The sequence below is a fragment of the Lytechinus variegatus genome, chromosome 2 (genome assembly GCF_018143015.1).
Source record: "Lytechinus variegatus isolate NC3 chromosome 2, Lvar_3.0, whole genome shotgun sequence".
Lineage (NCBI taxonomy): Eukaryota > Metazoa > Echinodermata > Echinoidea > Temnopleuroida > Toxopneustidae > Lytechinus > Lytechinus variegatus.
In genome coordinates, this window is record NC_054741.1 from 46,877,389 (window position 1) to 47,116,241 (window position 238,853).

Genomic DNA, 238,853 nt, shown 5'->3' on the forward strand with positions numbered 1-238,853 from the left:
GGGGATCGTCTTCCAGTAAAAAAGAAAAAAAAATAAACATATCATTTTCCTTTCATCAAGATTCATAATAACATCCATGATTATTATGTAAAAATTCATTAAAATCAGACAAAATAAAAATTCCATTCACGTCCATTGACTCTACTTTGAAAATTATGGCAGCAATTTAATAATTACTTCCAACATGGCCAAAGTTCATTGATCTTAATCACCTTTGACCTTGGTCATGTGACCTGAAGCTCGCACACGATATTCAGTGCTACTTAAGGGAGAATGAAACCTTTAGAACAAGATAGCTTGTGTGAAAACAGAGAAATCAAATAAACAGATCAACGAAAGTTTGAGAAAAATCGGACAAATAATGAGAAGGTTATGAGCATTTGAATATTTCGATCACTATATATAATGCTATGAAGATCCTCACATTGGCAATGCGACAAAGATGTGTGATGTCACTTGTGAACAACTCTCTGCATTACTTTAGTATATATTTCAATTTTATCACATCTATCAGTAGATTATGTTCTTTCTATAGGAGGGCATATAATACAGATTATTAAAGAATACATCATGGATAAAGAGTTTACATCACCATAAGAAAAAACAAAAAGAGACATTTGGGGGGCATTTTACAGTCCATCAAAGGGAAAGTTGTTCACATGTGACATTACACATCCTTGTCGCATTGCCAATGTGAGGATCTCCATAGCATTAGTGCTTGCAATATTCAAATGCTCACAACTTTCTCATTGTTTGTCCGATTTTTCTCAAACTTTCTCTGATCTGTTTCTTTGATTTTTCTGTTTCAACACAAGCCTACTTATTCCAAAGGTTTCATGCCCCTTTAATTACTCTTATAAATATGTCCAAGTTTTATGAATCAGATCAATAAACTTTTAAAGTTATGATGGTAATTCAACAATGCCCCCAACTTGGTCAAAGATCATTGACTCTAAATGACCTTTGACCTTAGTCATGTGACCCGAAACTCGGGCAGAATGTTTAGTAATATTTGATTACCCTTATGGCCAAATTTTATGAACTATGTCTAGGCGCGGATCCAGGATGGGGCCGAGCCGGCCCCGCCCCCCCCCTATTTTTTGACAACCAAAAAAAAGTGCACCCTTTAACTTGATAGAAACTAAGAAAAACAAAAAGAAAAGTAAGAAAGAGGTATCATACCCATGATGTGTCATTTTTTAAAGCCTCGTAACGGCCGGTCCGACCCCGAAAGGTAACAAGAAAAAGGTGAGGGGAAGAATTGGAAAATAGACTAGATATAAAAATTTTCGCTCGCGCGCTTCGCATTGCCTGTGTAATGAATCCCATTCAAGAGGATTAAATGGCACTTAAACATCCAGTTCTGAATTATTTGCACACAATATTTTAGCTCGCACATCAAGCTTTCATTATTTTGTTTGATTTACACAAATTGTTTATGCATATCCAAATTTTTCAGCTCGCGCTGCGCGCTCACATTGTTTGATTTGTGAGTTACCTATCCTCTTTGGAAATTGTTACCAAAAAGCTCCTTTATCATGTCAGTATATCAAAAAATTGAGCTCGTACTTCGCGCTAGCATTTCATTGTTTGAGACACACAGCTTGTTCTTTATTTAAATAAAAACACGCTTAGACTGTCCAGTTTTCAGGTCGGAACATCAAAAATTTTGAGCTCGCGCATCGCACGCTCATTATTTAATTGGTGATACTTGTATCTTCTTCATTAATCACTAAAAAACAGTCCTAATTGAGTCCCTTTTCACGTCACTATAATAAAATTTCGGCTCACGCTTTGCGCTCGCATTGTTTAGTTGGATACTTATCTTTTTTTCATGATTATAAAATCTCCTCAGAATCTTCAGGTCTATAAGGACATATAATATCAAAGAATTTGAGCTCGCGCTTCGCGCTCGCATTATATATTAAGACCACATGAGATGCCTTATCTTTTTTATAACAATAAAAACTAACATATACTTAAAACTTCCGTCTTTAGTTAGGACTACCCCCTGAATAACCAACAAGAAAATCAGATTATAGTGGCCAATCGAGAAAAATGTTGATGAAAATATTTTTCGGCCCCCTCTGTTGGCGAAAGCTGGATCCGCCCCGGACGTCCACATATTTTCTAAGTTTGATGACATTTCAAAAACCTTACATTAGTTTAAGATTTCGATATTGACTCCCCCAACATGGTATAAGTTCATTGATCCTAAATGACCTTTGACCTTAGTCATGTGACCTGAAACTCGGGCAGGGTGTTCAGTAATACTTGATTAAACCTATGTCTAAATTTCATGAACTAGGTTTATATACTTTCTAAGTTATGCTGTCATTTGAAGAACTTAAAGGTCAAGTCCATCCCAGGAAAATGCTGAATTGAATAATTACCATAGTGCTGAAAAGTTCATCAAAATCGGATGTAAAATAAGAAAGTTATGACATTTTTAAAGTTTCGCTTATTTTTCACAAAACAGTAATATGCACAACTAGGTGAGTCAGTCGATGATGTCCACCACTCACCACTTTTTTTTTTGTTTTTATTATATACAATATTTCATTTTTTTTTTATAGATTTGACAATAAGGACCAACTTGACTGAGCCATATGGTATACTGAACAATGCTAATTCCACATGTTCAGAAAGGAATTAATCGTTGTATCACTTGACAATGAGGAGAAAATTTGATTATTTCATATTTCATATAATAAAATACAAAAGAAATAGTGAGTGGAGAACGTCATAGTCTCCTCTTTTGCATACCAATCAGGATGTGCATATAACTGTTTTGTGAAATTAAGCGAAAGTTTTTAAAATGTCATAACCTTCTTATTTTACAGCCGATTTTGATGAAATTTTCAGTGTTATGCTTGTTGGATTTTTCTCTTTTTATTAAAATCAGCTTTTTGTTGGGATGGATATGTCCTTTTACCTTCGGTTAAGATTTGATATTGACGCCACCGCCGTCGCCCCGTCGGAAAAGTAATAGTCTCACTCTATACTACGCAAGTGAGGCAAAAATGGTGCAGTCCAATGCCGCACTAGGAGCACTCTTAAAGTGTGCAACCTTGCACGTTTAAGACCATAAAGGTGTTCGATTGCACCTGAAAAACTTGAACAAGTTGAACTATTTTTTCTTGAAAGTGTATATTTCAGTGCTGAGTGGGGCTGAGTGTCATTACATTCGTTCCAGTGAATAATTTATTTCAAGTTTGGTGTTCAACAACGAACGTCGAGACAACAGTGTTGCTATTGTTATATTTATAGGAAGGTCCACTCGATAAATAAATACACACTCAATGTCAGAAACTTGAATCAAGATCACAAAAAAAGAAATGGTGAAATAATCATGCAGTTTTAAACAAACCTATTGACAGAGATGAAGCAATCACTCAGTTAAAAAAAAAACACGGCAAGGCGCATGGTGAAGATTTGCTACCGAATGAAATTTTAAAGAACTCAACTAATTCTCTGCTTCATTTTATGCTTGAATTATTTTATACTGTCTTTGAAAGTCGAATTGTACCAACAGATTGGACTATTGGTTTAATACAGCCAATTTACAAGAATAAGGAGAAACCCGAAGATCCAAACAATCATAGAGATATCACTTTCTTGAGTTGTCTGGGTAAACTATTTACAGCTGTTTTAAATCATCGGCTGAATTTATATCCAGATAGATTATAAATGAAAAAGGTGGGTTTAGGAATAGTCATTCAACGCTAGATCATATTTTTACTTTACATTTGTTACTAGAATAATGATATTACTTTCAAAGTATTATTTAGAAATTGGATAATATTCATTGGTGATTTAGTTAGTAAATAACCATTTTCTAAGCAATGAAGAATTTAAATCCAAACCTGTATATAAGGATGGTAGATGGTTAAGTGAAATATGCCAAAGTGGGAACAGCAATTGGATCAAATGCATAAAAACATTGGAACAAATGCATAAAAAGGAAATGAACAAACAAAATATATGAACGGATCTTAAAAAGGCAAATACAGTTTACGTACAAACATTGGATCAAATGCATAAAAAGGAAATGAACAAACAAAATATGAACGGATCTTAAAAAGGCAAATACATTTTACATAATCTACTGTGAAACTTGTAAAAACACGAAGTAAGCGTAGAGGGTGTTAAATTGAAACAAATTTATAATGATCTCTTGACTTAAAGAAAGAGGACGTTTAGAGCAATTTGTTACTGGAATAACATTTCTAACCCGAATCCAGCGATTAATTGGAAATCGCTTTGGTTATATACGTTAAAATATGTTCGTGATAATTCTCTCATTCAATCTAATTTTAAGTTTATGTACAATATTTTGCTAGTTCCATTCAAATTGTTTAAATGGAATTTGAAAGACTCTAATATTTGTAATTATTGTGACCAAAAGGGAGATTTAATGCATGTATTTTTCTTTTGTGATTCAGATTTCAGTTAAATTATTTTGGAATACTGTAGAAATAGTTATACGAAACATCTGTTGTAAGAATTTTGTGTTGTCACATCAGTTTGCTGTATTTAACTTAGTTACAAATAATAGAAAATTTCCATGATATAAGATTATTTATTAACTACGCACTTTTTTCTATTTATACAGTCGCAATTTACATATAAGAAACAAAAATGCGATATTTTGAATATTCAGGTGCTAAAGTATCTATGTGCAAAGTATGATGAAAATGACATGGATTTTCAATGTTTGAGAGCAAAACCACGGAACCATTCGCATTTTAGACGGTATTATCAAACTTTTGCTTCCTTATGTTTTCGGTGCATTTTGGGCTGTTTCAAGCCAACTCGAAAATACTTTAGACAGTGATGATTTTACAAACGAGCACATGGACCCATATTTTTAATATTTAACGTCTTCAGAAAAATTCCTCTGCAAATCTAGGGAGTAAGATGAAAATGACATGGATTTTGAATGTTTGGGAGTAGAAATAAGGAACCATTTGTATTTTAGATATTTAGGACGGTATTATCAGACTTGTGCATGTTTTTCGGCGCATTTTGGGCTGTTTCAAGCCAACTCGCAACATTTTAGACACTGTGCATGGCCTGTATTCTGAATTCATGTTTGATTTAGACCATATGGTCTAACTCTGTGCTAAAATTATGGGAAGCCAAAAGTGTCAAAATTTGTATTAAGTTGTATGTTTCTTATGTTTACTGCGCTCTCTCCTGATTCATCGATGGTGCAGACACTAATCTATTTATACTTTTGTTTATATACTATTGGACACTGATAGTTTAACAACGAGCACAGACTCCATCTTTTTTTAACTTGCCTACACTTTCGCAATGCATTCCTCTACAATTTTTGCCGAATTTGATGAAAATGACATGGATTTTTAATAAAGTGCAGCTTAAAATATACATCCTCAATTTTCAAGAAGATTCACGTCTTTTAAAGATTAGTTTTTGGGAAGTTTATGCACCATTCTTGTCAAGATTAATGAGGGAGCTGCTGACTCCAAATAGATATATTTTTGTCAATTAAAAGACTTTCTCCTACTATATCCACTTAGTTACATATCCTGAAAGTTTGATGTAGTTTGATGCGATATCGTCAGAGTAAGGATGATTTAAACTAATTTGGTGAATTCGTGAGGTCTATAAAAGAGGCATAATTCTCTTGATTGCGCAACATTTCATATCATTCAAATACGGCGACTTTGAAGTCCCGTAGAAAAAAAAATAAGCACAATATCATGAACCTGTACCATTTTGTTTGCAATGTCACAGTGCATACTAGATACCAAAGTAACTCTCTGCAAAATTTGGTGAAAATGACATGGACTTCATTTTAACTGTGGAATATTCATGACGACTGTTTACACAACATATTGCTAAACTTTAAAATTAAATAACTTTGTTATTTGTTATCCGATTTTGATGAATTTTTCGGCATTTTGCTCAGTGAATTCTACTCTACAGTACGTCCCCCCAAAAAACTATACACTTTTGAAATGGCTGCCAAATAAAAAGTATATCACTTTGGGGGAAAAGACTTATATATATGGAAAGCCAATAAAGTCATCTTTCAAATGACACCAAAATGTTGGAAAACTATTCATGCTTGAGTGAGCACTACCCACTTAAACAAAGGGTATGAAAATTAGGGTGGGCAGGAATTAGCCTTTCGGTTTCTTTCAGTTTTTGAGAGTTTTTTTTCTGTTGTAAGAATTTCGTGTTCCTTGGAACTTGCAAACTTGAGGGTGTTGTGATGAATTAATGGTCATTCATTATCAATTTAATTTGTTAGAGCAAATTTCATGAATTATCAAATTGAAATTCCATGTATGTATCAATTGCAATCTTTAGTGCAGCATTTTAAATTTACAATGTGGGTCTCAGCAGTGTGTTCATTGGAGTCAGGAGAATAGGGGTAATATTGTACTTCAGTGGGTGAAGTAAGCTGATGGTAAAAGTGTCAACAGAACGTTTAGCCTCCCTTCTACAGGTCCGTCCCTCCCCCTCCTGTTGAGTTTGAGCCTGATTGCTATTACATGTACGAATTAAGTGCAAAGCAGACTGTCAATTTGATAATAAATTCTGAAAATGTACCTATCAATCATTCAATCAACAATCTGTTAGTAACTCAACTCAATCAATGTGATTAGTCATAATTAGTCAAGTTTTTAATAATTATTCAATGGAAAAGAAAGACCCATCAACCATAAGTCACTTGGCATTTCAGTTTTAAATCCATGAGAAAGAAAGGGGTGGAGGGCGGAGGTGAGTACATGACATGTAATTTGTAAAAGAAAAGTCTTACCCTATCTCACCCCTTGCATGTAACAGGTACCATCACATTACTCTGACTCTTACAAGCACACTTACTAAGATCCACATAATAAACGAACAAGTGGAATGCCTCTGGCCGTCTCACCTGCATCACGCGGTTCAATATAGCAGCAGTGCTGACTTTGAATACTACTCTAACTCGCACAAGATGTTCAGTGATACATGGTTACTCTTATGTCCACTTTTTATGAACTAGACCAATAAACTTACAGAGATATGATGGTTATTCAACAAAAAACCCCAACATGGCCAAAGTTCATTGACCTTACATGACCTTTGACCTTGATCGATCATGTGACCTGAAACTCGAACAGGATGTTCAGTGATACTTGATTACTCTTGTGTACAAGTTTCATGAATCAGATCCATAAACTTTCAAAGTTAGGATGGTAATTCAACAGATACACCCAATTCGGCCAAAGTTCATTGACCTTTGACCTTGGTATGTGACCTGAAACGCGCACAGGATGTTCAGTGATACTTGATTACTCTAATGTCCAAGTTTAATGAACTAGACCAATAAACTTTCAAAGTTATGATGGTAATTCAACAGATACCCCCGATTCGGCCAAAGTTCATTGACCCTAAATGACCTTTGACCTTAATCATGAGACATGAAACTTGCACAAAATGTTCAGTGATGCTTGATTACTATCATGTCCAAGTTTCATAAATCAGATCTATAAACTTTCAAAGTTATGATGGGAATTCAACAGATATCCCCAATTCGGCCAAAGTTCATTGACCCTAAATGACCTTTGACCTTGGTCATGTGACGTGAAACTCATGCAGGATGTTCAGTGATACTTGATTAACCTTATGTCCAAGTTTCATGAACTAGGTCCATATATTTTCTAAGTTATGATGACATTTCAAAAACTTAACCTCAGGTTAAGATTTCGATGTTGATTCCTCCAACATGGTCAAAGGTCATTTAGGGTCAATGAACTTAGACCTTGGTCATGTGACATGAAACTCTAATAGGATGTTCAGTAATACTTGATTATCCTTATGGCCAAGTTTTATTAACTAGGTCCATATACTTTCTAAGTTATGATGTCATTTCAAAAACTTAACGTCAGGTTAAGATTTGATGTTGACGCCGCCGCCGCCGCCGTCGCCGCCGCCATCGGAAAAGCGGCGCCTATAGTCTCACTTTGCTTCGCAGGTGAGACAAAAATGCAACACTGAAATTACAATTCCTGTTTACTCATGCATTACATTTCAATTTAGTACCTCATGAAATTTGCTTAAGAAACCAAAACTGATCTCAATTCATCAGTAATTTAGCATAACACCCTTAACTTTGCAAGTTCCAAAGGACTCATCTCTAAAAAAAACTGGAAGGCTAATTCCTGCTCACCCTAGCAAAGGCTTGTCTCTCAGGAGGGGTGAAAGGGGTAGAGAGAGAGAGAGAGAGAGGGGGGGGGGGGGTTAAGTGTTCTGTTGACCCATTACCCATCAACGTACATCCCCCACCTAAGTCCTATCCCTATTCTGACTTCCATGAACACATTGCTGAGATCCACTTGAAAAAGTGAAAAATTGTATTTCATGTTCACTCATGCATTAAATTTCAATTTAATAATTCTTAAAATTTGCTATAAAAACCTAAATTGATGATGATGATCATTGATTTATCAAAACACCCTCAACTTTGCAAGTTCCAAGGGACTTGCATCTCAAAAACTGAAAGAAATTGGCAGGCTAATTCCTGCCCACCCTAATTTTCATACCCTTTGTTTAAGTGGGCAGTGCTCGCTCAGGGATGAATAGTTTTCCACAATTTTTATGTCATTTGAAAGATGACTTTATTGGCTTTCCATATATGGAAGTATTTCCCCACAAAGTGATATACTTTTTTTGGCAGCCATTTCAAAAGTGTTTGGTTTTTTGGGGACGCACTGTATTTATTAAGCTTTACATATTTACGTTCAGCCGGGACCATCCCTTTAAGATCAATGAATTTTGGCCATGTTGGAGGTAATTATTAACTTGCTGTCATAACTTTCGAAGTTCATGGATTTAGTTTATGAAATGTGGACATAGGGGTAATCAAGTATCACTGACAAGTCACACCTTGGCGTTTTAGACAGCGTATGCCCGACGTATCAAAATTTCTCTAAAACGTCGGCATACGCTGAACTTTGATTTTTTTTTTTAAACTCTGGGCGTATACTTAGCGTATTCATAACGAGTTGGACGTATACATAACGTATTAGCAACTTATATCGAACGCTTCGTTAACTTATAAGTAACGTATTCCAACGAATGCTTAGCGTATTGCTGGCGTACACAACTTATGCCCTACGATAGCCTAACTTACGCATAGCGCGCGGCAGCGTATTGCTGACGAACACGTGTCGTAGCCTATAAAAAGGCTGCCGCTCGACTATTCATAATCATTACCTATCAACACCACCGCCATGCCGAAGAAAACTCCTGTGAACCCCACCTTTATATACCAATTCCTATAAACATGATAAACGTTGCCAATACGCCATTATACGGTAGCTGTAAGTTATAAACACGTTCAGTAAGTTTTGTGGTCGTCCGGAGCACGTCTTCATACGTCAATATACGTTGGAGTTAAGTTACACATACGTTCAAAGCACGTTACTCATAGGTTAGAAGTAAGTTTTAGGGTACGCTGGACATTATCTCGACGTACATCGACTTATGAGTAACTTACGAGTAACGTGTGTCAACGATCGCGTAACTTGCCTACAACTTATGGCCCGCGTATGCGGGACGTATGAGCCATACGCTGGCATACGTCGAAAAATGTTGTGCTTGCACAAATTTTTTCGACGACCTCGCCGTATGACGACGTATACCAGCGTGTTTTAGCGTACTCTTAACGTATGCAAAACTTACCCGTAACGTATTCGACGTACGCCAGCGTATTCGCCAAATTCCTAATACGTCGGGCATACGCTGTCTAAAACGCCAAGGTGTGACAGCGCCTTTAGTTATCCTTTTCGCGATTACAAAGAGTGCTTAGAATTTCGATTCTTCAGGCAGAAATGTCAAAAATTTCAGCTCACGCTTCGCGCTCGCATTATTTGATTGTTGAAATTTGTTAACGTTTTCATGGCTAACTGCAAGCAGCCGTTAACAGATTTTTGATCAGATCAAAACGAATATTAAAAATTTCTGCTCGCGCTTTGCGCTCTAGGTAATTAATTAGTTGGATACACATCTCGTTTAGGATCACAAACATTGTCCAGAATGTTTAAATGGTAGGACAAAATACATGTCTAATTCGCGCTCGCTCTATATAAATAAGGCTTATGAGATTATTATATATTCATGTTGATTTATAAGAATAAAGCTTACATGTAACTATTAGAACTACCCCTTCAAAGAAACAAATATCAACTTCGAGCGGCCAATCGGGGAAATGTGGCTGAAAAAATTCCGCCCCCCCCCCATTGGCGAAAGCTGGCTCCGCCCCTGCGTAGTAGTACTTATATGGTTATTTACTTCATGACCAAAACATTGCATTCTGGGTAAAATATAAAGAACCAAGAACCCTAGCCCCGGGGATGTTGCCACGACGGGCTGCAGCAGTTACAGGTATCCAGATACCTGCCGACAGTGAACCCAAAGAAAGTAAAGCAAAAGGGAGACAGAAGAGGATGAAAATTGGGACATGCAGTTTCCTATACATTAATTAGTACAGAAAATAAGGACACAGTGGGTCAAGTCCCTCTGTTAAACACAACTGTATTGGGACTGTCCCAATCAACTGGGGACAGTTGTAAGATACTCTCCGTTTCATAATGTTGCAGGGAGTTCTAAAATCGTGGCAAACTGGGCCATAGTATCATGTTTGATAATGTTCAACCGCCTTAACCCTCCTAACATGAGAGACAGAAATGACTCGAAAGGATCCTGAATTTTCAAAGTAATTTATCAGTATTCATTTTAATGTACATGCTATAAAGTAATAATGCAGATAATAACATTAGAAATCATAACATATATATATAAGATACACATATCTTATTTGATAATCTGTAGGCAGCTGTGTTCTTATTCTTAATAATTAAACATAAATCTACAGAAATATAACTGAAAAGCATGAACTGAAGAAAAACAATAAAATGTGAACATCAGAACTCCATGTATCAACTTATTCTTAATACATATTGCAAACATGACTAATTTTGTCCAGAAAAAAAACTTGTGCAATTACTAAAATCATGATTCATTGTCAAGCCAAGAGAAAGATTATACACGCATCCTCTCACGTTTCAACCACACGCACCTGTTCTAAACAGGATCATATCACATGTTTTAAAGTTGGTGAATAAAACATTAAACACTAGAGTTGAATTCAGTGTCAGCTTAACATCAAATGGTGTATTTATACACTATGTTATTCTTAAGACTATGTGGTGTAATGTTAGGGTATAAATATGATCGCCCATGGTAAGGAACTTCATAAACTGACTGGTCTTATTCTAAACACCCTAATTTTGGTGTAGCATTCTCTTTTTGCTGGACTGTTTGTAAGTTGAAGGTATTAGCAAAGCCTCATATTTAAAAAAACTTGAATGCCTCTGGCCCTCTCACCTGCATCACGCGATTCAACATAGCAGCAGTGCTGACTTTGAAAACTACTATAACTCGCACAAGATGTTCAGTGATACTTGGTTACTCTTATTTCTACCTTTTATGAACTAGACCAATACAATTTACAGAGATAGGAATCTTAATTCAACAAATACCCCCAATGTGGCCAAAGTTCATTGACTTCACATGACCTTTGACCTTGGTCATGTGACCTAAAATGCGCACAGGATGTTCAGTGATACTTGATTACTCTTACGTCCAAGTTTTATGAACTAGACCAACATACTTTTAAAGTTATGATGGTAATTCAACAAATACCCCCAATTCGGCCAAAGTTCATTGACCCTAAATGACCTTTGACCTTGGTCATGTGACGTGAAACTCATGCAGGATGTTTGATGATACTTGATTAACCTTATGTCCAAGTTTAATGAATTAGGTCCATATATTTTCTAAGTTATGATGACATTTCAAAAACTTAACCTCAGGTTAAGATTTTGATGTTGATTCCCCCAACATGGTCTAAGTTCATTGACCCTAAATGACCTTTGACCTTGGTCATGTGACATGAAACTCTTATAGGATGTTCAGTAATACTTGATTAACCTTATGGCCAAGTTTCATGAACTAGGTCCATATACTTTCTAAGTTATGATGTCATTTCAAAAACTTAACCTCAGGTTAAGATTTGATGTTGACGCCGCCGCCGCCGCCGTCGCCATCGGAAAAGCGGCGCCTATAGTCTTCCCCTGGTGTACAACTATTGGCTTACTATAGGCCTACTACATTATTCAGTATATCCCTCGACACAAAACAGACTTGACAATTAGACCCAAAGTAAAATTATTAAACAAACTAATGGAAGGCAGGTGGATATGCATAAAACAATGAAAGAATATTCCGTCTTTAAAATACAAATAATATGTTCTACAATTTAAAAAATGGCACGGATATAAAAATAAAGAAGACTTATTTTGTCAAATCCAAACGTGCAACATCTACAAATAAAAAAGCAGATTTGAAAATAACAAAATGGGTTAAGTTTGGTACAGAAATAAAAGTAGTGCAATAATTATTTTAAAATCCTATCATATTTCATGTTATGTCTCACCATCGTAACACAAGCACATCTACATAGATGTGGGTTTGTTTTCTATTAAGGCCGGCATCAAGGCCGTCTTTTGCCAGCCTCGGCCTCTGGACAATCACTTGTACAAAGACTTTGGGAGAAAACTTTCCCAAGCAGCCTCGTAACTTTTGTTGACTCCGTCACTTGAAACACACAAAACCTACAAATTAAAAAATATGTATATATTTTTTGCACTATTGTGAGATGTGATCATGTATCCAATATTGTCTATTGGGCTGTCAATGTAGATTAATATTACCATATTTCCATGTTTTTGTTACATTGTACACTCCGAACGAATGCCATACTGCATATATAACCTTGGAAACTTGTTCAATATGATAGAATGCACATTCTTGGATTAAACAAAAAATTTTACAAAGGTAAACCTAAACAATAAGATGTTTTTATATGATAGACCACATTTAACAGAGTTAAAACTGTATTTGGGTTGAGCTTAGTCCTCAAGGTGTTGGACTTGTCAGAAGTATTTCTCGCAAATTCCATTTGATTCGAAAGTTACCACAGTAACACTGCTTCTCAGCCAATCAAAATCGAGGAAAACACCTCATACGGGTTAGGTATTGGTGTAGGTGTAGAGAAAATCAATCAGGCTGCCTAATCTAGCTCTAACACCTTATATGGGTTTGGTGTTGGTGAAAAGAAAATCAATCAGGCTGCCTAATCTAACTCCAACACCTCATTTGGGTTTGGTGTTGTGAAAAGAAAAATCAATCAGGATACCTAATGTAGCTCCAACACCTCACATGGGTTTCGTGTTGATGTAGAGAAAATAAATCAGGCTGCCTGATCTAGCTCCAACACCTCATATGGGTTTGGTGTTGGTGTAGGTGTAGAGAAAATCAATCAGGCTGCCTAATCTAGCTCCAACACCTCATATGGGTTTGGTGTTGGTGTAGGTGTAGAGAAAATCAATCAGGCTGCCTAATCTAGCTCCAACACCTCATATGGGTTTGGTGTTGGTGTAGGTGTAGAGAAAATCAATCAGGCTGCCTAATCTAGCTCTAACACCTCAAATGGGTTTGGTGTTGGTGTAGGTGTAGAGAAAATCAATCAGGCTGCCTAATCTAGCTCCAACACATCAAATCAATTAAAGAGAACTCAACACCTTGTGAGATCAGCCTCAGCCCAAATCTTTCATCAAGTTTGGTTCTGGTGTAAAAATCAGCTAAACACCAGCTGTCCACACCTACTTTTAAATCACCAATTGTCAATAGATTGCTTCAGCATACAAAACCTGGACACAATTGCTAACTTTTCTTTATACAAATAAACTAAAATATGACAAAAATAGATTCCCTCAACTGCTACTACAATATAATATAACATAGAAGAAAGTAAAACTGTGTACAATTAATCCAAGTATACGCTAATAATAAATCACATCTTTAATTAAAGAACATACATGTATTTCTCATTTCACACACTGTGGATGTTCATTTTGTATGGCATTTAAGATCCATCTCAAGATCAAGTTGATTTGTTTAATAAAACTAGAAATATCAATGAAGGTGGTTAATTCATTGCCCTGTAATAACGACTACACACATGAAGAAGATATATCCTGATGTCATATAATTTCCATGGCAACACCATGTCATAGCCATAGAAACACATTTTTCTGACAAGCTCACTCAAAGACCAATGTGTACACCACGTCTCTCAGGCATTGGGTCAAAACTGAAGAAGTAGTTTGCTGTACAAGATTTACCCCTGAATTATTACCATAATATGCCATTACAATAGCAATGTAGTACCCAACACATTAAAAAATATGTCTGGCATGTTGTGTTTCATCACCTTCCTATGCAATTTTTACCATTTGGTTTTGTTTTATTGTACTTATCTTCATTCAAATCAACTAGATCTTGGGAAGGAATTTAAGGGTATGTGTGTGCATGTGTATGTATAATTGTGAATGAATGTTTATATATATACATGTATCAATGTCTCAGAATGGTAAAATATCACTGTATAATTTCATAATTAGCATACCTGACTTCAACGCTTGTGAATTATCAAATCACTCACAGCTCTCAATTTTCTACAATGCATTCAATACGTCACAGAATAATTTAAATATAACTTAGTTTTTAATATATTTATGAAAGTTATGCATAGATTTACATTATTCATGTCAATGTCATGCTACAGTTTGAGCAATATTGAGTACATGCTTGAAAATTACTAGCTACTAATTTCAGATCTGTTTAATGTCTCAACATTCTATTAAGATGTTTGACGCTACCTTTGGAGATACTACAGCTTGAAAATAGTCCATGAGAGATATATTTGGGAAAGATGATAGAGACAGAAAAAAAATAAAGTTGAAGATGAAACAATGATTACTCAAAGAAAGAGAAAAGAGAAACAAAGAGAAAGAGAGGGAAAAGAATATTATGTATGGGAAACAAAGAATATTATATATGGGAAACAAAGATTATTATGAATGGGAAACAAAGAATATAATAGAAAGAAGGTAGGTAGGAGTGGTAGGGGTATACAAAGTATTATAAAAAAAATGTCATTTTGAATATTAAGATAAGATAAATTCTCTCCACAATCAATCCACTGCTAAAAATACAATATCAGTATTTGTTTGGCAGGGCAATCAGGTGGGTGTTTCATTAACCTATTTTTGTGTTGCGAGCAACTTTACAAATGACTGGTGACCCTTTCGTGTGATAAATTATTTACACCTGGGGGGGGGTTCACAAAGATTTAAGCATGACTTAGAGTCGCACTTAGATGTCTAGTTGCGCACGTTATAAAAGGCACGACCGCATTGGTCAGATCATGCCAAGAGGAACACTAATGCGTATTGATCAATAAGATTGCGTGGTGCATATCACGTATGCATCGGCATTTACGTGCGACTAAAGTCATACTTAAATCTCTGTGAAACACCCCCAGGTTTCTGTTTCATAAAGACTTGTTATAGTAACAAATGAACAGTTTCTATATCAAATTTTCAATTAGCCAATCAGTTTGGAGGATTTTAGTAGCCTTTAACTGTTATCACAACTTTGTTATTGTAACAAGTTTCATTGTAACAAGTTTCATGAAACGAGGCCCTAGACTTTTATTTGTGTTGATTCAGTACCTTAGAAATGGTAACCAGTTGCTTGTAAGTTACAAACAACTTTATTAAACACCCACCAGAATTCGCTTCATTTTCACTGCATTTAAAATGATGTGTCATGTCTCTCTTTCAAATGAAATTCATACAACCAGTGGGGGGAGGGTTTCCACAAAGATTTAAGTATGACTTAAGTTGCACTTAAATGCCGACACGTACAAGATATGTAACGCACAATCTTATTGATCAATACGCGGTAGTGCGTGTCCTATTCGCATGATCTGACCAATGCAGTCATGGCTTTCATACCGCACGCAAACAGACATTTAAGCGTGACTCTAAGTCATACTTAAATCTTTGTGAAACACCCCCCAGAAGTGTACAATAGGAAGCATAAATATATTTAACTACACTGTACACTCAAACTGCAATATCAAAGTAGTCTTCTATCGTGTCCATCATCTACAAGTACAAATATTATCAACACACATCAGTAAGAACTTTCCGAAACCCCTGTTCATATACGCCTCAAAATAATGCAATATCGTGGTATTTTACCAGGGCATTACATGAACAGGCCTCAACTAGGATGCTTAATTACAATACAGCCTATGCATCTCTCCTGTACAAAAGGCAGAGCAATATTCATCATCAAACATCAAAGACTTTTGCGTAAGAATATAACATAGTCATACACTTTGAGTGACGGTGCAAAACATCCGCAAGATCCCCTGCAAAATTTTGGCGCTTATCACAATATTACAGTAATATTGCTGCATTTTGTCAAGGGTCATATTGGTAAAAATCAAAGCAAAGGAGGCAAAGGTTATCATAAAATCTAACTGACTTTCATTCATATATGCCACCAAAATGGAGCATATATCCATAAAACTGCTTTACATTTACAGCTTATTTGCGGAACAATTAATGAAACGCACTTTCTTCAGTCTTTTACTTTTGCAATTTAAACTCAAATATTTCTTTCAGACATAAAAATTTGGCGGAACACAAATGCGTTCAGACTATGCCATAGAAAAACTGCAATTGTAGTATGATAAGTGTTCACTTGAATATAACTTCTGAAGGTTTCCATGGCAAAGAAGACAAGTGTTCTTGGTTACATGGTGTACCAGGAAACCACTACACTTTTTAATATAGCCATTGACAAAAATTAAACCAATGGATTAAAAAAGAGCACACAGAAATAAAACAACAAAAGAGAGGAGACTTCAAAGTATTTGACTGAAATGGGTTATGCAACGACGAGAAGCAGTCATGTACGGGCTCGACTGGAGCATTCATTGCAGAGGCATCGCAATTATCTGATCCTGTAACACAAAGCTTAGCGATACAATTAACTACAGGTTTTATCACCTCCTTTGACAAATTTTTTTTTTCTGCTATTCCAAATGAGATGTTCTTTATCAAGGCCTTAGAGAAAGCATTTAGCAATATCACATCAATTGAAGAAGATTAGCTTGCTCAGACATTATGCTTGCCTTCATTGCAAGTTTAATTATTTGGGCATATAATTTTTTTTTTCATATTCTCCAATTAATTTAAAAAGAAATGAAAAATAGCATACCAATCATACAGGGAGAGGATTATGAATAGTGCAGACTCTACAGAGAGCATACAACAGTAAAATATTTTGCCTCCTTTCATTTTACCTGTTTTCAACAGTATGATTTAGTGTTATTACAAATGCTATCGCCCATTTCTTGAATCTCCCTCAGTAATTGCACCCCTATCTCAAAACTATCCAACAAGCCATAAATTATCATACTTGATGACATTTCAAATACTTAAAATATATTGCAAGACCAACTCTGAACTAACAATCTATGCATCACAGCAGCTCATGTAACAGGGTAATATGTCTGATGGTGTATAAAATTAACCGTTTCAAGTACACCACCAAATACTTGATATCTAAGAACATACTTTTAAGAGAAATATTTTATCAAGAGATGAAATGAATGAGTGGATAAGCATCAACGACTGTTTCCAGGTCTTCATCATCTTAACCATCCTCAGCATAATCATTGATAATCAATTTCTGGCACTGATTTATGGAGTGGCGTATAGATTGTCTTTGAATTGAATCCTCCTGCACAGTCGGTCATAACCGAGATGTTCTAATCATTGTTCTAATCATAACTTGCGTATTCAATAACTTCCCATTCTCGCAGATTGGCAATTTTTTTTTGCTACCTGGAATCAGGTAATCCCAAAGTCTACAGGAATGACACAATGCAGGAATCAACTGGTGAACGGTTGGTGATCGCTTCATTAGAAGGGATGCCACGTAGGATTAATACAAACAGGAGGAAAATCATCCAGAATTGACCTAATGGCACATAACAAAAGTGTATTTAGTATAGCAGAAAACATTTTGATAAGCAGGGCTGCCCAATTTATGCTTGACGTTATGCCGACGCTATTGTTTGTAGCATTCTCTTTGTAATCACTTTGTCTATTATCAGATGGCCTCATTATCAGACGGTCTAATGCTATCATGTTTTAACCCACTTGGTCTAGTATTAATCTGATCCAATTGCCACTTGGTCCAATCATCACTTATTTTAAATTCACTTGGACAAAGACCCAGATTGTCTGATTTCCACTTCATCTATTCAATTTTTCATACTTAATCATACAAATATTTAACAGCTCATATAATCATTATTGATTAAGTAGTGTTGGACCAAGTGGATATTAGACAAAATTGGTATAGTTTCAATGGAAAACTGGATAAAATGATACATGCACTAAGTGGCAATTAGGTTAAATGGTTATGATAAGAACTCTTTGTAGACAAACCAGAATTAGTATACGTAGGATGAGACCAAATAGAAGTAGACACGATGCGTGCAGCCCAAGTGGCAACTGACCGTAGGATCTGCATGGGTGATCATCGTCCAAAAGGCACAGTCCAAACCTTGATCAAAGTTTATTTCTGCCTATCTAATCATGATATACACTAGCTAATTTCCCTATCTACCCAACTCCTCCTCATCTATATCCTGATGTTGCCGTTGCGGTAGCGTTAGAAGCATCACTGGTGTCCATGGCTTCCTCTATCGGTTGGATGTGATGAGCTGAAGCAGCAGTGTGGCTGGAAGAAGGCTTGGACAATAGATCTTCATCAAAGGCAAATTGAGTCTGAGGTGTCTTGGCAGGACTGGAAAAAAAAAGAATAAAGGATGGAACGATGAAGCTTCCTTTACAAAAGGTTGAATTAAATTGGAATTTATTGGTTTATTTCATTTCTTAATCAAATTTCAACATACACATCAGAATTACAGAAATAATAATCAACAAGTGGAATGCCTCTGGCCGTCTTACCTGCATCACGCAATTCAACATAGCAGCAGTGCTGACTTTGAAAACTACTATAATTCGCACAAGATGTTCAGTGATACTTGGTTACTCTTATTTCCATGTTTTATGAACTAGACCATTACACTTTACAGAGATAGGATGGTAATTCAACAAATATCCCCAATGTGGCCAAAGTTCATTGACCTCACATGACCTTTGACCTTGATCATGTGACCTGAAACTTGCACAGGATATTAAGTGATACTTGATTACTCTTATGTCCAAGTTTCAAAAGTCAGATCAATAAACTTGCGAAGTTATGATGGTAATTCAACAGATACCCCCATTATGGCCAAAGTTCATTGACCTTTGACCTTGGTCATGTGACCTAAAATGTGCACAGGATGTCCAGTGATACTTGATTACTCTTATGTCTAAGTTTTATGAACTAGACCAACATACTAATTCAACAAATACCCCCCAATTCGGTTCATTGACCCTAAATGACCTTTGACCTTGATCATGTGACCTGAAACTTGGCACAGGATGTTCAGTGATACTTGATTACTATTATGTCCAAGTTTCATGAATTAGATCCAAAAACTTTTAAAGTTTTGATTGTAATTCAACAGATACCCCCAAATCGGCCAAAGTTCATTGACCCTAAATGACCTTTCACCTTGGTCATGTGACGTGAAACTTGATTAACCTTATGTCCAAGTTTAATGAACTAGGTCTATATATTTTCTAAGTTATGATGATATTTCAAAAACTTAACCTCAGGTTAAGATTTTGATGTTGATTCCCCCAACATGGTCTAAGTTCATTGACCCTAAATGACCTTTGACCTTGGTCATGTGACATGAAACTCTAATAGGATGTTCAGTAATACTTGATTAACCTTATGGCCAAGTTTCATGAACTAGGTCCATATACTCTCTAAGTTATGATGTCATTTCAAAAACTTAACCTCAGGTTAAGATTTGATGTTGACGCCGCCGCCGTCGGAAATGCGGCGCCTATAGTCTCACTCTGCTATGCAGGTGAGACAATAATAAATGAAACTAAGCACAGCAAAAATTTTCAAGTTGTTCAGGTATAGTGAAACAAATCAACTCACTTAAAAAAAAGATTGGCAAGGTATACTTAAAAATCTTTAATAAATGTCCAAAGTTACGCAAACACACTCACAAGACTATTGAGATGAAAATATGACGTCAGGAGTCATGTTCAATGTCACACATGTACATTTTTCAAAGCAACTCTGGACAAATTATTCTGCATTGATTTTTCTTTACAAGAATCTTATTGGTACACTTTTTTGCTGCCTTGTGACAAAAAGAAATCTTTATGTAATTATGTAAATAATGCACACTTATGAGTGTATGGTGGTGATTGATATAAGGTACTTACAACACGAGACAATCATGAGTTGCTTGCACAAAATACTCTTGCATAACACTGTGATTCTATCATTTTATCTTTTCAACATCCCTGCCTAAAAACAGATTTCAGAGATATTTTATTTCATAGTAAAAAAAGTCTCATACAGGCTCCTGACTGACTGATTAATCTCCATTGGGAATAGTTCTCCTCTACATTCATTTTATGCTTAAATGTAGATTACCTGACATAGCAATATTAATGTCCTACCTGATTGCAGACCTAGGACTTATACTCCCAGGAATCTTACGAGGTGACCGCACTTTGGTAAAATGATGGACTTTCTGATGCATGCTCTCCAACACAGAGGGCGCTACATAGGTGAAACCCTGCAGCACGAGAAAGAAATTGAATGACAGTATAAGGTCGCCTATATTTAAACATCACACGATTCAATGTAGCTGCAGTGCAGACTTTGGATACAATCAAAATGAATAATTATTCACAAAAATACCATTCATGTGATAATCATATATTAAGTTAATTGCCTGAAATGACATATGACCTTTATCCTGTGACCTGAAACTGAAAAATGATCAGTCATACTTGATTACTCTTAAGTCCAAGTTTCATGAAATAGGTCAAAATATTATATAAATTCATGACACTTCAAAAACTTAACATGAGTTTACAATATTGACAACAGTGCTGCAGCCGCTGTCAGAAAATCGGCGCCTATAATCTCGTTCTGCTATGCAGGTGAAACAAAAACTATAGAACATTAAACCATGGTATAAATCCAAGCTTTTGGGAAACCACAAGAGACATACATGTGACTAAGTAGGTATCTAATAACATGTACATATACAGAAATTTACCAAGTGGTAACACTAACAACTGAACTTTAGCAAAATTCAAGAAGAGCAGCATTTTTCTTGTATAAATGAATAAGATGTGGCAAATGATTCTAGTAAAATGAAATAGTAATTGCTCAGACATAGATAGATATGTATATTCCAGATAACAATGTCACTGGCTCTGAATGATAAAGATTAGTCACATTAATTACTCTTTGTATGACCAAGCTCTAGAATGCTTAAGCACCTAGGCAGCTCTGCTAAAGCCGGGGTTATAATAGGGCCTGCTGGTAGAACAGTTTTTGGAACTGAAGTGGCTACCCTGGGTAAATATACCTATATTATTATTATGATTATTATCATTATTATTATTATCATTCTTAGAAAAAACTAATGAGAAGGAAAAAGATGTAAGAAAATAGAAGATAGAAAGAGAATGACAAACAAACAGATACATACTTATGTCGTCATAAAAATACATAAAAACATATTTATAAACGAAACGACCAATAAAACAATTGGTACTCAAGCAGACTGGAAGAATTGTAGGAGAAACTGGCAACTACTTACTAGGAAGATCTGATTGGCACTTTCACTAAGCATAGAATCATCGGGACTATCTACTGGTGTCTGCTTGGTAAACTTGGAGTCAAATTGACTCACATCTTCCTCATTTACCTGCAAAGATAATAAAAAATAATAATTTGAAAATTATCAATTTAATTTGGGGGTAATACACAAAAACTATATAATAAAAAAAACATTTAAACCAAGAAACTTATTTCTGCTGAAAGTCAAATGCAACATACACAGAAATTTAAGAAAACAGGGCTACACAGTTGAATGTGAGGGCATCTTGAATGGAGTCCTCTTCAGTGGATACCTTAACTATTAACAAGAAAAAAAAGATTGATTAAATGCCAGGCTATTTTTATCAGGGTTCATTCTTGCATGGGGGTGTGGGACTGTACACCCAAAGTTGGTCAAGAAATGATTTTCAATAATTCTGACATTGTTTAAAAGTGACTTTTGAAATCGGGGTTGGATCTTGTTCGACGGGCATGAGCTTACCACAGCAGGAGTAATAGGAGGTTCTGCCTTCCTTGCTAGGATATCATCCCATCTGACATTTCTGAAGAAAAAATGTGTTTTGATTCTGGTTGCATCGTCTACACCGCTGCCTAGCCTTGACGAAACATGCCTCTTCAGTAACTAAAAAAGAGAATTTAATGGATATAAAATGTAAAAAAAAATAATCATATGTATTTGTCATATGAGAAAACAATGATCGAAAGAGAAGATGGGTAGATTCTAGTGATGTAAGTGAAATGTCGCAGCTGCTCAAAATACATTGAGAAAATAAAACATGACTGCAGGCTTAGAGGACAAGAACTAGTTGATTTGAACATTTTTTTTTAGAAAGTGGTACAAGTTTATAACAAAACACATGCTCTCAAGGCATCGCACATCGATGGTAAACATAAACAGTCTGTCATTCATTTTTATTACAGATTATATGACACCTAGAAAAATCCTTGTCATTTGATTGGTTGTTTGATATGGATCATTCAGCCCATTTTACAATGAAGTGCAATTTTGGATCCATACGATTTTGTCCATTGCACGCGTGCACCCAGATTGCAGGCACCACAACGCACATGTTGTAAGTACGGGACAATCAATACAGACCAAGCACACATTGCATGAGCATATTTCACATTGAAATTCATAAATTTCATATGAAAAAGAATCCATGTTTAGGTAAATACAGACCAAATAAATCATATAAACTCCATAAAGAATTTCTTTCCATTAATGCCATGGACAGAATACTTCATCTGGTAAAAAATGAGGTATGAAGTATTCTGTCCATTGCACTCATAAACATTCATTATTTGTACAATATTCTACGATTAGATCTGAATGTATTCACAATAAATTGGTCTGATGACAATTTATATAAATAATAGTAAAATCATCTCTTGTTGATATAGACTACAGACATAGGTCTAATACGTCTAAAAGTAAGACCAAGTCTGAATAACACCCCTACAGGCTGTGAGAGCAGCCATTAGGCTAGAGGCTTTGTACACATACTATCAGGTGTGATAAGGTCCAGGATTACGGCTATACTCTGTTCAAGTCCAGCTTTCTCAATCCTCTCTGATGGATCACAAGCACAGAAGACATTAAAATAAAAGAAGCTTGTTATGGCAAGGGTTGTTTGCAGGGTAAACCTTGTTCCCTTGTGGTGAACTACAAGAAGTTGATTCATAAGGGGATGCCATTGCTGAAAAGCTCCAGAAGTGTACCACCAAAATCAATAACATTACTTCACTTCTTTCTCTCTCTTATTACTAAACATTATGTTGTTTTACTTTTTGTTTTATGTTGATATAATTTATTTACTTTTATGTTACTTTTAAACGCTTTTTTTCTTAGTTTATGTTTTACGTTTTAAAACTAATTAGATGTTTTGTCTTATATTTTATTTGGTTATATATGTTTTGATTTTTGTAACTTTTGTATTTTTTCATTTTATCTTTCAATCACCGCCTAAGTAAAAACAGAGCACTTACTGTGGGCAACTATATATTGTGTTTTAAATAAAATAAAGTCAAACAAACTTCCTTTCAGGAGAAGCTGAAGATCCTGTTAGAGAAGTATCCTAATGTGTAGTATGTGCAAATGCTGAAGGAGCATTCGTGGGACAAAGATTAAGTGACATGTTTTTTTTTTAGATGTTAAGTGATGCAGTATAGCAATCAAAGATGATAGCCTATACAGTGATCACACACCTCAATATTCAGTTGGTGAATGATTTTGAATGAAATTGGTGCATCAGCTGTGTATTGTTTTACTTGTGTAACACTCTTAATTACTTGTTTCTTGTTACCGCTATTCACACATAAGTGACCCAGGATAAAGTCACTCTTTACACAAAGTCAATATATCTAAAAAGACCAAGCATGTCAATAATGAAAACCAAACAGTGATAATTTTTAAATGTATTATATGTATATGTGATGTACCTGTTTCTTTCATTGATATTTAATTTATACTACTGCCTTGCATTGACAGTAATGAGTTATTATGTGGGCTTATCAAAGTCTTTATCATGTCGTGTATATTAATGAACTTCTTTCTTTTACTGTGATTCCAATAAAGTGATATCAAATCATGCACATAATTTGAAATATATTGTGCAATATACTGTACCTTCTTTTAGGAATATGGAGGGCTAAATATCAAAACTCTTTCAACTTATTAATACGTTTCCCTTCTTCTGTAATAGAGGAATATACAATGGCTCTACTAGTACGTCTACAAAGAAAAGACTGTCCAGGGCTTGTGAAGATTCATATTGTGTCCTAATGGCTGGAATTGGCTATGAAAAAGTCTATAGCTGACCATCCGGGTTTCCAACAGATCAAAGACCTAATGACAACCATAAACTATCCCATGAAGAGGTCCAAGAAGTTTACCGGTAGTCACTTCGAGAGAACTGCACAAGCTCTAGAGGTTCATAATACCACGATTTTAGCACATATCAGAGATGGGCTGAGGAATTTTGTTGAACAACATTCCTCTGGCAATTGCAACTGAAAACTCAGGAGCTAACAAGATGCACAGCCATCTGAATGCAAGTTGATAGGAATCCATAAAAAGCTTCACAGTCTTCAGTATCTTACTACTGCATGCATGTGTTAGCAAGTACTAGGCACCCTTTTGGTTCAGTACTTTGAACGTAGGGATATTCAAGCCTATGAGGTAAAGGTTTTTGTAGACCAAACAAAGCAAAAGCTGCAGGACCTACTGAACAACGCAAAATCATGATGCAATGGAAGATTCATTGTGGACATGGGTGGAAAAGATAGAGATACAGGCAGCTTTGGCTTTCTACATGGAGAAGAGGCAAAAGCTGAAACTAAATGACAATGATCAGGAAGACCTTCAAGTTCAGACACTGGTGACTCAGAACCAGAAATGTAGTCAGTGATACTATTGACTCATAGGGCAGTGAACTTCATCTTAACTGGGCAATTCCAAGATTAGTTCTTGACTCAACATTTATCAATGCTTTTAGATGAAAGCATTCATTTCCCAATGATGATGAACTCACCTAAAGAGTGCATATGTATGTATCCGAAATCATAATACAGTGGTAGTACTTTGATTTTTGACAAAACATTTGTCACTGAATTGTAAGAGCCTTTGAAATCTATGAGCTGATGCATGTGGATAATTGCAAGAAAAGTTCTGAGCTTATAGATCCTTGTCACCTTAAATTACCATGATTGGATTTGAACTGAATAGTTGAGTGTTGAACTTGAGTTTTACAATGAAGAGGTTTATTTGTTACCTTAACAAAACCAATTAAACTCACTTCCACAATCCAGAGCAGAACATGTTATGCAATGTATCTTATATCTTAATACCATGTTTGTAAATTACTTAAGATAAAGACAAAATACTCAAATAAAAGAAAGGCAGGAACAACATTTTTTTTCATTGTTGATGGTAGTCCTATATTTGAATTTTGCATTAATGATAAATATAAACTGTATTTTATTATAATTTTATGACTTTTTAAAAACAAATTTATCAAATTGGAAAGCACAGGGGAGTGATTTTAACAAGCTGCAGCACAATTGAGCTCCTTGAAAAAATAAGGAGTACAATTTACGGAGCTCCACCAATATTCTAAGCGTGAAGGCTTGACAATCAAGCATAAAATTAATGTTTGCCACTCTCTACCATTAGAGAATGTTACATTGCCTCAAGAAGAGCCCGGATAGCTCAGTTGGTAGAGCAATGATCAAGCTAACCAGGGTTCAAATCTCGGTTGAGGCAGTGTGATTTTCTCATTATTTTTTAAAATGATAGAATAATATTCTTACCTTTCTAACAAGATCTCTGGCTTCATGTGTGAGGTAAGGAGGTAGATTGAGTTTTCCTTTTAGAATCTGTAAATTACAATGATAAAAACACATTAAAGTTGCTACTGTTTGATTGATTAAATGATTCACTTTGTCATTCAATTATTATTCACTTACACAAGAAATACCATTACAGGGGCCCATTCCATAAAACGTGCTACAATAACAAATTCGCAATAACATTTTAAAGCTACTGAAATATCTCTAAGCTAGTTAAGAAACTGAAATTGATAATCATCAATACCATTATCATTACTACCATCAAAAGAATCACCAAAACACAACCAACATCATCATCAACACTGTAACCATTACCCCTTCTCCTACCCCTCCTCATCATCATCACTTATTCATACTTACTTTCTCAATGGTTTTCTTTCTGTTCTCTGCTGTGAATGGAGGCTGGAGAGGAAAAAAAAAGGATGAAAACCCTAAGAAGAGATCAAACATACACTTCAAAATTTCCCCACCTTTCACTAATACTAAAAGATTTTTTTTCCCTATTACATAACAGTGAAGCTCCACTTGGTCTCATACTATACCAACCTCATTTAGCCCCTCTCCCCCCCAAAAAAAAAAATCTTAGCTTTATCTGTGCAGCAGTCATGATCACTCCAGGAATCTCTCAAGAAATTCCTATTAATAATTGTCATGCTTCACCATCTTACAATAGGAAATGATGTGAAGATGCTAAGCTAAAAGATGTAGCACCAAAAACAAAATGGTATTGTGCCTGTAATGAGCAGTGCCCCCTTATAGAAATTAATATTGCTGGGTGGGGGGCTTTGTCTTTGGGAGGGAGAAAATGAGGTCAATTTAGAAAAAAATCCTTGTCTTGGCTTGACGAGGCATTTAGCAAAAGAGCAAAATGTTAAAAATTTCTTTAAAATTATACGCACTCCATATTCATGAAATCCTTTATTCATCCAAGATAACATGAATCTACAAGGAATGAGAATAAGGTCAGGTGCTATACTTACTCCTCCAGTGAGCATGTCATACATAAGTGCCCCTAGACTCCACCAGTCGACGTCTTTACCATGTCCACTCCGACTTACAATCTCAGGAGCCCTTAATAAAAAGATTAAGAAATCAAATCAGTTTAGGTTGGTGGATAAATATATCATCTCTATGAGGGGTGGAGAGATAAAGGGAGCATAATACTATGGAAATTAAATAGGCCTGTTTGATGTGATTCAAATTCATGGATAGAGTTAGTATTCAATGATCATTTAATCAATACTACAATACTTGGGAGGCCAATTTGCATGCATTAAGTGTTTCTATGTATGACAAACCTCTGGTAAATTGTCTAGACCAACCTTTGTTTTAAAAAGTACACATAAAATTTGAATACGAGGGCATGCATAACTGTCTATTTTTGTAAGAATGTGTGATGGAACTTCTACTTTCTAAATTTGTTTAATTAAACCTTGTTCAAATTGTCAGCCACTCTGCATATTTCTCTACAAGGGTAAGCCAGGCTGAAATACTATCTAAATAAAACAAGGTGGTTTACCAACCACGAGTCTCGCCTGATTTCTTGATCAATAAAAAAATACAATATGTTTTGACTCCTTGATGACCTTTGACCCTATCATCTTGCACACAGGTGCAGTATTACCCAATGATTATTTGTACCAAGTGTAAATATAAATGATACAGACATAAAGAAATGAGACCAAAACTTTTTGAACATTTTTATAACAGACCAACAGACTAACGTACTACAAGAAAGGTCGCTACTAGGTCTCTGCCAAACTTTGTTCAGGTGAGACAAAAAGTAAAATGCTAACGATTTCATCAAAATCTGAAAAGGTTATTGAATTATAAAGTTTGGCAATGAAAGTACATGTGGCTAACTCTTTCAAAGAAAAACATTCCAGTGATATGATACTCACATATATTCTATTGTGCCACAGAAGGTATGTGTCATAGACCCTTCTTCTAAAGATTCCTTACACAGACCAAAGTCTGTTAACACAACATGACCTGAAAAGAAAGAGGTGTGAATGGAGGTTAGAAAAGCAGTCTTATTAAAGTGATAACCCCAACCCCCTTTATTTTATTTATCTTTTTTTTGGGGGGGGAGTAGCCTATAATCTAAGCAGAGACTGCAGCTATATCTATGCTGTAATGCTAATCATAAGTAATGGGCGTGATGCTGCGAGACTAAAGTGGGTACAAATCAACTACTACCTATACCCTCTCGTCTTAGTTTGTAGTTCATTTTTATTGATTACAAGTCGGTGCAAGTTTCTAGTAAAAATGACTGCCACCTGACAATCATCAATAAAAAAGAAAGGAGACTATAGGCAGTGTGCTTGTAGCCTTGACACATCAGACGTATTGATTACCTTTTGCATAACAGCATCAGACTCATAAAAGCAAAGAAAATAGCAGCAGCCTTTGCCCAGAATATAGGCGGGGGGGGGGTGTATTTATTTTTGGTGATACAAATTACAACCTTTGGGTTTCAGAACCTGTGAAATCTCTACAATCTCTTTTATCACATGGCATCAACAAGACATTTATTTGGTGAATGCTTGCAAAAATGCTATTGTTTCCAAGGGTGCCAGTAATGATTGAAAGTGTGTGTGGGGGGGGGGTGTGAATCAGAAGTCTGAAAGTACTTCCAATTATCAAATGGATATATGCTTACTAATCAGCAATTAAAAATGTAATTACCGAGTACATAGTACAATTTACTTCTTATACAGCACTGAATGCTGTGAGAAAAAGCAATCGAAATAAAAGACATAAATTCATGTTTGCAAATAAATGAAACACTTGATGTTATTGACCTTCAGTCAGCTGGCCTACATTAAACACAAGAGCAAGGTTATTGGGTTTGCCAACTCAGAAAGGAATGGTGTACATTACTGAAATCAACCTTCCTGTAATGAACATCATGCCTCCTCCAACCCAACATTCCAAATCAACAAAGTTGTTCATTACATCAAGCCACCTGTTAATCTTATGTAAATTTCACCATGTTGGTATGTTGGCAAACTACTTCCTAGTAGATATCAATTAATCATTCCCTAATAGTAGTTATCACATTAATTAGAAGTTTTAATTACATTGGCAGGTAATTTTTCAGTCATAAGTAAATCTGCAAATGTAATATAAATCAAAATTTAGATTTTCATGCCATGAAATAGCTGTATTGTATAGCTCTCTGCAGAACAGGGTCCTGCTGCAGAAAATAGTCAAAGGAAATGCAAAATCAAATACAACTCAACAAATCAGAAGTGAAAAAACGAAATTTATCTGGGTCCAGTTTGAATGCATTTTACTGCAATGGGCAGGCCCCAAGACCAATCATCATTTCCCACAAACTTCTCTGCCATTATCCCAAGGTTGCCAATTGGTGATATCTGACAACAAATTTTGAAAATAAGGTAGATGAAAAATAAAACATTGTTATTTAGTAAAAAGCAATTTGGTGATTTGCTGGAATTTTTAAAGCAATTTTAAAAGCTTTTTGTCATCTAAATTACCGACTGATCATCAACCAAATTACATTTACATTTCAATGTTATGCTTACTTCCTTGGACATAGTTATAATTTATGAACTGTCAGCCATGTTCTGCCCCCTACCCAACAAAATAATTCTTCCACTGGAGTAAAGAATGTATAATAAAATGATTCTTAAAAGTCCTCAAGAACATTTTTGAGATGAATATGTCAATTTGAATTTTTCATTTTGCTGATTTTGTTCAGCTTCGACCTGACAACAAAACACTGAATGATTTATTCACACCTTAACATGAAGCTTTGCAATTGCTCCCAAGTTTAATTTGAACCACTGTTTGCACATAATAATCAATTTTTTTAACATTAAAAAAATCAATTAGCTTAGTCTTACCTTGTTTATTAAGCATAATATTCTCTGGTTTTAAATCTCTGTAGATGATACCTAGTTTGTGTAGATGCTCTAATGCTAAAACTATCTCTGATAGATAAAAACTGAAATGAAAATAAACAATATCAACAAAATAAACATTAGCAGAAAAAAAATCATTCACAAGATGGTGCACAGACCGACAATATTTGCAAAATTACACGTATCATGAATTTAGTAAACTGAATGTATACTATAACTGCTACTCTTTAAAAAAAAATGCATTCACATATATTTTTAAAATCCTAACAAGGTCTGCACTTTGCACTTTCTCAGGTAGTCCCTTATGTACAAATTCATTTAGAAGTTTCCAATTTCCTAACTAATCCACTAAAGATATTCCCTCCTGTTGTTAACATTATAAAACAACTTTGTAATCAGACAGCAGAGGGGATGTCTAATTTATAATGAGACAAAAAAAAGAGAACTAGATGGATTTTTCAACCGTGCACAGACAAAATTTTGCTAGATCTGACATTTATTGCACAGGTTAATAACTTTTGCAATTTTAAACTACATTGTCATCAAATCTGATAAAATTTTGGAAGTTGATCCATCAGATGGGTCTTCATTTATCATAAGAGCAAGCCATTTTCACATAAAAACTCAGTGAATTTTGATCCAGAGGTTGATCTCATATCCATACATAAGCTAAGTTTCAATGTTGATCTCTCAGCAGTTCCTAAGTTATTTATATTGGGAAGTTGGCAATAGAGCGAAGTTAGCTCAGTCCGTAAAGTGTCTGACCATTCGAGTCCACCCCAGGCGGATGACTGAAGCCAGTGCTTTGTGTGTAAACTTCTCTCCCCTGTTTAATAGATGCAGGCTATGTTACAGTGGAAAACACTCCATCCCTCGCATAGGATGTTAAATGGAGGTCCTGTGTAGAGGAGAGTACCACCCTTGCATCCACTGTCCTATTCGAATAAGAGTATGGGGAAACCCCGGTGTAGTGGTCCACCTGCATTCCCCTAACCAGTTATATCAGGAGGAGAGACATGCGAGTCACAATTCTGTGTGCGCGCCCTTCTTGGCAACCCAGATTGGCTGGCTCCTTCAAAAATGCACCTTTGAATGTCTTTGACAGATACATGGCCCTATACAAATGCTGTGCATCATCATCAACAAGACATTTTTGTGTATGTAATCACTTCTGACCACTTACCTTATTCACTATATTACGCATTTTGACCCCAGTTTGTAGTAGATCTTTATGACTGTTCTTTTACTTAGTCCCAAGAACAAAAATAGAACTGACAACCCCAAAAAATAATGCCTCTCTGGCAACCATGGAGAGCACAGGCATAAAACCTGTCATATTTTACAAGTACCACACTGTTGAATAAATATGACAATGTATCAATGCAGACATTTGTAGTTGGAGTGTCTTCTTTAAATCAATCTTACCATGCTGTATCTTCCATAAATATTCCTTCTCTCTCTAGATGCATAAATAATTCTCCTCCTGAAACAGAGAAAATAAATATAACAATTAAATATATTTTCCATTTGGTTTAATTACCACTTGGTTTTCACCCACTTAGTCTACATTCCAATGGACTCCTCCCACATGGACTTTCCCTATATGTAGTTCATCTACGACCAGTGCGGCTACGTACCATTGGTCCAACTAACATTTTGTCTCATTTCCAGTTAGGCTATACCCATTTTATCCAATATAAACTGGCATCATCAAAACAAATTTGAGGTTAACTAGTGACTTGATTCCTAAATTAACAGGCCTTAAAATAATCTTTAAAAATTTTTAGAGCAAGTCCACTTTTTATAGGACACACTTCCATTTTACATCACAAATTGGGAAAAAAAACGGGGTACCGAAATATACAAGGGGCATCAAGACCAATTAATAGGACAACAAAAGCCACAGACATGGAGGCATTGGATTAATTCAAGCCATGCAGTATAAGACCCAGAAGTCTTTTAAAACTAATCAGCGGTAAGAGGGTTATTGTCACATATTTTACATCAAGATAGGAATGAGGTACTAGCACAACATTCGGCCTGTATGAAAGGTTGGTGAAAGATGTTTGCCGTTCATGAGACAGCCCTTCAATGTAGGACTCACCACTGAGATAGGCTAGGATGAGGTACAACTTTCCGCCCGTCTGGAAGGCATAGTGAAGGTTAACAATAAATGGATGCTGCACAGCCTCAAGAATGTTACGCTCAGCCTTGGTGTGAGCCGTATCCTTCTGGTTCCTCACAATCTTTGCCTGTCAAGGAAAGACGATTGCAGGTCATTACACAGGTACAGTCAGTATTACACACTGGACCTCTAAAAGAATATGTGGTGTGCCTGAAATAAGGCTGGGATAGGGAAGTTGTCAGTGTCAATCCTGAATGCCAAGTTAAAACATAAGTTCAATCTGAAATTAACAACTTTATTCGTCTTTGACAGGTTTATAAAAACTTTAATGAACATGTTTTAGTCATTTTTCTACTATCAATGAAAGCAACTTAAACAAACCCTATCATAATATCAAAATCACTGAACCTCTATTGTATTAACAAGCAAGTGTTGCTTCTTGATTAAAGGACAAGTCCACCCCAACAAAAAATTTATTTGAATAAAAAGAGAAAAATTCAACAAGCATAACACTGAAAATTTCATCAAAATCGGATGTAAAATAAGAAAGTTATGACATTTTAAAGTTTCGCTTCATTTCACAAAACAGTTATATGCACATCTCGGGCGGTATGCAAATGAGGGAACTGATGACATCCCTCACTCACTATTTCTTTTGTATTTTATTATATGAAATATGAAATATTTTGATTTTCTTGTCATTGTCATGCGAAATGAAGTTTCATTCCTCCCTGAACACGTGGAATTCCATTATTTTAACATTTTGTGCTTCAGGCAAGGAGGTCCTAATCATCAAATTCGTAAAAATTGAAATATTGTATAATTCAAACAATAAAAAACAAAAGAAATAGTGAGTGAGTGACATCATCGCCTCTCTTGTTTGGATGTAACTGGCTCGTTCATATAACTATTTTGTTGAAAATAAGCAAAACTTTGAAAATGTCATAGTTTTCTTATTTAACATCCAATTCTGATGAAATTTTCAGCATTGTGCTTGTCTGATTTTTCTCTATTGATTCAAATCAACATTTTTCTGAGGTGGACTTGACCTTTAAAAGCAAATCATGAAGCTGGTATTAGCAGTATAAATAAAGAACAAAGTTCACTTACCTTCTTTAAAACTTTCATTGCAAATATTTTCCCTGAGTCTTTACCCGTCGTTTTCCGAACCTGGAAAACCTGTGTTTAAAAAGAAAAGTATTATTAAAGTAAAATACAACTCAATTTTCCAATCCTGAATGCCAAGTTACTTTTTATCTGTCTTGTACAAAGGAGTTAAAGCCTTCGATGCCTTCTTTTCAGAATAATGAATGCATGTTTCATAATTAACAATCAATTGGTCATCCTTATAATCAAATAAAAAAATTTTTTTTAACACTTTCAGATCAAACAAAAGATTAATAAAAAACAGTGAAATAAAATGTAATATTGGACCTCAAAGTTATGAAATACATGTAACATCATCTTGAGGGAGTTTTTAGTGCTACTGGGCATACACTTCTACAAAACTATTTAAATATTGCTTTTGTGAGCTCCTTCCTTTCATACAATTCTTTCATACATTGTCCCTTAAAAACTTGGACAAGGATGGACTCGAAAATTAATGTTTCTCCTGCTCAGGTGATGTATGCTGGGTAAAGGAGATGCATTCTCTTAAAGGTAAGTCAAACCTCAATCCCTAGAAAAAATAAGTTTTAATGAGAGGAGGGGATAACAGTTAAGAGCAGGTACAGGCGTACCTTGCCGTAGCCTCCCTTCCCTAGTACTTTAAGAAGCTGGAAATCTTCTGGTCCAACTTTCTCTCTTCCTGGATTCACAGTCTCCTCTGAAAGAGATACCTCTTCAACTTCAATTGACCTAAGAGATGGAATAGAAGGGTAAAGGTCAAAGTTCAAAGGTTAAAATTTGCATAACTAGGACTGAATGAGAAAGGAAGATTCAAATATTCCCTCAAATTCAAATGAATTTGAACCTCCCTAATTTAGTAAAGGAAAGGAACACTAATTCATGTAATAATGCATAATAAATTCATCAATGGATCATGAGAACAAGTTCTTGGTATGGTCAAAGTCTAGATTATTCCCTCCAGATAAAAATGATTAAAATGCTGGAATGTGTCAAATACAGTCATGTGATATTGACTTTTACATATGATTATATTTGGATAACCTTTTGAAATACAATGATCATTATGCCATATAATTTTCATTGTCCCTTATGTTGCATGTTCCCATCTACATGTATAGTAAATTACAAATTGAATTAGAATTCATTTATGAAATAATGATAATGTCACTAAATAACTGAATAAATAGAATGAATTGAATATTCCAAAGAAGAAAAACAGTAACATAAATCTATACATTGTGTACAGTGAAATATTCAGTCTATTTGGTTATTCTCAAATAATAAAGACCCGATTCAGAGAGAGTGTGGTAGTATTAAATTCTAAAGTACAGAGAAAGGAAGTGACATTTTCCTAAAGTACTTTCAATTCTCACTGTGTGTGAGTCATGTGGTACATGTATGTACACACAACACATTGTACATTCTATATCATACATTATACTGTACAGTACAGATGATCAATTCTCAACTTCGTAACATTACCCTAAGCCCAGCCTATAATCTACATTTAGGTGGAGGCTACAGCTTTATCTTTGCTGTTACGCGAAACGTACGCAATAAGACTGGAAGTTGAAGACTAAACAGTGGTGCATCCATCACATACATGTATACACTCCCATCTTGCTTTAGTTCTTGTTTTCATTTTAATCGACCAGAATGCCTGATTTTTCGTTAAAAAAACCTCCACCTAACATTCCTTGATAAAAAGAAAACAAGTAACAAAAGACCAGATTGTGTAGCCATTGTTCGTAGTCTTCCACATAAGATTTATTACATACGTTGACGTTCGCAGAACAGCATCAGACTCCAAGTAGCTCCCCCTTGATAATACGCTACCTTACACCTAGCGAAAAATCATGCTGAAAGGAAAAACAAATTGATCTGTTTTGGCTGTCATATTTTAGCTACTTACATGTATAGTTACCCAACAGCTTATCCAAATCAAGTGGGCTGAAATTACTTTCATATCTAATTTTTTATAGTGTACATGTAGAAAGTGCTAAACAATATTTCTACTTCATCTTGAGCTACAAAACTTTAAGCTAAAAGTGGTTTTGAATCGAAAATTTGGATACAAAAGCATGTATATGTAGCCGAACAGTAAGAAGTATGCTCTATTTTCACAAATTATATGAATGTAATGTTCTTTAACTTTTATTGAAGTGCATGAGCAACCAGACTGACCAAAATATGACCGAACATGATGCCAGAATTTCTACTTATCACTTGAATGTTTCCCAATGAGGATGTCTGCAAGTGTAATCTTATACCCCTTTCATAAACCCAATTATGTGGCTAATAGCAGCATAATTTGGTCGTAAAATCGGAGGAGGACCAGAGTTATCCCCATTATTTTGATGCTGCTAATCCGCATAATACATGTACATGTAGCAGCATCGGGACCAGATTTTGACTTTATGAACGCATTTCCAAATAATGCGGATAATTGCCATGGTGCGGTCACAAGGTCACCCTTTTCCAACACCATCGGAGGGGGCGTGTCCAGTTGTCATGACGATTATCTGCCTTTTTCAGGACGGGCGCTCGTAAAAATAGTGCGGATTATTTTCTGAGTTTGTGAACGCAATTTTTAATGAATTATCCGCATTACTGTACTCTTAGGCGGCTAACTGGAGGATGGGTTTATGAAAAGGGTATTAGACATTTCTCTGATTCAGCCTTGTTATATGGTGCATTCAGATCGAATGCCATGGTGAGACAAATCATCTTACTGAGGATTATTAAAGGCACATTAAGCTTCAAGCAGGGCTCAACATTAGCAGTGGCCCAGTGCAACCCAAAATTAGCTTTATTTTGATTTCCTATATATTTTTTTTAATTGTCCCATATGTAATGCTAGTTTTGTAAAGATATGCAAATAATCATAAATTTGCATATCATAAAAGTTTTCATGAAACAATTACATTCTGAATGCAAGGACACATAATGCAATATGTTGTACAGTGTTACTAATGTCCTTCCCAAATCCCAAGAAAGAAAGTCAATGTCCTTATCAAAATATCTACCCCCCAAAATAATAATTTCTCCCTTAAATCACCTTTTCATATTTTTAAAGAATGCTTTTATTTCAGCAGCATACATGTAATTGGCTCTTTTATTGAATAAAATGAAATAAACCATTAACAAAAAAATTGTTGAATTAAACTGACTTAATTTTTTTCTGAGTTTTTTTTCCACTGAGTTATTTTTTATACCGAGTCATTTTTCTTTAAGTACATGTACAGTACATGGCACTAATAATTTAGCATATTAAAAAAAGACAATTAAAACACAAACAAATAAGATTTGACAAAAATCCATCAAATGCCAAATACCCATTTCATCTAATATCCACTTGTACTAACATCATTTAGTCTAGGTATGTATAGTTGGATAACTTCTTTATGACTCAAATTTTTTTGATGAATTCCAAAATAATTAGCAGACAAAATGGAGATTTGACCATGGGCAGTACTTGTACTATAGACCACATGGCTAGGCCTGGGTCGGAACAGACGGAATACTGGAATCCGTTCGATGTGTGCGGGTTCCGGTTTTGTTTTTTATGTTCCGGTATTCCGATAAAACAATGTAATACATAAAAAATATTTTAACATTCTCTTCTTCTGAGTATCGTAACATAATTATTGAGTATATTTTAATTCATATTCAGTCTTACCAAATACCAATCATGATCCAGGTTTCTTTATTACATTTCAGGTGACCACCGAGAATAGGAAACAGGAAAAAACTTCTGATGTTTACATGGCCATCTTGTTCTCTTTGTTAGTAGCTAAGCTACAAGATATATGTCGAGGGCGGAAGACACTATATCATGCCTCTCGTACATGTAGCTTTAATAGCTACTAAGAAAGAGACAAAGATGGCCACTTGAACATTGGCAAGTTTTTTTCCCGGTCTTCTCATAATACTTTTCTTGTTTTTTTTTAAATGAATGTTTGTTTAAAAATGAAATCAATATTGTATAATCTGTGACTTCTTTGCACTTCCCTGTTCGTAAATTCATTTGTCGGGATACTAGTACTGGATTCTGGAACAAAAAAATTCTGACATGACACAGGCCTAAACATGGCCAATATTCTGAAGTCAGGTTTAACTTAGACCAAACCATGGTCTAACTCTGTGCTAAATTTATGGAAAGCAAAGAATGTCAAAATTTTGTTTACATTGTACAGTATGTTTCTAATGATGTTTACTGTACACTTATGTTGAAGACAACTTATTAATCTTCCCAGGCAAATAAAAAAATAAGTTATTATTTTTCTATGTTGTCAGATTTCAAGAGAGAATTAGTCATTAATCTGAGATATCTTGAAAAGAGTAATTCGATAAGAATAACAGAAAAACAGTACAATGGAATCAAAAGCTTGTGAAATGTGAAACTAATTGCATATATTGTTTGTGTTTATTGATTTTAATGTAATAAATACCTCTGATGAGGACAAAAAAAAATAAATCTTCCCAGACAGTTTAACCCTATCTAGGCTGGAGGGGGGGGGGCCTCTGAGGCCTCAACGATTCGCACAATATTTTCGCCGCGGGCACACAAAATTTTTTGACCGCGCTGCTTGCTGACTTTTTACTTTTAAGTCTTGCGCAACTTTTGAGACCAATTTTGCATCACCCAGGTACGTGGTTACGAAATTACGCAATATTATGTAAGTACATGTCAGACCAAACATTGCTCAAAAATATGATTTTGTGTACAAAGTCAATGCAAATTGTGTTTTCAACCAAAAATCATGATTATCTTTAGTTTTGCTGGTCTAAATGTATTTATTTTATGCTTTTTATGATCTCAGAAGAGTCCCAACAATTCTCATTGAAAAAACAATGAAAAACAATGTAAGAAATTGCAAAAAACAATAACACAAGAAAATGATTTGATAATATCGCAATTTTGTTCATGTACACTTGCTAAGAACACCACAAAGAGTTTCTATACCAAAAATTAGAACATTTGGATTATTTAGGGAGTTATAAGGAAATAGTATGATTTCGCATAGGCCTACTACATACGCATTTCGCATGCCAATTTTCAGCGCGATCAACAGCCGAGATCTCAAGGGGGGCCTGGGATGCCCCCAACCCGGCCATTAAACTTCCAAAATACCCCGGCCTAGATAGGGTTAAGATTGACTTGAGTGTAAAAAGAGCTTATAATGTGCACTTGGCTTTCCATACTTAAACCACAACTTTAGACCAGAGTTTAAATTAAACCTGACTTCAGAAAACGGCCCATGTGTTTAGCCAATGTGGTATTATAGACTTTCTGATATGTTGACCAGCTGAATATAATTTTTCATACTCACTCATAAGCTCCTTCAGACCCAACACTGAGATAGCTGTCACCCTGTCAATGCAAAATGAAAGAGAGATAACTGTAGAGTGAAATGTCTGATGTAATTTATTTATAATTGAAATTCTGACGTTTCAGATTCCACAACGATTTCAGGATATTTCCCTCATCATTACATTGTGACAATATTCCTGCAAGAAAAATACAATCTAAATATTCCCTTCTTTAAAATTTTTGCCAATGATGCACATACAAAATATGGGAGGAATGGGTATACATGTAGCAACAAGTGATGACGTTACAAAAAACCTTTTTTTTTTTGGAGGGGGGGGGGCATTTCAATGGTTCTTTATACACCAATCTAATCCAGTAACAAAGTTTGGGCAACAAAAACAAAAAATCAACATGCAAGTCATTACTTACATGTAGCAAATACTATACATGTAGGTGGGATTTAACGACTTTCTTAAACTTGGAAATTTTGTATTCATGAAATATATATTTGAATTATTCAAAATAGAGGTTTTCTTTTAATTAAAATAAGGGGTAGAATTTACAAAAACATGTGCTTTAAATTGGAAATTTTCAAAATGTTGTAAAAAAAAATACTGATAGGGAAACACTCAATATAAAAGATAGACAGGATAAAGAAAATTAACAAAATAAATTTTAAATTTTTTATAAGGAAAATGATTTTAAATTACCTGACCTTTACCGAGTGAACGAACATTATAAATGAAACATTTTGCTGAGTTTAAAAGAATAAAGACGAACATGTAATTTGTCAAGTCGATACCAGTATAATTCATATTCCAAAGAATTTGAAATGTTTTTCAAAGTCAATAGTTTTTTAAAGTGGCTTAATCCGATCAATTAATTACTCTGAAAAGATGAATTATCAATCCATTATCGGTCCTCAAAGATCAACGTTAAGTGACTTCAAACACCTTTCCAACATGAAAATGAGTACATGGGACTGTACTTTGCATTTTAGTGCAGTTGAATCACTCAGCATTGATCTTTCAGGACCATTGTCAGTAATTGACCAGATTTAATCACTTTTTAGAAAATATTGACTTTGGAATAAACATTTCATGTTCGGAATGTGAATTTTACAAGTACAATAGCAGCTGAGTGCAGGTTGTTTGTTAACTGTTTCCACTATCCAGACCAACTATTTTCCAAATTCATTTATGTAGAGTACCTCAGGTGATGGTTCGTGTAGGCTCCACGTACACTTCACTACTGGTTCCCTCCACTACTTTTTGAAAAGCAAAGCCGAATGACAACTCACCAATGCTAGGTTACAAGTCTCAGGGATTTATTTCCTGTGTAATTGGAATTATTTAATCACAGAATCGTGATATCTGTAGGGGAAACATGTGCATTCGAAATTGCACATGGTGGTAGTCATAATGGACTCCTATACATGCAACTGTTTCCCGACCGTTGCATTGATTTTTTTTTCTGTACTTGGTACTATGTGTATGGAAATACGTGGTACAGAAAAAATAACGCAACGTCGGAATTTGAAACTGTGCTACGGATTATTCATGACTTTGAGTGTTGGATTTTGGATGATTTTTAAATGTCTCGAGCATTTTGAAATAAAAAATAAAAAATATTGAAGCATATTAATTATTGCAACTTAAAACTCAACTCTCTACACCAGGGAAACTCAATATGAAAAATAAAATGTACAAAATATAGGCCTTAAAATAATAAATGTAAAAGGAAACATTAAGCCCCCCCCCCCGAATTTTTTTTTTATTGAGGGCTACCTTCAGCCCGGCATGCCCACACAGATACACCTTGAACATTTTCGCATTTCGAGGGCAGGAGTAAAATCGCCCAGAGCCCCCACCCACGTAAAAGTATATTTTGTTCGACTCAAACATCCACACCACAGTCACACTCAAAGTCAAAGAAATTAAAGCATATTGATTATTGCAACTTAAAACTCGACTCTACACCACGGAAATTCAGTATAAAAAATAAAATGTAAAAAAATAGGCCTAAAAATAATCAATTTAAAGTGAAAAATTAAGCCCCCCCCTCTCAAAAAAAAAAAGTATTGATGGCTAGCCTCAGCCCGGCATGCCCACACAGCTACACCCGAATATATTTTTTTCGCATTTCGGGGGCAAGAGTGAAATCGCCCCGAGCCCCCACCCACGTAAAAATATTTTTGAGCAACTCAAACATCCACACCATAGTCACACTCAGTCAAAGAAATTGAAGCATAATTATATCATTACAATCTTAGAGCTCGAAACCAGGGAAAATCAATATAGAAAAAATTGAAAAATATATATTTACAAAAAAAAAGGGCAGAGCCTATATATGACTATACGACACTGTAAAGCTTCGGTTACACTTCGTAATTCCGAAGCTTCGTAATTCCGAAGGTTCTTTATTACGAAGGTTCGTAATTCCGAAACACGTAAATTGCCTATACCTCGATGTTCGTTAATCCGAAAACGAAAAGGGGTTCGTTAATCCGAACATTTGTGGCGTAATTCCGACAATTCGTTATTCCGAAGGTTCGATAATCCGAAAACGAAATAAGGTTCGTTGTTCCGAAGGTTCGTTAATCCGAAAACGAAAAAAGGTTCGTTGTTCCGAAGGTTCGTTAATCCGAAAACGAAAAAAGGTTTGTTGTTCCGAAGGTTCGTTGATCCGAAAACGAAATAAGGTTCGTTTTTCCGAAGGTTCGTTAATCCGAAAACGAAATAAGGTTCGTTTTTCCGAAGGTTCGTTAATCCGAAAACGAAATAAGGTTCGTTAATCCGAAAACAAAATAAGGTTCGTTAATCCGAAAACAAAATAAGGTTCGTTAATCCGAAAAATGAAAACCGGGAAAGCAGAGGCAGAGGCAAGGGGGGCGGGGGACACTTTTGCCGTTCAATTATTATGAGGATGGGAAGGCAAGGGCGGCCGAACGAATTTTCGTTGGGGATAAAGCCAAAAAATGAAACTCATACGTCAAAATGGGCACTTTGGTGATATTTTCACCTTAAGATTATCATCTGCTTGAAGTCATTGCGTGTTTGATAGTGATTAAGTAGAGACAAACCTTTTTTGAAGTGACTTCTTATTATGGCAAAATGTATATTTAGGCTTTATTTTTCGGGAGAGAGTATAATGAGCGAGCGTTGTATAACGTTTTTTGTGGTCAATTATTCTTAAAATGGCATTATTGCGAGGTGTTGCGAGCGTGAATCACAAGCTAAAACTTTAGGTTATTTCAATAAAAAATGAAAATTAGTTTTTAAAAATCCGAGCAGATTTCTGCTGTCATTAAAAAGATGTGCATCTAACTAAAGAATTAACACGAGCGCAAAACGCGAGCTTAAACATACTGACCAGAAAAGGAACCTGTTAAAGAAAGCATTTAGTGACCTTTTTAGGATGCATATTTCACCAATCGAATGAGAGTGCGAAGCTCAAGCTGAAAATTTTCAATATTCCAGCCTGAAAACTTAACTTGTATACTTTAAAAAGAGTATTTTATTTCGAAAAAACATGAAAAACGGCATATTTATTTTTGAAGAAGGAACTTTCCCATTTTGGAAAATATTAATTCCCATGTTTTTTATTTCATTTTTGATGCCCCCTGCCTCCCTCCCGACCTGATCTAAAGGGGACATTTTAAGAACTTTTTGCAGTTAGCCATGAAGACGATGCGTGTTTTAACCAATGGCGGCGGAACGTATTTTTTTTTGGGGGGGGCAAAGCAAAAAAAAGGGGCCAATAGGGGCAATTTGGTGCAAACGGATATTTTCACATTAGATTATCATCTGTGTAAAGAGGTTGTGTGTTTTGTAGTAACTAAATTCAGCACAATTTTTTAAGTGGTCACTAAAGTTATATATTTACGTTTCATTTCTGCGAGCGTAGAGAGCAAGCGGTTTGGGGGAAAAAGTCAAATCTGAAGATGTAAAATTCACCTTTTTGGTCAATTACTGTTAAAAGGGCATCCTTGTGAGATGTTGCGAGCGAATCACGTGCTCAAACTTTTGGAAATTTCATGTGGGCCTAGAATGATAATATTGATATAGATATTATTTACCCAGGGAAGCCACTTCAGTTCTTAAAACTATTCTCCCAGCTATTATTATCTTTTTTTACAAGAATGCTTAGAATGTCCAGTTTTCAGGTTGGAAAATCGGAAAAATTTGGCTCACGTTTCTCGCTCGCATCAAGTATTGTTTATTGAGGAACTCATTCTATTCCTGGTTACAAAAAAAGAAGTATGAAATGTCCAGTTTTCAGGTTGGAATATCACAAATTTTAAGCTTGCGGTTCGCGCTCTCATTATTTAGTTCGTAAGATATATATTCTATTCATGAGTCACTTAATGCAGTCCTTAAAAGATTACTTTCTGAAGCCTGTTGCATAAAACTTTTTACCTGAGAAAACTCTGGTAAAAAATGAAAACTAAGGTTAGTCTGATTTCCGCCACTGACTTTAGCACAGGGCAAAAACTCCTGTAAAAACAACCTGAGTTTTCTCAGGTAAAAAGTTTCATGCAACGGGCCCCAAGTCAGTATATAAACAAATTACAGCTCGCCCTCGCATTAATTCTTTAGAAAGATACACATCTTTCTCACGATTACAAAAAATGCTCCGAATGCTCACTTCACGTCTTGTTACATGAAATGTCTTCTAGTTTGAGCTTGCGATTCGCTTTCAACATCTCACAAGGATCATTATTAGTATTATTTTTATTACCAGCAGAAGCTGTTATTAAAAATGACATCCCCTCCAATACAAATCCTATTATCTAGAGGTTGCTCGCACGCTTCCAACACACTTGATCCCCTGCATCTTTAATTAAACCATTTGCTTATATGCAGCAATTGCTCAGATAAAATCGAAATTAGCCTATGCTTGATCAGGGCGCCTATATTCTTAATGAAATACATGCTTTGGCCCCAACACACGCATGTATCATCGATCGTTATTACTATCATTGCATAATATCGTGTAATCTTGTAATGACAACATCGTTTTTGTTACCAAAATGAATTATTTTTATTTTCGGAAATACGAACCTTATTTAATTTTCGGATTAACGAACCTTATTTCGTTTTCGGATTAACAAAAAAGGTGAAAAACTTGAACAAAATCGTGCAAATACACCAAATTTTATCCTTGTGATGAGAAAATGGAGGTAATGGAATACATGAACAAAGTCCATCTTCTGAGATAAAAGTGGTACTTTGAGAAGAAATGATCACAAAATCAAGTCAGTTATTGAGCGGGGCCGAGCCGAGCACCGACACAGTTAATACACGCGGCCTATGGGAATCGCGAGCTGTCGAAAAAACGCCTAAAATTACACTTTTTTTTGTTTCAGCGAAAAAAAAGTAATAGAAAGTGAAGAACATTACCATCAGACCATATCTCTAGAAAATCTTTACAAGAAATTTCGAAATGACGGAAGAATAGAAGCAAATTTGTGAGAAAAAAAATCTCGTAATGGGTGGGACAACTCGGCCCGCGGTCCGAGATGTCCCGTGGTCCGAGTTGTCCCAACCCCGATTCACCACAGGCAGGGTGGTAGCAGTGAACAAGTGTTCTGATTGTTGTTTGCGTAATTTCCACCGCAGTATTAAGGATCGGACGGAGTATCTTGGCCGAGATTTGGAGGTAAGCATTAAAAATCATTTTTATAATTCAACTACCGTAAGTAACGGTGTATTAACCGCACCCCCAACTTTGGACTAAAAAAAAAAAAAAATCTTCTCACATTTACATGCATATTTGAGGTACATGTACGAAGAAACAAAATCTAAGTTTTTAAGATTTCAAAGTATCCAAAGAGATTACCGGTATGCAGAAATATGCTGTTCTTGATCAATTCATCTACAAATGTTAGAAAGAAAGAACGGTCCCGACAATATTGGCAACTTACACACTCGCTCACCTCACAGTCACAGTGTACACACACAGCACTGCCATTACATTGCAAACTACGATACAGTACAAGTCATGCCAGTACATCTTATCAAATTATGATCTGTGTCTTTCCCAGCGTAGGAGGAAGAAACATTCACATTTCTTGCATCACAATCTCACAATCACTTTCAGAAATTTGATGTCTTAGCATGAATTTTGGATATGGGATTATAGGAAGGTTCAAGAAACAAAAAATTGGCATTTTTTCCAGTTGTTTTTTACGGCTTCGTGCCGTCTCTCTCTCGTGCGTGGTTTACATGGTATCTTATGAAAAGCAAACAGGAAGGAAAAAAAACAAGCTGGCGTGAAACAAGACTTTGAATAGCGCCAGCTTAAGTCGCACTATAACCACATTACAACCACTGATCTCTCTCCTAACTGGATATGCGGGGAGGGTCCTTTGTTTGAAGCCCGCGAGTTCTATTGTCCGCCATACCAGTTCCCCCAAAAGGATAGTCCAATCTGGACTACCAAAAGGAACGCGATCGCTCCATTAGCATGTGCATTGTGAGCGATACGCAAGCTGTCTGCACACTGAAGCACTCATTGCTTTTTATACAAAACATCATATATTTAAGGTGCCAGAATTCGCAATTTTCTTGAAACCATGATACTTTCCCAGTATACAATTCAGAAACATAATTTTGAAGGGGTTGGTGTTTTTCTCACCTACAGAAGAATGGATGAAATCCTTGACTTGTCTAGGGGTATTTTGGAGGTTTTCCAAATAACCATCTTGAGGTTTTCCAAATAACCATCTTAGGATTGATATGGTGAGGACTTTCTAGGTTATGAAGGCTTATAACACTGGGCTTGAACCCCCCCCTCCCCTTTAATTTAAGTCTACCCCACCCCCCAAAAAAAAAAAAAAATCAAACAAGTGTAACACCCAAAAATTCATCGTTTTCAAATGTTGAAAATTTAACTTTCATATTTTATTTCTGATTTTGATTAAATTTTGAGCATTATTGTGTTTTTCTCTCTATTCAAATAATCATTTTCATGAGGTGGACTCGCCCTTTAAAGAACAAGTCCACCCAACAAAAACTTGATTTGAATAAAAAGAAAAAATTCAACAAGCATAACCCTGAAAATTTCATCAAAATCGGATGTAATATGAAAGTTATGGCAGTTTAAAGTTTCGCTTCATTTCACAAAACAGTTATATGCACATCTCGGTTGGTATTCCATTATTTTAACATTTTGTGCTTCCGGCAAGGAGGTCCTAAACGTCAAATTCGTAAAAATTGAAATATTGTATAATTCAAACTATAAAACACAAAAGAAATAGTGAGTAAAATCATTGACTCTCTCATTTGGATGTAACTGGCTCGTTCATATCACTATTTTTTTTAATAAGCGAAACTTTGAAATGTCATAACTTTTTTATTTTACATCAGATTTTAATGAAATTTTCAGCATTGTGCTTGTCTGATTTTTCTCTATTGATTCAAATCAACATTTTTCTGAGGTGGACTTGACCTTCTCTCTCTCTCTTTCCTTCTGTCACATCGATCGACCCTCTTCAATTATCCTCTACCCAGTTTGTTCATATACACTGTAGGCAGCGGAAGGGGGGGGGGGGGGGTCCCTGTACCCCTAAATTTTAGGTGGGGGACAGACCCCCCAAAATTTATGTTGACAACTTTTTTTTTGTTCTTTTTGCTTGTCAATTTTTTTCCTGCATCCCCCCTAAATTCAGGTGGACCCCCCTAAAATCGTTGTGGTCCGCCCTGAAATTCTGGTTGATAACCCTTTTTTGATGCTTGTCAGACTATTTCTTTTGTTTTGCATTCCTTCCTAAAATTGGGTTGATAACCTTTTTTTGCTTGTCAGATTTATTGCTGGTTGATAACCCCCCCCCCTTTTTTTTTTGCTCCACCGAGACATTTTTTCTTTGAAGACATTCGGCACTCAAAATAAGTTCTGTGAAATTTCTGAAGTCTGTAAATCCGTCTCTGTAGCTTAATGTCTTTTTTACGTACTTAAGAAAAAAGAGTTCTTGGAAAAAATAATTCGATCTATTGTTGACAGAGAAATATCACAAATTCACTTGCCACAAGTTACATAAGCCCCCTAAAGTCCTAGTCCTATACCGTACATGTACCTATAGCTTGTAAATTTTATTGTCCTTTCACAAATAAAAGATAAATAATTTTCAAAATACCTTGTAGATCCAGTCCTTGTCCCAAAAATCAGTTTATTTCGGTCAGGATCTATGCTTGCAAATTTTTTTTTTTTTTTTAACTCCTCCGAAACGGCAGATTTTCAGTCTTAACTTAAGTTTCACAATACATGCTATACAATATTTTCGTGTCTCAGTCGTGATATTCTTCTGTCCAAACATGATTGATAAACTCGTGAATATTAACTGAATATTCATTTGAATCATGGTTTGAATTCATCACGCTTCCAGAGAAATCACAACAATCGATAGCCCCCCCCCCCCCCGGAGTTTTAAAGTTTTGGAAACTTGCTCTGGTAATTTAGAATTACCACACATGTATTTGAGCACATGGGACTACATAAAGTCTACAACTATGCAGTTAACCAGCTTGTCTTATCTGTGAAAAGTAATCCCATTTTCTCTGTTTCCACGGTCGTCACAATAAGTGCAATTATACGTGGCACAGGACGACATCTTAAACTTTGTATCAGGTATAAATTCACATTGAAAAGTGCTGTTATAAGAGTTGATTTGGTAAGTATAATTAAGAATTGACACTATTGCCGTGTACCAGACTCTACTCCGATTTTGGCTTTTTTGGGGGAACTCGGCGTGCGGAGGTACCAACTTCCGGTGCTTCAACACGGAATAGGCCAATCAGCGTTATTGTTCCCATCCAGGTAGGGGAGAGATCAGTGATTACAACGCAATCTCTAAGCTCACTCAACTCTCGCTCAGCTCAGCGGTGACAAAATATTACCGAGTATGCTTGGTGTCTCTTTTAAATTAGCCAGGGAACTTCACTACTTTGAATCGAGAATAAAGTCAAAATTAGTGTCATGAAGGTGGGTGCGTTTGTTATGGACAACATTTAATTCATATTGCAATAATCGCTTCCCATTACCCGCAGCTCATACCCCTCTAAACGACATTGCCTGGGCAGCTACGCCCGGCCACTCGATGTGTTGTGAACTGGCAGACATCGTACAATGTACGGGTGGGGTTACGGCGGGGGGGACGGGACAACTCGGGCCACGGGACATCTCGGACCGCGGGCCGAGTTGTCCCACCCAGTACGAGATTTTTTTTCCACAAGTTTGCGTCTATTTTTCCGTCATTTCGAAATTTCTTGTAAAGATTTTTTAGAGATATGGTCTGATGGTAATGTTCTTCACATTTTATTACTTTTTTTTCGCTGAAATAAAAAAAAAGTGTAATTTTAGGCGTTTTTCGACAGCTCGCGATTCCCATAGGCGAGCGTGTATTAACTGTGTCGGTGCTCGGCTCGGCCCCGCTCAATTAACTGACTTGATTTTGTGATCATTTCTCCTCAAAGTACCACTTTTATCGCAGAAGATGGACTTTGTTGTATTCCATTACCTCCATTTTCTCATCACAAGGATAAAATTTGGTGTATTTGCACGATTTTGTTCAAGTTTTTCACCTTTTTCTCTCTGGTCGCAAGAAGCGAACAACCGATGAACGGTCCGCTGCTCTTCATCGTAATTCTCCGTAGCTCGGCCGCCTAAACTGGCGGGGTGGGATTCAGACCGAATCCACAATGGAAGTGGGCGTGCACAGCAAAGAGCTGAGCTTGACTGAGTGAGAGAGTGAACTCGAGTTTGAAGCTTGGCAGTGTCGTATAGGCTCTGCCTTTTTTTGTAAATATATATTTTTCAATTTTTTCTATATTGATTTTCCCTGGTTTCGAGCTCTAAGATTGTAATGATATAATTATGCTTCAATTTCTTTGACTGAGTGTGACTATGGTGTGGATGTTTGAGTTGCTCAAAAATATTTTTACGTGGGTGGGGGCTCGGGGCGATTTCACTCTTGCCCCCGAAATGCGAAAAAAATATATTCGGGTGTAGCTGTGTGGGCATGCCGGGCTGAGGCTAGCCATCAATACTTTTTTTTTTTGAGAGGGGGGGGGCTTAATTTTTCACTTTAAATTGATCATTTTTAGGCCTTTTTTTCCATTTTATTTTTAATATTGAATTTCCGTGGTGTAGAGTTGAGTTTTAAGTTGCAATAATCAATATGCTTTAATTTCTTTGACTTTGAATGTGACTGTGGTGTGGATGTTTGAGTCGAACAAAAAATACTTTTACGTGGGTGGGGGCTCGGGGCGATTTCACTCCTGCCCCCTAAATGCGAAAAATATTTGGGATGTAGCTGTGTGGGCATGCCGGGCTGAGGGTAGCCCTCAATAAAAAAATGTTTTTTGTTTTTTTTTTTGGGGGGGGCTTAATTTTTCACTTTAAATTTATTATTTTTAGGCCTATTTTTTGTACATTTTATTTTTCATATTGAGTTTCCCTGGTGTAGAGAGTTGAGTTTTAAGTTGCAATAATTAATATGCTTCAGTTTCTTTGATTTTGAGTGTGACTGTGGTGTGGATGTTTGAGCCGAACAAAAAATATGTGGATGGGGGCTCCGAGCATTTTCACTCCTGCCCCCGAAATGTGAAAATGTTCTAGGTGTATCTGCGCGGGCATGCCAATTTCGTTTTTAATTTTTATATTGAGTTTCCTTTGTGTAGAGAGCAGAGTTTTGGATATAGGGTAAAAGGGACGACGATGTGAGGGATGGCGATGATAGCATACCGGCGATAACGAGGGGTGGGCCTTGATGAGAGGGACGAGGTGAGAGATGGTGATGATAAGAGGGATGAGGATCTTTGATGACTCTTGATGAGGGGGGGGGATGATGAGAGGGACAAAGGGAAAGAGATGGAGATGAGGATGTGAGAGATGGCGATGATAAGTGGGCGGGCCTTGATGATGAGAGGGAAGAGGAGGTGCATGAGGGATATAAATAAGAGAGATGATGATGACTCTTGATAAGAGGGGTGCATGAGATGGTGAGAAGGACGAGGATGTGAGGGATGATTATGGGAGGAAATCGGGGGGGGGGGGGGGGGGACGTGTGCCCCTACCAAAAATATGGGGACACAATACCAAATGTCCACCCTACTATTTTTCTTCATGGAGAACAAAATAATGAATCATTCACAATTGAAATGATACATGTGTTTAGGACTAAATGACCTTTTATTATTGAAAACCCCCTCTTTTTTCTTGTCAATTGTTTTGGGGTTAAAAATTACCCTACATTTGGGCGATAACCTTTTTTTAAATGTTTGTCAGATTTTGCAGCCTGTGGTCCCCTCTACCTTTGCGGACAGTTTTGCGCCCAAGGGGATGATGATATAGGGACGAGGATGAAAAATACAAATCATTCTTTAAAATGCAGCGATAATATTGTTTTTCCTTATCCGATTTTGATCAAATTTTATTGTTTCTTTGCTCAAATCATATCATTATCAGCCTCGGGTTCCCCATTGTCACTTATATATAGCTCATTAATCTTGCCACAATTTGGTCCAGTTGTTCAAATTATCTAGTAAATACAATATATTTTATTAATTGCAGAAGCTTGTCTTAAGAGTCATTGAGAAGGTGATCATACCTGCAACTTGCATGATTAATGTAAATATATACCAAAAGTCAACAATTTTCTAACTGGTACAGCTTAAATGATTTCATCCATACATGATACAAGGAACTAGAAAATGTAGATTGGAAAACAACACTAGGGCAACTTAGTGTTAGATACAAAGTTCACTTTCTAGAATGGGTGAAACAAAAACAACATCACTCCAAAGGAACTGCAAAAATTATTTGATAAAAACCAAACCCTCTTCATAGTTGCTATTTGCAATATTGTATTGACGACTCTTCTGTTTTTAAAACCCAGACAAGAATGACTTGTTGTTACCCCCCTCCTTGTACCTGTCATTTCTTTGTATTTTCACTCCTTTTCTTTGTTTTTTTCTATTGATCGATGTTTCATTGTTGAGTATTGTCTTTTTTTATTCCAGTATAATAGAATATAAATTTAATTGAAATGAGAGTGATGAACATAATGAGAAAGGGAGACAATGATAAGATAAGAATGGAGATAAAATATGATTTGAAAATATTACAATTTACAGAATATAACATATTATTTTCTATTTATTCAAAGTTCATAATTCATTTTTATTCAGGTTTGCATTTTAAATTCAAACAAGTTAATTAGGTGATGCATTTTGGAACAATACTAAATTAAATACATTTTACTTGAATAAACAATAATTGGTAAAAATGCAAAACATAAAACTTATTTAATTTGGTATTCTTTCCTCCTGTAAAAATTAAAACTAAATAATATGGACATAAGTTCTAGTGGCGAATCGAGGGAGGGGGCACATTCTCCCCCCCCCCCTTAAAAAGTACTGAAAAGGCAACTTACGACATTTTTTTCTTTTTTTTTTGCTTGTCAAATTTTTCGCCCTGAGCCACCACCCTAGCTCGTAAAAGTATTTTGTTCGACTCAAACATCCACACCACAGTCACATTCAAAGTCAAAGAAATTAAAGCATATTGATTATTGCAACTTAAAACTCAACTCTACACCACGGAAATTCAATATTAAAAATAAAATGGAAAAAAAGGCCTAAAAATGATCAATTTAAAGTGAAAAATTAAGCCCCCCTCTCAAAAAAAAAAAAAAAGTATTGATGGCTAGCCTCAGCCCGGCATGCCCACACAGCTACACCCGAATATATTTTTTCGCATTTCGGGGGCAAGAGTGAAATCGCCCCGAGCCCCCACCCACGTAAAAATATTTTTGAGCAACTCAAACATCCACACCATAGTCACACTCAGTCAAAGAAATTGAAACATAATTATATCATTACAATCTTAGAGCTCGAAACCAGGGAAAATCAATATAGAAAAAATTGAAAAATATATATTTACAAAAAAAGGCAGAGCCTATACGACACTGCCAAGCTTCAAACTCGAGTTCACTCTCTCACTCAGTCAAGCTCAGCTCTTTGCTGTGCACGCCCACTTCCATTGTGGATTCGGTCTGAATCCCACCCCGCCAGTTTAGGCGGCCGAGCTACGGAGAATTACGATGAAGAGCAGCGGACCGTTCATCGGTTGTTCGCTTCTTGCGACCAGAGAGAAAAAGGTGAAAAACTTGATCAAAATCGTGCAAATACACCAAATTTTATCCTTGTGATGAGAAAATGGAGGTAATGGAATACAACAAAGTCCATCTTCTGCGATAAAAGTGGTACTTTGAGGAGAAATGATCACAAAATCAAGTCAGTTATTGAGCGGGGCCGAGCCGAGCACCGACACAGTTAATACACGCTCGCCTATGGGAATCGCGAGCTGTCGAAAAACGCCTAAAATTACACTTTTTTTTTATTTCAGCGAAAAAAAAGTAATAGAAAGTGAAGAACATTACCATCAGACCATATCTCTAGAAAATCTTTACAAGAAATTTCGAAATTACGGAAAAATAGACGCAAATTTGTGAGAAAAAAATCTCGTAATGGGTGGGACAACTCGGCCCGCGGTCCGAGATGTCCCGTGGTCCGAGTTGTCCCTGATTCACGGCGGGCTGGCTCAGACCTGTCACCGTGTATAAACCGCACCCCGACTTTTGCTTCTACCCCCCCGAGAAAAAGGTGCGGTTAATACACCGTTACTTACGGTAACTATATTTTTACAATTACATGTATATTAGGCCTAGATAATAAGATTTAGATGAATAAAGTGAATAAATTTATAAGATTTTGGCGTGTTGTATTCTCTCGCATTCGTGTGATGAATGAAAACGTCAAAATTCATGACATTAGGAAATGACAAGTGTTGTGCGAGGTTAGTATAACTAGTAACCTTGCATGCTTGTGTGAGTGAACTCAGGAGAACTGTCTTTAATTTGTCCCAGTTCTTTTTAATTTTAAATTCTTATGACATATTTTTAATGAAATAAAGACAAAAATGGATGAGCCCCGTCAGGGCCGGGGGATTTTCCATTGTTTACCCCCTAAAGAAATGACGAATGCTCGATTGCGAGCCGTATGTCATGTATGTGTACGAGATTTTTATTAAAAAATGTTTAAAATCCTCGAGACAGACGGCTGCCAGCTGTCTAGTCAGTGATATGACATTAATCTTAGTCTGATTGTGACGCGGGAGATACCCGCACAAACTCCACTCACCTCCGCACCCTCTTCGTGCATGTCATCGCTGTCACTCAGGAGCTCGTTGCCCTTCTCATCATGCTCACATAACTCCAAATCGAACACGCCGGCGTGTCCCGCCATCATGGCCTTTCAAGTTTCAATTTTCAGCCAGCAGATACGTCACCAAATGTGGAATTAAAAAAGGAACATCTGCTACACAAATCCGACATTGCCCGCTCCGTAATCGTCGGAGATCAGTCGCACTACGAATGAATGAATCTCTTCCCGGTGAATTCCCGGAAGAAAATGGCGCATAACCGGCGTTTTTTTTTTTTCGTAGGACAGCTGGCTAGCGCTGCGGTACGTCGATGCATTGGAGCGCGAGCATGGACCATTGGAGATAGATCTATCTAGAGCATATCGGGGAAAATCAAACGAAAACTTTTGGTCCCCAATTTTGTTAGATATAGGCCTATGAGCTATTGGTTGTTCCATTTTATCGGGCATTTTATCAGATATGTAGACCCATAGGTGGCAGAAGAAGCGGGGGGGGGGGGGGGGGGGACGTGTCCCCCTAAATCTGAGGTAGGGGTAGGAGGGACGATCCCCCCTAATTTTGTTGATGGACTTTTTTTTTGCTTGTCAATTTTGTTTCCTGTGTCCCCCCTAAAATTTTTGACTTCCGCTGTCAATGTGTAGACCGTTCCCTATGAATTAAAAAAAAACCTAAGATGATTACACTAGGCGGGTAAGGCCCATGACCATGACCATAAAGAAATGTTTGCATAATTCTGCATGCATAAGTCTGGATTATTCAAATTATTCATAAGTTTGTTATTTTACTAAGTCATGCATAACAAAGATGCTGAAATTGAATAGTATGAAAAAAGTACTTTATTATTCTATACAAAAAAAGTATTGAAAAAAATATTTGAAAAGTTCATACGTTTAATTCTTAAGAATATATTTAAGAAATTTAAAATTTCATGAAAGCCCGGGAATTTATTAGAATTGATGTTGGTGATGTAGGCCTACTCAACAATCAAAATACGTTTTGGCAATCAAACTTAAAGAAGCCGGATATTTTGACAACTAACGAAGAGAATAGGACTTGACAGATCAAATAATGCTATATCCCGTGGGAGCATTTCACGAAAGGACATGTCAGACTTTTTATCCGACAAGTCCCATTTTATCCGACAGTACCATTTACAGTGCTTCTCAGCCAATCAAAATCAAGGAAAGATGTCAGATCTGACAAATTGTCGGACAAAAATGTTGATGAAACGCCCCCCAGGTGCGCGAGCTGACCATAAAATGGTCGACATTTTGTAACACTTAAAAAAAAATCAATTTTTGAATCCAACAAAATAATGAAAGCTCGATGTCTGAGAAACGTTTTGTATAAGAGACTTTAAAAAAAAACTTGATTAAGCTCCATATCAGCCTCGTGAGCAAGATGTATGAGTACAGACAATGATGCGTGAGCGAAAATTTTACAAATGTGTACAGTAGGGGACATGAAAATGTCTTCCCCTACCTCATCTTATAATTCACTCGTCTTCCTCCTCTTATTTTTTCCTCTTCTTTTTCTCTCCTCTCTTTTCATTTCTTTTTTTCGTTCTTTCCTTCCTTTTTTTCTTTATTTGCCCCTTCCACAAACAATGTGGGTGTGGACAGTTGATATTGTGTCCCCCTTTCAAATAATACGGTTTTCGTCTCGAGAAATTAGAAAAAATGGTTTTGGTTACATTTTCCATTTTGTCACACCGTCCAGAATTCCTGCATAATAGGGATTTGTGGTTTTCTCCTAAGTATCCAATCCCCTGGGGTTGTAATCTTTGTATAACCCAGTATTGTTTTCCCCATGAAAGAAAAATATGATTTTAAGTACACCTTTTGAAAAAAATACTATATTGGAATACATAAAAGAGTAGGACTTAAGTCCTTGCCTTATACATCTCTATCCTGTGAGGCCAATTTGAAGTCTCCATGGGTAAATAGTGATAATACTTTGTCATTGTTTGTCTGATATTTTTCAAATTTTCACCTATCAACTTGTCTGATTTTCCTTTTTCTTTTAAAAACAAGTTCATTTGGGTTGGATTCCCCTTTAAGATTTTTTTCTAATGTGTTATTGTGTCTGTATACGTAATTCATTTTAAAATTGAATGCGGGAGTGTTTTGTAAAAAAAGATGTGGGTAGCCTCGCACGCGCTTCACAAGGTGGGCTATACATATACAGAGGGCGACGGTGGAGGGTTTTTTTGGTGGTATTATGATAATAATGATAATAATTTCATATATCGCAAATTCGCCAAATTGCCTCTGGGTGGTTAAGAGAAAGAAAATATGAAGTATAAACGAAATAGAAACACTTTGCACGACAAAATGTATCAAAACTTTTAGTACAATTAGTTCTCACCAGATCAAGAATAAAGAAATACCATCAAATTGGCCAATACACATATGATATGATAAATTCAAGACTTAAGATAAGTTTTAAGCATAACTTTAAATGTATTAACACAGTAAGCATTGCGAATTCGTAGCCGGAGACGGATTGTTCCAAAGAAATGAAGCTGCTTAAGAGAAAAAATGCTGACCGTATTGTTTGTATATAAGATCGATCAAGAAGAGATTAAGAAGCAGAACTTAGAACTAGAACTGGCTAATATCGAGGAAGGAGTTCAGAAAGGTATGAATGAGCTAGAGCTCTAGACCATGATATGACTTGAAAGCAAGAAGAATTTTGTAGGTGATACGAGCAGTAATAGGAAACCAGTGGAATTTACGAAGCACGGGAGTAATGTGGGAAGAACAAGGGACACAGGAAATGTATAGTGAAGATAAAATAGGGGAAAAAAAACAAGAGTAGAAACATTTGGAATGGGGGGGGGGGGGGGCAAAATGAAGAACAATTTTGCACCATGTAATGAATAACTTTATAATTGGCGATAGCTGGATCTGCTTGTTTTCAAACGGGTGGCTGTTTCAAAAGGAGGCATTTCCCGAGAATAATGTACCGTAATATTATGATTAATTCTGTTAAACAATATATGGTCCTAATTTGGCCAAGGTGAGAACTGATCTTCATAGTGAGCTTGGACTTGAACTTTCGAACATAGTACACTGTCATGTCTTTGGCAGTGGCGTTTCGAGACGAAGTGACGACGGACGCGATGCGTCGCGACGGTGGGTGACGAGGGTAAAAGACTGGTAAACCTGCGTCACGACGGTGGGTGCCCGGTGGGTGACGCCGGTGACGTCGCGACGGTAAACATGCATCCACCTCGCTCGCTCGAAAATTAAACAGACTCAACTTTCAAAGTGTTGGCTCCCTCTACGTCCGGCGCGTGTCAACGACTTCTGCATGGCTAGCTTCAATCGGTAATCCGGGCTCAAAACTCACAGTTTGAAACTGATTTCAACGTGTTTTTCGACTTGTAGCCCTACGGTCTCACGTTGCCAGAGACCAACTTCTTTCTGTACTTGTAAGTTCGTAAAAATGCATTTTTAGCTCCTTTTGGCTGAGGCAACTCAGTGCCGCTCTCGATCTGACTTGACTTGTCAATTGCAACTGCAAGTGCAACGACGACCGGGCCGGCTATCCCCGGCAAGCGGACTCGGGGGTGATCATGGTGATAGTTTCAGGTTTTACTTTTAGGGCCCTATGTGCAGATGAATGGGAAGGAATACCTGGCTTGGCCTTGGTTGAGAGTAAGCATACATCAGTAAATGATTTTTACTCTCAAGAAGCCTCCTGGCTAGACAAGTCCCAGGGGGCCACTTCCATTGACGAGTGGATTCCTTGTGTGACCAAGAAGGCAAGAAACAGTAAAAAGGATCTCTTTTTCAAGATAGGGCAACTTACGTACGTAAGGTAATTAGGGTAGGCCTAAGGGGTGTCACTTCAAAAGACATTTTTACCACAACTTCAGTTGTGGATACTCATTGGTGGTGGAAGCCAAACATTTTAAGGGGGGGGGGACCTTGACAAGCAAGCAAAAAAAAAGTTTATCAAAAAAAATTGGGGGGGGGGGGGGGCCGGGATGCAGGAAAAAAAATTGACAAGCAAAAAAAAAAGTTATCACCTAATTTAGGGTGGGGGGACACGTCCCCCCCCACTTCCACCGCCTATGTGGGATTGTGGATACTCGGCATTCAAATTCACAACACAGTACGACAGCACACCACAGATAGGAAAAAGAAGAATGATGATAAACCCGGGGGGGGGGGGGGGGGCAGTCAAATATAGGGTCATTCCATGCCAATTCACCCAATGAATGTGCAATTTTGCACCCGACCGTCTCAGAATTCGTTGTAATTTGGTATACATAAAATTCACCATGGCCCAAGCACAAAACAAAAAAATTAGTCCAATCGGTCCGTCGGTTCTTAAGATTGGAAGAAATCATGTACATGTAACAGCAATATATATCATATACATATATATACATGTATATATTTTGATGATAAAAATGAAGACGTTACTACCATGAAAATATATGATATATATTGCCGAACATCAAAATGAATATATATTGAGGAACATCAAAATGCCTAAACAGATACCTATTCATGAGCATAAAGTTATAATCTATTATTTGTGAACTGATTAAGCTTAATTTCTTTTCATGTGCTTGCAAAAGCCTTGCATACTGTAACTTAAGATTGGAAGAAATCATGTAACTGGTAAACACTTTACTAACATGAATATCAGTGTGTGGGACTAGAGTGAAATTTCATGGTATCTTTGGAAGAGTTTTTGAAGGTGAAGAAATAAAATATTGATTTTGACATATTTTGTCAATATCATACCAATAATTAACATACACGAAAATCAAGTTAAAAAATTATTTGTCTGGGGGTCAAATAATGTACCGTAATATGATTAATTCTGTTAAACAATATATGGTCCTAATTTGGCCAAGGTGAGAACTGATCTTCATAGTGAGCTTGGACTTGAACTTTCGAACATAGTACACTGTCATGTCTTTGGCAGTGGCGTTTCGAGACGAAGTGACGACGGACGCGATGCGTCGCGACGGTGGGTGACGAGGGTAAAAGACTGGTAAACCTGCGTCACGACGGTGGGTGCCCGGTGGGTGACGCCGGTGACGTCGCGACGGTAAACATGCATCCACCTCGCTCGCTCGAAAATTAAACAGACTCAACTTTCAAAGTGTTGGCTCCCTCTACGTCCGGCGCGTGTCAACGACTTCTGCATGGCTAGCTTCAATCGGTAATCCGGGCTCAAAACTCACAGTTTGAAACTGATTTCAACGTGTTTTTCGACTTGTAGCCCAACGGTCTCACGTTGCCAGAGACCAACTTCTTTCTGTTACTTGTAAGTTCGTAAAAATGCATTTTTAGCTCTTTCTGGCTGAGGCAACTCAGTGCCGCTCTCGATCTGACTTGACTTGTCAATTGCAACTGCAAGTGCAACGACGACCGGGCCGGCTATCCCCGGCAAGCGGACTCGGGGGTGATCATGGTGATAGTTTCAGGTTTTACTTTTAGGGCCCTATGTGCAGATGAATGGGAAGGAATACCTGGCTTGGTTGAGAGTAAGCATACATCAGTAAATGATTTTTACTCTCAAGAAGCCTCCTGGCTAGACAAGTCCCAGGGGGCCACTTCCATTGACGAGTGGATTCCTTGTGTGACCAAGAAGGCAAGAAACAGTAAAAAGGATCTCTTTTTCAAGATAGGGCAACTTACGTACGTAAGGTAATTAGGGTAGGCCTAAGGGGTGTCACTTCAAAAGACATTTTTACCACAACTTCAGTTGTGGATACTCATTGGTGGTGGAAGCCAAACATTTTAAGGGGGGGGGACCTTGACAAGCAAGCAAAAAAAAAGTTTATCAAAAAAAATTGGGGGGGGGGGGGGGCCGGGATGCAGGAAAAAAAATTGACAAGCAAAAAAAAAAGTTATCACCTAATTTAGGGTGGGGGGACACGTCCCCCCCCACTTCCACCGCCTATGTGGGATTGTGGATACTCGGCATTCAAATTCACAACACAGTACGACAGCACACCACAGATAGGAAAAAGAAGAATGATGATAACCCGGGGGGGGGGGGGCAGTCAAATATAGGGTCATTCCATGCCAATTCACCCAATGAATGTGCAATTTTGCACCCGACCGTCTCAGAATTCGTTGTAATTTGGTATACATAAAATTCACCATGGCCCAAGCACAAAACAAAAAAATTAGTCCAATCGGTCCGTCGGTTCTTAAGATTGGAAGAAATCATGTACATGTAACAGCAATATATATCATATACATATATATACATGTATATATTTTGATGATAAAAATGAAGACGTTACTACCATGAAAATATATGATATATATTGCCGAACATCAAAATGAATATATATTGAGGAACATCAAAATGCCTAAACAGATACCTATTCATGAGCATAAAGTTATAATCTATTATTTGTGAACTGATTAAGCTTAATTTCTTTTCATGTGCTTGCAAAAGCCTTGCATACTGTAACTTAAGATTGGAAGAAATCATGTAACTGGTAAACACTTTACTAACATGAATATCAGTGTGTGGGACTAGAGTGAAATTTCATGGTATCTTTGGAAGAGTTTTTGAAGGTGAAGAAATAAAATATTGATTTTAACATATTTTGTCAATATCATACCAATAATTAACATACACGAAAATCAAGTTAAAAAATTATTTGTCTGGGGGTCAAACTCAAGGTCAAAGTTAAGGTCATGACCTTATAAATAAATTGCTCCAATACATTATTCGATGCATGCTTTGGATTCCTCTCTGAATTTCCTATCAAATGGTACCACTTTCATGAAAATTGGTCAACAACGTAACGACGCAGTGGCCATTGAAAGTTGAAGGTCACGCCCATTTTTGTCAAAACAAGGAGAAAAGGGCGGGCCGTAGCGCGAGAACCGACAGACCGATTGGACTAATTTTTTTGTTTTGTGCTTGGGCCATGGTGAATTTTATGTATACCAAATTACAACAAATTCTGAGACAGTCGGGTGCAACCACTGGGTGAATCCAGATGGAATGACCCTATAAATTTATAGTTTATAATTCATAGACCCTTAATCAGTAGAGGCGCACAGCCAATGAATATGGGAGACTGTCTAGTGTCATGAGAGAGAGATAATCTCCAAGTCCAATATTCTGAGACTTTTGTAAAGATTTTGGGTATCCAATTACAAAGACATGCAGTCCAGTTTGGGAGACCAATTTCCTTTGTTAACATTTGCTTCAAAAGGATTACCTCTGAGGCAAATACAAATGTGATAAGCAGATTCCTCATGAAAAATTACCGCTTTTCACTGTCTACTTTCATTTTGATAAGGATTTTAGCTGTCGTCCACAAAACAAATGGGCTTATTATGACCTCGGTAAGAGAAAATTTTGGGTGGAAAAAATTATGCTTTTGTTTGTATTTTTTCTTTTGTTCTTTTACAAAGCAAGTTTCTAATATGGGAGATTTAAGGGGCCAAAATTTGTAAATAAAGGCCTAATTCATTTTCACTAGGAAAACTACCGAAAGTGTTAACGAATAAATTACGGTCCAATTAGCGAAGGGACATGTAAACCATTGATGATCCATATTAGAAGTGATTCAGCACACTAATATTGTAATATAATTTCTTCCCCATTCATTTACTTTCAGGTATCCATCTCAACAAAAATGTTACCTCACCCTATCAAAATGATGGGTATATTTTCATGTAGAGGCCTCCTCATTCCTCCTCCCGCAATTAGTCCAACTCGAAGGTATGTTATTCAGCTATTTGGAGAAAGTTCAAAGAAGGAGTCAATGCTTCATCCATCATGTTCCCTATGCAGTGACAGCATTCTCCAGTCTCAGAGAAGGTTCAGATTCTACCAAGCATTAGACCATGATGGCTCATCATCAGAAGCTCGGACATTCTCAACTAGTTGTTATGCAATGTCACGATTCGTCAAGAGATTTCCGAGATGGCCTCTAAGAGTTGGGAGGAGAAATGTCAGAGGAAAGGAGAGAGAGTCTGAAGCCATTGAAGAATTCATGTCACTCCGTAGTAGCAATGATTCATTGGACGGGAAGCTAGTGAATAAAGTTGTAAGTGACCCAGGATTTGAAGGAACATTTGTCATGCATGGGAGTCAAACACAAAGCAATGCTGTTGACCAAAGAATTGCTCAACGGCCAGTTCAGGTACCCAAAGACAATCTAGATGTACCTGTCAGTGACCAAAGCCAAAGTGGTCAAGAAAGGGTGTCTCCTGATAGTTGGAACAGTGAGTGTCAGGACATGAGTCAGAGATTGGATAGGGATAGGAAAACCAGGATACATGGGTCAAGAAATGTATTTAAGCAAGGAAGAGCTATACCTACAGGTCAGGTGCTCAGGGACATGCCAGATACATGTAGAAACGGTGAACAGCAAGGCAGGAAACAGACAATGGGTAAGGACACCAGAATTTACAAATCGAAAACCAATGACCTCGATGTAATGCAGGGTAGGGAGAGTTCTTCGGAAGTGTATCCAGGACCTAATATCAAGCCAACGGATGTAGAAACTGTGAGTGCTGATCTTCTAGAAATGGACTCTAGGAAACACTCTGGTGCACGCTGGAAGTCAACAGCTGAAGATCAAAGAAGTAATCAAGAGAATGAGAAGAGGTAGCAGTCTTTTCTTTCTAGGGAAAGGGAAATTCAGATGATGATATTAGAAATTTTGAAAGAATGACATTTCTTTTACAAAAGGATATTATTAATTTGGTTAAAGATTTTTTTGATAATGCCATACCTTTTCTGAAGGTGGGGAAGTAATTCTGTCTTATTCATATGGCAGAGAAAATAACTCCAAATGAACATATTTAATGGAATTTTATTGAAGTATGATCATTACAACTCAAATAGCTATATGAACTTGAGGTTGTTTGACATATATCTCAAAAGGTTTAATGTGAATTCTAAAACTATGCTTAAAAGTGCAAACATGAGTAGTTTCATACAATCATTCATACAATTTAGCATACATGTACACTCCCCTCCAAAAGTTTGGGAACACCTGCCTTCAGTGTGTGTTTTTCGAACTTTGGTAGACTTTACTGAAGTTAGGCCTCATAGTACAGCTGTATTTTTGTTTTAAAGTGAAGGTTATACACCAGTGTACATTTTATCATTGATTCAAACAAATTCAAAGCTCTTAAGAGACATGCAGCTGCCAAAGAGGGCAGGCTACCAGTCAAGATGGCTTTCTCTAAAAAATGCTAACTTTTAACATTGTTCTGTTTGGGGTTCTATTCTGAAATTCTTCCCAGTATTTTGTGAATGTTACAGCAGATGACCTCAGAATTTGTTCCTCAGTATTGTTTATAAGACAATTAATTTATGGAAATCTGCATCTTTATCCTGGAAAACATCTGAACTTGACAAATGCCTAATCCTTCTTTAAAAAAAATGCATGGGAGTGGAGTAGACAGTGCAATTTGAAATTCATGAATTCAAAAGTTATCAAGAGTTATTCCAGTGCACCTTCATTCATTTTGCCTATTCAGTTTTTCTTAGTCAAAAGTCAGTCACAAAATTAAAATAGCTAACACAGGGCAGTTTTCTTTGGAAACACGTCAGTCAATTGCAGTTTTGAGGAAAGAAGGCTACTCCATGCGAGAAATAGATAGGAAACTCAAAATCAGTATCCATGCTGTTCACTACAGCCTGAAACGCAAAGAGGCACTTGGTCTAATGGGGACAGGAGAAGTGGTAGGCCAAAAAAAACCCCATCTACTGCTGAAGTTAAATACATTCGGGTGAGCAGTCTGCGCAACCGTTGTCTGACTTGCCCAGAGATTACAGCTGACCTTAACAACACCCGTGAGATGCCTGTATGTTCTTCAACTGTTAGAAGACGTCTCTGTGGAGCAGGGCTGATGGGCAGTGTGGCTTCAAGGAAACCACTCCTCAAAGAAAAGAAAAGGCTTGCTTGGGCTACGAAGCATAAATACTGGTCTTTGGAGCAGTGGCAGGAGGTTATTTGGTCTGACGAACCAAAGTTTGAGGTGTTTGGCAGCAAGGGACATACCTATGTGAGACGGCGAAAGGGAAATAAGATGCTACCCCGGTGTATCAAGCCAACTGTGAAACATGGTGGTGGTAATGTCATTTTTAGGGGTTGCTTTAGTGCAGGAAATGTAGGCAGTTTGCACAGAGTAGAGGGTATCCTCAACCAGCACGGCTATCATTCAATCCTACAGCGGAAGGCCATCCATTCAGGGAAACACCTGATTGGAGGATTCGTTTTTCAGCAGGACCCAAAACACATGCCAAGACTATGCAAAGACTACTTGAAGAAAATGGAAGAGAAACAAGTCCTGAAAATCATAGATTGGCCGCCCCAGTCCCTAGATCTCAATCCCATCGAGCTGCTTTGGAAAAAAACGAGACAGGAAGGTTCAAGAAACTTGCCCAACAAGTGAGACTCATCTGTGGGATAAAAAGAAATATATGATTTATTGTCTTTTATGTGTATTCAATAAAATTTATAAGTTTTCCATATCAGTGAAACACTAAGTATTGTTTAAATTCATTTTTGTGTCTGACTTCTGACTAGGAAAAGGAAAAATGAATGAAGTTGCACATGTATTAGTGTAAAAGCTCTGAATAACTACAATATAGCTGCATGTAATAAAAGAAGTTAGCACTTTGAGAGAATGCCATCTTGACTGGTAGACAGTCATTTAAGAGAGTATAAACTTGTTTGAATCAATAACAAAACTTACACTGCTGTATAATCTTCACCTTAAAAACAAAAATTTAACTGTGCTATGAGCCTGAATATCAGTAAAGTCTACAAAGTATAGAAAAAAACACACTGAATGCTGGTGTTCCCAAACTTTTGGAGGGGAGTGTATGTCCCCTGATTATAATTTGACTAATGTGGTGATGTGATGCAATTTCAAATTCAATTATATTTATGTCATACTCTTTCTGCAATATCCCCTGAGACAGAGGCATTTAAATGTGAAATGAGGATTTCCCATACATTTTCCCTGTATGTATCCTATTGGGACTGAATTCCTTGATTCATTTGTTTACAACTTGTTTAATACAATAATTTTAGATGATTTTTTTTTCAACCCTAGCCAAAATGAATTAAGGTGACTGAGAAATTGATTTAGCACAGGACATGTTAGAGTTGTGCACTGTAAAGGCATGTATAACTTCTCAATAGCTAAATGATATACCACCCCTCCCCCCTCCTGGGATTGTGTTTTGCAAATACTTTTGGAGACTTGTCTAACTTTGCATACGGTGAGAAATTATAACTTGTTTTTATTGCTTTTTCAATGTTTCTAAAGATCATCAAGCCTTCATCATCGTGAGAGAACCAAAGAGCAGATAAGAATTCCACGTGGCCGTGACCTGCTCTATGGCATTTCCCCATGCTTCCTTGCTCTAAAACATGCTAAAAGGGAAGTCCACCAGCTGTATGTCACATCTACTTTCCAGAACTCACAAAGGCCAGAGGTCAAAGAAATTCTTGCCTTAGTGGAGGAGAGAGGTCTGAGGATGTGGCAAACAAACAGACGAGTGTTGGATAGATTTACAGAGCAGAGGCGTCATCAGGTAGAATCTCGATAATGGGAAAAGTTTCTTGGATGGATGGATCCAAGTACATGTATTAACATCTAAATGCCAAATAGGTGGTTTGTTATCAACCCAAATTGAAAACTTACCTGGCATCTCATATTAAAATTGGCAAGAAGAATGATGGTCTCAGCAAAGACCTTTTATGAAACCTGTCTCTGCATGGTTCTTTAAATAAAAAAAAGAAATCATAAATTTCTACATGAGATTTCGATTCTTGTGCAGCTCTGGTTGAAAATCAGTTTTGAGAATGGATTTTCTTATCTAAAGAAAGTATGCTGTGTGTGAATTAATTGTGAATCATTCAATGTAATTTATCACCCAGTTTTGCTCACTAGAATATAAATCATTGGAGACAATGGTTTAAGTCCCTAAGTATGGTTTTATTTCTGTGTCGATATAAATGTCTGCATATGTATATTGTAACCTGCTGACTAAGATTCATGAATGCATCTATAGGCAACAGATAAATAATATTCTTAAAATCTTTGTGAAACACCCTCAGAACTATACAGTGCGTCCCAGAAAAAACGAAACCGAGATTAAGCAATGATTTATCATAACTTAATCACAAATACAATAGACACATGACCTACCAATGTAAAGCTTAGAATCTCCTCTTTCATCTGATATTACTTAGATTATTTCTCATTCACGCATGAGTAAGCAAAAACAATTTTAAGAAAGGATACCAAAAACTCATTGGCAGGGGGTATCTGAATTTCAAAAAGAAAATCACATGCCTAAAAAGTTCACTATCTGCTCTTTTATTTGATACCTTAATCACAAAAAATGGTCAAGAAGTAAAAAAGATATGTTCCCTCAAAACAATGCTTGTATTTCCATAATTTCATTAAATAAACGTGTTTTCACCGGTTTCCCACAGAAGCTATAGCATGGTTAGCAAAAGGCTTAATGCATGGCTGATTGTCAAGAAAAAGGAGTGTCAATTGAGTTTGAACACTAGCCTGTAAAACCTCTTCATTTCATGAAATTATTGAAATTCAAGCCTTATTTCAAATAACCAGAACTTTGCTATTTCATGACCAATCTCTGTAATTGAGGTATCAAATTAAAGAGCAGATATTTAACTTTTTAAAAATGTGGTTTTCTTTTTGAAACCCAGATACAGCCCGCCAAATGACTTTTTGGTATCCCCTCTTCAAATTATTTTGCTCACTCATGCGTGAATGAGAAATAATCTAAGTAATTTCAGATGAAAGAGGAGATTCTAAGCTTTACAATGGTAGGTCATTTGTCTATTGTAAGTTATAATAAATCATCCATAAATCTGGGTTTTGTTTTTTGTGGGAAGCACTGTATATCTTCAAAATGTTCACTTGTGTATATCATATCAGGGTATGTGCATGGAGACCAGTCGCCTCTACTTTGATTCTCTCTTAGACGAAGAAGGATATGATGATTTCACTTCAACCTCAGTAAGACTGGTCCTTGACCAAATCCATGTGAGTACTGAGTAGGCTACATATCTTCTAAGAACAGTCATGGGCATTCCATTTTCATATCCACATAACAGTTCATTGCTATTTGATTTTAGATATTATGTGTATGGGTAGTTTTAGCGCTCTATCAACTGAAGAGGAAGAATTCATTTTGATTATCACTAGCAGGACACCATGCACTAGCACATGATGCCATCCTTCCCCCAAATTACGATGTATATGTGTGAACATATGCAGTATCAAATTAGGAAACAAGAAGATTTCTTTTTAATGAAGACAATCGATGACCATGGAAAAATGTTCTCACTGGATGCAGAATTATGATTTATGAGCGCATTCTTGATTTTTAGGAGTGATTGTTTCAGCAATCAATGATACTGCTAAATTTCAACCCATGTACTGCTTAGTGGAATATCAGAGTTCTATGCTTTACTGCCTATTGTATACTAGTGAATGTTTGCGTTCACAGGGCCCCATCCTCGTTAGTTATGCTTTCTCTCAGGCTTTCTAATATTTATTGTTAATGTTATACAGTGTGTCCCACAAAAAAGGATACCCGTTTTGAGAGGTAGGTTTCACAATTATTAAATATGCTTTTTTACTATAAATTTGACACTCTTGGCAAAAGTGGAATCTCATCTCGAATTTGAAACCAACACCTAGGCAAATCTTTCACGCATGGCATATTACAAACAATGAATATTGAGGCATATCAGAAAAGATTTGTGCATAAACTCATGTATGAATCTGAATCCACTCTCATTTCAGGGATCAGTGAGAGAATCTTAAAGAATGCAAAAGAAATGCTCAAATCTCGAACCAATCTTGTCCCACTTTTCTGCGCAACCTGGTTATGACATTAAAATTTCAAACTCTTCTTGCTCATTAATGTGTGAAGTGTTTGTCTCATATTAGGTATCAAAATAAAGAGGAATAATTGAATTATATGATTATGTAAATGAAATATTATAACTAAATTTCCTTTGAAGAAAAAATACATGGCAATTCTAGGTTCCTTTTTTTTCTGGGACGCACTGTATGTATTTGTTTATTTTGATTTTTAATGGAATGAATGGATTGAATTATGTTGAGTGTGCAGTATGTGTATATTTTGTCTTATATCACTCAAATGGCAGTTTTACTTTCTACCAGCCAAATTTTTTTATAGAGAGATCTGTAGAATTTCAAAATTAGTCACAAAGAAGTTAATGTCTGTGTACATCAAATTGATAACACAGCATCCATGTCCAATGCTTATTAATTATACAGGATCCCATGAACCTAGGGGCATTGCTACGATCAGCATATTTTCTGGGGATTGATAAAGTCGTCGTCAGCAAGAAAAACTGGTAAGCTCTTGTAAGGAAGAAAAGGCCCATTTGGATTGTATAGTCTTACGGTACAGTCCACCTTTTGCAGGTTGGCATGTTGATTACAGTAGATTTTTACTGGAGTAATGCAAAGCCTCGTAATATTGATAACTTGTAACCTCCTTTTTGCCATTTTGGCTCTCACCTCTTTTTTAAAATACATTATATTTTTGTTTTGATTAAAAAAATAAACACATAGAGGATGGAAGAGGGATGACTGTTGTCTTGCCTGCAAAGCAGCAGGCAAAATATAGGTATCGTGGCAACAGATTAATTTATTTTTGACCGGGGCTCCATTACACATGATCGTAGGTCTGATTTTTATGATCAACAACAATGATCATTATGCATAATCATATATGAAAATCACTTGTACGATTGATCGCTAAGCTTTGTGTTGCAGGCTTCTAATAATCTCAATGTATCTTTTTCCTCATTTAGCTGTTCCCTGACTCCTGTAGTAAGCAAGGCCAGCAGCGGTGTCATGGAGATAATGCCTGTTTATGCTGCACCACACATTCCTTCATATCTTGAGGTAATGAATTGTTAATTTCTAAAGAGCCTGGGTCGGATCAGAGGGCATGCTCGAAAATGTCTGATGCAATCAGATTCCCTTAGCATTCTGGGATCCTGATTAAACATATGACATCAGGGAAATATATGCTAATAAGTTATATCTGAGAGTATCTATAATGTTTCGTTTTCTCACATGATTTACTTGCAAATTCAAAGTTCATTTCAATGAAATCATTCTGTGGATATGTGATTGGCTTGTCACATTTCTTAATTTCCTTGTCCAGATTCATTGGTTTTGGTACCATGAATGATTGTCGCCATATTTGATGCACACTTATTTACCGCAGAGGGCGCAAGCGATCTCTCCTCTCAATTTTCTGATCCTTGTGGAATGATTTCTCTCAGTACAGAGTGAGTCCATTATGGCAAGAATTACAGTAGTGAATTCGAGAAAGCTTGTTTGGATCAGTGTGTACAGAACAGCGATATTTTGGATAGGAAAGTCAGCTGGTGTGACATGCCAGTCCTGCTTTTCATTTGAATTTATAGGGTATGGAATTCAAAAGGTTAAAAAAATATTGACACTGAATTCCATGCATATTTATTTATTTATTTCACCAGTCCATTGGTCTCTGCCAAAATCACTGGTGGGCCCCAATAAAACTGACTCTTGCCGAAAGGTGAGCATGGTCATGACTTGTGCCTTTTCACAACAAATTCTTGTCATGCTCACCATGTCCAAAACTGCTTGCAGAGCAATTGTAAAACCATTCTTGTAATCATTTTGCTTAACAACCTATTTGGAAATAATATACATTTATTTGAACAGTGTATTTTCCTTGTTTATGAACTTTATTACTGGAAGAGGGATTGAACTGTTTTAACCCTATCTAGGCCGGGGTATTTTGGGAGTTCCTATGGCCGGGGGGGGGGGGCCTCCCAGGCCCCCCCCTAAAATGTCGACCGCGCGATCGCGCCGAAAATTGGCACGCGGGTTGTCTTGGACATAATCTACAAGATTGTATAGTAATTTATTTCATGCGAATTGCTATTAAGTGATTATGCTAATTTATGCGTAATTAGTATGCGAAATCATACTTTTTCCTCTAACTCCCTAAATAAAGCTCCAAATGTACTCATTTTTGGTATAGAAACTCTTTGTGGTGTTCTTAGCAAGAGTACATGAAAAAAATTGTGATATCAAATCATTTTCTTATGTATTATATTGTTTTTTTGCAATTTATTATGTATTTCCTTGTTTTTTTTACCTTTTGTTTTTCATTGATTTTTCAATGAAATTTGTTGGGGACTCTTCTGTGATCTTAAAAATCATAAAATGAATACATTTAGACTGGCAAAACTAGAAATATTCATACATTTATGAATTTTGGTTGAAAACACAATTTGCATTTACTTTGTACACGAAATCACGTTTTTGAGCAATTTTTGGTCTGACATGCACTTACATAATGTTGCGTAATTTCGGAACCACATACCCGGGTGACGCGAAATTGGTCTCAAAAGTTGCGCAAGACTTGAAAGTAAAAACTCAGCGAACGGCGTAGTCAAAAAATTTCGCACGGCGAAAATATCGCGCGATTCGTTGAGGGGGGGGCCTCCGAGGCCCCCCTCCCCCCCCCCCCCCGGCCTAGATAGGGTTAAGTGTGCAGGGGTCTTCATATCATTGCCAATAGAATATGCATTTTTTTTGTAACGTTGAATAATTGAGGTTAGATTGAATTTTGAAAGGAAATCATGACGTTAGATTGAATATTGAAAGGAAATCAATTATTGTCATTAACATTTTGTTTTATCACTGTTTCCCCCAGAATGAGAAGCAGAAAGGATGGAGTGTAGTTGGTGCTTCTGTTGGTAGCTGCAGCTCTTCAAATGAGAGTATTCCCTGTAACAAGTACAAGCAAACAGGCCCAACTCTTCTTGTAGTCGGTAAGATATAAGTAATACAAAGCCAGGACACTTAGTGCTCCAGGTTTGTGGTCATCTAAAAAACCAATAGAGTGTGTATGTTTGCAAGAAATTTAGATTCATTCTTTACAAATGTAAGTCTAAGAAGAAAAAAAAATCACTGTTTATAGATAATAAAAACTGTAAAGAATCACTTGGAACAAAATATATTATAGGTATTAGTATTCTCTTCATGTTGTACAGGTGGCCTTGTTGAGAAGGGCACATGGTTCCAAATTTGCGATATGGCAAGTAACTGCAAGCACCGTTCAGCTGAAAGGGGTGTCCTTTACATGCACCTGATTTGGGGGATAGAATAAAGTAGGATGTATATATTTCAGTGATGCCTTGGTCTGGCTGTTGAAAAATGGACTCAAATCCAACCCTTACTTTCACCTTCTTAATCCTGAAAAAAATTAAAAAATCATGTAAAAATGCATATTCAATACTTTTTGTAGTTTTTCAGATAAATTAGTGGGAAAGTTTTTATTTGAAGATGCCAACCACCAAAAAACTTATGGCTCAGGGAGCATTTAGCCACACGATCACAGTGGTTGGGTGCACGTTGTTCGAGATGAGCAATATGCGCATGTAATTTAATGTCAGGTAATTTCTAAAGTTAGCATCTCTGATAATTAAAGGGTGTTGTGAATTTCAGTGCAAGCTGATTTACTGTTTTGAAGATGTACAGACAGACATAGATGCCCCAAAACCATGAGCAAATAATTTAGGGGATGACCAAGCAGTTAGGGTGATGACTCATTTTAGGCCTCCATTGAGGGGTGCCAGTGGTGATATGTTTATGTGATGGTGGATTTGATGGTCTTGACCAGTAGGACTCACCTTGTTTTCAAAGGTCTGATTCCCTGATAAAAATGCTTTATACATTTTATTGGAGCAATTATATCACACCTTGATCTTATCATGTTTCCAGGAAATGAAGGATTTGGTCTGAGTAATGACATCATTGAGCAGTGCTCCGAGTTCATCTCTGTACCAGCAGGAAGACAGCTGCATGCTGGGATAGACTCGCTTAATGTTTCAGTAGCTACAGGTATGATGTTTAAGAATTAAGTCCCCAATGTTCCCTGGTGTTCTAAAATTCAAATTCAAATTAATTTTATTCCCCTTTCAGATTTTGGCCACAATCAGTACAAAATTTAGTACAGACGTTAAGACACCTGGGGAGCGTTTCATGAAAGGACTTGTCAGACGTTTTATCCGACAAGTCCTGTTTTATCCGACAGTTGCTATAGTAACAGTGCTTCTCAACCAATCAGAATCCAGGAAAGTTGTCAGATCTGACAACTTGTCGGACGAAAATATTGATGAAACGCCCCCCAGAAGGACGCTGCTATCTCAGGGTATATTCCTGACAAAATTTTCTTTGTTCTATAATATTATGCAGATGAGGTGCATGTTTTTCTTTTGTTTTAATCCTTATATCCCTCATTTTTTTTAATAGTAATGTTACCAATCTTTTCCAAAAATTTGCTGGACAGTCTTTCTCAAGTTATAGATTCAGAAAAAATTATCAAGCATGGGTTTGTTCCTCTGTGATTCATTATTTGTCAATTTCTTGAATTTGTTTTTCCACAATTCATTTTTTTTTTAATTGAATAATTTTGGTATGAATGAATATGTCAGAAAGCAATTCTATGAAAGAATTCTATTCCGTTCATTTTTACACCAATTCCTATTGGAGGATGGTTTCACTACAATTGCAAATGCAGGGGGAATGGCTGATAAGATACTTCCTTTTTTTATTTCTCGAGTTTATCTTCCTCTTTATCTTTTGCTTTCTTTGGCTCTGTCTCATCCTCTCTTTATAACTTGATTTTTTTTAAAAATTAAAATTGATTTTTAGTTTTCTGTTTTCCCCTTTGCCATTAGTATTTACATTATCATATTTTCTGCATTTTTCTTGTAGGTATACTTCTGCATTCAATCTTGGGAAGAAGGTGAACTATTGCAATGGACACTGAGGGCCTACTACAGAGGAAAGCAAAGAATGATGTTTGTGCAATATTTGTCCCTTATTTTTTTAACGTGATGTTTGAATCTCGACCATACAATGATGAATCATGACAGAAAGCCTTTCAAAGTGTGTATTGTTAAAAAATCTTGTAAAGTAAAATCTACGACAAGAAAATATGGAGTATTCTTATGGTATTCATCCACAATTTCATTTGTATGAAGAAGGGCGGAGGCAAAAAGTTCAACTGCCACTTCCACAAACATTAAAAGCATTTCCACTTTGCCATTTTGTAATCATTTGACCATGGGGAAAAATAAAAAAAAGTTGCTGAAAAATCAACATTTCCATCAAAGCACTTTGATTTAGTTGTAAACTACCAAGAAAATAAGTGATATTCCCTTCTTTATTGACTCTGAAATATTGATTTCTGGAAATTTCAGTTGATGGTGACTGCTGACATCAATAGGTACTCTATATGTGGCGCAGGGTGAAATTGACGGATTGATATTATAGGCATGAAAGTACATTTGATGCCAATAGATACTCAAAGAAGTTGCAGATTCATTGATCTTCCTTTTATTCATAGTTCATACTCTTTCTTGACTTGAAAAAAAAAATGTATAAGATAGACTCATAGGGCACTGCGTGTATGGGTACTGGGAAATAGTTCATTGACCTGTCCAACTTAACCTGTCTTAGATCTGATACAATTTCTAAGTAGAGTTACTAGGAAATACTGTTGTGAGTGCCCACTTCCCCACAAAACTTATATTCCAGTAATATCTTTGAGTGATGTGTCATTTAATTTTTTTTTGTATGGGGGGGGGGGCTGATTGTGACCCCCCCCTCATCCCAGGATTGAAATAGCAAACTGCAATTGCTACACTGAAACAGAGAACATTTCTCCAACAAAGGTTTTCTTCGGAATTTGTGACCAGGGGCCCGTTATACAAAAGTTAGCAATGATCGTAAGACATTTTCTACGATTGATTCCATTGACTTCAATGTACAAATAATCATGAAATCAAGTTTACGATTAATTGCTAACCTTTGTGTTACGGGACCCTGATCACATTATTCAAGGATTCATTTGGGTATGCTCATGTCAACCTCAACACCTGAATCAAGGTCTTCATGAATGGATTTGATTTCTGCAACAATTGCAAGTGCAGTACCATGCTTATACTTATATGTCTGTTTGAGTTGCTTTATCCCACTTACACCAACTGTCTTCTCCTTGTTGACAATGGTTGTTCATCATTTTTTTTTATATTTATAGTTTTTATTGAAAATCAACACAAATCACAATTTTTGCATATGATTAACAAGATTAGAATAAAATTACAAAATAAGAAACAACGATAAGAGGCAGAGTAACGAACAAGCAATAAATATGTGCACCTCAAGAGCAGAGCCAATACCGAGATTGTATTAAAATAACAAATGAATAAAACAGAAGTCCAAAATCCAGACCGGTCTACAAGGCAAAGAAAAAGAAATACATAACCAAGGCTCGACATTAGCGGTGGCCCGGGGCCACCAAAAATTCATCTCGGGCAACCATTATTGAAAAAATGTTAAGTTTTGGTGGCCCGAATCGGGCAACCAATAATTTTCAAAGTAGCGCAATGTTTCTCCCGATTTTGCATGCATTTATCAACCTTCTACAGTTAAAATTGCAAGCCAATTCGTCATGCGCCTTTTTTGTTAATCTACACACAAATACACACACACAAAGAGTGCATAGTCATGACAGTATGTAGGCCTACTGCTAGCATACAGTAACTATTATTCAGCCGGCCGCGCCGGCTGTCTGGCTGAGCTTTGCATGCATGAAACCAATGCAGCTAGCTGTGCACGAGCAGACTATTCAGACCCAGGGAGCTGCGATACGAAATGTTACTGCTAAGAAATCTTCCCCAGAACTTTGGAAATCTACGTCAAAGTCACATTTTACACCAATGAAATGCCCTTCTACAGTCCATATTACTGAAACCTGATTAATTGCAAGCATTAAAAGGAGGAATTATGACCTCTCTTTTGACTCAAAAAGACCGATTTCCAAATGCATTAATACACATAGGTGAGTACATCACAGTCCCATATGTGCATTTGTGTATGTATGTTGATATTTGGTTTATTTCGAAGCTGTGTCTCTTTGAGCCAAAAATAAATAGGCCGCTCTTTCTTGTTTACAAATGACTTCTTAAACCACTCTTAAGGAAGTAAATACTTTGGGAAGGCATTTCATTGATATGACATGTGATTTTTTTTCCATCATTTTGTCAAATATAGGGAAGGAATTGTCTCACTGTTTTTTCCAGATAACTTTTGCCATTTTATTTTTTTCTTTCATTTTTTTTCAGTGATTAAACCATTTATACCCCTTCACATTGAAAATACCTGATTAAAGAACATGTTTCTACTGAATAATAATAATTTTCCCCATTTTTTGATAATTTTGTTTTATTTATTTTTCTTAAATTTTTTTTGTTTTTCTCAAAATTTTTTTTATGACCTGTTCTTTGTTTTTTTCTTTCTTCATTTTTTCTTTTGTTTTATGCAAAGTAAAATAACAGCAAGCACGATTTATATACAAGATGTACAAAGAATAGTGGTACTTGTTAGTGATTGCAGAATATTTCAGTTTGTTTTATTCATTTTTAATTAATGTTTTTCTTTATATTTTTCGGGCCACCAAACTTTATTAGTGGGCCACCAAAAAAAATTATTTGAAGGTTTTGGTGGCCCGAATGGGCCACCACCAAAAAAAGTTAATGTGGAGCCTTGACATAACACTTTCAAAATCTAGTCTCACTCATAGATTCCAGTACTCTCTCTCTCTCTCCCTCTCTCTTTCACTCTAACACATTCACTTATCTCCATCTTGATACCACCCCCAACCTCACGCTCAAAAATCCTTCACGAACCAGCCTCCCCCTCTCTCACGTGCACTACAAAGCTTTTCAAACACTCATCTATGTCTTGTTGCCCGATCCACGGAAAATCTATTGATTAATAAACAAAGGTCAAAAGGTCATATTGGCTCTGATCGAGAAGGGCACTTTGCTTGCAGGCAGCTAATACAAAGTACAGTGTACATGTAACATGTACGTAAATACAATAGTTCACATACATCATACTTCAAACTTACAGGGGAAAGGAGGAAATTTTTCAGTGCAGGGGTAACAAAATATTTAAGGAATGTCGAAACACCACTTTTGGAAGTGAATGTTAAGTTTGTTTCGTTTCTTGGCTAAATAGAATTCTGTCTCATATTTTCTCACAAAAGATTTGAAAGAAACAAAATTTGGAAGATTACCATTAAATTTACAACAATAGATATGGTATTTCAGCAACAAGAATAGAAAGGTTAGAAATTTATCATTGTAAATACCAAAAAGTTTTTTGAAATTAGAGATATTGATGTTGCGATTACATCTTTGATTAATCAATGTGAGAAGATCTTGCATGATGTAAATAGTGTGTATTAAGTTTCCAGTAACCTCTACCTTTCGGAGATTGATTGTCATCAAATGTAAACGAAACAACTGAGTGATCAGACTGGATTCCTGGCAAAATTTGTGAGTTCTTATAATTATGTAAAAAACTGTCTGAGATTAAAACAAAATCTAACCTGGAGAGGACCTTAGGATTTTTCTGATGTCTTGTATATTTTTTCATGGAAGGGTGAAATAGTCTCCACACATCGCATAGGCCATATTCCTCCATTATTAAAGAAATCATTTCACTTGCCTTCACATTAGAATGTTGAGGCCTTGAACCTTGATAATCAAGTGGGTCGAGGACAGTGTTAAAATCACCAGCAACAATTAAAAAGGAGTTATCAAATTTATCAATCTCTGCAAACAAATGCAAAAAAAAATCAGGAACATCATTGTTTGGGGCATAAACATTTACTAGGGTCAAAGGAAGGTTATTCAAAAGAGCATTTAAAATGATAAATCTCCCATTAGGATCTCTAAAAACAGACTTAACAACCAGACTGATAGATTTCCTAATCAAAATTGCCACACCTCGACTATTTGAAGAAAAAGAAGCAAAAAAGGCATGTTCACCCCACTGAGAGTGCCAAAGTCTTTCAACAGAATTATCAGAATGAGTTTCCTGAAGAAAAAGTATATCAGAATTAAGAGAGCGAAAGAAGTGAAAAATCTTTTTTCTTTTAACAAAATCTTGTAAACCCCTACAATTGAAGGAATGCAATTTTATATACATAATACAACTCTAGAAACCAAAGCAGTCAAAACACTCATGAGAGTGTATGGAGGTACATGTATGTGAACAAACACAAAAATCAGAGCATAAGAGAAAGTTACAATATAGGTACCACAGATCAAGGACAAAGCTGCCATAACATGGAATCAAAAAGTATCTGCCAAAAAAGAACATGAAATTAATAAGAAATAAGAAAATAAACAAGTAAAACATAAACATTACATAGAACGATAGAATGAGAACTACAGGAGCGCAGGATGAATAAAAGGCGGGCTCCAAATCAAAGTCAGCCCAACCCAGACGCTCAAGCCATTGCAAAAAGCAAAACATAAGAATTAAGAATAGCAATTTCTAAAGACTGAAGAGGCTCGAACTGTAAAAGTTCAGTACCAACAAATACAACCAACAAAAATACTCCATTTAGAGCGTAATGCAATTATACATGGATAGAAAATGGTAAAAGTAAAGCACTTTGACCAACAGTTCTTAAGATCTTCATGAGTTAAAACCCTTGAGTCTAAGAAAACAAACTGAATAAAGATAAACCGAGGACATTTTGGTTACTGTTGAATTAGAGGAGTCTGCATATTCAAGTCTCAACAATGATGATCCAAAACCAGATTATATTGTTTATCTGTAATCACTAAAAAATTCCGCATATTCAAATTAACAGCACGAAAAAGAAAAAAAGAAAAACTGAGTGAGAGTAGTTACACTTCTTGATGAGTTGAAAAGTCTGTCTATTCATCAATGATGCAAAGCTTTCCATCACCACCTCTGTATGCTAATCGAGCGGGATAAAGAAAAAAAGGCTTTTTCCTTTCATCTTTGAGCTTTTTGAACTTTCCCATCTTTTCATATCTCATGCTGAGAACTCTTCTGGAGAAGTCGTCTGAAACGAAAAGCTTATTTCCTTGGAACTTTTGGCTTTTGAACTTTTCAATGCAGGCTTTACGAACCTTCTCCTTCCCAGAATATGTGGAGAAAGCCACATGGATGATGCGTGGCTTCCCGTCGTCTCGTGGAGTAGCCGGAGTGCGATGACATCTCTCTATAGCAGTGCCCGGGGCTGTCATATCCACACCAACAAAATCAGATAACAAACTCTCGATGGCCTCCTGGCTTTTTCTCCTGGCTTCTCAGGTAACCCATGATATACTAGATTACATCGACGGCTTCTGTTCTCCAGATCGTCTATTTTAACTTCGAGAGATGATCTGACCTTCAACTCTTTTACCTCTCTCTCCAGATTGGAAACAGTTATATCAATAACATCAACCTTCTCTTGTACTTCTATCTTCTTCGTAAACTTCTCATCTAGTCTCTTTTCAAAATCTTTGAAGAAATGTACAAACCAGCGTGGGGGAGTTTCTTCATTGCCTAGATCAGCACGGCCAAATCCAGCTGCCGAGCTGCAGCCGACTGCTCTCGCCCAACTTCAGCGTGGCTATCGCTCTCGAGCGCCGCACGTTTTTCCGCTGGTTTAGTAGGTGTCCCAGTTGGGGTGTCTAGGTCGATAGGCCGTTTTCTATCCAAGATTAGCAAACCAATTAGTACTCAACACTGAAGTCAATAAAATATCTAAAGTTCTGGTACTTACAAATTCATATTAGTTGTAATAATTGAGCCAAAAGTCTTCAGAAATGCTAATCTAAGAGTTGGTCACACATCATCGTGTGAGGGCGCCATGTTCTCCCGGTTGTTCATCATCTTTAGATGTGACATGGTGTAATGGTGCCTACCAAAATATTGGTATGTCTCAGTATCCCTTTTTGAATGCAGCCAAACTGGGCCAGACACAAGGACATTCTTTTCATTCCGTTTATTCTGTAAAACTTGTGTCTTTAAGATGCTATCGTGATGTACATCTGACCAAGGTCAAATGTAGCATCAAGTAAAATACTACCAGCCGCACAATTTCTTGTCATATCTTCAATCTGCTCTTTTGCGTACATGACACAATGAGGATGAGGGCCTTTACACTTATCATTGATGAATTCTACACTCCTTAGAAATTTACCACATGCATTCCTCTCAACCAATTTGTTGAAATCAGTTTGTTTCTTTACTCTAGTACCATGGTGATAAACCTGTTTTCTATCATGCAGCAAAGATAGAAATGTGTCAATTCCCACACTACTGCCTTGCATATTTAAGCTATGATGCAGATTTTCCGATGTTGGGGCTTTATAAAAAGCTTGCTTACCGATGCCGCCGGTACATGTACCTGCATGGATGCTACCCGGAACTTGTCACTCTTCTGCTTTTGAGTGCCCAGCCAGAATCCTTCAAAAGCTCCATTGAGTTTTTCGGTGGAGAAACTTTTGAAGCAAACATCATCAGAATAATTGTTGCTTTCTTCCAAAAAACCCTGTAAGGCCCTGGCCACTTTCAAATTTGCTCTAATTGTATTTTTAGGAGTTGTGGATGTTTTATCCTCAGATATTTCTTCCCTAGATTGGTGTTCAAATCCCTGTGAATTTGCATTCGCAGCCATTTTGACATCTGCTGTGTTTGATATTTTTATGATAGCCTAGCAATCGCGATAGCTTTCACATAATACGGTCTTATATTCAGTGGTGGAACCAATTTTTACATATCTTAAAAATGAGACATATTTATAAAAAGATAATAAAATGGAATAAAGACTTACCTGAAATTCTGCCATGTCTTTACTTATTTGATTCACATATTCTCGATTAGTAACCCCGATGAGGAATGTAAACGTCCCAACTGCTAATATGTTCAAACAATGTTAATTATGAGGCAAATGCAAACACAAATATGTACATGTATACAAGAAATGTTCAGCTACAAAAGTAATGTCTACTTCAACTCTGCTTCGGCATCGCTGTCCTTTCAATTTGGCACCGGTGCCATTCTTGCCCAGTAAATGGTGTAATAACACAGGTTAGTAGTTTGAAATGTACAGTTGACAGGTACAGATTTCTTCAGAGCATTTTAATTACCTACTTTATAAACAAATTTGCATATTATTATAAAAACACCATTTACATGTAAATTGCACACACAATTACATGTTACTTCCTTCCAGCATTTCACTAATGAACACATATATTAACAAAACAATACCATAGGCATATGTGATAGCATACATGTATGATTTAGGATTGCAAAAACAATTCATCACACTCTTATGTTATCAATTCAATCATACATCAATGCAATTAAGAGCTCAGACAAGCACACTACTACAAGTTTCCTGGATTGCCAATGACTGATTGTGTTCTGTGTTGATGCCTGTCTTCTGCATCTCCTTCACCATCCAGTCAAAATTTACTCAGCAAGACATAATTCTGTAATTCCATAATTCCAGGGGTGGTAGTGGGGCTCTTGATTCCTGGCGGTGAAGCCCTGGAAAGGGGCGAACACCAAGATTTCCCTCATCAAATCGGTCCTTGGTTTTGAACAGTATTTGCCACCGCCCTATAAGGCATGTTCCATGGTATTTCTACAGCTGCTTAATCTGTTATTAAAGTAGATCTGTGCCGGAGTCAATCTTTCATTATCACTGTATCATGGCTTTATAAGGTTCAGCATAAGAGGATATGCAAGTTCACCAAATATCATTAAAGGAGTGGTAGTGTTGGAGATAAACCAATGATTGCGGCGGAAGAGGGTCTCATCCTGCAGTGTTTGGTAAATTGAAGAGTTTGAGAGCTCATCATCATGCATGCTACCAGGCCTTCTGACATTAATGTCAATAAACTGTCCATAAATATCAACAACTGCCTGTAAGATGATGGAATAAAACCCTTTCTGATTGAAGTAATTCCTGGCATCATTCCTAGGAACACTGATGGGGATGTGGCTCTGGTCTGTTTCAGCAACAGCTTGGGGAAAGCTTCCGACAAATCTGTACAGGCAGTCCTGAATGAAAAAAAATAGAAATCAGAATGCTAATATACAGATATTGCCTACCTAGAGTTTGAATATAACATTTCTTCTCCCCAACGGAGTTATATTTTTCCCAAGGGATTATATTTTGCCCAAGCGCTTATATTTTGCCGGGGAAAGTATTCTCCCGAGAATAATGGTTAGGAAAACTTTTGTACTTACATGTACCATTCCCAGGCACTTTTTTCAGTACAATATAACAAACGTGTAGATGTACTGTTTCGGCTTGTGTCAAATTTGGCTACCCATAGTTACACCACACGATTATAAAGCTCGGGTTAAGATTAGGACACCTTTGTGAATATAGGCCATAGTGTGTCGATCTGCCAGTGTGTATCGTAACAAGGAAACTTCACAAGGAGGTACACATTAGCAACAAACTGAGATCCAAAATGAAACCAATCAACATTTTGATCCAACTGCAGCTTTTAAACTAGATGAAACCAGTACATTCACATGATGAAGAATGATTGATAAGATACATGTATATTACAGCCACAAATTAACAAATGAAAGGACTTTACCATAGCCCGCCTCTTTGTGGGCACCGGTATACAGGGAAGGAGTCAATCCTTTTAAGATGAGGAAGACATGATCCCTCAGGCATGTAGTACCATGTATTGGATACAAGAGATGGCAGTGGGCCTCTCTTTCTTTTCCGGGAAGACTGGATGCATCACCTGCAGGCATATACTGGGCTAAGGCATGGAGGCCTCCAATTGCCAAATTTAAGTTTGTACGGAATCAGGTTGCCTCTTGAAAGTCATCATCCTGAAATAGTAAAAGTAAACAGAAAATATGTCAAATTAATTTGATGCTCTTGGCTGGGTAATATTGAAGCTGTCTTATTATTTATTTATTTATTTCTGATATTTTGACAGGGTAGCCCATTCACCAATAAGTTGTGGTCTTCCATGGGGCCCTGAATAACAATAAACATATTTACAAAATGCATAACGTATGTACAGAATGTTACGGCATTAAGATTCACATTAGGATTTGAATGTAAAACGAAACATTAACAAACTTAGCAGCAAACAAAATGCAGACGGGCACTCATTTGACGTATAATCAAATATCAATAAATCAAATTAACTAAGGACATCTTGAAAATACTAATAATATACACCAAATCATCGAGGTCATGCTAACACAAAATACGCACAACAGTGGATGTTCCGCAAGTTATTTATAAATTACAAGTTCTTCTAAACATTCTCTTAAATGAAGTGACAGAAGGAGCTGTTCTAATTGAATTATCAAGCTTATTCCATTCAAATATTGAAGATACGATTGGACTACGCTTATAACAATCAGTGCGAAACTTGGGCACGCGTAAATATCCACTGTCTCTCTGTCTGGTATGATGTTCATGTACATCATTTGGATTGGTTAAGTTTACCTGAAGGTAAGAAGGTGCTAAATTATGGACACATTTATATATCATCAAAACGCGACTGAGCACAAATCATTTGTCTAGTGTCATCCATTTAAGACTTGTGAACAAATCAGCTGACATTGTGTCGTATGTCTTGTTCAATATTATTCTTGCAGCCCTCTTCTGAATTTTTTGCAGCTTAATTGTATGGGATTGAAATCTATTCTAACAAAAAGCAGAACAGTAATCAAATCTTGGCAACACTAAACTGTTATAAAGCAACTTTAAGGACTGCACAGGCAAAGAACTTTTCGCTCTCTACATTATGCCAATACTTTTCTGAGTAAGTTTACATACATTTTCAATTTGTTTTGACCATTTCAGTTCTTCATCTATCAAAACTCCTAAGCATTTGGTGAATTGAACTCTATTTATCAAATCATCGTTTAACGAAATCGTGAAAGAATCTATTTTCCTGAGATTACCTATTATCATGACAAGCTTTTTCAGTTTTGAGGACGAGCTGATTATCTTTAATCCATGCCATGACCTTGTTTAATGCAACAGTTGATTTTGCTTCCAAAACTCTCGCATCATTCGCACTGACGGTAAGTGTCATGTCGTCAGCGTACATATCTATGATACCTTCATGAATACATTCAGGTAAACTATTAACATATATTGAAAATAAAAGGGGACCTAGAATTGACCCTTGTGGCACGCCTAATTTGACGATTGAAGGGTGCGATTTGGCTCCTTTGAATTGTGTCACTTGTTGTCGATCAAATAAATATGATTTGAACCAAGTGATAGTCCTATTACTACAACCAATGCAAGCTTATTTCTTTAAAAGCAGCTCCTGGTCCACGGTATCAAAGGCCTTCCGAAGATCTATGAACGCAACTCCAGAAATTAAATTGTTGAATGCATAGGCCGAAAACCAGATTGACTTGGGTGTAATAAATCATTCACGTCCAAGAATTCACTTAGCTGTTGGTGAACAGCCCTTTCTAAAATTTTACTCACGATTGGTAATATAGAAATGGGGCGGTAATTATTCAACGAAGACATATCACCAGATTTAAATATTGGTACTACCCGAGCCTTTTTCCATTCACGAGGAACAACTCCAGTAGAAAGGGATTTGTTAATAATATCACAAAGGGACTCTGCGATAACATTTTTTGTCATAGATCTTTAAAAGTTTGCAGCTGACGTGATCTTCCCCAGTTGATATATCTATACTCAGATTATCAATCTGTTTCAAAACAAAATCTCTAGTAATCAACTTAAGCTCAAATTGAGAGTGAATTGAACCAACATTTGTATCATCTTCTACTTGAACTCTCTGTTGACATGTATCCCTGTGCAGGTCCTTAGTAATATTAGTAGCATTTGAAATGAAAATTTTTTGAAATGCTTCAGCAATATTTGCATTGCCCGACACATCTGTTCCATCTACGTTTATGGTGTTGGGAGAAATAGGTAATGACTTGGGCACAAGTTCTCTCAAACATCTCCACAAGCAAGAAGTGTAGGGAAGGTCATCATGGTTACACATAATCTGCATGGAATTTTAGAGTAATGTATCACGTATGCGTTTCCTTGAATATTCAAAACATGTCGGATGCTTATTTGCATAATATGTAAATTACACTTCACATATTAAGCTCATTATTAATGTATTAGGCATTCTTAGTGATCAAATCACATTGATCTAGACTAAAATTTTTTCATAACTGTTTGTGTGAGAAAATTCAAATTTTATTGGTTTTTACCCCATATAAGGATACTCATATATATGCAAATGTGGTAGATTTAATTACGATTTTTTTTTAATTAACAGAATAAATGAATTTGGAAAACTTATCATTAGCTTAATTCCGTTCAATTTATATTGTTTATCACTTGAAAAACTTAGTTTATCAAATAACTCTGTTTATCAATTGAAAAACTCAGTTTATCACTTGAAAAACTAAGTTTATCATAAAAAACTAAGTTTATCACTCGGAAAACCTAGTGTTTCCTTGAAAAAAATAGTTTTTCGTTGATAAACTCAGTTTTTCGCCGAAAACTTAGTTTTTCAATTGAAAATTAAGTTTATCCAAATAAACCTATTGTGTTAAATGAAAAAACTTAGTTTTTTGGGATAAACTTAGTTTTTCAAGTGATAAACTTAGTTTATCGGCCAAAAACTAAGTTTATGGGCGAAAAACTTAGAAACTAAGTTTTTCGATTGATAAGCTAGGTTTTTCGGCAATAAACTGAGTCTTTATGGGACAAATGGCTTGCCATAACCACTACCTTATCTTTGTAGTGTAATGTACCTTTATTGGTTTTGGTGATGTTTCTTCAGACTTGACACGATGAATTCTCTGATATTCAATCCTTCCAACCTCCTCTTCTGTAAACTGTAGCTTCATAATCATCAAAACTCATAGTTTCTTCAACATTTTCTCTTTCTCCTTCCTTTTACCCTTTTCATGGTATGTTGACAAAGACCGTGCAATATAAGTTTCAATTCTATCTAGTTCTTCTCTGCACTCTCAATCTTATCCATATCTTCATTTCATCTCTGGTCTGCTATTTCACCAGAGTTGTGTTGTACAGTTTCTACATTCTCTGCTAGCTGTTGGCAGATTTGTCAAACTTCTTCCGTTATGTTCCTTCCTAGTTCAGCAAATCTGAGATCAAATTGCTGTTGAAGTTTGATAGTTTGTTTGTTAAATATCTGTGTAATAATTGGTACTAGAGCTAAAATGTCAGGAAACATGGGGCTTGTCAGAGTTTTATAAGGGTGGGTCTCTTGGCGGAGCCTGAAGACATAGTTCACGTGTCGGGATCAAATTATATCTAAGATGGCATATTTATTTGACATAAACATCCCAAAGCAACCATTTCGATTTATATCATAAAATATTCATTAGTGAATTCATTTGTTAAATCATAGATTCATTGATTATAGATCAGAGTTTAATTATGTATGTCTTATTTCAATACCTTATATTTTTATCAACTATTGTTTGTGTTTTGTATCTTTGTAAATTGTACACAATTCAGTCGCAAGGCTGCTATGTGCAATGTTTTTTATACCGAAATGAATATAAAAAAAAATTTAAAAAAAAGTTAGATTCCTTATTCACAATGCATGTGGGTGAGGAGCTTGCACAAGGTATGTCCTCACTCGATGAACTGAGGTCGTGGTCCTTAAACCCCATTTTGGCCAACTCCTCTTTAACAAATTCTGGCCCGTACATCTCAATTCAAAATATGTTTTCCAGCATGACTTGTTTGAATGCATTCTTGTGAAAAACACTTTAAGAGCTGATCTGTATATGTGCACATTTTAATTTCTAATTTCAAAAATTTCTAGTTTAGAAATGTGAAGTATGGAAATGAAGCATTTGGTATATGTATAATAGATGTCTGATTAAATAAACATGTGTAAGTCCCATTTCACCGAGCAGATCTTCCTGAGACCGATGAAGCACCAAAAAGTAATAAGATCTATCAACAGTCGATACACCTGAGAAAGTTAATGTCTCTGTGGAATTTTTCAAAGAGAAGGTACTTTCAAAGTCTATTTGATGAATTAAACCTATATATTGCCACTTCAATAGTTATCTTGTCATCATGCTCATAGTAATAAAAACTCATGAATTGAATTGTACCGTTTCTTTCACACAAAAAATCTTAAGTCATACTGTGTTCTAATTTTTTTTCATATGCCATTATTTCTTGTTAAAGATCAAAACTAAGTCATTTCAAACCATGGTTTAAACCCTGTCTTTGCATCAGATAATGGGTGCCTCATAGTCATTCTTGGAAACTACCTTATGTGAATAAGAATTATGATTATGATTTTTGCTATTTGAGTATATCTGTTTCACTTGCTTTGACTTGTATTTTTAGTAGGGGACGTAGGATGGGGCAGGACGCGTACACTTTTTCTAAGAAAATCAAAAGTTCTGCATTTTATAAAGAGAGATGTTGTGCATACTTTTGGTAAATTTTGTGAAAATTTTCAGTAAAAAAAATATATAAATTTGAAAATTTTGGGGGAGTGTGGGGCAAAGCGGAGGTTGCTCCCCTGCTACATACGACCATGATCTACTTCTGTTATTTGTGGCTACATTTGAGGATCTTTCAGTTTTTGAAGAATAAACATTTAGAATATATAGTATTCCAATGGTATGAATAAAAGATGTGAATTCATGAATTTTTGTAGTTATTTTGTTATTTTTTAACTTGATTATTTTGTGTCATATCCTTATAATAAAAAATGACCCATTTAATAGTGATAAGCTTGTATATTGAGCAACAACGAAAGAGAGAGAAAAGGGGTGGGGTAGTGAGGCATGGGCTTAACCAAGAAAGATTCAATTTGAGAAAGAGAGGAGAATCAGGGATATGAGAATATTTTAGCGGGAGGGTAAGAAATGATAGATATGAGAGACAGAGGAGTTGGAAATAATGAAAAAGGAGGAAGGAATTGATAAAATAATAGGAGAGTTAGGTAACTGGATAATAAGAGAGGCATATATAGGATGAAAGAGAGAAGCTCTTGATAATGAGAGATGACTTGAGTACGGAAGGAGAGTTGGGTGGGGGAAAGTGGGTTAAATTATCGGCAAGTGCAGACAAGGGTAGAGAAGAAGCAGAGAGTGGGAAGAGAAAGGGGGGGGGGGAGAAAAGAGACATATAGGAGAAAGAAGGATGGAGAGCTTTGATGAAGAGGGGTATAGACCACGATCCAGTAGACAGACGGGGATGGATCCTACTAAGATCCATGAGAAAAACTGACATATAAGACAGATGGAAAGAATTAGAATGTAGACTTTTTGAAAGGGATACCAAGAGGGCGGGGGGGGGGGGGCAATATCCATGAAAATGAAAAGATGTAGAGTAGTGAGACCGGGGTTGGAGCCAGGATTTCAGGAAAGGGGGGGGGGGTTCCCCTCCAGAACTCCTCTCATTGACAATAAATGAGGAAGATTGTGTCACCCCCCAAAATTAGGAAAGCCTCCTCCAAAGGGGGTTTCAGTAATCCAAGGGGGAGGCGATCGAGGGACTTCAACCAAATCATGTATATCCCCATGGAGCCCCCTGATCATCCAGTGGGTGGGAAAGGGGGGGGGGGTAACAATAAATGAAGGCCAGGATCGAAGAGAGAGAGAGAGAGGGAAATGATACCATATGATTGGAAAAGAGGGGTTAGATTACGTAACTGCATCATGTCTGACTTGCATTTTTTGTCACCTCACGCTTTGCCACAATTGATCCTTGGGACCGTGGCATAGACAAACAAGAGGGCTATGTCCCCCAAATTATCCATGACAAAGTCGGATCCAGAGTCAGAGAAAGAGAAAAATTAAGAACAGGGGAAAAGGGGTGAAATGTGATATCATATTCTGAATATGTTGTCGAATTTCAGCTGGATCCATAGTAAACTATGTGAAATGAATGAATGAATAAATAAATAAATAATTAATTAATTGTTTTTTTTTCTCACTTCGCTCTTAGAGTTACTTTTTATAAATAAGGCCGGCCCTCAATTAGGCCGATATGCTACTGGTTTTGATGTTGATATTCGCAAATATGTTCAATTTCAAGTCCAACCCAGAAAAATGTTGATTTGAATCAATATCGAAAAATCAAACAAACATAACGCTGAAAATTATCAAAGTCATATCATGTAAAGTTATGACATTTTCATATCACAAACCATGCATGCACAATAGTGCCAATGAGAGAGTCCGGGAGTCGAGAGTCGCTGATGTTCCTCACTCACGGCTATTTCTTTTATTTTTTATTATTTGAAGAATACAATATTTCAATTTTACATACTTGACAATAAGGACCAATTTGAAAGAACAATAAGATATAAGAACAATGGTAATTCCAGATGTTCAGGGAGGAATTAAACTTTGTTTCAAACTTTGAAGTAGAAAGAGGAGAAAAACGTATTTTCTAATAATAATAATTAAAAACAAAAATAGTGAATAAATGACGTCATCAGTGCCCCCCCCCCATTTGAAATTTTGCATACTCACAGGATGTGCATAATTATAACTATTTTGTGAAATCAAGCAAAAATTGTCCTTATTTTGCATCCGAAAAAAATTTTGCATCCGATTTTGAAGAAATTTTGTGTTCCGCTTGGTAGATTTTTTAATTGTAATTTGAAAAATCAACTTTGAGGGGGTAGACTTGTCCTTTAAGAAACGTTTCGGAATCTGGATTTGTGAGTCCAGCGTTATTTTACAAATTTTGATAAGGGCCCCCAATTTTTATTTCTCTACAATCCCGAGCAAAAAAGTTCAAATTTTGAGAGGTTCGTGTCAGTTTTCTCGTACATACAGTATCCGAATTTATTGTTCACGCCCATTTCATTCCCACGTGACCATTCTCCAGGTCAGGTGGTGACTTGCAAATATTCACACGTTATATCATTCATTGCTGCTGCGCTGGTACCAATTCATTCGTCGGGCTCAGCGCGCCGCGCCCGGCTAGACTGGGGCCACTGATCATTAGATTCCCACTGCGCAAGAACATTGTTGGGGACTGTGAGTACTTGGCGTTTTCATTTCCAATATTTTAGTTATAAAATCTCTATCCAGAATACACGGGGGAAAACTCAGAAAGGACTTAAAGATGAGTGGACGGAGAGCTTTGCATTTCGTTTTCAAAGTGGCAGATCGTACAGCTACAGCCAAATTCTACCGAGAAATCTTGGGAATGAAGGTAAATTGGATACTCTCGATGCGTACGGTTAACGGTACTACCGTTCATAGACATGATAGATATAGCTAGTCCGGGGTCAGTTGTAACTTTGCCTAGTCTATAATTGTAAAAATGGCAAAAAATGATGTATTGATCTTTTGTTGATGATGGAATTGAGATGTTGAAGCAAACAAGAGGCAAATTTAAGTGCAAATTAAACTTTCATTTCAAGAATCAAGTTAATCACATAACTCTTAATTTGCACAGAATTATTATTAATATTATTATTATTATTTTTTGGGGGGGGGATAAGACACTTGTTTCCAATTTGATTCAAGGTATTCATATTGCATCATTAATACTTATTATTATTATCATATAGATGTAATCATAGTAATCCAAGAACTATTGCCTTTAATATTAGTTTCTCTAATTTGAAGGTATAGGGAAGAAAACTAATTGTTGCGATTGCTGAATTTAATTGTACAAATGTGCAAGACTACAACATCAGCATGCAAAGGGTTAAGCGTGTTGAAAAATAAAGGACCGTTTACCAGCGAGTAATCACCATATTCACTTGGTATTGTGCTAGCTTGACTTAAGTCCAATTGTCTGTAGACAGCTCGACAGTTCATATACAATCATGTTTTATTAATTTCGTGACAGTTCCTAAGGCATGAAGAATTTGAAGAAGGCTGCAAGGCAACATGCAATGGGTAAGACAGTTTCTATGTCACGATAAAAGACAAAGTTGCACTCACCAACCTCAGCTAATATCTTCATTGAACCATCCCAAGTTTCCCAACCATCCCAGGGGCTGATAAGAAAATATAATGCGCTAGTCATGAACTGATGATTATGATGAATTGATGATGATGATGATGATGAAGAAGATGTTGATGATGAAGATGAGGGTGATGGTGATGATGATGGTGATGATGATGTACATGATGATGATGGTGGTGGTGGTGGTGGTAGTGATGGTGATGGTGATGATGATGATGGTGATGATGATCGTTGCTGTTTTGTTCACTTATAATCATATTAAAACACTGATGATGAAGTGCAGCTGTTGAGAAGGGATTTCATGAAAATTATACATCTTTTAACAGAAGTTCAAGAGCATGATTACAGCCACCTTCACCTCCATACTGATCCATTTTGTGTGAAAGCACAGAGGCCATTGTTGAAACTTTATCAGCATCAGTCTAAAATAATGCCATTCAGTTAGTACCTTGCAAGTGTGCATGCTCAAACCTGTGCTTCTTTAAAAGTCAGTGAGGGTATATTCTATGATTGATTGAAAAAAAATAACACTAATTACTTGCTTTTTGCAAAATAGTTCTATGAATACACCAAATAAGTCCTTGATTAACTAGCCCTGGATGCTCTTAACTCTTACAATTCTAACCTGCTCTCTCTCCCCATCTCCCCTTCTTTTCTTTTCCTCATAGGCCATATGATGGCAAGTGGAGTAAGTCTATGGTTGGTTATGGGCCAGAGGACAACCATTTTGTGACAGAACTCACCTACAACTATGGGGTAAAGAGCTATGATCTTGGAAACGACTTCCTGGTGAGTGGATACATTTCTGTTCAGTGAAAAAGGGTCTTTTTCCGAGTCTTGAAATATTTCGCCACATATCCCTTTAAAAGGCATCATTGATTCTTGGCTTTAGTTTCATGCAACTTGATCCCAACTAGTGTTGTAAGATTCTGGTTAAGTATGATAATATATATTCTACCTTGTTCTATGTTTTCTATAAATAATTATCTGTTCTGTGTTAATCTAGATCTCTGTATGTCTGTCTTGATGTATACTGTGATGTTTGTTTATATGGACCTCTGCTAATGCAGCTGTGTCTGAAACAAAGTCTTGAATTTAATTGAATAGAATGTACTACATATGTTTTACCGTACTTCTAATTCCTGTCTGTTTTCAAATTTATAATCAATTTGCCCTTTTCATAATGCATGTATGTCAGTTTTGCCCTAATTCAAGTTGATGTTGGAAGCACAATAGAGATTGTCTTCCATAGCTTTGAAACCTAATCTGAGTTTAAAAAATGATCAAAAACACATTGATTTATAAGTAAACACCTCATGTGATTATGGATTTTTCAAAGGGGGGGGGCAAATTTTTCGAAGGAAAAAAATTTTGACAAGCAAAAAAAAAGGTCTTCACTTTCAAAAAAGGGGGCACACCCCTGTTTTCATGGCATTTTTACTTTGCAAATTTGTAATTTTGCTTCTCAAAAGGGGGGGGGGGGGCACATGCCCCGCCCCCCCCTGGATCCGCACCTGCCGGGACCATTTTCTGTTTTATGCTCTACACGTACTGACATAAGAGTTAACCTCAGGTCCTCACTCAAATGCCACAAGGTCAAGAGTAGGACTGAACTTGAAATCCCTTAATCCATTCCATGTCATCTTTTCAATATTTCTGCTCCATCTTGAACTAAAACCTCAAACAGGTATAATGTAAAAATTTGTTTGATTGTAGATAGTCCAGGTTAGGCTTACCTTTTGATTACAGCTCTAATTTCAATCTTTCATTCCACATTGATAATTACAATTATTGATTTTGTACAGCTCTCTTACTCTGCTCTATAATATTAAATATTCATCCTTCCATCCAGCCTGTGAAAAGAACCAAGCTTGAAAATTAAAAGAGTTTTTCCTCAAACTTGATTTGATTTAAAATGGTTTTGACTTCAGATTTTTTTTTTTATTGTAGTACAGTATAGTGTCCTATGACTTTTAATGTAGAACTATAAACTTCCATGACCTTGGTGATATCTTAGAATTTTTTTGGCAGGAATATATGTGTAGATGACAACAATGTCAAATTTATTCTGAATATGTCATTACCATTGTTCAATATTTACACACGTAGAAGAGTAAACACTTTGCTACTTTCAAGGTTGTTTGAGGTACAAAGCAAGTATAATTGTATAAACATAAGATATTTTCATTATTTTTCCTGACATTTATAGGCAATTGTATTCAAATGCACTTGATTCACATCAGACCTGTCATCAGTATGTTTTCTCATTTAGGACAAATGACCACATGTAGGGGTTGGGTTGAATAATTTTTTTATACATAATCTGTAAATTGATTTTGATTTATTCATTTACCAACAATATTCACATGTTTACAGGTTATAAAACAAATTGCATAACAGGTACACATGTATAAAAATATGATGGTAAATGGGACCAGAAAATTGCACAAGTGCTAAGCGAGCATGGCCCCAAATTAAAGCCATTAACAAAAGTCAGGAGGAGAGAAAAATCTGCAAACATGTATACACTTTTTATATAAATTCCATTGCAAAATAAGCTTCCCCTCCATAAAAAAATCAAGAAACCTATTAGATGTCTTATTTTCTTTTCAGAATTGCTTATTTCCTGTTTCTTATTTTGCATGCTGAATCTGGGTTGTTGCTGCACAAAGTCTATGGGATTTACAGAGTTTGGTAGTCAGTGGGTTAATCCAAAGCATCATAGCTCTTCCAATTTTAGATTGTACTGTCCAGTAATGTTTACTTGAATTTCCTCTGATACAATATTTCTTATTTTAAACCTTTTCTTTGGACTTAAGGGTATCACCATTCAGTGCAGTGTAGCTGTAGCCAACGCTAAGAAAGCCAAGTGGCCCTTGACCATAGAGTCTGAGGGTGTGTATTCTGTGCAGGCGCCTGGTGGATATAGGTTCTACCTTGTGGACAAACCAAGACCTGAAGGAGGTAATTATTTCCTTGAACCTTGCTCAAAACATTCTATTTATCTTAGGGCATCGCGACTCAGTGCAGAGTAGCGGTCCATGCAAATATCACGCTCATTACAAATTTTAATGTTCAGTCATCAGGAATTGCTGATGATGACAAATTTTAATCGGCATTCAAAATTAATGTAGATCAATGATTTGTTAATAAACATTACAATTTTGCTCAGTTATATCAAGTGTCATATTCCATTGTATTTTGTTTTACCCATTCATAGATCCAGTCCAAAAGGTTGCTATCGGTGTATCAAATCTACAGAAATCTGTGGGTAAGTTCAACATTTGAAAATCTTGCCAATATCTAGGGTAGTGACTCCTAATGTGACTTGCAAGAATGATAAAAGAAATGTTATTTGTCTCAAAGATCAAGTATAGAATAGAGTTTTCCAAGTGCCTGCTTGCAGTTCGAAGTCCAAAATTTGATCTTTCTTCATGTCTCTTGAAGTGGTGATTGAATTATAGGGAAGAAAAGAAGGGAGAGGGGAGTGTATACATGTACATTAAAGGAAATATTTAAGATGAGAAGAAAACACCATGTTAACAGACAAAGTTCCTTTCATGTTGACCTAGTGCCTACTTTGAACGTAGTGTTTCATCATTTCAAAGATTGGAGAGGGATTGAAGGGGAAATTAAGAGTTGACATTACAAAAAATTCTTAGATTAAAAGTTTTTTTAAGAAATCAATTAGAGGCACATTTACAAATGTTTGTGTTTTAATTTTATATCGCAAATTAGCATGCATTCGTAAATTTGTTGTATGAATATTTGAATATACTTGAGTGTATGTGGCCTGGTGTATCACCAGATCAAATGGTATATTTAGACACATTGGCATAAAAATCACAGAATTTTAAATTTCTGACACCTTTCTAAAGGTGAATATTTATACTGAAGTCATGCATTTGGATAAAAGAATAAAACATCTCAATGTGACATGATGTCACAATTAAATTGTCTATATTGTACATTAACCAGTATACATATTTTTAAATTCCTACTCAATACTTTAGATTACTGGACCAATATATGTGGCATGACTCTGTACGAGAAAGCAGAAAACAGCGCCCTCTTAGGTTTTGGAGAGGGACAGTGTAGATTAGAATTGCTTGATCAAGGCGGACCTATCGATCACAAGACAGCATTTGGAAGGGTAGCATTTGCTTGCCCTCGAGACCAGGTATGTGTAGAATGGTTCATTATTTCACATGTTGATTTAGAAATATGCTTCATCTGCTTTAGATACCTGTAAAGCACTTTGTTTTTGTATCTCACCTAATCCCTTTAGCCAACAACCTCCAAATTAAAATTCCATGTTGAAAAATGGTAGCTCCAGGAATATTGGTATTATTAAAATGATTTAATCCTATCTAGGCCGAGGTTGTATTTTGGGAGATCATAAAGCCGGGGGGGGGGGGCCTCGCAGACCCCCCTTGCTTGAGATCTCGACCGCCCGATTGCACTGAAAATTGGCATTCAGGTTGTCTGGAATATATTCTATAAATTTGTGTAGTAATTTATTTCATGCAAATTGCTATTAATTGTGCTAATTTATGCGTAATTAGTATGCAAAATCATTCTAATTTTTGGTGTTCATCTCTTTGCGGTGTTATTAGCAAATGTACGTGAAAAAATGCAATATCAGATCAATTTCTAATGTATCGTTTTTTTTTCAACTTTTTATGCATTTCTTTGGGGTTTTTTAATACTTTTTTTAAATGTTTTTTTTTTCAATGAACTTGTTGAGAACTCTTCTGAGATCATAAGCAGTATTACTTAAATCCATTTAGACCAGCAAAACTAAAAATAATCATACCTTTATAATTTTGGGTTAAAAACAGGAGTACTCCCTTTCAGCAGCTTCAAAGCTATCCCGGGATGAAAACATTCTGTGTATCATTGTGGGTTGCCATGGTGAAGTAAATTGAAATTTCTCTGATATACAGTAAAGGTTAGTGTGCACTGTGCAAGTAAAAGTAAAAAACAAAATGCATAGGAGTCTGCATCACATGTAAGAATGGCAGTGCAGCCTCTCTAAAGACAACTGGGTTTGTTCCAATTACAACAGATCCTGGTAGGTGATTCCAAATTCCAAATTAACATGATAGTGGAATTTGGAGCATATAGCTCTGCAGGTTTAAGAAGAGCTGCATCCTGGCACTTTAGCAATTCTTTTTGTGCACTATTCTCATAATTCAATGCTGAATTTTATTTTTATAGTTTGTTTGCTTTCTTTGATCCTAGTTACCTGGAATAGAAGCGGCCAGCAAAGATGGAGGTCAAACTATCATCACACCTCTAATCAGTTTAGACACCCCTGGCAAAGCTACGGTTGAAGTTGTCATTCTTGGAGATCCTGTAAGTTGAAGTCTACACTTAGCTTATAGTTACCACATCCTCTTGAATATACACATTGGCTGAATACGGGGGAATATTCTGTTTCCATAACCACTGAGTTATGTAATGTAAATGCTCTTCCTCCACTTCAAATACCTGTAAATTTTCCCTTTTGGTATCCAGTGACACTTGTCTTTGAATGTTAGTGGTTTTGGTAGCTACAGGATAATTGCTCTAATATGATCTCATTGAATAAAGTCCACAAAACTATCTCTTTAAGACAACATTTTAAATAGGACTTAAGTTAATATCCTGTTATTGCTAGTTGAAAAAAAAATTCATACATCAGACCTCAAGTTCTAAGATTGCTAGGGCATGGTCACTTTGCTATGAATGACATGTATATTACATCAAAACTAGGAAAACCTTAAAAAGGGTACAAATAATCAAGGCCAATGAGGGGGACATTGTGGCCAGTCAGTAGGACATCAAAGGCCACTGCACACCTTACGACTGTTTGCGATGCGATTTTGGAACAAATCGCATTTTGCTCATTTTCTGAAAATGTGAATGGAATATTTTTAATTTCATTTGAGGTTAAAATCAATTAAAAGAATACTAATATAACCATTTTGAAAGATTGCAAGCCTTTATTTTGGAGTAAAGGCCAAATTAGTTTCAAATCGTAGCCAATCGTACGACTGCTATGACGTCATTATGACTAGATATTAAATTTGCTTTTCTGAGAAGGATGAAAGCATAGTCACAGATTTGAACATAGGTATTCATACGATGATTTAGAACATTACACAGTTAGATATTCAAAGTCTCGATATTAGCATCAAATTCTACTACATTTTATTCTGAAATCGGGTCGCAGACCAATCGTAAGGTGTCCGGTCGCCTTTATGCAGCAAGAATACCAAAGAAGGTACCACACCCAAGCATATGCACAATTTGTCTGGATTTTAATGTGTTGTAATTTGTGCACGAGGGGCTCTTGTTGGAATTGAAATAAATTGTTTAAGGGGTCAACCCAAGTGATATGGGGATTATAGTTTTTCAGTTTGTATTTCTTCAGATCTAAACCTCTATTGAACTGTAGAGATTTGTTTCTTATTGCTTTATATTTTTCTTTATAACAGGATGGTCATGAGATTTGTTTTGTTGGTGATGAAGCTTTCAGGGAATTATCTCAAGTTGATCCCAAGGCTGACGGCTTATTAGATGAGGTAATGATTTTGCTTGTCTCTTTAGGTGTCCCCTCCCCCACCCCCACCCCCATAAGAAAACATAGTAACTGAGTTACCATTGTTTCATATGGAACTCAGCCCTAAATTTGGAATATTTTAGAAAAATAAAAAGTTGGACTGAGAGTATAGCTTTTACAGCTTATGAAATGAGGTACCATTTTAAATTGCGATTTCAAGTTAATAATAATAATAATAAACAGTTCTTGTATAGCGCATATAACAATTATGAATAATGTCTCTATGTGCTTCCAAAGGACTTGGATATTATTACCCCAGCTGTAGCTTGGCTGCCGTAATTACTATGATTACAGCGCACACGCATTTCAAGGAATAAATTCCTGCCAGGTACCCATTCACCTCACCTGGGTTGAGTGCAGCACAATGTGGATAAATTTCTTGCTGAAGGAAATTGCGCCATGGCTGGGATTCGAACCCACAACCCCCTGTTTCAAAGTCCGGAGACTAATCCACTGGGCCACAACGCTCCACTTTTTCCCCCCTTTCCAAATGTAATTGAGTGACTAATACTTCATACAAATCTCAATCATCAAAGTGAGCTTTAGATTTGCTCTAAATCAAAATTAGGGCCGAGTCTTATGACCTTTACAAAGTAACATTCTTCTAGGTGAGAAATGAGTTAATGGCATAAACAATATTTAATTTCATGGAAATGAAATAAAGAATAGAATTGCATTGAATTGAAAAAAAAGAGAATATTTTGTATCATGACTACATGGATACTATGGTGTCCTTGTATCACCCATAGGTCCAAAATTTCTTTTATCGATCACTTATAGTTTCAATCCTGACATATACAGGAGAGGCACAACACTTTGTAATTGGATATTTTCTTTCATTGTTCTCTTTACAGGCTGTTGCTGCAGATAAAAGTGTTGAGTGGTTCGCTAAGAAAGAAGCTAAGCTAGGTAAGCAGTGGACACCTGGATCATAGTGATACTTTAATTTATCAACTCATACTATCATCAGATCTGTATCTCTCAAATTGGCAATGAATTTGCAAGGAAGTAGCCAATCATTAATTGAGTATAAATACTCAATTTGTAAAAAAGCAATTACACTTGAGAAAAATTATGAATTCGGTTCTTATGTAAAGTAAAAGAAAACACATGAGATTTGTTTATATATATACTCAAACAAAAGCTTTGATTAAATAAACATTTATTCAAAGTCGACTCATCATGGCAGTAAGTGATATATAATACATGTTTAATTTTGTTTTATATTTATCATCCGAAAAGTCCATTGCCATGGTTAGATACAATAATATTATGAAATTTAGTAGAAAACTGTTAGGAAGGTTTTCAGATGATAGACAAGACATAAATTTCCTACATAAAATGCATTAAAAAAGGGAAGGAACTTGACAGGCATCGAAACCCTGAAAATGTTGATAGTGGATCCCACATTGCTATTGTGGGATTGCTAAGAAGTGTTCTATTCAGTAGGACAGATGGATATTTCATTCCATCTTTAAATATGCACAAAGCTTTTTACATGAGTATCAGCCAAGCTAGCTAGCATATCAGTGCAGTGAGCGTCTAGTCGGCAATGTAGCCCAGGGCCCTGTCTTACAAAGAGTTGCGATTGATCCAACCAACCATAACTATGGAAAGCCAGCAACATCAACACCTGAAACGAATGTTCGCTCAAAATATTTTCCACTTCTGCTGTAAATTCATTCATTGATTTCTTGAAAATTCAGAGTGCTTTTCTTTGTTAACAAAGGACATTGTACTTTTTTTTGTGGAAAAAATTATGACATCAATGGATTTCCATACATTTGAGGTTGATCAGATTAATCGTACCTCTTTGTAAGACAGGGCCCTGAGCTTTACGTGTCAGGCCTGCTGGGTGTATGGTATCCTGAGGTATACAGATGAGCATTCCAAAGAAACACACAATTTGGTATTCTATTATGGGTTACTCATATCAAGGGTCTGCAAGGCAAAGCTTGGCAATCACTGTTGAACTTTTTAACAATAAACATGTACAATGAATTGTGAAAGTCAAGGGTATTATTAATCGCTAGCCTTGTGTTACGGGACCTTGATCTGTAGAATAGTGCATAAATCTATATGATCACAATGATGGATGACCAAATACAGTACTCTTTATTTTTTTAGTTGTATGTTCATATACAGATGATGTGCCTTGAAAAACAATTTGGAAAAAAAGTGAATCTTGAAAGATAATTCTAACTGATAGAATATGAATAATTTTATTTTCATTTTAATTTAAGATAAACAAAACAAGTATTTTTTATGATGGAGAGCAAATCATGGATTGTATTCAACAAAATTATTGCGAAAAAAAATATTTCTTTATTGATCGGAAATGTATTTTTTCAAGACTGTTGTCATTTTCAATGTTTCAACTTTAGATGAATTGTAATGATGATACGATTTTTCTTCATAGAATAACTAGTTTTTTTGTTAATGATGTATTGATAAATTGATATGTATGCCAAACAATTGGTTATGTAACAGTTGATTTTGTTGCATTTTTATATTGCTCATGTTTTATACTATTTATTCTGGGTCTGATGATTGATATCATTCTCAAATTAAAAGATATGCATGGTATAAGTATGAATAATTCATATTCCATAGTATTTACCTGTTGTTTATGATGTATTTGGAGGGGGTAGATTTCATGCTTTTATGCAACAAATCTGAGACATTTTGACAATTTCTTTTTCATCTTTGGATAATTTAGCATATTATGAGTCTAATTCCATGATCTAAAAAAAAAACTTATCTATTCATAGAAATATTTATATAGTCTATCAAAACCCTCAACTCTGATCAAAATTCAATATGTGATGATGATGCTATTCCATTCACTAATATTCAGTCATAATTTATGGGACCACTGCTATTTATACCAAGCAGGGTAACAGTGTACATGATAATATTATATACAACATCTAACATACATAATCATATTTTTATATTTATGTGAATAGATTTCATTAGTCCAATATCATTAGATGATTCAATGTATGTAAGACAGTATGTGTGCAATTGTAAGATATAATTGCGAATCATGGCTTTCAAATGATTAAGCATTTAAGCTAATAAATCAGGATGTCTAAAAGGACGTACAGGACTCATTGTTGTTTTGCAGTTATCATTTATAAAACAAAATTAAATGGGCTTGTTCCAGTTTTAGCCATTTATGACAACAAGTTCGGGGCAGCATTTCATGAAATTTACTAACATGGTATCTGTGCTATCCAAAAATAACATCTGAATTATCGATAGCTCAACAGCCAATCTGAATCAAGGATTTTTTGGATGGTATCTGTGCCATCCAAAAGTAACATCTGAATTATCAATAGCTCAACAGCCAAAAGTAATCTGAATTATCAATAGCTCAACAGCTAATCAGAATCAGGGATTTCATGGTATTTACCATTGACTGACAAGAAATCTCCCTGATATTAGATACATATGTGAGACAGGTGCCCGAACCACACTCTTATGTCAGTGCAGTATTGCCTAGCAGGGAAGGGCTCCACAACACAGCGTAGCAAGGCTTAGCAATGGATTGAAAATCAAAGTTATGATTAATTGCTTTGAAATTAATTTTATGATCAGTCGCTGAACTTTGTGTTGAGACCTAGGATTAGTCTGTTCAGACAATTTATAGAAACAACCTGGGGGCCGTTTCATAAAGTTGTTCGTAAGTTAAGAGCAACTTTAAGAACGACTGGTAAACCTTTTTACGCGCTTAACCATTGCCAATGAATATACCATTTACCACAAGAAAGGATCACCAGTCATTCTTAAAGTCACTCTTAACTTACGAACAGTTTTATGAAACACCCACCTAGTATTGTTTTTTTATCAATATCTTTTTTTCCAGAGACAAAGATGTTCAGTTGAATTAATTTTTGTCAGACATAAAAAATAATCTTTCAGAACAAAAATTCTATCTATCTATCTATCTGTCTGTCTGTCTGTCTGTCTGTCTCTATCTATCTATCTATCTAGCTATCTATTTATCTATCTATCACTCTCTCTTTGTCTCTATCCATCTTCTCTCTCACTTTCCATTTATATTTTCTATCACTTAGTCTGGTGTTACTCACAAATGGAATACAGAGCAATTCATCCTATGTTTTTCTTTACCTTTATTTTGTTTATATAAACTAATTTTTGTTGCAGTCATTTTTTGAGTACCCTTTTGCTAGCATCCAAAATATTAAGATTCCTTTCCTCAAATTCTCACTTGATTTGTATTGTGTTTTCACTAGAGCCACTGTTCCTTTTGAAATTCTAGCCTATCTTTACAATTCCCATTTGTTGTGACATCTTTTGTTTTCTGCAATGTAATGTTGTTGAACATTTAATATACACTGTAATTCTTGACTCAGTTCAAGAAAAATATAATTAATTTTCACATTCCCCCATATTCTTTTGTGTTGCTACATGGAAACTTCTGAATATCATCTCATTCAGTTATCAATACAGATTCAACTTTCACCTTTTGCAATTAAGAATATCAAATAATTGCTCTAATTGAATGATATTCTCTTTCATCACATATTCATCACAAATTTCATCATAAAGGTAATTAGCATAAAAGACTCCAGGGCCCAGTTTCAAAATACTTTGCAATTCATTGTACAGTAGGTTTATCCAATCTAGTGTATGTATGTATGTAATGGTAATTGCAATTAATTATAAAATGAGCCTTGAGATCAATGTCTATGTGCTTTGTATTTTAGGACCTAGGATGTTATGCAGATCTCATTTTTGCAATGATCCATGATATAACAGGTTTGTTTTGTTTGTTTTTCCTGATATAAAATCTATCCTTGTTGAAAGTGAAATATTGATTATTATTGCTTAGCAAAAGAAAGGGATCTCTCTGATGAGGGTGACTGATCGATCATAAAATCAGAGCCGGAATGAACATCTCTGATGACATCGGGCGATCCGGGGTCTGTACTCTTAGCCTGCCATCTCCAGTCGTTCTTTGATGAATTGCGCGTCTTCATCTCGCGTCTCTCGATGGTTCGTGTGACTTTAGCTCTTATCTCGTCTGGTGAAAGAGGCTGCGATTCATCCAGGCCGCTGCATGCGATTTGTTCCAGGTCGGCTGGTATTTCACCGTCCTCCCTGTATAATGATGCATAGTTTAGAAAATACAGATCTTTCATCATTCAGGAAAAATATGTTTCATCATTCACAAATTATATCTTCCTCCATTTAAAAAATATTTCAGGAAACATATATTTTGTCATTCAGAAAATTGATGTGTGATTATTCAGAAAAAAATGAATGATTTTAGGAAACGTATAAGGCATTTCATATTTAATTATCATTTGGTAGAATTCGATCAATTAAAAATATAGGTGTCTTCATTCAGAGACTGAATATTTATCTTATCAACAATGTAGATTTATAAATCAAATAGTTTCATAATTTTGGAAATGTTTCATCATTACCTATGAGTCCTATTTATATCAATCATAGAACGTTTTTTATAATTCAGATTATACAGGATATATATAGGCCACGTCGTATATATTTGATCTTATCTAAATACTTGTATCTTTCATTATCTAGAAAATGTATAGTTAAAAAAAAGTGTTTTGAAAATAAGGATGAATGCTTTGTATAATGTAACTCTAATGGGACATTATCTTTTCTGTAGGGTCTAGCTATGTAAATTTTTGTTTTACAGATATATTCCTGTTGAAAATTTGCCAAGTTTGAGTGATTGTGTACATTCTTTAGCCATTCTTTTTTTATGATGTATTTTTTCATCTTCGAAATTATTATGATAATATTGTTATGATTATTATTAATGTTATCATTTGTTTAATTTAATTAATTTGTTTATTTATTTATTCATTCATTTATTTATTTATCCTCCCTCCCTCCCTCCCTTCCTTTTATTATTTATCTATATTTTATCAGTTGCTATTTTTTTTTTTGGGGGGGGGGCAAATGGTATACCCCCTTCCCATCTGAATTTGCTCTTACCCGACTGGGGGTGGTACGATAGACACGGCAACGGGGGACTTTGGGCGTAGTTTGGCCGTGATGACACTCCCCTGCTGAGCTGCTACCAACTTCTTTGTGGAATTATTCTTCTTTTGCCTCTGCAAAAATGAAATTTCAGTAATAGATAACCCAATGTACGGAAAGGTGAAGTCCACCCCAACAAAGTTTATTTGAATCAAAGTATCAAAATAAAATAAAGTGTAAAATAATAAGAAAGAAATAGTGTTGCTAAATTTTATGAAACAATGTTAAATTATGCACATCCTAGTCGGTAAGCAAATGAGGGAAACGAAAATGTCATCCACTCACTATCTCTTATATTTCATTATATGAAACATTTTTTCTCGTTATAATGTAGAACAAAGTCTTATTCCTCCATGAACATTGTGTATTTCACCTGAATGAAAGGATATACCTCGGTCCTGGGACCTCGGTATGAAATGATTCTAAGCAAGTTGAATATGTCCAGTTACGAAGTAAAATACAATCGTGTTTCTTTTTTAATCCTGGAATGGATGCATAAAAAACCCGGTAATATCTCACTCGATGTTGATTGAAAGCTTCAACGAGCAGGATATCATTGCAAAGGAACTCAGCCAATCCCAGGTATGTCATCGCGTTCTGATCGTTGATAGAACCTCCGCAGCCAAGCCGGTTCGTCACCGTTGATGAATCGCAGCCAAGTTTGCGGATGAAAGCGACGATGCGACGGAATACGTTGTCGAGATCTTTGCGAAACATCTTGTAGCGGTTCTGAGCCGCATCTGCCGCCAGAGTAGTTTCTGCTACCTTTACCTGGAGGGACCATTGTAACGTCAACTCTTTAACAAGTAGAATGCCTCTGGCCGTCTCACCTGCATCACGCGGTTCAATATAGCAGCAGTGCTGACTTTGAATACTACTCTAACTCGCACAAGATGTTCAGTGATACATGGTTACTCTTATGTCCACTTTTTATGAACTAGACCAATAAACTTACAGAGATATGATGGTTATTCAACAAAAAACCCAACATGGCCAAAGTTCATTGACCTTACATGACCTTTGACCTTGATCATGTGACCTGAAACTCGAACAGGATGTTCAGTGATACTTGATTACTCTTATGTACAAGTTTCATGAATCAGATCCAAAAACTTTCAAAGTTATGATGGTAATTCAACAGATACACCCAATTCGGCCAAAGTTCATTAACCTTTGACCTTGGTCATGTGACCTGAAACGCGCACAGGATGTTCAGTGATACTTGATTACTCTAATGTCCAAGTTTAATGAACTAGACCAATAAACTTTCAAAGTTATGATGGTAATTCAACAGATACCCCCGATTCGTCCAAAGTTCATTGACCCTAAATGACCTTTGACCTTAATCATGAGACCTGAAACTTGCAAAAAATTTTCAGTGATGCATGATTACTATTATGTCCAAGTTTCATGAATCAGATCCATAAACTTTCAAAGTTATGATGGGAATTCAACAAATATCCCCAATTCGGCCAAAGTTCATTGACCCTAAATGACCTTTGACCTTGGTCATGTGACGTGAAACTCATGCAGGATGTTCAGTGATACTTGATTAACCTTACGTCCAAGTTTCATGAACTAGGTCAATATATTTTCTAAGTTATGATGTTATTTCAAAAACTTAACCTCAGGTTAAGATTTCGATGTTGATTCCTCCAACATGGTCTAAGTTCATTGACCCTAAATGACCTTTGACCTTGGTCATGTGACATGAAACTCTAATAGGATGTTCAGTAATACTTGATTAACCTTATGGCCAAGTTTTATTAACTAGGTCCATATACTTTCTAAGTTATGACGTCATTTCAAAAACTTAACCTCAGGTTAAGATTTGATGTTGACGCCGCCGCCGCCGTCGCCGCCGCCGTCGGAAAAGCGGCGCCTATAAAGTCTCACTTTGCTTCGCAGGTGAGACAAAAATTAATATGTCATTCTATTTATTTGGCTATTGATTTTTTTTATCAATTGTTTTTATATTTTATATCGGTAGTTTTAATAATTGTTGAATGTACAGTGCTGGAAAATGGAAACGGTCTCTCGAGCTAAAATCTGGGTAATAGATGCGCGCCTAGCAATAGATTATTGCTAGAGAAATGCTGCAGATTATCATTATTTTATTATTATTATTGTTGTTGTTGTTATTATCATTATTTTTATTATTTTTCGTCATTATTACATATTGTGACATTATAAAACATTTTTACCTCTAAATCCTTCATAATATTGACTCTCTGTCCTTCCAGTTGAATACCCTGGTCAATAAAAATTTTCATGTCTTTTCTTAACGATTGATTCCTGAGCGTGAATGCCTCCACATCGCAATCAAGCTCGCTCTTGTAATTGAAGAGAGCAAAGGCCACGCCCTCTTTCTTGAGGAACTCTCGGACAAGTTGATCGAGGTCGGCCTCGCCGGCGTACACCTTCAGGCGCTCGAAGACAGCTTCATAGCCCTTGATCTCCTCTTGGTGAAGACATGTTTTGCTGCTCTTGGCTATGGAAAATACAGTGGAAAATGTTTACAAAGCATAGGTAGATCCAAGGGGAGGGGGTGGGGGCACACAGCCGGCCCATGCCCCTCCCTCTTTTGAGAGGCGCAATCAAAATTTGTAACGTAAAAATGCAGTTAAAGTGTGCTACCCCCCCCCCCTTTGAATGTGAAGAGCTTTATTTTGGGGGGAGCTTATAATTTTTTTTGGTGGACGAAATACCCTTAATTTTTTGTTAAAACCTTTTTCTTTGCTTGTCGATTTTTTCCTCGGGGAAAATGTGCCCCTCCCCCTTTCGAAAAATCCAGGGGTGGTATTCTGTAACTCTGTCATAACTTTTGTCATAAATTTTGTCATTTCTCTCCGAGATGTGACACCGCTATGATTGTCACAAATCGGTATTCTGAACATTGTCTTTTCCCTGTCATATCTCTCAAAGTTCCCGCCCATCTTTTCGGAAGCAATCCAATCGAAATCATCGTTAGTTCCCAGTGGGAGCCCTTCTAGCCAATAGGAATGCCCCGTGACAGGTAGGGGGTATTCCCAATTATGTTGGTGGCATCGCGCAACTACGCGAATATTGATGCGCTTAATTACAAAGAGAGACAGGGAGCTGTGAAGGATTTTAGAGGAGAAGTAGAAAAATAAGGAAAACAGAGAAAAAAAAGAGAAATTAATATGTAGGGCCTAACTAATTGTAGCATGAAAAAATAATTTTAAAAATTGTCGTGGATGATGAGTGAAACTAATACCACAATCTAATCTAAATGATATCGTTATATGCTTGACATTCAGTCGGCAGGGTATCGGGATATTTGGTACTAAAAGATATGACAAAATTTATGACTGCTACCCCCTGTCATAACTTTTGTCATATCTTTTGCTTGTATAAAAGGATTACGCGCATTAAAGCCGCGTATTTTTGGTGCGCGCCAAAGAGATAAGACAACATTTATGACAATTTTTGTGACAAAAGTTATGACATCCACCAGAATACCGATTTTGTCATATCTCTGAGATAAGATAAAATATGGAGATAAGACAATGTTCAGAATACCGCCCCTGGATCCGCCCCTGATACAACGCATAAATAATCGTAAAGTTCACACAATGTAACATCTTTGATACTCGTCATAATTATTACGACGGAGACCACTAGTCATACGAGTCAAAGAAACTGTACAGGCCACGTCAACAGCAGGAGTCATGATCACGAGTCATGCAACTCACGAGTTAAAAATTATCTGCTCACTCCCCCCACATATCTTACTCCTAGTCAGTGGCGTACCGTTGGCCACGGCATTGGGGGGCACCAGCAAAAATTTTGAGTCACTTACTGGCATGAGCGCGCAAAGCGCGCTCAATTGCCAGATTTACTGACCTAATAAGGACTGTGTCATTAAACAGATATGTATCTCAATGATTAAATAATGCGAGCGCGAAGCGCGAGCTGAAAATTTTTGACATTCAGACCTAAAAAAAGGGAGATAAGCAATTTTTTGTAATCATGATATGTACCTGTCTCACTAAACAAACAATGCGAGCGCGAAGCGCGAGCTGAAAATTTTTGACATTCAGACCTAAAAAAAGGGAGATAAGCAATTTTTTGTAATCATGATATGTACCTGTCTCACTAAACAAACAATGCGAGCGCGAAGCGCGAGCTGAAATTTGTGTATATATTAACCCCAAACAGGGACAAAAGGACCATAATTTTTAGGAATTAATGAAGAGCATACATAATCTCACCAGTCATCTAATGCGTGCGTCAAGAGCTTGCTGATTTTGAAAGAATTACACCTAAACACATGAATCACTTTTTGTACTCATCGTAATCATGAACATGATGTATATCTCACTAATCAAATACTGCAAGCGCGAAGCGCGAGCTGAAATTTTTTAATATCAGACCTGAAGTGGGGCATTCTCAGGCTTGTTTGTAAAAATTCGCTAAGACCATACGTATTTCAATAACTAAATGATGAGAGCGCGAAGCGCGAGCTGAAAATTTCTGATAGAGTATTCAGACCAGTAAAGGGAAAACTTTAAGGACTGTTTTCTGGAATTCATGAAGAGCAGACAGTATCTCACCAATCCACTAATACGAACGTAAGCACTAACTGGGAATATTTTATATTCAGACTCTAAAAGGGGGCAATCTCTTTAAGTAGTCATGAAAGATAAGTCACCACATAAAACAACTCGAAGTGCGAGGAAATACAAGTATATGATGTGTATATATATACTGACTTGAAAACGGGATGTTTTAGTACAACAGGATTATATATATTTCATTGCGAGCACCAGGAATGATGAACACAATGTCATAGGCCCTCAGCAAAATATGTTTCATAAAGTTATGAAAAAATATTTATGTAATATAATATCATAAAATAATATAAGAGCATCTTGGTTTTCCACATATTGGCAATAATAAGACATCAGAAATGCGAAACAAATTCACGAGTAATGATAATATAACCCCCGTCTTTTTTTTGCCAGCCGATGGGGGGGACATGCACGTGCCCCCCCCCATGTCCCCCGTAGTTACGCCACTGCTCCTAGTCATACTTTCCAAGAGCAATACATACTCAGGTCGTACTTTGAGGAGACACAAGTCATGACCCACAAGCCTGACACTCTGTGTAAAGGCCTGGGGAGCGTTTCATGAAAGGACTTGTCAGACGTTTTATCCGACAAGTCCTGTTTTATCCGACAGTTACTATAGTAACAGTGCTTCTCAACCAATCAGAATCCAGGAAAGTTGTCAGATCTGACAACTTGTCGGACAAAAATAATGATGAAACGCCCCCTGGTCACACCGCCCGAGCGTTGTTGGAGCGATCGTGGAGCGGAGAGAAAAAAATCATCACCGCTCGCTACCGTTCACCATTTTCGATTTCGACTGTTTTCCCCGTTCGGGCGGTGCGACCAGGCCTTAAGGCCCTCAGGGCTCACATAAACTTAATGCCAACAATTCAAGTATACAATCCGATGCCAGATTCAGTTTTTTGATATATTGTCAACACCGCCCCCCCCCCTTTCCTCGACATGGTATACAAAATCATTGTGTTCTCTTAATTCTTCATAGAAATACAATTACAAAACAGAGAAATACGTGTACCTAGTTTTTGTTTTGTTCTCTCCGATGCAGCTTTTAGAAGATCCGATCTATCTTGGGTCTTCAGATTCATGAAGTCTTTGAGACGTTGATCATGAGCTAGAAGACGAGTTAAGTCTTTCACCTCGTTATTATACGCCATCTCATCCTTCTCATTTCGTTCCCTAATCGTCGACATCCGAGCTAGACATTCCTCCCTGCACAGGGAAATTTACGATATTGACATTAGATTCGAGTTTTGATCACGGAAACATGACTGAATTACCCGGGGGTGGATTAGTAATAAAATATATAATAATTTCGTTTCCACCCATCTCACGGAAGCCCCTTTCACAATTAGTGGTGCGAAGGCTTACAACCGTTGCGATTGTGTGCAACATAATGGGACCAAATGATCGCCAACGATCGCACGAGCAATTGTGAAAGCTCTTTCAAGGGATGGCCCGGGCTGAAAATATTCATAATTAAATTAGAGTAACATTCGCAAAGGAAAATGCTGAAAATTTGGTAAAAGTCGGAAAACAAATAACGAAGTTATTGAATTTTCTAAGTTTATTATTATTTTGTGAAAACAGTTATATGCACATCGTCGTGAATATTCATTAGGTGGGCTGATGATGTCGCATCCCCACTTTCCGTTTTCCCTATATTACACGATAATTTTATGTTTCATTTTTTTTTGCCAATCCAGTTGTTTTAGTTCTTAGAACATTTTTTTTAACAAACCTAATTTCCTATAATAAGATACAAAAGAACACGTGAGGATCAGCCCACCTGATGAATATTCACAAAGACATGCCTAATTAAACTGTTTCACCGGACTAATGCAAATCTTTGAAATTCAATATCTTTCTTATAACTTTTAAAAAGGAATCAACGATTTTTCAGCATTTTGTGAATTTTACTCTATTTATTGAGACATAAGTATCTCCGGCCAGGACCATCCTTTAACGTATTCAAAATTTATGAATACGTTACACCAGCAAAACTTGCTTTTTGCGAATTAAAAGCTTGCACGAGGATAGACAACAATTTAAATGTAATGAGAAAGTTCATCATCATTGTCGTCTGACAAGTTGTCTATTGTCTTTTCCTTGGTTTGGATTGGCTGAGATTCACAGATGTTAGTCTGACTGTTTCCATGGTTACCATGAAACGCCCCCTAGACTTTGTATTAAGCATGGTATTTTCGTGATTGTTGTTCGTTAAGTGTTGAAAAATTGAATTTGCACTTGGTAACTCAAATTCGAATAAAAAAAGGGAGAATCTTCTTCGTAAATTTGAACTTTGTGAATATGGATCGTTAAATTGAGTACCTACATCACTATTACATCTCATATTTCGCTCAATACCCATTACCCAGAGATTTCAGCGATAAATCCTGACTAATTATTATTCAGAGCTTTCATATAATATCTGGATTGTTTTTTAATGTTATCTTTAAAGAAAATCTTTGAAATTAGATTAATTCCCTAAACTTTTTATCAAGAAGGATTTGTGTATTATTCATGCATTATTAAATCGGTATATGATTTTTTTCTATAGGCTTAGAAGCCTCCTAACACAGTAAGAGGGGTAGGGGGATCGAGGCCTGACACACGCAAAGAATTTTAAGCGAAAATAGTTTTCAACAGAATTTTTCCTTCAAATTTTCTCGAACACAATGGCTAATTTGATTTCGTTATGTGGTATAAAGCTATAACAGAATATCTAATAAAGTACATTGTTATATCACGAGTAGTAGGGGATTTGCTCTATTCTCTCGCTCTCAGTGTTTTTATTTTTTTTTTTTGGGGGGGGGGGGTGAAATAATGAATCTTATCAAAAAGTTGTCGTTTATATACCTGCTCTCGTACGCAGCTGTAGACAACTGAATAATTTCATTCATCTTATTCTTGACATTACTCTGCTTCTTGAGGACTGTCGTGTAGGTGTGTGTAAGGAGCCCAAGATCACGACGAATTTGATGTATCTTAGCACGAAGCTCGTTGTTGGTTGACAAGGCTTTGTTGAATGCAATGGTTCGCTGAAAGACACGTTTTTTTTTTATATATGTGTAATATGTAATTTTCTCATTCCTGTAGTAGAAAAGTCAACAAAACCCAAAATATAATGCTTGGGCGGGGCTGGGGCCTGCCCCGCTTATAGTGAACGATATCATATCGTTTTAAAAGATATACGTTAATTACATTTCCAAAGAAAATTTTCATAGAATTCCCATTATACAGTGCGTATCAAAAAAAAAGTTTACACTGAGGAAAAATCCTGTAAAATTATACATTTGTAATATCCTGAAGATTTTTCCACATTTTATCATTGGTACAGATCCATTTAAGCATATGACGATATAAAAAAAAAAAATTCCGCTTGAGTGAGCACCACTTACTTTTGAAAAGTTAGTGAAAAATGATTTGCGCAGAACTTTGAAATAGTTATGCGAATAAAAGCAGGCCTTAATCATGAAGAACATGTGGAATTTAGCTAGTAAAATTGATTATGAAGATATCTTATACCTATTTTATTTTATTTCCTTGCCCAAAACACTTTGAAGAGTGCATTGCGCCTCACACCACTCCCCCACACACCGAGGCCATCGTGACGATAATTGCTTTACACTGAGCTGTGATTTACATGAAATGGCTTAGGCTTGATTTTCATTTTGTTATTCATTGTCAAGCTCGGGAAAAGTGTGGAGAAACACGTATTAAATGAAAAATGAAATGTAAACCCACTTTAAATGATAAAAACTTAGTGAAAAAATGCTGGAGATGTCTGATATAAACTTTTATCAGATTCATTTATGTCTTCAGATCCAGCTGGCACAAAAAGGGTAAAGGTTGTGCCGACTAAGTGCTGAAATTTCAATTTGGGTGGCAAAATTGTTACAAAATGGTTGAATGTATCCGTTTTATTTCAATTGACTAAAGTGCAACGGAAATGTATGAGAAATGTTCCGCAGGGTAAGTTTGATTTTGCCCCTTCCCCCTTGACACAGCGTGAAAATGAGCATTTCTGCGCAAACAAATTTCTGCGAGCTTTACAAAATTGACAGTGCTCACTCAAGTGTAACATTCTGTCAAAACTTTTACTTTCATTGGATAGATGAGACCCAAACCCAAGATTAAATGTGAAAAAATTACCCACATGTTGTATATTTTTAAATTCCCAGGGCTTTTTCAAAGTGTAAACTTTTTTTGTATATTTTTTTCTGTATATTCAGCCACAATTCATGTGAGAGTTTATTACTTATGCAAAAAAATTTCACCATAACTTTTCAGAAATGCCCCCCCCCCCCTAACTAGCTATTCGGTCCATGCAAAACCTTACTCACCATAAATTTTCAGAAAAGGCTACCCAGGAGGCTCCCCTAACTAGTAATTCGGTCCATACAAAAATAATCGCTTCTTTGCAATTTATATCACTATCAATAGGCCTATGTGTAAATTACCTGAAGACTGGAAGATGGTTTATACATATTGTGAGGTTACTCTAAAAGTAAATGCAGTATCTATCTTGATGTTTTATGCCACATAGATTAAGAATGTGTATATACATATAAAACCAGAGTAGCATAGCAATGACTATCGTTGTTTTTTATTCTTTAGTAAACTGTGAAATTTATAGTTTATCAAGACACTAATTGTAACCAATTAAGCCAGTCAAACAAGCTATCTATTTCAAAGTTCGAGACCATATCTGCACAAAAATGCACTTTATTAATCGAAAAGGGTCGAAAACATAAAAAAATGAATAGGGAAAATAAATGGCAAGCTTAGTACCATACCTTGTCTAGTTTTCCCTCAAGGAGTCTGATTTTCTTCCGACTGGTAAGATGGCGAACTTGCTCAGCATCCCAACCTCCTTGAATACGAAGATGATTGAGACTAACCTCTGCCATGTCACTCAACTATAGAAGGAAGATGAAGGAAGAAGAATGAAGTATAGAGACGATGGATTTAAAGGTCAAGTCCACCCCAGAAAAATGATTTGAATAAATACAGAAATGTTATTTTTTTATAGAATATTTCATAGTGAGTAGATGACGTCATCAGAATCTTCATTTGCATACTGACCAGGATTAGCATATAACTGTAATGTAAAGTTCACCGAAAATTTAAAATGTCATAACTTTCTTATTTTACATCCGATTTTGATGGAATTTTCAGTATGCTTGTTGGATTTTTAGCTCATCCGGCCCGAATAAAGGCAAGATGAGCTTATGCCGTGGCGTGACGTCCGTCGTCTGTCGTCCGTCCACAATTTCAAAATGCTACTACTTCGCCATTTCAAGTCCGATTTCAATTCTGTTTGCTTTATATGATAGCACTAGGCGGGGGATTCAAAACTTCTACAAAGAATTTTGAAATTCATTAAATATGCTAATTTATGCGCATTTTTCAAAATTTACAAAAAATGCTTCTTCTTTATTTCTTGACCGATTTTGAATTTTTTGCTTCCATCTGGTAGAGCTTCATAAGGTTCACCAAACTTCTACACAGCATTTAGAAATTTTGACTAGAACAATTTTTATGCTAATTTATGCGAAATTAATTTATGCATATTTTTTTAAATTCACATAAAATGCTTCTTCTTTATTTGTTGACCGATTTTGATTTTTTCTCTTCCATCTAGTAGAGCTTCATGAGATTCACGAATCTTCTACACAGAATTTGGACAAGAACAATTTTTATGCTAATTTATGCGAAATTAGTTTATGGATATTTTTAAACATTTCACATAAAATGCTTCTTTTTTATTTGTTGACCGATTTTGAATTTTTTGCTTCCATCTGGTAGAGCTTCATGAGGTTCACCAATCTTGTTCACGAATTTTGAAATGTTGACAAGAACAATTTTTATGCTAATTTATGCGAAATTAATTTATTCATATTTTTAAAGATTCACATAAAACGCTTTTTCTTCTTTAATTGTTGACAGATTTTTACTTTTTTTCTTCTTCCATCTTGTAGAACTTTATGAGGTCCCCAAACTTCAACACTTAATTTTGAAATTTTCTATAAAATTACTTATGCTAATTTATGCGAAATTTATTCAGAAATCACAGAAAATGCCTCTTCTTTATTTGTTGACAGATTTTGAAAATTTTTCTTCCATCTGGTAGAACTTCATGAGGCCCACCAAACTTCAACACTTAATTTTGAAATTTTCAGTAGAAAATTACTTATGCTAATATATGCAAAATGTATTCATAAATCACAGAAAATGCCTCTTATTTATTTGTTGAAAGATTTTGATTTTTTTCTTCCATCTGGTAGAGCTGCATGAAGTTCACCAAACTTGTACACAAAATTTTGAAATTTTGTCTGGAAAATTATTTATTCTAATTTATGCAAAATTTATTCATAAATCACAAAAATGATAGCTCGAGGTGGTGATACAAAATTTCAACATAGAATTTTGAAACTCATTAAATATGATAATTTATTCATATATTTTCAAAACTCTCCAAAATTACTTATTTATTTGCTGAATGAGTTTGGTTATTTTTGTTCCATCTGAGAGCTACATTAGTTTCACCAAGGTTCGACACAGAGTTAAGAAACTTTGACTAGATAATTATTAATCCTTAATTCATATGAAATTTATTCATAGATCACAAATAATGCTTCTATGTCATTTCTTCATCAATTTCAATTCTATATCCTCAGTTTATGTCACCAATATAATTCACTCACAGTGTCGACTGGGCTGAAATTAAAATTGTGTTAAATTTTGTTGCGAGATGCCGGATGAGCTCCACATCATTTATGTGCTAGTTCTCTTTTTATTCAAATCAACTTTTTGTTGGGAGACTTGTCCTTTAAGAAGATGAATGAAAACGAAATATATATATATATGTATGGGGGGGGGGGGAGAAGAAGATGAAGAAAAGGGGAAGAAGAAGAAGGGGAGGAGGGGAAAGCATATGAAGGAGAAGGAAACGGAGGGTGTGATAGTATAAACAGACATAATAGCACGAAGCAGAAATGGGATACCCACAGTAACGACACCATGATATTTTAATCGAGGGGGTTGGGGAGAAGACCACCTAAATGTGATGTCAATACTAAAATAGCAAGGATCATCCCTGGTATTAGCAAGGAATTCAGCTCCTTATTAGTAACCATACAGTAACACAACTAAGAATTCTCTTCTTCCTTCTTTCCTTCCTTCCTTCCTTCCTTCCTCCCTCCTTCCATATGGCATAACAGTATACTGACAGGAAAAGCGTGCCTGTTTAGGACTGTTTGTAGTAACTCATGAGGATGATACATATCTCACTACACAGATAGTACGAGTGCCGAGAGTGAGCTGAAATTTCTTTATATTCTGACCTGAAAACTTGATATTCTAAGCATTTTTGGTACCAATTATTAAGATTTGTATCTAAAGAACAATAGATGCGAACGCGAAGCGCGAGCTGAAAATTTTGATATTTCGATCTGAAAAAATGACAGTTTAATGGACGTTTTTGATGAAGAACAATATACATATGCAAGAAAAGATGATTGCAAACCGAAGCACTTCTTTTGAGGCTTATAACTGAAAATGGGACATTTACATTTACCTATTTAATCATGAAAAGTAAGGCTTTTTGCTACAGAAATGATGCGAGCGCGAAGCGCGAGCCGAAAATTTGTATATTCCAATCTGAAAAGCGGACATTTTGAGCACGATTTTAAATAAAGAACGAGTTGTGTATCACCATCACATTACAATCTTTTTTTTAATGCATATCCGGAATTATTGGGGGGGGGGGCAAAATGATGTTTGCCCCCCCAATATTTTCATTGGTGGGGCGATCGCCCCCCTACCCCTCCCCCCAGGATCGACGCCTCTGATACTACATGAAACAATTAAGTCAAGATCTGAAAGCATCATGCACAGTATTTCGAACGAGGGCAATTTGAGCATTGTGTTTCCTCATTTTCAGCACTTTGAAAATTATAGTGAGTGCATGCATGGTCGATCGTCCTCGCCCCGACGGCGCCGCCCCTAATGTTTACACTTTTTATCAATATTACCTTCTTGTCCAGCATCTGTAGTTTATGCATTTCTTCTGAAATCTGTCGGTCACCCTCCTCACATGTTTCTATTAAATCTTGCATTGTGTGGAGGTCACTATTTTCTCGTCTCTGATTGGCCGGACAGCCGATCACGTGCATATCCGTCTGAAACTCGGCTTTCTCTTTCTCCAGTGTTTCAATGAATTTCCTGCAGAGCAAAGTTCAAAAGCTCAATATGTTTCGGAGGATATTGATGAGGATGAATATCATGAAGAATGAAAAGAAGGAGAAGAAGATGGTGATGATGAAAACGATAATAATGATGAGGATGATACTGCTGATGAAAGGTTGCTGATGAAAGTTAGCAATATTAATAGATTAATTAACGAATAAATGAATATGTGCATGGATATACGGTAAAATGAAATAAAAAAATGAATACAAGATAAACAAATTAATTGAATGAATGAATGAATTAATTAATCAATCGGTTAATAGATCAATGAATCAGAGATACATAATTTGTTTATCTGCATTGAGCATGTTGGTGCATACCTCTGTTTTCGCAGAATTTTACTCGATTCATCCAGATAGGCCCTCCGATCATTCTCTACGATACGATATCGTTGACGAAGCTGAGCTAGCTCGGCCTCGGCGTTGATAAGGTCTTCCTGGTCTATCATGGTCGAGTTTTCTTTGTTGCTCGATGTCATGTTCATCGTCAGTTTCTTTTCCCCAACACGCAAGCCACTAAAGTGCGCTTGTTCTTAAACAGAAAGAATTACGATGAAATTGTTGAAATTATTTGAATAGGGTAATAAAGTAGGCCTATTGAATAGGCGGATCCAGGGGCGAGGGGCCGCCCCTATTTGCTGCTTAGGGGAAAAAAGGAGAAAAGGGGGAAAGTAAAAACAGAAAAATCAGGGAAATGATAGGAGACAAAAAAAAAATGAGTGGAGGAAGACGAATGAATAAAGTAAGGTGGGGAACTAGGGGAAGCCTTGGATGAATTAATCTTTCATGTCACTATATAAATTTTCGCTCGCGCTTCGCAGTCCCATTGTTCCCCGCCCCAATGCCTGTTTAATGAGATATGTATGTTTCTCAGTTGGCTAAAATGTAATTTAAAATATCTGTTAGTCAAAAATTTCGACTTGGGCTTTGCGCTCGCATTACTGTTAGAAATTAGACTGTTAGAAACATATCAAACCGGCATGGTTTGATATATTTCTAATGCAAGCGCAAAGCGCATATAATATATATTCATCCTATTCATAATGATAAATGTCTAGTGGCAGGCCATATTATCAACAAATTCTGCACACTCATTTAGTAGGCCGATTAGATTATCAGATGAGCTGATATCCTTCTCATGAATTTCCAATCCTTTAAATTGTCCCCTTTCTGATCGGAATTAACTTTCAGCTATATATATCTTAAAGTTTCACGTATTGGCTTCTCTAATAGTAACAAAATATGCTGAAGATAAATGGTAATGCTTTCAATGCCAATATAGTTTATATATATATATATATATATATATATATATATATATATATATATATATATAATATATATATATATATTAAGTTTATGCATGATCACAAAAAGTGCTTGAACGTCCAGTTTTTAGGTCTGAATATAAAAATTAAATCCAGCTCGCTCTCCACTCTCGCATTATTTGATTGCTGAAACATGTATCGTCTTCCGCATGGGTAACTCCCAACAGTTAACCGGTCCCTTTTCGATCGGGCAATTATACAATCGTTTTAGCTCGCGCTTCGCGCTCGTGAAAATATCTTGATCTTGTTCATGATCACAAACATATTGCTCAGAATTTGCAATTTTCAAGACAACTTTACGTGAAATCTCCAAATGTTTTAAGCCCATGTAGGCTAGCTCGCACTAATTAATTAGGACAAATATATGAGATACAATTATTATCTTGTTTACAAGAATAAAGCTAAGACTAAGTAACTGTCATGACCATCCCTTCAAAGAAACCAACACATCAGCTTTGAGCTACTGATTGAGGAAAGTGTGGAAGCCTTTTTCACCCGGCCCTATTTGGAAAGCTGGATCTGCACCCTTTATTCAGTTTCGGAAGATCATTTAGGGATTATAACATCTTTTTTGTTTTTTTTATTCAAGTAGGACTATGTGTGTCCATGGTTCTTAATATGCTGGTTCCACGTTAATAATCATTAATGAAGTTGCGATTATACTACAAACAAACAGAATAAAGTTGCATTGCATGATCGATGTATTGAATGAGGGGCTCTATTATAGTAATAAATCGAAACAATCATTAGCTTGTTATTAAAATTTATATAAGTACACATCTCCGGGTGAGTTGCTAAAATGATTCACCCGCATTCCCCTCGGGGGGGGGGGGGGTGCAGTCAAATGTACACACGCATGCAGACAGAGGCAGAAATTATGACCATGATTTATGAAGAATGGTTAATGTAATAAGTCAGTTGATAATATAGTCAAAACATATATTATTTGTAAAAGAAGATTATTTTTGACAATTCTGAAAATGAAATATAGGGCCTACTCCAATCGTCACAGGAGTATATGCAATACCAACAATAGCGTGATTTTTCTTCACTTCATAATGTGGTTGAATAGATAGCCTACTGTAAGAGTCCACGATAAAAGTGTATAGCACGTCCATAACTTAGATATCCATGGGGTCTAATTTTAGTACATGCACCGGAACGGCCCTGCACTCAAAAGAGTATAAAGGTATAACTTATATAGGCCTACTTACTTAGTTACTGTGCTGGCTCGATCCTCGACGCCGGATTCTGTGATCTTTATTAAAAGAAAAAATGATATATGGATGTCATGCATGGACTAATTACACGGTCAAACGTAAATGAGATGGTTTGTTTACATTTGACGTCATAATGGATGACCCTGCTGCATTGTTGCCCTCGATTTATGGCCCAAAGCAAGTAGTGGGAGGGCCGGGGCCTTGCACGGCGGTGCGAGGGGATGGGCACTCTATGAATTTAGGATTGTCCCTGAAAGTGTGCACCTACTTTTCTGACATTTCCAAACTGAAAGTCACTGAAAGTAAAAAATGTCTCAAGTGTGTCCAAGTAAAGATTTTCATTTTAAAAATTACACATGGTTGAATATGGAGTCGTGGTATTTGCTACTCAAAACGAGTGACGTATGAACCTAACCTTTATGACGTCATGAATGTACGCGCCCCTCTGAAAACGTCACGTCCGCTTGCAAACGCGGCGCCGAGGGGAATTTTCTGAGCTTTTAACCCATATTTTTCAAGATATATTTCTGCTGAGGTGAGCTATAGACGATTTCTGCCATTTTTAAGTATTCTCATCAACATAAAGATCAGCTTTTTATAGTTTAGTTTAAACTATAACTTGATTTCTGAGCGGCAAGTCTGAACTTCATTCAAATCAAAGATTCAAACGTGCCGACGTGAATACGGTCATGATACAGCGCGCGACCATAATGTACCAGCGCACTGTCGCCCTACACTGAGCCCGGAACTCCAGCGGCACAGCACCATCGCCGTCCCCATCTGAGGCAGTGCGGCGTATTGAAACTGCAACGTGATTGTCAATGGAATGGGTGATTTCAATTACACTGTTGACCTTTTGGTGTTGGTGTTAGGTCAATTTTTACATGATTATAATGCCAAACATAAAATGAAGATGGTCCCGAAAACTCACTAGTTCTTGTTGAGTTGAGATGTCAATAAATTTGATGTGGATCAGTTTTACAAAGTTAGAAAGTATGATTATGAATAAGTTTTGGAGCTAGGGCAGTAGGGCCAGGGGCTAGGGGTAGACAGCTGTCAGCCGTCTGTTTCGAGGAGTTTTTTAACATTTAAAAAAAAAAATTCTGGTACACAGACGGCTCGCTATCGTGTAACCCAGGGAACTCCCGCCGGCTACGCGGCTGGGAGCCCAGGATCTTACGTGCAATTTGGCATAGGCCTACTCAAGCGTGAAGTATGGTCAAAATAATTCTCCGAATAAATAGTTAAAACAGAAATCAAGCACTTACACGATTATATGGATGATGGTCTAACGAGTGGCAGTTTTTCTGACATCTGGGCACAGACTGGAACCTCAAAAAACGAAAAGTTCTCTCCTTCCCCCATCTCGATCGGCCACTTTTGTTATGAATTGTAACAAAATGGCCGATCGAAACAGGGGTAGAAGGAGAGAACTTTTCGTAAGATCCTGGGCTCCCGTCCGCGTAGCGGGCGGGAGTTCCCTGGTTTAGCTATCGTGCAGCCACCATTTAGGGGACTTGCAATGCAAAATCCCCCTGTCGGGGCTCTTCAATTTTTGTCTTTAATGAATAAAAATTTTGAAAATTAACGCAACCAAAATGCAAATTAATATTCCTTCTTGGCATTAATTGCCAAAAAACAGAAAAATCAAGTTAAAAGGAACAAAAACAGTGACTTACCTCGGCTTTCGCGCAAATTCACTTCCCCGTTTTATCCGATCTTAAGTACATACGTATGGCCATTGAGTCCCCTGTACAGATCGCGCTAGAACTTCGGTCTCTGTATTTGGTGAGTGAAGCCAACGGAGTTCAGCTGAACAACCAACAACAGAGACAGAAGCTTTTGGTCTAGGCCAGGGGAAGCAATCCAAATTTCAACTCTAATGTCAACTGTCTAACACCAACACCGGACTTGAAATCACCCAATGCATGTGCGTGTGTAAAGCCCCTTTCAGTTGGTTGTGCTACTATACTTCCAAAAAGCCTGCGATTATCTGCATTATACAGTGCATCCCACAAAAAAAGGAAAATCCGTTTTCAGAGATAGACTTCACAATACTTAAATATGTTTTGACTATAAATTTAATAGGCCCTACTCATATTAACTAAGACTGAGAGTGAAATATTGATATTTGAGACCAATACTTACCAATGCCATGCCTACATGTACATAGTACATGATGAGCTAATCATTCACGCATTGGCATGACAGATAAACATTAATATTGAGGCATATCAGAAATGATTTGTGCAGAAACTCGTGTGTGAATCTGGATTCTGAATGAATGAATCCGTTCTCATTTGAGGGATCAGTGAGAGAATCTTATTCTTGACAAAGAATACAAAAGAAATGCATATATATAAATGAGCCAATTGTTGAATAAGCACACTCATATCATGAACCAATCTTATAAGTTATAATATTTAGATCTTGGCCCTATAGAAAAATTTCTGCGCAACCTTATTTTGCTCATGCGTGAAGTGTTCATCACATATTACTAGGTATTAAAATAAAGATGAATGATCGAATTATATGATTATGTAAATTACTCTAGATATAATTTATTTGCTTTTGACAGATGGAAAAAGGCATGAGAATCCCGGTTTCCTATTTTCTGGGACGCACTGTATTGTGACCAACTGATCACAAACGATTGCACGAGTAGAACTGGAATTAGCATTGTTAGGTGCGAATGCTTTCCAAATCGAAATTGTAGAATTCCCTACTAAATTAATGGCTATGATATACATGCATTTCTGTATGACAAGTATTCTGTTCATCATTCTAAAGAATTAAAATGGTGGCGTATTCTGGCTTATCTGCACTTTTTCCACAATTAATCATAAAATTGTTTGTATGACTTGGCCTCTTGAGTTGACCATGTTGACTTAATTGACTGGCTGGTATACTGGTGGTGGGTAGCTAAGACAAGTCACAAACTGTTGACTTGCTTAGTCTGAGTTATAGCAGTACTATTATCATTATTATCACAAGACAACTTTAACTTCAGTATGTTTGGACAGCAGGCTGAAAAAAAATGTTGTGGAAATGGCTGCTTTTTATGGAATTGCCCAGTAGATGATTATATTTACATGTACATAATACTTTTACATTATTTATTCTTCTACTTAAAAAAAAATCAAACAGCTAGTACCAAAATACCATGCCTAAGAGAGGGCGTAAGAAGAGGAGGCTTTCGTCTCCTCGCCGAGGGAATTCTAGAAGACGAAAAAGATATACCGAAGGTAAGTTTTATATTTGTTTTAAAATTCAATTCAACTTGATATTCAATAATCAACTATGCCAAAAAAATGAAGAAATGAATTACAATTTACCATAGATCTACATATGTACATGCTACAGGATGGTAATGATTAATGAAAAAAATAAAAACATTACCAAGCGAGTGTCATAAATCTGGTCTTTGTCATTTTCAATTTATGAAATATTATGACTATTGCTTGGTTGGTTTGAATGTTTGTATGATAATCCAGTAAAATTGAAATTATTCCATGTTACTTATGATGTCGGCTACTATAACAGTACACAAGCTTGTGGACGATACTGTTTAAATATTTTTTATAGTTTTCAAAGACTGAATGCGGCAGTACATACATTGTACGATTGGTTAGGGTTTGTCATCACACAGCACTATATAAAGCGAACTACATGTACATTGTAGCAAAGTGATTAAACTAGCGCCCACAATAGAGCTGCGAGTCAGATGCTATGTTCAGGTTCGGTTTGGTTCAGCAGGGTTTGACAATTGTTTTCCTGAATTTTGGTTCTGTTTGGGGTTCAGCAATGTATGACTGAACCCTGAATAGATTAGGCTGTATTGATGCCTAAGAAGAGGGGGGGGGGGGCTGATTCAGATGTATGATCTTGGCCATCGATCGCCTAATTGCAACGAAAATTGGCATGCCCATTACCCATGGCATGATCTACAAATTATAAGATCTAATTGTGCGCAAAATCTCATTGCTAATAATTATGCTAATTTATGCATAAAATAAAAGTTTGCTCTAATTGAATAAACAAAAATTTTACAAAAAAAGCAAAAGTGAGGATAGAAATAGAATTTCAAAGCATAGAATACATTTTTTTCAGGATTATTTCATCTAGATATGATAATGATTGAGTGCAATGTTATAGCAAACAGAGCTACCCTGATCAGAAAGTGATTGGGAATGTTGAAACACAAGAAAGCAACTTCCACCCAGGCATATCCCTGTTCCACCCTACTGCTATTATGCTGGTAAATTTCATATTCCAAAGAATATGAAATGTTTTCTAAAGTCCATCTTTTCTTGAAAGTGGTTTAATCTGGTCAACTACATGTAATTAAACCAAAAAAGATGAATTATCAATCTATTCTTGGTAGTTGGTACTGGTACCAAAAGTTTGACGTCAAGTGACTTCTGAACATTATTTCCAACATGAAAAGAACTATTACATGTATGTGGGACAGTACTGTGTATGTTGGCATTTTATAACACACCACTGGACCCAGCCTTCGGTTTAGTTCGGAAGGCCTTGTTTCTCACTTTGGCATATCACCTTCAAACTTGGGTGTTGTATGTTGTACATGTATATCACAAGGTCAAAGGTTCAAGGTTACTAATAATTATATCATAAACTGCCTTGTACTTGTGATAGCTTATTAATCGTTCGATGTATCAATGACGACGTGATTAGTTTTGCGGAACAGATCGATCTAAAGGTCAAAGATATCCGAGGTCATACATCTTGAAATATATCATTTTTGTTACAATTCAAAAAATGTTTGAAATGACCGACTTCAAATTGGGTTACATACAACCTTTTGCCAATGGTCATTAGTTTTGGGAATGGCTTGTTCATAAAGAGTGACATCTGACAATGATGTCATTAGTTTGTGGTGTCAGGGTTAAAGATCAAGCTCACAGATTCCATTGTTGAATCTGGCAATTGCAGAAGCGTATATTTTGACTGTATTTCAGTCCAGGATCCATCTAGTTTCAAGTTATATTGTAAAAATTCAGGTAATGTTTCAGTTCTATCATGTGATTTATTTATTTTTCTTACTTTTCTCTTCCACAGAGGATTCCGATGACTCTGATGTCGTAGATGTGGAATACACATGTGTTGAAGTGGAAGAGCTTTCAGATGATGGTGATGGAGAGATTGGAGAGAAGGAGGAGGAGGTGAAAGAGGAGGAAGACGGGGAGGAGGAGGAAGAGGAGGAGGAAGAGGATGATGAAGCCCATAGAATAGATATATCTTGGATCAAAGAAGAACCTGTAGATGATGAGCTATACACTCACCCTCAAGAAGAACATAATGGTGATGTAAATGCAGTGAAAAGAAGATGGCAAGCAGAAGAGGATGACATTAACCCTAACTCCAAATTTATCAAAACTGAATCAGGAGATGAAGATGATGATGTGGATGTTGTAAATGATAAATTAAAAACCGAAGAGGAAGATGATGATACAGATGATTATTGGGAAGAGGAAGAAGGTGATATTCTTCGGGAGGAGGATAGGGTCCCTGCGCTTGTTTTGCAAAAGTGTGCTAAGTGTGCAATAATGTTTAGTCCGGGCTCCGCCAACCTCCCATCGGCACTTCGGAACTTGTGCAAGAAGTGCAAGCCGAATGTAAGCATGACATGTCAGATCTGCGGCAAACACTTTGAGCACCACAAGCTATTCAAGCGTCACGTGCGGGATTGTAGCAACAACCACTTTGAGTGCATGGTCTGCAAGGATAGGTTCCCTACTAACCGCAAACTCCTGGGTCACAGGTGCATCGAGGAGAACCTTACGCGTATGCTGCGCTACATTTGCCCCATATGCTGTGAAGGCTTTGAAAAGGCCAAACACAGGAACCTTCATAAGAGTCAACATGTGACTCTCAAATCTGTCAAATGCCGAAACTGTCGATTGATCTTTAAAGATTTGGCTACGTGTCAGGAGCACAATGATACACATGAGTTTGCAAGCCGCACATTCATTTGTTTGATATGCCATGTAAGCTTTGACACCCAAGCTGCATATTTTGCTGACCAACGAAAACACAAAATAGAGAAAGGGGAAGATATCGAAATCAGGAGACCCCCAGAATTTGTATATGTGTGTGGAAAATGCAGGCGTTGGTACGATGATTTGCATACCTTTCGTGCTCACAGTTGCAATCCCAAAAAGGCTCATGTTAAAGTAGACTTTGATCAATCATCAGTCATACTACGCTCTTTAGACTTTGGCGTATCTGATATGGATATTCATGACCAGAGGAGGAAGAGTCCGCGTATACAGAAAGAGCCACCACCCAAGCCAATTTCATATCCTGTCAAGCAGCCACATACTTTACCCAGACCAGCTGCTTTACCCAAACCAGCTGCTTCAGAAGTGAGTCAAACACCCGCCCCTCTAGACGACAGTATGGTTTTAGATTCAACCTTCAAATGTCATCTGTGTCATCTCACCTTTGCAAGTTCTCGTGGGTTGGGGCACCATTCATGTCTGAGCCAGGATTTTTTGTTCGATGATGAAGATGACGATGAGGAAAGTGATGAATCAGGCAACAATTGGCACTCCCAAGGTAATTGACCAAAAGATTTTTAGAAAATATGTTGTACAAAATTCTGTGCATAAGCTGATACTGTTGAGATGATGCAAAAAGAATATAACCACTTCATGTATTAATCATTTTGGCCATAAACCATTTGTCCAATGACCATGAGGTATTAGTTATTTGGTCCACATACCATTTGGTGCATTATCCATCTGGTCCATTGTTTTATGGTCCAATGAACAATCATGTCTAAAACCTGTTAATTTACCTAGTGTTGGTGTTTACCCATTTGGTCTAATTGATCATTTGGTTCAATAATCAAGTCTCATGTTCTATAACCATTTAGTTTAATTTCCACCTTTCCAATATCCATATGCTCTAATAGCCATCTTGTGAGTGCTGGTTTACCATCCATTTGGGCTATTATTTTTATATCTTTGCCCTAATGAGAATAAATAAAATGCCATCACCCAGAAGTGGTTCCAGTCAGAGGATTTATGGATAGCCTTGAAATGTGTTTTTGAATTAAGGAAAAAAAATAAGGAAAGAAGTACTTACAAACCAGTAATCAGCCAAGTTGCACGACCAAGTATCAAAGACCTACTAGTGATTGAACCTTATGATGAAAGACCTAGTGTTAATTGGACCATTTGGTTGGAGGATGTGAGTTAAGAGTCACCTGACTGAAAATGATTTTTGACCATTTTCAGTTAGACTATTTGATACATACAGGTAGACAAAATGAATAAATGGATGAAGGTATGGTCAATATCAGGGCTCAAATTAATCAAAGGCCATTGTCTTCAATGCCCTCAGAAGTGCCCTTCGAAGTATTGTTAGACTTAGGCCAAAAATCATACATGTACGTGCCCTGTTTGCCTTGGTGCTCTGTGGTAATCCAGTGCATGCGTTCCATTGAAAGGCACACTTTGTTATTGATGCACTTTCTTTAGGCCCCCATCTCACTAGGATGGCGACCATGGCGACCATGGCGATCTGTCTAAATCCCGCAAAGCGTAGCAGAATCGTCCTCGAATTCTATTTTTAGCCTGCGAGGCGATTGCACTACAACTTCACTGCGACGGACCTGCGCTGAAGGCGATGGTAATACGCTGGTAGTACGACGCTGCCACTCTCTTGCCATGATTCGAGGCAGATGTGATGCGCTGCTTCTGCGATCAAAGCGACCGTACAACGAGGCCCATATGCTAATTAGGACCTCGGTACGGTGGTGCTACGAATGGAACGATTGTGTTACGTTCATGATGGGCTCTTGAAACGATTTCAAGCAATCGGCATATTGATCACGGCACATGAGACATTTTTCAGTCGATTGCCAACCTCCGACCAAGATGGATGTCCAGAATTTGGTTGGACTTATGTATCTTAACATTATACAACAACTTCAGTTAGAAGTGGAATACGAGGACCTGATACGAGGACAGTAGAAGGAGGAGGCCAAAAAGATACTGGGTCCGATCCTGGCTGTCACTTAGTCATAATATACAATATATATTAAAATTTCACTCAAAAGATGTCGATGAGCCTAATAGTTAATATGAGGGATGCATCCAGAAATTCATAAAAGAGCATAAAAATGTTTTATATTTTGTTAATTTTTTTCCCAAAAAGTTTGTCACTCAAAATTGTTACATGTAGGTAAATTCCTTTCAAATTTGCTTTCAAGAAGTAGTCTACTGATGTGAGAGCACTCATTAGGGGAGGGGGGGGGGGCACAATGCCAGAATCCCCATAAAGTGTGCTTTCCCAATCAATACATTAGTGATCGAATCATTAAAATTTTAATATTGTTTACTGTCACTGTAGTTAGAATTCATTCTATTTTTAAAACATATTCAATTTATATATTTTTGCGGAGGTAACCCATTTCGTCATCAAGACATGCGAGCGTCTTTTTTTTCTCTCTTTCAAGCTGGCTCAGCAGTTAGATTTTCATCCTCCTACTATACCTCCTCCTCCTTCCTCCTCCTCCTCTACCACCACCATAACCTCTTGTTCGCTCCCTCTTGGACCGCCGGCATAACAGATTGGGCAGCTTCCCTTTTTGGTCCTTTTTCTGGGAAGTATATTTGAAAACGTCGTGGTGTCGCCTCGTAATCTGTTGAAAATGTGATAATCCGCTACCATCAGCACGTTGTTTCATAGCAGCGCAGACGGTCGCTGCTCAATCGCTGGCCAGTCATCAGCGGCGCAGCAAAAGCGCAACGCGAATGCCTGCAGCGCGCTGAGAACGTGTGCCACATTCCACCCAAAGGGAAAGCGTCGTGGTGGAAACGGTGTGAAGCGTGTCGAGCGCAAGGCAGTCGCCTCGTAAACGGAAGCAGCGTAGCAGAATTGTCTTGGGAACGGTCCTGAAAAACACGGGCGATTGGTGCCGCTTTTAATGCGCTTCTACTACGCTTTGTGCGTTGGAGCTTCGTTACAGCTACGAATATGTCGTTTGTAATACGCTCTTGACTCGATTATGATGCGCTTTAGCACCTCCGCGATCTCGCTACGTAAGTTTTGAACATGTTCAAAATTTTGTGGCGACCAGGAAGATGGTGCCGATCCTTGCCGCTTCAGAAAAGATCAAGGTACGACGGAGAAGATTGAAAAGATCAAGTCACGTTCAAGCTACGATATACCACGCTTTGTCGATTTTTGACGATCGCAGCGGAATCGCCATCTAGTGAGATGGGGGTACTTTACAATGACTTGGCATGCCCTGAAAATGACCACTGCCTTCCCTTCTCTTCTTCCCTTAAAATGCCCTTTCAAAGAATGGTCTTGCCCCTACATGTATGATTTCTAAATTAGTGCACTGCAATAAGGATGTTTAACTTGTAAAGGAATAGGATGATAAGAGGTTTTGATTTGGGCATTGGACAGGACCAGATGGTTTTATACAAAACTGTTGTGCCATGTGCGAATGTGCATGCAATAACGTATGAAAATATTTCGATATATCATTACCGGTATCTTTTCTTGCTGTTTAGTCAAGGGTTGATTGCTTGCAGAATAGACTTTGCCTCAAGTTCTGGTATACAAACTTATGTTCTTTCTGCTATTCTGAAGGTTTATTGATCCGAAAATGAAATGAGGTTTGTTAGTTTGGAAAAATAAAAAGGTTCATCAGGGTGGGTAGAATCACCTTTGCTGTTCAATTGTTATGAGGGTGATCCTGATCTATTTTACCAGGGTTGCTTTAATATGTACGCTGAAGTCTTTCAAAGGGGTGATCATAGGCTTATGGGGCTAGTACATTTTCATGCAAGGATCAATATTGTGTTTATCTCTGATTGCGAGATTAGACGCCGCTTTTCCGACGGCTGCCATGTCAACATTAAAATCTTAACTTAAGGTTTAGTTTTTGTCTCACCTGCATAGCAGAGTGAGACTATAGGCGCCGCTTTTCCGATGGTGGCGGCGACAGCGGCGGCGGCATCAACATCAAATCTTAACCTAAGGTTAAGTTTTTAAAATTACATCATAACTTAGACAGTATATGGACCTAGTTCATGAAACTTGGCCATAAGGTTAATCAAGTATTACTGAACATCCTATTAGAGTTTCATGTCACATGACCAAGGTCAAAGGTCATTTAGGGTCAATGAACTTAGACCATGTTGGGGGAATCAACATCAAAATCTTAACCTGTTAAGTTTTTGAAATGTCATAACTTAGAAAATATATGGACCTAGTTCATTAAACTTGGACATAAGGTTAATCAAGTATCACCAAACATCCTGCATGAGTTTCACGTCACATGACCAAGGTCAAAGGTCATTTAGGGTCAATGAACTTTGGCCGATTGGGGTATCTGTTGAATTACAATCAAAACTTTAAAAATTTTTGGATCTGATTCATGAAACTTGGACATAATAGTAATCAAGTATCACTGAACATCCTGTGCAAGTTTCAGGTCACATGATCAAGGTCAAAGGTCATTTAGGGTCAATAAACATTGGCCGAATTGGGGGTATTTGTTGAATTACCATCATAACTTTAAAAGTACATGTATGTTGGTCTAGTTCATAAAACTTGGACAGAAGAGTAATCAAGTATCACTGAACATCCTGTGCGCATTTTAGGTCACATGACCAAGGTCAAAGGTCAATGAACTTTGGCAATAATGGGGGTATCTGTTGAATTACCATCATAACTTTGCAAGTTTATTGATCTGACTTCAAGTATCACTTAATATCTTGTGCAAGTTTCAGGTCACATGATCAAGGTCAAAGGTCATGTGAGGTCAATGAACTTTGGCCACATTGGGGGTATTTGTTGAATTACCATCCTATCTCTGTAAAGTGTATTGGTCTAGTTCATAAAACGTGGAAATAAGAGTAACCAAGTATCACTTAACATCTTGTGCGAGTAATAGAGTTTTCAAAGTTAGCACTGCTGCTATATGTTGAATCGCGTGATGCAGGTGAGGCCCCCAGAGGCATTCCACTTGTTCACTCATGTTCCTCTTATTTTTCCTTTTCTTTTTTCTCCTCTGATTTTTTTGAATAATGAACCTTATTTCCTTTTCGGACTAACAAACTTGTTTCGTTTTGGGGCTAAGGCTAAAGGACCTTCGGAATACCGAACCTTATCTGTTTTTGGAATAACGAACCTTAGGAATAAGTAACCTTACATCACCCTAAAAAATTATTTATTTTTATATTTCCTCTTTTTTTTCTTTATAGGAGACAATAACCTTCCTTTTATTAGACTAACATCTGGCCAACCTCTGAACTTCTCAGATGTGATGGGTCAGACTCACCCCAGAACAACCCAGCACATTCCTACATCAGCTGCAGCAACTGGAAACCAATCCAATTCCAACTTCAAACATGCCCACAGGTGCTTGCTTTGCAATAATTTAGTCAGGCATAACTTTGAACCGAATCTGGGGAAGGAGACTGCCAGATATCTCTGCCCAAAGTGCATGAAGAATGCTGCCAACGAAACAAATTGTGTGTTCAAATGCAGTAAGTGTGGCCAGATGTTTCCATCCTGGAAGAGGCTTAACATGCACCTACCTTGGCATAAGGAAAGAACTGGTGAAGAGGGTGTGTTCAAGAAACCAAATCTTTCTTGTAAGTCGAAACCGCCGGGTGAACCATCTCCATCCACACGTAACTCAAGTGTTGCTGAATCTGTTTCAGTCCCGAGTGAACAGGCAAAAGGAATAGATTCAAATACCTCATCGTTGTCTGATTTGTTGAAAGAGCCAATCAACCCCGTAAAGAACCAGACCAATGATGCAGGATTAACACAAGATGTAAGAATTCAGTTAAGAAAGAAGTTGATTGATAATCCTGTCAAAATACATTATCCAGTAACTCCAAGAATGCCCATTCCTAATCAACCAGTGGGGAGCCAGCTTGTTATTAATGCACCGCTCAGTGCTACAAGGAATGTTAGTGGTATTACAGTCATCAATCGTGGCAATTCTACATCTCTTATCGCACACAAGAATGTTGGTGGTGCTGCAATCACCAGCCAAGTTTGTACTGCACCCATGAATACTTCTAAGGATGCTCGTGTCACTGCAATAATCAGTCAAGATAATACTGCACTTCCTATTAATGGTGTCGCAATCTCCAATCGAAACCATACAACACCTGTTAATGCAAATTTCAGTACAGTTACTGCACCACCTATTCCTATTGCTCCCAAGAATGTTGATAATGAAGATAAAACATTGTTTTCACAATTCAAGGAGGCAATCACCAAACAAGTCAATGAGGCTAAATCTGAAGATAAACCTCCAAAACCTCAGAAACAAGTCAGTGACCTAGGTGTACACAAATACAAAGACATGTGTGTGAAAATAACCAAAGATGGTGCACGAAAGACTATCCAGGTTTTGCCTGATATTCCTAAGGAAGAGCCGGAGACAATTAAAGTGGTTCCTGTTTCAACAGGTACATGTCTCTCTTCTCAGTCCATGCCTGTAGGGACGATTGCATCAGTCACTTCCCCCTTGATGGCCACTAACGTTACAGTGCCTTTGGCTTTTGGAGGTAACCCTCTTCCGAAGGCTAATCTTGATGGCAGTTGTCCAACACTAAGGAGCCTTATTTCTGCCGCATCAAGACCAGGACCAATCATGCTCCAACCCTCAAGAGTAGATGCTGTGAGCACCAAGCCTCTTACTGTTTCTTCTGTCAATGCCAATAGAAATACCACTACCAATGTGACTATAAAAACTGTAAATTCCTCTCAATCAGGTCCACTGTTGGTCTCTTTACCAGTGGACCCATCTCAGCCTGTAGATAGTCAAACTCCTCGCGGTGTTTTCCTTTGTTATAACTGTAACCTTCTCTTCATGGACATTCAATCTTTGAAGAACCATGGCTGTGAGATTGAGGCTTTCACCTGCCATCCATGCAATCTCACCTTCAAGACACCTGAACAGCTCTACAATCACAAGTGCATGTCCAAGCCTTTCACTTGCCACATGTGTAAAAAGACGTGCAGTTCGGCTAAAGAGCTTAACCAGCATCCTTGCATAGATGACAGTGACATTCGGATTGAACTAGACAGCAAGGATTCAAGAACAGCCAACGCTGCTAGCAAAGGTATGTACTGTAAGGGTAGCATTACTGTTGTGTGTTCATGATACATTCACATACCGGTACACGCAAGTTGCCACCCCCCCCGGCATCTCATAGTATTTATCCCTCAAGATTGGTTGACCACCGTACTTGACACCATGCATACCCTGCATTGCTTTCCTATTAAAGTGATGAGAAGTCTCGTTATTTAAAAACATTTCAGTGTTCGTGGGATCTCACCTATACTATTTTACTTAAAGATAAATAAAAGTAGTTGCAGTAAACACTGATTTCACGAGAAAGTCTGTAAAACCAGGCTTAATTGTCATATCATCAAGGATCTAGGTCTGGGACAGTTACATAAACTGAACTTTGTAAACTGAACTTTGTAAACTCTTGAAATGTACACTGAAAAATGTCCACACTGAAGATCACCAACACAGATAAGCGCACGTTGGGCAGTGTGTTATTACTGCTTTGAATGTCGGCCCGACGCTTGACCCAAATCCCATGCTTATTTGCTAATTTCTCAGCAATTACACGATTTCGTCCAGAATCATTTGTTTTAAATTTATACAAACAGACACTTTGGTGGTCATTTAATTGGATTCTATACAAGCTCATTTTGAGATCATTACCACAACTGGCATTTATCTTTAAAAATCCCTACTCTTCTCTGTGCTTTGGATTTGTCTTGAAGTGAAATATTAATCAATTTTTCAATTCTTGCTTGCAGCCATGGCTATCTTGTATGTCTTGGGTAAAATAAAATGGTTGACCCTCAGAAATTCATGATAATGACAGTTGGGAGTGCATGTATTATGAAACGCATAAACTACATAAATGTTTTCTGATCACTTTCAATGCAGGTAATAAATGTAGTTGTTTAAAGGGCTGTTAATGCTTCATTTGCCATATATTGCATCAATTGTCAGTGGTTGCCAGATGCATATTATTTTGGGGCTGCTCGTCCATCCATCCTGTTTTCATTCTTGCAACAACTTCAGATTATTTAAAGATCGACATCAAGCTTGGTTCACTTGTGTACATTTATAGGTAGAAAAGTTCAATGTATCTAATTAGGTTTTGGAAGTACATTTACTTTCATGGGTACGAGAGGTACAACCTCATTCTCATAACAAATTTCTAAGTTAACCTTATTGAATACATGTTCTGTATACAGGAGTGATGATCTGATCTTATATGTATGTGTTTTTTTCCTTCTTTTTTTTTGGGGGGGGGGGAGGGATGGGAAGAGAGGATTGCAAATTTCAGGTGACAGAGGTCATTATTTGAAAATTTCAGATGTTGGGTGTAGGATATTTTTTGGATTTAGCAGCATGCATTTAGATTTTGACTGTGTGGTTGTTCAAAATTAATTTAATGTTTATATGAACATTAATATGGTGGTTGTGAATAGTATGCACGTACTTCACCGACAACATACATGAGCCCTGCCACCATTATAAAGAGTATGAAGTTGGCTCATATCTTGACGTATTTGTTTAAATTTTCTTCTTGTTCATCATGTCGATATGTTACAGCCTGAAGTAATGTTCCTATGGACGATTGTGATGGTACTGAGCTAGGTGGGGATTAATCCATTTGTGTTTTATTTTCATGATATTTCTCTATCTTAGGGAAGACTTCAAGCTCTGAAGGAAAAGGGAAGTTCCCTTCTGGTGTGACAGACAAAGGCACTGATCAGGATATGGAGAAGGGTTTCAGGACAATGTCATGGAGGGACGTATCCAAGGGAAGTAACTTCATTTGCCCTGACTGTGGGGTCGAGTTTAATAGCAAAGCATCACTCTATATTCACAAGATGAAGCACAATATGCGGGTGTGAATGAGAGTTTCATATACAGGCAATTCCATAAAATGATCAACCTTTTTGTACATCCAATCCCCGTTTTTCTCAAGTCTTACTTCACTTCATAAACTGACCCAAGTCATGGTTCTTTGAGAACATTACAGACTGTCAAAGGAACAAGAAATCAGAGACAGAAAATTGCATGAAGGTCCCAAATATATGGGGTCGGATGTACATATTTTATGGAATTGCCCATACTTAGGATTTGAAGTATAACAAGTAAGTAGCATGTCAGATTGGAAAGCGGTAAATTTTGTAGATTTTGCTTTAAAACTTGGTTTTTGTCTCACCTGCGAAGCAGAGTGAGACTATAGGCGCCGCTTTTCCGACGGCGGCGGCGGCGTCAACATCAAATCTTAACCTGAGGTTAAGTTTTTGAAATGACATCATAACTTAGAAAGTATATGGACCTAGTTAATAAAACTTGGTCATAAGGTTAATCAAGTATTACTGAACACCCTATTAGAGTTTCATGTCACATGACCAAGGTCAAAGGTCATTTAGGGTCAATGAACTTAGACCATGTTGGAGGAATCAACATCGAAATCTTAACCTGAGGTTAAGTTTTTGAAATGTCATCATAACTTAGAAAATATATGGACCTAGTTCATGAAACTTGGACATAAGGTTAATCAAGTATCACTGAACATCCTGCATGAGTTTCACGTCACATGACCAAGGTCAAAGGTCATTTAGGGTCAATGAACTTTGGCCGAATTGGGGAAATCTGTTGAATTCCCATCATAACTTTGAAAGTTTATGGATCTGATTCATGAAACTTGGACATGATAGTAATCAAGCATCACTGAACATTTTGTGCAAGTTTCAGGTCTCATGATTAAGGTCAAAGGTCATTTAGGGTCAATGAACTTTGGCCGAATCGGGGGTATCTGTTGAATTACCATCATAACTTTGAAAGTTTATTGGTCTAGTTCATTAAACTTGGACATTAGAGTAATCAAATATCACTGAACATCCTGTGCGCGTTTCAGGTCACATGACCAAGGTCAATGAACTTTGGCCGAATTGGGTGTATCTGTTGAATTACCATCATAACTTTGAAAGTTTATGGATCTGATTCATGAAACTTGTACACAAGAGTAATCAAGTATCACTGAACATTCTGTGCGAGTTTCAGGTCACATGATCAAGGTCAAAGGTCATGTAAGGTCAATGAACTTTGGCCATGTTGGGGTTTTTGTTGAATAACCATCATATCTCTGTAAGTTTATTGGTCTAGTTCATAAAAAGTGGACATAAGAGTAACCATGTATCACTGAACATCTTGTGCGAGTTAGAGTAGTATTCAAAGTCAGCACTGCTGCTATATTGAACCGCGTGATGCAGGTGAGACGGCCAGAGGCATTCCACTTGTCTTCAAATAAGTGACGGTATATATCCAGATTTCTATTCCAATAAAAGAAAATAAATTGTCACATTTTTTAGGTAGAAGTAACACATAATCTTGAGTGGCTGTCACCGATGGACAGTACAGCTGTTATTGATAATGTCTTTATCCATAGCCTTGTTGATAATTGCTTGTTTTTGCCGCTTAGCGATATGGGTAACATTTCTCTCTTTTTTTAATATTTGTATGTTTTATTATAACATAAAATCATTATGTTGGGACAGAGTGATTTTCCACAATTTCACAGAATTCACAGAAACAGACTTTTGAAAATGGCTTTTCAAACGGAAAATCACGGAAAACATATATTTCCTCTTACTGCACAGAACAGCAACAGAAATTACTCCAAAATATGAATACTTACTAGCGGCCACAAAGACTTCGCTATAATCATGACAATCCAAACATCATGGCTGCACTCCACTCCATTTTGATCGAATTGAAAAAAATCACAAGCTTAAGCTCAATTTTAGCGAAGTACCAACTAACGTAAGCGTAGAAGGCAGCACACAGCTGTGTGTTGCTTCCCTCTACATTCAAAGATGTACAGCACGATATCAAAATGGCGGATAGGCGAAAAACGTTGACTGCTCAGAACGATGTCCAAAAAGCCCCAAATTATTGATAAAACTTCATCCAACCTTAAAATAATGCTAACGTGAAAGGTGAGGATGTATTTATGCTAAATATGTTTGTTAATAGATGTTATGTAATCATTTACATCCGATGAACGCAGATTTGAAAGTGTTCTTGGTACAGTGGCAGATACAAATTTTGACCAACGTGAGCATGTGACATCGCTATAATGGATAAAAAATGCGTATTGATTATGTTCTTTTGTCGATAATTATCAGATATCGATAGCGTGATATCGACAGTTTTCTTAACGATAACAGTCCTAACGTGATGGACAGTGTTTCCAAACTTGAATTTCCTACTTTGTTCAATGAGCGAATTTGGTTCTCTTTTTCTTGAATTTTACATTGCAATGTTCTTCAGACCACTAGAGAGTGGTCTAAGTTAAACCTGACTCAGGTTTAACTTAGACCACTGTTTAACTCTTTGCTATGATGATGGAGAGCCAAAAATTAAAAAAAAATCAATGCAAAGTATCAGCATTCAACACGAAAGAGAATATGTTAACGAGAACATTGACATGCTTCATGACAGTATTGATGTCATAACTTGCTTAGATATGGGGAAAATACCTTCAAATGCATTCCCCGATATTGCGATAAAATGACACCAAATAGCAACCTCCGTCACTAGTCACACTAGTGGTACCGAATTCAATGCGCTCGCTAGCATGCCTTTCAAAAGAGTACAATAGACTCAGTCGGTCTTGCCTCGCCTTTGTTGGTGTGACTAGCACGTATTAATGCATGTAATGAGTGTCACGATAGAAAAATGTATATTACATATATGGGTATGATTGCAAAATAAGTTTTTTACATATTCAAGCAACTTTTATGTTAATGTAACCACTTGGAAAAGTTAGAGGAGGCATTGCTCTGTATGTCACAAGCAATTACATTCGGACATCTTCAAACATAGTCCCGCAAGAGCCTGTCGAAGGTACCCCACCTTTATCCGTTATTTAAGTTTGACTACTAAAATATCTTGCCTTTTGGAGCCCTCGATGTGGCAAAATGATGCTTGGTTAGGTTAAAAAACAACCTATATTTTCTTGAAATCATTTAGAGATAAAGGGAAGTCTTTTCTCTATCAGCTGCATTTAAAGAAGTGAGGGCACAACAAAGTCTACCCTCGCAGGGACCATCAAACCTTTTGTACCCGATGAATAAACTCTCCCAGCCCCCGGACTATGTATGAAACATAATGGCTCAAATTCACAAAGGTAGTTTTGAAAACCTATGGTTGAATCCATGGTTTTTGCAGATTAAATTATGCTTATTTTACCGCGTATGAAAAAGTCCAATACTGTGCGTGCTTTTGTCACTGTATGCCAAATTTACACCTGATAACATGGTTAGATACGCTATTTATTCTGTTTGAAGAGTGGACTCATTAGTTCAAAACAGTGGACTCATGAATAAAATAACATACTTAACCATGGCAACAGGCGTCAGTTTGATGCACTGCGACAAAAGCGCGCACAAACTTTGGACATTTTTAATGTTAGCCGTAAATAAGCGTAATTTATTCAGCAAAATCTGCATAAACCATGGGTTCAACCGATGGTTTTAAAAACCACCTTTGTATCAAATTTGGGCCGTGATGTTTGAGCAGGGAAGTCCCTGGTTTGAGGGCACCAATTGCAAAGAATGCTGCTGAAGATTATTCTTAGCGCCTTATTCTATAGACCGATGAAAATGTTACAATGGGTTATGCGGCATCCCTTTTTTCATTTTATAGGGTTTCCTGGAAAAGGTTGAATTGAAATACCAGAATTGCAAAAGAGTTTGTATTGTGTGTGATATGATATCTAAAGGTGTACTTGGTTGGTCAGAAGTCTGCAATCTATTTTGTGAGTGAGTACTGGATGTCATATTACGCGAATGCTCATCATGATGTCATGGATTTTTCTTTTAATTGAGGATAATAATGGTATACTGGGGAGAGAAGAAGAGAAAGTGAGGAATTTCTGCTGTATATTTTTGTTGAATCATATATGAGGCATTTGATGATACATAATCATTGCTAAAATTACTGAATTGCTATTGTGTTAATGAAATTTCTGATATCATTCTATACTTCAGTTAGATATCATGGGAAGGACCTATTGACAATGTATGTCAAGTGTTATTTTATATCCATCATGATGATGAATAACATGAAATATGCATACATATACTGTATGCATGCTTTGGGGTTTATGTAGCATACCATTTCTCAGGTATTCATAGATTAACTGAGGCTGTCAGCTGAGATGAGATTTAAATTCAAGAGAAATTGGTATTATTAGGCATGTATGAGATACATGATTCAAACCGCCTTTATTTGAGTACACATTGACTGGATTACTTTATATAGTACAGTCATTTTTACTAATTTCACACCACAGGCAATCTAAAAATTATACTTTATGTAGGGGCCTGTTTCATGGAGACTACAACTATTGTAACTTTGTCATTATTAGAGCTTCAAAGTGCGTGTGGAAACCTTGACTGTGCTTGGCTGAGCCATGTTATAATAGTTGCCAGAATAGTTGTCTTTTTGTGAAACTGGGCCCCTGGAGGTGCAGTCAATGCTCACCTTGACCAGCAGGACTTTGTACACTACAAAGCATTCAAATATTGTTCCTACATGTATAATGAATGGTTATCCCTTCTGTCATATAAAAAAGTGTCATTGGCAGAGATTTGTGTGCTATTAAGTTTGTTGAGATGTGACGCCTCAGTACTGATAGTAAAAGTTTTATTAAGTCCAAGGTTTGGATTTAGTACTCGCCCTGGCATTTGCTAGAAAAATTGTAACAATTGACTCGTCTAATTTCCCAGAGATATACATTGTAATGATTGTGTAGAGTTAAGGTTGTGGTTCAGGGTCATAGTTTGTTTTGTGCAGATTTTCTGTAAGAACAGCTCTTGCCAGTGCAAAGTCAATGAATTATCACCAACACCTGTACAACTATTAATCCACATTGTGCTGCACTCGGCCCAGGTTTAGTAAAAAGACCACTTGTGCACTGCGATTGTAGATAATGTATGAGTGCTTTTTAAGTTATCTTTCATTACCTTTATTAGTTTGTAATTTGTGTACCGTTATTGTTCATCATCTACCGGTTCAAATCAAATTGTGCCTTCCTAAATCCTGAATATTCATGAAAATTGTCAGGAAATTTTTGTATAGAAGAACTATATTCATGAGAAAATTAATTACAGCTGTACAAGTATTACAGATTAACCTGTGTAAGATGATATCAGAGTTTATATGATATATGATATTTATATATATATCTACTTGGCTTTGCACATTCAGCGGGATATGAAATAAGGTTATGATTATTTTGTTCGAGAAATGCATATTTCCTTTCATAAATTTTCTTATTGATAATACAGAAATGTTCTTTATTATGTTGTAATTATGTACAGTGTATATGGGAAATTTTATTTCGAATAGAAGGAGGTATATAAAATGTTTTGCACTATTTGGTCGAAAAAAGTGCTTTGACTTTACCGGTACTGCGATATGACTTACAGAAGATTGATTTTTTTAACTTGACCGATATAATGACTTTAAAAGAGGCTGCTCATTTAGTTTGAATATTTAGAGTTTTCATTTAATTTCTGTCTCCCCTGTGTAGCAGAGCGAGACTGACGGTACCGCTTCTCAACGGCGGTTGCGTCAACATTGAAATCTTAACCAAAGGTTAAGTTTTTGAAGTGACATCATAACTTAGAAAGTACAGTATATGGACCTAGTTCGTGAAACTTGGACATTTGGTAATGAAGTATTATTGAACATCCAGCCTGAGTTTCATGTCACATGACCAAGGTCAAAGGTCATATAGGGTCAATGAACTTGGACCATGATGGGAGAATAAACATCAAAATCTTAACCTAAGGTTAATTTTTTTTTATTTTATCATAACTTAAGTGTATGGACCTAGTTTCTGAAACTTGGACATTTGGTAATCAACTATCACTGAACATCCTGTGCGAGTTTCAGGTCATTGAAGGTCAATAAACTTTGGCCATGATGGGGTATTTGTTGAATTGCCACCAAAATGTTTTTATGGATATAGTTAATGAAATGTGAACATAGGGGTAAACGAGTATCACTGATCATCTTGCACAAGTCATAGGTCACTTGATCAAGGTCAAATGTCATTCAGGGTCAATGAACGTAGTATAATGTCATTATATGAATGGTGTTTTTGTGAATAATCATTTTATCAAAGTCAGCACTGCTGCTATATTGAATCACTTTAATGGAGGCGAGACTGCCAGAGGCACTCCACTTGTTAATTTCATTCAGATAATGATATAGCTGTTTGAGTCCTTTTTTGTGTGTTTATAATGATGAATGGATAAGGATTAGGGATTAGTGTTAGACATGGGATTATATACTCTTTTTGGTAGGGTTACTTTTTTTTTAAGGAAGCAATCATGTGTTTAAACAGATGCTATGAAACTCTTAAGCAGCTCAACTAGGTCATTGTCAACTTTTCATGTTTAATTATGATTAGAAAGTTTAGATGTATTTCCATTTCTGTATAATAATGAATTATATTTATACTTTGAATTCCATGTAGTTCTGACGTAATATCTGGGGTTAGATGCAAATCTTGTATTTGTATGGATTTTTTCCATCTATCAAGTTAATCAAACCTTAGAATTTTCACCCAATCAAATGTAACTTATATTAAGCGATGTATTGAAATATTTGCTGTAAAACAGTGCTGCAGCGAGCGAACATGCAGGAACTATTGAAAGTTACTGAGACTTAATAAAAAAACAACGGAACTGTTAACTGATCAGTTTTCACTTTTTTTTTGTTTTGTCACACCATGGATCCACTTACAATGTCCATGGTCACACTTTGTGTTCTAGGAAGGTGAGGGATGCACTCCACGTTTCCATCCAGAGAGGTGCGGTGAGAGAGAGGGAGAGAAAAAGTGAAGAGGGAGGGAGAGAAATGGATTCAGGGGGAGAAGGGGGAATGGGGGGAGAGGGGATTGGACTGGGTGGGGAAAGAGAGAGGTCAAAGGATGAGTCCAGCGGAGCCCCCCCCCTTGAAGGATAGCGCGGAAACGAGAGAGAGAGAGAGGCAGAAGGAGGGGGGGGGGGTGGAGTGAGGGAGGGGGGAGGTGATAGAGAGCAGGGGCCCCATATCTTAAAAGTCAAGCGATTGATCGTGGGTGTTATTTTCATGCAAATCAAATTATGACTCAGCACCCTCATTCGCTAAGTTTTATGTTTGATCCAGGAAAGAGACAGGGGTGTGGGAGTTCAGATTTATAGCTGATTTCAGATTTTGTTTTTATTGTTTTGTTTTTCTGTTTAATTTTAGCCTATTTTTGGCTTTCCTCTGAACAAAAAGTATGGGAGCTCTTTCTATTTTAGACTTGTTCAACATTCTTTAGTTTTTTTCAGATCTGTTTATTTGTGACCACTCACACCCATGGAGAGCACGGGGGGATATAATTTCACTAATGACTTCTCTGTACAAAACGTTCCCATTTCAATACTCATCTGCTCCATGGATGAAGTCTCTTTCATTTCTCTTTCTCGTTATTTCTCATTTTCTCGACTACACACCACCCTTCATCTATATCATCGTTCTCAATCCAGTATATGATAATAAAAACGGCAAATGCAATATTCAACTTTTTTTGCATCATTGTTTGATCTTCTTCACCTTTTTTTTAACTTGGCGTTTTTTTCGTCCATACTCTTTTCTTTGTAAGTGAGGGGTGGGGGATATAAAACAATTTTAAAAAGTGTATTTTAATATTGAAGAAGGATTTGGTACTTTTTTACGACGGTGATAACATGTGTTATTGATATTCACAAGGGTGGGGTGAACTTCCCATACCCTGCTTCGAAGAAACATGGTCTAAATCGTGCTCCCGCCCCCTCTCTCCCCTTCTTTTTTTTCTTTCTTTCTTTCTTTCTCTCTCTCTTTCTCTCTCTCTCTGTAACACACACTCCCTTCTTTTACCTTCTGTCTCCACTGTCCCTTGCTGTCCATACAACTGCCATAAACTAAAATCTAAATTTTAGATACTGCTTATACCCACCGGTGCTTCATAATATTATTCTGAATACAATATTATTCCATCGAAGAAATTAATAAAATATAGATTTTACATACTTTACATCAATAAAAAAATAAATATCAATTAACCGAAACCCGCATCATAAAACCCGTATACAAGGCAAATCAAAAAAAGACTATCAATTAATGAAATATCAACACGTTTTGCCTATCTTAAAAAAATGTTCACCAAAACTGTCGGAAGAACTTAGTCCAAGCACGTTATGTCAAACATTTCACTTTCTTATATTACTTATCATTGTTTATAGACAAATATCAATAATAATAATAATACATAGGATTTATATAGCGTCTTTTCCAATTTGATTATAAATACTCAAGGCGCTTAGAAATGAGCAAAACAAAAAAGTAAAGAGAATTGCAAGAAAAGGCACAGTGCAAATGCGGAAAATGTCTGTCTGCAAGTGAACAAAATCCAATTTTATAGGTTTGATATTGCAGAGTTCCTGCAGCTCCTGTGTAGTGAATTCCAGCATGATAAGCAAAGGCTCGATCGCCCCAAGGATTTTATAGATTGGGATATGTAAGACTTGATTTGGATCATCGCAGATAAAGCTTCATAATATGCTTACCTTTTATTCTACTTTAAAGGCATTGTTTAACTTTGTGAGCAGCCGCTTTAAAAAATTCTCAAACCAAGATGAAACATGTGTACAAGTGCATGTATTAGAACCAATAAACCCTGAAAACAACCATTATTGAGAATGAAAAGCTAAAACTACAAGGCAAACCCCGATTTTGTAAATAGGCGTCTTATAGACGCCTCAATGGTACACATAACTGTATGGGATGAAAATAAGATGATGTTTCTGGTCACTTCATATTTCAATTTTTGAAGCACTAAATAATGATTTTCGAAAGCAATTTTTCAGGGCTTCATTTTTGTAACATATCACAGACACAGGTGACAAGTGTGACCTTCTAGCTCAGATTTTTTAAAAGTCAAACCAATGTTAACCAATCACTTTAACACGTTTAAGAAGAAAATTTAGTGGAGGTCAGTGAATTGCATGACATAATAGTGTTGTAACCAACTAAAAGAGTCACAGAAGTTGCGACGCACCTTAAATCACTATTTCCTTTCACGATGTATCCAAAATGTCTACGTCATTATTAAACGACGATGGTGGCGCTGACTGTGACGACGGTAATTGTGTTTTCTTTGAAGTTAAATCGCTAACAATGAGTCGTTTGAAGAGTACAAGATTAATAACGAGAAGACTAGAGATTAACAGAGATAACGCGATCCTAATGATGCCGGGGAGTTCCGGTTCGAATAGGACGTTGACGAGGATGTAGACGATGATTACGAGACGGAAGACAGCAAAAGATACGACGTTGGTGAATGTGTTGATGGTTCGAATGGGATGGTCCTTATCGAAACCATGCATGATGAGGAGCATGCGGAGATGTAGAAAAATGCTAGAGCAATCGACCATCATGGCAAATATACAAAGATGATAGAAGCGTCCCGTTTGATAGCATAAGATAAAACATCCGCAAACCTGTAGAGGAATAATTGAGATGAAAAACAATTAAGAACTCGTTGGGTCATTATAAATATCCTCCACTAAATGGCTTTGGATGTTTGTAGTAATGATAAAAAACTGTCATTGCTCAGATAAAACTATATTTCTACAGAAATAACGTGCATTGTTTATCGTATATTTCCGCCTTTTTATAACATTTTTTTTATAATTCTGTTTTTATTGAAAAAAAAAGAAAATCACAATATTTACAATAATTATTAAAGTACAAAAAACAAGACCAATAAAATAATGTAAGTGTATTTCTTTAGGGCTTAAATCCTATACGGAATTCACCCTTGAATGAGAGATTTTTTTTAGTCTTTGTTCTGCAATGTTTTTATGACTGCACACTCTGGCCCGTACTTTGGTCTCGGGTTTCAAGTTTTATTTGACATAATTATGATAGCCGGCTGTGACTCAATTTTAGAACAGGTTCACTTTTCAGCTAATTTGGCACTATAATAATGTTTTTCTTCCGCTTTAAAGCAAATGGAATAAACGGGAAAGATAAAGAAACAATATAAGCAGATTTGACCTTTCTCGTTTCCCATGACTTTAGCACAAAGTGAAACTAGACTTTAAAAAGTGCCTATATAATTATGCGATTCATATCATGCCTATACATGTGTACATGACAATGTGGAGAGCTGCATGACGTAAAAAGTAAAAAAAAAAGGTCATTATGTTCTTCTTTCAAGGGTTTTAATCGTCTTTGTTCTAAAATAAAACAAAGTTGAACATCTCCTTTAAATATGTTTCACTCATAGAGCCAGGGGTGGAGCTAGACTTACAGCTATGTGATGAATACACAGACCAAGAACTTTCCATATCGATTGGTTCTGCAACAGATCTACTGTATCATAGATTGTGTAACCTGAAATTATATAGATTTATAAAAAAAAACACAACCCAATAACAATAAAAAGTTGAGTGTGTGTGAGGGAAGTAGAAGGGGGGGGGGGATAGGGAGAGGAGGTTTGGTGAGGAGGGGGTGTGCACAAGAGGGAATGGAGGACCAAGGGACTGATAGTGGCACACCTAGGTCCTGTTGCACAAAAGATTTGTAATAAAAAAACAGGGGCCGAAGAAGAAGAAGAAAAAAAAGAAGAAAAATAAAGAAGAAGAAGAAAAGAAGAAGAAGACTTTTTTTTGACTTTTCAAAGTAAAACTTTATTTACATTACATATAATAAATAATACAAATAAAAATATACAGACATTGATGCACTTAATATGTCAAGTGTTTGTGAGCTAAACAATAAACAAAACAATCAATAAGTAATACATAAAGCGGAAGACATTAAACAATTCATGAACAAGCAATAAATTTAACAATAGAAAACAAGAATTTTTTTTTTTTTTTTTTTTTTTAAATGTACTGAATACTGACGACAGATGATTACAGAACTACAGTATCATCAGTATTTAAAACGATTTTACTGTGGGAAGTTATTAATTTCCATAAAGAGCTTTGCTCAAAAAAATCAATCACAAAATACCGAAGGAGGTACACAAAATCTTAGGCATAACATAAAAATAATAGCAAAGAAAATATGTGATCACGTCAAAACAATTAAATCAACCATGTGAGACTATCGTTATCCAAAAGAAAGAGTACATTATTGGGTGACCATGTTTTAAGAAATAAAGCCAAATTGCTTTGTAATTTGTGGAATTCATAATCAATAATGACTCTGTTTTTAATTCTAAATTTCCAAAACGGAAGCGGATCAAAAAAACGAGAGGTTCGGTAAAGCCAATATAATGTGCTTTTAAGACTAACAATAAGAAAGTTGGATAGGCGCACGGCTTCCCTGCTACGACCTCTTGCATGTGGAACCAAGGTCCAGTAGAGGTCAAAGTCAATGTTCACTTCGGGCAAAAGACATGAAAGGAGGTGGTGAAGAAGATCCAAGGCCGGTTGAATAGAAGTGCACTCGATAAAGAGGTGTAATATAGTTCCTTTCTTGCCACACCATCCACATGAAGAGGAGATGTCGGAATTAAGGTGATGAAGAACGGCAAGCGACGGAAGGACATTATGTAATAGTTTGTACTGAGTGTCCCCATCTTTCTTAGACGAAGGATAGTAGTAGATTTCAGTCCAGTTGATTAGTGTAGATGGGGAAAGTATCCCAATCTCGTGCCAATGAGTAACTTGAGTTCTAGGAAGAAAGTTAATAGAACGGTTGAGGATTCGATATATCGATTTAGTGGGTGTGGCAAGAATGTTCTTGTTGTCCTTAGTTATAATCGAGAACGGAGAGTTGATAGGTTCAGCCAGATTGTGAAGATGAGTTGAAACTATTGACAGTCTAAGTCCGCTGTTTAAAAAGAATCTGGGAAACAAACTGGAAATCACTTTGTGAAGTCGAGAGAGGTCAAATTCCAAGAGCCGTAAAGATGGACGCTGCAGGGTGGATGTGATGGCGACCTCGTCTGCTCGGAGCCAGGTACCGTTGTTCGGGTTTACAAGATGTTTGACGAGTTTGATTCCACATGCAAATAATCTAGCAGGGAAGATCTTGTCGCCATCCAGTGTGTAATGAAGAAATTTATAATAATTCAAAGGAATATTGAACACATGGTTGACAGTGAAGGACGATGTCTCGATGCTGGCTCCAGAGATACCCCAAGCACGCAAAATTTCCGAATAGAAACAAGGAAGACTGGTATAAAACTTTGGGTCTAATTCAGTCAGAAACAAAGAAAAATCAAAATTTAATTTCTTATATCTCCGAAGATTATAAGAACAAAAGGTATACGCGGGATGAGAACAAAGATTGAGATAACGCTGTAAAAAGGCAAAACGAAACGTGAGTGTTCGTGCTTGGAGACATACCAAACCAAGTCCACCTTTGTTAGGTTGTTGAAACAGAATTTGCTTTCTTAAAAGATGTCGTTTTCCGGACCAAACAAAATTAATAAGCATTTCTTGGAGTTCATCCAGTATTTGCTGAGGGGGAGATAAAACTGCAAGGCAATGAAACAGTTTAGATGCAGCTAGTTGATTAGCAATAATGATTCTGCCTTTGAAGGATAGACAAGAAGAAAGAGAACTCCATCGAGATAGAGTCTTATTTAATTTTTCTTTACACTTTATCCAGTTGTTGTATACAAAATTATTGTTATTACCCAGATGAACTCCAAGAAAAAGGAGACCATCACAATTCCATTTGAAATCAAGGGGCCTGTCTCTGCGTTTCGACCATGATCCAGCCCACAGTCCTTGAGATTTTACATGATTAAGGCAGGCGGCCGAGGCCTTACTAAAAGTGTTATATGTATCAAGAATAATATCAAAGCCTTTGTCTTCAGTGACAAAAATTGATATATCATCTGCATATGCAGAGACTGAGACATTCATATCCGTGTTAGGTAAAGAAAAAGAACATGAAGCAAGATTAACTTTTAACTTGTGCAGCAAAGGTTCTATGGCTATCGAATACAGAAGGCCAGACAAAGGGCAACCTTGGCGTATGCCTTTTTGAAAAGGAAAAGGCGCAGTGAGGGATCCACACACTTTGACTAAGCCCTCGGCATCATTATACAAAAGTTGAATACAAGAAATGAAAAATTCTCCAATACCCATAGCTCTCATAGTGTTAAAGAGATAATTATGATCTACATTATCAAAGGCTTTCCTTTGATCCAAATTTACTACTGCAAGAGGGGTATCATTACAATTAGAATAGTGTACAATGTCTCGGATCAAATTTAAATTATCATAGATTGTTCGATCTGGAACACAATACGTTTGGTCTTCTGAAACAATATTAGAGATATAATGTTTTAGTCTATTAGCAAGTACCTTTGCAAAAATTTTGTAGTCATTATTCAGAAGAGAGACTGGTCGCCAGTTGGCAATGTCTGCCAGGTCTCCCTTTTTAGGAATCAGTGTAATCACTGTCCTACGAAAAGTATGTGGAAGGGTTCCAGTACTTATGGCATATTGTAATACAGAAAAAAGATCATTTTTTATCAAGGGCCAGAAAGTCTGATAGAATTCAGAAGAAAGTCCATCTAGACCAGGCGTTTTATTTTTCCCGAGCTGTTTAACAGCATTATCAAATTCATTAAGTGACAAAGGAGCATTAAGACTTTTTGAATCTTCAGTATCAAGTTTCAGTAAGTCAGATAAAATATTATCAACCGCATTATCATCAGTTGGCACACGACTGTACAAACTCTTATAGAAATTCCGAACGTGAATTTTAATATCACTCTGATCCTCTGTAATGTTACCCGAAGGGAGACGGGTACGAGAGAGTGATTTAAAAGTAGAGTTCGATTTTTCAAGACCGAAAAAATAAGCTGAGCTAGTGTCTATCTCATTTGCATATTGAAAACGTGACCTTACAAGAGCACCCTTGGCTTGATTCTTAAGAAGAATGTTTAATTCATTTCTTTGTTCAGCAAGGGCCTGCTGAATATCAGGCGTGAAGTCAGGCGAAGATTGCAATTTGTCGATGGTTTTGGTAATATTTAATAACGTTTCTCTCTTCTCATTGGCTAACTTGGAGCCGTACATTTGAGTGAGCGATTTAATGTGGTATTTACCAAAGTCCCACCATGATAGAATGTTAGGAAAGTTGGCTTTTTTATTTTGCCAGTCCGTCCAAAATTGATAAATGATATTTCTGTAGTCGTTATCATCGAGAAGAGAATTATTAAGTTGCCAAAAAGCACTTCCTCTTGGCTTCTGTGGGGGGATTTTAATTTTCAGGGAAATTGCACAATGATCAGAGAGAGTGCAAGGCAGAATACGACAAGCGTGTATTGAAGGTATTAGAGGGAAAGACACATAAAAACGATCAAGTCTGGCTTTAGAAACACCATATACACTGTGAGGATTGTTTCTATGCCAAGAGAATTTCTTTTCATGTGGGTGAAGTCTTCGCCACGCATCACATAATTTATTACTTTCAATCACTTTCTTGAGGGCAGATGATATCTTAGGTCTATGCTCATTAGGCATGCACAATCTATCCAATGTTGGAGATAGGGTACAGTTAAAATCTCCCCCAATTAAAAAAACACCGTCACTGCACTGATTAACATGATGCGCAAGAAGACGAATGGCCTTAATAGCAAGGTTATCATCCTGTGGCATTAAAACATTATATAAATGATACATGCCACTATCAAACTCAATTTTAACATATAAGATATGACTATTAAGTATAACTAAGGAATCTGTGATGCTACAATGGTTATTCTTTACAAGGGTAGCAACTCCAGATCCTCGATTATGTCCGGGGGCACAAAAAGGTTTATAGGATGACCATAAATCCCAACAATGAGAATGCTGGGAGAGGTCATTTATTTCTTGTAAAAACACAATATCAGAATCAAAAGCAATGTTATCAACATAAGTAAAAACTGAGGCATTCTTCATGGCATTGGAGCAACCTCCAGTGTTAAGGGTGAGCAACGACAGAGTCATAAAAAAGGAAAGAAAGGCATGCATGTCTACGTTCATACTAAAAAAGAAAGAGGGTCATATTAAAGATCTAGTTTTTTGATCAATTTGTAAATCCTCTGCTGTGTACTTTTCGTAAACAGAGGACTGTTTCTCAAAGGTCTCAGTTGTCTAACAAGTCCTGGTATGTTGGAAGTGAATTTTTTTGCTACTTCTAGGGGTTTTTTCCGTGCTTTAACAATTTTCAGAAATTTGCAAAGTTCCTTGGAAGAGAGGGGTCCTTGACTGGATGGGAATGAGGAAGCCCAGTCAAAGGATTCATCGTCAGTCTGTGCATCATCCCATACCGTTACGTCATCAGTGTCGGTAGTGTCTACCGTGGAAGCGGGAGAGGGTGGGGTTGGTGATGTAGAGAGTAGGACGGGAGTTGGGGAGGGAGGTTCTGAGGTCATAGGAGAGGAGACTTTTTTCATTAATTTCCGGGGTGGGGTAGGAGAGACAATTGAAATAAGTTTGGGGGAGTCTTCTACAGGAGGTACGAGAGGTTGTTTCCTTTTTGCGACAACATCTGCAAAGAGTCTGGAAGGGGCGGGCGGTGTTCCCCAAATGGTGTCGCAAGGGGTTTGGGTCAAAGGAGAGGTGGGGGCCTCGGGAAGAGGCATTTTGTCTCGGCTAATGCCCACGGAGTCGCTGCTAGTTTGACTATTATCATTGCTGTGCAGATTATTCGCACCCTGAAAACTAGCAGAGGCTCTTTCAGCAGTCACGGCAACTTTAGAGTGCGGAGAGGCTGGCGTAGGACTGGGGCCAATAGAATTTTCTGTGCGTGCTGGGACGCCCTCTTATCAGTGGTTTCGGGTACAGACCGTTGTGGTTTAGGTTTAGATACTTTAGGGGGATGACGTGGGTCCGATTTTCCTTTAGCTTGTGGGTTTTCAGACTCATCTTGACGGACTGATTTTTTGCAGTTCTTACTGAGATGGCCAGCCTCGCCGCACTCAAAGCAACGAGCCGCCTCAGTGGAAATAAAAACGCGATAATTGATACCAGCATGAGTGAAATTAATGAAATCGGGTGGAGTGACATTCGGACTAAGTAGCACCTGAACTTGACGACGGAAGGACATGATGTGAGCTAGATGTTTGTCCTTGAAACCAATGGGAATAGGACGGATCTGTGAGACTACTTTACAGAAAGATGAAATTTGTTTGACAAGAACAGAATTGGGAATTTCAGTGTATACATTAGACAGTGTAATACGGGTTGTCGGCAAAGCTAAGGGTGAGATCTCAATAAAAGCGCCTTTAAAGGTCAAGCCGTTGTTCACCGCGCTCAGCACATCTTCTTTAGAATTCAGGTACATGGCAATTCTTTGGTTACTGATGCGGGAAGCAGACACTATACAATGGGCTGGAATTGTGTCTGCGAATGCCCTTATGTAATCATGAATAGGAACATGTGCAGCAGCCACAAAAGAGATACCATTGTTTCTGCTCACGGACGTAAAAGGCTCGGCAGCAGAAACAGGAACGGCAGCCTGAGCCGAACTGGTTCCCGGCTTGTCCCGGGAGGCCTGTCCGGCTTTACTGGCCATAGTGGCCAAAAAAACCTGACACAAGGTCAACACAAAAATCCTTGAAAATACAAGTTATTAACAAGAAATAATAGGTGGACTTGGTTTGGTATGGTTATAAATGTGTACTAGTAGTACACTAGTTTAAAAAACTGTAAATAAAACAGTGTAAATTCAACAAAACTTACAAAAACTCTGGAGCTCGCTCGAGACACGTCCTTCTACAACAAAGAAGAAGAAGAAGAAGAAAAAAAAAAGAAGAAGAAGAAGAAAGAAGAAGAAGAAGAAAAATAGAAGAAGAAGAAAAAGAAGGAGGAGGAAGAGAAGAAGAAGAAGAAGAAGAAAAAGAAGGAGGAGGAAGAGAAGAAGAAGATGAAGAAGAAGAAGAAGGAGGGGGAGAAGAAAAAGAAAAAAAAAAGAAGTAGAAAAAGAAGGAGGAGGAAGAGAAGAAGAAGAAGGAGGGGAGAAGAAGAAGGAGGAGAAGGATAACGAGGAGAAGGAGAGGGATGAGGGGAAAAAGAAGAATAAGAAGGAAGATAAAAAATGATGCTCAATAATTTTACAATTAAATGGCAATCCACCATAATTACGAAGTCGATTTGCACAAAAAGGAGGAGAGAATTAGAAAAGCCTAGCAAACCTCAGATCATTGAATACTTCGATAATTCATTATCTTTGTTGTAATTGTTGCTAAACTTAGCAGCTGCCAGTAGTGTGTAACATAGAGCAGAACATAATAATGATACAAAATAAACTAAATGAAAACGGTACAATGTGTTATGCGTGATGGTAGGAGCTAAATATTCAATTTTACACTCAGATGTTATAATCTCTTTTTGGAAGGTATAATGTGAAAGAAGGCGAGTGGATAAGAGTTATCACAATACATTTTTGCCACTTACCTACTGATAAGGCGCCAAATATTTCTATATCTGTGAAATAAGAGTTGTCATCCTCCTCACTCAAGAGTGATAACGTCAAACTTTATTAAAAAAGAAGAATTAAAGAGTGAAATATTATAACATTTATAGATTTGTCGATTTCATGGTCTTCAATATTGTAAGATTTAAATTTGATTAAACAACAAATAAAAAAAATAGTGTTGTGAAAGATTATGTGGATACATTATTTTACTGCGACGATTTATACTCTATGGTGGTATCTGATTACTCTCACGAGCTCTATAAATCCATGCATTTTCAGTTTATTTTATGTGTTTTATTTTCATTTCCAACAACGAAAATACATCATCATTCTAGTGTTGTAGGTCAAGGGGTAAACAATCTTCAAACAATGCTACAATAATCTGGTAAAACAAAGGACTTATTAATGTTGCAGTCACATTTTCTCCAAGGCGGCTGTGCAGCGAGTCGATAACAGCCGTTTTATTCATTTTTATTCAAACCACTTTTTTTTTCGACTCGCCGTACGGCCGCCGTAGGGGAAATGTGACTGCGACAATAAGCAATAAAGATACAGTATTTTTTTGCAGCGCCAAATGTGACTCAGAATGGCCTCGGAGTCAATTGTGTTCCGAGTCAAAGTGAGTCATTCCGACTCGGAATACAGGTGACACCCCCATGGTTCCATTTCGAGTCAAATTTGACCACCGCAGACGAAGTGAATATAAGATGATTAGCCCATATTCTCTCATATTAAGCCCACACAACACAAAGGTTACCGATTCGTCGTTTCGGCCTACAACTTGCTTTTCACGATTGATTGTACATTAATTTTGTTGTCAATGCAATAAATCGTAAAGATATTCTTCTCCGTTGATTGCTAAGTGCTAACCTTCATGTTACCATGGTTACGGGTTCCATGTGATCAGTTTATTTCATTTCATTTCGTTTATTTCCATTTTCAATTACAGTTTCTTTTGTACATGTTGACATAAATAACAAAACATATTTCAAATATTCCTGTACAAAAGATTATAATTTTATTCAAGATTATTACATATCAGGTTGGAAATGGAGGGAGCTGCTAAAAAGCGGAGCTTGTAGAGTGCAGCCTCCTAATAAATATTCTTGCAGTTTAGCATATAAAAATTAAAATAACAACTTGAGCATAAACCAGTTAAATTAAAAGGAAATAGGGGAAATTAAAATAGAAAAGGAAATAAGAAAAGGAGAGATTAAAGGTCTCCAGAATCCAGCCCCATCACTCACAGACGGACCTCGCCGATCAACAGGGAAACGAAAGAGATTTAAAAGTGTACGTGATATGATAAACATGCTTGATTAAAAAAAATACAAGAGTTTGAGTGATGATGAGTTAAATTCAATGGTTATCTTGAAAAAGATTTTTGAACTTATATTTGAAAGAATTAAGGCTTGGAGATTATTTGATGTTACTATAATTCCCCAGAGTCTAGGGCCTTCAAAAGTATTTTTTTTGCAAGGATGGTCCAGAGTACGTAGTGGTAAATGGAATTCATCGGATTGACGTGTGGGATATTTGTGAAGGGTTTTGTTTTTGTTAAATGAAGAATTAAATATGGGTGGTAACATATTATTTTTTAACTGATACATGAATTGACCTAAATTATATTGATACAGTGTTTTTATTTTTAGAATGTTATTGTTTAAAAACAACTCATCTATGTGAGATCTACAGAACAAGTTGAAAATAACACGCAACGCCTTCTTTTGTAAAAGCAATATTCTATCTAGGTAGGTTGAGTGTGTGTTTCCCCAAACAATTGCTCCATAATTTAAATATGGTAAAATTAATGTTGAATAAAGCATTTTTAGGGAGGAAGTTGGAAGAAAAAACTTAACCTTGTTGATATAACACCAATATTGCGTGAAATTGTACGACATATAGAGTCAATATGTGTTTTCCAAGATAATTTGTTGTCTATTATGAGGCCTAAAAAATTTGTTGTAGTAACAACTTCAATGTCTATATTGTCTAATTAAATATTAAATAGCAATTGTTCTAAAGAATTGCTAAAAAGCATGCATTTCGTTTTTTGTACATTGATTGACAATTTGTTAGCCCTATCAATTGAACCAATTTATCCAGTTCAGTGTTCAGTACATTAATTAAAATATCGGGGTTAGGATGAGAGTAGAGTACATTTGAATCATCTGCAAAAAGGACATAAGATAATATTTCAGAGGAGTCCTGGATGTCATTATATAGATTATAAATAAAAGAGGGCCTAGGAGGCTACCTTGGGGAACACCCCAGTTAACATTTTGTAGAGAAGAATTTTGTTCATTTATGCTTACTAATTGTTTAAGATTTACGAGGTAGTTTCTGAACCACTCCAAGGCCTTCCCACGAACTCCGTAAATTTCAAGTTTGTAGAGCAGTATCTCATGATTTAAAGTGTCAAAGGCCTTGGAGAGATCCAGAAAAACACCTATTGTATGTTCAAAGTTGTCAATAGCTTTTGTGATTTTGTCAATAAATGAGAGAGTGGCATGAGATATACCATGTTTTTGGCGAAATCCAAATTGAAAATCGGAAATTGTATTATATTCATTCAAAAAAATTAATAATCTTATGTAGATCACCCTTTCCATAACTTTAGACAAAGTAATAATGCTATTGGTCTATAGTTACATACATTAATCTTTTCTCCTTTTTTGTGCACTGGTATTATCTTTGATATTTTCATATTGTCAGGCACGACGCCATTACTTAAAGAAAGGTTGAATATGTATACTAATGGGTCAACAATATATTCTATAATTCTTTTAAATAAAATATTGTCAATACCATCGTGACCACAGCTTTTTTTTTGTTTTTTAAGTTGTTCACTATATCTATTATTTCATTTCTATGTACAGGTACTAAAAATAAAGAATTTGGGTTTGGTTGGTGAATGAAATCCGTAAATTTCTTTTTTGTTAATGGTATATTATCTGCAAGACTTTTTCCAATTTGTGTGAAGTATTGATTTAATATATCAGCTATACGAAAAGAATCGTGTATTTCAACATTATTGTTTTTATGCGTGCTTTTGTGCTTTGTTTATTGTTTTCCATGTTTTATTGATGTCGTGTTTGAAACGAATTAATTGATTTGTGAAATATTTTCGTTTTTCACTCCGCAATAATTTAGTGATGGTTTTTTTATATGTAGTATATTTACGATGTGACTTTTCTGAGCGATTAATTTTATCGGCATAGTGTAAGTTATTTTTGCGATTTATTGATCGTTATATTGATTTCGATATCCAAGGAAGTCTTGGACTCTTTTTATAATTATTACATTTACTGACCAATGGTACATGTCTATCTAAATGTGAAGTAAAAGTTTTCATAAATATATTATATGCTGCATTTGTATCTTGAGAACTGAACGCCTCAGATCAATCCGCGTCTTCAAGACCATCTTTCAAGCTCTGTAAATTATTTTAGTGTTAGTCGTCGGAATTTATGTTGCTGGGTATCTTTTTTGCTAACCTAAACGGAGTTCTTGAAAATATCGGGAAATGGTCAGAGATATCAGATAAAATTATTCCAGACTCGGGTAAAGGAGAGACATTACTATATTTACCAATATAGCGATCCTAGACCGACGATAACCGAATGAACCAATGATCCTACTTCATTTCTCCATTTATGCTGCTTCGATACGACCACGTGACGCATTGGTGGGGGCGATAACCTGAGCAGGGCGTTCAGAAGGAAAAATCCCAGCGCCGAACTTGTGGAAATGGCTAAAACCGTAGCCGACGACAACATGATGATGTCACGATATTTAGCACTTCGTCGTGAAAGAATGATGCCGTCGTAATAGAGACTCACTCAGGATGATGTCAAATGCTCACCTTCCATTATCTTGAGAAAAGATTAACACAATGTTTAGATAAATTAATCAAATATAACTGGAGGAAAGTTACAGGGTGCTACTATTACTTATGCCATTCTAGTCACAATGACCAAATAATACGATTCATGGTAAGAACAAATTCAGAAGTATCAAGAATTGCCTACAGCTCGCGCTTTTTTTTTATTGCAAGGCTATGATAATAAAATGGTTTATATTAGTAGTGTGGGCATAAAAGTACGTGGATAGATTATGAGAGAGACGATCATTCACGCATCGAATTTTCAAATATTTTGATTTTTTTCTTATTTTATAATAAAGGAGCTCTTATTTTGAAATACTGAGTCATATTTCTATCGCCAGGATGTTTTGATAGGGGGCGGGGGCAAAGTTCATATAGATATCATCATACGACGTCATCACTTCTTTAATACCTCTCAGTTCTATACTTTTCTTTATTTCCCTTTCTCCCCTTCAGTTTTTTCCTTCCCCGTCTTTTTTTCTCACTACCTTATCGTATGGGGGGGGGGGGGTAATCAGCCCCTGTGGCGCGCCGCCATTTTTGAAAGGATATTCCACATAGATTATTCATGAGAAGTTCAAGTAGAAAGGCTTCCAGCATATCTATTATAAGAGCCATTATCATACCGAATTGCGTTTCATTTTTTCAGAATTAGTTCTCAATCGTTGCAATTAATCTGAAATTATTTGCAAAAGCTTTTAAACTTTACAAATTGGCCTATAAAAGTGTTGGAGTTACTGGTTCCGTGTTGGTTTGAATGGTTAAAGGGAAATTAGTTTTAAAAATCGTTCAAGCTTGACAAATTAGGCCTATTATTCTTGAAAAAAATCATTTGGAATAAAAATGCTCTTGAAAACAAATATAGGCCAGTTATTAATGAATCTATTGTAGCTAGTTGTGGTACATATATTACACATAAACTTTCAGGTGGTTAATGATAGTAATATCATATTTTTTTTGCAAATCCTATAGAACAAAACCTGCAATAATTTTGATCCCATCAAAGCTAGGCTAGACTGTAAAGTAAACTCAAGTGTGAATTCAGGATAGTCAATCGTGAGGCATTCTGACCCTCTTCCCGCGCGCTCGATTGCCTATACTACTCCATAACTCAATAGTCATTTGAGAAGAAAACTATGACCCAGTCAAGTTCGTAACCTTTCCATTGCACCGAAGCTTGCTCTGGTTGTAATTGTCCAAGGTCGCGGCATAACTCCTGAATATACCACCGAAAGTTATAATTTCGGGGGGGGGGGGGCAGTGGCGGACAGTGATCCGAAGGAATTGATTGGAGGGGCACTGTATTCTTTGTGAACAATGTTTTGTCTCCTCCGGGTCACGGTCCGCCACTGGGGGGGGGGGGTAGTTATTCACGAATGGTGGGGGGGGGGGGGTAATACATGCACGAAAAGGTATAAAATGATAAATGTGTATTCTAGCTGTTTAAATTGTCGGTTTGAAAGATAATGTATTGTTATGCCTTCAGTTTAACAATAATAAGCTGGCCCGCAATTTTACTTACTTGTGCACTTTATTATTTTTTTGGTGGTGGTGGGCGGGGGGGGGGGGGTATATAGCCCAAGTTGTGCTCAGAGTCTTGCGCTATTGTGCTTATCTGTAATGAAAAAAAAGGCGTGGTCGATCTTTGGTGATCAAAGTAATTTCTGCATCATAATGAAATCTCGTATCCACCTCGACTGGTCTATAAAGGCCATATGTATCTGATATTAATACTCATTAATATATTAACTAAAATGAGCTATCTCTCTCCAATAGTCTTCTCAAATGACTATTGAGTATTTATTCACGAATGGGGGGGGGGGGTAATACATGCACGAAAAGGTAAAAAATGATATATTTGTATTCTAGCTGTCTAAATTGTCGGTTTGAAAGATAATGTATTGTTATATGCCTTCAGTTTAACAATAATAAGCTGGCCCGCAATTTTACTTACTTGTGCACTTTATTGCGTAATAATAATTCTGTTTTTTTTGGTGGTGGTGGGCCGGGGGGGGGGGGTATACCAAGATGTGCTCTGAGTCTTGCGCTATTGTGCTTATCTGTAATGAACAAGAGGGCGTGGTCGATATTTGGTGATCAAAGTACTTTCTGCATCATAATGAAATCTCGTATCCACCTCGACTGGTCTATAAAGGCCATATGTATCTGATATAAATTATACTAATTAATATATTAACTAAAATGAACTATCTCTCTCCAGAAGTACCACTCATAAACGTAGAGTCCCGGAGCACATTGGGAAAACATTTCACTGATAAGTGATAATTATGTATTATAAAGAAGAGTCTAAATACATAGGCCTATCATATTTTCATTGTTAAGGTCAAGTGCCATACACAAACAGCCCAGCTACATGTAAAACGCGACTTACCTTTTGCCTTGGACGAACGTAGAACCGTGAACATATAACAACTGGGGAACAGCTGATACTGCAGCAATGAACTTGAAGCGATCTCGAGCAGGAATATCTGAACTTTTAAAAATTTAGGGCCTCTTATAAATTATAATGGTCAGGATCCGTCTCTATCGAAGCTCCCTAGTGTGCTGTATGCACTGGGCATCAAAGTCTTTTACTAGTACTGCACGTCACTCTGAGCTAAGACCGAACAATAAACCTTTTCATGCATGCAAAACTATATTCATCCCCGTCTGCAAAATAAAACAGGTCAGACAATGAATGTGGCTACTATAGTATATACATGATATTGAACCTTATGGTTCTATGACTAAAAAGCCCCCCCCCGGGGGGGTACTTAATTCAATTGACGAGTGGATACAAGGCATGACCATGGGATTTCGAAAAGCACCCTTAGCATGCTAAGTCAACATTTTTTTCTTCAGTTTTTCTCATGGTTGAAGATATTTTGCATTGTATTCTGTCCTTACATGAATGCAGTTGATATTTGGTCTCCAATATATTGGAAGTTGTCGTCTTTGCCTTCATACATGAGATGCATATACAGTTGTGCAATTTTCGGAGAGCCCAGAGAAATAATTCACCTGACTTCACAATTAAATACCTAAAACATGGCGGAACTTGAACATTTCAAAAAGGATATTTTTCTGATGGGGTTCACTAACTTTTGAGCCATGTTATAATAGTTGTCATAATGGGCAAAGATACAATAGCTGTCTCAAAGTGTAAACTTTTTTTTTTATACGCACTGTATATTAATCCATTGAATAAATCAATACAATCTAGATTTTACATACTTTACATCAATAAAAAAATAAATATCACTTACCCGAAACCCGCATCATAAAACCCGTAAACAGGGCAAATAAAGAAAAGTTTATCAATTAATGAAATATCAACACGTTTTGCCTATCTTAAAATGTTCACCAAAACTGTCGGTAGAATTAGTCCAATTAAGGGAGTCCAAGCAACTTTGCCATAATAATCAACACTTTGATTGTGGGCATCAACGAAAAGACAAAGACAAGCATGCATCTAGGGTATGTCAAACATTCTACTTTCTTATGAACACATATTTATATTTATATAGCGTCTTTTCCAATTTGATTAAATAATCAAGGCGCTTAAAAGAGAGCAAAAACAAAAAAAGTAAAGAGAATTACAAGAAAAGGCACATTACAAATGCGGAAAATGTCTGTCTTTAGGGTGCTTTCCGAGACCCCATGGTCGCGCATGGTATCCACTCGTCAATGGAAGTGCCCCCCCCCCCGGATCGACCCTAAGTCGACTCTTTTTTATTTCTTTTTTCATGAGAATGGTCGCCTTTACCAGCACCCCCCTCCCATCGCATTTGATTGTATATATGAATTAGTATTATGCTTCTCGCTCATGCCACTGAGTCTGTACCTTTGCTCTGTAAGACTAACTTATCTAGGCTTTTCAAACGAGCTTGAGTGCACAACGTGAATCCCTTATCGATCATGGATTTCGTGCCCATATACGCTTCGCAACGCTTGCCATATTAAAAGCAGTCAAAATTCTGAAAAGAGTGAAAGAGGGTATATGTGTAGAGTGAATTGGCACTTGGTGCAGTTTTGGGCTGCATAGATGTTTTATATGCATGCTGAAGATTTGAATTGCGGTATATATAGTATGCTGACTTGCAAGAGGCGGGAAGAGGGGAAAGTACGACCAGGGAAGTACACGAAACGGAGAAGTAAGTTGTAATTGAAGTAAGTTGTACCTCTCATTCAATATCGAGCTGCATGATCTCCCTATCTCTGTAGCTGTACTTCTTTTTCATTTTAATCGCCCTCCCCACCAATTTAATAGTGAATTAATGTCTCCCATATAGACCCCCTGTTCTTTCACGTTTTATTTTGATTGTTAAGTGTTTAATTCGTATTTCGTATATCTACTGATATTTATTGTTTCCGTCATATCGCAAACAAATAGACATTAATTAGCCTGGATTCAGACGTGAAATCCTAGTCAGACGAATAAAATTCTGTTATGCCAAATTCTAAAGATCTATTGCACGACCCAGACGTAGGCTGTTTTGGTCAGAGGAACTCCAGTCGGAGTAGTCCGTGGCAGTGCCCGTCGATCTAATTGAGGGACCTTCCTCCGACCAAGTTTCTCGATCTCCTATACACTGGGCGCCCGTTGCATGAAAGTTCCATTATGGTAACTTAACTTTGCCATCCAATGGTAACGTGCATGGACTAGAATCCTTAATTGTTTTTGATTGACTGTTTATCATGCAGCGTTTAATGGGCCCACTGCATGGATGACAGTTACCACAAGAGTAACTTTGATGCAACGGGGTCATTATTTCATTATCTTAGCCTGTGAGCATGTAGCCCACACGGGACGGGGGGGGGGGCGGGGGCATGCACTCGAACCATTTTTTTGATGGGGGCCGTGTGCCTTCGCGGGGAGGTCCTGGTTCAAGCATGACGCAACGTCACTGCGTTTATATGCTTGAACCACAACCTCCCACTTCCATGCTTGGAACTCATGGGAACCTACCATGCCTTGAAAGAACAAGTGACCTACGGGTTAATAATAGTCTTACACTACAGACCCATGAACTTTAATTACTGTAGGCCTAAATCATTTACAGTGCGCGTATAAAACAGTTTACGCTTAGAAAATAATCCTATATAATATTTTTGATATATTTGTGATATCCTGAAGCGTTTCATTTAGGTCATTTAGTTTTCGTCGATTTTCCTTGACCGTAATAGCGTGAAAATGAGCATTTCTGCCCAAACAGATTTCTGCGAGCTTTACAAAAATGGTCAGTGCTCACTCGAGCGTGACATTCTGTCAAAATTTTCACTTTCATTTGATAGATGGGACCCTAACCCCAGAAATTATGTGAAAAAATTGTCCCCACGATGTATCGTTTCCATTTCCAGTACTTTTCAAAGTGTAGGCCTAAACTTTTTGTTGATAAGCACTGTATTATACATTACAAATTTTTATTCTAATGCAATATTTCTTATCCCCAGGTACACTTTGGTTATTATTCTTGCAATTTTTGCCAATTTTAACAATTATGTTACCTTCGTTCTGGTTGAAATGCAAGCAACGGAGCAGATATACATTGCATTGCTGGTTTTCTTCTTTCTTTCTTTCTTTCTATCTTCAGTAAATGTACTTTATCAACTTCTTAATCCTTTACCTGACAAGCGACTCATTCGTAATGTGATTTCATCTCTCATTTTTGCATTTCCACAAGATCTGGATCATCCAAAAGTAAAGTGAACTGCACCATCTTGCACATAACAACACCAGTCACCGAGCCTTAGATGCCAGAGAATATCCTCCAAAGACTCCCTCGTAGTAATAGTTCTTGTGGACGAAGTTTGGAAGCTTCTCTGTGCGCTCTATGATGACGGGCGATTCCCGCGTTGCCATGGTAACCTCATCGTTATTAATGATGGTGGTGGTGATGATTTTCATCATCGACAATGAAGATACATCAGTGAAAGAACGTGATACACGACGAGAAGTCCTCGCTTCCAAACAGTACAGGTAAATTAACAAAAAAGTACATTATAAATTGATATCGGCTTTACGGTTTACCCTTCGAAATATATCGAATGGATTCTGATTTATCACTCGGAAAAACATCGAATTCAGGTACGCTTGTAACTGATCATAATTATGTGCATGCGCTGTATATGCTTTTAATGCTTTTGATAGGAGCTCTGAAATAAAGATTGAATTGAAATTGAAAAAAAAAATCAATTGAAATAAAAATGATGTTATCTTTATGGCATTTTGCCCCTGTCACAATGGCCTAGCACCGTCCCTCTTGTGATTCACATGAATGCCATCAACCTTGCTTATATAGAGATGACTTCACTGTAGAGTGATATTTTCCCCATTTCGTTCTAATCAAATTGGGCTCAGATCACTTTCGGACTTAGAGTATGCAGGCGAAGGAAGATCGTATGCCAGACTGACTATCAACACATCAAATGTGGTAGCAACAGTTGACGAGCGTTTCGTATCGGTGGGGGCAACGATGGGTAGCTTCAATCGTTCACTTGGTCAACACTTTAAGTAAGTCAGGGATTGGTACCGGTTTAAGATCTATTTCAAATGCTATGTTTGTTATAAATATTTCACACCAAAATTATCCATCAATGAGGGCTTATATTTTACTTGAGGTTATAACCAAGATAACCATGTATAATCTCGAGATGCGGGGGAAGTGAACCTGATATTATAGTGGTATGGTAGTGGTGGTGGTGTTTATGGATAGGGGTGGGGCTCTGGATCCCTAAAAGTTCCACAAGCAAGGGAAAAGAGTGAGAAAAAGAAAGAAAATGAAGGGAAGATTTTAAAAATATATATTTTTTTAATGAAATGCATAATTTTTAAACAATTATTGTGTCAAAATTTATCAGAAATGGATATTATTTTAAAAGCGCAACCGTTTCACTCGCTCTTGTGTGTTTAGACACTTTGCCATTATAGGCCACGGCGTGTCCCTGAGTTTTATCATTACGCCTTCTGTTCAATATATTGGCTTGTTTGATACAAATTTACCAGTATTCCAGTCACAAAAAATACAATGAGTCAGCCCATCAGCTCATTCTACATATGAATGGAAAACGCCATTATCAATTTGAATGTATCCGTCATATTTTAGAAATCTCAGGTGATTTTTTTTATCAAATTTTTAAAAGTTTGCCTGATATCATTTGCAGTTCAACTCGTTTTTGGACAGCGGCACGCGGACTTGCTCCTGCTATTTATCGCATGGGCGGGGCTGAGGCCGATTTTACTTACTTTGATGCTCATAACACAAGAGATGAATGTCTTCAGAATGGAAAGTTAAAAGAAAACAGAAAATTAGATAACTATGGAAAGTTGACCTTCTTTAATATGACACTTTGTGGTAAGTGTTATTGCTAGGCATATAGCCTATGATATTATATTTAGAAGCTATACCTGCCAATATAGAAACGATGGCATTAAGAAATCCTGACATTTGGAAAGGGGGGGGGGGGGCTGTCCTTAGCTTAAGGCCCATAAAGGCTCATGTGCCGGAACGTTAATCTCGATAATATTTGTTGAAGCAAAAGAACCAATCATTCTACTGTAGAAAGAAAAATAAATAGAAATGGGCCATATTTTAGTGATTATAGTGATTTATCATTATTTTGAACTAGAAGCAACCGTGGATGGTTCTTGAAAATACGATACCATACGAACCAAAAATGGTTCTTTATTTGTGTCTAAGATATAGTTCACGTCAAAATTTTGAAGAAAAAAAGGACATGTACCAAAAATGGTAAAACAGAGGGGGCTATGGAATTCCGCCAAAACTTATCGTAATTGATACTGCTCAAAATGCATATATTGAGGAATCATGCTGATAATATGTGATCTATTATCTATTTCTCTTCCACGTCGGTTTAGAGATTCAATATGTTGTTATTTATACTGTCTAGAAAATAAGCTACATGATTTTTTTTTTGTAAATGAAAAAAAGGCATATTCCTTATATGTATTTAGAGCAGTATCATTTTGACAGATTTCTTTTCTTTTATTCTTTACGTGCTGAAATCGAATGTTTTCATTCACCCCCTTTCTGTAGCTCACACTTGGGACAATATCAACGAGTTTGCTCGATCTGTCGGATGGCAGATTTTATTTTGTCTTAATGCTCTCACTCGGAATAAGACATCTTGGGACCCTACCAATGCCCTTGAAATGATCAATTACACCCATAACAGAGGTTATCAAGTCTTATGGGGCCTCGGAAATGGTATGTAACTATGGAAGTTTTAAAGTATTCAATTCAATCCAGGTTTATTGCAAGAAACACGATTGGTATTCACAGACTGAATTATACAGGTTTACACAATGTCAGTAAAATACGGTAAAAATTGGATTAAAATTACATAATTTATATGCAGTCAAACATAAAGGTAAAGGGGTTCAAATATTTCTAAGTTGTTATTAGATGGCATGTAATATTTTACAATTCGCTTTGACACTGTATGATATCGGATAATCTTTGGCAGATTAAGGAATAATATAGCATTCAGGATAATGGGTTTCAATAACTGGGACATTTTAAAGAATACTCGCCGTGATATCATATTTGAAGAAGAAGAAGAAGACAGACCGTCACTTATTAAACCACCCTGTTTTTTTTCTCCTTTAGAACCCAACGGATATTTGAGAAAAGCCAATGTTGCAGTGAATGGAACTCAGATGGCCGATGCATTTCATACGCTCAGAAAGGAGGTTCGTCGACTATCCGGTCAGTCGGATTTCTTCTTAGTCGGCCCCGATACATCGGCACCAATAAAGAAGGAAAATGAGCTCACAAGTACTAAACCATACCTCGAGGAGTAAGTTACAGACACCGCTTTTCCGACGGCTGCGTCGTCAACATTGAAATCTTACAAATGTCATCATAACTTAAAAAGTATATAGACCTAGTTCATAAACTCTGGACATAGAAGCAATCAGGTATTATTAAACATCTTGCCCGAGTTTCGGGTCACATGACCAAGGTCGAATGTCATTTAGGGTCAATAAACTTAGACCATGTTGGGAAAATCAATATCGATATCTTAACCAATGTTAAGTTTTTGAAATGTCGTCATAACCTAGAAAGTATATAAATGGACCTCGGGATATATGGGTAATCAAGCATTACTGAACATCCTGCCTGACTTTAAGGCCACATGAAGTGGTCACTCAGGGTCAATGAACTTTGGCCATATTGGGGTTTCTTGTGAAACATATAGACGTAAGGGTAATCAAGTATGAATTATTGTTTTGCACACGTCTTAGAAATTATGTTTTAAACAAAATAAATACAAAAGGAAAAAAATGATCATAATTTTTTAAAAGTATATTTTATCAGTCTACTAAAAAGCCTCTTAAAACAGCCAGGGTATTTTATTAAGGTAATTAGAACGAACTTTCGACTTTATGAATAAATCAGCATAATTATTTAATCAGTTATAACATTTTTTCCGTATAGGAATCGTCTTCACAGTCATCGGTTACAAACAACCGAAATCCGTGATGGCTAAAAGTACATATAACTCATGTCGATAATTAAAAAATAGTTTAATGGCCTATTTTATTAATTTTTTTTGTTAAACAGTTTCCTTAAAGAAGTCGGAAATGCAACCAACGTGACCTCGTTCCATTACTACTATACCAGCGGTAGAACTGCCAACTTCCAAAACGTGACAGATCCGAAAGTTGCCGACATGTTAATACCCAATATCGAGAGCGTTCGGGGGTCGGTTGCAAAATACGGTTCTGCATATAATTCAAGGGTGTGGATATCCGAATCTGGTCTTACTTTCGGCGGAGCCCCATCAGGGTTGAGTGCAAGATATGTCCTCGGAATGATGTGAGTTTTATTTCTCGCTGATTTGTCTGACTTGCTTTTGATAATTGAATTCATATTTTTATTCGACTTTATTCTTTTTAATGCTTTCTCCTTTCCTTTGTTTTGCTATTTGGTTATCTATTACCGGAATACAGGGGCAGCGATGAAGGACGGTGGGGGGGGGGGGCACTATTATCATTAAAAAAGTTGGAAGTAAGGCATGCATAGGAACAGTGCTAGGTTTGGATGGGGGTATTTCTCTTCCTTGAAAAGCACTGCAGTTGTGCCCTTTCATAGCCTTGTGGCTTAACTTGTTTTAGAGCACAATATATTTCAGATTAGATTAATCAATAATTATTCAATACCACCGTTTTATGATAAAGGAATTTTATTGAAAGAAGTATAATAATGTAACTTTACTTTGTACATTCATATCCCTAAAAATAAACTCCATTGTGTTTGCTAATTTTATGCGTCGATTTTTACTCTTTCGGACAGTTTTCGTGCCAGCTCAAACTAATTATCTCCCATCTCTCTCTTCTGTACGATACTCTTTTTTTAGCATTATGTTTAACACTATTTTATCCATGCTTATTCTCTTACTCTTGTCTATTTCTATTTTGATCCCTCTCGCCATCTCCTCACGTGTATCCCTTTCTTTCCTCCTCCCTCCATCTTTTCCTTTCTTGCTTTTCTATCTTCATTTATCCCTTCTCTTTTCGTTCTTTGCTCTACATATGCTCTCAAATGTTCCCCTCCCCTCTCCTCCGTGTCTGTCTTCCATAATTCCCCCCTCTGTCCTTTCTCTCCCTCTCTTATCACCCGTCTTATCACCACCTGATAATTCATTCATTTATTTCTGCTTTCACAAATGTCAAAATATACAATATACGGTAATATACACCTATAACAAAATAATGATAATAATAGACTTAATTCAAGCAGTGAAAACAAATATCAACATGGTGTATTATACATTTTGCGAAATGATAGTTTAATGGAATACTGTACAGGAGACTGCCATCGTGAGCGATTAGCCTTGATGATGATAGCGGCCTCGTATAAAGGTACATTTTATGTAAATGTATTTCTTCATGCAGGCGCAGGTGCAGTCAATAGCTCCATGGTGCAGTATACCCCCATCTCACTAGATGGCGATTCCGCTGCGATCGTCAAAAATCGACAAAGCGTGGTATATCGTAGCTTGAGCGTGGCTTGATCTTTTCAATCTTCTCCGTCGTACCTTGATCTTTTCTGAAGCGGCAAGGATCGCCACCATCTTCCTGGTCGCCACAAAATTTTGAACATGTTCAAAACTTACGTAGCGAGATCGCGGAGGTGCTAAAGCGCATCATAATCGAGTCAAGAGCGTATTACAAACGTAATATTCGTAGCTGTAACGAAGCTCCAACGCACAAAGCGTAGTAGAAGCGCATTAAAAGCGGCACCGATCGCCCGTGTTTTTCAGGCCCGTTCCCAAGACAATTCTGCTACGCTGCTTCCGTTTACGAGGCGACTGCCTTGCGCTCGACACGCTTCACACCGTTTCCACCACGACGCTTTCCCTTTGGGTGGCATGTGGCACACGTTCTCAGCCCGCTGCAGGCATTCGCGTTGCGCTTTTGCTGCGCCGCTGAGGACTGGCCAGCGATTGAGCAGCGACCGGATTTTCATTTTGAGCAGCGGATTATCACATTTTCAAGATTACGAGGCGACTCCACGACGTTTTCAAATATACTTCCCAGAAAAAGGACCAAAAAGGGAAGCTGCCCAATCTGTTATGCCGGCGGTCCAAGAGGAAGCGAACAAGAGGTTATGGTGGTGGTAGAGGAGGAGGAGGTATAGTAGGAGGATGAAAATCTAACTGCTGAGCCAGCTTGAAAGAGAGAAAGATGTCTTGATGACGAAATGGGTTACCTCCGCAAAAATATATAAATTGAATATGTTTTAAAAGTAGAATAAATTCTAACTACAGTGACAGTAAACAATATTAAAATTTTAATGATTCGATCACTGATGTATTGATTGGGAAAGCACACTTTATGGGGATTCTGGCATTGTGCCCCCCCCCCCCCCCTTATGAGTGCTCTCACATCAGTAGACTACTTCTTGAAAGCAAATTTGAAAGGAATTTACCTAACAATTTTGAGTGACAAACTTTTGTGAAAAAAAAAAAAATATATAAAACATTTTTATGCTCTTTTATGAAATTCTGGATGCATCCCTCATATTAACTATTAGGCTCATCGACATCTTTTGAGTGAAATTTTGATATATATTGTATATTATGACTTAAGTGAGAGCCAGGATCGGACCCAGTATCTTTTTGGCCTCCTCCTTCTCTGTCCTCGTATCAGGTCCTCGTATTCAACTTCTAATTGAAGTCGTTGTATAATGCTAAGATGTATAAGTCCAACCAAATTCTGGACATCCATCTTGGTCGGAGGTTGGCAATCGACTGAAAATTGTCTCATGTGCCGCTATCAATATGCCGATTGCTTGAAATCGTTTCAAGAGCCCATCATGAACGTAACACAATCGTTCCATTCGTAGCACCACCGTACCGAGGTCCTAATTAGCGTATGGGCCTCGTTGTACGGTCGCTTTGATCGCAGAAGCAGCGCATCACATCTGCCTCAAATCGTGGCAAGAGAGTGGCAGCGTCGTACTACCAGCGTATTACCATCGCCTTAAGCGCAGGTCCGTCGCAGTGAAGTTGTAGTGCAATCGCCTCGCAGGCTAAAAATAGAATTCGAGAACGATTCTGCTACGCTTTGCGGGATTTAGACAGATCGCCATGGTCGCCATGGTCGCCATGATCGCCATCCTAGTGAGATGGGGGCAGTAGAGAGCAGTTGAGCTATTAACTTGAAGGGGGGGGGGGTTGCTTGAGATTTTATGACGCTTCTTTTAATAGTAGTTTTCAGAGAGTATATTGCTGAACATGACTTGACATTCTTTTAATATAGGATGCTTGATAAACTTGGAGTATCAGCCCGTTATGGTATTGAGCTCATCGTCCAGCAGGGATTAATAGGGAAAACAGGAGGACTATTTGATGCTGCATACAAACCACGTCTGGTGAGATCAACTGGTTTAGGGTCGTTGTTTAAAGGGAAATGAAACCTTTGGAACAAGTAGGCTTGTGTCGAAACAGAAAAATCAAAGAATAAGAACAAAGAAAATTTGAGAAAAATCAGACAAATAATGAGAAAGTTATTGGCATTTGAATATTGCAATCACTAATGCTATGGAGATCCTCCCATTGGCAATGCGAGAAGGATGTGTGATGTCACATATGAACAACTTTCCCTTTGATGGACTATAAAATACCCTCAAAGTGTCTCTTTTTGCTTTTTCTTATGGTGATGCAAACTCTTTATCCATTATGTATTCTTTAAAAATCTGTATTACATGCCCTCTTATAGAAAGAACGCATAATCTACTGATAGATGTAATAAAAGAGGCAATTTAAGTGAAATATATACTAAAGTAATGGGGAGAGTTGTTCACAAGTGACATCACACATCTTTGTCGCATTGCCAATTTGAGGATCTCCATAGCATTAGTGATCGCAATATTCAAATGCTCATATAACTTTCTCATTATTTGTCCGATTTTTCTCAAACTTTTGTTCATCTGTTTGTTTGATTTTTCTGTTTTCACACAAGCTATCTTGCTTCAAATGTTTCATTCTCCTTTAACTATGGATAGCCAATACTTTCAACATAAAATAGCTGCAAAGCCTGCAATAAAGGTCCAATTTGTCACAACATTTGATGCTCATCAATTCATTCATAACCGTTCCGGATCATAATTTTTCTTCACCATTAAAGCATTGGGAAAGAAAACAGAAGAATGAAAATTAATTAATGTTGATATTTTGGCTTCTCATAATTTTTGCACATAGGTAGACCATGTGCTTGGTAAACCTTGGATCCAACTAAACCTTTTTTAGGATTGTTGTTTAAAAATATATATCATCATTGAGAGCTTAAAAAAGGAAATAAACAAAACAAAAATGTCAGTGGCAGAGTTGAGTAATCAGAAGAGGAAAGATAATCTGGTTAGATAATTTTATTCATTGCAACCTTTATGCACGTTCAACTATTTATGTAGCATGTATAGACACATTTCTTGATTTGATTTCTGTTAATTATGTGCATGTAAATGAAGTATTGTTAAGCTTTTCTTGCCCTTTCTTCTTTTACAGCCATATTGGTGGTTTTTGTACCACAAGAGGCTTATGGGAACCCGGGTGTTAGACGTTTCTAAAGCCGTTTCTACAATCAACACAGTACTGAAACACAATGATGATGACTTTTCAAATCACGTTCGGGTATACGCGCATTGTACAAAGACAAGGTAAATGCTAATTTCTCACTTATAAATTACTTTTCATTTTTTTGGTGTGAAATAAAAGGAACTTCAGTCTTATTTTTGCCTTGCCATTTTCACTTACCCTTTTGACTATTACTGGTTGATAGCTTGTTTGTAAAACCTATGAAAGTAAAGGCGTGAATTAGTCAACGGAAACAACACCTGCCGTTGTCTATTAATGAAAAAAAAAATAAAATCATGGACAAAATACCCCCACAGTATCGTTAGCACTGCAGTTTATCAACATTGTATCTTCCAAATTCTACTTTTAATTTTCATCATCCTTCTCTTTGATAGCACCTTTTATCACCCAGGCTCTGTGACATTAATGATCATAAATATGATACCCATCTTCGAGGTTCATGTTCATCTGGAGGCACCCCTGCAGAATACAACTATTCACGAGTACCTCTTCACGCCGCTGGGGGCGCAAAGCATTCTTTCACCGTAAGTACTTTTAAAGTGATTGTCCTTTATCATAATATATTTCCTTTGAAAATAAAGATGTATAAATCCGAATCACTGGATATCTATTTGTGGTAAACTGAACTATTAAGCCTACATGTGTAATACAGAAGTGTATGGAGTAGTTAATGATAGAATTGTTACCCCACATTGTGATAAGGAATTAGTTCACAAAAAGGTTTTTTTAAGGATGAGAAAAGAAGAAACAAAAGAAAATGAACACGTTAGGTAAATATTTTGATCTTTCATAATAAGATAATCACAAAAATCAAATTGCTGAACAATTGAAAAGTTTGTCGATATTTATAAACTAATACTCCTTTGAAGATTTAAATTATTTTTTTCTTGTATAATATACTTTTGGCCCTGTGACATCTTTAATTGATGAAATGTCAAAATGTAGGTGTAGAAAACAAATTATGGACAAATCACATGAACAATGTAGACTTCAGGTTTTTTCATTTCTCTTTGTTTCCAACAAAGGTGATATTATGACCCCAGCTGTTTGTCTTATATGATAAATTTCTCTAGACTTAATTTGTAGATATAATTTTTTATTTTGTTTGTTAGACATGGTAAGCTGAACGGTCGACGACTCAAAATGGTCAGTGACTACACGCTACCCGACTATACGCCCAGGGAGAGGCCTCCAGGCAGCACCATCGTGCTACCACAACAATCATTCGGCTTTTATGTTCTTCCAAATGCCCAAGCTTCTGTTTGCCTATGATATTCTCTTAGAATATTTGACACCATTGGTCATCACATACAACTGAAAAAGCTTAATTCTTGTGGTGTCAGAGGTCTTGCCTTCTAAAATGTTTAGAAGATTATCAGTTTCAAAGAAGTCAATGCGTGATGGTCAATGGTGTCAAATCCTCGATACAGCATCTTAACTGTGGTGTCCCACAATGATCTGTTTTGGGTCCTCTCTTGTTCCTTATGATATCAAATATTCTTCTCATCTCATGTTTTCCTTGTTTGCCGATGATACAGAACAGTAACAGAAACTTAAAAAAACACTTGTCTCTACATGGTTAAAAACCAATTGTAGCAAAAATGAATTACATTATTTAGATCACGGAAGAAGAGAGTGATTTTTGAATATTATATTTAATAGATTTTTACATATTATATATAATAGACTGTCTTGTCATTCCTAAATTGAAGAATACATTATTCTTGAATTTACTTTTAATGAGACCATGGATTGGATATTATTTTGAAAATCTTTATCTAAATATTTTGGTGTCTTAATATGTAAATTGAAGTTCATATTACTTATTTATAATAACCTTGTATCTTGGCACATCCGAATTACTGTTGCTACATTTGGTACATTACATTACAGTACATTAATCATGCAAAATTCAAGTATAAGCCCCCCTTTTAAGAAATGCCTTTGCATGCAGTAATCACTTTCAATACTGTAATTTTATTTATTTAATTATTTATTATATTCATTGATTTATATGTTTTTGCTCGCGGGGTCCACGTGAGCGTGTTGCCCGTCCCACTTGGCGGGGCCGTCCTCCTCCACGAGAGGGGGATTTTTTCACTGAAATAGTGTTGTATTTTTACTCTCAATTCAAACATTCATTCACATGCTACTCGAAAATAATTTCCATCTAAACTTTCTTCCTCTCTAGATTTTTCAGGTTTTATCGGTATCAGAAATGAAAGAAAGAGGAATCAGCTCCCAACTTCTCTCAAAAGGTTGCAAAACTTTATCTCGTTTTAAAAGACTTTGTAGGATTTATATTACTGAAAATCTATTAGATTGCCATACAACGTTGTTGTTTAAAGGTTTGTAAAGGTGTTGGGGGGGGGGGGTGGGTGTGAAAGGTGTGTGCTTGCGTGTGCTTGCAGATGAAATTTGTCTTTATATTGAAATTTACATTTTAATGTTGTTTGCATCTAATATTGTTATTAATTGTCTTCTGGGCCAATCCTTGCATACAGTTTGCTTCTTTTTTTTATCCAAGGCATTTTTTTCTGATTACAATCATGTAGGCCTATATCCAGCCCATGATTTTTGTATTTATATTTTTTATGCTTGAAATGATTGAAATATTTCAAAAGATTAGTATAATTTTTATGAAATTTGTATTTTCCAAAAATCTTCAATTTCCAAATGTCTTGTTTTGTTTCTTCTTGATTTTTCAATTTTATATAAAATTGATTGTTCATAAAAATATTCATGAAAGTCAGTAATTTTTCTTAATTCTATATTCGAACATAATGTGAGATGTCTTATCGAGTATATTTGCGAAAATGTATCAGTGAAATCCATCCAAACAATAGTATTATTGAAATGATTGTTTGTAACGATTTAATCGCAATGTTGCATATTTTTGTCAAGAGATTTCATTTGTCAAGAGATTTCATTTATTTTTATTTGTATATAACTTGTAATTTGTTTCTTTAGGATGATACGATATTGGAGAAACGCCCTCAGAAAGTTTTGTATATATTGTCATACATCTTTCATTCAGATTTATTTCGGTTGATTGCAAAAAAACAGCAACTTCCTCGTTAAAACAGTCGGGAGACTGATGTAACAAAAATACAAAATAACGATAAATTCATTTTGGCTGATAACTATTGAATAATGTCGAAGGTGCTACAATAACTCCAATAACATGAAAGTTAAAGGTTGGTTAGGTATGGGACAAAAAGGGCTACGTTAATTTTTCACGGGGATGTACAGTAAGAGATGTCTCTTGTGGAATTATAATCTGTAATGTTATTCTTGATAATTATTCATTTCGATGAAACATTCATGTTTTACGATAAAATACTACTTATTTATTTAAATTTCTGTCACACAAAATTTACGGTCTAGCTATTGTGCCCAAGTTCCGAACTCGGTAAGAATTTTTTACTGAAATATATATAATTACACGGAGAACAAAGGATAATTAAATGCATAGCTAATCATTTTCAAATTATTTATTTCTTTCATTGTGAACGTGTACAATGATTGTTTTATCGTTTGTATGTTTTAGAGCATATATCCAAATAAAAATGTTTGAAAGTAATCCAAAATAAATTTCAGGATGAACATTTCAGTGAAAGTGATGTTTTATAGCTAATTTGCATTCATAGTTAAAATTTTAATATATGAAAGGAAAGGCACGATGATGCATCCTTGTTGCTTATTGTATGAACTTATCAATACAAACAATAACTTTTCATTTTTTTACACAAAGTCTTGTACCTTATTTTTTTTGGACTGCCTGTTACTAAGCCTCTTTCATATTAGTTTGATGAACGCAGGAGGGAGAACCACTGAACTAGAAATACGTATTCCTAGTTCAGTGGGGAGAACCTACGCAGCGCCATCATACGTATAATGTCAGTAAAGCGTTTTTCTTTTCGTAAAGCTGTGGTTTTGGACAGTATTAAATCGCAGCTCGTCATTATTGGGTCATACCAACTTGTCACCCCCCCCTCTTTGCTAAAAGCTAGATCTGCCACTGGGGAGGGGGGAGGGTGCACTTTCTTCCTAGCCCCTGGGTCTGTATCGGGATATGGGGATCCCCTCTCTTTTTGTGTATTGAGACAGGCAGTGTGTGCTAATTTGCAACACTTTTCTTACACTTTTATAATTCTTCAAATTATTATATCTCATCGATATTGAGATAAGAAGGAAAATACAATAACAGTACTTTTCAATAACATCATTTCTTGTAACGTGGCGGAATTTAAACCAATAAAGATTATAAGTGTTGAAATATTTTAAAGAAAATGGTAAATTTGTTCTACAGTATAATTTTTTTTTGCTTGTTCTGTTTGCTTCTATCTCCCCCTCCTTCTGTGCATAAGGTCTACTTGATTAAAATGAAGTCTCCACAAATAACAAGAAAAAAAAACAGTCTATTCATAAAACGAGTGTGACTCATTTCATTTAGTTGGGGGGAGGATGGGGGGGGGGGACGGGCAAGACAATAAAGGTGAAGAATTTTTTCTCAATTGAATACATAGGGTTAGTATTAGTTACATGGCCAAGCCCTCTCCTTTTTATACTCTTCTGTCTTTTCTTTTCCTTCTTCCTTTTATTTTTACCACTACTTGAAAAATCATGACATTGTTATACCGACCCTGGTCTCATTTTATGAAATATATTTCAGATTTTTTTTTAATCTCCCTGGACTGCTCCCCCCTTCCCTTCCAACCGTATACATACTGCCCTATCCATTCGATTTCTTTTGCAAATAAGGGAGGGGGATAAGGCTGTTGTTTTACATTTAATAGTTTCTTTTAATAAAGCGAGACAATTACAGAAAAGATGTAAAAGATAACGACCGGGGGGGGGGGATAACGAAGCTAATAAACCTAAATAGGGAACTGTATATCCACATGTGTAATGAGTGAATGAGAAGTTTGCAAGATTCTATTCTTGGATTTGCATGCATTCACGAACGAAAAGAGGAAAAAGGGGTTATTCTAATGGAAACTTCCTCACCCTAAACGAGGCTATAATGGTTGACAGGAAATGAATGGACGATCACCCATGCAACTGCGCAGAGGAGCTCTTTTGAAATAATCTCGTCTCATGTTTTCTTGAGTGGGGGAGTAATGGAAACTGAATAATGAGTACTGGGACTGAGAGGAGGGGCGGGGTTAGGGAATGCATATTAGTAAGAAAGATAATATTTCTTCCTGTCAAAAAAATTCATGTTCATCTCCTCCAACAAATAAACATATCAGTTCTAATGCAAGGTTCACAACTTGACATCATGTAACTCATCTAACCCACTTTTTTTTCTGCATATCTTTGAAGAAAAATTTTACCTTCCCTTTTTGTAGTCCGCGGCTGCCTTCTCCTTCCTTGAGATGGCGTGTTTTTTCTTTCAATTTTTGGTTTGATAAGTGATTACTGAAAACAATTTATTTCATATTGTCTCAGTCATTACCAACATCTTTTTAATTAATTTTTTTTTCTTTACCTTTATCATTCTTCTATTTCACTGTTCATATCCCCTATCTCTCATCCCCTTACCCTCTCTCTCTCTCAAGTCTGTTCAGTCATCCCCTGAAAGTATGAATATTTCCAAACTTCCCTTTATTCATCAAATTCATCTCTTCTCAGTCTTACTTTTTAATATCACCTCTCCCCTAATTCCTCTCACCCCCTCCACTCTATCTATCACCCTTCCTGTCTTTCTTCTTCTTGATCATATTCCTTTCTCTCTTCTTTATATGCTTGTTTGAAATAAAAACACAATCTTTACTTAAGCTCAATATATCTTTACATAGGTTTGTAATTAATCTTTATCCATTGATTGTGATGCTATGTACATATTAAAATGCCAAATTCATTCCAATAAAAAACCCACAAAATTTAGATATACAGGAGTAAATACATGACTTTTTAAGAAAACACATTTAACATTCAATTCTAACCGAAGATTTGGAATAGGGCAAGGGTGTGTCTGCACAGTAAAAAAATATGGCAAGCCAATATGAAAATAAGTTTAATAAAAGTCAAAGAAACCTTTTAAACCTGAAAGACGATATCAATGAAAATCATACTATTGTTACAAACGCAAAGCACATGATAAATTTGATTCCAGTTTTCATATTAAACGTATGTCTTGAGAATGCAAACATTTGTCAGAAACCTTCAACAATTAACATAATCGTATCAGTCAACTTCATTAATTCTGCATTCATCGTACGCTTTGGAATACCACTAAGTCATTTTAGCTATTAGCTGGTTACCCATATAAATGAATCATTGTGCTTGGTCCCACATGAGCTATGAATCATATATGTGAATGATTCCTAAACACACAATAATCACAATAATAGAACCTTAATAGTTCCAAATAATTCAGAAACAGTTTACCAAAATACAACTAGAAAGTCGGAAACAATTAGAAAGGCATGAACAAAATGAACTATTTTGCTGAGAGGAAGGCAGAAGGGGGGGGGGGGGGGTGGGGGATAGAAGAAGATAGATAGATAGATATGGAGGAAAAGGTAGGGGGCAAAAATGGTAAAAGAAAAGTATAGCAGGTAATATCCTTCATAAATTATCGCAAACTTGCACACAATTCAATCGCTCAGCGATTTAAACAAAATTCAGCATTTCCTCCTAATGCTGCTAAATCTCGCCGCTTCTCCTTTGTAATACTCCTCTCCTCCCATATTCATAACCTATCCCTGGCACCCTGTTAGCACCACAAGGAAACAATTCATGAAAATCTTTCTTGATTGAGACATCCCCCTATATCATCTCCAAGGCAACAGCCTAAGTTCTTCCCCTGAAATTAAAGTGATTTCAGTAACTTTCCAGACAAGAATTTGAAGAATATTAGGATTTCTAAGAATGCCATTTTTCAATCATAGATGTTGTTTCTTGAAAATGAAATGATTAATTTTGAGAATTTCATATTTGTGGTTATCTATCCATGTGAATATGGTCATATGCAACAAACATAAGGATTGAACAAATTTATTCACCCAAGAGTCTGCAAAGTTCTACATATTTCCTGTATCCTGTAACATAAAGCTTTGCAATCAATCATAGAAATTAGCTCCATGAACAATCACTCAAACTTTAATATGTTACACTGTCCAGGTATATTCAGAGGGGTGTGTATATACAGTGCGTCCCAGAAAAAAGAAAACCTGGATTCCCACATATTTTTCCTTCAAAGGCAAATCAATTACAATATTCCATTTACATCATCATACAATTTAATTATTCCTCTAAATTTTTTGATACCTAATATGTGTCACTTCACGTAATAATGAGCATGACAAGTTTGAAATTATGTCAAAATCAGGTTGTGCAGAAAAATTGGACAAGATTGGTTCATGCTTATCCAACGATTGAATCATTAGCATTTCTGTTGTATTAGTCATTATATTTCTCTCACTGATCCCTGAAATGAGAGTGGATTCCAATTAACATGTGAGATTCTGCAAAAATAGTTTTTGATAGGCCTCAATATCTATTGTTTGTAATCTGCCATGCATGAATTATTTGCTAAGGTGTTGGTCTCAAATTAACAATACGATTCACTCTTACCATAAGTATAAAATTCATAGTAAAAACATATCTAATAATTTTGAAATCCGTCTCTGAAAACGGGTTTCCTTTTTTGTGGGACGTACGGTATTTATATGTTGCTTGCATGACACATACAAAACGGTTTTAGTACATCTGTTCATGTGCTCTTGGCAAAGTCAAATGATCACATGATGAAGCAGAATATAATCTGCTGACGAAGATGAATTTGATATACCCCTATCGAACAAAAACACTTTCCTTTGCCAATTATAAATTATCCATGATGTCTTTGTCTCCAATGTGCTTCAGCCTCTTACTAATAGAAATTCTTCCAAGTGCCACACATCATTACTCTGGCTTTTGCAAAGCTGTCATAGAAAAAGCGTAATAAATTGAGTCTGCAAATGGAAATGCTAGAGCTGTGGTGGGTTTGAACCCTGTATCCAATGGTGTAGTACACTGCAAAAACACCGGTGTTGATTTAACACCAGCCTGGAATCTATATATGTCCACACCAGAGAAGTATTGAAACAACACCAGTTTGGAATCAAACCGATGCTGTTTTAATACTAATTGGTGTTGTATAAACACCTATCTGGTGTTAGACCAAAACAAAACTGGTGTTGTTTAACACTTCTCTGGTGTGGACATATATAGATTCCGGGCTGGTGTTAAATCAACATCAGAGTTTTTGCAGTGTACAGGGATTGACCCACTGATCCAAAGTATCTCGTCTTGAGATACTTACATGTACCCACAAACTTTTCAGCCATTTTCAGAACAGAATTGTATCTTTTTTCCCCCCTGACCTTTAAAACATTTCTTTTAGTGCGTGCCAAGATGAATAAAGGGCAGTTGTCGGTGAACTTAAAAATATTCTACAGTTGTGACCAGACATTCCATGTGCTGCCAAATCATTTTGACATGTTAGACTTGTATCAACCTTGCAAATACACATTTACAAGGCTTGTCTTGAGAGATGTGGGAGCTAACTTGAAGCCAAGCCCTGTCGGAAATCACTGTCTGCCATTAGAGAAACTACGGGCCCCCACACATTACATGAATTTGACATAATTCCTTCATTTTTAAAACTCGGATCATAAAAAGGCGAAGTGCTATGTATCTTGCACCTGCATTGCAAGAAAGAAAGAAATGAATGCTATGATACAGTATGAGGAATAAAATACACAATAGAAAATTTCTACAAAGACACTACTCAAAAAGTTTTCAGCCTATCCTTTAGCAAGAATCACACTCAGTGTCTTCAACAAAATGTTTTCCCCACATTCCCAATTGACCAGTCAATGCCCTGATGGGAAAGGTTAGCAAGGAAAAAAGATGCTGAGTGGGATTCGGCTAAAAAACTCTGTTCGTACTTTCATTTGCCATATACCTACAATCTATTCTTTAAAACATTTTGATCCATCAATATATTATTCTACAGTATGCATACATATACCTACATGATATTCTAAATTATGAGGTACAAGCAAACATGTCATTATTGCACTTTTTACTACTGAAGAGCAGACTTTCCAAATGTGACAAAGGTATAAGAAACTACAGCTTATGAGTAAATTGTGAAATACAACATGATTTCAGAAAACTCACAGCTTACAGCAAGCAAAGAAAAAAACAAAGGCCCTTAGAGGCCTAATGATATTCTTTAAAACATAAGTGTATTAGTTAAACAAGAACTGTACAATATTACTTTGAACATGTACATGTAGAGCTTTATAATTCTCATATTTTATGTTTTGGATGAAAATTCCAGACATGCAAGGTTGACTATGATCTTTTTACTAACACTGTACAGCATACATACATGAAATGACTTAATATGCAAGACATGATCACATGTTACAAGGAATATATACATACATGTAATGAACAAGACTTAAATTCATTCAAATTTGACAGTCAACAGGACAATTTGGTCTAACAAATGGAAAGGTGGATTTTTTTTGTACAAATCAAGTTGATTAAAAAAATCAGATCACATATAAAGGCACCTCTTGTCAGTTCTTTAAAAATAATTTTATATTATCATTATTAAAAAAATGCAGGTAGGGACAAATTGTATCAGATATCTTTCAAAATCTGTCACTTTGGACTGCAATTATTGTCTCTTTTCCCCCCTAGATACACAATTACAGGATACACATTTCATAAAGCTGTTCGTAAGTTACAAGCAACGACCGGTAAACCTTTCTTGTGGTACATGATAATCCCTATGTAATCGACTTACCAGGGGCCTGATTCATAAAGGACTAGCAACTGTTGTAACTTTTCCATAATGGCAGCTACCATGGTAACAGGGCTCAGCAGCCAATCGGAATCAAGGTATCCATGGTAGTTGCCATTATGGCAAAGTTACAACAGTTGCAAGTCCTTAACAAAACGGGCCACTGATCACGTTCCAGTTGGTAGTAAAGTTATGCATGACTTTACGAACAGCTTTAGGAAACACCCATTAGGTAACTGATCAGCGGCCTATTGCAGAAAAAGTTGCAATCAAACATTTTATGGGGGAGGGTTGTACTTAATGAATCTCCTCTGCAAAGGGACAAGAACCAATTATCCTTTGGTTTAAATTCACTCATCAATGATTTACATAAAGCAATCAAGAATTGAAAAGTGTTTGATATAAATAGGGTTCCTAAACTACCAGCCTCAAAATGTACAATTACATGTATATGAGTTATTAGGATTTCATCAACATGAAAAAAACCCAGTAATTAGCGTTTATTCTGGAGGTTTTATGCAGCTATTTGTAAAGAAACCTGTTTGTAAAACACCATTACATTTGCACACAAAATGCAAAGTAAAATGCATAAATTTTTCTCTCATATTGTAGTGTGTCAGTATTACCACTGATCATATTAACTCTTTGCATGCTGAATTAGTTTTGGGGGATAATAATGACAATTGTCTCCATGTTATTTTCTTTACTTCAAGATTTCCAGTCTGCACCATTGATAATCGTGAATAGTATATGAATGTTAACCAAGAACTATTACATTTTATTAGCTTCTCTAATTTGATTGTTGAATGTACTTGTATGAAAATGCTTGTATGAAAATGCAAGATTGCAACATCAGCACGCAAAGGGTTAAAATCATGGCATAAACAAATACCTCTAGAAAAGCTGCTAGCTATACAGCATTTACCTACTTAGATTACAGTATAATTCAACTTTATACCCGATGCAATGTTAATTGAGTAAAATCACAATTGGCTGGCCAATGCCATATACACAAGTTGTCTGTAACTTCATGTTTAATTTTAAATTTGCTTTTGTTTCTAAATAGATACAAAATTACAGTGTGGGTTGCTAATACATTCAAGGTATTAAGATTTAAGGTTACAATTTGGGTTACATAATGTTGGTCATTGTCTGAATTTTCCTCACAAATTTGACAGGAGTAACAACTTCACTGTGAAGCAAATGCCACAGAAGTTAGTTGTAATTCTATAAAAATAAACATTTGACACAATGACAAGCCAAAATGCTTCTCATATCAAACTGGCCGATTACATTTTTAGTGTGAAGGTGCATTCCAGATCTGGCAAATGATCAGATCAGCCCGTCGTTTTTACGATTGCGAGGGTTCATTTCCATAAAGACGAGGTCGTGCCCCCTGCCCCCTGCGAGATCGTGAGCGGAGCTGCCCTGCCGGAAGAGATCTGATACACCAAATGCCTGGATGAAGGAGAAAGACGGTGAAAGAAAATAAAGAAATACAAGTAAGAAACTGTCATATAAAAAAATAATGAAACACAATAAGATAGTAAAGAACTTTTTCCTGACAAGATCTTTCTCTGAAATTCATGGAAAATCACATCGCTTCAATGAGTAGATGATCTAAGTGAAATTCGGACATATCCCAGTTCTATCTAGAACAAATAAGAAAAAAAATGCCACAATACCAACTGGGCTCTCATCTAATATCAGGTGGCAGTGCAATTATTTCAGGCATGTTCAATGACATCTAAATGGCAAAACTAAAGGGTACAGAAAGCAAGGACCAAAGGGCAGTTTGGTAAATCACATCAAATCATTTCAAAATGTCAATTTGTCATTGCTCTCTTCTTACAAACTATCGGAAGATAGGCTTGTGGATGACACTATACGGTGAGAATGTCACAACTTGTCAGTTGAAACACAAATAAACCTAGCTGTCTCCTTCACAAATGACACCATCGAGCCACTGTTTTTCAACAAATGTTTCTTCACAGATGACCACTACCCTTCCCGGATAGTTAGTAATGCAATCTTTAATAGCACACCCCCTTCCTCCTCACAGCACAAAATACTAAGGTACAAGGATAATGACAGCGGGATCTTTATCATCTGTGAAAAGCTTCGTTGGTTTATCATTTCATCCTTTCAGCACCGCTTCTAAATCTACCCCGCTTCTATCCATACCAATTAAGACACTGCCTAGTTAGCCTGAATGCACCGTGCACAGATCAAGTGTAAGGAGCAAAAAGGGAATCATGGAGTTGACAGACAGGACTTGCTTTCCAAGACCTGCTCCAGAAACCCCTAATGCAGTCTGTGATTTCTTAATTTCAAGCATTTCCTTGAAGTCCTGAGAAAGATTTTCAGATTTCTCCAAAGTCTCAAGAAAAATTTCACGCATTTCCTGACAGTCACGAGGTAGATATCCTCTCAATTCCCGGGCAAGATTTCCTTAAAGTCCTTCGTAGGAAGATCTTGTTGTTGATATGACAGGGAAGATCAGATAGATTGTTTAAGAGGGGGTTATCTATGACCCCATGCCCTTACCCTCATCTAGATGACAGACTGGTATAAATGGGTTCTTTCAGATAGTAATAGGGAACCTTTACACACCCTTTCCTTTAATAGCCACACCCTGATAACTACAGAAGCAAAATTGGCAGGAGCTGATAATCCAATGGGCAAGGATTTTAGCTTCACCATCGAACTGTTCATGATTACCTATTACGAACACATTCAGTGTACTCTCCAAATGATATAATTTTTTTGAAAGCCTGTGTAAAACATTGGTAAAGTGTCAATAATTCAAATTATACAGAAGTATCATCTCACATTCTAAACTTACATAAGATCATGGCCTTGACTCTATGTGAGAAATTCATAATTTGATTTCTGAGGTACTTAGAGCTGTCTGCCTCTCTCTCTCTCTCTCTTTGTATTTTTATTTCATTTTTCTTTAATCAAGATCCTTTGAGTGCTCATCTAACAATCTTATCTTATATGGGCAAGGATTTTTGCTTCACCATCAAACTGTTCATGATTACCTATTCCCAACATGTTCAGTGTACTCTCCAAATGATATAATTTTTTTTGAAAGCCTGTGTAAAACATCGGTAAAGTGTTAATAATTCAAATTATACTGAAGTGTCATCTCACATTCTAAACTTACAAAAGTATCATGGCCTTGACTCTATGTGAGAAATTCATAATTTGATTTCTGAGGTACTTAGAGCTGTCTGCCTCTCTCTCTCTCTCTCTTTGTATTTTTATTTCATTTTTCTTTAATCAAGACCCTTTGAGTGCTCATCTAACAATCTTATCTTATATAGAAAACAAATAATAAAACCCCAAGGTATTTTAATTTGATCAAGCACTTGATAAACATAAATCTTCATGCAAAATTACAATATTCATCCAATTTAACCATGGATCTAGTAGGTCCATGTTTTAACGCATACATCAAATAATAAATTGAAATAGCGATATTCCTTTTTTTTGGGGGGGGGTACTTTCAAATGAAAAGATGCTTTAAGTCATCAATACTAAAATATTGACCTCAACCCAAACTCCTAATATTTAAATTAAAAAAATACCCCTTTTCATAAACTCGAACTGATTGATGAAAAGAAATTTGGGTCTTATAGTGAAGAAAATGCAAAATAATCCTATCAAGCCGTTGTATTTTACCCTTGCCATGTGCTTTCTATCTGAAGGTATTGACAAATATTATTAATTACAAGTATACAAATTCGAATTGATAACTACAGGTAACTGAAATTTTGTTGGATAAAGCAATGTGTATGTTAGAATAGAAATATTTTGTTTTTTTAATAATTTCCTTTTTATGATTGAGCAAACAAGGGTGAATTTCAACTAAATATCTGTCACCCCTCATCACTCAAGGGGTATCTTTGCTCTTATTCATAGCTAACTGACCATAATAAATGTGCAAATATTGTGATTGAGAAAACAAATGAGTGGGTAGTTAAATATTTATTTTTAATCCCTCCCTTTTGATGATTGAGCAAACAAGGTGAAAAACAACTAAATTTATCCCATCTCCTATCATGCAGTCATAAAGAGGAGTTTAACAGGCATGGTGATTTAAAGGACAATATGGCTTGAACAACAAAATTCCATACTGCAATGTTTTCACAATTATAAAGGTTATTAATCGTGTTTGCCTCTGATCGAAGTCTACTGCCCTGCCTGTAAACTTCAGATGGTTCAGAAGAAGATAATAGCATGTATTAATCATAAAGTGCCATGGCAGGGGGCATAATTTGTATATATATGAACCTGTTTAATCCACAAAAAGGGACAAATTGTATAGCACATTATGCATACATAAAACCCAGCTGCTTAAATATAAAATTCCTACAATTACAACTTGTAAGACATACATATAAGAATGATTTGGAAGGACTTGTTTATAGGCACCTTATAAACTTCAAATTTTCTGTGCAAATGAAAATACAAATGAACGTTCAACAAACCAATGAACATACAGCTTAAAGCAAATCTACATTCTTATTCTTTAGAACCATTCTCGTGAGAGTGAAGACAAACTTATCCTCAAAACCTAACTTCCTTGAAAGCATATCTCACGGAACTCCTCAGCCACTTCTAAAAATCTTACAGAATTTCCTGATTAGCACACAGATCACAGTCTTGAAATACTTCTTCCTGTTTATAAGTCATAGGCTACAGTCCAGTCTTTTTAATGTCTGTAAATTCTTGCTAACTTAATCAGAAGGTTAACCATACATACCAAGATTGAGAATAAACACAAGATGTTCCTGGTTTTTATCTTTAGCCCACTAAAACTGAGATTGGAAATCCAACAAACTGGGTTATGATTTTTTTTATTTTCTATTTTTTTTCAAATGCCATATGTGAGTAGCTCTCCCATGAATTAAATAAATTGTAAAGGATCATAACTATTCTTATTTTAGCCAAGGAAGCAAGTGTCATATAATGCATCTGGATGCTATAGGCAATAAGATTTTTAACATAATGGCATTTTATGGATTTCAAGTTACATGACATGAGCTGCATCCATGTGACATCTCAAAGTTATCATTATTCTTCTTTGGCCATGCGTTTTAAGTTGGGCCCGCAAATAGGTGGTATCGTTACATTTGCACGACAAGCACAGAAATAATTAATGGTATAAAACTTGAAATACATGTGCTACATGGGTATATTTGGTATCATATTAAAGGGAATCTTTATACCAATTACTTAAAAGAAAAAGAAATACTTGAGATTACTTCGTTTACCAGTAATTAGCAATTATGTAACATCAATTGGCCATTTTTGCATGGTGGTAGACGAGGGGAGCATGACGAGGGGAGCATAAATTTTCATTTCATTAAGAAACTAAATGTGTAACATCACAGTACCTAAATATGTAATAGTTTTGGGGCTCACTAGCTTATTCTTCAATCACAAGTGGGTCAAATTTGAATTTTTAAGTTTAAAGGGTACCTAATTAAGCTAATTAGTATAATTAATTGATGTAAAACATGAAATTAACATGATTGAAATTGTGACTGTCTGATGTATAAGAAATGAGGAGAAATAAAATACAGTTGTGGGTTACACCTTGAATAAAATTTAGAAGCTGCATAAATTTAAAAAAGAAAAGCAAAAACTAATTAAAGGCTTCAGAGATAAATCAATCTATTGTTTTAATAATTATGACCTCATGGTTTCAATATTGACAGCGTAGACTGATAGTGATAACTTTGTGTCAGAATCTTCAGATTACTCTGGTAACATAATAGATATAAATATACCTTTTATGCAATTTTAATTAATGAAAACTTGTTTGTTGCAATAAAGTCCTCATCTGATTCTATTTACTTTTTTCTTAATGTTACATCACACTGCTCCTATATAAATCAGTAAATGACACCTATTTGGCTGGCACAAAAGTGTTCAGAAAATATTTTTCCAAATTATAAAAAAACATAAACAAAAAACTACTTGAGAATGAAACTGGTACAAAGATTAAACTAAACAGAGGCAAATGTACCCATAGAATTAGAAATATGTTCTGTGCATTGACATTCAATTGACCCAGTACCAAGAGACCATGTCCTGCAGAATGTTGAGCAAGAGGGTATATAAAATATAACACTCTAAAATAAAGTATTTTTGCCAGGTGTCTGGATTTATTCATAACTTGTCAGTTGTTTCTGTTGACACTAATTTTAAATAAGCTTAAGCAGTAATGAGAACTTTTCATTGTGCATTCACATTTTTCCTATATTTACATGTACAGTGTATATGTTAAACCTGACTCTCAGTTGTCAACCTGTGGTCCACCGGTCTTTGAGCCAAGAGGTGACAAATCCCACAATTTGAGTCAAATGAAATCATTTTTTATTTATAATAACCACAGTAAATATATTATAATATACTGGTTAGTGTTTGCAAGTGTATTTATGCAACTAAAGGCAAGACTAATTAATATTTTAGGGGTAAATCAAGCATTGATACATATTTACCCGCAAAAATTGTGATGTGAAATTTGGTCTTAAAAGATGATTGCGCCCAGTTATTTTGGTAGAGTTATCCCCAACAAGTTATATATCACTGGAAAGGTCTCACTCTAAAGAGTTGAAATATGCATGTTATTTCCCTATAGGGTGTAAAGTTTATCTGACTCTCAGATTTATTGGGAAGTATGTTTTTTTCACAGTTTTCCACATATTTTGACCTTAAACTTTTTATGACATTACCCTATGCCTTTTCTGATTGCATTTTTGAATTCCTCAGACAATTTCCTTTCAGAATATATATACTTTTATGGGTAAAGGATGTCAAACTTAAGAAAAAAATACAATTGTATATTAATGGTGTGATTTTCGAGGAAAATGTGAGTTGTAACGGAAATGGGCCCAACTCAAAACGCATGGCCCTTTACAAATTCAGACTGGTGTCAAATTCTGTTATTCTGTTTTAATGGTATTCACCAAGTGTTCATCCGTCGATATGTGTCTCTTTATTTATTTGCCTGACTTTTTAGAAATACAACTTAAATGAGAGAATGAACCTTCCTTGTAATAATTTGAGTGGGTTTACTGTAGAGCTAGGGTGTTCATTTTAGGAAAGCATCAGGCCATGCAGTTTGGTGTTGTGAGAGGATCACACCTTTGAGTGTAAATATACAACCTGGAGTTGACCAAACACCAAATAGTGTTAAAAACAAACAATGTGTTAAAAGTATAAAATAGGTGTTTAACTAAAACCATAAACTGGTGTTGACTTGGACCTCCATGGAAACCAGTGGTGTACTTTGAATACCACACTTCTTGTAAAGCTCTGTCTGTCTAAAATGCAATACTAAAAGGGAAAAACATCATTCAATAATATTTTTGGAGGTAAAAGAGATATGGATATAGATATATATACATATTTCCGAAGCAGATATTGTGAAAAAAATATAGTATAAAGCAGAAGATTTTCACATAAATAACAAACATACATCTATAAGCAAAGGATTTAAAAGAATGCAAATTCAAACAGGAACATGAGATAATACAAGGCATGATTCCAAATAAACAACAATATTCAAAGTATTCAAAGAAATAGAAACAGTTTTCAACACATAAAATGAAATAGTTATATAGACGATACTGAACGAAATAGATAAAAACAGTGGTAAAAGCTGTAGCTACAGTATATGATATGTTGAAAAGCATGGTGTGTATAATATGTAAACATAAAAAAAGTAATAAAGTGCACATGTAGAAAAGCAAAGTCTCACAGAAATTGAAATGGCAAAATTGACTCATCGCATGGACCTATCTGTAGAGGCCATATTGAGGAAGAGGACAAATTTGTACCAATGAGTTAAAGGATACTTCCTGATATCAGAGGTTATTCCTGATTTGTAATTGCATTTCTATCAACTTCTGCATCTGTTATAAAGAGTTGAAGTATTGGTCAACACATGTTTGAACCAGAAAGAGGTAGATGGCAGGGGAAGGGGGAAGTATAGGTACTAGTAAAAATAATGTCCAAAAATACTGACATACATGTAGATAGTCTGCATTCGTGCTTGATCTCATCCAAATCTTATTGAAAATTGCTATAATTATTGGATAAATCATTATTTTCGGTATGGAGTGGGAGCTATTTTCATGTATATTTTATGAATTATGCTTTGTATTGAACCCATTAGTACTTTACAAGGGCTTTACTTGTAACTTAGCAATTTTGGGGATGTTTGGGAGCTAACATTGCTCCGAGCCCCTGTGTACTTTTTAGATGGAAATGGAAATAAGAGAAATTGAATGGAAAATCTTAAAAAAACTAGGGATTTAAATAGGAAATGTACTCCCATTATGGGGATCATTTGGCATATCTTGTTTTGCACAAAACAAGTAATTTATGAAACAGATCTCAGCCCAATGTAGCAAAGCAGTGTGCCTGTCAGATAAGGTTTTAGGTGAATTCTTAAAAGGCAAAGAAGTCCTGTGGCTATTTTGCCATTCAAAGCTTATACCACTAATATTTTTGTGTAATGATCATCTGAGAAAAAGATTATCTGTGAACATTTTTTATAGACTACTCCTAGTACTTCCATTGCACCATCACTTTTAAAGTCAAATAACTCTATATCAATGGAATATTACCTGTATATTAGCTTGAAATAATTTATTGGGGTAAGGTGAATATAAGAGATAAGAAGAGGGACAGCAAGAGATAAATATGACATGAGAAATGAGACTTACAAATTAAGGTGTATGAAGGGAGTTTGAACTGCTGTATTTGAAGGTGCATGCAGAGCTTAAATCAATTTTGCAGATAATTTTCAGAGTGATTAGACATTGTATCAATAATATTTTAATATTGCATTTTATGTTTCAGGCAAGCTCATGCTCTCATGCAAAACAACAGATTTTAATCAATAATTACAAACACGGAAAAAGGGAAAATGAATTGGATCATTAGGCCAATCAAGCTGAGTCACAATTTTCGCATTAATCTGTTAAGTTATGGCTTATTTTTTGCATGATTTCCTCAAAGAACTTTTCTCCTCCCCCTTTTATATGGAAAGCCTGTCTGTATTCTGAAGTTGGGCTTAAGTTAGACAATGGTTCAAGTCAATAGTAAAATTATGAGAAGCCAAAAATGAAATGCCTTTGTTTACATGTATTCCCATTATGTTGACTCAATTCTTTATCCATGCATGAAGGTAAAGACAAATATTCATGGTTTTATTCTCACACAGTTTTGAATGATTAGAAAGCCGAATTAAGGTGATGAATTCAACCTCTTTTCCTAGGAACTTCTGTCACGATTGGCTTTCCATGGTTAAACCATAAACTTAGACCAGAGTTGATTTAAACAGAATACAGGCCTAAGCGTTCATCTCTGTTTAACCCCCTCTTTGGTTTCCTGGGACCCTTATTTGATTGTCACTCACCTTGAAGCATTTGGACCTCCCCTCAGTGAGGACCTTTTACAATATTATTCTTTGGCTAGTCATTTAACTCTGACAAGACTTGCCCTCTACTTTATGTTCCTTATTAGGAAGAAATCTAGCTGATCTGTCTCCCAATTCTTCAAATAACTTTTGGGTAGATTTGAGCCTAAAATAAACCTTTGATTGTTTGCTGTTGGCATTAATTAGTATGATTCATGCAAGTTTACAGTTAAACCTATATTAGTGATAATGATGGTCACGAACTGGGTGCTGTCGCTAATTCAGTGTGGAAAAAATGAAAATGAAATTAATGTAAAATCATATGCTAGGCTGAGAGTATTATCATCGAAGTACCTTTGAAACAGTTCTGACATTGATCTATTCCTATGGTAACTTGTGTGTAATTATGCTAATGCCCGAGCAAAATGATATTAATCATGTTTTTTTTTTAAGGTAATGATAAGGATCCATGGTATTCGATCCTCATTTAAAAACTATGAGCAGTCAATAGAACCAGTCAATAGTAGCAGTCATTAGCCAATTTACTGTTAGCTATAAAAATAAATGACTGGTCACATGACTGATCTTAGCCAATTATTCACTAGGATCCATATCATCATTTTATAATAGTTACTGTAAATCTGCTGAATTAGTCTTGCATGTACAATGTATGTGTTCATATGATGATACCGTTGGCCTACCTAACTACAAGCACTGATCTAAAAATCAGAAAAAAAGTGCTAACAAAGAGTCAATTTCACCACCCCCTCTTTCTGTGGGACGACTTTTCTCTCACCATACCATCGCCGCGGCAATGCTCCCTCCCATGACCGCGCCCCCAAAGACGTCGCTCCAGTGGTGCTTGTAGTCGGAGATTCGACTGAGGCAGGTATAGAGGGCCAGGAAAAGTGCGATGACCTGCACGAGGGGTCGGAGGAAGACGGTGTCACGCCAGCTCCAGCGGCTCTGCATGTACAGCTGGCAAAAATGAGATAAAGAAGAAGAGGAAGATATAAGAATGATCAAAGACTATAGGTTATACTTTATAACTATAAAGAATTCAATTCACAAGTCAATTAATAAAAAAAAGGTTGTTTTTGTTCATAAATGACATAAAAAGTAATGAAGGACTGCAGTTGGTTCATTTTCAGGATGATAAGTTTTAAAGAATAATATTCAGTCAAAGACAGGATTTAGTAAATTCTGATCATTCACTAAACAAACACTTGAACTATTTCTAATGAATGTATTATATCTTATTCCACACACAAACCAAGACTGTAATATACTTCATGTTTTGTTAAGAGTTATGCAGAGCTACAAATTATAAATGCTTTTATGGCTCTATGCACACAATAGACTTGTATTGTATTATTCCAACACTGTATAAAGCATGTGACCCCTCAATGAATGATGCAGTTACATGTATTTTCAACAATGAGTTACAACTGACATTTTTTCTAGCTGGCCTATTTATCTCCAAGGTTTGAAATAGCAGTGCACTGCTTGGCTACAAATACTGCAAAGGGAAATAGATGCGAGATTGATACTCTATCATAGCTCATGAAATGACTTTAGAACGTAAGAAATTAAAACATCACTATTTTTAATATTTGAAAAAGACTGTCAAATATCTGTAAACTCAATCTAAACGCAGACAAGGTATAAACATATTAAATTCAATTATGCAGTTGTAGCCCTCCAAAATAGCCACAAATAGTTAGATATTTCACATACTTATTTCAACAAAAATTTGGAACCTCTTCAAAAGTATCATAAAAATAGTGACAAAAGCTTCAACCTTTCGCTTCTGTGACTCGACATTATTGAGTATACATGTACATATATAAATATCACTGTCGTACAATGTTAAATGCCAATGGCAAGGTATAATAATGATAAAATGCAACATTTACATGTATATAGCGCCTACAAATGTTTCTAAGCACTGCATAATATCATATTAACCCAGCTTTAGCACGGCTACCCTAATTGGACGCGAGTGCTGCAGTGGGATTTGAACTCCGGACCTTGCGGTTCAAAGTCTAAAGACTTATCCACTAGCCACGTCACCTCTACAGGAAATATAATTCAATAGTGAACCAAGACACACTAAATGCATGGAAGGAACAGTGAAATGAGGGTTGCTGAGGACCTGGGGAGCATTTCACCAAACAATTTTCATAAGCTTCTGATAGGCTCATCAGTAAAATCACTGACAAGGTGTTTCATGAAACACTCCCCTGTTCTGCCCTAAACCTATTTCAGGATTCCTCCATATCAGGAAACTGGTATTGTTGATTGTAGCTAGGCAACAAAGAACAAACATCCTTGTTTTACCCTTGACATTCTAAACCAAAACAAAAAGCAGATTTTGGTATGACACATACAAAGATACATGCAGCTATAGTGTACATGTACCTGTGATAAGGGACAAAGTATTAATATAAACACTAAAACTTACTAGCCAAAAACAGTAAAATTCTAATAAGCAAAATATAAAAGCAAGTAGAAAAGTACCAAATGCAAAGTCCTGTAACGCAAAGCTTTGATGCTTGATCAAAGGGCTATTTATCCCCCCCATGATTACAATAATCTTGAAGTATCAAGGTTAAAAATCAACTAAGATTAATCTCTATTAAGCATGGGGTCACTGTCCCAATGATGTTCTGTAAAATTGAGTTCCGACCACAAATTTTCACTGAAGCAAGTAGTCAAAGTTTGCATTTATTTTTTGTCTGTTTTTATTTTTTATCTTAAGAGCTCATCTTATCCATCTTTGCCTCATACATTCTATACGTCAACCCAGGGAAAAAAATAAAGAGAAGAACCTAGCCTAGTCAGATTGAATAAAGGATGCATGTGCATCTGTTGGATGAAGATAGGGTGGTAACAATAGCGACTAAGCAGCGTTCTCGCCAGGATTTTTCTTGCGCGTGTCGGAAACCCGCCGATTCGGTGGTGGCCGATTTTACACGTGACGCTTTGATTTTTACATGCGCTTTGATGATTTGATCCCGGTAAAGTCAAGTTTCATTGCCAATCCGCGAAGTTCACTGTAATATTGTTCTAATCGGCGGCGCACACCAATACCTAACTTAGACTTGATATCGGCAAAATGTTGAATTGTAAAGTTGCTGTTAATCAAAAAATTTATGGGTCTTTTTGTCTGGAAAAGTTTTAAAGTGTTTTGAGGTGTATTGACTTAAAATATATTTGAAATACCTTTCGTTATGGACTCCCGTTCTCCGAGAAGAAATATAAATCACGCATCTATCAGGACATGTTTTATCATTGTTTTGAGGTGCTTGAGTTGAAATATATTTGATATGCCTTTCGTTACGGACTCCCGTTCTCCAAGAGTAAATATAAATCACGCATTTTTCTGACAACCGCGGGAAAGAAAATAAAAGAAAAGAGAAGTCACAAATATCTCAGATTAATGAACGATCTATTTGGAATGTCTTAAAATTGTTTTGAGGTGTTGATGAATTGAAATATATTTGATATGTCATTCGTTACGGACTCCCGTTCTCCAAGAGTAAATATAAATCACGCATTTTTCTGACAACCGCGGGAAAGAAAATAAAAGAAAAGAGAAGTCACAAATATCTCAGATTAATGAACGATCGATTAGGACATGTTTTAACATTGTTTTGAGGTGTTGATGAATTGAAATATATTTGATATACCTTTCGATACGGACTCCCGTTCTCCAAGAGTAAATATAAATCACGCATTTTTCTGACAACCGCGGGAAAGAAAAGAAAAGAGAATTCACAAATATCTCAGATTAATGAACGATCGATTAGGTATGTTTTAAAATTGTTTTGAGGTCCTAACGAGTTAAAATATATTTCATATACCTTTCGCTTTGAACTCTCTAAGAAATAAAAATCACACATTTATTCTGACAACAGCGGAATGGAAATAAAAGAAGAGAAGTCACAAACATCTTAGATTAATGAACGATCTATCAGGACATGTTTTAACATTGTTTTGAGGTGTTGATGAATTAAAATATATTTGATATATCTTTCGATACAGACTCCCGTTCTCCGAGAGGAAATATAAATCACGCATCTATCAGAACATGTTTTAACATTGTTTTGAGGTGTTTGAGTTGAAATATATTTGTTATGCCTTTCGTTATATATGGACTCCCGTTCTCCAAAAATAAATATAAATCACGCATTTTTCTGAAAACCGCGGGAAAGAAAATAAGACAAAATAGAAGTCACAAACATCTCAGATTAATGAACGATCGATTAGGTATGTTTTAAAATTGTTTTGAGGTCCTAACGAGTTAAAATATATTTTATATACCTTTCGCTTTGAACTCTCTAAGAAATAAAAATCACACATTTATTCTGACAACAGCGGAATGGAAATAAAAGAAGAGAAGTCACAAACATCTAAGATTAATGAACGATCTATCAGGACATGTTTTAACATTGTTTTGAGGTGTTGATGAATTAAAATATATTTGATATATCTTTCGATACGGACTCCCGTTCTCCGAGAGGAAATATAAATCACGCATTTATCAGGACATGTTTTAACATTGTTTGAAGTGTTTGAGTTAAAATATGTTTTATATACCTTTCGCTATGTACTCTCTAAGAATAAAAATCACACATTTATTCTGACAACAGCGGAATGGAAATAAAAGAACAGAAGCCACAAACATCTAAGTTTAATGAACGATCTATCAGGACATGTTTTAACATTGTTTTCAGGTGTTGATGAATTAAAATATATCTGATATACCTTTCGGTACGGACTCCCGTTCTCCGAGAAGAAATATAAAGCACGCAATTTTCTGACAACCGCGGGAAAGAAAATAAGACAAAATAGAAGTCACAAACATCTCAACGATCGATTAGGTATGTTTTAAAATTGTTTTGAGGTCCTAACGAGTTAAAAAATATTTTATATATCTTTCGCTTTGAACTCTCTCAGAAATAAAATTCACCCATTTATTCTGCCAACAGCGGAAATGAAAATAAAAGAACAGAAGTCACAAACATCTAAGATTAATGAACGATCAATCAGGACATGTTTTAACATTGTTTTGAGGTGTTGATGAATTAAAATATATTTGATATCTCTTTCGTTATGGACTCCCATTCTCCAAAAATAAATATAAAGCACACATTTTTCTGACAACCGTGGGAAAGAAAATAAAACAAAATAGAAGTTACAAAAATGTCAGATTAATGAACGATTGATTAGGAATGTTTTAAAATTGTTTTGAGGTCCTCACGAGTCAAAATATATTTTATATACCTTTAGGCTTTCGCTATGAACTCTTTAAGAAAAAAAAAATGAAGCTACAGCCAAAGCAAGTGATACATGTACCTCCTTCGTCATAAGGTACATTGCGTAATACCTTGGGTGAAGCAGCTTGGCTAGATCTGTCATCAGGACACTCGACAACAAATTTAGATAATCTGCCAAGATTTGCTGAACCATTAAATCAGGTAAACATGAGATGAAAATCGTTTCTCTTGGGTCTCATTTGGGCAGCCACTGAGGTCATTTTAAAACATGAGCCATGTGAGCGATTGCTAATTTGGGTGGTGACGGACATTTCATTGATTTTTTTTCAATCAGCCACTGTACAAATAAAAAAAAATTATACAAATTCTAATAACTTTTAAAGTCTTTGATGTATTTTCGTAAGACTTTCATCAATGCTTATCATTATGTTTAAGTTCTGCTATGTTTACAATAAACTTTTTGTCAGGGTGAACTCCCGCTTTAATGTATGGTCACTTGAAAATGACACCTACTTATCACAAACGTGTGTTTTCAGTAAGTTAATTTTCAGTTGGGAAATATTGGAAATATACAAAATCACTTCATTTTTACCATGCTTTATTTTTTTTCAGGTTGAGACTTCGAAAATGTGTTGACCATTTTCATCATTTTGCAATTCAAATTCCCTTTAGAAAGATGTTGCAAAGTCTTAGGCATATTTCTGATCTGTACGATTCAGGATCTAGGGGCGGGGAGTTGGCATGACATATCGATTAGAAATACCTAAACATCGATCTCATGCCACCCCCCCCCCCCGCCCCTAGAATACACACATGTGAAAAACAATACAAGAAATTATAGTCTGTTTTAGATGAAAGAATGAAAAATAAATGGTGAATCCAGCAATTAGCTGTCATACAAATAATATTAACATCTCGCTCCCGGGATCTCGCTTTTTTTCCTTTCACAAAATCATCCACATGTATATCGCAAACCGTTTTAACATTCATTCACTTTTCTGATATCAAGAATTAATTTCTTGATGTCAAGAATTAATTTCTTGACATTAAGAATTCATTTCTGATTTCAAGGGTCAATGTATTGCAAGAAATCATTCTGATTTTTAATCAGAAATTCTTGATATCAAGAAATTAATTCTTGATATCAAGATCTTCATTTTCATTTCTGATTTTGTGCATCAATATATTGCAAGAAATCATTCTGATTTTTATTCACAAATTAATTCTTGATATCAAGGTCTTCATTTTCATTTCTGATTTCGTGCATCAATATATTGCAAGAAATAATTCTGATTTTTATTCAGAAATTAATTCTTGATATCAAGAATTCATTTTTATTTCTGATTTCGAGCCGCTCGAGCGTCAATGTATTGCAAGAAATCAATCTGATTTTTTATAAGAAATGAATTCTTGATATCCAGAATTTATTTTTTTATATCAAGAAATGAATTCTTGATATCACAAGAAATGAATCTTTGATATCAAGAATTAATTTCTGAATTCGATCGTCAATTTATTGCAAGAAATCATTCTGATTATTAATCAGTAATGAATTCTTGATATCAAGTTAGAAATTAATTCTTGAAATAAAAATGTTTTTTGTATCAAGAATTAATTTCTTGATATCAAGAAATCGTTTTATGATATCAAGAAATGAGTTCTTGATATCAAGAAATGAATTCAAGAAATGAGTTCTTGATATCAAGAAATGAATTCAAGAAATTAATTCTTGATATCAATAAATCTAATAATTTTTGATATCAGAAAATGTTAAAATAGCTTGCCATACGCACGTCGCCGGCCAAGCTTATTACAGTTCATACATCCAAGAATTTCAACAATTATTTCATTGTGACATGACAGCAGAAATTGAGAATGAACGTTAAGAATATAGTTAGCAAGTAATTACAAGGAAAATTATATGGAACAATTCATTTTAAAATCAAAATTTCTTGAAAGTTATCAGAATACGGTATCATGTAAAAATGATAAGTTACGTCGCATCGCGGACAATTCAGTTCTAAACATAGCGTGCAGGTCCGGCTCTGGCTCAGCTAGCTAGCCGTGCCAGCGCGCTGGCAAAGCTAGCGTGGCTGGCTAGCCGGCTGGAAGTGGAAATGCGCCAGTGTCTATGCATGGATATTATCCGGTCAAGTGATAAGATCGTAGTTTGTCTGTTGCCGAAATGATTCCGAAACATCCTGTATTTTTGAGGATTGATGATGAATGATGCAACAATTATTTTCGATGATTTTCCCTCACTTTTTATAATTTTTTTTTTGCCTGTGTCGCTCACTTTTTGCGCGTGACGCACCAAGAGCTTGTGGAATTTACGTGTGTCGCATGCGACGCGTGTGTTCTACACTGGCGAGAACGGTGCGACTATGATTGTTGCCCATCATGCCTAGGCAGGTTAACTTCCTGTTCTCCACGATGAAGAGAAAGGCCCTCCTCTCCACTTCCCAGAGACAGGGAGATTAGTCATGCTGAAGAGTCAATTCAACAGCTAGAAATGGTTCTCAATGAGCAGACAACAGTACTTACTAAAAAAGACTTAATTGCCAGAATATGTTTGACCACAATTTTTTTCCCACCATTTTGTTAAAGGAAATGCATATTTTTGTCTCATAAAATTATTTTGATCAACTTATAGAATATCAGAAACAGAATATGACATTCCAGTGCTTTCTCCCACGAAACAAACAATTATTTCTATTAAAAAGTTAGGATATATGCCAAATTATTTGAAATGCGTTATCAATCAAGGCACGACAGAAGATAAAATTGTTTTTTTTAACCATGAGTTGTTTGTGTTTTAATCTGTACAAGGAAATATCTATTATTGCATTAAACACGCATAACTCAATCTAAGTACTTGTACTGTACTGTACTTAAAACACTTGTGCAGCCTTTCTTATCATAATGGTAATATCTGAAACAATAACATTTATTCATCTATCTTATACTTTTTGTCATAAGGAATAAAAGTTACAATTTTGAGCAACTCATCACTATCATTAGGATTTTCAGACCGCCTCGAAGTTCGCCAGTTCCAGGTATTCTCTGATCGGGAAATTTACCCCGATCAGAAAATACCAGGTAATTTGGTAATGTGAAAGCAAACTACGCGTAATTTCCCCAAAAGAGAATACCCGCTAAATAGTAGGTACTTGGCGAAATTACGAGAAATTTCGTGGGGATTTTTCCAAGGTCGCAGGTATTTTGGCAATGTGAAAGCAAATTACGGGAACTTTTATCCCAGCGTGTCGTTGGGCGCGGCGGCGTGGGTGGCTGTTTGGCTAGTGATTTTGAATCTCCCGCCTTGCCTGCTTATCGGACCACACTGCGCATGCTCGTAACTTCGCGAACTTATCCCGAAGGATGTGTTTCGGGGCGGTGTGAATGCATGAATAATTAACAGGTATTTTTTAGCCTTAAAAAGTTCTCGTAATTTAACGGGGATTCTTGTGATCGAGGCGGTTTGAAACCACCTATTATGATTTTCACCACCACCATCATCATCATTATCATCATCATCATCATTATCATCCTCATCATCATCATCATCATCATCATCATCATCATCATCATCATCATCATCATCACCATCATCATCATCATCATCATGATCATCATCATCATCATCATCCTCATCATCATCATCATCATCATCATCACTATCAACTGCCTTGAGAGGCATTCCTTTATCTTCAGCCATACATCCAAACCTCTTCATCAAACCAAGTCTACATCTTGTCTAGATACCATTCCCCACAGTCTCTTCTCACACATCCACATATCTCAAGCTCTCTAGATCTTGCAGCAACTTCATCAGGTTCCCATAACACAAAGGTTGGCAATTAATCGTACGCTTGATTTTCACAAATAATTGTACACTGTAGTCAATCATATAACAATGTTCTACGATCATTGCTAAGCTTTGTGTTACGGGCCCCAGGTCTCGTCTTGATTTCTCATTATTTTAGTGTCCACTTTTCCATTTCACTTGGCCACTACACAAATTGCAACTAGAATGAATCATGCTGGTTAAAGCTGATCACAAGAAACGTAATTAGAAAGGCAGACCTTGAAATGGGAATGAGCTAATGGTAATTTGCCAACATATAATAGAGTCCACTCTCGAGCCAGGTGATGACCACTGATTAACTTCAAGAATAGAAAGGAAGACTGACCATGACTCATCAAAATGACAAAGCACATTGTGAAAATGGCTCTAAAATCAGGCAGTTTTCAGACCCACTCTTATCACCTAGTTTAAATTTACCTGTGAGGATTACTTGTTTGAACAGCCCTCAAATACCTAATAATTATTCCATGTATCAAGACGTCACAGGCATATCATTGATTGTTGGACTGACCTCAGTACAGCATTTTATAAATGCTTTTCTATCCCCATTAAAAAGTTGTTATGAATAAATGAAGATTTTTTTCTAAACCAATTACACTGACAGTTTTATTTAAATCTGATGATAAAGTAGTTATGAAATTAACTTTCACTTTTAGTCATTTTTACATATATGCACATCCTGGTCAATATGCAAAAAGGGTGAATTTAATTTACCATTGATATCACCTACAACTTCATAAAAAAAATTGATATTGAATATTAGAATTCTTACTTCATACAAAAGAAATAGTGAGCATGTGACAACATTGACTCTCTCATTTTATATTGCCTGTGTTTCAGTGAAAATAAAGTAAAACATCAAAATGCCAGAACTTTCTTATTTTACATTTGATTTTGATGAAACTTTCAGCATTATGCTTGTTTGATTTTACTCTATTTGTTGAAATCAACTTTTAGCTTTAATTGTTGACTTGATATGCATGTGATATGCATGTGTATCAAGTGTTGACTTGATATGCATGTGATAGAATAGCATGTTGGAGTTGGATTGTGGTCCTTTCATGTACTGGGTGTGTGAGCATGGTTAACTTATGCAGGAAGAGTCTGTTAACTACACCAAGGTTTTCTGTAAGAGATGCTAACTTAATTTACACCTCACCAATTATCACATGGGGTATACTGAGGCAGGAATCAGAGATAGATTTTAGAAATAGGATTATATTTTGGGCAGAGGAAGTCACATCCGAATCACCTTAACTCTCCAATCTCCAAGGTTATTAAATACTCTACATTTGACTCAGACAGCTCAACAAATCTAACAGAATATGCATTTTTTCCCTAAAAATGTAGAAACCAGAGTCAGGAAACAAATTAATGCAAGATGCAAAATAATTCCTAAAGAGTACAGAGTGCAGAAGTATTCAGAATGGCCATAGAATAGTGTCTTCTTTCAGAAAGGGCAAACCTGGGGCACCACAACAGAAAAGTTAGCAATTAATCGCTAATTTGTAAGAGCGGTTCTGATTGGTTCCTAGTCAGTCTACTAAAGCAAAATGCGCGTGCAACGATGATCTTGATAGGCCATTTAATAGCAATTAATCGCAATTAACATTTGTGTTACAGGGGTCTGAAAAATATTTCAGGGCATCAGCAGTGCAAGATGATTAAAAGCAATATGGTACTCAATTTTCCTTTTGAAGTGTCTAGAACTGCCTACATACTCTTCAAAGAATCCCACCTGTAGGCTTTCACTGTAGGCAGTCAGCACCACGGTCACTTCTGGTAATTAGTATGTTAAACACTTGCGACACTTGAAAGGAAGTAGGTTAATGATTTGGACGTATGCGAGGATGGCCGTTCATTTCATAAGTTAAATGGCATGGGACAGCGGTAATGAGCAAGGGAAGGGGCAAGGGGGTGGGCTGGGCTTGACTGTCTATGAATGGTATAAAAGATGAGAAGGGACAATCAGAAGGAGTGGAGTTAAAATATAAATAAGAGAATAGGGAGGAATACATGCAGGTTAAAAAAGTATACCAGTGTTGGTCAGTGGCGTATTGATCCAAACATTTTGAGCAAGCAATTTGTGAAACATTTTTAGAATCGGATCCCATTTTGTGATAGAGTTGGACATGATATTCCAAGAATGATATATTTCACCATTTTCTTTCCTTTAATTTCTTTTATACCCTTATTTTTTTTCTTGTTCATAGATCTTTTAGAGGGTTAAGTGCCCCCAGAGACCCTTCCAATGTTGTTGTTGTTTCAGTTTTCACAGCACTCTCATTCAAAATGATAAATTACATGTATCTCGCTTACTGTTTTACACCTTTCAGGGGGGGGGTAACCATTCCTCACTACCATGTGGTTGTTTGAGGAAGGGGTACTGAACACTTTCAGCAGTGAGAGTATAAAGTTTCAATTTGTTTCACAATACAAACTGAAGTTCCTTTGAATACAAATAATGACAGGGTTACAGGAATGGAGCTAATTTACATTTTGTGACGATCAACCCCCTCCCCCATAGATCCACAACCAAACACAGGAAACCACATCGCTGTGAATCATTACCTCCCGGTTAGCTGAGACATCTGTCAAATTGGCAATAGGAGTCAGGTGGGTACGTCTGCTCTTACACAGGACCATGGGACAAGAGTGTTTCATGAAAATACTGATTTTATGTTTTATCCAACAAAGTCTGTTAAATGTGACAGTTATCATAACGATAGACAATCCCCTGTGCCTCTCAGCCAATCAAAAGCAAGGAAAGTTGTCAGATCTGACAACCTGTGACATTTATCATAATGATAGACAATCACCTGTGCCTCTCAGCCAATCAAAAGCAAGGAAAGTTGTCAGATCTGACAACCTGTGACATTTATCATAATGATAGACAATCACCTGTGCCTCTCAGCCAATCAAAAGCAAGGAAAGTTGTCAGATCTGACAACCTGTGACATTTATCATAATGATAGACAATCACATGTGCCTCTCAGCCAATCAAAAGCAAGGAAAGTTGTCAGATCTGACAACCTGTGACATTTATCATAATGATAGACAATCACCTGTGCCTCTCAGCCAATCAAAAGCAAGGAAAGTTGTCAGATCTGACAACCTGTGACATTTATCATAATGATAGACAATCACCTGTGCCTCTCAGCCAATCAAAAGCAAGGAAAGTTGTCAGATCTGACAACCTGTGACATTTATCATAATGATAGACAATCACCTGTGCCTCTCAGCCAATCAAAAGCAAGGAAAGTTGTCAGATCTGACAACCTGTCAGATTACAAATATTGATGAAATGCTCCTAAGATCTAAGAGCCTCCAGAAGCTTTATATCTCCATGGTATAATCAAAGTATTTTATTTCATCTATAGATGAAATATTATCTTTATGGCAACCACTGTATATTCACCATATTTTATTCCATCTTTCATCTATAATTTTCAATACTTCCTTTACATTATCGTCTTATTAATTGAATTGATTTGCTTATTCATTTATTTATTTATTTATTTATTTATTCATTCATTTATTTATTTATTTACTTATTTATTTATTTACATATTTTATTTATCTATTCATTCATTTATTTTCTTATTTATTTATCTAACTTTTTATTAATTCATTTAATTAATTATTCATTTTAATCATTTATGTCATTTATTTATACACGTTTTTTCAAAGGGGGGGGGGCACAATTATTCTTTTGGACTTGCAGACAGAGCTTTGTTTGGCTCTCTCTGCATTTTATAGCGAACTTGGGCTCATCACCAAGCACTAATATAGAAGTCAGTTTTGGGGGAAGGCTACTCTGTGATCTTCTCCTGTTCTTAGCAAATAATATTTGTTTGATATTTGATAAATAAATAAATATGATAAATCAATAATTTATTGTTCGAAAGAGACATGAAATTGAATACTCCGAAAATTTGCTTTGCCCAATAGATTGTGGGCCCGGCGGCCACTGTGCAGCGCCAGATCAAAGAGGCTCTATCCCTTTAATCCTTGAACGCCACACAGGGTAGCAGCAACTCCCATCTTTTAACGTCTTTTGGTTGTGAGACGGACGCTCTACCAACTGAGCCAACACACCGGTCTTATTGGTGACATGACTCTACTAAAACTCCTTTATATGCTGAATATAAATGACAATGTAATAACAAAAATACAAAATGAAAATGAATATGAAATGAAAATGCTTGCAAGAATGACTGGAAGCCTATGTGCATTTCAATTTTTTCATAACTGCTCAAATCAACAAATTCTCTTTAAAGTATGAAATTCCCACACTATAAATGAAGTACCCCAAGCCCAGACCAAGTTATTTCTCAAGCAACAGCCATCTACAATGATAAAACCTTAGGGTCACTAGCATACCTGACGAGTCACAACCCATGCAAGGGACGTATCCCTTCCCCCCCTGTGGAAAATCCTGTGTACGCCACTAACTCTACATGGTGTCACAAGTTAAAAACTGACTGTTATCTAGTGAAAATGGATGGCATGTGACCACCAGAAGCCTTTTCTCTACAGGGCAACATCACATAACTGGAATTTTGGGCGGACGAATTTGCCCCCCCCCCCCTGTGGAAAATCCTAGGTACAATGCCACTGCTTAGGGTAAAATCTAATGTATATCAAGGTCATTAGCTACAACAGGAAGGGGCAATATGCTACAAAATACTGATCAATTGCAACAATTGTATGGCATTGTCGCAACAACCATCATGTGATCAGTTTACAAAGCCTGAGCCATATTTAGAAGGGGGAGGGGGCAACCCACTGAATGCGAGCACATATTTTGACAATTTGAAAAATTGAAAAAAAATAATTTGTCAAATAATATTTCATTCATGAATTTCTAGATGCTTTCTTTGCATTTTATATTAAAAAAAGCCTAAATAGGGTTAAATTTACCTACACAGTAGAATGATGAGCTTGATTTGCATGTCAATGAACAAGAACATTTTTAAAATCAAAATCAAGAAGCATGGTCCATCATTTAACCACACAAAGATTTGGTGGTCATTTTGTTGAATTCAAATGGAATTATTTGGCATGTTGTGATCTGACATGTAACTGAAATATCTATTTCATTGAACAATAATCAATTTCCTCCCTTATCATTATATTAGGGAAATCACAAAACATACGCAAAGTGACAGCTTTTAAATATCCTGAATCCTGAAGCGCAAAGAGAAGTTAAATGAAATTTTTATTAACCTATTGTCGCTTTTCTCCCCTCACTTATCATGCATAATATCAGTGGATAACCATTGTGTTCAAATTCAAGAAATTTTTTTATGAGATTGGAAATGGGTATCATTTATCAATGTAACAACAATTTGAACTGTGTTTCACTTAGCTCCAAAATAAAAAATAACAAAAAACAAACATATGTTGTTGTGTTTTTAAAAAAACACAGACAAGCTCTCTCCATTACACAAATCACTACTACGGACAAAAATGCAAACAATTCTCGTGATTGTGTTTTTTACTCTCAAATCTTAATCATCCATTTCTTTCTATATTTTCACTCCTACACAATTTACTTCAACCATATCCCTCTACATTAAGAACTAAACCATTGTTTTGATGCGCTGTTCAATGCCTTGTGAAATAAGATTAACTGATCTTTCAAAATTGGTAAAAAAAATCATGAAAAGACGGCTGATTAAATAGTACATTCAAAAGGGAGGGAGGGGATGTGAAATATCTTTATTCATAGGGTTTGCCCTATATTTTGAACAAGAAAATAGTATGTAGTTTTCTATATTAACAAAGTCAGGCCTTTTTGTTCTAATGCCCTTCTTTCCCTATATGTCCTTTCATCCCTTAAAAAAACCACCTACCCCATAGCTTTGCCCCATTGAAAATAATGGGGGCAATATCAAATTGTCTACTCAAGTTTTCCCATTCTGTCTTGTGACGCTCAGGGTCTCATTTCATGACTTGTTATAATAAGAAATGCACAGTTTCTATAACAAATTTATCAGCCAATCAAATTGAATTATTACAGTAATTTTTAACTGCTACTGCAAATTTGTTACAATAGCAAGTTCTGTTAGGATGGACTAAAATGGAATTAGACCAGAATAATATAAAAATGGTAATTGAGCCAAATGTCAATCAGAGAAATAAAAATTAAAATATGACAAATTTGCATTTAACCATAATTTTGATATTGTAAAAACAAGATTACCGATAGAGTGCATTCCTACGGTATTTTTTGCATCCAGCACTGCATTTAACAGAAAAATGGCAATTGAGCCAAAGGTAAATTGGGGAAATAAAAATCAAGATATGACAAATTTGCATTTAACCATAAATCGTTAACCATAATTTTTCTACTGTAAAACAAGTTCATTAACAACATGCATTACTACAGTCTTATGTGTATCCAGCACTGTATTTTTCTCCTTTTGTAACTTATGCTATTTCAGCAAGTTTCCCATATGCAAAGTCGATGAATGGTCAATGCATCAGAATTAGTTCAGGGTGAAATGTTACAGCAATTAGGCCACTAGGTTGACCGATCACCATCAGTGAATTTGTTACCTATTCAGTTCAGGAGAAGAAAGGGGGATAAATATATTTCCGCGCACTGGAATTTTGAGACCTTACTGTTTATGACTTTCTAGGTGCCTTTTGTACAAATAGTAGCATTTGAATTCAATTAAAAATCATGTGCAAATCTTGAATGTGTGCTGTTGATTAATTGAAAATCAAGTTGCACGGTTGTGTATTTAAGGCCAGGAATCTGATTTCAAGCAATATAATTCTGAATATTGAATGTGATACATAATAATAAAGCATTTAATAACCTGAGCTGAATAATTCAAATCAATCGACCTACATGCATGCGTTTGTTTACCAGACTACAGAGTAGAGAATGACCCCGAAACTGCATTTTGGTTGAGGGATGGATGTATTAATAATTTTTTGAATTTTGTTATCACCTTGGCTGAATGGTTTAATTTGATCAACTTTGTCAAAAATAGGAACCCTTGTTATACTAAGCACACACACAAGAAAACATAATTAAAAATAAAATGCATTTAATTTTGGATGAAATGACTCACAGGAGGATTGATCGAGGAACATCATGTACAATTACTCTACATCTATCGCTTGTGTTGCCAAGCCATGATTCAATTCAAAGCCATGTTCCTTGGGCAAACATTCTTACACACAGCCATGATGTCATAGGACATTGGCTCCCTTCAGGGGTAACACTTGTACCCTTTTTACAAAGGATTTTCTTAGCCCTGGACAATCGCTAACCCTGTACTATCCTTAACCCCGTACAATTTTTTTTGTCATTTTCACACATGCCAAATTGTTATTGCTAACCCCGGATAAGGAATGCTTGCTTTTCACACACGAAACCCGCTAATCCCGGACTAGTGGTAGCTCATGCTTTAAATACATTTGTTGATCATTCGTAGTACAAGTACTTCACTCGTACACTTTTTACTTCGCTAAAAATTTTGTTTTACACTAGCGATCTTAACCCTGTACTATCGCTCTTAGTACCGCAATTGCTGGGATAACCCTGCTTTTTTGCAGGGCCAAATAATCCCGTACTAAGGTGGAGTTAGCCCACTTTGAAAAAATGCTGTGTAAAAAGAAAGTGGGCTAAGCTTAACCCCGTACTATGGGTGGGGCTAAATGGCAATTTAGCCCCACCTATAGTACGGGGTTAAGGAAATTTTAGCATGTGTAAAAAGGGTATAGGTAATTATGCTGATAACAAGAGGGGCTACTAAGCCAGGTGACCTACCCATCGGCTTTGTTTTTCTATTCTCAGTGAAAAATGGGTTAATTATATGGCATGGCACACTCTTTGCTATACTTTCCATCCTTTTCTTTTCTCTCATTTCTGTTTCGTTTTTTTTACATATTATTATCCTTACATTAATTCATTTATAAAATTATTCATTATTTCTTTATCATTATGTTATTATTTATTTATTCATTCACTTGTTCATTTATTAATTGATTTTTATTGGAATTATTTATTAATTTATTTATTATTATCATTAATATTTTTTTGGGGGGCGGTGATATTTTTGTACATACATTCATTAGATTTATTTTACAATCAACGCGGGGGGGGGGGGGGGGAGTGCCACCTCTATTGTTGAGGCAAACCCAGTCAGTGGCCCATATTCTGAAGTCAAGTTAAACTTAGACCACGGTCTAACTCTGTACTAAAATTATGGGGAGCCAAAATTTTAAAAATTATGTTAATATCGTATATCTTTTATGTTTACTATTATGTTTCTTTTGCTTTCATAATGAAGAAAAATACTTCAGTTATCATTGCCAGACATTTATGAACAATTTGAGAGTCAAATGAGTTAATAAAGTGGATTTGTACTGTTAGGGATTTGTGCCCCAATTGGCTTTCCATAGTCAAACCACAACTTAACACCAGGGTTTAATTTAAACCCGAGTTCAGAATACAGGCCAGTATGCAGAAGTCTTTGCAATAATGAGGGGGGGGGGGGGGACTTTCTCAAGGCTTCTGGTCATGAGTCACCCATCTTGTTTACCAGACAGGAACAGGAATCATTTACTGTGCCAATACTGATTCAAGTTATTAAGGGTAAGAGCCCCTTGGATTGAAAGTAAAACACAAAAGGGGAAATAATCCAGTAAGTTTATTCATGGTGAGGGAGTGCTATGACCTCCATATAGAAAAGTGAGACCTTATTTCAAACTGAGGATCACAGGGTGACGTACAGTACACACATTAATGTGCAAACTACATGAATTCGTGTGGAACAAGGAACTCTTTGCAAAATTAAGAAAATGACTACATTTGGACAGCTGATAATTATATCAATTTCAGAGTCATTACTTACAAACACAATGATTTATTCATATTCAGTATTCTGGAGTTGAAGCCAGATTTCTTCATGAAGAGCTTTTTTGGGGGGGGGTTAATCTCTTATTCTAGGCAAAGCAAAACTGAAATCATTGGTGGGCTGTTAAGACCTTGTCTTTAAATAAAGAAAAAAATCAGGACAGGTCAAGAAAAGTTCTATTTTAGAGTTATGATATAATTTGCAAATTTCTTTTGTCTAGAAAGAATTCTTTGTAGGAATTAGAGAGTGATTTCAAATATTATAAGTTGCCACCATTATCATAATTATAGAAAAAAACTTTTCTTGATGAGCTGTCCTAAGATTTTGAAATACAATGTTTTAAACAGCAGCTCAGTAACATTATGCAGGTTAAGTCAACCAAACAATTCACATTCACCAAAGGGTTTCATTCTCATATATGAACAAAGATTTACCACTCTCCACCCAGGGATACAATGGCATCTGGTAGGATGCAAATGACATAAATTCATGACAACTGGGCAAGGAATAAATCCAAGAACTGTTAATTTTTGCAGGGCAATTTGCCCTTGAGATCATGACATTGGTTATGATCACGGTAAAAAAATTATGTAATAAAAAGTGTAAATCACTCCATTTTATCTTTATGAAAAAAATGACACACAAGCATGTATACTTTTTAAAAATAGATATTACCACTATTTTTACTTACCACTACAAAGAGCATGGTATATACTGCAACAGCTGCATGACCTGATGGGAAGGATCGTCTGAAACAGGTTTTTGAAGAAAAAAAGAAACATAAAAAATATTCATCATTATATGAGACAAGATGGTTCAAATTATTTTTGAAATATTAATGATGAAATCTGGCTTTCCCTTCATTCAAAATACTTGTTTTGACAAAATATGAAGCTCATCAGTACACTATTTTATAAGACAGAAAAAAAACATGTCATAATGATCTTTGTGTAAGTTTATGATACCATACAGTATACCAAACACTTTAAATGAGAAAAAAATTCCCAGGGTATGTCCACATTGGCAATGGTAACAGAATCCCCAGATTCACCTGCAAATTTGATCCCCTTCAATGGGTGATTTCAAGTATGGTGTTGATTTCAATGGGGTTTCAAGTAAGGTGTATGATATCAGGTATTCATATTACTTCTGAAAACACATGTAAAAATGAGTTACATATCAGTATTTGGTTTAGAAAATGACACTTAATTACATTGTTGGAGGCACAAGATCAAGTGATGTCAATTCCAATACCCCAACATCAACATAGGGATAGAACTTGAAATTGCACAACAGAGGCTGTGAATGTATTTTTGGCTTGGCCATCTCACCTTGCTTCAAGCATCCTCTTTGGGTCCTCTGGCATGCAGACATCATCCATGATGTAGATCTGGCGAGGTCCTTCCGAACACGTAAGGTTGTTGAAGTCTGGCTGGCAGATGTCTAGGAAGTGAGGACGAAGACGCCCGACCACGTTCTTTGTAATGTCAAAGGTCGTCATGGTAACGAGGAGACCGAAAAAGAAGACAGCCGTGTATCGGATGATCTGGTAGAGTAGAGGAGGAATGACCAACCCGCCGCAGCACCGGTTGTAGGTGTCAGGGGACAGGTAGTCTAGGTCCTGGCGCTTGCGGTAGGCGAAGATGACGATTTCTGTGGTGATCATCTGTGATGGGTGATAAACAGGTGTATAATCATATCACTGTCCTGTTTTAAATTCCAATATTTTTAGGGGAAGGACACTTTTTCTATAGGGCACGTACTTGTATCTACAATACAGCACGAATGAAAACATTTTTAAAGGGCACAAAAATATCAAAAGGCGGTTTCAAACCGCCTCGATCACAAGAATCCCCGTTAAATTATGAGAACTTTTTAAGGCTAAAAAATACCCGTTAATTATTCCTGCATTCACACCGCCTCGAAACACATCCTTCGGGATAAGTTCCCGAAGTTACGAGCATGCGCAGTGTGGTCTGATAAGCAGGCAAGGCGGGAGATTCAAAATCTCTAGCCCAGCAGCCACCCACGCCGCCGCGCCCAACGACACGCTGGGATAAAAGTTCCCGTAATTTGCTTTCACATCGCCAAAATACCTGCGACCTTGGAAAAATCCCCACGAAAGTTCTCGTAATTTCGCCAAGTACCTACTATTTAGCAGGTATTTTCTTTCGGGGAGATTACGCGTAGTTTGCTTTCACATTACCAAAATACCTGGTATTTTCTGATCGGGGTAAATTTCCCTATCAGAGAATACCTGGAACTGGCGAACTTCGAGGCGGTCTGAAACCACCTAAAGAAAGGGGCCTTGAGTTCAATCAACAGGCCATCCAAGATGATGACATTTGATGGCCTTGGATTAATTCAAGCCCTGACTGTCTTTACTTGCCAACACATCTCAAATGTGGGTCATTGGATCTACAACGTGAGAAAAATTGTTAACATTTAAAACAAAGTCTTCAAAATATACCTTTATTCTTTCTTTTTTTACAATATAGGGATAGGGATTTTTTGCTCAGAAAAATCAAGTGTTTTTTTGCTCACAAAAACAGGTAAGAAATAGCATTTCTCAGTGGACTATACAAGTGAAATAATTAAGGAAATAGATCAAAAATGTTAAAATCAGAATATCAGAAACATGAGTACATTTACAAGCAGGCCTGCTACTTATTGCAAATTTTAATTACCAAATTATTTCAATTTTGATTCTAAGACAAAGCAAATGATTCAGGTAAAATTTAAAGTCCAAACAGATTTTTAACTTAATAAAGGTTGACACTGACAGTCAGTTAACACATTTTTCCTGTGTTGTAGTCAAGGCTCAAACCTCCAAGGCCGAGGCCAAGGCCAAGGCTTTAATACCCAAGGCCAAGGCTTCAATAACCAAGGCTGAGGCCAAGGCATGGAAACCCAAGGCCAAGTCCAAGGCCTGAAAACCTCAAGGCTAAGGCCAAGGCCAAGGCATTTTCAAATTTTCAATATATGTAACAATGGGACAACAATTCTTAGGCGGCAGACATGACGCACAAGACAAAGTGTATAAAAGGTGTGAGCGAGTGAAAATTTTGAACCTTGTACATAAATGAAAATAATTTCATGATAGATTTAGACATGTTACTAAAATAATGATATAGTTAACTTTGTTTATTCAATTATTTTTCTAGGCGATTTACATTGCATTGATTATTATTACCAAGGTGATCTGATCCTGCCATCCTGGCATGACCAATCTCAACATATGTCTTTCTCTACTCCCTGAGACAGGAGAGGCAGAACATGTATTTGTTTGGGGGAGGGCTCAAAGCTAAAAAATAGCATTTAGTGCAAACAGATATTTTCAAATGAGATTAACAACTGCATGAAGAAGTTGTGTGTTTTGTAGAATTTCAGTTCAGCAAAGCCTTTTTAGGTGATTTCTAATTGATAGGACAGATATTTTGACTTAGGCTTTACTTTTCTGCAAGAAAGCATAGCGAGCAAGCGGTTTTGAAAAAAACAAATCAATTCTGAAGTTGTAAAACTCGATTTTTGGTCAATTATTGCGATAATCACTGTTAAAAGCTAGGGCAGCCTTGCGAGATGTTGCCAGCACAAATCACAAGCTCAAACTTCTGGACATTTCGTGTAATAAGAAATGAAAATGAAATATTCTGAGCTGTTATTGTAATCATGAAAAAGATGTGCATCTTAGAGCGTGAGCTTAAATTTTTAGTGACCAGAAAGGAAGCTGTTCTTGACTACATTCAGTGACTCATAAATAGGATACTTATTTCACCAATCAAATTATGCGAGCGCTAAGCGCGAGCTCCAAAATTTACAAATTTGATAATTCCAACCTGAAAAATAGACATTCTTATCGTGTTTTGTGTGTGAACAGGAACAGAAAGAGAACCTTACTTTAAATAATTTATGCGTCCGAGCGCGATCCAAAAATTTGGTGATTTTGTAACCTAAAATGTATCATGTTTTACTATAAAAAATGTATTTCTTTTTTAAAAAGGGCATATAAAATATTGGAAAAAAGGTATTTTTGATTTTGGAAAATAAGCATTTTTTTTCCTACAGAGAATTTTCCGGGGGGGGGGGGGCAAGAGAGCACAAAGCACAAGTTGAAATGTTCAAATGCTGACCTGAAAACGAGTCATTTTTAGGAATCTTGTCAGTTTTGTTTTTTTCTGTGAAACTAGTGAAATGAAATTCACTGTCAAACCATATGATTAAAAATAAGTAGCTTTTCTTTATTATTTTGTTTTGTCAATCTGAGACACTAGACCCAAAACAAAATATAAACAATTCAATTAGATGTACTGTCAATCAACATATTAACCAATTTTGCAGTATTTTCTGCCAAACCAGCCCCCCCCCCTTCTCTATCTCTCTTCCCATTCCTCTTTCTTGCCTGTTTAATAAATAACAGGACCCCCCCCCCCCCCGAAAAAAGAGCGAGACAAGAAGTTCCACCACCAAGAATAAACATATAAAAAGAAATTGATATCATTTTCTGAACATATTGTCACAATATATCACAAAATTAGCTTTTCTAATAGTATAAGGGTGAAAAATTGTGCTCGCTTCAATCGCTTTCAACTTTTTGGGGCAGAAATTTTGCTCTAGATGCCATGCTTAGCCTCTCAAAATTTTGGCTCATCATGCCATTGACATATCCTATTTGGAAATGACAAAATTAAAGATTGTGTTCAAGTTTACAAAATCTTTCAGATAATCATTAAGACTTAAAACATTCTTGTTGGTCAAAGAAAATAATACAAGGAAAATCCTAATGGAATAGAAATCAACCTTGTTATCATTCTTTAGAGTTAGCTATTTTTAAAGTCTGAAAATTGTCGAAATTGCAGTCGGATCTGTTACAATTATTCCTGTCATAAAATCACTATATCATAATCATTATTATCATTATTATTAATATTGTCATTATCATCATTGGTCATGATATTACCAATAAATAATGTTATTTTCATCACTTCTCTTTGTTATATAATTATGTGATGATAATTCTTGATAATGGTGATAATCACAATTGATGGCCCTGCTAGTATATTACTAAGTCTACAGCTGCTACTACTGCTGACTGGTAGTATTGACCATTTGTGTCATTAGATATACAGAACAATTTAAACATTTATACTTACTTTTATAAAAGCAAATAAAAGTACAAAATACAAAATGCCTTGAAAAAGCCTTGAAAATGCCTTGAAAATGCCTTGAAAATGCCTTGAAATTTCAAGGCTCGAAATCCTCAAGGCCAAGGCCAAGGCCCTCTTAAGGCCAAGGCTTGAATGTTCAAGGCCAAGGCTTTGAAAAAGTAGGCCTTAAGGCGCCTTAAGGCCAAGGCCGAGCATCAAGGCACTACAACACTGACACATTTTTCATTTTTTTATCAGTAACAAAAGAGATTTAAATTTAACCGTCTTTTAATGAAATGAACTTCTTATACATGTTGATGAACATTATTTCAATATCTAACTTCAAGAAGTAACCCAGCAACTTTAACAGTATACCACACTTATGATTTCCAGTGGAAAAGCTAAAAAAAATCCTCAAGGAAAATACGCTGAATTTAAACACAGGGTCTGTATTACTATTACAAGAACATTTAAACATCTACTATAGATCAACACCAGTAGTCCTTTAGGACCCAGATTGCATAAAAACAATTGAATGCTTAAAGAGAAATTCCAGTAGTTGCAGTAAACACTGATTTCATGAGAAAGTCTGTAAAACCATGCTTAATTGTCAGAATATCATCGAGGATCTAGATCTGGTACAGTTACATAAACTTAACTTTGTGAAATCTTGAAATCTACGCTGAAAAATGTTCACACTGAAGATCACCTACACAGAAAAGCACACGTGGGAGTCCCACGTGGGACAGTGTATTAATACTGTTGGAATAAAGACCTGACGGAAGTGACCGAATCCGTGCTTATTTTGCGTATTTCTCAGCAATTACACAATTTCTTCCAGAATCATTTGGCATATATTTTTTATTCATACAAACAGACACTTGGGTGGTCATTATATTAGATTCTGTAAAAAGTCATTTTGCGATCGTTACCAAAACTGGAATTTATCTGTTACTGAGTGGATCACACAGTGACCCTGCTCCTGACAACGACATGTATGCAGAAGGTGGTAGATCCATGGGTCATATCAAGTCATGGACCATTCCAACGTATGAAGAGAGAAAAAGAGTGGTAGAGATTCATAAAGGGGGAACATAGAAATGGAAGCATAAAGAAAGGAAAGACAATTGGAGAGGGAAAGTTGAAAAAAGAAACAGAGAGAGAGAGAGAGAGGCAGGGTGGGGATTCGAGGGAAGAAATATAGAAAGAGAAAAGTAAATGGAGAAGAACAAGGGTAGACACATACTGTATTAAAGTAAGATAGGGAATGGGTGAGAAAGAACAGGATAAAATTAAGTGCTAATTTAGATTCATGAACACACATAACAAGTATAGCCTGCAGTCATATCTACTTAAAGGAATCACTTGACAAAATCTTTTGCCCATGGCTCCCTACAAGAAGAGGTCAAGCACTTGCATAACGATGATTCACTCTTTCATTTGATTTGTTTCCTACTATTTTGGTTTCTTTTCTACCCTTACAGCCCCTTCCCCTTCTAATTGTATCCCACATCGTAATAGTTTCTTCTTTAAAAACATTATAATGGCATTTGAAATCATGTTCATTTTACTTTGGAAACCTGTTATCCTAGTCATTTACATGTATATCACATGTAAGCCTACTTCTAAGGGAAATACATGCTTTAAATGAAAGCAGATACATGTAAAGCAATGGTGATGATGATAGTTGTATATGATGATAATGATGATGATGAGTTATGATGATGATGATGGTGGAGGTGGTGGTGGTGAATATAATGATAGCAATAAAAAGAGTAAGAGCTGTTATCAATCCTTAAAAAAACATGCAAAGTCAGAAGGCAAACTAAAAATTCTACAAATCAATGACCTTCATGTGAACTGTCACTTCAATAGTGGTTCTGATTGAAGCTACAATGTAATTAATGAACTAAAAATACTTTCCTGAAAATTACATTCTGAAGTTTATTACAGGATGAAATTAACAGGCAGGCAGGAAATGCCAACCAAACTGTTGTAAATTTCACACTACTTTTGTTATTGATTGATAATTCACAAGAACACCTGTTTGAAAATGACACTAAATATAGAAAGATTAACCCCTTGATAATTGATTAATTCTTTATTGTATCTATTTCCATTTTTTTTTTTTTGGGGGGGGATAAGACTGTTAATTAAATTATAAAAAAAACTGATAACAAACAGAAGTTTTAGAACCATTAAAAAGAAAACACTCAGACAATTCTCCAAGGCATTTCTTTTCTCTTTTTTCTCTCTTTGATAATTGCCTCCTAAAAGGTATTATAAATTAGAAAATTCATGTATAAGCCAAGTACAGCAGGCAGTATCTTGAATCAAACAACCATGAATGATTTATTTTCAAGAAGAAGAAAAAAAAATCATATTTGACAATCTAAGAATAAAGCTTTGATTCCAAACTGTAATCAACATGTTTATGAGATGCTTTTTGCTATTGAGCATCCAATCTGGACTTACTTCAGACTTTGGATATCGTAGCCAAGGGGGGAAGTCCTCTATATTACATCTAGAATTTCTTTAATATCACAAAATCCCTATACTTTACCAAACAATCTGTCATCCTAGATGCCTAGCAAGGGGCGCTTGAGCTCAAAATCCATCATGTGTCTGTTAATGAATAATGCTCTGGGCAAATAAGCATCAATTACATTGCATTCTATACTTACAACAACAAGATAGAGACCAATTCCCACTGCATAAAGAACAGTTGATGGGACGGTAGAGTCTTTGTACGGGTATGATATTGTCTCATCACTACAGAAGAAGCCCCTTTGAAACACCGGTAGATCAAAGCCAGGCAGACGGAAAAGCAACGCTGGCAGAACCACTGAAAATAAATGGAAAAGTGGAAATGTAAAAATACGAGATAATAATTAAATTGTCCAATCAAAATTGAATCAGTTGATGAAAATATCATATCAATTATGAAATCATTCTTATAATATACGTACATTGAATTAATCTGTACCACTTACATGTACATGCAAATTTTCACTCGAATAGGCCTATGTATTTTGCCTACATGTACAGATTACATGTACATGTATGTATAAGTCTGTATGATCCTTACTTACAACTTACTTCTCAACAAGTGTAATTTTACTTTTTTCCTTACTTCAGCATATCCAAGAGAATTTTTAGAGTACTTTTAATATAGCAGAGAATTCTTATTTGGGTGAAGCATGATTATCGTACTATTTATTGTCTACTTTTCAATATAAAAATATGACTTTAAATGACACATAGACCAACATGACCTTCAGTTAGTCAGTTCGAATTATTTTGGAGTGTGTTCATGTACCTTCACCCCTCCCTTTCTCACTCTTTGGCTCATAGGGGATTCTACATCCTTTGTTTCTTCCAAATTTGAAGATCATTCTTAAAACGTCCTGCCTCCTCTTCCAGAATATCTCCTACCACTCATCACACTTGACTCACCAGTACACCTGGGAGATGATAATCTCATCATCAAATACCCTCAAATCCTTGCTCCATAGAATCACCATTAGACCATGTCCAGATTCAGTGCATGGAAATGGCATGTTGGCTTACCGGTAATAAGTGCCTTTCACATCCGGGATGTTTAAGCCAGTGTATGCTTACTTTATACCTAGATGTACGTTCATCTTTATTTGTTGATCATGTATTATATTATGTTATGAAGAATTGCCTTTTGTTGACACAACACAAAATATCAAGAATCCATATTATGTTCTTAACAAAAGGCAATTGTATCAAGGAATATTACTACAATAAGAAATGGCTTGCCATATCAAGGAATATTACTAAAACAAGAAATGGCTTGCCATACAAAGGTTTAGCAGGTGTGAAAGTCACTATAAGGAATCCCAATGGATGGCCAATGGTTGAAGTAGAACCAATATGACATATTTAAACAAACATACATGCAGGATTTTTGTAATTGTAATAGTTTGTAAAGAAAGATCCTTTCAGAAGACAGAATTGTCTGAAATCAAATTTTTAGATCATGCGATTTATCAGCTTCCCATCATTGCCAAGAAATCAAAAATTAGTCAGCCAGGATGACCATTTGAGATGTGAACAGGTTCTTGTCATCATGATGAACATCAGTCTAATAACTACCTCACTAGGCGGTTTCAGACCGCCTCGAAGTTCGTCAGTTCCAGGTATTCTCTGATCGAGAAATTTTCCCCGATCAGAAAATACCAGGTATTTTGGTAATGTGAAAGCAAACTACGCGTAATCTCCCCGAAAGAAAATACCCGCTAAATAGTAGGTACTTGGCGAAATTACGAGAACTTTCACGGGGATTTTTCCAAGGTCGCAGGTATTTTGGCGATGTGAAAGCAAATTACGGGAACTTTTAGCCCAGCGTGTCGTAGGGCGATGTTGGGCGCGGGAGCTTAGGGTGGCTGCTGGGCTAGTGATTTTGAATCTTGCGCCTTGCCTGCTCATCAGACTGTACTGTGCGCATGCTCGTAACTTCAGGAACTTATCCCGAAGGGTATGTTTCGGGGCGGTGTGAATGCAGGAATAATTAATGGGTATTTTTTAGCCGAAAACAGTTCCCGTAATTTAACGGGGATTCTTGTGATCGAGGCGGTTTGAAACCACCTACAAAATGTGCACCTGACCCATTTGTTGAATGTATTTTTTTATAGACTTCTCAAGGCAAATATTTGGAAAATTAGGTATTAAAGGTATACCTGGGGGCGTTTTATGAAAGGACTTGTCGGACGTTTTATCCCACAAGTCCCATTTTATTCGACAGTTACCATAGGAACAGTGCCTCTCAGCCAATCAAAATCATGGAAAGATGTCAGATCTGACAATTTGTTGGATGAAAATATTGATGAAACGCTCCCCAGTTCACACTTAAATCTTAATACCTATCTTAACATGATGTTAGTCATACATTGCTAGTCCAGGGAGAAATTGAAGTGTTTATAATTGTACAGTTTACTGAAACCCAGACTCTATGAGCTGTATAAACAATAGAAATGTATCATCCCCTGCTATTAACTTTGTGTACATGTACTCTGTAGAATTCCATGTATATGTATCACTAATATTTTACCCCAAAACTAGTAGATGTGCATTGTCTTGAAAAAAAATTGTTCTAGTATTTGAAAAAATGGAAAGGGACTTACATGTATTTCTCTTGGAAGATATTAAATGAAGGGACATTTTAAATGGGACAGCAATTAAAGTGAATCATCCAATGTAGGAACAAATGACAATTCTTAAATATCTGGCAGAGAATTTCATTTCTTTGTTTGTATGAAAGGGGTATCAAGGTGTGAAGTCTGCTACTACTGATCATGGATAATCCATTTCTTCATGGTGTAGAATTCAAACCATAGATCTGACTCATAAATTACTTTGATTGAATTATGGACTATTTCTGGCCAATCTCCGATACTGACACTCTCATCTGGGCCCAGAATGACTTGAGGAGTATTCTGAATGGCAGAGGAATGGAAGTTGATAGGATCTCTACAATTACAAGTTCATAATGTCTAAATGACTTATTGGGTCTTAAATTGTAAATCTAGACTAGATTATGAATTTCTGAACAAATGTGCCAGATAAATAAAAATATACTTTCTCTGTAAAGCCTATTTGAAAAAAAATAGATAATTGATATTAAAACATGAAATGAATCATACAAATAAAAAATACTACAGTTCTCATTTTGAGGATATAAAATCACCCCCTTGATTCAAATTTTCTCTCATTATGACACACTGCTTTACACTGTACATTTAAGAAACTATGATATGAAATGTTCAGAAATGCATATTTTCAGTGTCATCAAATACATTATACATGTAAATATGGCAAAAAAAATGATTTAAAAACTGGTAAAAATCAGAAGAAAGAATAAAAATAAAGTCAGTTCTGCATTTAGTTCGGGATCCATGCAATATGAACATATACAGTATGTAACTAAAGGCTGGATACAATATGATGTACGAAATCATGTGAAGTAATTGAGAGGAACATTCGGTTCATTAACTTCAACTCCATGGGGGAAATGCATTCTGATTGGCCCAATTTGAAGTACCTAATATTATCATACACCCATGTCTGTCATAAATAAATAGGATAAAAAGGGCAGATATTTCCTTCCTTGTGAGGATTGAATTTCCAATATAATTTCCCATAATTACTCAGTGAATGCAAACATCAATGATTCATATCATGTTCTGATTAAAGAAGGGAAGAGATTCTCTTTTTTGTGTGTGTGAGAGGATAGAGGTTAGTGAGCACAAGAGAAAGAGGTACATAGAAAGAGATGGTAAGAAAGAGGGAGAGAGACAGAAAGGTAGAGATGGAGGTACAGATATGAGCACAGATAATTGTGGTATAATTTATACTAAGTTCACATCTTAGTATGATATTGGGTTTACATGTACAGTAAGTCCTGTACACAGAAGAGACCTTCATATTTGCAGCCTGAGCTATTATGACTGAAAATCTCCATGCAAAAGTAACACTTTGCATGCTGAATGAGGTGAAATGAGGAGAAACCAACTGTATTCGGCTCTTTCACATTCCCATGTATTGTAAAAGTCTAAATAAAACAAACCACTATGTTGTGATGATATTGTCACACTCAAACTAAAAAACAAAGGGTTAATGTTAGAATTCCCGAAGAAATAATAAATTCGTTGAACCAGAAATCAGTTCCAAAGTATAAAATATTCCAAAGTAAATTCTCTTAACCTACATGTATTACATACAGTACAGTATGTACCGGTACATGAACATGTATCTGTATCAAGAAGTACAATGGGGCTGCTTTCGGAAAACAAAAATAAACGGAGGTGTACATGTAGAGAACCTTAAAAAGCACAATGGCTTGATGCAATTTAAAGCACTGAAACTCCCTTACTGAGTTAAGACCCCTCCTCTTGGCTGTAATCTTGTTAAAAGCATGTACATCCTCACTTTAAATTGGATTATACCATCAGTGTTTTATTTCATGAAGTGGGATAATGCGAACACTGGGGCAACAACCTATTGGGTTTCGAGCACAGCGATCATCTTTCCTTTATGACTGCTTCAGTAAAAGAAAGACAAGCCACAAATAGTGAAATTACTGCCCTCCATGCTCTATAGAAATGTTATCTACCGTCTACCCGGTATGTAAAATGAAGACAAAAATAAGTGTTGTCCTCCCTGAATATTAAACTGCAAGGAACAGGGTATCTATTTTCACCTATTGTACAAACTGTAAGGACCTGTCACATCCACGTGCACACAGCCTCACACACATGCTTACACACACAGGTTACAAACATATTTTGAAATAAACGTGCAAAAGAGCATGCAAAACTTGCCGAAATCATAGTTTGCTGGAGAAAATATGTTGCCTGATCACTGGAAAATCCCTGTAATGTATGCAACATGCCCAAGTAGATTGCACGGATAGGTGTTACAGGGTCTCCTTACGTTTAATACATAAGATTAAGAAAAATACATGACATACTAATGTTTATCAATTTACCTTTCCTCTACACACAGCCGAGTTTGGAGAGCCTGCAATATTTCTATTTTCATCTGCAAATGGGCATTTTCAATGACACATTATATACAGAGTCAATTATCTTGTGAGCATATTAAGCCATGCAGAAAATTGACCAATCAGTCATAACTGAGACATCATGGCTGTTGTTTCAAGAGTATCCACTATAAAAGCCTAATATTCAAGGCTCATTAGTGCATCTCCTGGACTTTTATCCATGAAGCTATTATCCTCTACCTGTACACATGGGGTTCACACATTTTGTAATTGAAAGATAACTGATACTCCCTATTATAAATTAACTCTCAAATATTCAAGATTTGAAAAGTTACAGTACCCCAAAGAAAAATTTTACCCTGCCTTGTGAAGCACAAAGGAAGTTACAGCTTTTCTTTTGCAAGACAGATGAGATTGAATGCCAAAAAATGCAGTTTAAGTCCTCAGAATTTGTTCTAATATTCTTTTTCTTCTTTTATTCCAAACTGCCTTTTTTGCACCCCCTGAAAGTGACACCGAGCCCCCTAGAAATTCCACTCGCTTTGAATTATATACATACATGTACATGCTATTATTAACATTGACACATGTGTTATTTTACTGTAACACATGTGTTCGTGCATTTTTGAACTTTCAATTTATTTCAATTCATTTTCTGTTTAAAGAAGTGGAGGAAAACAAGCCATAAACTTTGCTAGTGCTTGTCAGGTCTAATTTTGAAAAGGAAATCATAGTGTCAGTGTCGCAACTCCAACATGAGGGATTATCTCACAATAAGTATGTGTTTGTGTAAATCATGCTATGACATCATGGTTTCCATGGCGGCGATGAGAGGTTCTCTCATAATGCAAAGCAAATACAAGTTATAACCTTGAGTTTTCAAGTTGTACGAGTGAGTAGGCATTAGGAACATTACCCTCATTGATCATCATACATGTTCTTCATTTATAGACAGATGGTATACCAATTCCATCAGGATTCTAACAACAGCGGTAATGACAGTGATCATGCAACATTTGCTACAAGGACACTTGCTCCCATCCTCCAGGTTTCATTATTTTCATCAAAGAACGACTCTCAGGCTTTAGGGATCTCTCTAAATCAAAGGACAAGTCCACTTTAATGAAAAGTCTACTTGAATAAAAAGAGAAAAATCTGACGAGCATAACACTGAAAACTTAATCAAAATTGGATGTAAAATCAGAAAGTTTTGACATTTTAAAGTTTCGTTTACATGTAATTTCACAAAACAGGCACATCCTGGTCGGTATGGAAATGAGGAGACTGATGACGTCATCCACTCACTATTTCTTTTGTATTCTTTTACATGAAATATGAAGTGAAAAATAGTTTAATTCCTCCCAATAACATGTCGAATCAGCATTATAATACTATATGGTTCAGTCAAGTTGGCCCTTATTGTAAAATCTGTAAAAAAAACCCCACAAAATATTGTATAATTCAAACAATGAATAACAAAAGAAATAGTGAGTGAGGGACATCATCGACTGTCTCATTTTGCAAGTCACTGAGTTGTGCATATAATTTTTTTGTGAAAAATAAGCAAAACTTTAAAATGTCATACTTTCTTATTTTACGTCAGATTTTGATGAAATTTTTAACATTGTGCTATTTTGATTTTTCTCTATATTTATTATAATAAAAACTTTTCTGGGGTGGACTAGACCTTTAAGGAGAAGGAATGAAGGATGATGTGTTTTAAAGGTGGGGGGGGGGGGTTCCGATAGGAATACAATAACATGTACACATTAATTGCACATGTTATCAGAGCTTTAATGACAGTGATAGGGCATTTGCTGAATGTAAAACATACTTCCAACAATATCTTAATCACTATATTTAGTCAACTCCATGGCTAGTTGATTCGGGTGGTCTTAAAATGGTGCACAGTATAATGGATTGACATAAAACCTAAAGGATTTTAATCATAAAACCATGGGACAAAACAATCAAAATCATATCTGGGCCCTGGCCATGATTGGTGAAATGTTTTCCTTTCTATATTAGTAATAGTATGCAGGTTTCTTATTAAATGCAATCACAACCTTGGACATGACAACATAAAAAAAACTACAATTGATGAAAACTAAAATTAACCAAACTACTTTTTTTTTCACTTTAAAACAACTTGAATATTAAAGGGATGGTTCACATTAGTTAATCTTACAGGTGATGACTGGGGGTTCAGTTTCACAGAAGATACATGTACATGTATTTTTTAAAGGACTTTTTCATGTAATCATGTTGTTGATGTATTCATGCAAAATTCCACAAAAGGGCACATTATGTGATTAGAATAATGAGAGAAGAAGAACACCCATCCAAATTTTGCCAGACAAAGAAAGCCCACAAATATGATTGGAATAGCCAATTATCCTCCACAGTGAGTCATCATACTTTGTACTTCCATAGTACTACTGTATCTCCTAGAGTAGAATTCAGTTGAATCACTACTACTTGATTATTTATAGCGAGGCTTAGACACCATGTCACTCTGCAGCGGTGTGTCATAAATTAATTTGTTTATTCAATTTCCACTGATCAAGTGAAATGGGTGTTTAGAACTAAAGTGAGCATTTTGGCCTTTTAATGAATATTGGGCAATTCATGAAGTACAAAATGGGAGTGGATACTGGATTGAATTATTTGAATGAATTCATCAAGGTCGGGGAGTTAAATAACAATTATGAATATAAAAGTAGAACACAAAGGTGAATGTATGGATGAAGTACAGTATACGTGTAATATATAAAATATTCATTATTGACCCTTTTTTTGGGGGGGGGGGGGTAGCAAGGGTGTAAGTTTATATACATGTATGTACATGTAGTACATCTTTTCATCAAACTGTACATGTACTTCATGACAAATGACCTAATTTGCTTCACTCTACATGTACTTCATATATATGGTCTTAATCTATTTAAAATGGCATCATCCAAAATAAGAAAATTGTGACTCTACTAAAGGCCTTACGGCTTACATGTATCACTGTTCTAGATCTTCTTGAAAGTCATTTTTTAAAGTACACTGTATATGTGACAATAAATGGATAGACTTTCCATCAAACCCATCCTCCTGGAAAGGGGAAGTTCGAAACTCAAAAATAAAGTCCAGTGCAGAACATGAAATTATTAAAAGTTAGGACAACTCCACCAAAAGAAAAATACAGATATAGTTTTGATTTTTGATACCTCACATATGGGTAGCTGTACAATTCCTTTTCTCTTTAAAGGCTGAGAAATTAATGTTTCCAGTACGTTCTATTTTATAATTTATTCTCAGTCATTTCACAATGATATCACAAAAACAATTATTTTCAGTCAACATGAACCATGAAAAATGGGAATTATTTGAAAAAGTAGCAGCTGCTTGCATAAAAAAATTAGAATCTTAAAAATCCACAACTCTGTTTCTTTGATTTCCTTCTATCTTTGATTAATTTTTCTCTATTAATATTTCATTTTTATCAAATTAAAAGCCTGACTAAATATCAGAGTGGATTCCCCCTTTAAACAGAGTCGAATTATAAAAAAAAGGAAATATTTTACTTCAAACATCTGAGATCAATTATTAGTAGGAGCTAGACAAATAACACTGCAATCTGGTACCAGGAAGACAATATTGCAAATTAAGTACACTGCATCATGTGTTAACTTCAGTTTCAATATGTCTGAGTTTTGCTTAGCAACAAAAGGTGATGTGTGGGCAGTGGCAAGTAGGGCATAATGATTACAATATATTATCTAGATTTATCTCTTTCTTCCATTTACAATGATTGTAAGCTACATGGACACTGAGTGTATGTTTGTGTACTTCGTAATTCAAAATGAATTCACGCCTGACTGGACTTACGCAAGACTAATTTGGGATGAAAATATTGACTACATGTATATGGGGAATCTTTGCCAGGAAATACCTGTAGACTGCATTTTGCATTGATGTAGGCCTACAATGTATACAGGCAATGATCAAAGTTACAGCAGGTAAATTTCAGTATATTCAAACTATACTGAATATTCCTCCAGCAACTGCCAACAGTTTTTAAGATAATTATCCTGATTTACTTCTTTAATCAGGGAAATTACAGAAAAAAGTGATTTTGGATTTTTGTTTTAAATGTATACATGCATAGAATACTGGGTTTTGGGTGAATGGGTATCAATCCATAGTTTTAGCTTTTAATATTGAAAATGAAATTTGTTCTTCAAACATAAAATAACGAAGTCTCAAAGTCAAATTTTAAAGCTTCAAATTCTTGACATTGCCAATGTTGTCCAGTTGTACATAAAATACTTGGATCTATCATTCATTAGATTAACTTGAAAAAGTCTTACTTGAAATTCAATTCAATTCAATTCAATTAAAAAATGGTTTATTATAACATACCTCGCAGCCAAAGTCTGAAGAAAAACATATATACATATGTAGAATTCAAAAACTTCTTATACACGTAATGCAAGGAGATAAATTGGTGAAAATTAAAATCATAAATTTTATTTAATGTTATGAATATAAAGTACACAACATGAATGGAAAGTATGAAGAAAATAGAAAAGGGAAGATGGGGAACTGGATAGAAATGGGAATAGGGAGACAAACAGAGAAAAGATAGTAAAGAAAAAGGATAGTTAAAGGACAAGTCCACCCCAACAAAATGTTGATTTGAATAAAAAGAGAAAAAAAAAACAATCATAACACTGAAGATTTCATCAAAATTGGATGTAAAATTAGATAGTTATGACATTTTATAATTTTGCTTAATTTCACAAAACAGTTATACAATGTATGCACATCCTGGTCAGTATGCAAATGAGGTGACTGATGACATCATCCACTCACTATTTCTTTTTTTACTTTATTATATAACATGAAATATTCTAATATTCTCCTCATTGTCAAGTGACAACAACAATTAATTCGTCACTGAAAATGTGAAATTAGCATTGTATATGGTTCAGTCAAGTTGGTCCTTATTGTAAAATCTTTGAAAAATAAAATATATAATTCAAACAATAAAAAACACTGTTTTGTGAAAATAAATGTAATTTCAAAATGTCATAACTTTCTTACTTTACATCCGATTTCGATGAAATTTTCAGAATTGTGCTAGTTTGATTTTTCTCTATTAATTCAAATCAGTATTTCTCAGGGGTGGACTTGACCTTTAAAAGAAGATATACATGGAGGTGGAATGTAAACACAGCAGATTGGGCCAGAAAGATAAAGTAGTGGCAAACTCAAAGATAAAAAAAAGCAGCTTACAAACAAACAAAGGCACGCATGTATGAAAAAAATTAAGTAAAGCGTAGACCGAGTGGGTAATTACGATACCATGACGATGACTCTCCTAGCAAATACATGTATATCCATTCTTTCATCGGGGGGGGGGGGGGAGGGGGTGTCAACAAATTCATCTAGTTCTCATTTTGTAAGTCTATGAAGAAGGGGGGGGGGGTGTGACTATTTCCCTATCGGCTAGTTTTGCATTTGAATTGGTTGTACTTCTTTAATACACTGTACCATTTGCTGACACCCATCATGGATCTACATGTATTACTAGGCCTACATTTTGAGAGAGAAATAAATGTTACAAGCACTCTACATGTAGAAAAGACCTAGAGTCCCAGGCTTGACTGAACAAAAAATTAACAAACCATTTAACAATTTTAAGAAATACTTAGCAATGTCATCAGTATGGATGAAATAAATGGTAGTGAATGGACTGGTGACTTATTTCATGATACCGTTCTTGGCGAAACTCTCATACTCTCGATTGGAGGACACCTGCAATGAGTGGTTTTGGCTCCGTCAACCGAGACTTTCAAGAGCCACAGAACCACTCCACTCACCCTCCCCTCTGTTAATAACTTTTAATTTGAGATGAATCATTTTCCTTTCAATATAGTATAGTTCAGGGGCGGATCCAGGATTTTCCAAAGGGGGTGGGGCCGGGGGGCACATTTTCACGAGGAAAAATTTGACAAGCAAAAAAAAAGGAAAAATGTTTTTAACCAAATATTACTTATGGATTTGACAAGCAAAAATAGAAAAAAAGTTCTTCACTCAGTCAAAGGGGGGGGGGGCACATTTCTTTTGTTTTAACCTATTTATCACTGGTTCACTGCTACCATCCTGCCTGTGGAAAATTTACAGGTAGGACTATGGTATGCCAATGCTGTAATGAGCACACACTTTAATACAAGTGGAATGCCTCTGGCCGTCTCACCTGCATCACGCGGTTCAATATAGCAGCAGTGCTGACTTTGAATACTACACTAACTCGCACAAGATGTTCAGTGATACATGGTTACTCTTATGTCCACTTTTTATGAACGAGACCAATAAACTTACAGAGATATGATGGTTATTCAACAAAAACCCCAACATGGCCAAAGTTCATTGACCTTACATGACCTTTGACCTTGATCATGTGACCTGAAACTCGCACAGGATGTTCAGTGATACTTGATTACTCTTATGTACAAGTTTCATGAATCAGATCCATAAACTTTCAAAATTTTGATGGTAATTCAACAGAACACCCAATTCGGCCAAAGTTCATTGACCTTTGACCTTGGTCATGTGACCTGAAACGCGCACAGGATGTTCAGTGATATTTTATTACTCATATGTCCAAGTTTAATGAACTAGACTAATAAACTTTCAAAGTTATGATGGTAATTCAACAGATACCCCCGATTCGGCCAAAGTTCATTGACCTTTAATGACCTTTGACCTTACTCATGAGACCTGAAACTTGCACAAAATATTCAGTGATGCTTGATTACTATTATGTCCAAGTTTCATGAATCAGATCCATAAACTTTCAAAGTTATGATGGGAATTCAACAGATATCCCCAATTCGGCCAAAGTTCATTGACCCTAAATGACCTTTGACCTTGGTCATGTGACGTGAAACTCATGCAGGATGTTCAGTGATACTTGATTAACCTTATGTCCAAGTTTCATGAACTAGGTCGATATATTTTCTAAGTTATGATGACATTTCAAAAACTTAACCTCAGGTTAAGATTTCGATGTTGATTCCTCCAACATGGTCTAAGTTCATTGACCCTAAATGACCTTTGACCTTGGTCATGTGACATGAAACTTTAATAGGATGTTCAGTAATACTTGATTAACCTTATGGCCAAGTTTCATGAACTAGGTCCATATACTTTCTAAGTTATGATGTCATTTCAAAAACTTAACCTCAGGTTAAGATTTGATGTTGACGCCGCCGCCGCCGTCGGAAAAGCGGCGCCTATAGTCTCACTCTGCTTCGCAGGTGAGACAAAAATCATTAAAATATCACTTTTGTGATGAAAATTATGACTTTCCATGTACAGGTGCAATTCAATTTTCATTAGAAGCTTAGAATAATTTTCGTATTGACCAGAGCGATCAAAAACTTAAATTTTAGGTATATTTTTATGTATGCCCTTTCTTGGTGGAAAGTAATAATGGCAAGAAAAATTTCATTTTTCAAGCTTTATTTTTGATAAAGAAAAATCATTCTAAAGAATCAAATATACTAGGGCCAAGTTAGATAATGAAAAGCTGTAATGGAAACTGACAGTGTAAAAAATCAAGCATTTGTCCAAAAGAAAAAGATAAAATAATCAAAACATTGTCAACCATATTTTGCCACACATGTATTGAGATGTTAGAGATGTAACTGAGAACAAGGTTATAATATATTGGCCAAATCGTGGTTTTGGGAACCATTCGTAGATTTGTGTACGCGCACTTGTGTACAATGGAGGTGGAAATAGGGAAACGTGCGTGTGACTGAATAAAGCGCTGCTGTATGAAGTGAACGGTGGTTCCCAATATCACGAAAATGCCAATATATTCATAAGCTTGTTCATTGAATGAGTGATATTTATTAGGTCTACAGTCTAATGAATATTTAATATGACTCGGCTGGGTCTGGCACTTTGAAGCCCTATTACCAGTGCTAAACCAGTGGATGTAGGGGTGTAACGTTACTCGTTAGACGTCACTCGTTAGACAGAGCTGCTACTTGTAGCTGGCTGGCAGTGCATTATTTACAGCACGATTGGATAGCTGCATTCAGCGGATAATGTAGTTTGACCCACGGGCTGCACACGGCAAACATACACGTCAGTTTTCGGTGACCCGACTTGAAGCAAATCTGACAAATACATTGCATTTTTCTTACCTAGTGCTATTGCCAATGTATCCAGGAATATAAAGCCACATTTGGCTACTCCTCCATTCGTCCCTGCCATTGTAAAAAAAATATAAATTTCTGTAATTTAGCAGTTTAGTCCTGTTATTTCTCCCACCGCCAAGTTCTTCCGACAATCTGATGACGAGTCGAGTCAGTTCTGTGTGGTGCGCAGCATGCAGACTGTACTGCATTGGGAAAGGCTTGTGTATTAATGACGTATTGCTAAAAATAGAATCTTGAAATGCCTCCCACTGCACTGTGGATGGATTGAGCCCTGGGTAGAAATAAAGATGATGATAAAGATGCTGATGAAGACGATGATGATTAAGAAGACGATGAAGATGATTAGGCCTATGTATGATGATGATGAAGATGGTGATAAATATGATTATCATGATGATTTTTTGATGATGACGATGATGATGGTGGTGATGATGATGATGATGATGATGATGAACATTAATACAGCGTTTAATGCACAATGCTTCTATGCGGTAGATACATAAACAAATAAGTTAAATAATAATCTGGGGTAACGAATTACAAACCAACATAAATTAAGCCTCCGGGGTAAGCCTACACAATTTACAAATCGAGATTATGATGTGCAAACTTAGAAAACTACTGAGAATTATATTTGCATGGAGGGTTATCTAATGAAAACAAGGAATAATCTAGCAAAAAATCACTATGATTATGATTAAAGAGGTAGGATTTCAATCTAGTCTTATTAATTGAAAGTATTGGTGACAGTGATTGGTGTTGTTGATGATGATGGTTTATTCTTTTTAACCGCACGTAGAATACATCTTCCATAGCACTGTACATACGGTACTCCTTCACAATAAAGTATGATCATTTGTCGATGATACACCAACCTGGTGTACCGTTTACTTTAACGGAAGATGATGATGATGTTGTCGTTTTTGTTGTTGTTTTTGTTGCTGCTGCTGCTGCTGATGATAATGATGGTGATGATGATAATGACGACGATGATTGATGAAAATGATGATGATGATGATGAGGAGGATGATGATAATGATGACCATTGATGAAAATGATGATGATATTGATGATGATGATGATGGTGGTGGTGATGATGATGACGATTGATGAAAATGATGATGGTGGACGTGTTTAAGATAATATTGATGACCACGCTGATTGGTGTCGATGTTCATGCTAACTTTTTGTATGAAGTAGTTTTTATTTGACAACTTCAATTCATACACATACTAAAATACGTATCATCTTTGCAAATCAATATTACCTTGACAACTCATAAATTTAACACTATACATTTTCCTCAAGTGTTACAATAAAACACAATTTCAGACATCTTCCAATCCATAATTATAAATTACATTGACGAACTCAACTTACTCATTTTTTTTCGAGTGTCCAAATGCACAAAACTAAATCATTATTAAAACCTCAACGAATTGAAGCCATTCGCTTTTTTTTTTCAAAACCCCATCACCTCGGCCTCTTTACTCAGATATTTAATATCCTAACAATGTTGGTGATTATCGATGATGATGATTAATGTTGGTGGTGATGGTGAGTGTGACTACCCCCCCCCCCCCCTGTTGCACAACAAGGATCCGCCTTTGAGACTCATTCTCTTCGTTTGGTTTATTTCCAATTCGTCCAATTGCCAACTCGTCTACTATAATTTGGTCTACCATCAGTTCGTCCACTCACCTCATGGTCTACTTTCATTTAGTCTAATGCCATTTCGTCTAATAACCAGTTGGTCCAATAGCTATTTGGTCCATATACCATTTGGTCTATAATTGGACTTAGTGTTTTATTGTGGAAAATGAACGATAAAATGAAATGGATATTAGTAGACTAACTGGTTATAAGACGAAATGGTCAGTGGACGAAATGGTGATTAGACGAAGTGATGATTGGACCAAATGGTTAATGAACCAAATGGCTGGTAGACGAAATAAAGTTGGACGGAATGGCATTCTATGAGTAGACCAGGTGGTGAGTGGACGAGTTGGAAGTCATGAGAAGAATTGGCAATTTTAACCTTTGTTCGTTTCCAGGAATGCTGCCAATGGTGAATAACACACGTAGCACCCCAGTTAAAAGCTGTATTTCTATCATAAAAAGGATGTTATAGACAACGACTTATATTATGAGTCCGTCAAAGCTGACGACGCTAATCATCTTTATAAAATAGGGTCCTATTGATCACGCGGATTACATTAAGGTGTTTGCCCCTGTTCCACTGATCCGAGTAGCATCTTACTCAAATCCTATCCCTATTTTGTAAAAATATCAGCATTGAACGCAAATTTATATACATATTGATATTAATTTTGCATTCAAGCGTAAGAACTATGAGGCTCAAATTTTCACTATTTATCTCGGTACCTAGCTGTAACAGCTGTGACCATCGTTTCATATTGAATATGCTATACATATTGGTATGTATTGATTTCTTTACTTTTTTCTTTGCAAATATATAATAATCAAACATGAAAAGAATTATAGTTTAGATGAAAATGATTCAGTGTTAAATTTGGCATTTTATTAGACCACCAAAAAATAATTTTGTACATCAGGGGGCCGCGTAACACAAAGCTTAGTAATCATCGTATTTTTCTACGATTGATTGCATTGACTACGATGCACATTCAATAGTGAAAATCAAGCGTACGATTAATCTTATAACCTTCGTGTTCCGGGACTGAAACAGATTGTCATGTTTGATATTTATTTATTTATTTATTAGAACATATTTAATCAGGTACAAAAGATCAGTATAAAACTGTTTTTCATCAATGACCTGATGAAAACATAAAGAATAACATAAATCATCACATCATACATGAAAATATAGTCAAAAATCTAAATCAAAGATAACAATACTTAGTAACATAAATAAACAAATATTGTCACTTAAATGGTAATATTCATCAAACTAAAATATTTTAAAATTATTAAAAGGAACAGTAACTAATTTTAATACTACTAATTGTATAATTTATTCGCTGATAAAAAACAATGAACAATGAAATAATCCTGGCACAATAGAAAATCGAGTGAAAAAAAAAAATGGCAATCAGTTATAAATGTATGTCTAACTATAAGATATCAAAGGGTTAGGATCATTACAATTAAAAGCAATGTAACATCAATATTAAATAGGAATAGGGGAATTGTATGTTACAACAAATGAAATATAAGTAAGGATTATTATGGATATTGGAATGTATAATCTCTCTTCGGTCATGCATTGACATTTGTCATAATCTCACACTTGCCGTATACATGGTATACAGTTTTCAATTTCAGTTCAATTCAATTCTTTTATTTCATTTCCATTCAAAACATAATACAAAGTAATATAAAGCAATACAAATCAAGTACAATTAAGGGCATTCTTACTTCGTAAAACAGAAAAAAATCAGTATAATATAGAGCATAAATGGAAATGGCAGTTGGCATATTGCACACAAGATTTGATGAACGATACAAAAATCATTTTGCAATATTATCAAGAATGTTTTTAATTTCATGGTAATCATATTTGAGCAATGACATTTACTTATAACTTTAAGACAAAGGCTTTGTTAAATATCTGGTTAACTCCAACCTTTCAATTCGAATTGAATTCGAAAAGCAGAAAGACAGATAGAGGGCGTTGTTCATCATTATCGAGAAGAACCTCATTGATCATGACGATCTCCATATTGAGATGACATATCATTCTATGTACTATTTATATTGTATCATTTTATTATTTTTTTAGAAAAAAGACAAATACACTAATAGATGTTAATATGCAAATTGAACTTATTAGGGTGTTCTAAAACAGGAGGGGGGGTGATTTGTGCGAAAATCCATAAAAAATAACAAATTATCATGCATGCAGCTTCCCATCATGTCACGTTTTAAATTCTAACAAAAAAAATCACAGAAAATTGGGAACTCTTCATAAATACAAGATAGGCTTGAACGGCTTCATGAACGTTTCAGCCGGAAAAAAAACAACACATGAAACTCGTTTTCTTGATAAAATTTCATATTTATTTCGAGTTTAGATTGATATGCAAATTGTTATATTCTTTTCATTATATATGTTTATTCATTCAAATACAAGTATCAACCTGAAATCGGGCTAATATTGGACCTGATCATTGAGGATGTGCCATTACGATGTAGCGTAACTTTTGAATCCAGGCAAGAATCTGGAAAGAATGGGGGGGGGGGCAAATTGCCATAGCTAGGTATTTATGCTATGAGAGTTTTTGCTAAAAAAAATATCGTTAGAAATTCTTGTGTCTCGATACCTCTTTATCTTTTTTTTTTTTTTTCATGAAATCCTGGAAGCGCCTGTATTCATGTCTCCCCATCATTTTTCAAATCTACTGATTGAGAAGAGCGAGATATCTAGTTGCGGTTGGACACCCTCAGCCAGTTGGGAGAGAAGCCGCCCCACAATAGGGGCATACATGAACCCCCGTCCAGCGAAGGCACAACCTATCGCTATGTTACTATACGATGGATGGACGTCAATGATGAAGGTCTGGTCTGGGGCCTCCTGCAGGGTGGGGTGTTAGAGAAGGAGGGTTAATTACAAAAATGAGATAGGGAGAGAGGGGGGGGGGGGGGGGTGAGACGGTGAACATTGGAAAAATAATGATGAAACATACGATCATCCTTATGACTACACAGTCTTGTACTATGATGGTCTGCATGAGACTGCAGAAGGCCTATTTACTCTTGGCAACTCCCCCTTTTTACTTTTATTTCGCTATCATGTTCCATTAATGATGGTCAAAGAATCTCATAAATGTATGGAAAGAAAATGGAAGCACTCCCAAATACACAACGAACAAGATTATTATAACTTCTAAAAATGGCCGTCATGATAATAATAAAAAATAATATTTTCTATCTTACCATGACTCCAGGTCAACGCTCTAATAGTTTCTGCCCCATTATTCAGCGTTTTTATGAAATGTTGTTTATTTTTTCACTTCGACAAAATGTCAAGTTTTGCGATGAAAGGTACTGTATATCTTGAAAATATCTAGAAAATGACAGCTTCCAATTTCGGGTTTTACCATTCTTTTTTTGCAAAATGAATTGTTATCCTTCACGACGAATAGAACTAGAAACAAATGAAAAACTATCGATTTTTTGGTGGTTAAATCATATTTGACTCGACAATTGTAGCATTATGAAGATTTTGAAATAGTATACAGGTCATTTTTTTACCGTAACGAGACAAGCTTCCTTTATAGCGGGACCATTGTCCGCATCCAGTCCCGGAAAGTGTTCCCGAATATAGTCCCGAAGAACATCTATATCCTGCTGTTCATCAGTTTGGTCACGGGAATCAGGATCATCGATTGGGGTGGACATCCACTTTCCCATCTATCGTTCGAAAAAAAAACGGAAAAAAGGGTAGCATGTCTCCGAGCATGTCACGGCCTTGATTCCTTACCCATAATGCATTATTTTTAATGTTTTTAATGAAATTTCCAACAATAAGGATGACATATGATATGGTGTATACCGGTGTATATCGAACGTTTATACAAAACCCTTTGGCGATGAATAAAGTGATTTCCAACTTCCTGTTTTCCGACAAAGATGATATAATGTATACAAATAGTGAAAATATCCTTATTTAAAAGGGTGTACTTCCCTATTCGAATAATAATAATATACAGTTCTTGTATAGCGCATATCACATTATGAATAATGTTTCTATGCGCTTCCAAAGGACTTGGATATTATTACCCCAGCTGTAGCTTGGCAGTCGTAATTACTAAGATTACAGCGCACACGCATTTCAAGGAATAAATTCCTGCCAGATATACCCATTCACTCACCTTGGTTGAGTGCAGCACAACGTGGACGAATTTCTTGCTGAATAAAATTACGCCATGGCCGGGATTCGAACCCACGACCCTCTGTTTCAAAGTCAGAAGACTAATCCACTGCATGGGCCACATTTACGCTCCACAACGATATAAACAAGAGTAATGGCAATGATGATGACAATGGTGATTATGAATGTGAGGTAGGAGAACTTTCTTTGAATAGATACATAATTATATATATAAAACAATAATGATATTCGTTATACCTTCATAAGTCCTGGATATTCATTGCTTGGGCACCCACTATAGGCAATTCCCTCTTTGTTCAAATCATTAAAGACTGGAAATTCCGCGTAGGTTCCTTGCACTCTCTCCTTCCAGAAGATGTGGTATGCCAGATGAACCTTACAAAATCAGTAAAGCATTCAAATATTTAATAATTTTATCCGAAAAGTGGTTGCCTATTCATCGTCAATATGCACCCTAGCCAGGTGATATAGTGGAGACCTCTGATACTTTCATGTGTTCTGTCTATCGCATGTCTAGAGTCTTACACAACAAAGTCGACTACAGCATCTCAATAAATATACAAATGTGGCACTTCGGCTTTCTAGTTTAAATGCAGAACTAAATTTAATTCAAGCTAACGGTAGGACCATACATAAGTAGGTATCAATACACAATGTTCGTATTTTGTTCATCACATTGCAATGTACCTGGAGTGATATGTTTAGTCCAAGTTGCTTTAGAACTGTTGATGCCCAAGGACCAGGAGCCAGGATGACACTTCTAGTCTGGTACTCACTTCGATTGGTCTTCACCGTTACCATGGCACCGGGAACAATCTCCAACATCTTCTCCTCATCGTGGAGAACTCCACCTCGTTTCACAAATGCACCCTAAATTATAATGATAGATATTTTCCAATGCTCATCATGCCTAAAGTGCAAAAGGGTAATCTTGATTATTGTAATGTACCTAAGGAGAGTATGCAGCTCAGAAATCGCCAAAGTAATGAATTTTTTAATCCCCGAAAATGATTAGAACTTTCCTCCATATTACAAAAGTTGTTTATGATTAATCTGATGAAGTGTATATTCTTTTACCGAACAGATTACTTCGAAAGCAACTAGAATCTATCTATCTATCTATCTATATATCTATCTATACATTTATCTATCTACCTATCTATCTATTTTTATATATCTTTCCATCCATCTATTCATCCATTTATAATGCAATATACCTGGAAAGCTTGAAGTGCCTTATTTGCTCGGATGTAACCCGCGTGCTGGTAAATACACAACTCAGAGTCTGCAGAATGTTTGAAGTTAGGTATCCGAATATTTGCCTCTTCGGCTGCTATCCGCTCCAAACCAGCTCCGGACTTCACCATTGACTGCATAACACGATTCGGATAACCGTCTTCCCATCCATCATTGGAAATAAGTAACATCCCAACTTTTCTGTGAGTAAGTAGGTTAATAGAATTTTAAACTTTAAAGTAATGGAAAATGAGAAAACCCAATCTTGATCGTAGATTTAAACCCGTTTTTATTGACATTTAGTATGTCCTTGCAATGTCAGGTGAAGAAGAGATTAGGCTTACTTTTATTTCTATTTTCACATATTTTCATTTTTCTCATAACACAATTATGAATGTAAGATCTCAGAATACAATTGTTTATTCCTTTGAATAGGAGTCAGTAAACGAACACAATGCGCACGAATAGTAAATATTGACAACTGATACAACTGAGAGAGAAAAGTTCGAATATTTTTTGTACAGGAAATATCCATGTATGCTAAATACGAATGATAAACCCTAACATATTTGTTCTCGATTCCCGTTTGAGTTGTACTGGTGACTGTAAGGAACGATAATGATAAATAGCGATTACGACGATGATGATGATAATAATAACGGTGATAATGAAATCGAGTGTGTAACCATGATGATGGTGTTGAAGATAGTGGTAGTGATGATGGTAGGCCTACACTGTGAAAATATTGGGTAAAATTGTTACCACCACGACGGTAAATATGTGTCCAACCATTTAGGCAGTATTTTACCCAATTGTGGGAAGCATATTGTCCAGTAAGGTTAAAAAAATAAGCAGCAATTACTTTAGAATGGGCATAAATGTTCATCACACTGGATAAATAAAAATGCCCCAAAGAAGTGCTCAATGTTGGTTGGACACATAACTACCCTCATGGTGCACTTTTACCGAATATATTTTAGAGTGTAATGTTTATTTTTTAAGGAGGTTCAAATTGCAAAAAAATGTTTCTCGTCGACGAAACGGTCGACCATGAACACGAAGGAGGTACAAATGGTCGACACGCAAAAAATCTATTGCAAAAACGGTCGACATTTTGCGTGTACATCTATATATACTTGATTGATATTGTATGAAGGAGATACTCACCTCAACAATTCGGTTTTAGTCTCCTTTTCCAACTCCTCCCATAGTGCATATGACTCGGAACTCAAGTTTTGAAAGCGTTCGTCTGACTTTGCTAAGCGAGTGATTCTACTGCCACCATGCGAACTACCTCTTGTGTGAGGTAATGAGTACTACAATGAAGAAAATAATACCGAGGAAATAAGATGAGTACGAATCAGATGGGATAACAGAAGAGACAGATGAAAACGAACAAAATTGGGAGAGAAGGAAGACAATCGTGACAATAGGAGAGGTGATCAAGAGGGAATAATAATAATTATTATACTTGCTTATATAGCGCCTAACACTTACTTTGTCAGAAGTCTCTAAGCGCTCTACAGTATATGCAGCATAATTACCCTGGCTTTAGCAGTGCAGCTGTTACGCGCGCTGCGTTTCAAGGAATAAATTCCTGCCAGGTACCCATTTACCTCACCTGGGTTGAGTGCAGCATATTGTGGATCAATTTCTTGCTGAAGGAAATTACGCCATGGTTGGGATTCGAACCCACGACCCTCTGTTTCAGAGTCCGGAGTCCACTGGGCCACAACGCTCCACGAATATGGATGAAGAGTAGTTTATATCAAAGAATGAAATAAGTTGCCACCAATCTTTAGATCCAGTCCAACACTGCCCATATTTAAAAATTCATTTCGAAATATTTATCTGAAAAATTACAAAATATCTTTAATTGATTCATGATAAACCATATGTGCGTGACTTTGGATTTCGTGTGTATTTTTCTTATTTACTCTCTAGATTATCATTGTATATATTTTTCATCTCATTATTGTTGTAATGTACTATATAAGGGGCCCTGTCAAAAGCTCTGCTTCTATGGGGTCCTAGACCAATCATGTATTCTCAATTTTTGTTAAACTGATTATGTCTCTTGTTTTTGATTGGTTTAAATAAAACTTGAACTTGAAGAGAATGAAAAGACCAAGGAGGATAATAAAAGAGAAGTGTAGGGCAAAGGAAAGTAAAAGAAGAAACGGATTAAAAAAGTAAGAAATAATTCAAGAATGAGAGAATTATTAATTAGATATAATTATTGACTTAATTCATATTATAGGCATACAAAACCATAACAAAGAAATTCCAACATAATATACTTTTAACCGTAACCAGATAACATTGGCACTACAGTAGAATAAAAAAACAATTATATTTGAATTGATTTTAATGTGTTTTATTGTATTCTTCTACATCCATGATTAAAGAGGTAAGCCTACAATAACTTGTACAAAGAAAAAATGATAATACAGAAAGAACACAAAATATGATTCATTTATAACAAATGAAAATACATTGAGAACACTTTTGGCGTGTAGCAACATTCCAAGCAAAACTTTACACATCTAACTTTTTATGATGGCATGCACAGAACAAAATGTCGAATATTATTGTTTTGATCATGATCTCATTTATAGGCCTGTCCATGTAGACAGTAGTTCATATTTACTTGGGTGAATTATGGGCCTTTTAAATTAGGACCAAAGTGCATCTTTACACTGTTAAAAAATTTCTACTAAGAAAAACAAAAAAATCCTTCAGCAGAGTTTCGAGAACACCTGTAATCACACTGCACTTTGTAATATTACATGTATTTGTGTAAAATTACAGAAAATAGATATTTGGTGCATGTAACCTTACATATTTATTGTAACAAAACTGCCCCCCCCCCCTTTTAAACAGGCCTGTTCTGTAAAATTCTATAAAAATTGTATAAAATCTTTCCTGTTTTAACAATTTACAGAACGATTTGGTAACTTCTTTCTGTAAAAAATCTGTATTTTTAAATTTTGTTCTGTAAAATCTTCAGTTTTTTTTCTAACAGTGTATGAAGAAACACAGATCATGTAATTCCTTTCTTTCAACATGATACTTTGTTTCTTAATATTGCCAACTCCCGCAAGATTACACTATCAAATACTCCCCCCCAGTAAATTATGTAATTGGTAATCGTGGTCATAATGGTAATTTTATATTCCTAAAGAATGTAGAACTCTCTCGCATTGTGATACTATCTTCAGAGTGTGGATGATCGACTCTTTAGATATTGATTTCAAACTAGATTTTTTTTTACAAACTTTTGTCACTGGAATTTCCTACACTACCGCCAAATATATCATAATGGTCTATACATTTTCGCTCGGCGACGTGGAATGAATTGCGTTTAAACGCAAGTAAAAAATCAATCGCAAGTCCCAATGCCCGCTGTTGATTGGTTGAAAATCGAGTTACGCATGATTTTTAGAGATGCGATTGATTGCAACTCTTTCTGCAACGGGCCCCAGTCGTTCTTAAAGTCGCCTCTTAACTATACGAACAGCGTTATGAAAGCTAGTGAAACACCTACCTGTTCTAAGAGTAGAACTCGACGTCCATCTCTCGCGCTGTAATAAGCGGCTGCTGATCCCTCGATGCCCGCCCCGATCACCACTACATCGAAGACCATCTCCTTTGTATTTCTGACATTGTCCATTGTGGTTTCCAATTTAAACAGTGTTGGGCGACTTGATAAGAATAGGAAGTAATAGTCCTAATATTATAAAGTTATATATCTCCTCTGTAATGATCAGGGGAAAATGTTTTGCACAGTCAAGTTGATATTATTCAATTCGCATATACAAGCTCTATAATCATGATAACAATTATTGAAATCCTGTATTCACTTTGGTAGATTCAAGGAGTATTCTAGTTTGAATTCAAATCGTCTGATAATGATGAAAGGGTAGATCATACAAAACATGTTTTGTGAAAGAAAAGCTCCAAAATCTAAAATAAATGGATGGAAATTAAACGACCACAAAAAATTGTCCCAAAATTGGCATCAGAAGTATATATATTTTTCCTTTGTAGTATTTAATATCATTATTTATTGTAACTACATAGTTGACCAGGCATTATATAATCGGTGAAAATTTAAAATTCTGTATTCATTATATCAGCAAAAGATTCCCTGACCAAAGCAAACATGAAATCTATTAAAATGGCTATACGATATGATAATTCATAGTACTGCATTTTGCAAGTTTTTTTGCTAAGTTTTCCGTGGTTAGTAAATTCTAATGAGAAACATTTTCATACAGTGAAAGTATTGCTAAAATGCAAACACTTACCGATACAACTAGATACACCGCGATGTGTTTTGTCAATGGAAATTTGTCTTGTTATCTTTATTCGCCAGATCTCACACAAACCGACACAGAAAAACAGAGTTTCTAAAATCTCATCCTGAAATAAACATATCAGAATCGTTATATGACGCACTAAATATAACAAGCACGCCCCTCGGTCAAAGGTATGCCCTTATTCTAGTTTCCCTTATTTCATTGAACATCCTGAAAACACACTCTTCGCTGTATACTGTCCACTGTGTGTTGATAATATTAATATGTATATGTGTGTGCATATATATATATATATATATTACTCAAATATATGTATCTTTGCCGTGGCAATTTTATTTTTGGAAAGGCCTGAAATAGTGCTTAAATAAACCCTTTTCAGATCACTACCATTTTTTTTCCAGCTCGCGCTCGCGCATTGTTGATTTTCATAATGAAATAAAGAATGCCCAGATTCTAGGTCTAAATCTCAAAGACATGCACACACTATAAATACGCAGTTTGTTCTTCATTCAAAACGTGCTTAAATTATCCAGTTTCATATCAGAATATCAAACATTTTCTTCACGCGCTTCGCGCTGGCATTATTAATGTAGGAAGATACCGAATAGTCATCCTTTTCGTGATTTACAAACATTAATAATGTGTCCCGTTTTTATGTCTAAATCTCTTTTTTTTCTTTTTCTCGCGCTTCGCGCTCGCCTGGAATGTTTAGTTATATACCTAATCCTGTTTATGATTACAAAAAAGTGCGCAGAATGTCCAATGTTTAGGTCAAAAAATTTCAGCTCGCGATTCGCGCTCGCACTATTTGATTGTGGAAATGTGTAACGTTTACATGGGGAACTCCAAACAGTCCTAAAAGGTCCGTTTTCCATTATAGGACAGAAAGTATATTTAAAAATTCTGCTCGCTATTCACGCTCGCAGCAATTATTTAGTTACGTGCACATCTTGTTCACGATCCCAATCATTGATTGCTCAGAATGTTCAATTTTCAGGACAAAAATGCTTTCGAACTATAAGGCTAATATAAGATTATAATTTTTATGTTTTGTGAGGATAAAGCTAAGAAATGACTTTTAGGATTACCCCTTCGAAAAAAACATATAAAAATCAACCTTGAGCGGCCAATCGGGGAAAATACGGGTTAACCCCCCCCCCATTGGCAAAAGCTGGATCCGCCCCCGATTTACATGTTTTAAGCACCTTTTATAATCATGAACAGGATGACAATTAGACCTGAAAAGGAATTTTTCCATTGGTTGACAGAACCTATCTGCTACATCAAATAAATTGGCCTAGTCCTGTAAGTAAAATTTTAAACCCACTGCAAGAGAAAAGTTAATATAAGTATACAAACAGACAAAGTGGATTATAGTTACCTTCATATTTTTTTACAGACGGTTCCAAAATAGTTGAGTCAGAAATCATTATATTTAACCATTAAAAAATATATAACCTAAGGTGTCTAGCGAATGAGTTTATATGTTTTCATACCAGATGACCATTTATTAAGAATTTGCTATTATGAAGGCCATATTTGAATTTTTATGGAAAAAATAACTTTTTAACAAAATACCATGTATATTGTCAATATACATTACTCGATATTGCTCTAAAATGATACCAGTGTGCCTGTCACAAGAAATTTCTCTTGTCACAGGCACACTACTGAATTGCTTCTTAGACTTTACTTGTTGGAATATCAATGCCTTGCTCTACCGTGTATACTGCAATTACTTAATTGCAATTCTCAATCTATATAAGGAAAACTGAACAATTGCAGGACTCTTTGCTCCGATTGTAAGCTCAGACACCAATGATGATATAATGTTTTGCTATGAACTTTTGAATTTTGGGTGC

At 36.1% G+C, this 238,853-nt stretch overlaps 9 protein-coding genes across 15 annotated transcripts; 4 read left to right on the forward strand and 5 right to left on the reverse strand.

Annotated features, from left to right (window-relative positions):
* Positions 1-12,486: 12,486 nt before the first annotated feature.
* LOC121408174 (ribosomal protein S6 kinase beta-1-like) lies at positions 12,487-53,100 on the reverse strand. 2 transcript variants are annotated; one of them, XR_005969011.1, is made up of 16 exons: positions 52,798-53,100; positions 38,616-38,656; positions 33,894-34,011; positions 33,265-33,333; positions 32,134-32,281; positions 31,455-31,512; positions 30,012-30,112; positions 28,041-28,131; positions 27,120-27,210; positions 26,500-26,541; positions 26,101-26,166; positions 22,271-22,411; positions 21,770-21,877; positions 20,613-20,731; positions 13,637-18,819; positions 12,487-13,498 (listed from the first exon to the last, which is right to left on the reverse strand). XR_005969011.1 is itself a non-coding variant. In XM_041599532.1 (15 exons), exons 1-15 carry the CDS (start codon positions 52,903-52,905, stop codon positions 18,651-18,653), a joined length of 1,470 nt encoding a protein of 489 aa, XP_041455466.1. In that variant the 5' UTR covers positions 52,906-53,100; the 3' UTR covers positions 12,487-18,650. The 2 variants fall into 2 exon arrangements, 1 of the variants encoding a protein (XP_041455466.1); XM_041599532.1 differs by having other exon boundaries at positions 12,487-18,819.
* A 4,895-nt stretch (positions 53,101-57,995) lies between these two features.
* LOC121408175 (uncharacterized tRNA/rRNA methyltransferase slr0955-like) lies at positions 57,996-73,046 on the forward strand. The gene is made up of 9 exons (XM_041599533.1): positions 57,996-58,111; positions 60,438-61,432; positions 64,114-64,381; positions 65,761-65,868; positions 67,135-67,214; positions 67,677-67,770; positions 69,581-69,698; positions 70,651-70,770; positions 71,647-73,046. Exons 2-9 carry the CDS (start codon positions 60,456-60,458, stop codon positions 71,679-71,681), a joined length of 1,800 nt encoding a protein of 599 aa, XP_041455467.1. The 5' UTR covers positions 57,996-58,111; positions 60,438-60,455; the 3' UTR covers positions 71,682-73,046.
* A 14,587-nt stretch (positions 73,047-87,633) lies between these two features.
* LOC121408176 (glyoxalase domain-containing protein 4-like) lies at positions 87,634-96,979 on the forward strand. Of its 2 annotated transcripts, none has more exons than XM_041599534.1 (9): positions 87,634-87,973; positions 88,619-88,668; positions 89,407-89,527; positions 91,558-91,702; positions 91,959-92,009; positions 92,752-92,918; positions 93,983-94,096; positions 95,221-95,307; positions 96,200-96,979. In XM_041599534.1, exons 1-9 carry the CDS (start codon positions 87,884-87,886, stop codon positions 96,278-96,280), a joined length of 906 nt encoding a protein of 301 aa, XP_041455468.1. In that variant the 5' UTR covers positions 87,634-87,883; the 3' UTR covers positions 96,281-96,979. The 2 variants fall into 2 exon arrangements, with proteins under 2 accessions (XP_041455468.1, XP_041455469.1); XM_041599535.1 differs by having other exon boundaries at positions 87,636-87,795.
* A 2,408-nt stretch (positions 96,980-99,387) lies between these two features.
* Positions 99,388-117,154, reverse strand: LOC121408179 (coiled-coil domain-containing protein 63-like). Its single transcript, XM_041599540.1, has 10 exons — positions 116,780-117,154; positions 114,559-114,769; positions 114,022-114,211; positions 110,782-110,904; positions 108,842-109,023; positions 107,001-107,194; positions 103,595-103,881; positions 101,910-102,161; positions 101,346-101,464; positions 99,388-100,475 (listed from the first exon to the last, which is right to left on the reverse strand). Exons 2-10 carry the CDS (start codon positions 114,720-114,722, stop codon positions 100,196-100,198), a joined length of 1,791 nt encoding a protein of 596 aa, XP_041455474.1. The 5' UTR covers positions 114,723-114,769; positions 116,780-117,154; the 3' UTR covers positions 99,388-100,195.
* A 67-nt stretch (positions 117,155-117,221) lies between these two features.
* LOC121408178 lies at positions 117,222-131,838 on the forward strand. Of its 3 annotated transcripts, none has more exons than XM_041599536.1 (5): positions 117,222-117,320; positions 119,933-120,030; positions 121,868-123,367; positions 128,038-129,918; positions 131,535-131,838. In XM_041599536.1, the coding sequence occupies exons 2-5, from the start codon at positions 119,949-119,951 to the stop codon at positions 131,741-131,743; spliced, it is 3,672 nt and encodes a 1,223-aa protein (XP_041455470.1). In that variant the 5' UTR covers positions 117,222-117,320; positions 119,933-119,948; the 3' UTR covers positions 131,744-131,838. The 3 variants fall into 3 exon arrangements, with proteins under 3 accessions (XP_041455470.1, XP_041455471.1, XP_041455472.1); XM_041599537.1 differs by lacking the exon at positions 117,222-117,320 and adding an exon at positions 117,386-117,615; XM_041599538.1 differs by lacking the exon at positions 117,222-117,320 and adding an exon at positions 117,386-117,596.
* Positions 131,839-140,888: 9,050 nt separating this feature from the next.
* On the reverse strand, positions 140,889-155,833 carry LOC121408180 (TLC domain-containing protein fld-1-like). Its single transcript, XM_041599541.1, has 5 exons — positions 155,645-155,833; positions 152,958-153,241; positions 149,345-149,424; positions 142,240-142,322; positions 140,889-141,424 (listed from the first exon to the last, which is right to left on the reverse strand). The coding sequence occupies exons 2-5, from the start codon at positions 153,143-153,145 to the stop codon at positions 141,002-141,004; spliced, it is 774 nt and encodes a 257-aa protein (XP_041455475.1). The 5' UTR covers positions 153,146-153,241; positions 155,645-155,833; the 3' UTR covers positions 140,889-141,001.
* Positions 155,834-157,148: 1,315 nt separating this feature from the next.
* Positions 157,149-169,710, forward strand: LOC121408181 (heparanase-like). 2 transcript variants are annotated; one of them, XM_041599543.1, is made up of 11 exons: positions 157,149-157,422; positions 158,937-159,232; positions 159,614-159,766; positions 160,417-160,607; positions 161,310-161,480; positions 161,883-162,072; positions 162,840-163,094; positions 166,043-166,154; positions 167,287-167,438; positions 167,751-167,900; positions 168,489-169,710. In XM_041599543.1, exons 2-11 carry the CDS (start codon positions 159,087-159,089, stop codon positions 168,646-168,648), a joined length of 1,680 nt encoding a protein of 559 aa, XP_041455477.1. In that variant the 5' UTR covers positions 157,149-157,422; positions 158,937-159,086; the 3' UTR covers positions 168,649-169,710. The 2 variants fall into 2 exon arrangements, with proteins under 2 accessions (XP_041455477.1, XP_041455476.1); XM_041599542.1 differs by having other exon boundaries at positions 157,149-157,406.
* An 8,372-nt stretch (positions 169,711-178,082) lies between these two features.
* On the reverse strand, positions 178,083-225,727 carry LOC121408182 (phospholipid phosphatase 3-like). Of its 2 annotated transcripts, none has more exons than XM_041599544.1 (6): positions 225,541-225,727; positions 212,487-212,647; positions 205,990-206,324; positions 205,350-205,407; positions 187,431-187,607; positions 178,083-178,645 (listed from the first exon to the last, which is right to left on the reverse strand). In XM_041599544.1, the coding sequence occupies exons 1-6, from the start codon at positions 225,608-225,610 to the stop codon at positions 178,520-178,522; spliced, it is 927 nt and encodes a 308-aa protein (XP_041455478.1). In that variant the 5' UTR covers positions 225,611-225,727; the 3' UTR covers positions 178,083-178,519. The 2 variants fall into 2 exon arrangements, with proteins under 2 accessions (XP_041455478.1, XP_041455479.1); XM_041599545.1 differs by having other exon boundaries at positions 187,426-187,607.
* Positions 225,728-228,950: 3,223 nt separating this feature from the next.
* On the reverse strand, positions 228,951-237,113 carry LOC121409480 (peroxisomal sarcosine oxidase-like). Its single transcript, XM_041601400.1, has 8 exons — positions 236,980-237,113; positions 236,217-236,373; positions 233,837-233,985; positions 232,651-232,870; positions 232,121-232,303; positions 231,671-231,808; positions 230,794-230,952; positions 228,951-230,113 (listed from the first exon to the last, which is right to left on the reverse strand). The coding sequence occupies exons 2-8, from the start codon at positions 236,340-236,342 to the stop codon at positions 229,925-229,927; spliced, it is 1,164 nt and encodes a 387-aa protein (XP_041457334.1). The 5' UTR covers positions 236,343-236,373; positions 236,980-237,113; the 3' UTR covers positions 228,951-229,924.
* Between the last annotated feature and the right edge of the window lie 1,740 nt (positions 237,114-238,853).

Bases quoted from the DNA above. Each gene is read 5' to 3' on its own strand.
- LOC121408178 (XM_041599536.1), top strand. From the start codon at position 119,949: ATGCCTAAGAGAGGGCGTAAGAAGAGGAGGCTTTCGTCTCCTCGCCGA. The intron at 120,031-121,867 runs GTAAGTTTTATA...TCTCTTCCACAG, and splicing joins ACGAAAAAGATATACCGAAG to AGGATTCCGATGACTCTGAT. The intron at 123,368-128,037 runs GTAATTGACCAA...TTTTCTTTATAG, and splicing joins CAACAATTGGCACTCCCAAG to GAGACAATAACCTTCCTTTT.
- LOC121408181 (XM_041599543.1), top strand. From the start codon at position 159,087: ATGATGACGGGCGATTCCCGCGTTGCCATGGTAACCTCATCGTTATTA. The intron at 159,767-160,416 runs GTAAGTCAGGGA...TATCATTTGCAG, and splicing joins TCACTTGGTCAACACTTTAA to TTCAACTCGTTTTTGGACAG. The intron at 166,155-167,286 runs GTGAGATCAACT...CTTCTTTTACAG, and splicing joins CTGCATACAAACCACGTCTG to CCATATTGGTGGTTTTTGTA.
- LOC121408179 (XM_041599540.1), bottom strand. From the start codon at position 114,722: ATGAACATGACATCGAGCAACAAAGAAAACTCGACCATGATAGACCAG. The intron at 107,195-108,841 runs GTATATAAACGA...TTCCCTGTGCAG, and splicing joins ACAGCTGCGTACGAGAGCAG to GGAGGAATGTCTAGCTCGGA. The intron at 101,465-101,909 runs GTGAGATATTAC...TCATTTTTGCAG, and splicing joins AAGCTTTCAATCAACATCGA to AGGCAAAAGAAGAATAATTC.
- LOC121408175 (XM_041599533.1), top strand. From the start codon at position 60,456: ATGTTACCTCACCCTATCAAAATGATGGGTATATTTTCATGTAGAGGC. The intron at 61,433-64,113 runs GTAGCAGTCTTT...ATGTTTCTAAAG, and splicing joins AATCAAGAGAATGAGAAGAG to ATCATCAAGCCTTCATCATC. The intron at 67,215-67,676 runs GTAAGCTCTTGT...TTCCTCATTTAG, and splicing joins GTCGTCAGCAAGAAAAACTG to CTGTTCCCTGACTCCTGTAG.
- LOC121408174 (XM_041599532.1), bottom strand. From the start codon at position 52,905: ATGATGGCGGGACACGCCGGCGTGTTCGATTTGGAGTTATGTGAGCAT. The intron at 33,334-33,893 runs GTACGCCTGTAC...TTTTAAACACAG, and splicing joins GGAAGGGAGGCTACGGCAAG to GTTTTCCAGGTTCGGAAAAC. The intron at 32,282-33,264 runs GTAAGTGAACTT...TTTCCTTGACAG, and splicing joins CAATGAAAGTTTTAAAGAAG to GCAAAGATTGTGAGGAACCA.
- LOC121408182 (XM_041599544.1), bottom strand. From the start codon at position 225,610: ATGGCAGGGACGAATGGAGGAGTAGCCAAATGTGGCTTTATATTCCTG. The intron at 212,648-225,540 runs GTAAGAAAAATG...ATTTATTTTCAG, and splicing joins TACATTGGCAATAGCACTAG to TGGTTCTGCCAGCGTTGCTT. The intron at 187,608-205,349 runs GTAAGTAAAAAT...CATTTTTGCCAG, and splicing joins ATACCATGCTCTTTGTAGTG to CTGTACATGCAGAGCCGCTG.
- LOC121408180 (XM_041599541.1), bottom strand. From the start codon at position 153,145: ATGTTGTCGTCGGCTACGGTTTTAGCCATTTCCACAAGTTCGGCGCTG. The intron at 149,425-152,957 runs GTAAATATAGTA...TTTTTAATAAAG, and splicing joins GGTCTAGGATCGCTATATTG to TTTGACGTTATCACTCTTGA. The intron at 142,323-149,344 runs GTAAGTGGCAAA...ATATAATTTCAG, and splicing joins ATTTGGCGCCTTATCAGTAG to GTTACACAATCTATGATACA.
- LOC121409480 (XM_041601400.1), bottom strand. From the start codon at position 236,342: ATGGACAATGTCAGAAATACAAAGGAGATGGTCTTCGATGTAGTGGTG. The intron at 232,871-233,836 runs GTGAGTATCTCC...ACTTACTCACAG, and splicing joins ACTAAAACCGAATTGTTGAG to AAAAGTTGGGATGTTACTTA. The intron at 230,953-231,670 runs GTATAACGAATA...TTCGAACGATAG, and splicing joins AATATCCAGGACTTATGAAG to ATGGGAAAGTGGATGTCCAC.
- LOC121408176 (XM_041599534.1), top strand. From the start codon at position 87,884: ATGAGTGGACGGAGAGCTTTGCATTTCGTTTTCAAAGTGGCAGATCGT. The intron at 92,010-92,751 runs GTAAGTTCAACA...TCAATACTTTAG, and splicing joins AAATCTACAGAAATCTGTGG to ATTACTGGACCAATATATGT. The intron at 94,097-95,220 runs GTAAGTTGAAGT...TCTTTATAACAG, and splicing joins TTGTCATTCTTGGAGATCCT to GATGGTCATGAGATTTGTTT.